This window comes from Castor canadensis, chromosome 5 (assembly GCF_047511655.1).
Source record: "Castor canadensis chromosome 5, mCasCan1.hap1v2, whole genome shotgun sequence".
Lineage (NCBI taxonomy): Eukaryota > Metazoa > Chordata > Mammalia > Rodentia > Castoridae > Castor > Castor canadensis.
Genome location: NC_133390.1, coordinates 27401008 through 27689365, shown reverse-complemented (window position 1 = coordinate 27689365; position 288358 = coordinate 27401008). Strand labels below are relative to the sequence as shown.

General features: G+C 35.2%; 1 protein-coding gene, 1 long non-coding RNA gene and 2 pseudogenes across 6 annotated transcripts; all 4 read left to right on the top strand.

Moving 5' to 3' along the window:
- Positions 1–8739: 8739 nt before the first annotated feature.
- On the top strand, positions 8740–13826 carry LOC141423042 (uncharacterized). Of its 2 annotated transcripts, none has more exons than XR_012447706.1 (3): positions 8740–8798; positions 10842–10923; positions 13536–13826. It is a non-coding gene; the product is annotated as an uncharacterized lncRNA (long non-coding RNA). The 2 variants fall into 2 exon arrangements; XR_012447705.1 differs by lacking the exon at positions 8740–8798 and adding an exon at positions 10445–10499.
- Positions 13827–48824: 34998 nt separating this feature from the next.
- Positions 48825–176298, top strand: Usp25 (ubiquitin specific peptidase 25). 4 transcript variants are annotated; one of them, XM_074072879.1, is made up of 26 exons: positions 48825–48982; positions 73838–73915; positions 76930–77074; positions 86312–86435; positions 98480–98642; positions 103088–103174; positions 110099–110236; positions 113791–113867; positions 120079–120152; positions 124118–124266; positions 130379–130506; positions 130895–130990; positions 131913–132074; positions 132644–132870; positions 134381–134451; positions 135216–135444; positions 137802–137999; positions 147836–147975; positions 152463–152576; positions 154476–154571; positions 165340–165518; positions 167312–167390; positions 170766–170845; positions 174009–174132; positions 175225–175420; positions 175697–176298. In XM_074072879.1, exons 1-26 carry the CDS (start codon positions 48938–48940, stop codon positions 175867–175869), a joined length of 3372 nt encoding a protein of 1123 aa, XP_073928980.1. In that variant the 5' UTR covers positions 48825–48937; the 3' UTR covers positions 175870–176298. The 4 variants fall into 4 exon arrangements, with proteins under 4 accessions (XP_073928980.1, XP_073928981.1, XP_073928982.1 ...); XM_074072880.1 differs by lacking the exon at positions 103088–103174; XM_074072881.1 differs by lacking the exons at positions 152463–152576; positions 154476–154571.
- Positions 138566–138684, top strand: LOC141423484 (5S ribosomal RNA; annotated as a pseudogene).
- A 56780-nt stretch (positions 176299–233078) lies between the features above and the next one.
- On the top strand, positions 233079–233226 carry LOC141423500 (U1 spliceosomal RNA; annotated as a pseudogene).
- Positions 233227–288358: the final 55132 nt, after the last annotated feature.

Sequence of the window (288358 nt, the reverse complement as noted above, 5' to 3'; positions counted from 1 at the left end):
TATATTTTCTGAATTTCAGCTTCATGTTTCTATGTGATTATTTCAGCAAATACACTATTAAAGATAGTGATCATGCTAAAATATATCAATTAGTTTGCCAAACTAATAATGTCAAGTGAGTAAATAGCTATAATAATTATGTGTATGTTTTCAATGTATATTGAATCTTTTTTGAAATTAAGATTAGCATTTTACACATTGCTTTGCTTCAATCTTTTAGCATTTAAACATTGGCTCATCATGGTTTATCAGAAGCTTTGATTCATAGGAAAATAATATCAAAACAAATTCTGTTGCCTTTCCCAAAATTTCAGCAAAGTATAAGAAATGCCAAAAGTACATAAAATCAGCTAAGCCTAAATCAAGGTTGAGCCTCCATACTCAAATATCTCCAACTATTTTGCCCTTTAAAAAGTTCATAGAATTGTTCCTAAGAGTGTTGTATCATCCTTAACACTTTATAACATTTAAAATTTGAAAAGTGAAAATATAAATAATGCTGAAATGTTTTGAGAACTGTAAAATGAAATCTACATAAAATAGTAAAAGAGAAACAAATGGACTGAAAGGACAAATCTCTTTCATATCTAAGATGGAAAGAGTGCTATGAAGGAACTTAGAAATAGGAGGAGCCATGTGCCACAGGATTTCATGATAGGGAGGAATCTGTTATGATGCCAGTCATTTGTTACATATAGCATGAATAATTATGAATAGTATGTAACATTTGGTAATAATAAATTACTGTGGTACTGGTTTATATATTTACTCTTTCATCTTTTTAACATTACTTTAGTGTTTTAAGTACACTACACTTCTGTGTAATTTTTAAAGTCTTCTATAAAATACATCTTGTTTTCTGTGTCTTTTGATTGTATCAAAAAGCCACGTCTAGTCATCAACCTATACCATCTAGGTTTGTAGACGTATACTCTGTGTTGTTTGCACAAAAATAAAAATACCAAATGACTAAATTCTCAGACCATATATCCATCATTAAGCATATGCGTGGCTGTAACAATTGTATCTATACATTGAGACAGGATCTTGCCATGAAGCCCAGGCTGGACTCAAACTCTCATTCTTCCTGCCACAGCTTCCTGAGGGTTGTGATAACAGGTGGTGTCACTATGCCTGCCTGACCATATTGATCTTTGCAGTCTATAGCCTTTAGATATGTTACATAGTGCCATGTTGTGAGGGAGAACCTCATATCTAGAGTTTATAAGCCAGAATTTTCAATAAACTAGTGTTGAACCATAGCAATCTAGTGGTAGGTAGCATGAGAAGTTAGTTACATGAGGCAAATATTTTTAATTGCTTTTTAAGTTTTACTTAAAGGCTTTTTAGAGCAGTTTTAGGTCCACAGCAAAATTGAGAGGAAGGTACATTTTTTCTGTTCTCTTTCTTCTCCTAGTATTCCCAATATACATATATGATTCCTGTTGTATAGGTCCTACCGTCCTTGGAAGATGGGAAAAGATGGCTAAAACTGACTGAAATTGGGAATTTCCTTTCCCCAGGTCACTTAGACTCTGATAACCCCAGAAGTTTAGGCAGTAATTATGTTGTTGCTTCTGAGGAGACGTCTTGTTAAGAACAGAGTACTCTGGAATATTTATAAATCTTTTTTTCCCTTCCCTTGCTGGAAGCAGGAAAGGATTTTTAACTACTATTCACCATGAGAACCAGCTAGAGCTCCAGGAAGTAAAACATGAGCATGGTTCCCCTTAACTAGATCACCCTGGAGTGTTTTGTTCTCACACCTGTATGTTAAGAGAATCCAGAAATTGATTAATTACAATTTTGCATTGGAATTTTGGATTGTCGATTGGATGTATACATAGTTTACACTTCAAGTTCAGTTTATGGATCTGAGCACATACTGTTATGGTTAGAATCAGCTGTAATGTTAAGTCCAAACTGCTTTTGCATTGACACAATAAAAATTACCAAATTATTATATGAAAATAGATTTCTATTTTAGTAGGACATAAACGACTCATTGATAAAATGTTAACCTGATTTTCTCATCCCTTAGTAAAATTCTAGTCATGTAGTTTAACTGCTACCATGTTCACACATTGTGCCACATGACACACCCTGGCACTACAAAAATAAAATCTCTCTTGCTGTTAATGCAAATAGGACAAACAAAATCCTTCTAACACATCACTGGATGCTCAGAAGCATCCAACTTGTTATTGGTCCATATGTGAAAACAGTTTCCAGACTCATTGCTTTACCTCATCAAGGGCATTAATGTATGATTTTTTACCACCATCTTTTGTGCCCTGTCTTTGGAATTAGATAATGCTCCCCTCTTTTTTCCTTTGATCTTTCTCTCTCTCTCTCTCTCTCTCTCTCTCTCTCTCTCTCTCTCTCTCTCTCTCTCTCTCCCTCTCTCTCTCTCTCTCCTTCAACTCTCAATTTTGTCAATTTGCCTCAAGAAAAAATCTCATGACCTCTTTCCTTTTGTGAGATAAAATTAATCTTGGTCACAGCTGATTATATACAAGGGTGATAAGAAATGTAATGCCATTAATTTTAAAGGCATATACAATTTTACAATGGTAATAGATTCAAGAAGAAAGACAGAAAAAAAGGACATAAAGAAGAAAGGAAAACTCCATTAAATTCTATTTCCTAGAAATAAATTTCCTTCAGAGTTTAGAAAAAGTCTTCATCCATATTTGGATAATTTAAATGTAGTTCAAAATTGCCAGAATTCCAGAAATAAAATAAAGGAAAATATTTTCCCATTCTTGTTCTGTATCATAATAGTCACAGAATAGTTATAATGATGTTTTATTCTCTAGTTTTACTATAAATATAGTATCTTTGCTATGGCATATGTTAAATAGGTTTTTGTACAATAACCTTGGAATTAGGATGCTTACAATGAAGTAACTATTTTCTGGTCCAAATATGTTCATAATTGTCAACGCAGAAGTTCACTTTTGAAACACAATTCATCACTGTGCTGATAACTACTGACATCTGTATACAATTGTAAAAGGGATACGCTTATTATTGCATTGTTGTGCTTAGCAACCTTAAGCATTCTGACAAATTAAGTTAAATTCAGACTTAGTTGTTATATGCGTATGTATGTGTTTGTGTCAGCTGATAAAATCTCAGCAGTGATATTTTATTTCTCCTGGGTTAAATTAGATCAAAGACATGGCAACAGGTTTTGGAAATAGAGTTGTTTTATTCATGTCTGGATGAAAGTACTCTTCCCTTTTGGGGCATTCATTGTGTCTCCCCTGCCACCCACCCCATTTCCTATCTCTAAAGCAGTCCCACATGCACACAAGAATGGTGATATTTCACTCATGTTACTCATATCTCTAGAGATCCAACACAGAAAAGTAAAAACTGATTTCATTTTTGATTTTAATAAAGTAAGTTATGTCACATTTCAGTCAGACTCATTTTTATTTTCTGTTCAAAGATGATAATTCAGTAAACAAATTAAAAGAGCTTCTGTCTAGCATACATGTGGATATGCTTTGTCAAATAAAAGGATTATTTTTCCTTCTGGGTAGATCTGTAGTTAGGTTTAACCACCAACACAGTCCATTGACTATGTTGAATAGAATCCTTTCACAAACCACATGATATTTCAGTACTTCTTCAGTATGATTGAGAAAAGTATTTCAGGCAGATGCATCTAACAATGCCAAGTTATGAAATAAGATACAAATTATGTATCAAGTATCTTAGTGTGTGGAAATAGAACATCATAACAAAAAGAAAACTTTCTGAGGAAAATAATATTTGTTCAAAGATCCACAATTCATAGCACACAATATGCATTCATATAAAGGAAAAAGTATTTGATCACCAAAATACTCACTGAACTCTACCTTTTCCTTGAAGTAAATTGAGATCTTCAAGGAAATGTTTTTTAAAATTTATTTTTATTAGCATATAATTGTTGTATGGGGGGATACATTGTGATGCCTACATATGTGGTTATAATACATCTTAGTTAGATTTACTCACCCCATCACTCTCCCTCTTCCCTTTTGCCCCATTTCTTAGAACAATTTCAACAGGTTGCATTCTTCTATTTTCCCATGTGGATATAAAATACATCCACCACATTCACCTTTATTCCCCCTTTCCTTGTGCCCACCCATCTCCCACTGCCCATCCCAGAAAAAGGCTTGTTTTACCGTCCTGTCCTTCATTTTTTTAAAGTGTATGTTGATAGTCCAAGGTAGTTTTGCCCTGGCACTTTGCTTTTGTATATAATTGTGTTTTAATCATATTAACTTCCCCCCACCATTACTCATTCTTTCTCTATCACATGCTCCCCTAATAGTCAACAGCTTATTGTGTGTCATGTTATATCACATTCGTATATAGATGGGTTGTTTCAATATTTTTCATTATCTAATATTTTCTTTCCCTCTCTCAAGGGAAACTTTTGAAATCATATCTCTATACTCCAACGAAGACTTGGGAAATTTAACGTTTAACTGGTTTCATTAATATCATTAATTAATGAAGATTTTCAAGGTTTATTTTTTACACCTCAGCATGAAGAGGAGAAAGTAAAATTCAAGATTAATTCATTGAGATCTTTTTGTTTGTTTTGTTTTGTTTTGCTTTCAGTACTGGGGTTTGAATGCAAGTCTTCATGCTTGCTAAGCAGGGACTCTACCCCTTGAGCCACATCTCCAGCCTTCATCAAGATCTTATACTTGTTGATATATTAAGGGGGTGTTATAGGCTGAACATTTATATTCCCCCCAAAACTCATGTAATTACACAGCCTCTTTTTAGTTAACATAAATAAAGTTATATTTTCTGGATCCTTTTCTCTGCATTTACATTATCACATATGATGTTTTATTTCACAAAAATAACATGGGATAGTCTGCAGAATTTTTTTAAATTAACCTGTCCTGAATACTTTCCCATAGCCACAAATACATATCTAACTTATTCTTTTAACTCTTACAGTAATCTATAATATATCCATAACCCATTTTGTTTAACCAATCCAACACTGAAACACATTTGGACTGTTTCTGCCATTTTACTCTAATTGAAACTATTGCAAGTAATAGTCTTATATTTATCTCTTTGTACTCATGAACTAGTATATTCCTAAGATAGAATTGGAACTGTAAGAAATATGGGTATTTTTTCTACCAAATTGTCTTCTTTAGCACAAATTGTCACAGTAGTCAATTAAAATACTGAGTTTTTCCATGTCTATGTCAACACTAGATACTTTGTATCTTTTGAACACATTCTACCCTCTTCTTCCATGCCACAAATTGATGGAATGTCTTATCTTTCTTTTATTTTCTACAATTTTGCTTTTAAATTGTTTAGCTCTTTAAAACATGACCTTAATATTATTTCCAATAGTGTTTAATTAACTCCAAGATCAAACTTGGAGAAGACAATAACAATAAGAAGAAATCTCTTCCAAATCTGAAAATAGATAATATTTTCAATTTACTTTAAATTAACTTATCGAACATAAACACATTGAATCTCTCCTTTTCCTCTTATCAGAATATCCTTCAGTTCTTCTAGAGAGTTGTTCAGCAATAAATATGAATGAAATTGATGCCAGGTGGGGTGGTGCATGCCTATAATTCCAGCACTCAGGAGGCTGAGTCAGGAGGCTTATGAGTTCAAGGTCAAGCTGGGCCACATAGTAAGACCCTATCTCAAAAAAAATTTAACTGAATTGATTAAATTGCTTGTGGGTTTTTTGTCATCTGCCATTAAAATATACAGTGACTTCTTCGAACACAGACCTTGTTTCTAAATACAATTCTTCACTTTAAAATATCCTGGGGTTTCTTAGAGAATTGAGAATATCAACATCTGGGGCTGCAAAAGTATAAATAAACCTGGAATACCTTGTTGTTTCATACAACAAGTATGAAAGTGCCCAAAGAATAATAGGGCTGTGTGAAAATGACACAGGAATTGGCTTGTAGGATGTCCAACTGGTCAAATTAGAATAATTTAGACAAATGAATAATCATCACGCTGATGATTTTATAACTGATTGTAACCTATCAAATAAAATTAGAATCTACAAGTCTATAATGTTATAAACAAATATTGCAAATGAGAGGAAAAAAACAACAATCTACCTTAAAATGGCAACTAGTAAATGTAGAAATAACAATAGGTAATTACCATTTAGCAACCATAATAGCATTACTTGATTCAGGCAAGAATCCCTAATGAATGTTAAGCTTGCTGAGTAAAGCATTATGGGTAATAGATTGTATCAGTCAGAGTTCCCAGAGAAACAGAATCAATACAATATGTTCTATTATATGTATTCATATTTATATAAAATATAAAATCCTATACAAATATAAACTTTCACACACACACGACACCTATATCGAGATCTATTTTAAGAAATTGACTCACACAGTTGGCAATTTTTGTATACGTAGGACAGGCCAGCAGTCTGGTAACTCATGGGATTTCTATGTTACAATATTGAGGAAGAAATCTTCCTCTCTGGAAAACCTCAGGGTACGTCTTTAACTGATTGGATGAGGCTCAACCACATTTGTTAATCACCCATACGAAATATGTTTGCAGTAGCATCTGGGTAAGCATTTGACCAAGCATCATAGCCTTGCCAAGTTGAAGTATAAAGTTAACAATTACAGATATGTTTATGTAACCTCAAATAACTCACCACAAGGATTAGTCAGTTGTAAAAAGAGAAAACAGTGTCTTTAAACACACCATTTTATTCACTTGATCAAAGTTAATATCACTGATAATGCTACAAATCCTAATATGATTTTGGAGCATTCATGTAAAAATGCCCAACTTTACCTAATTATCAGATCTATGTTGAGATCTATTATAAATCCAAATTGGAGTACAATGTATAAATTATTGATCTGCACTCTTAAAGAACTTCAACTTTATCATAGCAATGTGACTGAGGAACTGTTCAAGATTTAAAGAGATAAAACCACTAAATGTAATCCACAATCATGGATTAGGTACTAGACAGAGAGTGAGGTGCTAGAGGATGGAGAGGAAGGCTTTAAAAGATGTTATTCATTTTGGTGGACAATTGATGACAGTTTTAAAAGGAATATCTGTTAAGTAGTAGCATTACATACTTATTGGTTTTCCTAATTTCAATAATTGTACTATGGTTATTTAAGGACATATCTTTGTTCTTAAGGAAAAAACACTATTTAGGGGTCAAGCAGCAAGATATCTGAAATTTACTCTCAGATGGCTTACAAGAGATGGATAGATAGATGTATAGACAGATAATAAAGAGAGACAAATGGATAGATAGAATGGCAAAATAATAAATATAATCAGAAGTTAATCTGGGTCAAAGAGATTATATATATATATATATATATATATATATTAGTTATTCATATGATTCTTATACTTTTCACAAAGTTTGAAATTATATCATAATATAATTGACCCAGAAAAACAATGTTTAGGGTATTATATGTTATTGTAATATTCTTTTACAGTAGAACTTTTTCTCAAAGATTTTGTCTATAGTTCTCTCTCTTCAGTGTTTAGTTCAACACAACCCTCCCCATTTCACTCTCTAAGGAAATTGGAAGCTCTCTTTCCCACAGTTAAATTTTCACTTGATACTATGATTACTATGCACCTATTATTTATAGATTTTGAAGTGCTGCAAGCCAGAAAGCAGCACAAAATTAATTGAAAACTGTTCAGTATTAGGAGACTGGACTAATAGTCTAGAGGAATGAATTTTATTCTTATGTTTGAACATTAAGCAATATAAATTAGCTCAATTTTACTCACATGAATAGTATGATTCTTACTGTTCATGAATTATCTTATAATACAATTAACAATTTTAATTAAAATTATCATTGCATACCTTGAGTTTTAATATGGAGAAGGGAATAAAAATTCTCCAGAAGGTAATTGTGATTCAGATACACTTTAGGTATATTTTTAGTGGTAAAAGCAGCAAAAGCAAAAAAGAGCACAGCCCCTATTATTTCACACAGTGACTCTCCTTCATTGAAAAAGTCTGTTTTTGTGCATATATAAACTCAGAATGTAATCCAGGAGAAAAACTCATTCTTTAAAATAACAGTTTAAATTTTCATTCTTGATTCCAATGTGGAAAATGCAAGCCAGAAGTAGTTATTTTTTCAACATTATTAACTAAAACATTCAGTGCCTGTGAGTTACACTATCAGAGACCAAAAATAATAATGGATAAAGGGAGTATATATTCAGGAATGTATTTTGTTCTTTAAAAAGCAAAAGCAAAAATTTTGACATTTTTTTAAAGATAAGTAGTCCATACTATTTGAAACTTTATGATTATGATGCCAAATATGAATATAATTTCTTAAAATATAAAATATATTAAGAAAATATATAAACACATATTTATATTTATAATATAAAATATTAAATAATATTTTTAAATATTAAATATTAAATATAAATATAAAAATAGTTTATTTCAGGAAGAATTTTACTTCAGAAGAAGATATGATTTGGATCCTACAATTCTCTAAAAAATTATTTACTGTTCCTGAAATTTCTTATATATTTCTTTAAGAGTCTTATGTAATTAATCCTATTTAATACCATAGTAATATATAATTTCACCTTTTACATAAGTTCTAATGAAATCAACATAATGTTGGTGTTTTATACTACGGTGATTAATCATAGCCCAAAACAGGCTGTAATCAAAGCCTGGAGTTAATCATGCCATCTGTGTGCTCCTTGTGTACTCAAGATTTAGCTTCTCTAAGGTAAGAAAAATAACCATGGCTGTCTATGACCAGTTTGAACAACTTTTTGGATAATGGGCTAAAATAGCAACTAAAAAGCTATTTTGCCTTCTAAGTATTACTTGATACTAGATATGTTCAGAGAATGTATTACAAACTTAAAAATATTTAACATATTAAATAGTGTTCAACTTCTTTTCTATTGTCTGACTGGAAGATAGTATGAAGTTACCATTTCTTTCACAAAAATAAGTGCCTTGTGGCTTTGTTACTACATTTCTTCATTAACAGTAGAGTTTAGGCTTCAACTGCACTAACAAAAAGTTATGATAGAATCAATTCCCTTTCCTTTTTAATGCCTTTACTCCAATTCTCTTTTAATTTATTCACCTACTTATCAGTAATGGTAAGTGTTGAAAAGATGACTGACTGAGTCCAATACTTGAATAAGGCTAGTACTGTATATATTACCACCATCATAGCATAAAAAGTATGGCAGTTGCTTTTTAGAGTTTCTTCCTATATAAATTGACTACTTTAGCTAGAATTTATTTGAAGTATTTATATTTAGAGTTGCATTTTGAATTCTGCAACTTCATTCCATGTCCATGGCTACTGTTCTTATTCAAAAGTTACTACCTTCTCTTCCCTAAACTAATGGAATATTCTCATTAATCTAATCTTCTCTCACTCAATTATAATACATTTTCCACATACCCTAGAGTAATTGTTTAAACATTACATCATTCCTACACAAACCTTCCTGGACTTTAAGTTGCACTAAAAACTTAAAAAAAAAATCTATATAATCCGACCCTAGTCTCCCTTGGCAGCTCTAGGACATCTGGCTCTCTTTCTGTCCTCCTGATCTGTATTCCATGTCTCCTCTGCCTTCCTAGTATGACTCTACAAGGCATGTTCCTTCAGTGTCAGCCCAAATGTCTCCTTTCCAGATAAGCCTCCCCTGTAACTGTCCCAATATATTCTTATCTTTACATTTATCACTGTCATTATCTAATCAATTTATGCATCTCTTTCCTGCTGAATACATAAACTTTATGAAAATAAAACTATGTATGTTCTCCCTAGGAGAACACCTGGCATAAAAAGGAAACTCATAAATATTTGTTTTATGAATGAATCAACTCTTCCTTTTGGTGAAACCCTTTAAGAACTAAGATGGAAGTCATTATCAAATGATTTAATGCTTGTATTTCTATTACTTTTAAATTTTTTATAAATAAGCAAAATTCTGCTTTGTGAGGTTAGGGAAAACATTAGAATGTCTGCCTCATGTTCAAATCCAGTTATAATGACAATGTTATTGCTGTAGTATTACGAAGTGTGTAGGTGTTATTTTTCTTCAACCATTTGCATAACATAGATTCTGATCATTGTTGAATTTACAAGCAACTCATATTTGAGACAGGGGATGGCAAAAGACTATGTCTTGCTTCCTTGTAATGGAATATTTATCCACCTTATTGTTTAAGATGTTGAGCAGGCAGACCACACAGGTCTTCTTCCTGTTAATGATGTGAGTCAAAAAATAGTCATGCCTTAGCGACATGTTGTCCATTGTGACCATAAGTTCAGACACACCCCTTCTCAGGTCATCTGAGCATTGCACACAGTCAGCAGGAGTTCTTGATTAATAAGTTCAGCTTCCCAAAGAGAGGATCCCAACTAAGTCTACACCTACATTCCCACACCTGACATCTGGTATGTAGTGATGAATGGAAAATGAACAAGAACAGATAACAGAAGTGAGAATTGACCAGTATGTGTATGTCAATGATGAATATAAAAGTTTGCCCTAAAAATTTCATTTTGAAGCCAGCCATTTGTCTATGAAAAAAACATTCTTCTGTTTCTCATGTTAGTTGTCTAAACTAGCCCACCAAAAAGCAAAATTTTCATTCATTTCTTTTTTGTTGTTGTTGATACTGCTGTTTGAACTCAGGCCCTGAAGCTTGCTAGGCAAGTCTCAAGCTAGACTTGAAACACACCTCCAGACATTTTCTTGTTGTTGTTTTGTTTTGCTTTTCTTTACTTATTTTTCAGGTACTATCTCATGCTTTTGTTGAGGGCTGGCCTTACACCAATATCCTCCTTCCTATCGCCTACCATGTAGCTGGGATCACAGGTATGTACCACCACACTAGCTTATTGACATGTGAGTCTCACTAACTTTTTGCCCTAGCTGACTTCAAACTGGGATCCCCTCTATCACTAAGGTGAACCACTGTGCTTAGCTTCATTTCTTTCTTCTTTTTTTTCCTCCTTTGTATTGTTTTTACACCTATTTACATGTATATACATTGTTTGTGCCTCCTCCCCCCCCAGCCTTATTTCTTTATTGATATTTATCTAATTCCTTCTGTCATGCTAGGCAATGGACACAGTTGTGGGAAAACAGACAAAGATCCTGCTTTCTAGGAAAGCAGTCATCCAGAGAGATAAATGTGATCAGAAAATGATCCAAGTTTATAATTATGAACTGTAATAAATGCATTTAAAGAAGCTATGAGAGCGTATGGCAAGAACACATGATTTATTATGAGGAGTCAATGCTTTTGAGTTGGGATTGGAAAAATGACTTGAAATTAAATAAAGTGAAGAGTTTGGGAGAGTTGTGGTAATTGGATGGAAAGAGTTAGAATGCTGAAGTGAGGTAGGATGCAGAATGGCATGTTGAAAGAACTGAAAGAATAGTAGTATGGCAAGAAATGAAGGAATGAAGGACAAAGAGTAGTACAGACCAAACTGGAGAGCTAAGAAAGAGATTGGCTGGTGTAATCTTATAGGTCTATTGAGGGGTCATTGGTATTTTTTAAGACCAGATTTAATGCACTGTTGCTCCTGCAACACACTAGATATAAAACTTAGCCAACTTCAAGTCTTCTACCAGAAGCTTGAATCATCTCTCAGGCTATGTCAGCAGTGGGAAAAAGAGCTATTGAATGGCTTCTGATCTCTTGATTCTACCTCTTCCTCATACACAGATGGACAGTCTCTTACAATAGGCTGGTGAAAACCTATTTTGAAGCTATGCTTAAAATACACACTTCAGGGGAGTTGTAATTACTGCTGAGATCAGCAAGTTATGATAGCAGTTACTGAAATTGAATAGTTTAATGATGTCATCAGCAATTAAAATGAAATTCATAAGCTTAAAATTTTGTCATAAAGAACTTTTCAATTCCAAATAATAATTTAAAAGAATCTGCTCTTTGTTGTCTAAGCTGAGACTTTGTGATCAGGTACTTTTGATATGGTAATAAAAAGCATTGAGATGGAGCATTAGATTTTACCATGACCTTCAAAATTCATTTTGACTTTTCAAGTTGAAATGACCAACAGAATTACCACCATGCAGGATCATATTGGAAAGCAGCATCTCAGTCCCCATACAGATCTACTAAATAATGTTATTTCTAGAACCATTCATTGAATACTATGTTTATGATAGAAATGAAAAAATGTTGCCATAAATGCAGCAAAAGGACTGAAATGGGCTATTTTCCATTTGACTTAGGAATAAATGTTTTATATAGAAAATTTCATTGATATTCTTTTTCGTTTGACAAAAGATGGTCCCAGAGCTTAAGCTTAGAGAAGTTTTTGAGGTAACAGAATCATGATGTTTTACAGCATAAAATAAAATATGTTTTGGTTTGTTCACTTGATCCTTGTGTTTGCATTCTATTTGTTGCTATAACAAATTATTATAAATTTACTGGCTTAAATTAAGAAACAAAAATTCAACTGGACATGTTGGCTCAGGCTTGTCATTCCAGCTACATGGGAAGTAGAAACAGGATGATAATGGTTTGATGCCAGTCCAGGCAAAAAGCATGCAACTCTACCTGAAAAGTAACTCAAGCGAAACAGGACTTGGTGGGGGGAGTGTGTAAATTAGGACAACATGGATCTCAGTGGACTAATATCAAACTGTCAGAAGGGCTAAGTTGCTTCCTGTGTGATGTAGGGGAAAATTTCATCTGCTCCCCTTTTCTACATCCTAGAGACCATCAGCATTCCTTGACCTATAGTCCCTTCCATTTCTTAACCCAGTAATAGATGATCAAATCTCTTTCACCTTGCATTACTCTTCACTTTTTTTTTTTTTGGTGGGACTTGGATTTGAGCACAGCAAGAACTATACTGTTTGAGTCATACCTCCAGTCCATTTTGCTCTGGTCCTTTTGGATATGGGGGTCTCACAGACTATTTGCCCAGGCTGGCCTGGCACCTCAATCTTCCCAACCTCAATCTCCCAAGTAGCAAGGATTACAGGCATAAGTCTCTTTTGAAGACCTTTGTGATTACATGAGATCCAATTAAGTAACCCAGTATAATCTCCCTAGTTTAAGATCAGCTGATTAATAACTTTAATCCATTTTCAACCTTAATTCTCCTTTATTATGTTACATAATATATTCATAAATATTATTAGAACACACACATCTTTGGAGCTATTATTCTGTCTACCACAGTCCTTTTGGGGAAAAAATAGGTGCCACAAAATGGAAATGCAGAGATAAGGAAAGGATAGCCCCTGGAAAAGTTGTCAGCCTATGTTCTCATGAGAAAGATACACACTGAATTTCTCTGTAGTAGGAACTGATTGTCAATGAGACCATAAACTAGTTTTTATCATAGTTTTAATATCTCATTTAGGAGTGGTTCCTGTTGTGTACATTTTTGCATTTCTCTTTTGAGTCTTAACATTTAATGGAAAAATCTGTTTTTCAGGATGAATTTTTGGAAATGAGGAAAGAGGTTAAGTGAAGCTCTGTTCATGAAACATGGAACAAAGCCAAGCTCAGAGAAAACAGCAGCTGCAGGGAGAAGGTGATGAGAAGGGGCTGAGAGTCAGGCCAGCAGCAGAATCTCACAGCAAGAGAAGATGGAGAGAACAACTCCATCCACACATCACACCATTCACAATTCAAAGGAAGTTGCTTAGGAGAATTTAAAACAACTAAGCAGAAGTGATCTTTGATTTAACAAATTTAAATGAGTTTTTTTGTGTATATGCTCCAACCTCCCAAGCTCTTGTAATTTAAAGGAGGTATGAACATTTTAATGCCTAGCATGATATAAAATACGCATAAAGCAATGCACAAGGAACATCTGGGAGCATGAAGAGAACTGCCAAAGCAGATGGCATATGCCCAGGAAGCCTTTCCAGAAATAATGCTTCACTTGCATATGGAAGGATGGCTGAGAGTACATGTACATATGGAGGAAGTCTGGCATTCCAGAACTACAGATAGCAATGTGTACAAATGTGCATCCTAATAAAAGTACTAGAGACATACTCCAATTTTATCTTTGCTGAGCAGTTAACACTTTCTCACTTCTGTTACAATAGTACCAGGGTTCTCTTCTTATAAAAATGAATGCCATCTGATTTCATCCATTCCTGCAACCTAAGTTTTTCTCTACTGCATCAGTGGTACTGTTTTCCACTTGAGTTTTCAATCTTTCTCTCTCTTTGTTTCCTTCTTTTCTATGCTCAAACAAGCTGTCTAATGTCTCCCATTTTTATTATGTTATAGTCCCTCCCAGCTTCACATCTCCATCCCACTGCTGCCGCCTTTCTTTTTCCTTGGTAGGCAAATTTCTTGAAAGTACCATTTACTAGGTTTTTCTACATTCTAATATTGTGTGTACTTCTCTTCTTTAGCTCTCTGGATTTCAAATGTCTCTACAAGCCTACCTAAAATGCTTTCACCAAAGATACTGACACTGTCTTCATTAAAACCAAATGAAAATTTTCACATACATCTGACAGGGCTGTTAACTTCCTTCTGGGAATACTCTCCTATTTTCTCTTCTGGGATGACAAAATTCCCATTCCCTCCCACTTCCCTGGCCAAGGCTGTGTCTCTTCTTTAGTTTCCTCCTGTTCTATCCCATCAATAAGAATCAAGTTTGTAATATACATTTATAGACATTTGTTATGTTCTTAATATTTGTGTCCTCCCAAAATTCACATGTTGAAGCCTAATCCCCAATGCAATGGTATTAAGAAGTGGGAACTCTGAGAGAAGATCAGTCATGAGTGCTCCACGCTCATAAATGAGATAAGTGTCCTTATAAAAGAGACCCCAAGGAGCTTGTTCACTCTTTCACCACTGAAGGATGCACTAGGAAGGCATCATCTTGGAGAAGAAAGGGATTTCTCACAAGACATCAAATCCAACAGATTGATCCTGTGCCTTGATCTGGACTTTCTAGCCTCTAGCAATATAAGCAATACAATTCTGTTGTAGTGGAGGGGGCAAATCAAGTATGACATATTTGATACATTGTAAGAACCATTGTAAATGCTACAATGTATCCCCACCCAGCACAACAATAAAAAATAGAGTTCTGCTGTTTCTAAATAACCTAGTCTATTTTATTTTGTTATAGCAGCTTTAAGGTACCAAAACAACTTTGTTGAATGGTTATTCAATAAAATGGATATCATGTTTAAAAAAATATTTTAGGACTGGAGCATTGATTAGAAGTAGAGCATGTTCTTGGCATGCATAAGCCTGAGTTCAATCCTCAGTGCACACACACACACACATTCACATAGATATTATATATTTGAAATGTGTCTTAGAATTCACTCTAATAGTATTCAGTCTATACAAGTTTGCTTCAAAGATACAAGTATTGTTCTGGAGGGCGGCCATTTTTGTTAGAAAAATAAGAATATCTACAGAGATTATAAACAGCTTTGTTCTAAGGAATGGGGAGGAGAAATATAATGGCTATGCGTACTCTCAGCCACATTTTCTCCTGGTTCTATTACTACTGTTCTTTGAAAGCAAAAATTTCCAACTTGGTCTGAAATATGTTGTTAATAAGAGTGTGGGAACAGGACAATGGAATGGAGGGGAGAGGGTAAAAAGTACTTGTGGTTATGAACTTTACTTTGAAATACTTAACAAATGGCATATGAATAATCAAAAGAAATTAACAGTATTTAAATGCAACTCCCATTTTTATGGATTTTTTTTCAATTAGTGGCAATTTTTCAAAAGAAAAAAATTAAATTACCAACATCAAATAAACTACCATCCCTATTTCCTCTCAAATAACTAAAGTTGATTTTTCTAAATAGAAAACATGCTTCTAAAAAGTCAGAAATATCTCCCTGCTGTTGAGAAATAGTTTATGACTTACAAGAGTGTACCACAACCTTATGCCCACAAAAAGAGTAGTTTTGAAATAATGGTTCATTTTCTTAAGAAAAATAAGTATCATACAGAGTTAGCCAAAATGAGTACCTGTACATTGAATAGATTAAGTGGTTAAGACCATTGGAGCTCCAGAGTGCCTTGCACAAAGAATTTATTGTGAGTGAATGCAGTCCCTGGAGTTGGGAATGCTGCAATACTCTGTAGGTTGTAGACTTATTCCACAATGCTATTAAAGCTTGACTCCATAGTCTGGCCCTGAAGTGAAAAGGATATACTGCCTACAGAAATGTAGCAGCCTTAAAAGAACAGCCCTGTGCCTATCGACATTGTCCCCAAAATACATCAGTAAGTTACATTTATTGTATGAAAGTGATCATTTTAAACGTTCCAGATAGGCTCAATACTTTGTGAAAACATTGGCCAACTCTTCTTACGTTAGTTTATCCAAACTATATTATTTATCTTATAAATATGAGCTATATTTATTTCTACCTCACACTAAGGCTTCCCTTTTGTCATTTAAGGTGAGGGCTTGATTCTAGAGTCAACATTAATGTGAAAAATCACATATAGCCAACGTGGACTTTGAAATACCCTTGCATTGCTTATAAAATATGGTCCACAGTGTTTGCAAGCCACATTTGAATATAGCATTTCTAGATTTCAAGTTTAGGGCCACATTAAAAGAAACATGTATATTCAAACATTAGAATCAAAACTAAACAGAAAATACACACCATGAGAGGCTCATGAGAACAACTGAAGAAACTACAGAAAAAACTTTTTTTTCTTTCTTTTCTTTTTGCCAGTCTTTTATAGTATGTATTAGTTCACTAGGGTTGCCAAAACAAAATACCATAGACTGTGTGCGTTAAACAATAGAACTTTTTTTTGATAAATTTCTTTTTCTATGGTTACTGTCTTTCACTTATAGTCTTCCCATGGACTTCTCTCTGGAGCCTATGTCCTAATTTCCTCTTTATAAAAAGACAACAGTCCTGTTGGATGAGAGCCCACCTTAATGACAACATTCAGCTTTAATTAGCTTTCTAATAAGTCTGTCTCCAAATACAGTCATTCTAAGGTACTGGGAGTGGAGACTTAAGGAAAAGTCATGACTTTTCCTTTAGAGAAAGTCTAAGAAGCACTTTCAGCAATGTAAGCACACTTACCAATAAATTACTGAAAACAAATCATAAGATAAAAAAGATAACTTTGGAATTTTAAACATGGTTTAAAATCTAGTAGTGTTATATTTTAATTTAGAGATCAAAATCTTTTAAGACCAACAGTACTTATATAATTTGTCACCAAAATCAAAACTTCTTGAGGCAAAAGTAAATACAACATTCGTTGCAAAGCATCACAATAATTCAAACTATTGTGGAAGCACATTCAACATTCCATCCCACTTAAATTCATCAGTTTACCTTCATTTCATATTCCCTAGAAGTGTATCATAAGCATTTAATGAATTTTTGCATAAGATTTTAGAATCACATAAGACAGACTCCAGGGATACAAAATGTTTTCATCAGTCACCACTACTATCACCACAACCCCAACACCACTACCACCATCACTATTACAAGTACCACCATCACCACCATTGCTGCCTCCACAAACACATGGTCACAACTCCTATAGATGTCATCATCACTAGGACTACCACATCCCTGCCTGAGAACAACTATTCTGGATTTGAACAGTCGTGAATTTTAAAAACATGGAGGTAGGAATTTGAATCAACTATGGGCCAAGGAAAAAGCTTTCTATGGAATATATCAGATAGTCTGATTTCAAATTGATTTCTAAAATAATGCAGACAAATACTTATACATTCTTTGCTTAGAGATCATTTTTCTGCATGTGAGATCAATAAAAATAAAACACAAAGGAAAATGTTAATAGATTTGATGACAGAAAAACCCAACATCCTTGGCATGTCAGAAATACACAAATAAAATTGAAATACCAACAAATCTAGGGGATTTCTTGCTGCTTATATGTGACAAAGAGAATAAAGTGTTTTTGTCAATCAATAAGAGTAAGTATGTATAGTGCTACTATTTAGTGATATGGAAAAATTTTGAAGATAATTAACTTTGGAAGAAAAACCAAGAATTTTATTCAGGGAATGGTAGACTTGTGATGTCTGTACCATATACAAGAGATATTAAGTGGACAGTTATGTGTTATATAACTAATAGGACATTCAAATGAATTTTCTTTTGCTATTAAGATTTTAATTTAAACATGCCATGAAAATGTTGATTTTATTTTTTTCAAAGTTCATTTCCAGCCACATCTCCCAATCCTTTCAAAAGAATGCACTTATCTTCTTGATGCAATAAAAGACTCTGGATATACTTCTGTTCTTCTCTTCTGGGAAATATTATAATGTTAATAACTCTACTTGTTATACATCTTCACCTTATAAATGCAAAAAGTTAACAAATTTTGGAAATTTGTTTAGAAACTTTTTTTGTTTTTCATCCACTCAGCCTAAAAAAGAAAGCAGTTTGAACCCACAACTTGCTTATAAACATAGCAAAAATACAGAGAAAGTGTGTTGCTCAATAGGATGCATCAAAATCAAAGTAAACTATGGACTTCAGCTTACAAATGCACTGATACTGGTTCACAGATTGTAACAAATGTACCATCCCAACACAAAATGTTAATAATAGAGGAGACAGGAAGAATGAATATATGGAAAATCTGTCCTTTCGATCATTTTGAAACTACTCTGAAAATTATGTCTGCTCGAATTTTAAAATTTAAATACATGATAAACTAAAAAGGGAAAAAACTACTGTTCTGTCAGGATTTTAGAAGATAGCACTGGGAACTGCAGTTCTTGCTCCTGTCTATAGTCCGTTGGCATGATTCATTATCATATTCTTAGAAGGCCAATATGTCATAAATGTTCCTTCTACATCTTCACAAAGGTTTTAATGAGAAGAGTATTCTTCCTAATTGCTGTCAGTTGTTATTGGGCTAAGAGTTACTGGTGTCCCCATTGGCTTTTGTTCAGGTTTCTCTATTTCAGCTGCATAGGCAGAGTCCAAAGATGACTTCTTTGAGGTTGGAGTGATGGGTACAGGTGCACAAGTGGGAGCCAAAGTGGGGGCAGAGGTTGGGACTTGAGCCACAGCTATTGTTGTGGTTGAAACAATTTCAGTAGTGGTGTCACTTGATCCCTCAATTGTAGATGGGGGTGATGTTGCCAGTGCTTTGGGACTTGTCACAAGCATAACAGTTTCCTCATTAAGATTGTATTATCTTAATATGATCACTAGGGTTGTCTGAAAAAACTATCTTTCCCACTACTAAAAATACATTGCTCAGTGCTGTGCTTTTACTACAAAGCTTCAGACAAATCCAAAGGGTTTAGTCCCCAACACTAAGCTAAATTCTGGAACTCAGGCCCTGACTACATCTGGAGCCCACAGTTCACATCATATCCCCAAAGCCAGACTCTTCCCACTCCTCTACATTCTAAGAAAATCTGGTATAAAAGAACCAGCACCTAGGCAGAAGATGACAAGAAATGGAAGAAAGGGGCACACAGATGCAGGACTATACAGAGTGTAATCTTTGTAGGGTGGCAGGAAGACCTAAATTTGGATCAGAGGAAGGGGGCTTATACAGTGGTTAAAACAAAGCTACCTTTGTAGCTGCCCGGTTGTACCTGGTCTTTATCAAACAAATGTCAAAGATGTCAAGCACACTCTTGGTGGTGACAGTGCCAGGACTGGCCTCAATGCTCTACATACTTCTTTAGTGGGTTTGTTTATCTATAGTATGCTAGGAAAATATGCAGGGAAACAAGCCAGCATTAGTCAGCGGCAATCATGGCACTTATGACTCAAGACGGTTGCATTCAGGTTAAATTTGATCCCTGTGCTCCATGTAACTTCATGTTGTCCCGGCCTTTAGGAAGCTCTTCTCTCCTAAGCAATCTTCCACACACTACCCAAATTATCATCTAAATGACTAAATAGAATCAGCATTTCTGGTTTAAAAAGAAAAGAAATCTTTACTCTTATGATTGTTCTTATTGCCCTGAAATAGATATTTTATACTATACATTCATTTTTAACTATTAAAATTTATTTCAATAATTTAGTATTCTTATTCTACAATTTATTTCACAATCTGAATATAAAATTAATTTCATTAGTTGAAACTTGTTAAAAACATAACTTCCACAGTATGAACTGGATCTCTTTAACCTAAAAGTTCACTCATTTTACCCTAAGAGCTGTCATGGTAGCAGAAGACTTATTTTCATTTTCTTTTCAGCCAAGAGACTCTGATGTATGTGTTAACAGAAAATAAAACTTAAAAAAATTAAAGTTTTTCTTTAAAAAAGTTTATAACAAAGAAGCTTGGGGAAGGACAGAGTTCATAGTGCTCAGCTCTGGACAATGTATGTTTGAGGTGCTTGTAGAGATCCATATGGAGTTGTTCGAACCAGTAGTTATAAATTTAGAATTTGTATACAAATAGAAAGTACACTTACTGCACTAAATGAGATCATCTAGAAGGTGACTACACATACAGAGAGAAATGTCTCCGAGGCAGATCAGTTTAGAGATTATAAAACGAAGGTAGAAACTTTTGCAGCAGAGGAGCATTTCAAGAGTGGTCAGTGAGAAGGAGAGTCAAGAGCCAGGAGAGTCCTGGCATGGACTAAAGAAAGGAAGGGATTTTCATTTGTTTCAAAAGCTATTCATAGATTCAAAAGCTGTTTATAAGTTGGGCAATATCAAGACTGAGAATTGACTATTTGATTTGATCTCATGGAGGTCACTCATGACCTTGAGCAAACAGTTTTTGTAAAGGGAAAGAGACAGGAGGCTGACTGGAGAAGGTTTAAGAAAATAGTGGAAATTGTGGACAGTGGATAGAGACCATTTTTTATACAAACTCTTGTAGTAAAGAGGAGGGCAGATAAATGGAAAATGAAGCTGAAGGAGATGTGGAATCAAAGTATTTATTGTCATTTCATTTTTAATATGGAAAAGGGGGCACAACTGCAGGAGTGAAGTCTATATAGCAGGTAAGAGGCAATGATATGCACAGCAGAGGAGTTGTCCTTAGGAATAAAGACAGTGTGTTGGTTTCAACTACAGGAAGGAATATAGTGCATGTGAGTACAGAGGCAAGTTGGCATATTTGTAATTTTTTCCCCATGGAATAAGAATCATAGCATGGAGAACATGTCAGAGACTTTTGTAAAGAGCAGAATGTGTGAAATAGTTGTGAGAGACTGATCTAACTTAAGGAAAACTCACTCTCCTCTTATGTAAATCAGAGACCAATCCAGGGATTCTCAGATTAACAAAATAGTTTAGTTCTTTCAGTAAAGTCATTTCACTGGATGAAATGTTCCCATCTTCATGAACTGTATCCAGAAGTCCTAAATTAAATTAAAAAAAAATTATGTCATTGATTGGCAGAATTTCAGGGTTTGTTCTAGTTAAGAGTATAGACACATTTCAATTTATTTCTATTTCAGCCTACACTTCCAAAACCACCAAGGTGCTTGACTCATACAGACACATTTTTGCTTCCCAACAGTTGCTGATTAAAACCTCAACCTTAGACAAAAGGTTTCATTTTGTCTGAAATAGACAAAATGTAAAATTACCATGGAGCAGCTCAAATGAGGAAAATTTCCCTTATGCTACACCAAAGTAATTACAATTTAAACTTGTTATGTTTGATGATTTGTAACTACATCTGTTAGTGGCCACTCTATAATAACAAAATAATATAAAATAAAGCATTTATTTGCAACAATACACCCCATTTAGCCCAAAGAAGCTTCAATAAATAAAATAAAAATCCTAAAATTATAACACTACATGTGATTTTAAAATGTTTTAGGTCAAGAAGTAAAAGTAATGGTGAAATGCTGAACTGTATCAAATTTTTCAGATGCCATGAGTTATTTAAAGGAATATAGTTATGTGTAAAATGAACAGACAGGATAAAATAAGAGCAAACATTATTAGATTAATGGGAGTTTAAGTAAAGTGAATACTGAAAAAGTTTTTACAAAATTACAGATATTGGAATTGCTATATTTATGAGTTGAAAAGCAACTGTTTTATAAATTTGACAACTAAAATCAAGACTGTGTCAATAAATATGCAATAATTTAAATAATAAGTGACAACTAACATTAAGCACTAAAAGGTTTTAAAATAATTTTGAAGCTTAAAAATATAGTTAAATAATATGATATTCAGTTCCAAATATAATATTTAAATATTAGAATTTAACTATTACATTTGCCCACAAATTTAGGAATATATGAATAGAAATAATTTAGTTGGGTTTTAGCTCTGACTTGTACAGAGTTTAGAAGATGTTGCTGTTGTCCTCGTAACAAGAAAACTGGGTAGGTAGAAAATTAATGACTTTTTGAACCCATAAGAAAATTGAGATCACAGGGCAAATCACCATCTAGCAATCTCAAGAGACAGATATTGTTAGAGATACACCTGAAACCTGCTTACATAGAGCAGAAGCTGTAGGGGCCATAAATTGGTAGGATCACTTAAATGATAATTTTGATGACTGACTGAAGACTGATATAAACCAAAGAAATAGTGAGAAATTCTTGGCAGCTGCCATCTTTAGGAATGTTTCATTGCCTTTGTTTCTAGTGCCTCTACTACGTTCTAACTATGAACAGCAGCAAGAATGAAAGAGTAATCACTGCAAATTATGGAGAAAGGACTTTGCCAGCGCCTTATCCCAGCTGGTGGGAAGAAATACCTTCCCACCTCCCCCAGGTTTCCTGTAACCTAAGGACTTGGGAGACAGGGCTTACACAGTCAATAAGGGTAAGGACTTGAAATTTAAAAGTTTGTGGTAGGAAAGGTAGGCTGATGGTGGGAGAAGCTGTTCCATTGTGAAACACTCGTGAAGGTCAAGATCCCAAAACAAAGGCCACTAAAACACTGAAATGTAATTGAAAAAATTATAGAATGTTCACCTTCCTCTATCCCAAAAGGGCTCCAGTATTGCAGTGGATTACATCTGTAAGAGCTACAAAGAACAGACTGCCTAAGGAGACATACTTAGGGAACGCCCTAGAGAAAACAAAAACAAAGTATGAGAGAAGTTTGACATTTCTAGCACCTAGAGGTACAGTGAACATTAAACACAGTCACATTAACAAGTCTCTACAGTAAAGACCCATTTTATTTCAGCTCCCATCATTCATATGTATCAATACACGTTTAAAAATATTAACTCTCCCAAAAGATAAGAAAAAACATAATCCAAAAAGATACAGAAGCATTAGAGCCTACACAGTCATGACATTGATTTTTAAATGATCAATAGGAAATTTAATTTCGATTAATTTTTTGAGGGTCCCTAATAGAAAAAGTACAGTTTTCAAGAACAGGTGAGTAATGTAAGCAGAGTGCTGGGCGAGTGGCTCAGGAAGTGGAGGGCCTGCTAGCAATCCTAGCAACTAAGAGGCCCTGAGTTCAAATCCCAGTAATGCCCCCCAAAAATAGTGTAAACAAAGAGATGGGAAAATCTAAGAAAGAATCAAAAGGAATTGGCAACAATAAAAAACAATGCTAATAGAAATAAAGAATGATGAAATATGGACTCATCGCATTGATAGATTCAAATAGGCTGTGGAAAGAATTTGTGAGCTTGAAGACAAGTCAATAGAAATAGTTGAGAAATCAAAGGATTGGAAGAGACAATAAAAGTTATTTGTTATACCTACTCATTTTTCTTCTGAATAATTATATTAAATTCTCTTATTTTCTGGTGAGATGTCGCTTAGAATCCCTTGGTTCTGGCTTTCAAGACCATTACAAATAGAAAATAACATAATTTTGGCATGACCATCATAAATGAAACAACTTTTGTCATTCAAATGTAATTTGGCCATTGCTGAGCAATAGAGCACAGACATTATATAGTCAGGAAATAAGGAAGAGAAATACAAAGAAATTCTGCATTTTTCCCACCATTTGCATAGCCTTGTGGCCAATATTACTTAAGAGCTTTGTATTGTCATTCTTTTAGTAAATGCCCCACATCCTGCATGTGGTATTGTTTGCACCAATCTACTACAACTTTGATCCTTTCTGGAAGTAAGGATCAGTTGTCAAAAATTGGAACTAAGAACTCTAATTTACGTCCTTGCCCCTTGGACTCCAGTATTCTGTGTCACTCTGGTCAGTGTTAATTTCAGGCCAGCTGTTCACATGTGCACATTTAGGTAATTTGCTTCCAAGTATTCATGACACTGAACTATTAAAGGTCAAGTTGCTGCTAAGAAGATGTTTTGTAATAATATAACATCAGAACTAGAGTTGAATAGTTTCTTAAGATTTTCATCTGTTTTACTTACGAACTCTGATTTTTAAGCTCATATCATATATTTCATATCCTTAAAACTCTCAGATCATATATGTGAAATTATGCACTGGTGTAGAGATGGCTAAAAGCATCTACCTTTAAACCATAATAAGGCTATTCTTGTGTTATTGGAATTGCCTTGAAAGTTTTTAAAATTTAGTGAGCTGTGCAGCTTGAAAAGGGTCTGTTTGAGTCAGGCCTATCCACCAATATTTTAATGAACTCTCTGAGTAATTTAAGTATGTAATCAAGGTTACATACTATATAGTAAAACTATATAGTAAAAAACAGCACACAAATTGATTTGGAAGCTAGAGATAAGAATCTCTCTCTCTCTCTCTCTCTCTTTCTCTCTCACACATACACACACACACTGACACATTCATGAGATTTCAATCTTATTCAATCAAATGAGGGAGATCTGATTCAATCAAATGAGGAAATTTTTCTGAGCTTGAAGTTCTGCAAAAAAAATTTAGAAATGAAAACATGACTGAGAGATAATGCATTCCTGACAAGGGACACTATAACAAAAGGAAGGCAAACAATCACATTTAACAAAGATCTTTTTGCACAAAATAGAAGAGTGAGAGACCCAGAATAGAATATTATAAGGAATGGTGAGCAATAAGAAAAGAAGAGAACAGGGACCCAGACTGAGGAAGATCTTAAACACATGAACTTCAGGATGCTTTCATTACAAAATATTTCTCATATGGTTTTTGTATTATTTAAATATCTAGAAACTTCAACACATCATCCTATTCTCTAGCTTAAGAAATAAACATTAATATATTTATATAGTTATGATAATCATAGCTTTCAGTCCTTAACAGAAGTAATTCATCACCATCCTACATTTGAGATTTTTTATCCTTGGGCATTTCTTCATATTCAAATATATAGATATTACTACATGTATGGAAGCTTACTGAGATACATTGATGCTTATGTTCCTAAACAAAACAAATTTTTAAGTTAAAAATATATTGCAAATTATTGAAGTAAATATGGAACGGTGAACAAAGGTGTTTCAGGAAGTTGAGACTAGCTGTAACATACAGAAAGTTTCTGTTACCTAGGACAATCAGAACTAGCATGTGAAATTAGGTTTAGAGAGAAAAAGATAAATATCGAAGAATGGGAAAGAAATCTTAGTGCCTTGAAAAAAAATAAAGAGAAAGCAAGATGAATCGAAATAAAGATTAGACTAGAGCTTGTCCCTGAGACATTAAACAATAGTATAGTGTTGGCAGATTCAATGAGTCAGGGAGGAAGAACTGGTTTCCAGAAGCATAGATATTGTTTTGTGGGACTTGATCCTGTTGACACTCCCTCATTGTTAAAGCTCCATCCTCCATAGCCAACTACCATTCCTTTCTTTAGGCTGTGTTCCTACCTTTCCCATTGTTCCCATTGTTTCTTCAAAGTATTCTTTAGGGCCTCTAGGTTGTGTCAAATCTGCTTACAGATAATGCTCTCCTGGGATTTGAAGGCCTAAATGCAAATATTCATGCATTTCAAACTTGTACACTCAACATGTATATTTCAGCTCCAGAGGTGGTGTTGTAATTGCCTATGAGTATCTCCATAGTTACTTTCAACATTTCCAAAATTAGTCTAATTACCATCTTATTCCCATTCTGCTTATTCGCCCATTTTATTATTATTAATTCCTTCTCCTTTATTTTGTTTCTTTGGTGGGGCAGTACTGGAATTTGAACTCAAGGCCCCATACTTGTTAGGCAGGTGCTCTACCACTTGAGTCACTCCTCTAACCATAATTTCTGTTTCTGAAAATGGTCCCAAGATCTATCTCTTTGCATAAAGAAAATTGGGAGCCTTCCTCAAACTTCTACTTAAATATCAACTGACAAACTAATTAATGCCATGTCTTGCCAAGTCACCCCCCCTTAATTTTGTTTGTCTCTCCCCCCTTTCCCAGCCCTTTCCACTACACTAAATATCTCTTTCTGTTTGTTTCTTCTTTGGCATATATATGCATATATGTATGTATACATATATATACACAGATGTGTATAGTTGTAATAATTATATTATGATACACATACATTACATTGTATATTATACACTATATATTATAATACACATATGTGTATATTGCAATGTACATATACATATGTATACATACATGTATATATGTACATATGTTATAATAGTCTCTAAATTTATCTTCCCATCCTTAGTTTTGTCACCTCCCACTATCTGTCTCCCATGTACTGTGAGTGATTTTCTTCAATATGTATCTGACCATTCCCTGTCCATAGTCTTAAAAATGGGGCTCTTTATTATCTTCTCCAGAATTTTTCTAGTTTGTTCATTTTAGTCTTAATTAGGATTAATTGGCTCAAACTCAACAAATGATACCAAGTTAGATGATACAATGGCAATGAATCCTTTGTATGACATGAAAAACTTTCTTTTTTACCTTTGTTACCACTGCTAAGTAATTCACTCAGCAAATATTTATTGAGTACCCACCATGTTCCAGAGGTTCTTCTCACACGGTTCTATATTAACTCTACAAATTCTCACAACTCATGAATGTAGGCAATCCTAGTATTTCCATTTTACAGATGAGGAAGCTCAGGCATGTTAATGTTATATTACCCAAATCACCCAGCTTCACAAAGTCCAGAACCATAACTTGAACCCAGGTAATTTGACTCCAGAATATTCCTATTTAAAGTAAGATCTATAGACTAGCAGAATTGAATCACTATTGATATTGCTAGAAATGCAGGCCTTACACCCCTAGTGTAAACCAATCATAATTTAATCATAATTTAAATTTTTACAAAATTCACAGTTGATGTGTATGTTTATTCATGTTTGAAAAGCTTTGTCTTCAAGTCTTGGTTCTTAACCACTGCACTAACCTCACATATCAGTGTAGTTTTTTTCTTCATCTCACAGTGAGGTGGCACTTCTTGTTATGGGTCAAAGAAAAAGGAAAAATACAACTCCGCTTCAAGCTTTGCTCCTCTACTTTTCACAGAAGGGATGAGAGAACAAACAACCCCATATTCTTGTTCCAAAGGTGAGTTGGTGAGCTAAGCCTACCTACCCACTCCTCCTTGTGTGGAGGCTTTATCACTTGTCTTGAATCTAGCTTCTGATATCCTGAGCACAGAGTAAAGTAAGAAAGTGGAATTTTTCTAGTTAGGGGATTATGAATCTGTATCTCTAATAGTTTTTATTCCAGCCAGTTCTTGATGTAGGTGAATTTTTAACTCCTAAGCAAGAACTAGGAAACTGATTTTCAAAATGATCCCTAGTCCCTTCACTGTTGCCCAAACACCAGTGCCGCACAAGCAGGAAGAAGTGTGAAACTAACTTTGACTTGGAGTCCAAGTAGAAGGGAAGTTGGAGTTCTGATGTCATTATAATCCTAAATGACATCACAATGAGACCATCTTAACAGTGACTTAAATTGACATGTCTTTTAAGTTCATGTTGGAGAAACAGGTGGGTTTCAAGATGAACTGTAAATTACTCATCCCTATGAAACTCAATCGTGGAGACTTCTAGGCCAGCCTCAACCTTGACTTGTCATCTCCATGGGGGTTGTCTCGTACACATTGTGGAGTCACCCACAAAACAATCATAACTATATCTAGTAGTAACAAGAAATAGAAGACTAACTATTGGCAGCTAGTGGGTTTGAACTCAGGGCTTCAATGTTTGCTAGGCATGTTCTCTACCATTTAAGCCATGCCTCTAGCCATTTACTACAGATTTTTCAGAGACAAAGTGTACCATATAACATACTACATGGCAGAACTTTAAGTTAAAGCCTCATTACACGTAAGGATTCTTCCATGTCTTTCCTTCCCAAACACTTTCTTCCCAATGTACATATCTCCTCTTTTACTTTGTTTCCTCCTACCTTTTGTTATGCATTATCTAATTAATGAAGCACAGTGTTATTATCACCAGCACCAACTCTAATCCTAAACTTATATAATGTAAGCAAGGTTCAAACTTGGGAGTTGAAAAAAGAGTCTTCAATTCATAGGTAGGGTGCTGTCAAACAAAAGGGGTCTTTTCTAGTCTGGAGCTGGGGGGCGGGGGAACAAGCATGTGTTATTAGAAAACATGTTTCCGGGTTGGCAGAGTGGCTCAAGTGGTAAGTGCACCTGCCTAGCAAGCATGAGGCCCTGAGTTCAAACCCCAATACTGCCAACAAAAGAAAACATGTTTCCTCCTAATGCTGTATTTTCCTCTGATGTTGGTACTTCTTATTCTTAGAACCAAAAAACAAAAGCCTTTATTCTGGTCACCAAGGGCTGAGTGGATATGCAATCTGCATTAGTTCCATACTGTAATAAACACCTGAAAAGACCAATTATAAAGAGGAAGATTCATTTCAGCTCACATTTTTAAAGGTTTCAATCAATGATCAGTTGCCCAGTCTCTTCTGGGTCTGTGGTAAGGCAACACATTCTGGTGGGGAGCACATGGTGGAGCAAACCTATTAACCTCATGGCCAGGAAGTTAAAAAGGAGAAAGAGAACAGGGTCCCAAATTCCCCTTCAAAGGCACTGCCTAAAACTTTGCAAGAGGTGGCCCCTTTTAAAGTTCCCACAGCCTGCCAATAGCACCAAGCTGGGGAATAAGTTTTAACTCATGGGCCACTGGGAGACATTTAAGATACAAACTATAGTACTATCTTCAGCAATCAAAAAACAAGGTGCCTGCCCTGTAGATGTCTGTATGTAATTATATGACAAGCATTTGAAACAGGTATCACTACAGTGCTTCACACTGACTTTTATCAGAGAGGCTCCCCATAGCTTCATCTATATTTATACCTATATGTACCTGTATTTTGTGTCTGTATCTGTATCTATCTATCTATCTTTGTCATCTATATTTTTTGGTGGTGCTGGGCATCAAACCCAGGGCCTGCTTACACGTTAGGAACAAGCTTTACCTCTGAGTTACATCACAGCCCTTACAATTTTACATATTGGATTTCCATGTGATATTTCCTAGAAAAAGGAGCTTCATTTCTAAAAGTAGTTTTAAAATATCATAAACAAGAGATAGAAAACCTAGTCTTAAGAGCTCAATCTTCTTTGCATGGTGCAATGCTCTATGTTATCTGATCTCTGCCCATCTTCCCTTAGCTCCTACTATTCTCTTTTTACCCTCATGATGTCTTAATAATGCCAGCCAGCACTCTTGAGGTTCTAAAAAGACACATGATGCTTCATGTTTCTGTTCCTCTGCTTGTGTGGTTCTATTTTTACCTTGGGAGAACTTACATACAGTTGGAGACACATATATGTTACTACTACTGTAAAGATTTTATTGCCTTTCCCTATTGGAATTGATCATATTTGTGTTTGTTACCCTAAACATATTCATTTATAATATCACTAGTATTTACATGTCTTTTATCTCTTGTAAGCAGTATGCTTTTTGATTGCAAGGAATGCTTTACTTACTCTTTTAAAAAAATTTTACTGTTTATTTACTCTTGAATCTCATTCAGTGACTGATGAAAATAAATATACTTTGAATCTTCGAATGTATATTCATTTGAATAGTTATTTAGAAACTTAGTGACAAGAGACTTTGATGAAAGAATACAAGAAAGGTGTGCATTGGTATAAAGAATTTATTCTGCTTGACAAGAGTTTGTATGTTGTGGGTATTTTTTAAAAATCTTGCATTCTATTTCATAAAGTATCTTAGAGAAATGTGGCATTACTATTTTGATAATTCAGATCAATATTGTATGACAATAAGAAAAGATAAAATAGTGATTTTTCAACTATTTTAAAAAGGTTAAGATAGCTCTAAAAAGCCTAATAAAAAATAAGATTGAATCTCAATTTTTAAAAAAATTCTGTACATAAAATCTCTGCTCTGTTGACCAGTACATTGTTCTTAAGAATAATTCAAGGTCAGGGGTTTAGCTCAGTGGTAGAGTCCTTGCCTAGGATGCTGTAGGATTCAGGTTCAATTCATAGCACCATACATATTAATTATAATACTAATTATTATTCCACATATCCCAGGTATAGTTTTTGCATATAAAGAGAATAAACTTAAATTGACATAACCACAGTATTTGTAAGTTGGTGTATATATACCAAATGATTCATTTCTGGTCTTCCAGAAGTATCATTAATCATTCCTAATGTAGTACCAAACAGAAAGACAATACTTAACCCATGTTATAAAAATCAGTTTGAACTTAAAAATATGGTCAAATCTCCAGGGAAAATTGAGAGGTAATGAGAAAGATTGATTAATTAATTCCAATGTTAAAGTCTAAGATATAAATTTATGTTTGAATATATGCTAACAAGTTAGAATATTTTACAGCATATATTGTGAAAAATTATCATTATCCTTTAAAAATGAGAATAGTGTGAGTGTTAGAGCGATATGTAAATGCTGACCAGATCACTTATAAACTGAAATTAGCATTGACTTGAATTAAAACTTTGAGATTGTTAACATTCTTTTTAAATTGTTCTGAAAATGTAAAATTCTATTTCTAGCCCTGTGATTTATTCATATTTATTCCATGACTCACATTACAATTAAATTTGGGGCACTGTCTGGATATACATTCTATATAGAAAAGAAAGAGAAACAAATATGTTTTTCACCAATAAATGAGATAGTTTTAAAAAAATTAAAATTGAGAAAAGTGAGTTAAGATAGAGAAAAGTGAGTAGCTATTATTAGTAGTAATAGCAGTAGTTGTTATAATATGCTATATTTATATAAAATGTAAGATACCACTACTAAACTTTGAAAATCTAATGAATGTAATTTTTAAATTCACATTTTACTTCAAAAAGACCAAAACAGAGGAAGGGGGCGAGGCAAAGTGACAGATTAGAATTGCCTTCTGACTCTGTGAGTAAGAAGTGTCAGGGTAACAATGGAGAAGAGAGAAAAACTATCAGGAATCAAGAAAGAGGTGCAATGACAGCTGAAAAACTGTAGAAAACAGTCTGTAACTACAACCTTGGTTCCCTGGGGTTGGGGGCACTGAAGATTACAACCACCAGAAAAGACATATGGCGCTAGAGACATACTAGCAATTATAGCCACAGGACAATCCCACATTTCTCTCAAGCCTTAAACCTAGTGCAGGGAATTAGTGTGACAGTGACTCTTCCTGCATGGCAGGCTAGCTTCAGAAAAAAAAAAAAGACATCTTGCTGCTCCCCATAACTTGGAAAGCAAAACCAAAGTAACATCTTGAGAGAGGACCTATAGTCTGAGTCTGAGCTAGTCCAGAGACTTGTAACAAAGAGCAATCACAGGTCATGGAATCTTGGGAAACCCTACCAGAGTATCCACATCACACAAGATGGTTGTGGAGCGGGAATGGATGCCACACGTACCTGCTGAAAAGTTTGCACAGCAAGGAACTCAGGCAGCCCAGGTGGTTGGTGGCCCCAACCCTGTTGGCAAGGAGTGATTCCCATTGCCTGAGGATCAATGCAGAAACAGATCACCATGCATATGGCTGGTGGAATGCTCAGTGTCTGGGAGCTGCCTCCCAGTTTCATGTTTGCTGCTAGGCAGGACTGAACCCTGAGCCCAGGTCTGGAGAATCAGTTTCCTCAGGCTCCTCACTCCCACAGATTGGGGAAACTTGTGGGCAGGGTATGAAAACACTAAGACTGGCTCCTGTGAGCTGCCTATTACTTGTGTGTTTGCTCCCAAGCAGGACTGAATGCTATGAGCCCAGACCCAAAGTCATGTGATTTTTTACCTGACTTCTCCCTCCAGCAGAATAGTGATCTGCTGGGTGGAGTCTGAAGGCACTTATCTGTCAGACAGATTGCCTGATCCCTCCTTTTTCACCCACCAGTGCAGAATTTAGGGCACTATTTCCTCTCCCTAATTTTCTGATTATTTTGGGGGTCACCCAAAGACTTAAACACTTGATACCTCGTGGTCACAAACTTATATTCCATATAAGTATTTAAAGAACATTGCCCATATTTACCCTACTTGCATTTACCTTCTCTTCTCCCACAAGTTCCCATCCCCTCACAGGACCTGTTTACAGTCCTTCCTGTCTTTCATTCTGAAGTCCATATTCACTGTTCAAAGAGGCTTCGTGATAGTATTTCAGTTATGAACACACAGTACTTTAGTCAGCTTTATCCCTTTTATTACTCTCTCTTACCCTTTTCCCCTACACCCTATTATTCAACAACTTTCCATGAGTTTCATTGTGCTATCTTCCTATACAGAAGTGAAGTATTTTGATATTGAATAGACAATTCTTAGAAGAAGAAATACAAATGGCCAATAAACACATGAAAGTATGTTCAACATCCCCGGCCATAAAAGAAATACAAATCAAAATGAGATACACTTTCACCCTAATCAGAATGATTATTAATAAGAACACAAATAGCAATAAATGCTGGCCAAGATTCAGGAAAAAGGAAACCCTATACATTGTTGGTGGGAATGTAAATTAGTGAAGCCACTATGGAAATCAGCATGGAGATTCTTCAAGAAATAACAGTCTAACTACAATATGACCCTGCTATTCTACTCCTGGGCATGTTTTCTCTCATAAGCAGAATCCACACCAATAAATAAATAAATAAAATGAATGTAAGTTTGGAAGGCGGAACCAGTGAGTAGTAACAGTTAAAAGAGACTGATGGGGGTGGTGGTGGATAGGTTTGAAGTACTTCATATGCATGTATGAAAATAGAATAATAAAAGCTTGTTAAATTGCTTTTTAAAGAGGCAAGTGGGGAGTAAAGATAAAAATACCCCTAACTCTCTAGATAGTTCTTACATTTCTTGTATTTTCTTTTCTACAAACAGGTTTGAATAGTAGGTAGTAGTCATTCAGTAAGATATTTTTTAGATATTAAGAAAAATATATTTTTCATTGGCAAACAAGTTAAAGCTGATATACTATTTAAAAGAAAAACAACCTACAGTCTCATGAGAAAATAATAAAATGTCAAAAATTGAAATAAGGAAGATACTGGTAAATGTTTTCACTTTCAAAAATAGAGCACAATATTTCCCTGATAGGTACATTTCAATAGCATTTACAACTGCTTAATCCGAAATGAGGAATTAAAATCTTAGACTTTTATTTAGTTGTGTTCAGCGGTAAGAATATGTCAAATTTCTTGGATTTTTGGGTGTCAACATACAGTACACATTATCTTATTTTTGGCTTTGAGGATATCCCTTTTTGTCATTAAGTTTTCTTTTTCTCAGTTGTTCCCAAAGAGAATTATCAGCATTGAAACTCAGAAACCAATTCCAATTTGTTTTAGTACATGTCTAGTATCAGGGAGATTTTCTATTAATATTTAAACACATTAATTAATATTTAAACAGCAAAGTACTGTGCTGGGTAAATTCGAACTAAAGTAAGATGGAAACTAATTTACTGTTCCCATATTTGTAACCATAATTTGGGGTATTCTCAGACACAAAGCATTTGATGAGTACCTCTGTGTGTGTTTGTGTGTGTTTAATAATTTCAGTATATTCAATGCAAAATAATTTCTAGATAATTTTTTATCCAAGTTGAACAGGCAATAAAACTAGCTGGAAGATTTAAATGATTCTTAAAGTTTTGCTTAGTTTTATGCACTTGGACAAAATAAAAATATCAAGAGAAAGTAACATCCTTTTCAATTTAAATTCTCCTCCAGGGGTGTATGTTTGCTTTATTTTCTTTTGTTTATTTTAAATAATAGATTAATACTATGCCATTGAGAACCAGAAAAATTTAGAGTTTTTAGAGGACAAATATTTGTAAACAAAACCTTTGATTGTTTTGTTAACTATGTACATGAAAAATACCAAAAGTAGAAGTAACAAGAAGGCTAAAGTTTTATAAGGAATGGCTATAACCTAGATTCTTAAGTTTGATTGATTCAGGTCAAATGCTCCCGATATTCTAGGTGGTCTCATGAAAACTATATATTTTAAATGACAAAAAAAAATTAATTTAGATTGGTAGATAGATTAAGTTGGTAGGAATGGACAAAGAATTAAGTGGGATATTTTGAAGGCATTTTGGATCTAAGACAAAACTACTCCTACAGAATATTGGGAGAGTGTAATAGATTTTTGTGAACATATTTACCACTATCTTCAATCTATTAAAATGTTCTGAGAGTGTTCTTAAGGACATAAAATGATCTCCAATATGTATTATTAAATGAAAAAAAGCAAAGTAAAGAATAGAATAAAATGTACACTATGATATCTTTTTTCTCTGGATAGTAAATACTTAAATATGAACGGAATATAATTCTATAGATAGAAAAGAAACTTGTAGGAACAATTGCCTTGTGTGAGAAAAATGGGGATTTGACAGAAAAAAATCATTTTCATTTGTATAACCTTTTGAAGTTTCAAAACTTGTCTTCTTATGCATAAATTATCTATTTAAAAATTTACACAGTTGCGGGAGGCCAAGTTGACCTGCATGAGAATCTCTGGGATCGGGTCGAGGTATTTGAATTTGTAGAAGCTTAACTCCCATTTGGCACTTGCTGTTTTCTCTCAAGGAATGCTCACATGAGATTATAACTGCTGTATCCCTCGACTAAAGAAGCACACAGTAGGAAGGGGGTACCTTATGCTCGCTGTTGACCAGGTAATATGGAAGTATAACTCCCTGCCTCCTATCAGCTTACATTTTGTAGAAGAATTTTTGAAAATAAGTTCCAAGGATTATGAAATCATTCAAATTTTTTTACTTTCAAATTTTCCCGGACCAAATGACAGTAAATACTGAACAATATAATATTCTCACCAACATTTTTGAAAGCGAGAATAATAAATTAGTTGAACTCAAGTTACCTACAAGGGTAAATGGCGAAATCCAAAGGTAAGAGTGTAGGCTTTGGGGATGTGTGATTAGCAGATAGAGGAGTCACTTACATTACAGGGTAGTTCCCTATCTCTTGGTTGATAAAGCTGGGGCAATCTGTGCCTCCCAGCCGTCTCTTCCATTGGTGCATTCCTAGCAGGATGCATTTGTGTTGGGTTACAGAGCGTCCGTGAAGATCTGGTGTCCATCATTTTCTTCTTTTGGACACAGTGCTGTAATTCAGACTCCTGCCAACCTCTAGGTCAGCTAAATCATTCACAATTTGAGGTGTGGTCTTCTGTTAGTTATGCATGTGTCACACTTTACTTAGTACATAAATTCCTTAAACATTCGTTGAATGGATAGGTAAATGAATGGAATGCCTTTTATAGTGCCCTGATTCCTTTTTCTTTTTTTTTCTAAAGGTATTGGGGTTTGAATTCAGGGCTTTGCTCTTGCAAGGCAAGCACTGTACCACGTCAACCATGCCTCTAGCCCTTTTTGCTCTGTTTATTTTGGAGACAGGGTCTTGTTTTTTGCTAGATTGGCCTGAAATGCAATCCTCCCATCTTAGCTGGGATGACAGGTGTGCACCACCACATCTAGCTTTTTTTTTTTTCCTGTTTACATAAGATCTTGCAAACTTTTTTGCCTATATTGGCCTGGAACTACAGTCCTCCTGATCTCAGCTTCCCAAGTAGCTAGGTTTATAGGCATGAGCTACAGGGTCCTGGCTACCTGTGTTTTTTTAATATTCAATTCCTTTGCTAACAAACTACTCTTCACAATTTTATTTTTCCCTCTAACCTACCACGATTGAATAACAAGTTATATCAATTAACCGCTAATATTTTGGCTCTAATACATAAGGTTTAACATGGCATAGTCTGGTGAAAGTGTACCCTCTTGAGCTAGGGGGTCCACATAGGCTATTCACATTAAAGTATCTGACTTCATATTCAATCCTAAAGGTGTTCTTCCTTTGGGGTACCATCCCCTGTCACATGGCAATTGTTAGGACATTCTTGAAATACAGTTCTCATGGAAACTGTCCAATCGGAAGTACAACAAGATGAAATTGTGTCATACTTTGTGTTCCTTTGGGCCAGTCAGTTTTCATTATTATAAGTGACAGAAATAAACTCTGCCTTTAAGAAAGAAGTGCATTGAAAACCCACTTGACAGCTAATAGAGGAACAAGGAAAGATGGAGAACTGGCTTGGAAATGAGTGGGAACTTAAAACTCTAGCCAATGATATAACCGTTAACAGTCAGTGCAGTATGTAACTATATCCTTGGCTGAATTGTGAACACCATTTGTCATACCCTCGTTATGACCCTGCTCTCACTCTCCACCATTCCTTCTACCATTATGAATTAAAACTTATCTCTGTTTCTTTGCCTCATGAGCTAAAGATTTATTGAACTTGGGGAGCATCTATTAACAGAGTTCCATGTGTTTGCATGTTCTAGAAATAGGCTTAATTTGAAGATATTGTTGAAAAAAATCTATAACTGATGAGTTTCAGTAAGGACTTCAAATGAAGACAGAGTAATTCAGAACATTGGAATAAGCTTCTTTCATGGCCAAATATATAAGACCACTTTTGGCAATGGCTACATAAAGGAAGAGATAATATGAAAATAGTTCTGGAGACTTGTGGGTTCCTTAAAGTTGCCATTTGTACACACAGCTGTGGATGATTCCATTTTATTGGTATAAAGATTCTGCAATGTTAAAGAAGTGTGATGGTCATTCTCAAGATTTTATTTAAAAATAAAGAAAGAAAAAGAAAACATATCCCCTAACCTGACTATTGTAAAGACTCCAGCTAAGGACTTCCTGCTCATCACATGTTTGTAATTCGTTCAAAATAGCACAATAGGCTCATGGTCATTTACTTCAGGTTTCTGTGAAGCAAAGATAAAGGAAAGGTCAAGTTCTTAGCACTTTCATTGAGCAAGCTGGGACCTGAGACCCATACTATCAACTACTTTTTCTTAAGTCTTTCTGTACCAAGGCCTTTATCAGATCTCACCTTCTCTGTGAAACCTTGATTCTCTCCCTCTCCCTCAGAATGGGCCCATTTCTCCTCCTTCTGAATTCCTATAATTTGTAAGTAACTTTGCTTATAAACATCACATATTCTGTTGTCTTTTCTTCCTCATCTCCCACCAGATTGTGAACTGTGTCGGAGAAGACTGTGTAAGTTAGGCAGGGTTATGCATTCCTGATTTCATTATTATCAACAGTCTACAGGGGGCAGAGAGGGTCTTGGTCTTTGTCCATGGTACTGAAATTTGAAAGTGCTAATAAAGAGGATCCTTTATTGTTTTAAGTGAACTTTGACATATACACAATGTGGGTAAAATTTCCATTTGTTTTGACAAATTATTACGCTTTTGCAATCTCAATGGGACTCATGTATATGCTTTTTGGTTTGGAAGTTAATATTAACATGCCATGTGAAAAATAGACAATATTATACCATTTATTCCTTGAAGATGGAAAAAACAATAAATTTGATTATTGAGTTGAAGCTCTTAATGTAAGAGTGAACATCACCTTTCATGTGTATTGCTCTCCTGACAAAGATCTGCATATGTGAGTTCTAAATAAATGCCTCAACATGCCTTTTCAAATTTGTTTCAAATAACAATGGCAAACAAGGCACTGTTGCAAAATTCATTTTCCTTTTTAAACCAGAATATGCCAGATCTGAGACTTTGAACTAGAAGTAGAAGATCTGGGTTCTTTATTTTTCTATTCAATAAATATTTGCTGAGGCGTTATTGAAGGCACAAGTTTTAATATGACTATATCCTTAAGAGTGTAATGTTAACAATTCTCTCAACTACTCTGGGACCAGGTTTTCACATTTGTATGCCAGAGATAGAGTATTTCTGTTCTTTTCCATGGTATGGTTAGTGAATGTCAAATGAGACAAACTGTACGTTCAAGTGATTTATACATGATAAAGAACTTAAATAGTTAATTGCTATATTAGCAAATCTATGTAATATAGTTATATCAAACTTATCAGTTATCTGTATTAGTTTATAAAACATACTTATGAAATAGTTCTACAGTTATCTATCAGAACTAATTCTTAACTTCCATAATTTAGTTAGTACAAAATATTGTAATGACTCATAATAATATAATACATTTAAATTGTCTTTTATCATTCTCAGAGTATTTTCAAATAATTCATCATTGATATTTTGTACAACTGAGAAGTTACAACATTCTCTGTTTATTTTTCCATATACACATGTCAAATGCTCTACTTTTCTATATAGCTACAGAATATGCCTAAACCTAGATCTCAACTACCCTACAGATAGGATAAGAAAGAAAATTTTATTCAATTTATTTCTACCCAATTTCTTGAAGGTTCACAATAGTGATACATGATACCTCAGAGATATAAAGAGCTGTCAGATGAGTTTTATTTATCTTTCTTGTGAATGACTTATAGCAATGAAAGTCTGTAGCCATGGACCTCAAATTTTTTTGGTCCAAAAACTGCTTTACACATTTAAAATTTTTTGATAACCCTGATGAGATTTTATGTTTGTAGGTTATTTATTGTGTTTGAAGTTAAGACTGAAAACTTTAAAAACATCTACTTTATTATTTCATTTTTAAAAACAAGAAACATTGAATTTTAATAAAAATAAATTTTTTTTGAAAAGTAACCATATTTTCCAAAAAAATAAAAAGGATTATGTTTTATATTTCTGCAAATTTCTAACATCTGGCTTAATAAAAGACAATGGAATTCTTTAATCTGTCTCTTCCTTGAACTTGCTGCCTTGTCATTTGGGTTGATATAGATAAAGAAAATCAGACCACACACAGACACGTGGTTGATATAGGTTGATTTTGCCAACCCCTGAAAAGATTGAGGAATGTGCTGGAACCCATCAACCAAACTTTGAGAATAGCTAGTCTATTATAGTCTAGTATGTTAAAATGAAGAAGCTTTAAATTTACAGATCTTCTACCTGCATTAAAGCTGGCTTACCAGATTTTAGTTTTGTGTCCTTGGGTAATTTACCTAAGTTACAAACCACAGCTTCTGATGTAAAAGAGTATAATAAGTCTAATTTCATAGGATTATTTTAAGGATTAAATAATGAAAATAAAGTGCTTAGTACATCCTGCAGTATAATAAGTATACAAAGAATAGTAGCTGGCTGTAAATGTATCATGGAATGTTTCCCATATCCTCTTCAAAATAAAAGGTCTCTAATTGCCATTTCAACTCACCTGATAGCAAAATCAATCTTAGAGAAAATGTCCTGATTTGAAACTCATGGGATCTAACCTTTAAGCAATTCTGTTTTTCACTTATAAAGGATTTGTTTGCAGTTAGTATTCCCATAAAATTATGGGTGTGCTTATTCCACTCCCTCCTCATCCATGGATGCAATTTTTGTGGTTTTACTTACTTATAGTCAATGATGATCTGAAAACATTAAGTGGAAAATTCCAGAAAATTCAAAAGTTTTAAGTTTTGTACCATTCTGAGCACGATCTTGCTCCATCCTTCCCAGGAGGTGATTCATCTCTTTGTCTAACATGTCCTTGGTATATATGCTACCTGCCCATTAGTCACTTAATACCATCTTGGTTATCATGATCGACTGTCCTGGTATCTTGCATGGAGGGGGAATTTCTGTAATATGATAGCCCAAACTGATTTGAAAAGAAAAAGAGGTGCATATATTGCTCTTGATGAAAAACAAACCAAAGCAATAACCTGAAACAATGGTAGACTATGATACTCATGTCTCATTTTATAAGAAAATGTTAGGTATGCCAACCATACTAAAATATTTCTAAAAAACTAGAAAGTAGAAAAGGAAATTCTTTTTAATTATCTTTTTTATAAATTCATTTTAATTACACTCAATGAGCATCCACACTGTATACATGTCATCGTGCAAAATCCAAAAATTAATAGTATTTCTGACTAATATTTAAGATTTTTATTTTATTTTTATTTACTAATTGCATAGTTTGTCCAAAAATGAAGTTCTGATTTTCATATTCTGATGTGTATTTTTTAAAATTAAAGACATTAAATATGTCTTTTCTGCTATCCAAGAAATAATACAAATAATATCAAGAGTCTAAAATTGAATTCAGAATCACTAAACATCATACTTTGCACCTGATCTGATTTATTAAGCTATTACAGAAATGACTGGCAGATTTATTTTTCAGATTTTTTGAACTGACCTTAACCATGATTCTTGTCTTGTTTTCCTAGAATTGGAATAATCAATACCAGTTGACTAATTCTTCTTGGTGTGCATGTAATGGTTTTAACTTATGTAGGTGGCACAAAATGGCTTCCCTCTATCCTTCTAGGTTCTTAGGAAGATTGACAAGAAAAAAAATTATTTAATTATGTGTATATGAAAGACATCTCACAAACCCTGAGACTACAATCATCTGATTTGAGCTGATGCAAATGATTAAAGCTGATATGACATACTTGGCCACAGAAAGGAATAAGGGCCTGGGACTTACAGGGGAAAGTGGTTGAAAATACAAATTATGAAAAAGAGAAGAAAATGCATGATGAAAAAGGTCCTCCTACTATCCATATAAACTCTCTCAAGTAATAAAACTTTTTTGGATCAGCCCTCTTTATGATACAGCTTTCTTACTAATGTGGATCCTTTATAGATGTAAATTTCTTCTATAAAAGCACAGCTTTTCAGAGTAACTCCTGTGCCTATAATTTCTCAGACTAACTAGCCCAAAACATGCCAAACAGTATTTTTCCAGGTGGCATATTCTAGTCTCCTACATATATAATTTGGAACTCCAATATTTCTTAATTTTTAGCTCCCAAGGAAGCCCTAAATCTGGGTCTGTAGAACAAGAAACTTGCTCACATTTGTGAAAATAATAAGAAAAATCATGAAACAACATTGAAAGAGATGAAGCTATTAGGAAGAAATACCTATCCACCACTCCATCAATGCCCAGAAATGTGAACTTTGCTTCAAAAGTTAGTTCACCTGACTGCAAGCATGTGGAAGAGATCATTACATTGTCCCAGAGGCTAAAGGTACTTATCAAGAGGTTATCAGACTCTTGTTTATGAACAATTTTGCTGTGCTCTCATAGCTGTATCTCCTATTGGTCACATAGCCCTTGTCACGAAGCACCTGCTTTCACACAAAAGAATTTTTACTACCTTTTAAATTAAGGCTGTTTGCTCAGCATGAGCCCCCACATTCTCTGCCTTCTTTGAAACCTTGATTTAAAGGTGTCTGTGTTGCAGTTCTTAAGACCACAAATAAAGTCCTTTTTACTTTATAGCTTCTGAATTTGGACTGATTGACACATTTGTTATGTACTTATTTTGTACCCATGTTAGTCAGCTTTCAATTACTGAAACTACTTAAAAAGATGAAGGATTTATTTTGGTCCTAGTTTTGGAAGTTTCAGCTGATGACCCATTGGCCTTGTTGCTTTTGATTGTGTGTGACAAGGTGGCACATCAGAGGAGGAGTGTGTGGTGGAGACAGCTGCTCCCCTCATGGAAGACACAAAAGAAAAAGAGAGAGAAGAGGAAGAGTTAGGTTCCACTATCATCTTCATACCTTCAATGAACTAAGATGTCACAGTATGCCCCACCTCTTCAAGGTTTCCACCACTTCCCAATAGTGCCAAGCCTTGGAACAGCTCTCTAACACAGAGGCCTTTGGGGGACATTGAAGTTCCAAATCTTAGCATTCTACCATGGGTCTCTAAAAACCCATGCCTGTCTCAAAATACAAAATGAATTCAGTCTATTTCAAAGCATCCCCAAGATCTTAGCTGTTCCAGCATTTCTCAAAAGTTCAAATCCAAAGTCTCCTGAGACTCAAGGCAAACTCAGCTGTGAAATCCTGTAAAACTCAAAAAGAAACCTATATGCTTCCAAGACACAATGGCACAGAGTAAGTAATTTTATTCCAAAAGGCATAGAAAGGAACAATTGGCTGAAAGTAAGAGTGAAGCCTAGGAGGTCAATAAATTTTGCAATTCTATGTCCAGAATTCATGGCCCAATGAGGCAGGATGTGGTCCCTTAAGGGTGTGGGCAGCTCTGGCCCCTATGACTTTGCTGGTTGCAGCCCACATGGCCTCTCTCCCAGGCTGGCTGTGCTGGCTGCCTGCAGCTTCTCTTAGCAGATGTTCTACATTCCTGGCATCTTTAACTTCCTGGGATCTCCTTTGCAGCTTGAGCTTCACTCTCTCAGCTCCACATACCAGCAAAGTCAGGATCTGATTGCAGGAACCCCAACATTGGACGCACATTTGCCTGACCTCCTGGGCTTTTCTTTGAAATCTCGGTAAAAGCCTCCATGACACCATAACTCTTGCAATCTTCAAGCCTGCAAAATCCACATTATTTGGAGGATGCCTAGATCTGCTGCTGGTACAAACTGTATTTGGGTGTACTTGACCATGGCTACAATGGCCTCTGAGAACCTTGTCATCTTGGGCGCCCTGGGCTCTCTTCTCAAAATACTCTACCCTGGAAACTCTTTGAAACAAATTTACAGTTTTACACCTTTCAGCATGTGATGGGTGGGGTTCTAACAATTCGTGGGATCATCTTCCCTATTCTCCTGGTACAATGAGCTTGACTTCTTTTTATAGATACTGATCTCTACACATTTGTGGCTGTACCTTTAAGCAGATTCCTTTTCTCACCATGCTTAGAATTTTTCCTATCTTTTTACTCTGTTTTTAGTTTCAGATTTTCACTGCAAGTCTGGCTGAAAGCAGCCAACAACACCCAAGCTCTCACCTGAAGTCTGTGCTGTTTTGAAATTTTCTCTGCCAAATAAACTGGTCTGTCACCTTTAAACTCAGCCTCCCACAGTGTCAGTGCACGGACACAATGCAGCCAAATTCTTTGTAACTATGCAACATGATTACCCTTTGGTTCAAGTCCCAACACAGTCCTTATTTCCATTTTAGGCTTCATGAGCATAACCTTTATTGTCTGCTTTTCTGTGAGCATTCTGGTCTTCTGACTCCTCACCAGAATTGTATGCAACTTACAGCATTCTGAGCTTTCTCTAATTTACTTTTCCAAACTGCTACAAACTGATTTCAAAGGTTTCTTCACATCATCAGGTAATGTCACAGCTACAACTCCACCAATTATGTGTGTTTGTCAGCTTGCAATTGCTGTTACAAAATACCACAGATAATCAACTTAAAAAGAGGAAAGGTTAGTCAGCTGCAGTGGCTCACACTTCTAATCTCAGCACTGGGGTAGCAGAGGTAGGAAGATCATGAGTGTGAAGCCATCTTGTGCTACATAGTAAGACCCTGTTTCAAAAAAGAAGAAAAAAGGGAAAGGTTTATTTTTATTTTGGCTCATAGTTTTGGAAGTTTCAGTCCATGTCGGGTGGCCTTATTGTTTTGGGATATGTGTGAGGCAACCCATCATGGCTGGAACATGTGGCAGAGGTGGATCATGCACTTTCAGGGACCAGTGAAAGCCCATGATGGCTGGGAAGTCAAAAGAGAGAGAAGAGAAAGGGGTCAGCTTGCACTAGTCCTTTCAAATCCATGCTCCAATGATCTAAGACCTACTGTGCCTTACCCCTTTTAATTTGTTTTTTTTGTTTTGTTTTGTTTTATTTTTTTGAGAATCACTGAGTAGTCAGAGTGGCCTCAAACTCAGCACACCTGGCTGTCCCACCTTTTAAAGGTGCCACCACCTTCTAATAGTGCAAAGCTTAGGACTAAACCATTATGGGACATTCAAGATTCAAGCTACAATGGTGCCTTATAGTTTTCTAGCCATTTTAAATGTAGCAGTCATTTAGTCATCAAAATAACCCTATGTTATTATTTTTACTTTATAGATGATAGAACTGATGCAGGGGCAGTATGTTAAAATGGGATAACCTAATCCGAATAATTGGTGTTTCAGGAAATGGAAGAGTTGGAAAGCCAAATATGGACAGTGAGTGTGTTAGTCAGCTTCTGTCACTGTTACAAAATACCCAAGGTAAACAACTTATAAGAAAAAAAGTTTGGGATCATGGTTTTAGTCATGGTCAGTGGGCTTGTTGCTTTTGGGCCTCTGGAGGAAGGAGATCAAGGTGGGAACATGTAGTGGAAGAAGCTGCTCATTTCATAGCACAAAGTGAGAAAGGAAGAAGAGCAGAGTCATAATAGCATCTTCAAAGAAACCTTGATGTAATGAGATAAAATTCCACCCACTAGGCCCCACCTCCTAAAGGTTTCATAACTTCCCAATAGGGCAGCAGGTAAAGCACCAAGTTTTCAACACATGGGGGAACACTGAAGATTCAAACTATGATGATGAGTTATATATGAGTTTAACGACAGCAAGAAATCATAACCACCTCTAGTATGGAAATAAAAAGAGGAGAAAAGGTTTATTAATCTCAAGAACCAGCTTTACTGAGAAGACCTGGAATCAGAGGACACCAGTTTGGTGAAAGATAGAACCACCAAAGAAACATATCCCACAAAAATGCCACTAAGGAAAGGAGAGGAAATAGCTTGATTTTACCATTTTCCTACCCTTCAGTACCTCACTTACTCTCCCATTGGCTAAATCCATTCTGAAGTCAGGTGACACAAGAACGAGGGAATGAGAGTAGAGCCATCTCCATATAGAAATTCATTGAATGCAACTGATGGCAAAGTCAGGACAATACAGAGGCTAAAGCAACTTGCCCAGGACCACAGAGCTGGGAGTTCCTGTATCATTCTTCAGGATTTGTATACATGTAGGGACAAAGTGCTCTGAATATGGAGAAGGAGGCTTTGTAAAGTGGCATTACTTGCTTTCTAATATGTGGTTTTCTCTGCCCATACATATTGTAGTATAATTTTGGGGAAATTTGTGCCTGTCCCTATAGAAGGGAAGACTTTGTCTTTTCAGAATGAATGGAAGACAGGAAAGAACTGAGAAATGGTCTGGGGACTGTAAACCATCTTTCCTGTGAGAGAATGACTTTGGTTTGTTCAAGGTAAGAGAAAGAATGTGATACAGAGAAGAAACATTCACTTCTGTACTAGCACTTAATTAATAATATGCACCTTTTTCTCTATGTTGGCCTTACTTACTGAGTGCTACTTGTAAAGTAATAGTTCACATTAGACTGCAATCCTTTTTCCATTCACAGAACACTTCTCCCTCAAAACTATTCCAATTAAAGTGTCCACACTGGGGAAAATGTGAAAAATTACTACCCTTTGATATGTTAATGCCTTTCTTACCAATCCAAGAGGTTATGGGGTTGAGTAGGAAAGGGATACAAGGGTGTGAAGTGTAGGAATAAGAGAGGTAGATTAGATATGATTATTCTGGACTGACTTATATACCCTTAAAATTTATATATTGAGATCTTAAGTCCCTGTGCCTCAGAATATAACTATATTTCTAGGTACATTCTCTAAAGAAGTGATTAAGTTAAAATGAGGCTGTTCAGGTGGAGCCATAATCCATTATGACTGGTGTCCTTTAGAAGAAGAGACGTGATGGGCACTCATGCAAAGAGAGACCACCACAGGAACAGGACAGCAATAGTGTGGCTATCTGGAAGCAAAGAAGGGAAGCAGAAGGAAGAACCAGCCCTGCTGGAACTTTGATCTTGGACCTCCATCCTCCAGAATTATGAAAAAAATAAAATGTTCTGTTGTTTAAGAACCCCAGTTTGGAGTAGCTTGTTATAGAAGCTCAAGCAAACTAACACAATACTAAAGGAGAAATATCTGGAGCTCATCAAAGTGCGAGGCACTATTGAGTGCTACAGATACTAATAATGACAGGTTTGTCATATAATAATGTGACTAAAGCTGTCAGGACCACAGGGCTATCCACTTGGATAAGAACTTAGAGCTGGACATACAATGTAAAATCATAAAATAGACTTTCTAGCTGGGCATTTTATTGTGCTTGTATAGGCAGAAAGTGCTATTACAGGTTCTAATCTATGACTGGTCTCTTACTGAATAGTGTCATTGTGACATCATAAAATCCTTCTCTGAATAATTGCTATTGTTGCTTTATTGGTAGAAATAAAATTATTTTAGAGTATCTATACAACTAAAGCAGGAAAATTATTCTAATACTCATTCAAGTAGATTTAAGACCATCCTTGTGTCATGGAAATTGTTCATATCTAGAGTATGAATTGAACTTTTCTTTCTTATTAACTTATTTTTGGTTTTGGCAACATAATAGCCTTTCAGTGTCTAGAAACAGATTTTCATTCCTTGTCTGGAAAAATTCTACAATATGATGATCACCAATATTTTTTTTAAATGTTGAATAAGGAGGAAGTCATCAGAAGTGAGCTGGAAATGATCTAAGTGGACAAATACGCCACTTAGCATTTGACAATTATCTAGCAAGCACTAGTAAGATTTTTTTAAATGAAAACTAAAGAGTTGAACTCAGAGGACCAGTGTATTGCCAAATTCTTGAAATTAAACTTAATATCTGAGGTGGATGTCGGTGGCTCATGCTTGTAATCCTAGCTACTCAGGAAGCAGATATCAGGAGTTTGCAGTTCAAAGCCAGCCCTAGCAAACAGTTCTCAAGACCCTATCTCAAAAATACCTAACACAAAAAGTAGGGCTGGTGGAGCAACTAGGTGTAGGCCCTGAGTTTAAGCCCCAGTACCACAAAACAAACAAACAGCTGTGATGCCTGGCAATATCTTTTCAAATCAAAGAACTGGATTTTAATGTTAAATTTAACTTTTTTTGTGGTGCTGGAGATCCAACTCAGGGCTTTGCACTAGGAAGAGTTTAACCACTGAGTTACATCCCCAGCCCAAATTAACTTTCTTAAATTCAAATAGAGGAACCTGGTTTTCTAAAAACGTGTAATATAGAGAAACATGAAGTTCAGCTACAAATGAAGCAAAAAAGAAACTGTTGTATAAATGAGGAAAATGAGGTCTAATATTCATTCTTTTACAGGTTATACTCTTTTGGTTCCCAGTGTTTTCATAAACAACTTGATGCTTCAGATCAGAATTGTTGCATTATCCCTAAATTTTTTGCTTGCTTCCAGCCACTTCACAACTTTTAAGTTTTTCTGGCAAGGATGGAGGATGTCAATAAAATAAAATTTGTAATTTGTCAAAATCAAATGAGCAAACAAGTGTGAGAATTCAAGGAAAAGTTCATAAAAGATGGCTGAGGACATCCAAGGGGCAGATCAAAGATGTTTTTAGAGTATGCAGAATTGTTACAACGCCTGTATGAGTTACCTTGGTTAAATAAAATCAGACATTTTAAGCATCCTTCCCCAAGCTTACTTTCCTCATCATCACACTAAAAATTATACCTGGATTTGGGTGCATATTGTATTTATCATATTTTTGACAACAGGCACTGGTAATTCCTCTCTTCCTACTGTTGCATCTTCATTTCTGTCCCCAGGTTATGCTAGTGAAACTCTTGATATTTTTTCCACTTCAGAATGCGCTCTCATTGTTAGGTTTTCCTTACAATTCCATGTATGGTCATGTGTCCCATGCATGGTAATTAGTCTTTTTGCTTAATTTGGCAATTGGGATATTAGAATTATGTATCATCTAGGTAGTGATTCTTTTGCAATGCCGTTTGTCTTATAGATCTTACTCATTTAAGTCATCGGTAAATAAACCTTATTTCTCTAGGGCCTAGCAGTGACTGTCACACATTCAAATATATGAAGTAGATACAAGCTGTCAATACTCATATATGTAATGATTAAGGAGGAAAGTACATTACGGCTTAAGGACTTCTGACAGCCCTTTGCTTATTTGACTTTTCTCTTTGGGCAAGTTCACTGCTTATGAAATTCCTAGAAAGGCGAGGGTGACAGAAAGCAGCCAGTTGCTCTGGACCCTGTGATGTTTCAGGACATTGCAAGTAGGGAGGGACGTGTTTGTCTTGGAGACACTGGGCAAGAGGGCGATCTGACAATTGCTGGGCCCAGGTATAAGCTCTAACCCCTCGGCCGCCATTCGCTTCGCGGACCCTAGGGCAGGCACAGAGCAACCTGCCACTGGGGCTCAGCCTGCCGGGCGCACCCTCGGCCCATCCCGGAGCTCAAGGCCCGCGCCGGCGGAGAGGGGCGGGGCCGGATTGGGGGCGTGGCCCCGGGCCGACCCCGCCCCACTCCGCCCCGCCGCCCCCCGGGTCACAATGTAGGGTTAGGGCGGCCTGCGGGCGGGGCTCCGCGGGGGAGGAGCCGCCGGGCGGGGGCGGTGACGGCGGTTGCGGGAGGGGAGGGGAGGGGAGGAGGAGTCGCGGAGGGAGGAGGACAGCGCCATTCCGGCCGGCCGCTCCCTCCGTTCCCTCTCTCCCTTCCCCGCAGTGCCCCCGGGAGCCGCCAGCCTAGGAGCGCGCGAACGCGTGACGCGGCCCGGCTTGCTCGCGCCTTCCCGCGCCCCGGCGTCGGCCACCCGCCCATGGCCCGGGCCGCCGCGGACGAGCCGCGCTGAGGCGGGCCGCGCGGGGACGTGGGGCCGCCGCGGTGGCCCTCTCAGTCCGCGCCTCGCCGCCTGCCCGCGGTGCCCGCGCACGCCGGCCGCCATCGCCTTCGTGCTTGGCTGGCGGGGGCGCTGTCCTCCCCGGCTGTGCGCGCCGCTCCGGACGCCGCGGGGGCCATGACCGTGGAGCAGAACGTGCTGCAGCAGAGCACGGCGCAGAAGGTGAGCGCCCGAGCCGGCCCCGCGCGGCCCGCGCCTTCGCCTTCCGACGTGCGGGCCCTCCGCCCGGCCCGGCCCGGCCCGGCCCGGCGCCCCAGGCCTCCTGCCCCGCCGCCCGGCGCCCCAACCCGAGGCTCTGGGGGCGTCACGCTCAGTCAGTGCCCGGCTGCTTGTGGAAGCGGGTTTGGGTCACTTCCTTCTGCTGACTGTTTTCCTGTGACAGACGGTGCCAGGTAGTAGACTTGCTCTCACATTCCTCCAGTTCTCTCTGCCAGGCTTCTTGATTAAACTTTATTCTCTCTTTCTTTTTTGAAAGAGAGTGTCAGTTGTCATCCCTCTTGAGCACAGTTTGTCTTGATGGAGGTAGTATTCCAGGCCTGCAGTTCTGCAAAAACGATCACCAAATTGAATTACCCAGCTTTTAGGTACAGTGATCAGGGAAACTGTAATGTACGTGTAGAGGATTTGGTTGGTTGCTTTTTATTTTTATTTTTTCTGACTGTAGAAACTATCCTTTATGAAAGGAAACCTCTATGGTTATGTTATTCCAGGAATCTTTTGTCCCCTAAGTTTGACCTTGTTCTGTCGTTCACCCTTAACTCTGGCATCAGTCACATATTCAATTGGTCACTCACTGAAACCGCATTTAAAAAAAAAATATGAAGCATCAAGTCTTTATAGTGAATATTGAGAGATCATCTTAGTATTCTAGATTTTGCTTTAAGAGTCTTAAGTGCACTATCATGGCTTGCACCATATCCTGAAGAGTACTTGGCCATGGCTTGATTTTTTTTTTCCTTGTTTCTTCTGAAAAGCATTTTGCAAGAAAAGAAACATTGCCTTAGTCGTGTTGGAATTATAGGGGTAATTAGGTTTACCGTGAACAACCACCAAAGCTGTGTGTGTTTTATCTGGGTGAGTAATGAATGCCCCACCCTGTTTTAGTTTTGGCACGTTGTAGTTGTGTTCTATCTGTGCTTGACTTTAGAGTAAGGCTTGTGTGCTAAGATGGATGATATGTACCAATAGCCTGCTGAAGTTATGCATTGAGATTGTCTTGAGAATTTTATTATACTACTTGAGGTAACTAAAGATGTTCTCAAAAATTTTGGAAAGCAAGGATAGTGCATGTTATTTTAGGTACTTTGGGAAAGTTGTTTTTGAAAGTGATGTTAGTTGATAGTACTGGTGAATTGAGTATTTTATTGCAGACTGCAATCAATTTAAATTCGAGATTTGATATTGGGGGTTTAACACAGTTTACCTCCTAATCCTGTATTTTCTATTTTGAACATTTAATCTTTAGTTTTTGATGTTGAGTATATGATAGAGGGTGACTTATAGGAAGGATCATGTGGTCATATGAACACTAAGCAATAGTTAATAATTTGGCAGCATTATGTTTGTACTCAGTCTTTGGTGTTGCATATTAAAGCCCGTTTGTTTCAAAATGGGAAATGTAGCTCCTACTTTTCACATCTCTTAAACTTAAACAGTGGCAAGAAGTTTGTAAGTTTGTGGGTCTTTAAAAATTGATTTTGACTAAACTGCTCAGTAGTATAGAATCAGATGTGCTCACTTAATTGGGTGGTTCAAAAGTGTCTGCATAAAATTGTAGAATCAAGAATCGAATTGCTGAAAGTGATATTGGTTATCAAGCCCAATTTCTTAGTTTAATGACCCCCTCTGCACAAAGGTAGTAGTCCTTAATTCAAAATATTAACATTGAGATTATGTTTTTAATATATGTGTTTCAGATCATTTCACTAAAATTGAAGAAATTTTTTAGTGCAACAATGTGTTTTTATACTTTCATCGTGGTATTTACGTTTGTTTTAAAACTTTATTAGAACTACTTAAAAAATATATGGGTATAAATACTTGAAACCATCCACCTCAAGAAAGTTGACAGATTTAAAACCAAACTAAGAAACATGTAGTAGATTTCAAATTAGGAAGTAGGAAGTAAACTTCATACTTTAGAAGAAACAAAAGTGAAACTGGTTTCAGTAAGAAACCTTATGGATTATCAGTAAAAGACGAGGTAGTAGTGTATGTTTTATACCTATAATTTTAGCTGGTGTACTTGTAGTTTTTGATTACACAGCTAATTTTAACTTACTTTATTTGCAACAGTTTCCTATGTTTTTAAGATTTTTGTTTTCTTTCACTGCAGAGGGATGGAAGATGGGTTTTTTGTTTGTTTGTTTGTTTTTTAAGTAACACTGTACAAAACTTTCTTAGATTTTTTTCTTTCCCCCCACCTTCAAAGTAGCTTGTGACAATGTAGTATGAAGAGGCAAGGGTCTGTCTTTTCCCCTTGATGTGTTCTTGGCTTGATTGCTGAAGTTTGGCCAAGCCAGGGTCTTACGAGATAGTAAAACTGCAGAGAGCTGCTTTTCTGAGGTTTAGATGTTACAGGTGAGGTGGAGTTACCAGCAGATTAAGTACAGTTAAACCTGTGCCAGTTTTAACCTTGGACCTGTATCTTCAGACTTTGTGCTTGATCCTTAGGTCTTAGAAATTTGATACATAGCTTCAAGTTCCAAATGATGATTTTTTTTTTATTTTTTATTTATTTTTTTTTTTTCCGGTGCTGGGGACCGAACTCAGGGCCTTACACTTGCCAGGCAAGCGCTCTTCCACTGAGCTAAATCTCCAACCATGATTTTTTTTTTAGAGTAGCATTAGGAATTTCCTCCTAGGAACCAAGTTAACTTGTAGGTAAAGTTAGCAAGCAGATCACTATTTACTGAAATCATCCTTCTGAGTTGAATAAAATATAAAGTTCCTGTGATGTTTCACTGTAGGACTTTGTACATAGTACATTATCAGCAAGTATTTGATAAATTAAGTAATGAGTGAATCATTTCTAAAAGCATTCAAACATAGTACTTATTTCTCTAACTAAATTTTGAGATTTAAATATGAGAAAGAGTGACATATTAAAACTGGATTCATGCTTGGTAAATAGGCAGTGTTAGAGAAAAGACAGGATGTGGGTTAGATCTAAGTCACCTTTCTCTGACCTTGTGCAAGTCATCAAATGCCTTTAAATCTGCAAACTGTAAAGTTAGTGTGGTTAGACATGTGCAGCTTCTTCAGATTTGAATGTTTACTGGAGTTAAGCAGTAATTATTCTGTCTATATAGGGAGGATAAAAAATTACAGAGAATGTGGGGAGAGAGGACTTCCATAGATCTATACTGTCAGCCTTCACTTAACCTCAAGATTAATGGGGATATAGTCCACAGATTAACCAAATTAAAACAAAATTTGAAAAACAACCCAAAATGGGCAAATTTCTTATTTGAAATAACATGCAGTGTTTCCTAATTTAGATATCATCTAAGGTTATAAAATATAAAATTATAGCATTTGACAGTTAACATTACTTAAATGTTACATAAAAAGGATATTTTGTACTCTGAAATAGTTGGTTGTATTGTTGTTAGCATAGCACTTGATTTGAGCAGAGGTAGTCACAGAATAAATGCTTAGTACTTCTCTTTCTCTTCTAGGTTTGATTTGCTTACTAACATTGTATCCAGTCTTAATGAATTCTCATCAGTTCTTATGTTTTAAAATTTTTCTTCTAGTATACCATTCTGACCTGTTTCTTGTTGTTATTTATGCAAATACATTGTATACAATATTTATGCAATTTATACAATATATATAAATGTATTTTTTGTTTAATTTTAGCTTTAGCTAAGATTCTAGACTGTTTCTGTTCTGTGTTGTTTCATCATGATAGAGAAATTTCTTTTACTAGATTCCTAAGTTTTCTAAATGTTTTGAAATCATATTTAGATGATGACTCTTTTTAAATGTCTTTTTTTGGGGGGGGAGGGCAGGAATGATGTTATATTTTGTGTTAATAAAATAAGAGCAGTAATTATATTAGGTTAACATACAATAAGCCCTCCAGTAAGAGTGCCTTAATTCATGAATTTGTTACACATGATTTTGACCAACTGTGGTTAAAAAAAAAATTTTTTTTTAAATCAAAAGAAATTTCAAAAAACAGACTTTAAATCCCCCCCCCCACACATTATGTAGCTCAGTTGATGTGGAGAAGTTCTCGGTCAGTCCTGTGTCATCATCACCTTGTGTTTAAATTGTTGTGTAATCTGTTGTTTCTCTGCCCTTAATTTTGTGAAAATATGCTGCCCTAAAAGCAAGTGGTGCCCAAAAAGCAAGGTAAAGGTTAAGGTGCTTAATTTAAGTGATCAGGTGAAAATGTGAGATTTAAAGACAGCATGTCTTAAGTGAAAGTAGGGGTGGTGGCATGGGAAAAGTGAATCAGGCCTCCACAGTACAGCACTGAACTCTTGTTCATGTGGTGTTTCCTCAGTGGGGTCTCCTTGAAACCATAGACCCTCGGATACCAGGTCTACTGAACATGAATATTTGCTATGTACTATTTTCTATTAAGACTCTTGAGATTTTTTTTCATTTAAACTTACCATCTACTTTATGAAGTGAGCAGTACTTCTTCCCCCCCCTTCTAGTAGCTGAGTTTACAGAATGAAATTAATATTTCATCCCTAGTATGTTTCAGGAGTGGGATTTAAAGGCAGGGACATGTGACTAACAATCCCCTCTTCTTAACTCTATGCTATGTATTGCTTTCACTGTCCTTCAAATTCTGGTAAAACTCAGGTTGGTCATGATTTTAATATATTTCTAAGTTTATTATAGTCAAGTTTAACAAATTTATAGTGTGTTTATATACTCTTTAGTAGATTATAAGATTTACTTGTTTCATATAGGCTATCGAGATACAGTTAGTTCATAAAATGATTAGATTTTTTTTTTTGTGCTTGTGTTTTCCTCTGCTTTTGGAATTACTCAGTATAGCATTAAGTTCAGCTATTCAAAATTAATGATACTTGATAATTTTTGATTTAAAAAATTAGGTATGGTTTAATGTAAGTACTTGACTTTAATGAAGACTTGATGAATATGACTATCAGTGGTTAGCGTCTTATTAGAGCAAATTTTAGATAAGTTTTCTAAATTATGCTTTATTGTCATTTATATTTCTTATCTTTCAGAGGTAAAGTTTAGAAATGTTTTAGTTTTAGAATATCTAACTGAAAATTTTTCATTTAATTTTGATTTTCATATTTATTGGTCTAGTTTTCTCTTAAATTTGTGCCTATGTACAAATTCCTAATTTTCTAGGAAATTCTAATTCTAATTCCTGTTTTGTTTTGTTTGTGTGTGTGTAGTTTGAACTTGGGGCCTCATGCTTCCTAGGCAGGTATGTTACAACTTGAGCCACTCTTCCAGCCCCTTCTTTTTGTGATTCTCAATTCTTTTTTTTGGTTTTGTTTTGTTATTATATTGAATCTTTCTCTTTCTGCCCATTAGCAAGGTATACTCAGTTTATTTAGGTGTTCTTTTATATATCTTACTCAATTTGTAAGTCTTCTTATAAGATTCTTACATATCTTTTGTTCTAGGTAGTTGATGATTTCTGATAACCATATGTGATGCTTTAAAAATTTATTACTGGTATGTACAAATACAACTGGCTTTTGCATAATTGTTTTTATAGTGAAATGAAAGCAACGTTTATTAGGAGAGGAATATACTTTCAATAGACTGAAAGTGTCTCTGGAGTGAGAATGAGAGTGACCTGCATATTCTTACATATCTACCTACCTTACTAAAGTTTTCTCATACTTTTTTTCAGAGACCATTTTGAATTTTCTATGTAAAAGATCGCATGAATAAATGACAAGTTTTACTTAAGTATTTGCAATTTTATGCTAATAATTTATACACCCTAGCAACCTCTAATAAATGTTGGTTAAAAGTGATGATAATGGTTACTATGTTGTTGCTGATTTTAAAGCTTAGTTCCTTACTTTTCTACCCAGTTTACTTCTGTTTACATGTGTAAGTTGTAGCAACTTAGAAAAGTGGATTCTCTTCCTAAAGAGCTAAGAGATATTTCAGTATTTTTAATTTCGATGTGTGCTTATATTGTTTGTGTCCTGGTGACTCTTGTCATAGTTTTCACCTCAGGCATCCTGGGAGGTAGAGGAGGTAGGTAGTACAGGGGGAATTCATTGTGCTAATTCTGAATAGCCTTACAATGTACATTGGTTAGGTTGCCCCCACCCTCTACACCCCTCCCCGCCATACTTAAAGCAATTGGAAGAAGTCTCATCATATTATTTGATATATGTATGTGACGCCCATCAACAACATTCCCTCACCTTTCTCTCCATTCTCCCTCCCCTCCCCTTCCTCAAGTTCCCCTCCGCCCACCCACTGTACCTGTTTTACAGTTTTATGTTTAATTTTTAATTCCAAAGTCCATGTTCGAAGGAGTTTCTCGGAGTATTCAAGCTGTGAAAATACTTTACTTTGGTCAGTTTATTCCCTTCCATTATTCTCCTTTACCTCTTTCGTCCACCCCCAACACTGTTACTCAACAGCTTTCAGTACATAGCCTTCTGTCCCCTACCTGCACAGATATGATGCATTTTGATATTGCTGACTGATCATTTTCTTTTCCTTTCTGTCCTCCCCTGAGTGTCATATATTAGGTCTATTATTACAAGCATGTTCTACATATGTGTATATAGTCATGTTTGTTTTTCTGTATATTTTTATCTTTTGGATCTATCTTCCACATGTGAGAAAACATGTATCTTTGTCTTTCTTAACCTGGCTTGTTTCACTTAATGGGATGTCCTCCAATTTTATCCATTTACCTTCAAACCACATAGTTTTATTCTTCCTTATGGCTGAGTAAAACTCCACTGTATGTAAATACCACATTTTCGTATCCATTCATCAGTCATAGGGCATCTGGATTGCTTCTATAGCTTGGCTATTGTGAACAGTGCTGTCATTGTGCAAGTAAGTGTCTGTATTGTGCCCTTACTAATATTCCTTTGGGTGTATTCCCAGGAGTGGTATCACGGGATCATACAGATATTCTGTTTTTAGTTTTGTATGGAATCTCCATACTGCTTTCTGTAATGGTTGTGCTAATTCATATTCCTGCCAACAGTGTACAAGGGTTTCTGTCTGTATCCTTGCCAACATTTGTTTTTTGTGTTCTTGATGATAGTTATTCTAAGTAGGGTAAGATGGAATTTTAGTGTAGCTTTGTTTTGCATTTCTTTTAGCGTCAGGGAAGTTGAGCACTTCCTTATGTATTTATTAGCCATTTGTACTTCTTCCTTTGAAATTCCCTATTCAATTCATGTGCCCATTTCTTCATTGGGTTGTTGATTCTTTGGAGGCTGAGTTTTTTGAGTTCCCTGTAGATTCTGGATGTTAGTCCCTTATCAGATAATTTTTTTCCCATTCTGTGTGCAGTCTCTTAAGTGTGTTAATGTTTTCTTTTGCTGTGCAGACAGTTTTTAGTTTGATGCAGTCCCATTTGTTCATTCTTGGTCTTATTTGCTTAGCCATTGGAAGTCATTGCCTATGAGGGCCTCCATTGCTTCTTCCCCTAGTGAGGAAAGTACATCTGCCCTGATGTGCTTAGAGTAAGGGTGGCACTCTCTAATGTCACAGAACTACTAGAAGCACTTACCTGTAATACTTGGCTGTTTCTTCCCTATATATATAATCATTGATTTGTGTATGAATAACTGGATTTGATTAGTAAAAGTCAGTTTAAGAATGTACTTTATAATGTGAGCAAGTAGATAATGTGAAAGTTGAATGTGTAGAAGTTGAATTTATAAAAGGATAAGCTCTTGTATTTATTTTGACAGGCTTGTATTTATTTTCAAGAATGTTCTCCTTATCATATTCTCATTTATAAACATAATATGTGAGTTTTCCATTTTTTCCCCTCTTTTCCCTTTGGTTAACTCTCACTTTTGTGCAGTCTACACTATTTTTAGTCTTCGGTCCTTTGAGTTGCCAAATACTTTAAATGTCCAGCATTGCTTTCATTGTTTCTCTAGTCTTGTTAATATAGGTTTAAATGAGAATGTCTTCCCCCCCCCCCCCCCCCCCCCGTTCTCCCTTGTCCTGTCTCTTGGTCCTCCCCCCACTTTTCCTACCCTCCTACTTTCTTTTACAGGGTCTTGCTAGGCAGCTAAGGCTGCCCTGGATCTTCCTGCCTCAGCCTCCCAGGCTTGGATTATAGACATTAGACATGAAGCCAGCTCTAGATTAAAATTCTTAGATTGTGGTTTTTGTAGACTTTCATTATCTGTTGTGTTGCTAAAAGTGGAGCTTTCTTTTGTGCACTACTCCAGACCTCTGTTTTAGGACTTGGAGGGTTGTATTCTTAGTAAAAATCTGAGGTGATTCTTCTGTATTTAAAGTTTGAGGACCACTGTTTGAAATTAATTAGTAGTCTTAAAGATGAGTGTGTCTTTATTGAACACCTGTGTAAATTGGTTGCAGAGGATGTTTATAAAAGGGCTTCATTGTCACAATACAAAGAATTGCTGATTTTCAGTGTGAAAGCGATATGCATTCAGTTTAAGTTGGATTTTGAATTCTGAGTTTTAGTCTTTTCTCAGGCTAGGGAAATGCTGTTGGATACTCTCTTGAGATGATCGGGCAGCAGCAGTGAGCTACAGTTCCCCTGCAACCACTGCAGGGTAATGACCTATACCCTACCATGTACTTTGTTGCCGTTTCTTTTGGACACAGATAGTGTCCAAAAGAAATTATATTAGATAGTCAGTACTTTTTATTAGATTATTGTGCACGATTGTAAGCATGTAGGCAATTGTAAACTGTGATTTTGGGTAGGTTAATGTTGGCTGTTTTAAGTCTTTACATAAATAGAATTACAGTTCATTTTTTTTTCCTTTTTTCTATACCTTGCTTCTTTTGGTTATCAAAATGTTTTTGAGATTCCAGCATGTTTTATTTTCTTTTTCCTGTTGGGTAATATTTTATTATATGAATATGCTTACGTTTATGTGTACCTGTAGCTGTTGCTGTATTTCTTGATTGTTTCCAGTTTTTTACTCTTATGTGTAACATTGTTACATGTACATTTGTAAGCATGTCTTTGAGTAGACATGTTGTAGTTCTCTTGGGCAAATACATAGGAGTGGAATTGTTATAAGATATTGTTAAATTGTTATCCAAAGTGATTGTGCATTCTCATCAGCTGTGTATGAGATGCCATGTTAGTATATTAGTAACTCATACTATTGATTTGTATTTTCCTAATGATTAATGGTTTTTGACCTCTTTTCATGTGTTTATTTACTGTTTTTCAGATGATTTTTAAATATTCCTTTTCATATATTATCCAGTTTTAGATTCTCATGGATAAGCAATAGCAATAGCTAACTATTCTTCTAACTCTAAAAATGGTGAAAATGTTGAAGATGTTGCTAAAGGTAAAAACTAAGTGCTGATATGTTCACAAAATAAAATGAAGTTGCATAATTCCTTTTATTTTTTAAAATTACATCTGACACAAAGTTTCTGAAGATTAAGAACCCTGGTTATGCCTCAAACTGAACATTAATAGCTAATTGCCCGTATACATGAGAAATTTTTATGATGCATATTTTGTTACCATGGCATAAAAAGTATGTTCATAGCTGGGCATGGTGACACCCATGATCCTAGCACTTGGGAGGCTAAAGCAGGATGATCGTAAGTTTGAGGCCAACCTGGGCTACATAGTGAGACCTTGTCTCAAAACCTCAAAAACATTTTCATGTTAGTTTGGGAGTTTGGAAGGCACTTGGAGGACCAATGGCAGGTATGAGAAGAACCGTAGAGAGATAAATTGGGCAGAGTCAGATCTTTCTTACAGTTCTCGGTTTACTTGAGGACAAGGAAGAAGAGGACAGATTTGAACCCACATTTGTTGGGTTTTTGTTGTTGCTGCTGGAAGTGGGCGTGGTGTGGTGGAGGGCATTATGTCATCAGGGCAGAATTGACTACAGAACTGAGAGCTGGGTGGATGTGTGGGGGAGCAGTATGGACAGAGGACCAGGAAAGATGCATCTTTATTGGCTGGGTCCTGATGCTATGATAATACCAATGTGAGAATCAGTTGTACACTCTTATATACAAAAGTTTGTGTGTCATTATTCATGCCAGAATACATGCAGATCAAATGTCCCATTTCCGTGAGTTAGAGCTATATAAACAAGCTTGGACTGGAGGTCTAGGCTTTCTGTGTCCTCCAAGATAGTCTGAGCAGAAGGTCCTGAAAGACGGAGTCCCGTGAGGTCTTGAAGAAAAGCTTTGGAGCAGGACAGGGCTGAGGAAGAGGATGGAAAAGAAACTCGAAACAATCCACTGCTTCTGGTTTAAAAGGCCTGTCTTTGGAGGAAAGAAGCATCTCTGCACTGGCTACCTGGGGTCAGCAGACCCTGTGTACTCTATGAACCTGTAGAAGTGACTTTTTGACTTCTTCCCTATGGAGCAGCAGTTCAAGCCAGTAGTAAGACTGCAGAACTGACAGTAATTCCATCTCTGGTGGGTGGCATTAGAGGGAAGGCACCAGTGCACCTGAGCATGTACCAGAGCTGTGGCTAGGCAGATGCAAAGTACCAGGTCAACTGTATAGTGTAAGATGGTTTGGGGTTGCAGGCCTCTGGGGTACATGCAGCAGAGGTCATCGGGTCCTGTGCTACCTCCTCCTAGGACTATGTGAACATTGGTGGGATTTGGTGTTGCCTTTTGCTTGCTCTTGGCCATCTTGGGGCTAGCTTGGGTTCATCTCAGAATCTGCAGATTTTGGATGGAATTAAATGATCTTATATCCTAGGCTATGTGCTTCATATTCCTTCCATGATTGGAAGAGCAGATAGAGTTCTTTAGGTTTAATATCAAAAGTATTAAGAGAACTGACTAACTACTTAAAGGCCTCAATCTCCCCCTTTTTCCCTTCTCCCCTTTCCTCTCCTCCTCTTCCTTGTTGTTGATGCTGTTCTGTCTTAGACTTCTAAGAGGCGAGGCTTTTACGGTGAGGGATAGGAAAAAAAAAAATGGGAGGCAGGTTAGGAATTGTAGCGGAGAAAGTACTAGGAATCCAGTATCTTATCTTCTTTAAGTGTTGTGTCTTTTTAACATGTTCAGATAATTTGCCAACTTCTTCATTGAGTTATTTCTTTTCTTGCTATTGAGTTGTAGGAATTATTTATATATTTTGAATATCTTATATCAAATCTGTGTAATGTGGGGTTGGGGATTTAGCTTAGTGGAAGAGCACTTGCCTAGCAAGTGCAAGGCCCTGAGTTCAGTCCCCAGCACCGAAAAAAAGGAAAAATAGAAATATATGTAATATGAAAACATTTTCTCCTTGTGTACGGTTTATCTTTTAATTTTCTTGACATAATATCTTTATGGAAAATTAATTGACCGTATAGAAGTGGGTCTATTTTATCCTTACCCTTGGTTATGTCTTGATTACTAAGGCTTTGAAATGTATCCTCAAATGACTGAGTTCTTCTGCTTTGTTCATGTTAAGAAATTGCTTTGGTTTTTGTTGGCCATTTTGCATTTCCATATAAAATCTAAATATTTTGTACAGATGAGAAAAGAGGCAGCCAGGGTTTTTGAATGGGATTTTATTGAATGTATAGATAAATTCTGAGTGAATAGGTACCCTAATGTTATTTTAATCTTATAATCCAAAGACATACTACTTTCTCTTTTTTTTTAAATTTTATTATTCATATGTGCATTCAAGGCTTGGGTCATTTCTCCCCCCTGCCCCCACCCCCTCCCTTACCACCCACTCCGCCCTCTCCCTCTCCCCCCAACCCCCTCAATACCCAGCAGAAACTATTTTGCCCTTATTTCTAATTTTGTTGTAGAGAGAGTATAAGCAGTAATAGGAAGGAACAAGGGTTTTTGCTGGTTGAGATAAGGATAGCTATACAGGGAGTTGACTCACATTAATTTCCTGTACGTGTGTGTTACCTTCTAGGTTAATTCTTTTTGATCTAACCTTTTCTCTAGTTCCTGGTCCCCTTTTCCTATTGGCCTCAGTTGCTTTTAAGGTATCTGCTTTAGTTTCTCTGTGTTAAGGGCAACAAATGCTAGCTAATTTTTAGGTGTCTTACCTATCCTCACCCCTCCCTTGTGTGCTCTCGCTTTTATCATGTGCTGAAAGTCCAATCCCATTGTTGTGTTTGCCCTTGATCTAATGTCCACATATGAGGGAGAACATACGATTTTTGGTCTTTTGGGCCAGGCTAACCTTACTCTTCCTTCTCAATAAAGGTAGTTCTTACAGTTTCTCTCGAGTAAATTATTGTATCAAACAGGTTGTGGTGTTTAGTGTAGAGTGGAATACACTTGCTGTGGATATGAGGTAATAATCATAGCTTCCTTTTAAGGTAGTGCCAAATGGATATTTATGAATCCTGTGAGTATTTTGCCTTGTAAACATATCTGAGTGCCTGAACAATTAAGAGAGTGAGATACTGCTGTGCAGTATGATAACTGATTTTGTAAATTCTAAGAGGCAGTATTATATGGGAGTAACAATAGTGCTATAATTATTCTTACCACCTGTAGGGTTGTTACACTTGTGTTTTTGGGCATGCTGCCAATTTTTTTTTTAATATTTCAAAGCTTATTACAAAAAAGTTGACAATTATTGACTAAGGCAACAGTGGTGGTAGGTCTATGTGTTGATAAGAATTCTGTGAGCTTTTAGCTATAAATACATATATTTAAACTATAACTTAAATATAGATACTCAGACTATTTACATATGGCTGATACAGCATGGTAGAATTTGCTAATAAACTATGCTGTGTTTCTGTTCTTGACTGGAAGTTTCCTATGATTTAGTCCTTGATTTTCTGCTTTCTGTTTTGCAAGCTCCATCTTTGAGAGATTTTGTTTTCCCATTGATACATGTTCATCACTACCAAGTCTGTATGTTCAAAGTAAATTTATATTACAACCTCTTTCTCACATTAACTCTAGTCAGGCTTTCAGTTCCCTATTGTACATTTCTGCTGAGCTATGTAGTTGCCAGTCAATATCATGCCCTATTTTTTCCTTCTTTAAAACAAATTGAGAAAGCAGGGAGGGGTGGTCCAAGCAATGTATACACATGAATAAATGTAAAAACAATAAAAGAAAAAAGAAAAAAAGACAGATTGAGAAATAGATAATACACAAAAGGCTTATAGTTTGGTGGTATTGTGAGCCAGAAGTGCACATATGATACTAGAAGTTAAGTGATATATTCATTGGTAGGACTAAGGAAGAGGATCTAGCAAGCATAGGAAAAGTATCATAGAGGAGGTAATGGGTGACATGAACTGTTGAATATGTTGAGGCAGATTGAAGTTATTATTCCAAGCTAAGAGAAGCTGTGATAAAGAACAAATAAACATAAAATGATTTGGTGTCTTCTGTTAACTCTAAATAGCTTTATGTGCAGACTGTGGTGTAATAAAAAAAACCTTTCATCTTTTCTCCTGGTTTCTGGCACAAAGTCCCTAAAACCCTTGGAATTTACTGTCCTTTGTGTCCTAATGAAATGACTCCTGGATCTGGGAGGAGAGGCTAGATAAGAAGTTTCAGCCCCAGCAGGCAGGGAAGGGGGCTGCAGATTGAGTTCAGTCACCAGTGTTCAATGGTTTAATCAATTACTCCTTAATGAAATGGTCACTTCCTTATATGTCTTTTAAGTGCTCAGTAAATGATATAGGATAGAGCGGAGCACATATAGTTAAATGGTTAAATTTTACCTTCCTAATTGCTCTTGAGATTTACAGTAAGCCTATCTTACTTATAATTTATTATGCGCAGTTTTGACCAAATATGGTCAAAAAAATAACAAAATCAAAAGAAGTTTCAAAAACAAAAATTTTAAATTTCTGCATTACATAGCTCAGTTGATAGGGAGAGCTCTAGGTTCTGTGTTATTGCCAGTTTTGTTTAAATCATTTTATGATCTGCTGTTTCCTTGCCCTTCATTTTGTGAAACTGTGTCTTCCAAAAAACCTCCAAAAGCCAAGGTAAAAGTTATAGTAATCCTCCCAAGCCGAAAAAAGGCACATAATGTACATAATTTAAGTGATAAAATGAAAAATTTTAGATGTGTTGAAAGGTGGTGTGTCTATAATAGGAGTTGGTGGCATTATGGGAAAACTTAATCATCTACAGTATTTGATGAAATAAGACCTAGGTTTTAAAGAGCAGTATTAATGTGTATAATAGTAATTTTTGTGACAGTAATGTAACCTACTGCATACATTTTCAAGTTATTGAAGGTCAGACCAATTGTGTGTACAATATAGGTAAATTGGAATATATCTAGAGTATTAAACTCTATGCATCTTGAGCATTCATGGTTTTTCTTCAACCGTGGTCTGCTTGGAACCATATACCTGCAGACACTAAGGGTCTAACTGTATTCTTCTAAAAACCACAGAATTACATCACTAAGAGATAATACAAAAATTACTTTTAAGAAAATTCTGTCAGGGTCCATTCAGGACACAGAACACATAAGAATCCAAGTAGAAAAGGCTTATTTATGTTTTCTTTTGTTTCTTTTTTTTCATTATTGTGCTGAGTAGGGATACATTGTGGCATTTACAAAAGTTCTTACAATATATCAACTATATCATACTTGAATTCACCACTCTACCATTCTCCTTTATCTTCTCTCTCCCCATTCCTAGAACAATTTCAACAGGTATCATTTTTCCATATACATACATAAGTACATAGGATTTACTCTATATTCCTCCTCCTACCCTCTTTCCCTGCCTCCTCTTCCCTCCTACTGGTATCCACCCACCCCCAGGCTCTCCTATTCTTTGATTTTGTAAAAGAAAAAAACAACATTTTGTTTTCTTAAGATAGCTACACAGGGAGTTTCAAGGAAATGTATTATAACCCAAATTGGTTCATCTTCTGTTTTTCTTCTTTCAACCTGAGTCCCCTTCTTATGGTAGTTTCAACAGGTTTAAAAATTCTATATTCATTTTGTATAGAGAGTACATTCGAAAAGTATAATATAATGAAGTACTCAGTAGTAACAGATATAGGATAAAGAGAACAGTAAAGAATAAAGGAAGAAATGAATTTAGTAGAGGCCTTCCAGAAGCCCCAGGCCTCTGAGATTTCCTTCCTGTTGGGAAGGTTGTGATATAACCCTCTGTTTTTTGCTCAGGTGCCACAGGCTAGGACATTCCTGCAAACAGCTCTTATATTGGTCTGGGAAAAAGTAGTATATCCTATGTGCTTTATTAAACCTCATGTTGTATTCAGATGGAGGGAGTTTGTAATAGTCCACAGGATGTCTTATGTATGTAATTGATATGACAACAACTGCACTTGCTTTGCCAAGTTCTTAATGATATCATAACTGTCAGGAATTATATAGCATTTTAGGATGAACATGGTTATTTTATTTTATTACTATAAGGAAGTTTATTTTTGAACAACAAATTAATTATGAAAATTGAAGTGCAGAAACTAGAGATATATAAAAATTTAATTGGAAAGAGCTATGCTAGGAATGTGATTACTAACATCAAGAATAAGTTGTACAATTTTATTAAACTACAGATGGAGTAGTTAAGAGACATGATTTGATTCATAAAAATTTTGTTTACATAACATGTTTTTCAGAATATAGGTACTCTAATTTTAAATCAGACTGTTTCAAAAGATTTTACCATTGGGTTTTTGGAACTGAAAATGCATGTTCCCGTAGAAACCACGTTTCCGGTTCCTACTTGGCCCCAAAATGTATTTAATTCTGTATGAACTTCGGTTATAGTGCTGTGTAACAGTATTTTGAGGGGGGGGGGCGGAGAATTGCATTTAGAGTTTCTACTTATGATTCATTTATTTTATTCTCCAGTTTATGGGAATTGGGAATTCATTAAAGGACATGGACTTAACTGCAGATGTTGCTGAAGGGTTGGGTGACAGGGGTAAGATCTCTCAGGTGAGGAAATTAACATTATCTAGGCCCAACTATATCTGTTGCTCTTTGCTAGCAGTTTCCTGTAAATTGGCTGACTTATTAGGTTATTTAATGTATTTTTTTCTTGAATACATGAATTGTTTATAACTCTGGTATTCTATAAGATAGGAAGAGACTTTTTAAATTCAGAATTCCTGGCATTCTAAGGATCAATGGAAATGATAAAGAATAGTAATGTATACCTTCAGACTTATGTGCCCACAGAGATATTTGGCTAATTTATTTTAAAGCTGAAGTGCTATTAACCCAAAAAGATTGAAAGAAACTTTACTTTGGGGCAGCAGGAAATACAGCATGCCTGAACTATTCTTGGCTACTATTTACTTTGTGGTAAAGTAAATTTAAAATAGAAGCCATACATTGGTTTCCATGTGACATTTCCATGTATATATGTATTGTAACCTGAATTGGTTCATGTCCTTTATTTTCCTTTTTGTCTTAGTCCACTGCTTATGATGATTTCAACAGGTTTAACAATTCTATATTCCTTCTTGTATAGCAAGTACAACACTTGTATTCACCTTTTTAACTTCCTTCTTTACCCTCTCTCATGTGTGACCCCTTTTTCATAATATTGTTGTATTTGTATTAGGTTTATATTCCACATATGAGGGAGAACATGTGGCCTTGGCCTTCTGAACCTGGCTCACTTCACTTAACATGATGTTCTCCAGTTCTGGAATTGTCATAAGGAAACCAATATATAGCTATCCTAAACAAAAATGTCATTTTATAAAACTTTTTAAAAATTTTTTATTTATGATTTTATTAGCCTATAATAGTTGTATGGGGGATACATTGTGATATTTACATATATGTTTAAAATATATCTTAGTTAGATTCCCCTCCTTCATCATTCTTCCTCCTTCTCCCTCCTCCCCTTCTTAGAACAATCTCAACAGGTTTCATTCTTCTACTTTGATATATGGATACAAAACACATCCACCATATACATCCTTACTCTCCCTTTCCCTGTGCCCACTTCCTTTTACTGGTACCAACCTCCAGAAAAGATTATTTTTCCCTCATCCCCCTTCATTTTTAAAAATTAAGTGTATATCGATAGTTCAAGGGGGAGGAGGTGGGGAAAAGGTGTGGGGGGTGAATATAGGGCAAAAACTGTGTACACATGAATGTAAATGGAAAAATGATACCTGTTGAAAATATTCCAGGAATGGGGGGAGGGGGAGGGTGGAGGGGATGAGTTCAACTGTAATATATTATAAGAACTTTTGTAAATGTCACATTGTACCCCTAGTACAACAACAGTAGAAATTAAATAAATAAAGTGTGGATTCAATAAGTTAAAAAAAAAACAAAGATGGAGGCCAGGACTGAGGACTGTCTGAGGACACAAAACAATTTGGTCTAAACATTGCCTGACTTGCAAACTTCAGCAAAACTTAACTTGAACTTATTCTTGTGAATGTCTGTAATAAAGAAAAACAGAATGTAAGCTCAGTCAAAGCAGTTAACAAATTTATATTAGTAGGGATTTTCCATCAGGGTACATCTAATAATGCTGCTGTGTGACCTGTAACCAAATATTCTCTTTGTTTTAGTTCTGTGTTCATTTTACAAAGCACTTCCCCTGTGTTCCCTCCGTAGAGCTCTGGGACCATTTCTGTTTGAAGCTGTCCAATTCATGAATTATTCTTTTGCTGAAATAAATGCTTTAAAGTTTAGTTGTGCCTCAGTTTACCTTTCAACACTTTCAGAATTTGAGCGATGTTTTTACTGTTCAAATAGCACCAGAATTAGAAAATAAGACCTATGGAATTGTAGATAGAATGTAGGAAAGTGTAGAAAGTTTGCTTTGTTGTACTTGACTTTCTTGATTCTAGAAAAACTAAAAAGTTGGCTTATTAATTGGCCCAATTAATGTTTGCTTCCTATTCTTATGTCCAAAAATTTGTGCCTCTCTTCTGTGAATGAGCTCAAGCCTGTGATGTGACTTACTTGAGTTCACCTTTGTATTTATTCAGTTCATGTCCACTGAGCGTGCTCCCCATCCCCGTTCCCCACCATGTGCCAGGCACTGCACTAAGTCCCAGGAGTACACTTATGAGAAAATAATCTGTGCTTTCTTATGATTTACTATCTGGAGATTAACCATACTGTACTATATTTTTGTAATGTGTGTAAATTCAAGGAAAACATTTGTAACCTTGGTAGAGAGCATATGAATGTGCAGACACCTTTGCTTGGGGAAAGAGAATGGTACTCTGAATCCTGAATGAAAGTTAGAGGGAAGAGAGAAACAGGGAGAAAGAAGTGCAAGACAAGGCTAAAGATAGAGGTAGAGACCCTGGCATGCAGAGGAGCCTTTAATATTTAAAGAGGGCTCTATTAGCCAGGCATCATAGTTCACAACTATAATTTCAGCTACCAGAAACAGAGATAGGAACATGAGTTTGCGGCCCTCCTGGGAAAATGTTAGTGAGACCTTATCTCAAAAACAGGTAGATATGGTGGTTCATTCCTGTAATCCAGCTACTCCAGAGGTGGAGGTAGGAGGATTGCTGCCTGAGGCTGGCTGGGGCAGCTTATCTGAGAAAAAAATAAAAGCAAAAAGACTGGAGTGTGGTTCAAGAAACCAAGCACTTGCCTAGCAAGGCCTTGAGTTCAGGCCCAAGTATTGCCAAAAATAGCCATATAAGCCATGAAAAGGATGGCACTATAGGAAAACTCTTCATAAAAGTCACAGAATATCACATTTGATGGGAAATAAAAGGTTAAAATTGGTGTAGTGGTTCCAGTGGTAGAACGCCTGCCTAACAAGCGTGAGGCCCTGAATTCAAAACCCACTAGCACCAAAAAAGAAAAAAAAAAGTTAGAATTATGTGTAAAACAAGCCTCAGGAAATTAAGATTTTCTTTCTTTTCTTTTTTTTTTAAAAATCATATGGCTGGTTAGAGGCATGTTTGGACTTAAAAACATGAAGGTTTTGGAGCTCAGAAAATGGTACTCTCCAAACTGGCACTTTGGCATGCATTAGATGCCTTAGAGCCCATTTCAGAATCCAGGTACTTCTGATTGGTCCTGTTTTTAATTTTCCTGGTGCTGGGAGAGGCTTTCTGTAGAGTTTTTTTTGTTGTTGTTTGTTTGTTTGTTTGTTTGTAAGATAGTCCCCAGGCTGGCCTTGAATTTGCAATCTTCCTGCCTGAACCTCCTTTGTGCTGGTACTATAGGCTTGCACCATGGCAGCCTGCCACCTTTAGTATCCTTACTGAAATTTTGTACCTCATGTTGTTTAAAGTCTGTTACTACACCTGGACAGACTTTTGTTATACATGGGTTTCCTCTAATTTAGTCCCATAGAGAATCATTTACAACCCATTCTCTCTCTTGTCTAGTTTGTGCCAGGCAGTAGTATGGTTTTCAAGCCCATCGATACCCCTACAAATAATTTACTATTTACCTGACTCCCTCCCAATAGAGAAAGGGGCATACATTTTCCTAAATGATGTTGGTCTAGTGGGTAATCATACTCTTGTGATTTTCCTCAATTCTGTCACTTTTGCCCTTTTACTAGTTAATGAATTTGTATGCTTTTTTGCCTATTTAAACTGTCTTTGTCACCTGACTCTGTCAAATCCTCAGAGGGTGGAGGGGAAATTTCCCTTTGTCCTCTTGAAAGAAAAGACATGTTATGTAAATGAAATTTTCTCTCAGTCAATTTTAGAGATTTCTTGTTATGGCAAGAGAACATGAACTAGAGCAGCTAAGTGTTATGAGGTTGATGCAGAAAGGATTTGCAAAAATAAATGTATGTACAGCTGCTCACCTTAAAATGCATTAATCCTCGCACTGATCGGTCACGTAGGATACATTAGTGCCCAGCAGTGCTTTATTGCATGATTCCAAAGTTTAAGGATGCCTTGGAATTTTCTGTTAAGTTGGGTTTTTTCTCTATCCTTATAAAATTTGAAGTTGTCCCTCTTGGGATGGAAACCTTTGACTTTCTTTCCTTTGCATTAAACTGAATTATTTCATTTTGGGAAATTTAGTTAAAGGAGCTAATAACAGACTTAGGAGTCAGTGAGCTCTTAGCACAAAATTTTTTCCTGCGTTGTAGTAATGCTTCAGTTTTCTTTTATTCTTATCTGAATATTTTATGTCATTGTTATATTGATTTTTTTGCACTGACTTTTCATTTTTCATGAAATCTTTAATCATAGAGTGGTGAGAATGTGGAGGGTATATGACCTGTAGAATTTTAAAGACCTAATTTCATTCCTATCTTTCTCTGCAAGTGCTAATCTGTTGAAGAGACTTCTGGAGTCTTCTGTGAGTGTAACTTCCAGGAGGGAGGGAAGGGAGTGTGTGTGTGTGTGTGTATTAAGTGAGATTATATTGTGGAAGCATTATATTGTGTACAGTCTTGTACAGCAAGAGCATAATAAATGCCAGTCTTCTTTCCTTAACTCAAACCAGTGAGTCTCCCTTCTTGCATCTTCAAAAAGTTATATGGATCCTAAGTGTGCTCTCTTTTGTTTTCAGTGAGTTTTGTGGGGTCCTTTTGTTCTACCTGGATAGAAATCATGAGTAGGTGAGGAGAAATTCTTGTGGTTTGGGCCATCCTCGACCCTGAGTGCCCGACACTTAGAGGCTGGATTGCAGATCTAGAGACTTACCACTCCAAGCCTTGAGAGCTAGGGGAACCAGTGTTCCAGGCTTAGAAGCTAGAGAATTATGGCTCTAGTACTCCAGTTGGAGGAGGTTTATTGAATATTCTTGCCTTCCATGGTCTAGTCAAGGGACCATGTTGAGCACCCCTCCCTATGCTTCAGGAGATAAGAAATTCATACAAGGAGGACCTTTGGAGCTCAGTAAAAGAGCTCTAGAGAGAGGAATGGATGGAATTGGATCTGCCATGGACCAGAAATTGCTAGTCAAGGAGGAGAGATGCATGCATAGTAAGTTTTTAGTTGAGGATCAGGGCATTATTACTAACTGGAAGTTTGGAAAATGGGAAGGTAGAAAACCTTGAAAGACAGACCAGGATCTTAACCACAACTGGAATAGCAAAAAATTGCAGGAGATAAAGGCACTGGTTTTCAAAGACAGGAAAAGCACAGTTAGAAGATGCTAATAAAAAAGAAAAGGAAAACTTAAGTGAGGTAGCTTCTCTGCCTTAACGGAGAATTTTTCTCATTGCTCATCTCTTAATCTCTTTTCCATTTCTTGCCAACTTAGCTAAGAAAATTCTTTCTACCTCTTTTCTAAACCATCCAGATTTCTTCTCCTTCCCCAACCTTTTGTCTTTTAAAATTTTTTTAAATTATTGTACAGTGTTACATTGTGAAATTTACAAATGTTCTTACAATATATCATAGTTGAATTCACCTCTTCCATTATTTGCCTTTACTCCCCTACCTCCTTTCCTGCAATAGTTTCAACAGATACCATTTTCCATTTTGGTAAGTGTGTATACAGTATTTGCACTATATTCACCCTCCTACACACTTTCCTTATATCCTCCCCTGTCCCTGGTACCATCCTCCCTGAAAGCACCTGTTCCACCCTCTGGTTCTCCCATTTTTTTAAAAGCAAAAAAAAGACAGTTGTTTGTGTAAGATAGCTATACACGGAGTTTCCTTGTGACATTTCCATGTATATATGTATTATAACCTGACTTTGTTCCTCTCTGTTTTTCAACAGGCTTAAAAATTCTATATTCATTCTTATATAGAGTACATCAACCATATTCACCTTCTTAACTTTTTTTTTTAACCTTCCCTCTCTTGTATGTGACCTTCCCTTAGCATGACCTGTTTTTCATAATGTTGCTTGTATTTGTATTGGGTCTGTATTCTGCATATGATAGAAAATATGCAGTCTTTGGCTTTCTGAACCTGGCTAACTTCACTTAAGATGATGTTCTCTACTTCCATTCACTTGACTGCAAATGACAAAATTTCATTCCATTTTATGGCTGAATGAAATCCCATTGTATATAAATACCACATTTTCTTAATCTGTTTCCAGTAGTGGGACATCTTGGCTGTTCCATAGCTTAGTGATTGCGAGTAATGCTGCAATAAACATGGGTGTGCAGGTGCCTTTATTATAACCTGACTTAGATTTCTTTGGGTATATTTCTAGGAATGGTACTGTTGAATCAAATGCCAGTTCTATTTTTAGTTCTTTGAGGAGCCTCCAGACAGTTTTCCAAAGTGGTTGTACTAGCTTACATTCCCACCAGCAGTGTATAAGGGTTCCTTTTCCCCACATCCTCGCCAGCATTTGTTGTTTGTGTTCTTGATGACAGCCATTCTAACAGGAGTGAGGTGGAATCTTAAAGTAGTTTTGATTTGCATTTCTTTATGGCCAGGGATGTTGAATATATCTTTGTGTGTTTTTGGTCATTTGGACTTCTTCCTGTGAAAAGCTCTGTTCAGTTCATTTGCCCATTTCTTCATTGGGTCATTTTTTTTTTTTTTGATCATGTTTTTCGATTTGTGTTTTTTGGTTAGACTGGGGTTGAAACTCAGGACTTTGTACTTGCAAAGCAGGTGCTCTACTGCCTGAGCCACATTTCCAGTCCTTTTTTAAGTATGTTATGTTTATTAAACTCAGACATTGAACTAGATAAAAAAATCTCCAAAATATTTTTATGTGACTTTAATTCATAATGTTAGGTGTTAACTCAGTCATTATTCCATTGTTGGTTATTGGTAATTATCTAAATGAAAATTGATAGAAAGTTAATAAGTTTGAAGACAATTTTATTTCTCTCATATTTTAGCCCTCAAAATTTGGCTATTTGATTCTTTCATTGAACTGTTATGATACTTCCTGGAGTTTTATGTAACTTTGCTTATGTGTTTTATTTTTTATTGTATTATTGGATAATCTTGATTAGCTCAGCCAGATCCTTCTTAAGGTATTTTCTGGAAATGAAGTTCTTTGATGTCATGGAAGACACTGCCAATGCCTATCCAGTGTACATTTTTCTGTTTCTTCTCTTGGTTTCCTTCTGTTGTTTTTGTTTGTTTAAATTAATAGAACCCTGATTTCATTTTCAAAGGAGTTTCTCCCTAGCTGAAAATTCATTTCCTGAATTCCTATGCAGCTGTGAGTGGCCTGACAACTTTATTCTTCATAGTGAGGTTTTATGTGGAATCCTATAGATGAGGTTTGTTAAAGAAGGCAGAGTAGGAAGACAGATAAACTTGAATCTTTGACACGATGGTGGGTGTCCTTATCAGGTCTGGACTGTATACTGCCAGTCTTCTTATGTTAAGAAAAAGTAAGATACCTAGAGTATTGAAGCTGCTCTTTAGATTGGACTCTTGCACATGTAACTGAATATAGTTTCTAAGTGATACATACGTTTTGTTTTGTTTCATTTTTTTGTAAAAGATATTTGGATGGGGTTGTACTTGATCTTTTAAATTACTCCCCCATTTAATTTTGTAATTTGCTTTAGTTTTGATTCCTGAATTTAACATATTTAAGTTATCAAGCATGTTTTGAAATGCACATTTTTCAGTTCTGACATCAAATCTGAATGTAGAACATTTTAAAACTTTTTAGTTTGAAATCATTTAAAATTAAAGTTTTGAGACTAATACAAAACTTCCTTGACATTATTATTATTTTCTGAACTATTTGAGATTAAGTTGCCCACATAATGCCATTCTATCACTTAAATACTTCGGTTTACATTTTCTAAAAGAAAAGATGCTCTCTTACTATGCTGCAATTCTTGAATTCAGGAATTGAATACTCATGCAGTTTCATCACTGAGCAGCTCATATTGTCCCAGTAATAACCTGCATCATTTACTTTGAGATGGAGTCTGACGTCCTGGGTTGCATTTGGTTGTCATGCTTCTATAGTCTCCTTTATGTGGGGACTCACTCTTTGTCTTCGGTTATATAGACACTTAAAAAAATATATAGCAGTTCTTTTGCATAGTGTTCCTCTGTTGGGGTTTCCTGATGCTTCTTCAAGATTAGATTAGGATTATGCATTTTTGGCAGGACTATCATAGGTTGTATATCATTTTGTCCTATTATTGGTAATATTAACTTTAATCTCTGGGTTGTGATGGTGACTATTAGGTTTTCTATTGTAGAGTTACTGTTACTCCTTTATAGTTTGTAAGAATGAAGTTTGAAATTTTGTAAACATTCTGTTCCTCAGCAAACTTTGACCCAGTAGTTGGAGCATGTGTTAAAGATTCTTGACTGATTACTGAGATAAATGTAAAACACTTTCAAGTAATATTTCAAGAAATCTTAAGGTATTCTACTGAGTAAGCTTTTTTTCATTATTTATATTGTGTGTGCTTCATTTCATGATGCTGTTTCATAATTTTGGGGAACTTGTTTTAAGAAATACAAAGATGTATGTAGGGAAGAACATGTTTCTAGTTTAGGGAATATGATGGAAGGATTTGATAGTGGAATCTCTTGCCCTGTTTTTCTCTCCAATAGATTATTTTATATAGATTAGTAGAATATAAAGAGAGCTGAAGTAAATGGGATAAATCAATTAAAATTAGGATCTTTTATGACAGAGGGGAGAATGAAATTAGCTTTTTCTTTGAATAGATCTTAGGACCCTTATTATATAATTACTGACCTAGCACATGGCCTGCCAAAAACATATCTTTCACAGACATCCCAGGTATTTCCCCTTGGGCTTAATCGACAAATGAACGCCTCCTTTTCTTCTTGGAGACATAAGTGAGTAAACAAGGAGGATAAGAATGGGACTGAAACTGTTAATTCAGTAAAACTTCTTGGGGAGTTATATAGATCAACTTCAGAAATATGAGAATTCATTAAGGGCAGAAAACTGTCTTCTAAAAAGGTGAAGTTTGCTCAGTCTCTCTAAAGTAAGAGGTATTTTCTTACATATTTTCAGAGAAAAAATAAATTCTATTTTTTTCTTCCTACCCCCAGCACCAGCAGACATTTTTGAATCAACTGAGAGAAATTACTGGAATTAATGACACCCAGATACTGCAGCAGGCCTTGAAGGTATGGCCTCTGTTTTTGGTATATCCCTATGAGGTTTTTAGTTATACCATGTGGTAGTTATGGAGATAGAGGAATGGACTTTTATAAAGTAAGAGCCTCACTCAATGCACTGCAATTTTGAGCATGTTAGCTTTCAGCAATCTGATGTTTCATGATACCTTGGAGTAATTAGTAACCTCTCTATATGACATGCTTTTCTTGGTAAAATGGTGGAACTGTGAATCCTAAAGCTAATGAATGATATTATTGGAGCCATGATTTTAGAATATAAATGGGAGTTCAGGGTGAGGTGAGTTAGAGCAAGAGGTGAAAGAACAGGGAAAAGTTAGAAAATGCATGAAGGGACAAAAACCTACATTTTTTTTCTTCCCAAGAAGGAGAAATTTAAATTTCTTGCCTTCAACTAATTATATCTTAAGAATATTCAGCTTCACATTCATTAGTAGTATGCATTGTTTGGTTGTGTCTTGGAAACATCCTCATTTTCCCACAGAGGTTCAGAGATGAGTCAAATCACATGGATAATTCACAGTGACAAAGATCAAGTGAATGAAAGATGTTCTTGAAATGGAAGTATATTTTAAGCTCATTTGTATATGGCTACTAAAGGTTAAAAGCAGTATGACATTTTTGTTACTCATAGTCGAGTACACAGCTATAGTCTTTACTCTATGGGACCGAAAGTTAATTATGTGTTTTCTGATTCTGAGCCAAAGGGTCTTTGTTTCCTGAAATAATTGATCTTTTAGATGACTATAGTGATAATGATAACTAGCACTTATTAAACAGTTAATAGTACCAGATACTATTTTAAGTTCTTTATGTGAGCTTACTCATCCTCATAACTCTGAGGTGAGTAGTGTTTTCATTCGCTTTTTGAAGATGAGGAAACAGAGGTTAAAGTAATCCTCCAAGATCACACCACTATGTGAAAGTATATGGAATAGAAGCCACAGCAGCTTGATCTCTGGATGCCAGACTAATTTTTTTCCTCTTTCACTGGAAGCCTTGCTTTGTCTTATTCCCATAAGGAAAATGATGAAATAGTACTCTTAAGGGCATTAGTACAGGAGCTATGAAGCCACTGTAAGTAGTTGCAGAGGAAGCAGAAGTGTCACACCTCAATGTCATGAATACGACATTTAGATGATTACCAGTCCTTCCTTTATTCTGATAAATACATGACTAAATCATTCCACGTCTGTTTTCAGCAAGTGCCTTTCCTAGTGTATCACAGAGTATGAGGCTGTAGCCCATCACTTTGCCAGCATAAATATGGAGAATTTTACTTTTCCTTTTTAACTTGAGAACTATACATCAAATTAAGTCTTGTCCTCATCCTCATTTCCTTTGATGTAGGTTGTGTGAGCACAGATTTTTTGTTTCCTTTCTCCCAAACTTCTGTTCCAGTTTTCATGACTGGGGGAAAACAGTGTATTTAAACCTTAATTTTGCCAATTAAAATTTATGCAGTGTTTAATAATGAGTTGATTCTCCTAGTAATAAAGAATCTACTTGTGGGAAACACACTGTCACTGGTTGATTTTGGCACTTTTGATTTATCAAGCTATGAAATTTCTGTTGTAGTTTTTTATTACCATGTGAGAGATTATATAAAGAGCACTTATTACATTTCTTCACATGTAGTAAGGGCTAAATAAAAATTAGCCATCATTATTGTAATTTATTTTTATTACTATTAATTGATTTATCTAACAGTGGAATACTGTATACCCATATTTTGGATGAGTGATTTAAGAATCTTATAATATTGATTAAGGTAGCATTTTTTAAAGCATTGGTGCATTTTAAATTGTACTCTTAATTTCCTATCCTTAGTGGCTGTTAGAATTAGAGTTGGGGTGGATTTTAGTTGTGTAGGCATCCAATATTGGAATCATCGCAATCCTTCTTCTATTATGTCCCATATTTAATATGATAGCCCAAAGTGTTGGACTATCTGACCTTCTCTCTTGTAGTCTTTTCTTAATACACAACCTTAGTAAACCTTTTAAAATGTAAGTCATGCCATATAATTCCTGTCCAGAACCTTCCAGAGGCTTTCTCTGATAAGTATGCTGAAGTTCTCAGAGCTGTCCATGTCATGGCCTTCTGTTACAGTGGTTATTGTTATTAATATCTGGGTCTCCTATGTTACTTTAGGTAGCTATCTTGTTGTAGTTATTTTATCATTAACCATGTGGAGAATAAAAAGATAAAACTGGGCAAGTCTTTTCTCATTACTGTGATGCTTTAAAAATTCTTAGATATTCTTATGGCCTGACAAATGCAAGAGCCTGAGTTCAAACCCCAGCACCACCAAAATGAGGAAAAGTCATATGGAAAAATTCTTAGTCTAGCATTATCACTTCTAAATGGACTTTAGACTATTATGTCCAGGCATGCTTTTGATGAGAACTAAGTAAAATTCATATATAAACTTGAGTAGGAGTATCATCTTGGTTTATTGAGTATTTCTGTCTCAAGAGTTCTGTGTATCTCTCCATACTGTCAAGCTTCAGTAAATTTTACTGTTTTCAATTTATGAGTATTTAACATTTTGCTTAAGTTAACCCCCAGGTATGCATCTAATACCCAAATTATAAGGATTATTTTTATTGTCCTTATTTATTGAAGTAGTATGTTAAGTACTCATTTTTCACTCTTACAAGAGAAGTTCCAGAAAAAAATTAATTTACTCATTTGTTTGAAAATATAAGTTTATAACTGAGTTTTATTGAGCTGTATGAAAGTAATAGAAAACTAAGAAATTAGAGAATTGATTTCTTGATTTTTTTTTTACATTATACTAGTAGTTTTAATAAGTGAATTATTTTTGAGATAGTGTACTTTGTGATGAATTCATATTCTACAATTAGCGTTATAGATAGAATCATTTCAAATCAGTGATTTTTGTTATGAAATATTACTTACTATGAAAAAAAATTACATAAATTTTGTGAGAATGTGCAGTTATTCCAAAGCATTGAATGTTCCTGTCTTGATGTTTGAAGGATAGTAATGGAAACTTGGAATTAGCAGTGGCTTTCCTTACTGCAAAGAATGCCAAGACCCCTCAGCAGGAGGAGACAGCTTATTACCAAACGGCACTTCCTGGCAATGATAGATACATCAGTGTGGGAAGCCAAGCGGATACAAGTAAGTTTCCTTTTTCTTCTAAATATTTTACAGAAATGTACTGAAAAATATTTTCATGATACTATATTAATTTTGCTTAAGCAGTGGTGAAGAACAACAAAATAAGAACGGGTTTAACTTTGGTTCCTTTTAATGTAGTTGAAAGGAACACACTTTATTAGCCACATCATGCTTTTGTTTTTCCATATGAGAGGTCAAAGATTTTATGTAAGTTACTTATCCTTTCATGAGCATTGCATGTAGTATTCAATGCTTTGAAGTATGGAACAACTGTATTTATTATATTCATCCAAATTCCTAGAATTTTAAATGACCACAATCATTTGTTTTCTGGACTTTAAGAGTTAGTTGAGGGCTTAGTAATACTTAAAGGTAAAGTATTATTTCTAGTTACTAATAAGTTTACTGTTCAATAAATCCCTTCCCCCACCCTCTGCTACCTAATAAAGATTTGGGTGAAAGGCTTATGATTATATAACAAAATCATCCTTAATCCAAAAATTGGGAAAGACATTCTTTTTGGAGACACCACATACATACATATAAACACGTATAAATACATATATGGAAGATTTTATGGGGGGGCGCTATGTTTTTTTTTTTCCCAGTATGAATGCTTTGTTCTTATGTAGCACTCAGAGTTTTTGCCTCCGAATCTCATTGCAGTTTAGTAACAGACATGGCTGAGGGTGTAAAGATAGAGCACCTGTTAGCACATGTGAGGCCTTGTAATCAATCCTTAACACTAAAAACAAAAAATACTTTATATAATGCAAACATTGTTATGCACTGTAGATTTGAGATGTTTGATTGCTAACATGTTTTAAAGAGGATTTCTGGTTTTTGTTGTAGACCTTGTCCAAGTTAGGAAACAACCGGAAAGAGCCCATTGACTTCTGTCTCACACAAGTGAGAATACTCTTCTGTCTCGCCCAGTTTATAGATGATGGCAGAAAAGTATTGCATACTCGATAGACCAGTTGCTTATGTCCAGTTACAAGATAAACTGTGACTTGGCCTCCTTTATATCTCCAGCTTCTTTTTCTGCTGTTTTCTCCTCATTTTACACTGTGATAACAATACACATTGCTTTGAAGTTCCATGCAACCAGTGCCACTTAATTTTACACTTACTTTTCCTTCTGTCAGGAATTCCCCTAAGCTTTCCCTCTGTAACTAAAGTTACCTTGTCTGAAAAGAGGTCAGGAATTGCATGCTAAAAAATGTTTTTCCTGGTGTTTAGATTGGGCCAAGTGTCTCTCCGGCTAATAGAGCATGCCTCTAATAAGTATTACTGTTTTGAACATTACTGAAGCTCAAAAATGTTTGCTGAGTTAATTTTGATAACACTTATGGAAAATCACTTTGAAGATTAATAAAGGCTATCAAGTTGAGAAGTTTGTTGCAGAAGTTGAAACAGAGAAGTGGTCAAAGTGTAGGATGAATTAGTATTGAGAATAACATCTCATTTCTTTGAAAAGTTCTGAGACGTGGAGGTGGAACAAAATTAGGTAGTAGACAAAAAACAAGAATAATTTTGACTAAAGACAACTGGATAAAGTGAAGCAAGCAGGAAATTAATAGGGTTTAGTATTCTAGTTAAATAGATAAAATGATTTTAGGTATTTGTGAGCTTTTGATACAGATGGTACATGTGGGGACATGAATAGCATATAAATTGTATAAAAGAGACAGTTAGAATTATGAGACTGTTAGTATCATACTGGAAACTGCTGCTTAAGCAAATGTTAACACCTCTTCAAGACTTGATAAGGAATTGTGAAAATGTCATGAAGGGCAAAAAGAAATTTGATTAGGTGCCCTTAAGGAAAAAGGCAACTGAATTTCAGAAGGCATGTGTTTCATTTGTTGATAATTTTTTTCTGTGTACATCTTGAAAAATATTCATTGTATAATTTATTTTTCACTTGAAATGAAAGAGAAATGAAGTTTCTGGTTGTTATCTCAACAGATTGCCATTTTAAATAAATTGCTGTTGTGGTTTATCACACCTGTTCTTCTAACCAGGATGCTCGCTGGGATTGCGTGCTCATAAAGTTGATTTGATTTGAGATATTGAGAAGCAAACTTGTAGGAATTTAATGTGATGATTGTATAATGATAGTATATTAGTATCATATACTAATGAAAAATAGCTGATGGAATAATAATACTTTTCCATTTAACATATTTATATCATGCCTTATAAAAATTTCTATGAACTACAACTACCTTTAAGAATTAGACTTGACTCAGCAATTAAATTTAGTGTTGTCATACAGCACCTTGCATGGTTTAAAACTGACAAAGTAAGATGATATCATGCATCTAGCAGATAATAAAAATACTGTGCAGTTATTGTTGAGAATTAATGAACTTTTTGTGTATTTGTAAAAGGAATGATAGAACTTACATGTGAGAAGAAAATAGAAAAAGTACAAACGAGTACATATGTAAGTTCAGGCCTTCATTGAAAAAAAACTGCATAAGTGCTGAAGGAATGTAGTGTAATGTAGCAATAACATTGTGATGGTATTGTAGATTTTCAAAACAAAAAAATCTCATTTTCTCTCTCTCTTTTTTTTGGTGGTACTGGGGTTTGAACTCAGAACTTTGTGCTCTCTAGGCAGTTGCTCTTCCATTTGAGCCTTGCCTGCAGTCCACATTTTCTCACTTTTATGTGAACTACATTGTTATTTGAAAGTTGGCCATAGTTGAACCTGATTCTTTCAGATATGGCCAGGTTTTATTTTCAGTCATTTTTTTTTCTTTTTTAAGTATAAAATTTACAACCATGACTAAAAAATAAACAGAGGTCATGCTATCATAAGCATGTCATCTGTTGGTTTCAGTGCTGACAAAACATCTTTAAGACTAAATACTGTGTTTCCTTGTTGATGGAAGTTGGAATATAGCTATTTGCAACTGTTTCTTTGGGAAGGAATGAAGTTCATTTTTATGGTGACTGAAAAATTTAGTTTTTGAACAAATGTTTCCTATGTTGGGCTTACTGTGAAATTTTTCTTATGCACATCCTAGTATATAAAAGGCAATTATAAATTATGTCAGTTGTTTGAAGAACCATTTTATTTGTGATCCTTAATATTGAAGAAGTAATTACTTTTTCAGTAGTAGAACAACCATGTGCTTTTTTATAGCTTATTTTTACCTTTCATCTTTGAGAGAAATAGGAAACGTCTCAAGGAAATCTTGTATTCTGCATAATAAGGAATTTAGAATAAGTGTACCTGATGTTTTTCTATAATTTTGGTAACATTCCATACTGTAATATAATACTGTGTTGGATTCTGGGAAAAGCCTCAAGTCATTTGTAATATAAGTAGCAAAAATTCTAGGCAACTTTTTTCATTTCTTGGATTCTGACCAGATTATATGACACAAGTTTTCATGAGTGTCTTGTATCCCAACTTACATTGGAAATATAAATGTTTTGGAGTTTCACAATCAAAATTACTCATAAAAATGGGACTAGGACCCAAGGCAAGGTGTGTGTATAGGTGTACTTAATATGAATAAGAGAAATTCTGGGAAGTTTTTTGTGTCCTGGCACATACTGTCATGGCAATGAGTATACAAGGCTTTTGCCCAATATGAGACCTACGGGTTGTATGTCAAGTAGTGGAGCACATTCCTAGTAAGCCAGAGGCTCTGAGTTCAAATCACATTACAATTGTAAATAAATAAATAAATAAATAAATAAGCAAACCAGTAAACCAACAAACAAGGCTTCTTTTTCTTGCCCAATATGAAGTCTAATAGTAATATTCTTTATTTAATGAGTATTAAATTCTTTTGAACTTTTTAAAATTGGAACAAAAACAGTATATTCCCACCACAACAAGATGTACTACAATTAAGCACTCAAAATATGGATCAAAAGATAAAGGGATTTGGGTAATTTTAACACAAAAAGTAATACCACATTATTAGTGTGAGTCTAAGGGAAATTGGTGTAACACGTGAATATTAAGGGTAGACCCTTCCAAAATTTAGAAGTCATTGTATTTTTTTCCCCAAGATAGCTTGAGGATTGAGTTCAATATAAGAAAAATTTTGAGGTTCTATCTTAGAACTCTGTTTATGGTTACATGGCCTGGCCAGAGCTAATGTGCTCATCTCTACTGAGGATATTTCACTTACGTTAAGTAGTTCAGGCTTTTATTCATTGAACACTGTTATTTTCCCAGTTTCCCAAATTGGTTAAACAAGTGACTTCACATACAAAAGAAAAGTTTAGTGCAATGAAAGTTGAATCTCTATCCATAGGAATTTCTAATACATAAAACTACTTCCATGATTCATCCACAGTCAAGGTTAAGCTTAAAAAAAAAGATTATGTGTTATGTAAATTACTTCTAACTGATTAGATGCGGTTAGGTGCTTCAGACTGATTAAAAATACTCTAATAGATGTAAACTGTAGAATGGTTTGTATAACTTTCTGAATTTTCTTCTTTTTTTGAGATGAGGTCTCGCCAGTGTATCCAGGTTGGTTTGACTCTTGGGCTCAAGTGGTACTTCAGCCTTAGTTTTTGTTTTTTTTTTTAGATTTAGGGAAGAATCATAGCCATGGCCTTTGTACTTACTGATTACCGTGGACTATTACCTTCATTTTTTTTTCACATTCCATGTTGTTTCACAGAAAAAAATAATCACAACATTCTGGCATGACTTCCTTGGTATTCACTTTACTTTCTTTCTTTACTACCAATTTTACCATGCCACTTTCCTGCATGAAAATATTTATTGGTGCTAAATATAAACTTGACTTGTTTTAAAAAATTCTCCTAAACTTAGGTTCATGTAGATAAAAAAAAATTTTCCCCATTTAAAGTAAAAATGTTTGTATTGTAGAGATCCTGTTTCATTTAATAAAATATTTTCATGGGAAAGTGAATTATGTATTATGGACAGTAAATACATTTAAAGTCGAGTTCATTGACAGCTTGGTGACTGCATATATTTTGGTATTAACAGAGAAATGTATATGTATATATACACATGTACATATATTTGTGTATGTGCTGGTAGATATGTTTTACTTAAATGGTAATTCCTGAGAAAGTGAAAGATTTATTAGGATGAGTATCATGTTTTGGCATGTATTTCTGACTTTACAAAAAAAGTGTAGATTACTGCTTATATAGTTTTGTAATGTGATTTTTATACAGTGATATCCAATTAACACTTCCATGCAAGTGCCTTTGAGTTGTTCTTATAGTAATCCTAGAAGGGAGGGTTGGTAAAAGAAAGACACAAATTGATTATTTTACTAATGTCTTACCTTGACCCAGATGTAAAAATAGTCTGTGTGCTCTGGCATAAGAATATAAGCAGTAAGAATGTTATCTTTCATTATAAAAATGATAATTGATTACATGTGAGTGTAATCATTATTCCACTAATTCAAGAAAAACAAATACAGGCTTAACCATTGTATTTAAGTAACATTTTACTTACTAGTTTCTAGGATTTTTTTTTTGGTGGTGTGGGACTTGAACTCAGGACCTTGCCCTTGCTAGCTAGGTGCTTTACCACTTGAGCCATGGCCCCCAGCTACTTACTAGTTTTTTAAGTAAAAAAGATAATTAAAATCGTAAGAATTTGGCAGGTGAATAAGGTTATAATCTTCTTTGAGGATTATCCTTGTTCTAAAGTACTGTGGAAAGAAGAAGCTTTATGGAGACTGGGAACATCATAGAGAAAATTATTATAATTACAGTGCAATTACAAATAATAAATGAAACTTCCTACTACATAAAACAAAAAAAAATCAGAACTTTTCAGTTAAGGACTGGAAGTCTTTGATCTCAACTGACTTTTCTGTAATTAAGAACTTTGATTCCTCCGTACCAAGGGTTGCAGGCTCAAATTACCAACTGGGTTATAGATGTACATGTGTGTTCAACATCTTAAGCACTGAGATGCTGAAGACACTGCAGTAAATGGACCGTTTAGTATGCTTCTTGTAACTACAAACAGTTTTACCCTTTTATGCCAGGGCACGGTACACGTGTTTTTAAATATTTGGCATAATGCAAGGGCAAGATAGGTGATAAGAATGTGTGTAGCTATGCAAGTGTAAGAGAGTAGGAAATGTTGGAGGTGGGTCAAAGAAGGAAAGTGAACATTCTATCAAAAGAGAGCCACTGCTGCTGCCACACTCTGACTGTTATGTGGTTATTGCCATGCACACATCATGGGGCCAGGTCTTCTGATGTTTTTACTCCAAAGAAGAAAGGAAGAAATACCTGTTGTGAATGTATAATCTTCTGATGTTTATCTTTTGCCAGTTAATTCAAAAGTTTTTTTTTAATCTGAGAAAAACTTCAATTATGACTTGTTTTATAAAAAAAATTTATGTTTTAGAACATGGAATAAACAGTGATTTCCACTCTTGCTTTCAGGATCCCTTTATCATAAAAATATTGAGGACTACAAAGAATCATATATTTTCTGACATAGAACTTAAAATTTAGGGAAGTTTAGGATACTTAATTCCCATTAAAATATCAGTCTGTTATGTCTGTACAAATAATATTTTTTTGTAAACAACATTTTCTGAAACAATATAAAGAAAGAAGAGTATGTTGTTTTACATTGTTGCAAATCTCTAAAATCTGCTATATTAGAAAAGAGAGATGGGATCTGGAATCTGGTTCTGAAGGTCCAGTTCTGTTGCAATAAGTCATTTTGGTTAAACTATATGAAAGTTGAGAAAAAGGAGGACTATCTTGACTGACTATTCAAATAATGGTGGGTATGCTTTATAAGACTATACCAAAACTTGATGACTTCTCATTTCTTAAAGATTAGTTGCAATGTGAACCCAAATTATACCAGTGATTCATTGGTGATTAATAATTATGTTTTCATACCAAGTTATGTTAAAGTTTATTAGTCTTTTTTGCTCTTTGAATGGAGTTTTTACTCATAAATGATTTTGTGACACTGAGCATTAGTTGTTAAGAAAAGATTTCCTTCCTTATGTGGATATTTTTAAACAAGGAATTTAATATAGGGGATTGGATTCTTACAAAATCACTGGAAAGACTTGATATCTAGCCTAGCTTTCTGAATTGACTTGCAGATCATTGCAGCAATATCCAGGCAGCTTAGTTATTCCCTCTGCTACAATCAGGAAGGCATCTTCTAGGACTCCTCTGTTCAGGAAAATATTTCTGTAGTGGTGGCCTAGACAACTGAACGCCTGGATTAGGTAACTTCCACTGAGCCCTGCCTAGACTTTGGAATACCAAGTCTGTTTGCCACTTCTGCGCTATCACTTGACATGCTTGGAGCTGGAAACCGGATATTGGGATGCTACTGTGGAATAGTCTATGCTTGTGAAATCATGCAGAAGAAAGCACACAGAAGCAGCAGGATAATGACTGCCCCTTTGCTTCTGCCTAATTGATATATCCTAAGTTTTATTCAGAACCTTACCTGCAAGTGTGAATAGGGAAGAGAATTTTTTTTTAATCTCCAATTTCTGTAGTTGGTGAACACACAACTAGAAGGATGAGAGTAGACTCCGAGGGCTGGCTGATTGGTCATATCCCTAAAATCTGATTTTCTGCTTCTCTGTGATTTTTCAAATTTTTTTTTTCCTCCCTTCATTATCCTCTCTTTACTTACCCAAATTCTAAATACCAGTTAGCTCTCATGCATTCCTTACCTTTGTAATTCAGCTTCATCATTATTTAATCTGAACTGGGTGGCTACACCCACTCACTTACAAGCTGGGTGTATTTAGATCTTGCAGCCAGGTTTATGAGACCTTTGGCTTGCTGGCTTATGATAGCTGTTTCATCACTTCAGTTACTTTGCTGTAGAACTGTGCTGTATCTTTTACTTTATTGAACTTTGTGGACCCTATTTACTATATTTTCGTGAGGGTTTTTTTTTTTTAATTCTTCAAGGACATTAAAACAAAAAACCTCAGCACCTGTGGTTAGCTATTCTTTTCTAAAATTTTTAAATAGTCTTGTAAATTACTGTTTGTAGAAAAAATATAGCTGATAGTAATAGACTTTTGAAACCATCAATATACATTATTTTTTCTCATTGTTTATTCTTTCTGTGTTTATGTATATATGTATATGTATATATTTATATATAAAGAATAGTTTGGTACTAAAATGAAGATAGCCTCTACTATTCTGTTATTACAAAGAAAAATAAATTTTAAACATGTTAAAATACAAATAATTAAAATGAATGTAAGACATGTCCAAAATACAAATGAACATAATTTAAACCACACAAAGGTGTCAGGTATATATACTTCATTCTCTTTTTCATCACATTGATTCCTATCATTGTTTAATCGATAACGGTAATATTTATCGTTTGCATCTTTTGCATTAAGGAAATTGGTCAGTACATACTGAAAAATCGGATTAAAATGTGGTTTTACTGAAGGAATGTGGTTTTACTGAAGGTGCTAATATTTATAGCTTTTATTCTTTGGAAAAAGAATTAATACCTATAGCCTGAAGGCTTTCTTTTGTTAAAGGAGGAATGAATAATTTGTTTTTGTTTTAGTGAAATGAAAATCTTGCTTTAAGGAAAAATAATTGCATATTATAAGTAACATATGGTACATAAATGAACAAAATAGAAAATGAAAATTCCTTTCACTTCCTACCATAAATTCTTTCATTAGAGCTAACCATTTTTGACAGTTTGGCATATTATTTTGACCTGAACATGCGCACGCACACAAAGCTACACACCTATGTTTAATAAAATTATAAAACATAAATTTTTGAAAACACAATTGCTTATTACAATTTAACAGACAATGTATACAGTGTAGTGTGAACAGAATTTAACATATGTAATTGGGTTAACTTCAAGAAAGCATAACTAGAAATGTTTGATTGTGTTGATATACCATTCTGAGCAATGTTTCTGCTTATTGACTTAAAAGAGACTTCGTAGTAAGTACTGAGGTTCTGCTGCAATGAAAATTATTTCTTAGTGTTTGTGGTATGTTTTATAGAAGAGAACATTAGGTTACCAGAAATAGTAAATTAAAACTGTGTTTGCATTTGTGTTCTTTTTAGATAGGCTCCTTTCTTACAGAAGAGTTCGAGAATCAAGTTGGTGCTGACTTTGATTTGGAAAAGCTTATTGAGTATAAAATCTCCATGCTAAGATTTACTTTCCATTTTGTTTGACTGAATTTTGAGAAAGATAGTTTTGCTTTTCAGATGTGATTGATCTCACTGGAGATGATAAAGATGATCTTCAGAGAGCAATCGCCTTGAGTTTGGCGGAATCAAACAGGGCATTCAGGGAGACTGGAATAACTGATGAGGAGCAAGCCATTAGCAGGTAAAAATATAATTTTATAAAGTAGATATAAATGATGTTTATAAAAAATAATAATTGGCTTTAATTTTAAGAGGCATTAGATATACACTGGTCTAAATAAATCACTAGTATATACTTCTGTATTGTTTTTATGTTTTAAGTAATCAAAGTTTCCATATTTCAGTTCTGTTTACAATTGTGGCATAGATTTTTAGGATTTTGGAATGACATTATGTCTCATTTAATTTAAGTAGATATTTAAATTTATCTTTGAATTTTATCTTCCTGTAATCCCTTTTGATTACACTGTCCAGTTTAGCTTCATTAATATATAGGAGGGGTCAGTAGACTTTTGCTATAAAGGGTATTTAGTAAATATTTTTAGTTTTGATGGCCATTTGGTTTCTATCACAACCACTCAATTCTGGTGTTGGCATGCAAAAGCAGCTATAGCTTATATATATATAATATAAGCTATAGCTTATATATAATATAATGCACCTGACTTGATTTATATAAACAGGCGGTGAGCTGGATGTGCCCCTTGGGCTCTAGATTGTCAACCTCTGACCTCTTGTATGATAATATGTTTCTACATACATATATTTCTAAAAGAAGTGTCAGGGTTCCAAAAAGTGTGATAGAATGTGTTGTTTAGTTTAGTAACTGAAGCATTTTAGTTTGATGCAATTTGATCCACGTAAGAATGAAGTAAGTTTGGTTTTATAAGTAGGCAATGCTTATTTTAGAAATACTTTAAAATTTTTAACTGACTTTAATTCTCTTAACAGCTATTTTAGAGGCAGTGGTAAACCTATCTTACTGGAGATTAGTTTTCAAGAGGTTAAAAATTTTTTCAAAGGTATACAGCTAACATGGGTCATATTATTCCATTAAAAAAATACTGTAACACAGTAATAGAATGTAGTATAACCTTTTTAGGTAATTTCCCTTGGCATAATATTAATAGTATATTTCTTGCTAAATAATCTGAGATTATTATATGATAGGGGATGCCTTTAAAGACATAATTTTTTGAGTGGATAATTTGTTGTCTTGAAATGTTATTTTGGAAGCTATTCTATGTGAGGCATATTTACATTAAGATGTAAAGACTTAAAATTAATTGTTCTTTCTTTAGTTGTGACTAATGTTTAATGCGGATAATTTTAAATGAAAGTAAAAAAGTTCATAGACTATCTTTGGACTTTTTTTTGAAATATTTAGGGTCATTGTATAAATCTTTGCCTTTTTTAAATTGAAATAATTTTGAAAAATTGTTTTGAATAATTATATAAATTAAGGAGTACTTCAACTTTGATGAGAAATATGTTTTAAGATGCCTAGTATGTGAAAAAGATGCTATAAAATAGAAGGTACATGTGATAACAAATATTTTTTAAAGTGCATGAACATATTGTTGATATGAATTTATATTACCATAAGAATATGGATAAGACTAGCAGCTTTATGCCAGATTAGTACCAATAGTTCTGTATCTTGTATTTTTTAATTAAAATGTGCTTATTGCAGTTATATACTGGTTAATAATGGAGTAGATCTTGAGAAATGCATCATTAGGCAATTTCCTTGTTGTGTGAACACCAGAATATACTTATATATACTGAGATGGTTTATGCTAACAATTTGATGTGGCCTCTTGATGAAATAAAGAAAAATAGGAAACATGAGACACAAAATTGCTGCTGGCATAACATGGTGTTCCATTTTGCATTAAACTTTTCCAAGTAGGAGTATTATGTTCTAAAGTAATGATAAAAGTAAATAGTATAAGTAAGTAAGCAAGTATCATTGCTGTTTATAATTACTATGTATTATACATAATTATATGTTCTGTAGTTTTATAGGACCAGCAATGCAGTAGGTGTGTTTATACCAACATTGCTGCACAGACATGGGTAATGCTGTGTTACAGCAGACCAAAAGCTATGAGGTCAGGCGGCAATAAGACATTTTCATCCCTGTTACAGTTTCGCGGGACCTCTGTTGTGTATAGTCTCTTGTCAACCACATTGCCATTATGTGGTACAAAGCTGTGTATAGTAAAATGTTAAAGTGAGGAATTAAGACTATTCCTGATAGTAAGTCATATCAATATACATGATATATATGGTATTGGATATTAATTTTGGCAAATTAAAAAGATCCATTCTTGGGCTTTTAAATTTGAATAAGCTCTTTAAATAGAAAATATTTAGTAAATATTTTCATTGTATATAGCATTACAGAGATTTGGTCTAGTATAATATGCTATAAAATTATATTCTCTAGAAGTAAGAGTCATGTTAATTTGCTATTTCAAAATATAATTCTTTTTTTCTTGATGTGTATAGATTTAATAATTTTCAGTTCAAAATGTTAAATCTGAGAATTCTTGCTAACCATTGGCAGAGATATATTTGTTCTTATAGGTTTTATTAAGAATTGAGACTCTAAATTTTAAAAGGCAAATTATACAGTTTTTTAAAAGAAATTTAGATATCATAGTGAAAAGTAATTTTATCCTTTTCTCCATAACACAAGTCTATATAGAAAAATCTTGCCAAATACAGTTCCAGAATCATTTGACTATTGTATTTCAGTAGAAATACTTTAATATTAAGTCATATATTTAGAATACTGTATTAATCTGTATAAGTAGATGAGAAAAAATCCTATCACTTTCCTTAGATTCCTATGTTTAGGCACCTAAAAGTTTCATAGTAAAATTTCTTAAATAGATCACATCAATAGACAGGAGGCTGGAGAGAGAAAGAGATGGGTTCCAAGTCTCTTTTGAGGACATGCCTCTGATGACCTAAGGACCTCCATGACACCATACCTCTTAAAGGAATTGGTCATCTCTAAACATTGCGACTCTAAGATCCAAATTTCCAACACAGGACTCTTTAGAGGGCACACCACATCAAAGCCATGGCACATTGCTAGGGCACAGTGGAATATGGGTAGCTGAAATATGTGAATAAACTACATTGTGACTGGCTTGTTTATGGCATATTTCTTTTGAAAAGGGCTTCTCTCATGCAGTGAATTTAAGGTAGCTTGGTAGAAAGTAGGATTAAGTTCTGGGTAAAATTGTTACAAAGAGCACACCTCCACTGTTTCAGTTTCAAGAAATGGTGGTCTAGGTTACTAAAAGGTGCTATATACTTGTTAAATAAAGACAAGATCGAAGTACAAGCAGGATCTCAAATAAGTATAGAATACTGAAAGTTATTTTCTAAAGACTATACACTCAAACTTTAGTTTTGATGTCCTTGAATGGGGCGGGCAAGAAGTCAAAGCCCATTGTGAATAAAAGATTGGAAACCTTAATAGATTTTTTTCTTTTATTAAAGAATACATCAAAGAATGACATATTCACAATAAGGGTAAATAAATCTTATTCACCCCTAGAACACTATAGATATAATTGCCATAGGTCTGAGACATGTTCTTGGCACTGATGAAATTTGTGCCTGTGAAGCTGTGAAGTGATTTTGCAGCTACAGTTTGTGTCACTTTAGTGATGCAGTAAAGCTCAGTACGGGAGTTTTATTTTAAATTGTGTTAAATTTCTATTGTTGTTAGGCTCCGGCAGAATCAAAAATACATTCTCTCACTAGGAAGCTGTCTTTATCCTAAACCTTAAAGATTACCACCAATAACTTTTGAAACGTTAACAGCACCACCAGTCATAATTACCAAACATTTCTGGAAAAGAGTGAAAATCAGCAGATAGAACAGGCACTAAAATGAACTCATTTGTTCAGATTTTATGATTGTTACAACTGTACTTTAGCTTTGAAAGGAAATAAAAAGTTGTAAATGTGATCTAACACAATTGAAAGGCAACTGAAAATATCTTTTGGAATTGAAAATTAGAATGAAGTAAAGCAAGACCAAAACAGAACATAGATTTAATTTCAGGTTAGCAACAGCTAAAGACCACATCAGAGGACTGGATTATCGTAAGAAGTTGTCCATCCTGAAACACATATATTTAAACATGAAAATATGGAGAAATGTTGATAGTCATGAAATAGCATATGTTTAATATATGTTAAATTGGTATTTCAGCACGAGAGAATGGGCCTGTGACAAAATTTAAAGAGGTAATCATTGAGAATTTTTCAGAAGTGAAAAGATAATCTGTAACTTCACAATTTATAATTAATCCCAATAAGGGAATCTAAAACAAAACCAAAAGATTTATTATAGTGGTACTCCAGACTGTAACTAAGAAAATTTAAAAGTATTCAAAGAAAAAAAGTGAGATTATCCTCACAATTATGACAGTGAAAGTGACAAATGACAAAAATTTAAACAGTTATAATGACAGCTGAAAATAATGAAATGATTTTCAATGAATGTAAAGAAAATAACTGCCAGAATTCTATACTCAGTGAAGGAGTATTGGAGTTTCTCCAAGGCACTTGCCTTTGTGTGGAAGACTCCAAAGGTAATTCTGAAAGAGAAAGATTACTACTATCCCTCTTATTTTCATTACTGCTTCCATCGCTACAAAATCAATTTCTTTTTGCAGTAGTTATTACAATTTTACCTTCCTCTCTCTACTCATCCCCTACTTGAACCCTACCTTTTATCTAGAAGGACCAGATACAAGAGGAACAAATATACTTTTATAAAACTTACAGGGACCCATTGTGCCTACCACATTGTCTAACATGGTCACTGTAGAGGAATTGAGTGAGCTCATACCCAGCCACACAATGATTTAGATTCACTCTCCAAGCTCATTCTAATGAGCAGGCGAGTCCACATGTGTGACATAGATTAAGTTTGTCTGGAAGCCATCTTGGAAGGTCTGCCAGCGAGGAGAGCCTATAGTTACCATTAGCAGAAGAAAGAAGCATGTCCAGGTTTAGTCAGGGTAGAACTCTAAATTTTTAAAATAGGTTGTTGTAACTCCTACTCTTCTCATTCTGATTATTACCCAGGAAGCAGCTAGAAAGGGGAATTGCCTTAGGAAGACGTATGGACAGGAGTAAGTGAGGGAGACAAGATTAATAACTTTTTCCCTTTTTTGTGGTTGTGGGGTTTGAACTCAGGGCTACACAGGTGCCCCAAATCCTGCCATTATTTGCTTGTTATTTTTTGAGTAGGGCCTCATGTTTTTGGTTTTGTAATCCTCCTATCTTTTCCTTCCTCATGGTTGGGATCACAGGCATGTGCCACCACTGCCTGGATTATTTGTTGAGAATGGGTCTTGCTAAACTTTTGCCTGGGGTGGTATCAAATCATGATCATCCTGATCTTGGTCTTCTGAGTAGCTGGGATTACAGAAGTGAACCACTGTTCCTGGCCCCAGAATTGATCTTTTCAAATTGATTTTTAAGAAGTGTTCCATTGCTTGGTAGTGCTAGATACCTGGGGATGATAGTGAGTAGAAGAGCCATTGAATACTATCAGGCTATTTTGGGGTGGCTTTTAAAATAAAAATGCATCATATGAGATTTCATATGGTCTAAAGAAGTTGAAATGGATTAGTTTCAAGTGCCACAAGAGTGTGGTTGGAGTTGACTGATGAGGCTTGTGCAACATTTGGAAAGTGACAGCAACAGATAGGCACTACTGATAGCCCCAGTAATGTCAGAAGTAGGCAGAGCCATGCCTCATGCAGTATGGCCTCCCTCACCACAAGTCAGCTTTTGACAGAAGTCACATCTCACATACAGTGATAGCCTCTGTATCAAAAGCAGAGTTCCCTAATTTATACTTACTATATGAGTGTGGAATGTTTCTGTTGGTGTCATTGTAGATTGCCCTGGTAGTGGTGATCAGGCTGTGGAAGCTCAATCCAAAGCTAGCTTCTAGTGGTCTGATTAAAGAACAGGTACCATGATATGTTCATCACAATGGCTAAAATTAAATAGAGCAATTTAACTCTGTTAAATTCTGGGGAATGTGAAATGGTGTGGCCACTTGGAAAACTGGAAGTTTTAATGACTTTCAAAATATACTATGCTAGTGTGGGTGTGGTTGCATGTATCTGTAATCACAGTTAGTCAGAGGTGGTGCAGGAGGATTACAGGTTAAGACTAGCCTGAGGCAAAATTAGCAAGATTCTACCTCAAGGGAAAAAAAAAAAGACAGGGGGACTTGGGAAGGTGAGATCAGGAAGATCATGGTTTGAGGCCTGTGGGAGCAAAAGTTCATGAGATCCCATCTCAAGCACCAGTAACTGGGTGTAGTAGTGTTAGCCTGTCATCCCAAGCTACATGAGGGCTAAGGTCAGGATTGTGGTTGCAAGATAGCCAGAACAAAAAGTTTTCAAGACCCAGTATCAATGAAAAAAATCTGGGCCTGGTGGCATGCACCTGCCATCCCAGCCATGACATCAGGAAGTGTAAAATAAGAGGATCCTGGTCCAGGACTACCTGGGCAAAAAGGGAGCCACTACCTCCAAATTAACCAGAGCAAGAAGAGCTGGAAGCATGGCTCAAGCAGTGGAGCACCTAACTAGCAAGTGGAAAGCCCTGAGTTCAAATCCCAACACCACAGAAAAAAGAAACACACTATGGTAAAACTCAGCATTTCCATTCTTAATATAGATCTATGAGAAATAAATGCATAGTGGCTTTATTGATAATTAAAACGTAGAAGTAACCAAATACCCATGGAGCAAGAGTGGTAAACAGTGCTGATATGTTCACACAATGGGATTCAAAGCAGTTTAGTGGGAAATGTTTTCTGGTACTTGCAAAAATGTGGAGGAATCCTTGAAACATTTCAGAAAGAAGCCCTCCACAAAGATTAACTGTGATGTGATTTCATTTATGTGATGTTTATGGACAGATAGAACTCAGAATAGTGGCTAGTTGGGAGATATATAGGATACTATTGAATGAAAAGGGTATATTCTGGGTAAATGTAAATTTTCTGTAGAGTATTGGTCTGGATAGTGGTTCCGCAGGTATATGTTGTAAAAAGTTTCATTGAGTTCTATGTATAAGATTTATGTATCTTACTATGTGTAAATAACCCCTCAATAAAGAACTGACAGAAAAGAATGCATTTAGTTGATTGATAGTATATAGAAGTTATATTTCTATATACAAGAAAAAAAGTGAAAATTTAATAGGATACCATTTATAATGAAACAAGATTACATACCAGGAATAAATCTAGCAAGAAATGTGGAGGCACTTTTCAGGAAGGAAATTGTTGGATTGGGATAGTTCAGTGATAGAGTGCTTATCCAGCATGTGTGAGGTCCTAGTTTTGATCCCTAGCATGCCCTCCCCCAAAATAAATAGGTAAATGGGGAAAGTAATATTATCGTTGACTAAAATATGCTTAATTATTTTTAAATATATACTGTTTCACTAATTGGAACACCAAATGTTGAAAATCAAGGCAGTTCTTGCTGTATGATCCAACAATAGCAGTCCTAAGGATGTATCCAAAGGAATGTAAGTCAAGTTACTATACAGACACCCGCACGTACCCATGCTTATTGAAGCGTCATTCTCAATAGCTAAGCTATGGAAAGAGCCACAATGCCTGCTGCTGATGAATAGATAAGGAAAATGTAATTATATACAATGGAGTTTTATCCAACAGTAAAGAAGAATGAAATTTTGTCCTTTGCAAGTAAATGGATGGAACTGGAGAACATCTTCATAAGTGAAGTTAGTCAGGTTGAGAAAGCCAAAGTCTGCATGTTTTCTCTCATATATGAAATATAGATCCAATACAATTACAAGCAATATTATGAAAAACAGATCACTCTATGGGGAGGTCACTAATGGAAGAGGGAGGGTAAAAAAGGAAGTTTAGAAGATGGGTATGGTTTATGTACTTTTGTACAAGAATGAATGTAGAATTTTTAAACTGGTGGAAATCACCATAAGAAGGGGGACTGAAGGTAGAATGGAGAAAAATAGAAGACATGAACCAATTTGAGTGACAACACATACATACATATATATATATATATATATATATATATATATATATGTATATATGGAAATGTCACAAGGAATCTCTCTGTGTAGCTATCTTAAACAAATAAAAATCCCTTTTTCCAAAAACATAGAACAGGAAAGTAAAATGTCCTAGCTAGGGGTTGGCACCATTGGGAAGGGGAAGAGTATAAGGAAATGGTGTAGAAGGGTGAATATGGTAGAAATATTATGTACTCATGTATGAAAATGGAAAAATGACACCTGTTGAAACTATTCTAGGAATGGGGGAAAGGGAATTAAGGAGAATGATGGAGTGGATGAATTCCAGTATGATATATTTTGTAAATGTCACAATGTATCCTCAGTACAACAATAATGTGATAATAAAAAATAAAACTAAACTAAACAAAAACAGACCATTTCTTCTGAAATTGGCTTATGAATTTAGTGTGATCCCAAACATACCATTTGATGTTTTTTTTTTTTTTTTGAGAAATCAACAGATGATTCCTTCCTTTTCATTTTTCTTTTTCTTTAGTGAGTATATATACTTTAAATGATATGCATGTCTTTCAGTGAATATAATGCTTCCTCAGATGAGGGAATAATATTTTCAGGATTACTACTGTATGTAATTGAGATAGCAGTAATACAAAACAAATGCCCCCCTCCAAACTGTATAATGAAATTTTTGTGGGAAGGTGAATGTTTATCATACTAAATTCTTTAAACATCCAGAATAGTGTGTGGAAGGAAAAGAGAAAAATGTTTTGTTGTCTTTTTAATATTACTGAAAACTGAATTCCTGACCGTTGTTGAAAAGATAAAAGAGCAGGTGATGTATAGTGGGGGCTGGCTTTTGATTTGCAGCTCATAAGGTTGTCTCTTAGCACGTGAATTTTTTTATAAATTATTTATGAGCTCTCTGAAATTTTTCAGTGTTTACATTCTCTTCATTGTCAGTCTAATACCTGAAGTATAAGTATTGCATAGTTGTGCTACAAAACCTTGGTAATATCACTGTAAGGATCGGGAGAAGGAACTCTTATTTTGTGCTTTGCTTTATAAAAAGTTTGCATTTATGGTACCAGTCCTGGAATATAGAAGAAGACAAGGCTTGGAAATAATAGTACTATCTGGGCTACCAGTATGGCTTTTGATAAAAACAAAATAAAATCCAAGTGGCAACATCTAATATCCTAACAGTCCATTTACTTCAAAAACTGATTTTTCCCTTACTATTTATCATGTATGGTTTAGGATTGAAACAAACCCCTAATTCTGCCTTCCAAGTGCCGATGAGAGATACTGGTTGATTAATAAACACTTGGTGCAATGATAAATGTGCTGATAAAGTCCTTTGGGAGCCAGCAGGAAGTTGTAGGAGAAAACCTGCTGGGGCACAGTGTAAAGGCTTTGTGATATACAAAACAAAGAAGCTTTCTAACTTAACCAAGGAGTTCATAATGTTAGGCCTTTTCTTTTTCATCTACTGACTTTCCGCCTCTTAATTCTACTATGGTACAGTTGAGAGTATTATATTAAACCTATTTCTTTAAAATTCATACTTTTGTTGTAATAAATATTAATACTTAACCATAGGATTGAATTGAGCTGTATTGATGTATTAATATATGTTTATATTAATATTTAATGCATATATACCAGATATAAATATGGTATAGGAAATTGTATTATTTCATTTTTGAATCTTATGTGACTTTGAAGAGAAAGAAGTTATTATAAGCACCTCTGCAGCTCTTATCAGATAGGTCCTGGGGCTTGCACCTAATTTGACCACTTTAAAGCAGGGTATACAAGATTGCTGGGAAGGTGGCATCTTGGTTTATCACTAAATTCCTTTCCCTTCCAGCTTTCCTTACGGAGTAGTAGAGCAAACAGTTTGGGCAAGCTACTTGGTCCTAGAAAGTATCGTGAGTAGGCAAGGGATATGAAAATGTTTCATTCTCTCATTATGCTAGTATGCTTATTATTATTAACATGCAAATCCAGAAACTTTTTGTTGTTGTTGGAGAGGGGCAGAATAGGTGATGAGGGAATTGACTATTTTAAACATTTTTCAAAAACTCCCTGGGGTTTAGTAATATGACTAGATGTAGTATAAAAAGAAATATATTATCAGAGGGCAGTCTAGGTTGTAGATTTGGGTTGGGTTGTTCACCTTTGTGGGAAACAGAGACCTTGTTACATGCAGTGTTATCTTGCTGAGTAACATTTTGTTATTACTGCTGTGATTCATCTATCAGTTTTGCAGATTTGGTGTTTTGCATAGGAATTATGTCCTCAAATTTTCCATAAGTAATGTGTATGTGAACCACTGTCTGTTCATTATGACATGTGTGATTTGGCCTTTTGGTGTTAATACTTTATTATTATTTGTAGTTAAAATGTAATGGCAGTTGTTCATCTACTAGGAAATTCAGCATTAGTTGTACTTCTTTTCAACTTAATCTTCTTTTAAGTGGTTATTCACTTAATCTTCTTTTAAGTGGTTATTATATATGTCTACCAATGCTACTCAATTGCTGGGCCTCTCTTCTATCTTTTGTACAGTTACTGAACTAATTAGTCTTTAATGTTTATAGTAATATTTCTACCATTCCCAGAACTTATTGCATTTTTTAGTTCTTTCACTTCTGTTTACCAAGATAGAAATAAATTTATCTATATTTATAAATACATATATCCATTACAAAAAAGCCCCAAATGGAAACACTGATTTACAAAAGTCAATGAAAAAGTTAAATATACTCTCTGTATACAGTAGTCATTTATATTACAATTATTTTGTATACTGTGAATTAATTTTTCTCTTTTGAGGAGAAACTAGTTTCCTTGTACAAATTCAGTTTGTTCTGGTTGATCATTATTGGTATAAAATAAATTATGTATTTTACTAGTAAACTGGACAACTTGACTGCAACTTATCTTTCAAGTTGGCTCTTTGATTTACCTTTCCCTTGTGTCCTTAAAAACTTGCGTTTTTATAATGCGGGATGTTCTTGATGTATCTGATTTTCTTCTTCCTCAGTTTATCTAACTAAATACCTTCTAATAAGTTATAATGTCTTTTAGTGAAAAAAGTCTAGGGCTTAGGGTTGTGTGTGAGAGTTGATTTTTGGGGGGCGAAGAGGGATTATGCTAATGTTGGAGGACTTTTAAATGTGATGGAAATGTAACCTGTTTGTTAAATAAATGAGTTTACTTTTTATGAATTAACATATTTTGAATTAATAATCTTTGTCACTCACTGTGTTCACAATTTTATTTTGACATTAATCTACTAGGGCAAAATCTTTAGGGTAAAGATGATATAGCATGAATGAGATTTTTCTGGAGAAGCTAAAAAGCTGTATAAACTCATTCTTTCTGAGATTGTTGTAATAACATAAAATGGCTTAAGGCACCTGAATATCATTTATGCTTATTAAGAATACTAAACCATTTCTTTTCTTTTTTCTACTTTTTAATTTTTTTGGTGTTACTCGGAGTGTTCTTGATTAGGCAAAATGCTTGGGCTAGTTTGTATGTGGAAATTATGTTTTTCTAGTGATGATTATAAATGATTGTAGTCTTTTGTTATGCTGATAGGTAGATATTTCATTAGGTTTTGCCCTTTAAACAAGTGAGCAAAGAACTATGATTTAACTGTCTTAGCGTCATTGATCTCTAAAACTAAAAGGAACTCAAGAATTTATCTTACTTAGCTATTTATAATAGAAGAGGAAATTCATGATCAGATGATTCGAAGTAATTGTTATAGAAGTCATGCTTTGTTGTAAATATCTACTTTAAAACAGTGTTTTGGTTTTGTTCTTTTTTTTTCAAAAAATTTATATAGGTCCTATATTCCTGGTACTAAACCTCTAATTAGTGTTTGAAATTTTCTTAGGAAAAAGTGCTCCACTTCTCTTGATGTTGGCATTGCCACTGCCATGCTTGTAAAGAGGACTAACCCTGTACTTGCTAAAGTTAGCATTAACTGATCTCCATATACATCCAGGGCTTAGGTACTGAAAATCCTTAAAGTTTATGGTGTACTATTGCTTAAGAGTACAGTAATACTTGCATATGACACCTAATTCTTCAATCATTGTCTTTCCATTGCATAAGAGTTCTTGAGGCCAGCATAGCAGAAAACAAAGCATGCCTGAAGAGGACACCCACAGACGTTTGGAGGGATTCTCGAAACCCTTATGATAGAAAACGACAGGACAAGGCTCCTGTTGGACTAAAGAATGTTGGCAACACTTGCTGGTTTAGTGCTGTTATTCAGGTAAGGATCTTTATTTAGCTCTTATTTGGTGGGCATGATAGCAGTGGGTTGGGTTGGTGTTTCTTTTAACTTACACACTTTAAGTAGTGGAAGGTTTTCATATTCTCTTGCCTAATAAAGTAGTTTAGGTGCCCCTTTCTGCTCTTCAATCGCACTATGGAATTCGAACATTAGAGCACTACTTATATCTTTCACTTATTTGAAATTAATTTCTCATCCTTCCCTGGGGTTAGAAATTTCTCTTGAGGTGGAAAGAAGATATTTTTAGTAAATCAGTTTTCCTGAAAATTTAGAAAGGTATTATAATCCAATCTACTCTGGAGGTGGAGACTGGGAGGATTGTGGTTAGAGGCCAGCCCAGACAAAGAATTAGTGAGATCCCATCTCAACACACAAGCTGGGAATGGTGGGACACAGCTGTAATTGAGCTGTGCTGCAGGGCCTGAGTAGGAGGATCATAGTCTGAGGCCAGCCTGGGCAAATAGCGTGAGACACTGTCTGAAAAATAAACTAAAGCAAAAAGGCAGGAGATGTGGCCCAAGAGTTATTGTGCTTGCCTAGTAACAAGTGCAAAGCCCTGAGTTGAAGCCCCAGTGCTACTCCTCTACACCTCCGTAAAAGGTCAGGCAGAATATGTATAGGTCTGCTGAAGTACAAGCATCCTGAGGATATAGAGTCATCTGAGTTACTGTTAATATGCAGTAGTGTCTGGTACATTCCAGTAGTCTGTTAAGTTATTAAATAAATGACTGGTTGAATGAACCAAAAAGGGCATGTATGATTTATGGTGGAATTCAAGACTTAAAATGCTTCTGTCACCCTAATGATGTAGGGAGTACCCGAAGTATTAAGTGAGGCTATTGGAAAATATGCTGGAAATTGTCGGTAAATTTCAGATAGCACTTCAAATGTTTATTCACATTGTTTGCTTTGTCTCCAATTTTGATCAAATAAAAGTGTCCATAGTTCAAAGAGAAAAGAAAAATCCCATAGCATTAAAAGACTTAGAGTCAAAACAGCAGTCCTTTGCCTTAAACTTCATCCTCATGATCTGCTTCTTAAAAGCATCTTTCCCCACCTTGTTCTTCTCTTACTTTTATTTTTCTAAGTGATGGGGCCTTCCTGCTGAGATAGATAAGGGACTGGCTCTGTTATTTCATCTATTCAAAGCTGTTGTTTTCATCTCCCAACACTGATAGATCAAATTTAAAAGTCAGTATCCAGCATTTAGATTTTCCACAATTTTGTAGATATTATAGTGACCCAGTAGGACATTGTGAGCTGATTTGATCTTTGAGGAATTTCTAGAAGTGGGTAACTGAGTGGCTGAGAAGATAAGCTAAGTTTATTCACAGAACTGGAGCCCTAGTAATCACCTTAGACTCCAGTTACAATTCTAAAAGGTTAGAGCTAGAATGAACTGAGGACTGAAAGTAGGCTGTGGTTCAGATCATCCCAGAGGTGATCAGGTTATCATGACCTAGGACTGTAAGTGACCACAGTCTAGCTTCCAGCCAGAAGCAAATGTAAATTCTCTGTTAAAACATAACATCTATAATTTTAAATTTATATACAGCATCTAGCACTCAACCATCCCAAATAACATAAGATGTACGTGAAAATTAAAAGCAAAATGGAAATATACCTACAGAGAAATCAGAACATTGTTACAATAACTAATTAATATGTTCAAGGAATTAAAAGCAAGGTTAAGAATTTTGAGAGAAAACAAAGCAGAATGGAAATTTTAGAATGGAAAATGTGATACGTGAAATTTTAAAAGTCCTGGATATATTGAGCATATTAGACGTCACTGGAAAGAGAATTAGTCAGCTGGACAATTGGTATGAAGAATAGTTTCAGAGTAAAGCCAGGAAGATAAGTACATGTAAGAGATAGGTTAGACACAGTGAGCGGCACCGACATACTTAGATTTGTAGTTCCAGATGGTGAGGGACTAGTGCAAAGGCAGTATTTGAAGAAATGATGACTAAGAATTTTCCAAACTTGAGAGATGAAGCCAAAGATTCAGGAAGAATAGTAATCAAAAGTATAAACATAAAGAATATAACACCAACACACACTGAAATAAGACAAATACATTGTAGGCAGAGAGAAAATTATCGAAGTATCTACGTGGAGAAACATATCACATCACCTCTGTAAAGCAGCAAAAATATTGTCATCTGACTTTTTACCAGAAACCAAACAGTGTCTTTTAATTAGTGGAAAAAACTGATTGGCCACCTTGAATTCTATACATAGTAAAAATCTTCAAAAATGACTCTAAACCAATTTTCAGTTAAGCCAATGCTGAAATAATTTTTTACTGGAATACGCAGATCAGAGGAAATTTAGCAGTAGCTCAGAGCGTAAATGTAGGACTGGCTATTCTCCTAATTTGCCTATATTCTCTTCTTTTGAAATTCTTTGTGAGAATAGTCGATTCTTTGTTCCTGTACTTATATTCCATTTCTCTAATTCTTATTGGAAATACTTTTCCTCTGTCACTTTACTGAAAAGGTGATTTCTCAGTTGCCATAACCAAAGGTCATTTTGATGCCCTTACCTATTGGAATGTGGCATTACTGCCAATGTTGTCCTCCTTGAAATTTGCCAAGAATTCATTGACATACATCGTAATCTTCCCTGGTACTTTTAAATCTTTATTGGAAGATTCCTGACATTGGTATTTTTTAAAGCTTCACAAGTTATTCTGAAACACAGGCATGTTTGAAATCCCTGGCTTTCACTGCACCTTTTTCTCTTCTAATTTCCTTACTATTCTTACTTTTTCTTTCCCTAAACTCTTTTCCCCTCTTCTGACTTTAAAATGTTACCTCTTTTCTAAGGTTTTGATCATGGCCTACTGTAATTGTATTCAAATCCTTTCTGATTTATAACATTTACTGTTACTGCTTTGACCTGCAAATACAAGATTATAATCCCCACAAATGTATTTGTGTGTATGTATGTGTATGTGTATATGTATTTTAATTTCCTTTTATTTGTCTTCATAGTGTCTTATATGTAGTGGTTACTTCATAAATATCTATTAAATGTATGAATAAATGAGCCGGGTGTACTGATGCACACCTACAGTCTTGGCTGCTTGGATCCCTTGCCCTCAGGAATTTGAGAGCAGGCTTCTCTCAAAGAAATAAAATAAATGGATACATTGATTATTTTGTGTGTTCAAAATGTTTGATTTAATCCCTCCAGATTAGGACAACCAAAATATTTTTTTAAAGTTATCATAAACTGGTTTGACTTTCAAAATTTAGGTCTTTAATCCATTTATTTATCTGGCACCATTTATTTATAAGTAGTGAGCCAGTTATCTCAGTACCTGACTACTGAGAAAAACCTTGTTAGCTCATTGGTTTTTGGAGCTCTCTTTATCATCTTTTAAAAAAGCTAAGTGATCTTTTATGAAATATAATACATTATTGTTTCCTACTGAGTAATTTTCAAGTTTGTAAACTGTGACCCAAAAAAGAAATACACCTCACACTGTAAAACATATATACATGTATGTAAAATTTTATAAAATTCCATACTACAAATTTTATAAAAAAGACTGAAGTTACTATGATGCATTCTGATATTTCCCTTTGTATTTTATTTCATTTAAAAAAATGTTTATTATTACCATTTAAAACATACTTTCCTGGGGCTGGGGGTTTAGAGCACTTGCCTACCAAGTGCCAGGCCCTGAGTTTGATCCCTACCAATAAAAATGACAGAAAAATGCCCATCCCTCTAGGAAGTCTTTTCATGAGCATCCTTCATCCATTCTCATTCTGCTGTATAGTTAGCATTACTGTACCTTGGAGTCTCATTTCTGTTGTTAGAATTATGTATCTGTCTTCTGGGCTCTCTGTTTTCTTGGGCCTAGGGAGAGTGAAATTTCTTTATGTCTCTCTCACCTAGTATCTGGTGAACAAACTTACCTGTACTTGATTTTTCTTGTAATTCACAGTAGACATGTCTAAAAAGTTCTTAACTGCAATGTGAACCTTTTATTTTATTTTGAGAAAACTACTTGTTAACAACATAGTAACATAAAGAAACAGCTTTTAATAATATGTATAGTATGCTTTTTAAAAAACACTTTGTCTTCCTTATTATGCTTATGTCTTCTTTTCAACAAAATTAGAGATAAGGGCAGAACAGATTCTGCCTGGAAGTGAGAGGGGAGGGAGGAGAGGGAGGGGACAGGGGAGAAATGGCCCAAATAATGGATGCACATGTGAATAAATGAATAAAATTTTTTAAAAAAAGAACTGTATATCAAAATATAAATTTGAAATAGCCCTTCTTGCACTAGTTGCAACATTTCTGTGTATAAGTTGTGTATTTGTTCAATCTCTGAAAATGGTGACTTTCACAATTCTTTTACTAGAATTTTCTCTTAGGTATCTTAAATTATTGTTCTTTTTCAGTCATTATTCAATCTTTTGGAATTTAGAAGATTAGTTCTGAATTATAAGCCTCCATCAAATGTTCAAGATTTGCCCCGAAACCAAAAGGTAAAATTATAAAGGATTTTAAAACCAAGTATCTATGCTTTTTATATTCTCTCATCTGTAAATTGAGGCCATTTAATTGGTTCATCAGATCTGAAACTGTTAGAGTTTGAATGTCAACTCATTAATCTCTGTTACAGTATCATCTTTTGTCATTATATTTCAAATAAGAATTTTTCTTCACCCAAGTGTTATATTAATATGACAATTTTTCATGTCAGTTTGGGATCCCCACCTTTAAGGACTGTTAAAATTTTAATAAACTTTGTTTAGGTTACTGTTTGCACTTAATTTTAAGGCTTTCCTCAATTGACTTGTGAAAAATTGTGGAAATCAAAATTTTCAATTATTTATCCACAGGAAATATTGAAAATATAAATTTTTTTTCTGGTATCTTTGTAGTACAAATCTTTACCTTCTGTTTTGGAAGTTGATGTTGTTATACAGTAAAAAGTAAGAGAACATAGACTACTCCAGGACCTGATTGCCTGTTTCTGTCTGTGAACCCAGAGCAACTCACTTGACTTTTTCTGCAGTTTCTTATCTGTGAAGTACAGATAATAACAGTAATTATTTCATAGCATTTCTGAGGGGATTAAATGAGAAAAAACATACAAAGCGTTTTAAAGTACCTGGTATGTAGTAAATAATAGGTATCAGCTATTACTAGTTACATAATAAATTTAAGAAATACTTTTTAAAAAACAGGAGTGGTTTGCACACATACATTGAGACTTAATGAAAAAAGCCTTGACTGTGGAGCTGAGGCTTGAGTTGCAGGGCTTTAGCGGTCTTGCCATGAAGAGCCTACTGTAGCCCTAAAGTGTAATGGCTGTAAAGACAAGGAAGGTAACATTTTAGGTTTCAGTAAAGTGCTGAACTTTGTGTGACCTGTTGTTGTAATGATAAATTATTAAAAATTATTAAATTATCTTTTCCTTTTAGTGTTTAGTTTTTAAAACCATTTTTTTTAAATATGTGGAAAATTTTTAATGCACGATGGAGGGAATATAACCTGATTGATAACCAACTTTTCAGGCTATAAACTCTGAACTGTTAACTGTCAGGCTGAAAAGCAACTCATATTTAAAAGGGAACCAAGACCACCTAACAGTTCTCAAGCATCCTGAGAAATAAAGCAAAAAACCTTCACTCTTTGCAGTTTTTATATGAAATTTTTGCACCATTGCTTCCCTTGGTCACAAGTTGTTAATATCAATAGTTCTCCTTTTTCATTTCTCAGTTGAATGATATGTATACTTTGTTGAACATTATTTAGAATCATACATGTCCTGTTGACCTTTTATTTTCTGATTTTATTATTTTACAGAGCTTTAGTTTGTTTTTCACAGTTTAATAAAACCAAGTTCGTTTTGTCGTCTTACTCAAAAAGTAAGGGAGTGGGTAGGGGCAGGGGGAGAAATGACCCAAGCCTTGTATGTACATATGAATAATAAAAAAAAAATGTTAGCACTTCAATATTTCTGGTAGAAAATAAAGTCTTTCTCCTCTGTTCACATAAAAAAAAAAGTAATCATCATATCTGTTTACATATGATACATACCACAGAAATGTATAACCAGCACCTTTTTAGAGAAGTTTCTTTCTTGTAGTGAAATGGTATAGCATGTCCAGATGTCCCTTTGGCTAAGGGAGTTAAAATAATTTCTCACTTTCCTTCTTTAAAAGACACTTATTTAGAAGAACAGTGCAACTTTATGTAAGATTGTTCCACAATTGAAGTTACTCTTTAATTTGGCTTGGTGACAGCAACACACACTGTAACTTGATGTCTTTGAAGCAAACATGGTAATTACAGATAATCAGTCATTGATATGTGTTACACTCACTTGAGGTGATAAAAGTCACAGTTTTTTAAAAAGGTGTCAATGTAACTTATTCTACTTATTATATAATAGTGAACTTACATCCAGTTCATGAGATGTTTACTGTTACATTGAGCTTAAAAACTAATGTGCTAAGTAACAGAATACACTTGGAATCAGTTTAATCAGTTCACAGAGATGCCATTTGTATTTGCTGCTAAGCAAGATATCTTTTTGTTACAATTAAAACTTGCCACAAATATTATGTGCACATGAAGTAAGAGAAGCAGTGTCTTGAAATTAGTTTGAGTTTTAGATAGACTTGATTATTTCTGCTAGAAATTGAAACTAATTTTTACACACCCATACTTACTTGAACTGTTTATAAGTTTACTGTCTAAGAAAATTGTGAGGTTAGTAGAAAAATGATAGATTCAGATCCCAATCATACCCTTTCCCTCCACCCCCACATAGATACTCTTTGGCTTAAAGTGTTATATACTAATGGTAAAAAAATTAGATTTTGAGAAAACAGATACATAACCTCATATTTAGTGGAAATCACCATATGAATAGCTCAAGCTTTATTAAACATTAGCTTAGATCACTTTAAAGTCTTGATTTAGGACAAATATTTCTAAGTAAGTATTTTCCCCTATATGGAAGTGATAATCATGAAAGAATGTAATGTGTTTATTTGAGTACTACACTGAAGAAATTTTGAAGCTTACAAAAATAATAATACCAGCATTGTGGAATTTCTGCATTTAATTATGATGAGGTGGCAGGGACTAGATTTACAAGTTGTAATACATTTTAAAGAATTCAGTGGGCTCAGTGTTTGCAAAATATGTTTTCTGACTACAATGGAGTTGTTAGAAACCAGCAATAACAAGGTATCTAGAAAATCCCAAGACAGGTAGAAACTAAATAATACATCTCTAAATATCCTAAGAAACAAAAAAAATAGGAGAATTTTAGAATATTATGAATGAAAATTATAACATGACCTACCAAAATGAGAGAGAAAATAATGATTAGTAGAAAATCATCTAGTGGAACCAAACATCTTACTAAAAAAGAAGAATAGTTTCAAATTAATGACAACAGCTTACATGTCAAGAAATTAGAGAGAAACATGACTGCTAGTGCATAAGAAAGGAAATAATAATATAGAATAGAAATCACTGAATTAGACACCAGAGAACCAACAGAAAGTAAATGAAGTAAAAGCTAGCTCTTGAGAAGATTAATAAAATTGTTGAGCTTCTAGGGAGAGATACTGAGCAAAAAAGAACAGAAATACGTAAATTATACATTCTAGGGATAAAAATGGAAATGTTAGTATGTATTCTATGAATAGTAAAAGAAAAAATAAATATAAACAAAAAATAAGTATATTGAAAGACACAAGGTATTAAAGTCTACTGATGAAGGAGTAGATAACTTGTAACCATATCATATTAAACAATTTGGACCCTTTCTACTAAAAAATACAATAGGTACATTTTTATAGAAAATCAAAGTAGTGTAAAACTTCCCAACTCATTTGATAAGCCCAGCATTACCCTAAAACCCAAAGTAGAAAAGTGTAGACAAACTTTCCTCATGAGTATGGAAATAAAATGTTGTAGTAAATTTTTGGCAAGTTGAATCTTGCTACACACACACACACACACACACACACACACACACAGAGGATAATACCTCATGAGGAAGTGGGGTTTATAAAGTAATGCAAAATTGGTTTGGCATTACAAAAATCAGTTCATTTTACCATATTTATGCACTAAAAACAAAAAACTATATGATTGTCTCAATAGAGGAAAAAAAGGGATTTGACAAAAACTGACAATTTATGATAAAAATATCCTAAAAATTAGGAATAAAAAAGAACTTTCTATTTTGATAAAGCTCACTTACAAAACAAAAAGAAAGGTAGCAAGAAACTACTTGTGATATAACACTTAATGGTGAAAAATGGAATGGTTTTCAAATATTGGGAAAAATCAAAATATCAACCTTCACCACTTCTATTAAGCATTAAATTGGAGTTCATAACCAGTGCCATAGACAAGAAAAGAAAAGAACCATGGTAATTGGAAAGGAAGGAATAGGACTTTTTGTTAATATAAATTAGAAGGGAAGAAATAAAAAAGTTGTCTATATGATTTGATTGTCTAAGAAATTCTAAGGACTTTACAAAGAAAAAAACATGCTAAAGTCAGGAAATGAATATAGTAAAGTTAAGATTAACATACTGAACTCACTTGTATTTCTAAATATTAACAAAAATGAAAATTCACATTGAAAATACTTTTATACAGTAGCATCCATAATGTGAAATTGTTAAGGGTAAGTTGGCCTAATAGATGGAAGATATGTACACTGGAAACTGTAAATATTGCTGAGAGAAAAAGAAATAAAGAGATATACTATGCTCACAGATGGGTTTCAGTATTTTTAACATGTCAGTTGTCCCCAAATTAAGCTAGAGATTTAATGTAATCTCAGTAATAATCTGAACAGGATTTTACATAGGAGATGAGAAATTATTCTAAAATATATGTGGAAATTCAAATGATACAGGATAGCAGTAACAATTTAAAAGAAAATCAGTGTTGTAGGGATTCTCAAGCTGCAGCAATAAAGACATGATGTTACTGGCCAAGAGATTGTCATACAGCAATGAAACAGTATAGACAGTTCAGAGACAGACCCACATAAATGAGGTAAATAAACTTTAATCAAAGTTTGCAAAATAAGTGAGCAAAAGAAATTATTTTTCAAGTAGTGTCATACACAGAAAAATTACCTTTACCTATCACCTGACACCAAAAGAATTCACAGTGGACTAAAAGGAAGAAGTAAAACCATAAAAATTTTTGATAAAAACCGAGAACTAGAGACTTCCTGCCTCAGCTGCCTGAGTAGCTGAAATTATAGGTGTAACACACTTCACTGGGCTATCCTGAATTATTAGTGCACATAATCATGATGCTGCATCAGGGAGCAGACTAAAATAAGTGCATAGTATATAATTCCATTTACATACTTTTCTAGAAAATACAAAGGGACTATGATCTCCTAGGGTGAGTGGACAATGACCAATGGGTGAAGAAATATGGGGGTGATGGATAGGTGTGTTATATTGATTGTGATACTGCTTTGTAATGTAAAATGTATTGTGCATCAGTCATACCTCAACAAAGCCAGTAATTCAAAAATGATTTTCTAGCCACAGGAATTGTCTGAGACAATTATGTTTCACTATATTAAAATATTTTGCTTCTTGCTACTCAGCAGCATTTCTCTTAATTTTCAAAAATCATTACTTTCATCCTTTCTTGACAAGGAATGTCTTCTAAAAAACTGCCTTCTTTTAGATACAGTGATAAAGATAGAAATTGGCAGGAACTAAAGGTATTTTTGGAAATTATTTTGTGGATTAAATTAGTGTTATTTACAGTTTTAAAACTTTACAAGGCAGTTGGAGAGGAGACAGGAAATACCACGGAAACATAAATTAGTTTTTTTTTTTTCACTTAAAAAGTTTTGTACTTAACCTTTCACTGATGGAATTTATTATATTTACATTAAATGTGTTGAATGTTCTTTATAACTCAACACTTTTATGTCAGAAGTAGCCAGTGTACCTTGTGAGTACTTTAATGGTGTGTGTAGTTTTTGGATGAAATGGTAAATATTTGGAACCAGTTTTATTGCCTTCTGTTTATTTTTTAAGAGTCAAAAAGTTCAAAATTTTTTTGGGACAGTACTGGGGTTTGAATTCAGGACCTTAAAGTTGCTAGGCATGGCTCTTTAGCCATGTCCCCAGCCCTTTTGTTGTTTTTCAAATAGGGTAACTCATTTTTGTCATGGGCCGAACTTAGACTGTGAGCCTCTGACCTCTGACTCTCACTTAGCTTGGAGTATAGGCATATACCACCATGCTCAGCCTTGAATATATTTTGAAAGCAGCAATTTCTATGTGGATTATATTATTCTGAGCAGAAATTATATAGAGACATAAATATGCCCCTACAATGTTGATAGTACTAATTATGTAAATTTGGAATAGTTTTTCTCATTTAAGTAGTATGTTTGATCTTTATATTAAAATTGCTATTGCAAGAACTAAATATTGTAAGAACTGTTTGTCTGCTTTGTTGATGTGAAGCCTTTCACTAAATTATGTGTATTAATGTTCCTTTTTAAAAAAATAAGTTGCTAGTGATTGACAGTATGGATTTTTGTTTATTTTCTTAAGGATTTGGTTTAATCAACTACTATAATTGAATGCCTGGTTTGTGTAGCAAAGGTTATAGAAGAGATGTTGAAGTCTTTATCTCTGAGAAGCTTATATTCTTACTGAGAACAAAAGTAAAATTTCGAAGAGTTTCAAGAAGACGATATATTAGCATCATATAATTACCTGGTATAATTAATGGTTAGGTTAATTACTTGTAAAACAAAATTAAAAATTATAATTATAATTATATTAAATAAAGTCATGAAATAAGCAGTGTTAAAAATAATAAACCTATCAATAGTTACTGTTCATTAAATTATGAAATGATAGTTAGACATGGTCCTAGTCCAGTAATTAGGATCATTCAGTAGCACTGGCAGTTAAGACATTCATTTCACTAGAGGTAGACTGGCAGAGGAGGAGGAGGGATTTTGGTTTAAATGGGTTTATGGGGTAAAGCACTTAGAATGGTGCCTGGCATGCAGTGAGTACTTATTGAATGTTGGCTGTTACTGTTGCCCTTGTCAGCAGCAGCTGGATCTTGCTGAATGGAAAAGATTGCAATAAACAGACTTGAATGAGGAGGATATTCTTGGCTGGTAATGACATGATTTGCTATGAATATGTGGCTTTTATGCTAAAATCATGAGCTAGTCTAGGCCATCTGCTATCTTCATGTTTGACTACTCTGGGTCCTGTAGAGGACAACATCTACTTTTATTTAAATATGATATGAAGTGCTGGATTTACCCCTAGTCTGCATTAGTTAGCTTAATTTTTGATTACTGTTAAGACGAATATCTGCTGACCAGTAAAAATTTTGTTAACTTAAGTTTGTTTTTCCTGTAGGAGCATCGGAATTTGCCTTTTATGCGTGAGCTGAGGTATCTTTTTGCACTTCTTGTTGGTACTAAAAGGAAGTATGTTGATCCGTCAAGAGCTGTTGAAATTCTTAAGGATGCCTTCAAATCAAATGACTCACAGCAGGTAGCCTTTTGTACTTGTTTATTAACCATCTGTATTTTATTCAATACCATGAATCCTTAAGCAACCTTTTCAATTTAGGATGCATTATTTAGCTTTACTAATAATGACCTGGAACCATTTTAAGGCATTTTTTTATCCTGGCATTTTTAAATTAAACAAAAGTGCGTGATCTAAATTGGAAATATTAAGGTAAAAGAAGTTGTGACTTTATGATTGAAATTGGTAAGAGTAAACAATGGATAAAATTAAGAATGTTCACATTAATTAAAAATCTTAACAAATATGTGTCAGTATAGTATATATGATTATGATACTCCTGTTCTTGCTGTCAGGGACATGTAGAGAATGATATTGCTCTCCTTACTGTTTTCATTCTTTAAATAGTGCTGTCATGGAGCCTTTTTACATTTTCTGAAAGCAATCTTGGGAATTTTCATATAAAAATAGAAATGTCCACAAACCAATATCCTGACATATTTGAAAGGTCAGAGGAATTAAGAAGGAAAACAAAGAGGAATGAACAAGGTGGCAGGGAATAATCAAGTATTGAAAGAGATGACTGCTGCAGTACAGAGTAGAAGATAAAATATTTGAGAAGAGATTTAAAAAGCATTGGTTTTGTGATACAGTTTTTATGGCCCTTGAATATATCTCTCTTTTGTGCATGTATGGAAAAGGAATTTGAAGGATGACTGAAAAATTCTGTTTCCAACTTTCCTGTGGATTTTTTTTTCTTTCTTCTAAAAATTCTTGTGCGGCAGATATACCAAACAAAAAGGGTATTCACATTGGAGTTTTCTTCTGAAAAAAATTTCTGTCAATGACCAGTGCCCTCTAGGTTGTATCTGTTCACCTTTGTTACTTACTCTTTCTGTCACAATAACACTAATATAAGCCAAAAATCATAGTTTTCCTAAAATGATCCCACACTATCAGTTTGAGTACTTCTAAGAATATATTTTTTATTTACTTATTCATTAATTTGTTTCTTTATCATTCTTTTCTTTAATACATGGTACACTATATTCTTCAGTGGCTCTTAGTATATAATTAAATGTTAGCAAGATTACTTTCTTTTGGAATTGATTTTTCCTAGTGTTTTACTTTCTTTTCTTTTGATGTTTTGCACAGATTTATAGTGATCTTCGAGTGTCTTTTCATCTTTAAAAATGAGGCCAGATAGACTGCATTTGGAGCTTTACAAGCTCACCTGCAGGGACTTTTTCAGTTGGCGATAGAGTGAAAGTGGAGACAGACACCTAACTGTTTTGCTCTTAGGTGTTCTGATTGCCTTTGCTTTGAGCTCGCGGTGTAGACTAACTAGTTTCCTCATTGTTGGTTCTTTTTCTCTAGTGGGCTCTTAAAGTAGGTTCCTTTCAGTTCAGGTTGATGCAGATCTGATTCTCTTTTGTTCCCCAAACTCTTAACTCTGAAGTATAAATTCATAAGTGGCATGAGCATTCTATTTTTTTAAAAGAATGAATTTGACATTCTTCCTAAAGCTTTGTTTTGAAATATGCTAGAGTATTATGCGGGACACTTTGGCATGCAGTAGTACTGTTACTTTTAATCTCATCTTTTAGTTTAAAAGTAAAATGTTATAATAAAGACCTTACATTTTTCTCTTGATGAAATTAGTTAGAATTTTTATTAAACAATTTTTAATTTTAGATTGGTTGTTTCAAAAGACAGGGATTAACTGTTTCTGAAAACTTGTGATAGATCACCATTTTTTTTTTTATGTGCTTGCTGTGCAAGTGCTTTACCACTTGAGCCTCACACCCAACCTCTTTTTTTTTTTTTTTTTAAGGTAGGGTATCACTTTTGCCTGGGGCATGTGATCTTCTACTTAGCTTTCCATGTACCTAAGATTACAGGCATGCACTACATAGGCTTTTTTTTGCTCCCCTCCTCTGGTAATGGGCTTGCTTTTAAGATACGGTCTCACTTATTTTTTTGCACTAACTGACCTCTAATCACGATTCTCATATTTCTTCTGCCTCCCATGTTGCTTGGATTTATAAGGTGTGAATTACCATGTTCGACCCTTTTTGTGTCTTGTTGGATTGAATCTTCAAGATAAGTAAAGTTATAGAAAAGTGTGAAAATTTCTTTTAAGGTTATACACTAGTTCCTAGGACAACCATAAAAATTATTCTAAGTTGGGTGGTTTTAACAATATTACAAAATGGTTGAATAACATTAACAATTTTAGAAGCAAGAGGTCCAAAATGAAGGGAAAGGTTATTCTTCTGATGATAGCTCTGGGAGGAGAATCCTTCCTTACCTCTACCATTTTCTGGTGGCACCTGGCATTCCTTGTCTTGTGTCAGCATAGCTCCAGTTTCTCACTTCTTTTTCCCCGTGTCTTCTTTTTTTTTCTTTCTTTCTTTCTGTTTCTTACAGGAACATCGATCATTAGATTTGGGGCTTACTCTTACCTAGGATGATCTCATCTTGAGATCTTGCTTCAGTTATACCTACAAAGTCCCATGTTCCATGAAGATCTGAGGTTCCAAGTTAATACATATTTTGGTGGGGTACTGTTCTACCCACTATAGATGATATGGTTGTGTCTAAATAGATTTTTGTGCAGAATTTAGTCCTATTTATCCATATAGTGCTAGAGAATTTACTTAAGATCCCTAGACCTTAGTTGACATTGTGAGGTGAATAGGTTTACCCAAACATTTTTCAAAAACCTATGTGAAAAAATATGTAATAGTCCATTTTATACTTGGGGCTATTTTTGTAAGTAAATAAAGTACCCGTATTGATTCCTCTGTCTTTGAGCAGTCTTATGGTTAACTTATGTTTTTCCCTATTTTCTTTGTGAACCTATTCCTCTAAACTCATATTATGTAAAGAATTGTGGTAGTTGGTAAGTATAACACTACCTATTTCTATTCCATGTTTTAGGAGCAAGGACCAAAGACAGAAATGGTAAATGGTGACATATTTTCTGTCTCTGAATGAAGAATCAGTTTGAGGTGCATAAGATTCTAGCCTAAATAATTGAGGTGTCAGCAACTAGTTAGATTTAACCTGCTGAAGCTAGCTAGTGGCTTGGTAAAGGTGGATATGGCTTAAAGAGTTGTGTGTATGTATTGAATCAAGAAACTGAATTGTCCACAGGCTCTAGTCTGTCTTCTAAAAGAGAAGTTGTGATGATTGTTTATAAAATGAAGAATGCTTTTGTATTATGTAAGTCTTTCATGTTACAAGCATCTATTATAGAATTAACTTGAGGGTACAGTGCTAATTGTTTTTTATAAACTCATTGTTAAATTTGAATATGTGTGTGTGCGTGTATTTTTCCTAAAGTGTAACCCAGTAATAGTGACTATAATAATCCTTTTTTAAGTATTGATTTTTTTACAGTGGTTACAATTTGAAAAAAATTGTTGCATTTTATGTGAAACATTTTACATGATACTGTTGTGAGGAGTTGGTGTTTATACATTTCAGTGACTGGCTGTAATTTTTATGTTGCAACATATCTAGCATTTTTATTAGTAAACTCAAATACCAATAAGACTTTTTTATTTCCACAGCAAGACGTAAGTGAATTTACACACAAATTATTAGATTGGTTAGAAGATGCCTTCCAAACAAAAGCTGAAGAAGAGACGTAAGTTACTGTGAAATTTAATGATGGGGTTTTAGGAAGTTAATACATAGCACTAAGTTTTTTTCCCTTATGTACTCAATGTCAACACAGAAAATGAAAACCAAGACATACTTCTGAGATTCCCAGTATTATTTATTTTACTGATAAGCTGTTTGAAATCTGTGGGCACAAATTCTGGGTAGCTTTCAGTTTCTACTATATGACCTGATAGTAGATTCTGATCTGAGCCTAACTAATCATACATGCCCACTTCTTTTCCTTAGATTCAATAATCACTCTTCAAAAGTAGTAGTGGGTTAGTGGTGGAGGAATTATGAAGGACTTTCTATTTCTGGGAAAGTCCTTTCTCATGGGATCATGAGAACCAGGGATATCCTGTTTCTCTAAGTATTCCCTGCTTCTTATTCTGTATCCATTAGGCTTAACCGTTAAAACCTTGCTTATTCAAAATATGTGGGTGGCCTTCCTGGAGGATGAAATTAACTATTTCAGGGAAGTCCTGTTCCCATCTTTATGAGGCCATTCTCCTAAAACCAACATTTGTTCCTTTTTGTATTTTCTTGAACCATTATAGATAATTTAGACTGCCATGTCAAAGCTCCAACATGAATCTGTAACATGAGGTAGTAGTTAATACCTGAAGTCCCAGAATAAAAAAGATTTTCCTTCTTTTTTTTTTTTTCCCTATTTTTAAATTATCACTAGTCTCATTGTCCAATAAAGGTCATTATAACATGGCCTACAGTAAAATTAAAGATATTCTGGCCATGCAGTGTCAACAATTAGGAGATGATGCTTCCAAACTTGATGTACTTCCTACAGTGTTGCCAAGATCCAGGGAAAAATTATTTCCAAATGATATCACCTTAATCTTTTTAAGGAAAAGTTCAGAGAAGTTATGCTTAGAAATCAGATTATTTTTGCCTAGTGATTGCAAGTCATATAGAAAGAAATTTGATTTCCCAGCCTCTCAGTTTATGTGTTCCTCACTGTAAGCTTGTCACTTCTATGACTGAACAAAGTTGGGTCCCTACTAACTGTAGCCTGTGTCTCTTTTACTTTTTCACGTCTAACTAGTTCCCTTAGTTCTTCACATGCTGAATTATATATACTTTAATTTTAAATTTCAGAGGATTATTAGGACACACACGATTAAAATTGACCTCTTTGATATTTTGAAACAAAAGGAAAAGTTTAACCTCTTACCTCTTAATTCACTATGCTGTTATTTCAAGAACTTAGTGCAGCATCTACTCAAGAGTTTGGGAAAAACTGTAGCAAAAACTTGGGAATGGCAATTTGAGAAAATCATGTAAGTTTTAGTTCTGCCATCATGCCAGTAATTAAGGACCAGTTTGCTACAGACTACTTTTGTGTACTTAAACTAAATTGAGACAAATGTCTCTCAAGAGATTAAATTAGCACCAAGCCTATAATATCTGACAGGACAAAATTTGACTTTTCCTCAACTGTCTTTATCATAGGATGTACCATTTGAAAGCTGCTTTCTTAGCCTGTTTAGAAGTTTATATGCTAGGAGCTCTAATCATCAGGTGTCCTTTTTCCTGTCCCAACAAACTCTTGTTGCATTTTCCTTATGAGCTCCTGTTTGCCACCCACCAATGCCAGGTGGAATGGAAGCCATTTCTAATAACTTGTTTTTGTGCTTCAGTGGCCGCCAGCTCTTCATTTTGCTATGGAATTGCTTAGGCCTATGAAAACTGCCTCCAAGGTTGGTTTCTCTCTTCTCTTCATCTTAGTTTCTTCCATAAAACCTCCCCTTCAGATTCTTGAACTGAATTTGCTCTCAATGCTTTTGAAACCTGATGAAGATCGTCATCTCTGTGATACATTCTTTCCTTAACTTCTGAATTTTCTAGGCCTTGTATATATTTCTTTCTGCTATTTCTTTGGGGGATTGATATACCTCTAGGGTTCAGTTACATACATATGTATACATACATACACATAAACACACACACATACACAGATTGTTTTTTCTGTCTTTTAGGAAGGTTTGGCTTAAGTTTTTAACAGTTTAAGCTGCTGCTTAGCCTCTACCTCATGTAGAACAAGCCCTGCTTGATTGATCTGAATATCTTTTCCTATTCTTTGCTTTTTGGTCTATATTATTTGTTTTTTCCAACTTACTCCATTGTTACTGTGTTGGTGGTTTCCTCACCATGAGGGTCAGGGAAATCTGAATTCAGATGTCCAGCTCATTTATTATTCAAACATGCTTTACCCTCCTTTACCTTCTGAATTGGGGAATTCTACCAGGGGTTCTATACTCAGACCAACAGACACACGACCCATCTGTGAAATTATTCTATGGTTGTCTACCCTAGTTTCTGTAAAGCTCATGTTTCTTATACTTTTCCTTAGAGTTCAACTAAAAATTTATTGAACATGCTGCCTTAGAGTTTGATCAATGCTATATCCCCATCTGTGTTAACTGTGTCTCTTAGAGGTTCTCAGTACTTCTTTTAATGTTTTGCACGGAAATTCCTAGTTTATCCTCTCACATCTATCCAGATTTCCTGTAAGCGTTTAGAGAGGGTTCTATTTTCAACATATGACTCCCCAATTTTATAATAATATATAACATTTCACTCTAATGTTCACTGAATCCTTTTTCCATCTGAAGGGCTAAATATATTGATTGTGGAGGTTTTGCTAATTTTCTGTTTACTTTCTATTAAATTTCTTTGGATCTCTGTCACCTTTTCTGACCTAGTAACTATTGCTATCTCCCCTTTTTCTGAAACAATTTTAAAAGAAGTTAGAATGTTTCCATTTTTGTCTGAAATTTTAAGTTTTCTTTGGAATACATCCTTCTTTCCATTCGTTTCTCAGTAATTTCAATTTGTTCTTTACTGCTGTGGAGGTGTCCTGATTCTGAGCGAGTGTTCTGCCTATATAAAGTAGAACTCTCCAGTGGGTGTGCCATAGTAAGCCAAGAGTATGAGTTTGTGAAGGTATAGCTTCAGTTTCTCTGATTGTCTGAAACATGTCTTTTTCTCCTAGAGTCCTCTCATGTATTATCTGTGTGCCAGTGACCTTAAACATTTGGGGAAACACTGTCCCAAAGCATTCTATATTAATCTGTATCTATGTATTCATTGTGTAATAAACTAATTCCTAAGGCTATGTACCTGTGTTTTCTCTTTGTCTCTGATATTGGTGACAATCTGATTTCCTTCTGCCTTCATGCAAGTGATGGATGTATCTCTTTTATTATAGGAGTTTCATGTCTTTTTAATTGCCTTTCCAGTTGATTCTCACATTTATGTTGATGGAACCCCATTCTTGGTTCCTGAGATTCACAAGCAGAAATGCATAGAAAGAGTATCTGGGAGGTTGTAAAGAAGAGCAAGGCAAACTATTTCTGGAAAATTCCTGCCTGACTTCTTAGGGAAGGACATTGTATAACACAGGTCAGTGGATAGCATGCCAAAATTCAGATGGAAGATTTGAATGGAAATGGAAAAAGGAACCAGAATTAGTATAGTCATTGATAACCAGTTGGCTCCTCCAAAGTTATCAAATAAAGTCATCCAGGCTGTCATTGTCTGGAAGATAGGGGCCTCAGCACTTGCATTGTGCTAGATTGATAGAAAGCACCCTGTATTTATGGACTGACTGAATAAAATATGTTTCCATAAGTAGCATCAAAAAAAGTCATCAGATGAGTGATTACTCTTTCACTTGTGTGATGGGTAAGGAGAGAGAATAGCAATGTTGCTTTTCTACATGGAAATACGATGCCATGGATATGGTGATGTACTATGTAAAGGTTTATATCTAAAACTTCAGACTTTTCTATCAAAAGAGACAAACTTTGGCTCTTTCCTGTATTTCTTACCATTATCAAGTCCTTTTTGTTATCATAGTTTAGAAAAATCTTTTCTATAGAGTAAAAATGGCCAGAGATTAAGCATATGGTAGGAAAACACCTGGGTTTTAGGGTGTTCACAAAACAAAATTCACAAAACTACTTACTAGTTTTGTGAATTTGAACAAGTGATTTAAACTCCATAGTTTTGTTAATTAAACAGAGGTAAGCGTATGACCTTTCATCAGTCAAGGTGGGCTATCTAATACCGTGGCAATAACCCCAAAACTTTAGAGGCTCGTACAATAGCTTCAGGTAGACCCAGCATGGTTATGCGAGGGATTCTGCTGATCTGACTTAGGGCTGCAGGCCAACACAGGCTTAGTCTTACCAAGGACTTGTGGGATCACCCTGGCAGTGAAAAACACACTGGCTGTTATGGTTTCTGTTCAGAAGTGACACTTACCATTCCTGTACACATTTTATTGGGCAAAGTACATCATATGGCTTGCTTAATTTCAAAGAGAGCGGGAAAACCTCACATTCATGGGGATAGCTGCTAATCAAAACAACAGCAGCAAAACAAAATAAAAAACTCAAAATGTGGAGAACTTGGAAGCCTTTTTTGTTGACGGAGGATATAAAATGATACAGCTACTATAGAAAATAGTATGGTGGGTCCTCAAAAGATTCAAATGGATTACCATATGATCTAACAATTCTCCTTGTGCCTATACATACAAAAGAATTGAAAACAAGTCCTGAAAGAGAGATTTCTACAGCAGTGATAACAGTAGCATTATTCACAATAGCTGTAGGTGGAAGGATCTCAAATGTCCATCAATAGATGATGAATAAACAAAATATGGTGTCTAATTCAGCTTTAAAAGGATGGGAATTCTGAGACATGTTAGGACATGGCTGAACCTTGAGGACTTTATGCTAAATGAAATGAAGCTAGTCACAAAAAAGGAAGACACTATAGGGCACTTATATGAGGTATTGAGATGTGAAACTCATAGAAACAGAAAGTAGAATGATGGGTTGCCAGAGACTAGGGAGAGAGGAAAAGTTGTTTTGAGTATAGAATTTCAGACTTGCAAGAGGATAAGAGTTCTGAAGTTTGTTTGTACAGTGGGATTAATGTTACTGAAGTGTACACTTAAAAATGTTTAATATGGTAAATTTTGTGTTGTGTTCATTTTATCACAACCAAAAAAATTGAAAGTCTGAGAAAGTGTGTCTTACCCTATACCTGAAAGTGAAGGGCCAGAAAACTTTTTTTGACCGCTGTTAAAAACTAATATGTCACATATTGAGATTGTATTAAGTGAAATATTTACCACCGCTGTACTTAGAATTAAGTGATCACCCATGTAAAACATTTATCAAGAGACAGATATCACTTTTTTTTAAAACACTGTATTACAAATCAATTTTATTAGTTTAAACACACAATAAAAATTCTGTGTATGATTGTAAATACAACATGCCTTTATACAATAAAGTCGAAATAAACTTTGTGTTTGGGGGCCATAGAAGACATTTGAACACATCATTTGTTGTTGTTGTTTAGTTTTGTTTTGTTTTTTGCGATATGGTCTCACTTTGTAGCCCAGGCTAGCCTTGAATGTGAAATGTAGCCAAGACTGGCTAGAACTCAGGGAATTCGCACCTCAGCCTCCTGAATGTTGACATCATAATAGGCATGTGACACTATGCCTCACCCAAAATTGCTAATTTTTGTTTGCTTCAAACAAATCAGTCAGTCAAAACATGTTAGATAATTTAAATAATTCACAAACAATTCTACTAGCAACATGAAATTTCGGAAAGTGAAGGAGTAGCTCTCTAGTAGCTCTAGTTCAGAGCTAGCAGTATTCCTTCACTAGTGACATCTGTTGCTTTTGTATTATATACATTCTTTTATGAAAATTCAGGAAATAACATTACAGAGTTTTGTAGCAGTCTGTTCTCATTAAAAGTGGCTTTTCCCTGTTCCCAACAAGGAAGGCTAAATAACCATATATTATGCAGATTGAAATGTATCGTGACTATAGAAAGAGCAAGTACTTTGTGAGCACAGTGTCCCTTCTTCTAAATTTGTTCCATGTAGTAACTCATTCTAACCTTGCAACAGTCCTGTGAGTTCAATTACCATAATTATCCTTATTTGACAGGTGAAGAAATTGAAGAATAAATTTAAGCTCTTTGCCCAAGGTGACACAGTAAATAATAAAGCTATAGATATGATAGATACATAAATGCTGTCATCTTGTTAGGAATTACAGCTTTTTAAATGTTTCCCTGTTATTTATAGGTCTAAAATTTATAAGCATGTTTATCATATATTTATTTTTTTTAAACATACTTTAGGGATGAAGAGAAGCCAAAGAATCCCATGGTAGAGTTGTTCTATGGAAGATTCCTAGCTGTGGGAGTACTTGAAGGTATAGTTACATGATTCTTTTTATTACAGGTGAAAGCAGTGCTGCTGTCCGTTACTCCCTCGTCTTTTTCTTGTTTGGCAGTGCTGTGGATTGACCTCAGGGCCTTGGGCTTGCTTAGGCAGCGCTCTATCACTTGAGCTGCACCCTAGTCAGATTTCCCTTGTCTTGGTGGTGACTTTGTGTTTGTTGAATGGTATTTATTTTTTACTTAGTCCATCTAGTAGTCCTTGTTGTATTAATCAGTTGATAGTAGAGTGCTTTCTCACTTCCTAGTTAATACTTATTTTATCCTAATACTCTTTACAATGAGAGGGCTTCTCTGAAACTTCAAGCTGTTGGAATGTAGAGATTAATGGGATGGTAAAGAGCTGACGTAATTAAAATGCTTTAGATTTTTGAGCATTTTAGATTTTCAGATTAGGTATGCTCAATCCATTGTCTATGCAAATGTTCCAAAATCTGAAGTACTTCTGGTTCCACACATTTCATGTAAGTAATATAATACCTATATTAAGAGTTGAATACCAGTCTTGGTTTGATACTTTTTTAAAAATTATTTTTTCCATGGTCACTCAAAGTATAAAATGTGTAAGATTGTCTTTCCTTCATGTCCTTAAATAGTGAGTTTTCTGGTTTTGTTTGAATTTGGTAGTTTAGGATTCGCAATAAGGCATACCCTAACTCAGATTTTAGTCATGCATTTGAAAGGTTATAGTGAAGTATGAGTACAGTTTTGTTTGCTTCAAACGCTAGATACTCATTATGTCACTGAAATATTTTGCATAGTGCACTATGTTGGGTTAACCATATAATTCTGGTTTCATATGAAATGGAATATCTGAAGAAGGGAGTATGATTCATCAGGTTGTGACTGGACAATTTTTGTAATGCCCTGCATTGAATCATTTCTATATTATACTGATCTTCAAAGTTGACATTATTTGTCAATCAGAGTTGAAATCTTTGTACTTAGTAAATTGCTTCAAAGCTATTGTGCTAAGTAAATGTGGCTTCAATAAATTTCTTCTTGAACTGTGTGTTTGTTACCATGAAAATAACTTATTTTAGAGTACTTCTCATCTTTATGTATATCTTCCTAATGCTTTCTTTTAGTCCAGAAGTTCTCCTTGGGGAATACTTTCAGTATGTTTGTTAAACGTATTGCAAAACATCCTCAGCATTTTCAGAGCTTTTTGTCCATTGACCTCCCTTTTCTGTATTCCACTTTCTCCCTTGTTCATCAGTACAAATGTTCATCTTACAAATGCCTAAAACTGTCTTTCCCCCATTCCCTTCTGGTACCTCCTCCCTGGCTTTTTTTTGACCCTTATAAGGTATTTATCTTCCCTCTGTGTGTATTAAGTACCTGAATGTTGCTGTGTAAAAGTTACGATACAAATGGACTAACTATAATGGGTCATGAATTCACAGTGATAATGTAGACCATGGGTAAGTGGCATTTGATCCAGAACTTAGCAGTGCTTGCCTCACACCTTTAACCCTACTGGACATTCATACTCATTTCAAGTAATCACCATACTCTTCCATTTTCTGCAATAAATATTTTTATCTTTTCCACTCATTTTAAATCTAACTTCTTTGTCTCTTTATTTTCCAAGAAACATCTTACTTCAAATTTCATGGATTACTGTGAAGTTAATGAACCTCCCTAAGGCTCTGAATCTAATTTTATGTTTGCAGTTTTATATCATATTTCTTAAAGAACACTTCCCCAAATAAGTGAACCTCAGGGCTCAATTGGTTATATCTATCTCCACCATATTATTTTTGTCCCTTCAAATAGTAAAGGAATTGTATATCTTTGTATCAAAGATCTATTTATCTATGTGCTTAAAATTCTATTTCTTCATGTATTTACTTAGACCTCACTTCATTATCTTACTCTTCCCACTGTGTCTTTAGCTTCTTCCTCTTCATGTCTTTCTCATCAGTATTTAGACATGGTCTGCTGTCTCACATGTTTAAATATTTAAAAAAAAAATCCCTCCTCAGCCTTTTTTAGTATATTCTTTCATTTCTATTCAGAGTTAAGCCCCTTTGGAGAGAGGTGTTTACTTCACCTACTTACTCCCCCCTTATTCAACTCACTCTGCTTTAGCTTCTGACCACAAGATCCCTCTGAAAAGGATCTTTCTAAGGTTATTGATTTACTACCTCATGTCAAAATCATTGGGTCCCTTTCAGTTTTCATGTTGAACTCTTATGGCTGTTGATTCTATTCTTTCCTCCGTCTCCTCCTCACTTTTTCTTATTTTAGCCTTAAAAACCATCTTCTGTGGAATCTGACACCATATTTTCTTGGCTTTTTTCCCCCTGCTTCGACTGGTTCTTCTTAGAAGTTATATTACCATCACTTCTTACATCTAAAGGTAAGAGATCGTTGGGACTCAGTTTAGGCTCTCTTCCTCTCTCATTTCCTAAGCAGATCTCTCATAGATTGACTTGATTTCCTACTACCAGTAAGCAGCAATTTCCTAGAAATTGACATCATTAGACCAGACTATCAATCCTAGCTATCCATTCATATATTTAATTCTTTTCAAATTGAAATGTCATGAGCCATTCTGAAGCAGTGATTTCTACTGTATTCTCCCTCTAACCCCCCCAAAAATCCTCTACTCTTCCTTCAGTGGAGCTGATTTTATAATTCTATAAAAATTAATCCAATTATTCCTGCTAGGAATCTAAGTTGTCTTCTTTCTTTTTTGATGATAGTGGAGTTTGAACTCAGGGCCTCATGCTTGCTGGATAGATGCTCTGTTATTTGAATCATGCCTCCAGACTTTTTTTTTATGTTAGATATTTTCTGCATAGGGTATGTGTTTTTGCTAGGAACTGACCTTGGACTACCTCCCAAGTTTCTGGTAGTAACAGTGGTGAGCCCCCACTCCTACTTTGAATGTCATTTTTCAGGTCTTCCTTGTTGTAGCACTTCCCATCCCATCTAAGCCAGTCAGTGCTCTGTCCTGTATAAATGTGCATGTACTGGTGTGTGTAATTTCATCTGTTTTTGTATATTTTCCCTATCAACACCTTAATCCATTCTACCTTTATTTATGGATGCATCAGTCTCCCAACATTCTATCACATACTTTACACAGCCATAGAGTTATAAATAAATCTGATTTTATTATTTCTAGATTTAAATGTTCAATGGCTTTCCATTATATTCAGATAAAATGAAAAAAGTTCTTAAAAGGACTATAAGACCTCTTACATCTTGAGGACCCCCGCCCCCAAGCTATACTGACCTTCGTTTTGTTCCTTAAATACATAATATTCATTGAAGCTTCAAATTATTTGTCATGCTGTTCCTTAGTCATGAATATTCTACAACCCCTCACACTGGGACCTGGCTAACTTCTACTTGCTCTCAAATCTAATGTCACTTTGCCGTGCAACTCTTCTCTGGTCTACCATGCAACTAAGACTAGATTATCTTCCCTTTTATACCCTAGATTTTCTACCCTTTTATATGATGTTTTCACATCTTTCATAGTATATATCATAATAAAGAAATATTGATGTATAAATGTGTGTGAAATTAATGTATACAGTGCCTTCCAAACAAGACTGAATATCTTCAGTTCATAACTATATCTCTCATGTTCATTGCTATGTATGTGCCCAGTGTTTAACATGGTATCTTGCCCTTAAAAGGTGCTTCTTGCAAGAGTTAATACACATGTATGTGTATGCATATAATTACATTCGTATGTTTGTGTGTATAATTAATGTCAGTGGCTGGGTATGAATGTACAGCTGTACCTTGGCTTATACATCTATACCAGTAGGAAAGTTATACTAACTCACTGTTCTCTGGAACATAGATTTAGTGTAATAGTTCTAAGGTTTAGGAAAGAATCTATATTTTGCATTTACTTTTAGTAGCAGAAAAGCTGTTTGGTGGAATGTTAATTTAGTTTATTTTTCCCTTCTTATAGGTAAAAAATTTGAGAACACTGAAATGTTTGGTCAGTACCCACTTCAGGTTAATGGTTTCAAAGATCTGCACGAGTGCCTAGAAGCTGCAATGATTGAAGGAGAAATTGAATCTTTACATTCAGAGAATTCAGGAAAATCAGGCCAAGAGGTGAGTTTAGCATTTTTCTTATCCTCTTCTCTCGTCAGGTCTTTCTTCCAGTGACATGCAGCATGATTTAAGGTTTTAATTGTACAGTTTCTAATACTTGGAAAAATACTCTGAAAATATGTTTGGATTCAATCTAACCTGGATGTATGTGGGAAACCTGCACAGTCAATATTTTCTACTGTTAAATTCTCATCCAAACAATTTATCTCAAATCTTTTGGTAAAGATCTGTCTTTAGAATATTGTTTAGTGTTTTATGATTTCCAGTCAAGGTACTAGCCATTAAGTGCTTGTTGGTCCTGGAAGTGAAAATAAGAATCATGGATATTAGGGTGGATTTTTATTCAGGTGTATATTACTTATATCAAGTATTATTGGGATTTGTCCAGACCTATGTAGACAACACTGCACTCCTTTTCTTGTGAAATTGCTATATGATTGCATAAAATCACATGGAAGAACTTACTTTATCAAGAAAAAGGCAATTTTAGAAAATGATGTAAACTAATATATCTGTCTCCACTGATCTTTTTCTTTCCATTCATGTATTTCTGCATCTCTCTAGCACCATCCTTGTATCCATCCATTCATATATTTATCCTGTTAGAAAGTGTTGACACTATAATGAAAAAGAAAATGTAGCTCAAGTACCCCAGATCAGATGTTGTGAAGCAATTCCTGGTAGATGTCTAGATCCGCAGGAAGTTGCAGATCTTTATCTGTGTCATTTGTTATTCTATCCCTAATGGATAGTGTGGTGATTACAGATAGAATTACGTAATAAGTATGAAATGTCTCACTGCTTAATAAAACTACAGACTGTATACTAAACAGGTACCTAATAAATATTGAATGCTAATACCTGTTTTTAAAGTACTGGGTTCTAGTTACTTTGAGAATAAGTTATATTTATACCTAAATTGCAAGTTTTTTAAAAAAGTTTGTGATTAACTATTTCCTATTTTGACTCCATGTTTACTTCTTTCTCTTCCCCCCTACCAAACCAAGAAAAACATTTAAATCAAAAAACACTTACTAAAAGATTAGTTAAAATAACATTAATTATTAAAATTAATTATTAGCTAATTATTTTAATTGTTTAATTATTTTAAAACATTAAAATTTTTGGTGGTTTCTGAAGTGGAAAAACTGGGGGGGAGTATTGGAAGTGTTTTTCTCTACTTCATATATCATCTACATATGTGACTCTTAGTAGATACCGTGGCCCTATTTTAGAGCTCTCAAATAAGAAACTTGGATACATGGATGCAGGAGGTCTGCACATGTTTCTAAGGTGGACCTTTAGTTAAGAATGCATAAATTCAGTCGATTTATTTGTGATTGATTATTAGGAAACAGATCTCTAAAGATCAAAAGATTTAGACTTTTGCAGAGTAACACATGCAATAAAAAAGCAGATTCCTCAAAATCTTATCTGTTTGTTGCTGAGTAAACGAATGATGAATTTGGGGCAGGAGAATAGGGACAGAATTTTTTCTTATACTGGCAGAGTAGCTTTTCAGTGAAGTATGTTGTGGTCTACTGGTAAATAATTTTTCTCCTACTTTCAACAAATTGTTATTATATCATTTGAATTTTATTATTCATCCAACAGATCTTATTTTTGTCATCCACTATTTTATTGGCTTTATATTCTGAATGGCCTATGGCTTTTTATATATTTTCTGCCTGGTCTTTTCCATGTAATGCAACAAAAAAATGGTTTATCATTTTCTCTGAATCAGCACTTTCTAGACAACCTCAATAACAACAAATTTGATTACCTGTAATTCTCTGTTACCCATTGTCTAGATTTGCTAGAAATGGTCATTTTAATAGCAGTTCTACCTCTTTTAGGAGGCTATCACTGTCTAGAGTTGAGTAAGGTATTCAAAACACTTAGATAATAGTCTCACTTCATTATGTCCTTCAGAATAAGTGTTTTGTTTATTCTTGAGCCTGATTGATCTTCTCTAAAGACCAAAAAGAAACATTTTATGTTATTTCTAAGTTGGTATAAGCTCTATTGATAAAACCTTTTCTCAATATTATTTATTAAATATTGTTGATTTTATTTTGACACAAAAACCATCTCTTCCTGAAAGAGCTGTGGTCAATAGAGGAAAACCTTTGGCGTCCAGAATTGCTCAAATTAAAACATTCATTGGACTGCAAGAATTTAAATTTCTGAAATAACTAATCAACAAATGAATTTAAAATGATTACACTCAATATGACTACCATGGATTGCTTGCTATGGAGACAATTTTAATGTGAATATCATACAGGATACTTATACAAATCCACATGTATAGGTCAGTCACTTGTCATGACCTCTTGAGGTAGTCAAGAGGCACAGTTTACATGAGATGAGAGATTGCTGCTGGTGTAACGTAGCTTCCTGTTTTACAGTAAACTTTTCTTTTTTGTAGGTAGAAGGAGTATATGCTAAAGTAATGATAAAAATGATATATAAGTCAGTTATATACTCATAACACTTACGTAAGCCAGTTATATACTCATCAAGTACTGTGTGTTGTGTATAACTATGTATGCTATAGTTCTATTTGACTTGCTGTGCAGGTTTGTCTATACAAGCATCCTACAAATGTAGCAGTAATGCTTTTTGCTGGTATGTCACTAGGCCGTAGGAATTTTTCAGTTCAGTTATACTTTTATACACTATCATATATGCGGTCCATTATTGACTGAAACATGCTTATATGGCAGTCGACTATACTCATAAAATATTTTTGAATGATAATTTTAGGGCTTGGGAGCATAGCTCAAGTGGGAGACCTTAAGATCAAATGCCAGTACCACTAAAAATTATTAAACAACAAAAAATTTAAATTTTAAGTAAAGGGTCTATGATTCTGACTGTCCAAGAAACTTGGAGATATTTTTGATTAACTATTCGAGGAAAAAGCTTCAAATAGTAAATGCTTCTGGTATGAGTATTTTTTCTTAATGTGTCATACATTCTTTTAGCCTACCACTATGCATATATAAGTATTTGTATCTGTTCTGAGACTTGTACTTTTTACTCAGCAATATATCATAAGCAGACTTCTTTGCAGTTTGGAATAAAATTTTTAAGACCTGTGCAGTATCATGTAATCTAATCATAAAACTAAACGGATAGTTATCCTATAAGACAGTAGACAAAGCATTACTTTGAAGAATCTCTTTCTACAAATACCCCTAGGAAGGATAGTTAGAAGTGAATTCGTTGGATCAGGGCATTTGCATTTAAAAATGTAAATAGCTGCCACATTTCCCTTCACACAGTTGCACCTAGCTGTATTAGAGTACTAGAAGATTTATACAACTTTCACTTAGAACTTGGGGATGTGATTCAGTTATAGCTAACTTACCAAATGTGTGAGGACCTGGGTTTGATTCTCAGTTCTGGGAAGAGAAAGATGAGAGGGAGAGAAGAAGGAGGAGACAAAAGAGGTGTGGGGGAGAGAAGAGAGAGAAAAAAACAATATCAACATGTGCTGTGTTATTTATGTGTAGATGTCATATGGGAAATTTATCTTCTATTAAAAATAAAAGGGCAAATGAATGAAGTCCATTAAGTGACTTACTAATTTTTCTATCGGAGTCCAAAAGTGCTTCTTGTACTTAATTTACATTCTAGCTTGGTTTGTTTGGTACTTTGTGGAGAATTTGAAAATGTAGTTATGGTATTTTTTTTGTTTTTTTGTTTTTCCTTTTTTCCCCCTATATGTGTATAATCTCACAAAAGCAAGGTATTTTCATAGAAGAACCAGCTATCATAAAAATACTACGTTATTTGTAGAAATTGTCTTACAGAGTTGTGACAAATTTAAGAGCATGTGTGCTGCCAGAAGTGATTATATAAATTAGAAATTACATAAGTTCACTAACTGCCTAACTGTATTTCTCCTTTTCAGTCATATACTGTAATATTAATGATAATGTGCTTAGAGATAGCATCTGTTTTACCTGTACTGACCTCTAGCATGCAGTATCTGTTAGAATATAGATAAGTAAATGTAATTTTTGCCTAAATGAAAGAAAAATTTTTGAAAAAAAATTCTTATACTTTGTGTTATATAAAATTGTAATTATATATTGCTCTATTTTAAATCCTAGTACTGCAGAGCTAGATATACTATTAATGATTTTTTAAATGAATTTAGGGAATATCTGGTTATCTCATCATGTCCCCATGAGTTTTAGAATATTTTATGAAATCCTTTCATTTCTTATAATAGGAAAAACCTACCACTGTGACAGAAAGTGCATTCATAACACAGACATATGTTACAATAATTTTTGAAAGTTGCTTATGTTTCCTGAACTTTTCACAGTCTACAGAAGAGCACACCATAGTTTGGTTTACTTCATTTCTGTTAGGCATCGTATATTCCCATGAATTAAAATACATAACTATTTTAAATACTGCATTAATATATGGAAAGAACAGTTCTTCAAATGCATTTGTTTGTATATCATAAAATGGAGTATGTCATGTTATCCTAAGGAATCGGAAGTTTTATTTATGAGATGTGGAGTGATGTTTTAATTTTTTATTTATTTATTTATTTTTGAGACAGGGTCTCACTATGTGGCCAGGCTGGCCGTGAACTCACTGTGTAGACCATGCTGGTCTCAAACTCCAGATCCTGCCTCAGCCTCCTAATTGTTGAGATTACAGGTGTGTAGCGCTATGCCTGGACGTACTTTAATTTTTAACAGTAATTTTAGATGTAGGTTAGAAGTAATTCAAATTCCTGCCAGTGCCATGTGAGATCAAAATAAATGAATTCTTTTTGTCAAAATTTAAAATTTGAGATGGTTGTTATACTAGATCTTTCATAACATTATCTAGTCCATTTTAGGTAATATTCTTTTAAAACAACTTCCTTAAATCTTAACTCAGAAGAAACTTACCCATATTCAACTCAGGAAATCTTGGTTTAGATAATCATTAGTATTTGGGAGAGAGAAAAATACTGAATAACCACTTACTTTTATTAGCTTTATTTGAAAAAAGTAGCTAGTTTCAAGATCCTATTCTATTTCAGTTTACCAGGTGTGCTTTCTTTCTGCTTTTATGAGATGTTCAAATTTAAATTAGTGTAGTCTTAACTTATTGACAGTTGTGGTAACATTTTATGGCACTTGAAATTATCACGGATAGTAAAGTATATGCAGCAGCAGTTTCTTTTTACAGAAGCACATTGCATGGCTTTTAAAATTAAGTACTTCAAAATATCAGATACATTATTTTCTATTTCTGTATTTGTTGATTTACAAGTTTTAAATTTTTCTGTTCTTAATAAAGCATTGTTTATATGTTTTATAATTTTTTTTATTGTGCTGGGTGACAGTACATTGGAATATTTACAAAGGTTCTTAAAATGTATCGTAAAACCTGGAGCTTGTTATAGGAAAATAATTATCTTTTGAAGCTTTGCTGAATTTCATGCTTCAATGAACAGCTACCAAATTGTGTGGGAGGTCAGAAATTATAACTAAATTCATTACCATTCTTTAGCTCCTTCTATACAAAACATTTAATTCTGTATAGTACTTGAAGATATAACGTACTATTGCAACCATAAACCTTATATTTATTAGTGATTGATCTTTTTCATAAATTAGTGTAAGTTCCAATAGGAAGATTAAAGTTAGTATGAGAATAATCATTTATGCCATAAAATTTTGTCCATTAAATATTACATCTTACCAGGTTATTTTGTCATAGGATTTTTACAGTGTGATAAGTATAACTGACATGCAGCATAATAGTGAAGAAGACAGAAGACTTGAATTGCTAAGCCTTGATTTTAACGAGTGTCTTTTTTTGGATAGACTTTCTAATGTAAGCAATTACCATCAACAAAGGACAGTTTTTTCTTTCCTCATTATGTGTTATATTCACTCTTGGAACTTTCAAAAGGCTTGGAATACTTTCTGAAAAAAGTTAAGTTTTATCTAAATTATGTACCCAGTTCTTTGTGATGACAGAATTGTGGTGTTGTGTATAAAAATGCAGTGTCAACATTCTGTGTTTAAAATTGCAGTGGTGAAAATTGAAAGGTATATTAAGTTTTTCTTTTTCTTTTTTCTTTCAGCATTGGTTTACTGAACTACCACCTGTGCTAACATTTGAATTGTCAAGATTTGAATTTAATCAGGCATTAGGAAGGCCAGAAAAAATTCACAACAAATTAGAATTTCCCCAAGTTTTATATTTGGACAGGTATGGTTTAGTGTACAGCATAACTTAGTTTTGCAACAGTGGAGTAAGTAAGTGAAGAATTACTGTGTTTAAAGGAAAATTTTGCTCAATTTTCTGAGAACTAATCTTTACTTTTGCAGGATATACCTAATATTATTTACCAAGGAAAATGAAATTATTTTGTATTAGAAAAGTATGGGTACTGAGAGTAATGCTATTAATGGTATATGGAAGTTAAAAATTATTTTTGTGATCTAATTCTGTTAGAATCTTATAAAAACACTATTTTGTATTATTTAAAATGAATTGATCTGTTTAGGTAAGGGCTAGACTTAGCCTTGTATCTACATCAAAAATATTTGGAAATACTGATGATTGCTACTTTATTTATTTTTTTTTTGTTTGATAGATATATGCACAGAAACCGAGAAATAACAAGAATTAAGCGGGAAGAGATCAAGAGACTTAAAGATTACCTCACAGTATTACAACAAAGATTAGAAAGGTATTACCTTTTATGAAATGATAACTATAGGAAATCATGTATTTGATGACTGACTAGATTTTTAGTTTTAAATTTGCCTTGAGTGACTTAAAATTGTAAGAATAGATAATTATTCTGGATTGATATTTTGCTGGAATAGTTTTGAGTTTCATTAGGAACTGGAAATAATCTAGAGTTGTCTATAAAGATAATTTTAGCATTTAAGTATTTCCTTGTCAACAGGCAATGCTCATGTTGCTGAAAACAGAAATAAGTATGAGTCTAGTATTGAGAATCAGATTAAATGTTACCCTTGAGCTTTCTAGTACAATGAAGGGTAGCTGAGTTTTTCTCCTTAATACATAGGATACAAACCTGAGTTACTACCAGGTCCTCACAATAGCTTCATAAAAGGAGGGAGCCAGGTGGAGAATAACATGGGGTGGGGGGTGAGGGGAACCTAGATAGCACATTTGAGTATAACTGAATGTGCATGCCATCCAGTACTAGGGATGGAGGAAGATGTCTGCATGTGGTCTCCTTATTGTCTAGAGCTTTGCATTATTTCTTAAAGCAACCAGAATCTAGACTGTGCAGTGTGATACAAGTCAGACAAAAGTATTCAGGCTGAAAGGTGGCCTGATGGATCTGAATTTGCAAACTCTAACTTAATCTGTATTTCCTTATTTTAGTTTTAATTTACACACTAATAGCCTAAAACTTTTTATACAAAGCCAACATACCTTATTTCAAAATTTTTATTCCTATAAAGGAGCAGTGAGATACTTTCCTACATGTATATTCAGTTTTACTGTCTTCATTTGAAAGCAAGTGTATTTTATTGTTGGGGAAAAGTTACTAAAGTGTTGTATCATGGTTTCAGTAATTATTTAAAAGCAAATATGTACATAAAAAAAGCATTTGTGTATTTTACTGTTGACAGATATTTAAGCTATGGCTCTGGTCCCAAACGATTCCCCTTGGTAGATGTTCTGCAGTATGCATTGGAATTTGCCTCAAGTAAACCTGTTTGCACTTCTCCTATTGATGATATCGATGCCAGTTCCCCACCTAGTGGTTCCATACCATCACAGCCCTTACCAAGGTAAAGTTGTCTTCATGCAGGAGAGAGCTGTGTTCCTCTATTATATAGCAATATAATTGATGCCTTTAAACAAGGTTTTATAAAATGAGAACTGTGGTTCCTTTTAATGAATTATCCAAAAGAGTAGACTCATTTAGAGGACTTTTTGTCTTCTGAGAGCATTCGTATTTCCTATGTCAGTAGATTTTATGGTTATGGATTGAAATTTTCATGTTTTCCTATTCAGAATTATATTTCAAATTATTTGGCATATAATTATATATGTTTCAATCTTTATAATCCATGAAAGTGATACTTTTAAATTAGAATTTACTTCTGTAATGTAAATTGGTAAATACTAACAAAGGAAAATCTTTATAATTTCACCATACATTAGATTTGCTGGCTTTTTAAAAAATAAATGACTAAACCATTTTTAATCTAAAATTAAAACCTCATCCCTATAATAATTTAATCCTCTCATATTAAGTATCTCAAAATATTAGATCAATTTGAAATATAAGTGAACTAAGTGCCAGCACTTTGGTTTAAAGGTTTAATAACAAACATTCTATGCTTTGAAAACACAGCACAACAGAGCAGCAGGGTGCTCCTTCTTCAGAACTGCCCAGCACATCACCTGCATCAGTTGCTGCCATTTCATCAAGGTCAGTGATACACAAACCTTTCACACAGTCTCGGATACCTCCAGATTTACCCATGCATCCAGCACCAAGGCACATAACAGAAGAAGAACTTTCTGTTCTCGAAAGCTGTTTACATCGCTGGAGGACAGAAATAGAAAATGACACAAGAGGTAAGCTTCTCATAGTGTAACTACTGTCATTTCAGATGGATGTGTATGTTAAAATTGAGAAGCAAAATTACTTCTGGATTTCATATTTAAAATATAGTTATTTTTCTTTCTAGAAAAGATCTTATTAAGCTAGTCTGGTTCCCATTTTTTGGATCCACAGGGACCCAAAGAGTTTCCCCAGATTATGTAGCTGATTAATGACATAGCAGATGGTCTGATTTTGTGGTTTAGTGTGCTAAATTTATATCAAAGTGGTATTCACAGCTACTCCATGGTTGAAATGTCATACAACATCATAGTTTGTACATATCAATTTTGTACTTCACCTGATATTTGTAGAATGAAGAAGTTCAAGTAATAATTTTTTTTTAGGCTTAAGATTTAGGAATGTGAATCTTCATTTGGAATCTACTCTAACAAATTTTTGGATGTCATCTTACAGCTTTCCTATTTTTCTGTTAAAATGTGCTTTTTATTTTTAATGAAATGATAATGTTAATATTGCATGATAGATTTTGTTCATTATATTTCTTTTGTATGAAAATATAATACCCTACTATGATTCCCCCAGTACTACACTAATTTTATTAATTATCAGAAAAAGAAGAGCATAGGACTACTATTTCATATTACAAGAAAGGGATTATATTGAACAACATTGGTTGTTGGATTTTAAATAACCAGCTTGAATTCTTATAGACAATATGTGAATAAAGAGCAGTCCTAATTTAATAGAGTATAAATAATGGGAAATAGCAGTTAGCATTGTAATTGTAAAGATTTTCCTTAATATGTTTCATACCTAAGGGAATTTTTAAGTCCTTGACTTTGTTACCGCACATTAATTAAGTGCATAGTATTTCCTGAACACTGTATTAAGTGTTGGATACTTTTCTACTTCACAAGGCAGATTATTTTTATGAGATTGTAAGCAGAGGGTGGAGTTAGGAAGATTTTGAAACCAAGATAAATGTCATTGAGGGAGAAAAGAAATGGATGTACTTGAAATACTCTTTTGAGACAACTGACACATGCAGGCCATTAACTAGAGGTGAAAGAGAGAAATGAAGGAAGATTCTCTTAGTTTGTAATCATATAAATAACTAAATAGAATATACTTTAGATAAAGGCAAACTGGTGGGCAAGGTGATCTCTACCTCAGAAGAGAACGAACACAAGTTCACAGTTTTACCAGTTCAGGTTTGAGTTGCTTGAAGGATGACATTCTTGTCATAAGGCTTTGTAATACTGTGGGTCAGGAAAGGAGGTTTTGTTAGGATAGTTTTTTCATCTCCTTCAACCCTGTTTTAGCTACACATTTTTGCTGTCTCTTTTATTAAGGAGAACTATATCTTATTTTACATGGACTCCAAGTAGTAATGTTTTATGAACATTTGTAGGAAATTTTCCTTATTCCTTTAATATAATTATAAGAAAACCTCAGCCCATGCCTAAATATCAGTAGAAACATACTTGATATTGATCATTAAATGACATCTTGTACCTATAGATTTGCAGGAAAGCATATCCAGAATCCACCGAACAATTGAATTAATGTACTCTGACAAATCCATGATCCAAGTAAGTGAAATTTTGAGCTAATACTTACTGACATTATTAGTTGCATATACTTTAATTTGCCATTATATTATTTATCTTTACCGAATTCTTTGTGACATGTTTTGTTATAAAATTTGAATAAATTATATTATAAAAACAAAAAGTAAGCAGTAGGTACAGCATTCAAGTAAATTTCCCATAAAACTTTTGCCATTCAGTTGTATGTCCCTTAGGTACCTATTGCTTACTGTATTTATAATTATATAAAATTTATCAAAAAGTTTTTAAAGGTCTTAATTTTTTTAAGTCTATGGAAGACAATATATGGTTTTATAAAGATACAAGATTTGGGAAGAAACTCTAAGGCTAATTACATTTTAATTTCTGGTATGTATTATGTAATCCACTTGGTTAGCCACTAATTAAAACTTTGTAGATTTAGACAAATCATGTGTTGTATATAAAACTATTGAGCTAAGTACTTTATTTATAATAAGTAAGTAGGTCAACAAAAATATATACACAGCAAATATATTTTCAGTTTTGAAAATCACCGTCTTACTTACAGAACTACTTACATTTCTTCAGCTTATTAAACTTGGCTCTTTTTAAAATTTTGTGCTCTAATATATTTTTTTTCCAAAAGTTTAATGTCAGCCACTTTTATTCTATTTAAAAAAATGTGCTTCCATGTTTTCCATCAAATGGGTACCTTGTAAACTTCTTGTGCTGTGGCGTAGTACACACATAACTGCAGTTTCACTCCTTTTTGTTTCCTCATTTAGGTTCCTTACCGCTTGCATGCCATCTTAGTTCACGAAGGCCAAGCCAATGCTGGGCACTACTGGGCATACATTTTTGATCATCGTGAAAGCAGGTGGATGAAGTACAATGATATTGCTGTGACAAAATCATCATGGGAAGAACTAGTGAGGGACTCTTTTGGTGGTTATAGAAATGCCAGTGCATACTGTTTAATGTACATAAATGATAAGGCACAATTCTTAATACAAGGTAAGACTATGAAATACATAGAATGGTATATATTTTAAGTCGTACTTTTATGTGACTTTGTTGTTCAGTGCAGTGCGTTAAGTGTAATTCACTCTTTGTGATGGCTATGATTAGGTAGTACTTACTTGTGGAGAGCAGATTTTGAAAAGCCTTTGAGAAATGAACATAAGTAAGGTGAGATGCAGCTTAATTTCTTTTACCTGTAGGCCAAGATAGGCACAGTCACAGCCACGAAACAGAAAAAAGCAGAACAGCAGCATCTCCTAAGCTTGAGTTCAGAGAAGCAAGAACACAGGTTTCTCTGTTACAGTGTCACGCCCCTCCCTCAGAGCCTCTGTTCCACCCTGTTTGCTGTTGCTGTTTATAAAAGAACTGCTGAAGGAGGACAGGGGTTGTTTGGGGATTTTTGCCTTTGGATTTTTGGCTTGGATGTTTTTCTTTGGGCTTTGGCTTTGGGCTTTTGGTGTGGGAAGCTTTTGGAAGGAAAAAGATTGCTGAAGGGAAAAAGATTGTTAAAAGGGAAAGGCTAAAGAGCAACCAAGTCTGCACCGAAAACTTTAACATAGGCCCTAGAAAAGCTAAGCTAAAGAAAGAACTTTATGCATAGGCCTTAGAAAAGCTAAGCTAAAGAAAAGCCAAAGAGAACATGCGACAGTGCACAGTGCAAGTCTAAGGATAAGCGGCTGCTGTTGTTTACAAGTCTGAACATCAAGGCTTTAAGAAAGCTAAAGAAAGATGGGACAGTGCAAGTCTGGGGACAAAAGACTTTAAGAGTGATTAGGCTAAAGATAAGCTGGGAAAACATGGGATAGAGTGAGTACAAGGAAAGAGGTTTTAAACAAGGTTTTAAAGAATTGCAAAAGAGGAAGACCTTAAAGAAAAAAGATAGAGAAAAGAAGTAGTGAGGGTTGGGCATCTCCACCCGAGTTCTCAACACACCTGACCCCATTTCCTGTCTGTCTGTCTATTCTGTGTCTTTTCTGAATTTCCAATTGCCCCCAGTTAAGCCCAGTTAGGTTTGGTAACAACCAGGGGCGAGAAATAGTGCCTCTTCCACCTACTGAGTTTTTGCAAGTGAGAAAACTGGATTTGAAAAATGATGTGACCAAAGCTGAGAATTGGCAGATATTTTTTATTCAGTTAACTATTAAATGTACATCTAAACTTTTGTTCTCTTTGCTAAAAACCTTTAATGCTTACATCTGTACAGTGACTCATATTTGAACTCTTTAGGTTAGCATGGAGGCCTCTGTTTTCTGATCTCTGACCATCCTTCCAGCTTCATTTATCACCATTGTTTGTTTTGAACTTTATAGACTTTACTGGTGTATAAACTCCCTGTATTCTGCTCACGTCAAACCACTTTACTTTTGTATCTCCATGTTGTTAAATGTTTTATTTTATTTTATAGCAGTGAATTTCCTCATATTTCCATCCCTCTCTTGCGCCCTCCCTTCCTTCCTCCCCCGCCATCCTGCCTAATTTCTGCTCATCTGTCACTCAGTTCAAGTGTCATCTCCTCTGCAGTGTGTTTATTAAACTGCTAGAAAGAATCTCTCCTGTGCTCTCATACCATACTTCTTTTGGACATGTATTGGTGTGTGTTTTAATTGCATGTTGATATGTCTTGCACAATTTACTTTATTTCTGCTCAAAACCAAAGTCCATGGCACACCATGCTGTACTCTGTTTATTTCTGTTATTCTAATATATGGGGTTTACACACAAAATACTTCATAAGGATTTGTTGAAAGTGATAAAATTGCAATTTATATTTAACCATTTAGCAAAAGTAAGCAGCCCAGTTATAACTGAAAAGGTAAAGTTTATTTGTGTGTAGTAGAAGTTGACTTTTAAATAATATTTATGTAATATTTTAAAACATTGCAAATTGATTAGTTTCATAATTCCATATTTATTTTTATGGCTATACTTAACCACTTGTAAGTGAAAAAAATTTTTGGTTCAGTTTCAAGCTTAATAAGGCTCTTGTTACTTCTTACATATGAGTCACTTCTTTTGTGAAAAGTTTTACTTCATGATTAAGCTAACATTTAGCATTTTCTCATAATAACAAAAGTAGTATTTCATCATTGTTAAAGCACTGAAATTTCTTTAGTTATATTGTGTCTCATTTTTACTGTTCAGATTAAAACTGAGTGACTAAATTACCTTGTAGTGGCTTAGCAAATATTTTTTTTCATTGTTTTTCTGAATGTTTGTTAGTTTTAAAACATTTGTAATTTTGGTTTGCTGTACATTAATAGTGCATTGTTTATGTCCCATTTGCGATACATTCTATTTTGAGCTTTGTATTTTTCCTAATTTTACACTACTTTTTGAAATGTGATTTTCAGAGGAGTTTAATAAGGAAACTGGGCAAGCCCTTGTTGGAATAGAAACATTGCCACCAGATTTGAGGGATTTTGTTGAAGAAGACAACCAACGATTTGAAAAAGAACTAGAAGAGTGGGATGCACAACTTGCCCAGAAAGCTTTGCAGGAAAAGCTTTTAGCATCTCAGAAACTAAGAGAGTCTGAGTCTTCTAGAACAGGTTTGTGAATTTTCATCAAGTTGTATTATGTGGTCTTATATGGTCAATAAATTGTACTCATTGTGTTATTAAAAAATATGTTCATTGAAAGAACAAATCTCAAATCTTCACTGTGTCAAAGTATGAAGAAGCCAATAGATGCCATCTGAAATTGTAGCACTCAACAATAACTACAAGCTTAATAGCTTTGTTACCTCTCTATTCAATAACACTGTATACATGTAAACTTCTTCAAGGTAATTGCTGTGATTCTGACTGTGCTCTGCCTACTTTGCATAAGCTGTTCTCTTCTTGTGAAATCAGCAAGCCACCAAATAAATTTGTCAAAATAATGAGATCTATTAACCTCTGATTTTAGAAAAATAATAACTGTTGGTATATCCATCTATATTTTATGTAATACTAATATAGCACCATTAATATAGGGTATTTTATTTTAAAAAAATTCTTCAAATTAAAAACAGGTTACCCAAAACTAAATTCTTAATATTCCAAGAAAAAATACTATGTAGATGTATAAAGCAAAGAAGTGTATAAAAACATAAATATTAAAAAATGACATTGTCACCTACAGCCATACCACTCTGAGTGCAGCTGATCTTGTCTGATCTTGGAAGCTAAGCAGGGTTTTGCTTGGTTAGTACTTGGATGGGAGACCACATGGGAATAGTGAGTGCTGTAGGCTTTAGAAAAAAAAGACATTCTCAATATTAGCTGATAAGCGTAATAAAATATTCAAAGTAAACACTACATTAAAATGAAGACAAAATTTCTAGCAAAATTGAAAGAATGTCTTTTGATCTCTTTCTAAAGATTAATTTCATCATTATGGAGTTGCAAATATCTTTCAGGGCAGCATACTTCCTGTAAAAAGGACTGTAAATTTTCTGTACCAATTGTAGAAATGAGAAGATATAAATTAAATGTAGATCTTTCCTCCTCATATTCCTACCTCTCTTTTTGTAATTCCGAGTGAATAATTTTTTTTAAATAACTTTTTGTTTTGTAAGATCTGCATGTCTTTTTTGGGGGGAGTGGGCAGTACTGGGGTTTGAACTCAGAGCCTCATATTTGGCAGGGAGGTGCTCTACCACTTGAGCCACTCTGCCAGCTTTTTTTTTTTGAAGGAAGCATTTTAGGTTTTTATTTAACCTCATCTTTTACCAAGAGATTTCGATGCAGTATCATTTTGAATGTTAGGCAGAATTCCTTCAGTTGAAAACATAAAATGCCACATATAGTATTGTTACTTTTTATATAAATTGAATTGTTGATTCATTGATTTTGATCTTAAGAGGCAAATAATTCAGGATTTTTAAAAGATCAAGGTAAAGATAATATGCCAACAAAGACACCAGCATTTTAATACCTCAGCATTATATAGTATACCTAACTACTACCACTGTCCTTGCTGGTGACCTCTACCATTATGCAGGACTATACTATCTTCCATATGTCCATGGCTACCATGTAGAACAGGTGAGACTGTGGGTCCACAATATTTTAGTTTGGGCAGATATGAGATTTCTTGGCTGAAATCAGTTTCTGTTGTTTTTAAGCCAGTTCAGTTTCTTGATGGTTTGATTTCATCCATAGTTTTCTGTACATACCTTTTACAAACCACTTCCTGGAATTTACCCAAGATGAAGCTGCTGTGTTACTCTTCTCTAACAGTTAATGTTAACTTTAATTGTTCTTATTAGTAAGAGGGAAGGGCTGCATAACTGACTTAAGTGGTAGTAGTCTTGAGCACTCAGACATGGAGAACCTTTCAGTTCATTGACCAAGCTCCAATTCTGTTCTTGGTTCACATATATTTTATGGTAACAAAATATGAAATTTTGTACAGCTTCCTCTTCATCTTGCCTATTTCTTATAAAATTCTCTAAATTTAGGACAAGATATATTTTATTTCTACTAAGTCACACTAATATATTCTCCATTAATGTTCCTTTTTGATAAGAACTAGCCTTACCTCACTTAGTATGTTCATCTTATTTTTTCTCTTTATATACGAAGACCATGTTCGTAGTTTCCCACAGCCCTGTTTCATGATCAGTACTTCCCACCATATATGCCACATACTGTTTGTAATTTTTAAAATTCAGTAATAATTGAGCATATATTTTTATGTCTCTTTTTATTGTATAAATTAAACTTGGAGTATGCAGCCGTGTTTCTGAGAAGAGCCAAATTAGCTGAACAAAAAGAATAGGAATACTCAGTTAACATAAAACTGTTATAATGAGTATCTTCCAGACTGAATATTTAGAAAACAGTGGCAATACTAAAACAGGAAGTATTGTATCCTCTATAGGAAATAGATATGTTTGATTTAGTACAAACAGAATGTGCCAAGTCTATAAATTTCGAGAATGATGTTGTTTAAAAGATTCATTCCTATTACTATATTACCTTTGATACCATATTAACTTATTCTTTGTTGCAGGAGAGTTTGACATATCACAATTGAATAAAGCTGATATTTCATTAAAAACCCTGTCTTAAGAAATAAGTCATTAGTAGAAAAATGGTTTTGAAATGCCTAGGCTGTCTTCTTCTTCTTTCTCTATAGTAAATGATTTGCTTAGTTTAGTGTAATACTGCCAGCATGTCAAAGAAAACATGTATTTAAGACTCACCAGTGTGCCCAAGAATTAACGAGTGACTAGTAAAAGTAATACAAGCAAATCGTGCGATTTTCTTCTCCTCCCTGCAAAGTCTTCTCAATACAGGAGTAACATAGGAACCAAGTAAAGTCCTCTTTCTACTGACATTGCAAATATGAATATTAATATATACAATATTAATCAAGATAATATTTGTCTTCTGGTAACCTGTGACTAATAAGTCTATCAACTTTAATTCTCCAATAATCATTGTCTACTGAAGCTGAAATGAGTATTGAGTAATGGGAAAGAATTACTTGATCCATTTTATGCTACTTCCCTAAACCTTTTTATTGCAAAGCAAAACTTACCTGACTACTTCTGTTTAGATTTCTGACCAAGGATTCTGTTTGAGTATACACATTAGATTTTCCAGCTGGATTTTTCTCTCAGTACAAACAACGCATTTACTGGAATCAAAATCAAGGGAGAACGGATTCAGGCTATATATTTGTTAAAAGGTCTTCAGATAATTCTGAGGTATAACTCTGGTTAAGCAGCATAATTCTAGGGTATATTTATATAACAGAGAAATAATACTTATGAAGTGAAGAATATGATCTGAGTTATTATTTTACTTACGTTACTCATGTCATATTCAAAGTGTATTTGAGTTCCTTACAACATACGTAATATATTCAGTTTTAAATCAGTGAAATAAAAATGAATAGAAAAAGTAATATAACACTGGGTAAGGTTGATATGAAATGTACTTCATAATGTTTCATAATTTTTTCTACATACAGGAGGCAGAATTGATTCTGGAACTTCTTTACAAACACTGCCTACAAGTTAAAAAATTAGCAGATGTTCTAGGAAAGTAGAGTTAGTACCTAATAGTAAGGCCTCAGAGGAAGAGCAGATATTCTCAGTATTCTTAGGTTTCTTGAAAGCAGGGACTACTAGGCAGTATTTTTATTTATATCTCCAGCATCTACTAAATAAATGATATATGATAGATGCCCTTTGAATGTTTTCTAAATTGAATTCTTGTCTAATGGAGATTTCAATAGTGACTTTCCTAAGAGTGATCCTTAGTGTAGGAGAATATAAGATTTAAAAGTATAACACAGTAATTTACAGTAGAGAGAGTAAAGTATGGTGAGGCTGCAGCTCTCTGTTCAGGATTAAAATACCACAGAGAGCCAGCCCAGCAAAACTCTCTGTGGGTTTTTAGGGACTCATTGATTTTAAATCTGTTTCTAGAATGGAGTAACTATGTGTGTCTCAAGTAATCCTCCTCTTATAATAAGTGTGACTTATTAGTAAGTCATGGTAATAAATACTTCTGAAATATATCTGGTATGTTATTTTTTGTAGTTGATCAAGAGAAGATTCTTACACTTTATTTATTTATTTATTTATTTATTTATTTTGGTGGTGCTGAGGCTTGAAATCAGGGCCTACACCTGAGCCACTCCACCAGTCTTTTTTTGTGATGTGTTTTTTTTTTTTTTTTTTGAGATAGTGTCTCGCGGACTATTTGCTCAGGTGGGCTTTGAACTGCAATCCTCCTGGTCTCTGCCTCCTGAGTAGCTAGGATTATAGGCATGAGCCACCAGGTCTTTGTTTTAAGATTCTTACACTGTAATAAAAAGCCAGTTGGTAGTTCAGTTGACACTTGTGTTGTAATGTTGAAGACTATAACCAAGAATGACACATAAGTAAAATGCCCCTCAGACCTTTCAGTTTCTTACGACTTCAATATAAGGATACCTTCAGAATGCTGGATAGCACCCAAATTGGTGAGCGAAGCCACTACTTTATACAGCATGTAGATCATGTCTGGAAAACATCAGTGTACCACTCATAGAGCAAAGAAATGATTTGAAAGATCTTAAGGTTTGGGTACATTCTATACCTCCATAAATAACTGGTCAGCAGTGGTGGAAGAGTACATTTAAGGTTTTATAGCTACAGGTAGGAGATTGTGTTAGCTTTCCTTCACTGTGACAAAATACCTATGATAAAGCAACTTAAATGAGAAAAAGTTAACTTTTGCTGATGGTCCAGAAGTTTCAGTCCATGGTTAGCTGATTTCATTGCTTGTAGGCTTGTGACAAGGCAGAACATCATGATGAGCAGTGTGTGATGGAACAAAGAGAAGACAAAGGGGTTAGGGTATTCCCTTTAAGAGCATGCCCCCAATGATTTACTTCATCCCATTGCCTCCTACAGTTTCCACTGCCTCCCAATAACACCATCAGCTGGGGGCCTTCAAACTTACGAGCTTTTGGGGATAACATCCAAACCACAGTAGAAATCAAGTAAGACTTTCCGCTATTAAGATAACAAGAGATAACCCAGTGCCAATGGCTCATGCCTGCAATCCTAACTACTTGGGAGGCTAAGAGCTGAAGGATTGCAGTTTGAGGCCAGCTGGTGCAAAGAGTTTGCAATACCCCCGTCTCCAAAATAACCAGAACAAAATGGACTGGAGGTGTGGCTCAAGTTGTAGAGCACCTGCTTTCAAAGTCCCTAGTCCTGCAAAAGAAAACCAAAAAATTAGAAGTGTTGCAAAAGTAATTATCATGGAGACAAATTAGTATATATTAAGCTCCAGTTAGAACATAAAGTAGATCAGAAAACAGCATGATCCCCATTTTTACAGGCCAGTAGTGGTAAGGTTTTTATAGGGTTACAAGATGAATGAAAATCATTGGGTATATTTATATGGTAAAAGCCAAACTTTTCATCTTTTGCTATTATTAACAATGATATGGGAATTGCCCACATGTATGCTGAGGTATTAGTTGTATGAACCCTTCACACAGAACAACTCAGTAAAACAAAGATTATATTGATGTGAAAAATGTTTGCTATTTAAATTAAAAACAGTGTTTGTAAAATTGTTCTTTTGACTTAAAAAATATGTATAGATAGGTGATGTCCAGAAATAGATAATGCCAAAAATATCAAATAGTAGAAAGAGCTTTTAATTTTTCTCATTTTGTTTGTTTTTTCTAGTACATAGATATGTACTATTTTTGTCTTTATAACACCAAGGTAAAACCTCCTCTCTTTTTATGAGGACCTTCCATTATCATCCAATTCTCTTGTTCTTCTAGGACTACTTGCCTATTAGTGCTGTATATTTCATCGAGACCTGATTCCTCACCATTTCTCTTACATGTAGGGATCTTTCTTGTAGTCATGGCATTGCTAATAAAGTATCTTTCACTTTTAAAAAGTTCAGTAATCATGACTTTTCATTAAAAATCTTTCTCATATCCCAAAGTCTTTATGAATTCTTTTCAGATCAACCCAGTCTGTTCTCATTACTAAATTTATCATATCCCTCTTTTTAGGTTGTCTTTTTATTTTGACATGCTTACTAGTGTAGAGGCTCATTGGTAGCAGACATTTTAATAATATTTTATCAGCCCTTGTAGTCATTTTCCACATGCTGTTCCTTCTGCCTGAAGTTTCTCCTTTCTCATCTTCAAAATAATCCTCTCTGAAAACCTTTCAAGACTCAGTTTATATTTCTTCAAGAAAGTCCTTAATATACAACATTCCAGGTGTTTATAGTGGGTCCATGATTCTTTCCTAGAATGGTATATGTAACTCTTACTGTAAGTAGCATATTGTATTATCTTAGAGTATATATTTACCTGATTTTACTGGGAATTCCTTAAAATGAATGAAATATTTAGTACTATATTAAAAATGGCACAGGTTCAATAAACATGCTGAGAATACAGTGTTAGATTTTTATTAGAATTTCCCAGGTTTGCATATTCTGACTATAGCACCATTCCAGTCAGTTTCTTTGGATGTGTATAGACAGGGAAAACTCTAGAGAAAGTAGTTCTTTGTGGCATTTAGTCAAAATCACTTGATATGGCTCAAATTTTTTGAGACTTAAATGTCCATATGGAAGAAAACCTTGGCCCTATTTGACCTATTATGGATTCAATCAGATTAAATAAAATTTAATCAAATCTTGTTTTTAAGAGCTTATGTTACATAAACTATTTATTTTTATTGTTGTACTGGGAGTATATTGTGACATTTACCAAAGTTCTTACACTATATCATAGTTGAATTTACCCCCTGTATGATTCTTTATCCCCCTCCAATCAGCATTCCTGGAATAGTTTGAACAAATCCTATTTTCTCATTTTCATACACAAGTACATAACATTTCCACCATATTCAGCCTCCTACACCTTTTCCTTGTATCATCCCCCCTTTATATAAACTCTTGGTTTCGATCATTTAAACCAATGTCTGGCTGTATCGACTTCTTCACCCTCATTGCATTAAGCTCATGTATGACTATCAGTCATTGTCTTGTCTATATAATGAAAACAGACAAAGAGTGACAAGCACAAGTAAAAGCTTTATTATCAAGGAGTTTCTCTCTGTTGAGCCCTAGAACTGTTGACTTAAGTCACCTGCTTGAAACCTTCTAGAAGCAGATGCATTGACTAGCTGGAAGTAACCTAAGGGATATCTTTACTTTATCCACCACGTAGGGGATTTGAGACTGTATCCAAGTCAGTCCAAAGTCAGGAAATAATTATATATGAAGAAGTTTAAAGTTTAGCTTCTCATTCCTTGTTAGACACATTTTAAGGATTTTCATTTTTAGTTTTCCTTATAATATCATTTATCTCCATCATCCTACTTTTGCCAAAACTTTGAAGTCATCTTCAGGTAAAGTTGAAGTCTTCAAACCTTTTCGGGTTTTTAAAACAGGGTCTCACTATGTAGGCCAGATTGGCCTTGAACTCATGATCCTCCTGCTTCAACCTCCTGAATACTTGGAGTATAGGCGGGCTTCAGTTTGTAAACGATTATATTCAAAATATTCCTTTAATCCAGCTACTTCTCTCTACCATATTGCTGTCTATTATACAAAAGTGCAACGATCTCTTTTTGTTTGGCTCAATACTTTTCTAGTACCTTGCTGATCTCAAATTTTACTTTCCTTTCTCATCCATTCTTCACAATATAACCAGAAGGGGGTTTTTCGGTTTTGTTTCGGTTTGATTTTTGTTTTTCTTTTTCTGTGCTGGGGACTTGTACATTCTAGGCAAGCTTTCTGCCACTGATATACCCCCACACTCCAGAAAAAAAAAATTTTTTTAATTTGCCGCATTTCCATTGTATTTAAAACTTCACTCACTTTTTGTTGCCCCCGGCCCTTTTAAGTGACGACTGTTAATGCTTTTAATCTACCTGCATCATCTTTTAATAGATCTCTTTTCCTGTGGTCCAGCCATATTCATTCCTTGGATCCAATCCATGTTCGGTACCTGGGTTCTGTGTTTATCCACCTGGCAAAATAACTCACTTAGGTTTCAGCTTTTAAAACTTTCGTCTTTTATCCCATATCCTGTAAACTAAATAACCCACACCACCCTCATTTTATCACTGGAATGTATTGTCATAGTATCGTCACAATTTACATCTGTTATTGTTTGATTAGTGACTTTCTTCATAGTTGACTTTTAAGAGGAGATCAAACAGACTATTTTGTCATGCTTAGCCTAGTGCCTGACACTTGCTTAGGTACTTAATTAAAATTTTTTTGGCTAAATGAATGACCATGCATCCATTTATGTTGAAATTATAGGACTCCTTTTGGATGATATTTCACCTTGTATATTCTTAAATTTAATAAAATGTTAGTATGACAGTAGCCCTGTTGTGTCTCGGTAGGTGAGTAAAGACAATTCCAGTAACATTGTGGAAATTTTACTGTGCCTTCTTATTTTACATATCCATCCACTAATTGAGTTTTTAATTCATTTGTCCCATTAAGTGTTCATGTTCCTATTTTATACTAGAAATTGAGGAATTAGCAATGCAAAAGGGTATTCATGAGATTCTTACAGTCTTTCAGTGGATGTGAATTTTAAACATAACACCAATTAAGTTATAATTATGGTAAATGATATTTAAAAGGAAAGTGGTTCTCATCTAGGAGTGACTTTGTCTTTGAGTAGACGTTTGACTATATTAGAGACAATGGGTGTCGTACTTGGAGGGGGAGTAGAATTACTGGCATCTAGTGGGTATGTGCTAGGTCCACAGGACAGCCCTGTGTACCATAGGATTACCTGAACCAGAAATCAGTAATGCTGAGGCCGAGGAACCCTGCTCTAGAAGTGGTATTTAAGCAAAAGGATGAGTAAAAGTTACTAGGTGGAGAGAGCAAGAGTAGATGAGTACACAAGTAGAGTGTACTTGTTCCTTCCTATTATTGCTTATACTCTCTCTACAACAAAATTAGAGATAAGGGCAAAATAGTTTCTGCTGGGTATTGAGGGGGGGGGAGCGGGAGGGGGTGGAGTGGGTGGTAAGGGAGGGGGTGGGGGCAGGGGGGAGAAATGAACCAAGTCTTGTATGCACATATGAATAATAAAAGAAAAATGAAAAAAAAAAAAAGAGAATAGACAAGAAGGTAGGAAATTAAGCTTCTCCTTCGGTGTATTAGAAAACAGAAGAAAGGCTAGCATGTGGACCATTTTGAGCAAAGGACACAGATGACATTGTACAGAAAGACAGAAGCCCACTGATGTAAAGCCTTATGAGTTATGTAAGGATTTATAAAATACTTAGTAGCTAATTGGAATATTATTGGGCATAGGAGTCCAAGGCTCAAAAGATAAGTAGGAGTTGAAGATACAACTTTGAAAATTCTTCATGTTTGGTATTTCAGTTCATAAATATATATTGGAATTAGTTTGCTAATTTATAATTGCTTTTTCTCTGACAGTATTCTGCTGCCAAGGGTAGATTTGGAAAAGATACAAGGTTAGGTTCATTCAGGAATAGAGTTTTGTCAGGTAGCTGTGAAAAGAATATTTGTACTCGGGGAAACTCAGTCCAGGATTGTTGTCCAAACTAAATTCTTTTTTGGCATTATGGTAGTGATTGCTGGAAAAATTTACTGTTCGTTCCTTTTCATAAGCTGTAATGAGTACATTCTTTAATAATTATTTCAATACTATTGGTTCTAGGTTTTTGAGTTATTTTGTTCATTTGTAAATTCTTGGGGGGTGGGATGTGCTGTGTGGTGAAAGATGTATTTTACTTTAGTACAAAAGCAAACTTGGTTGTTGTATAATTTCAGAATTATAAATAAATAACAGATTCATCTTAGTAAAGACTGTGATTTATATTAGATATGCAATTGATTCTTTTCTCATGAAGCACAAGCAGGAGAACCAGAATATCTAGAGCAGCCATCAAGAAGTGATTTCTCAAAGCACTTGAAAGAAGAAACTATTCGAATAATTACCAAGGCATCACATGAGCATGAAGATAAAAGTCCTGAAACAGTTTTGCAGTCGGTAAGAATTTTCTTTTGGCTCTCTGAACATAGCCATGTTCTTGACGTTTCCTACCATGTAATGGAGAGCGACCTGTTTGGGATTCAACAAACACAGGATCCAGAAATGTCTCTGCCATAAATATGATCAGTGAACATTGCAAGTCACGTGACCCTGGGCTATAATTTTCTCAGTTTATAATTTTAAAGATGTTTTTCTCTTCAGTTTCTGTCTTCCTGTCATAGAACCAAGATCAGACTAAATTGTCCATTTGACTTGGAATTGGAGAAGTATGAAGTTTAACATTAATTCTCCAGTCCCTCACCTCTGCTACAGCTGAAATCTGATTACTTTGGAATAGTTAGGAATTTAAGATACAGTTTTCATTGTCCTATAAAATGTGTTTAAAAATAAGAGTACTAGGTACTCTTAGGTAGAGATTGTTAGCAGGACAAATACAATGTTACAAAACATTTTGCACATAGTTCAAGAGTGTCCTATGCAAAAATGTCATTAATTAATTATCCTGCTATATTATAGTTGTAAGTTTGTGTAGCATTAAATTGAGCACAGTGGTGTTATCATTGAATATGACTTTCTGAGATGCTTATTTTCAAGAATTTGGTACTGCAGAAGCATTTAGTTTCTGTAGTTTATCATTCACTTTACTTTTGTAGTCAGTATAAACAGCTCTGATGAAGGTTTTATGGTAGCTCCTTTTAGTGTTTAAGGATTTCCCCTCCGAGAGAACTAAAGATAACAGGATATATCATAATTTTACATCACATAATTTCCTGCTTGGTAAGTCAACTCAGTCTTAACAATTACCTGCTAATTGCAATGAGACCTATAATATAAGACTTAACTTAGCCAAAATATCCAATAAATAGGGTATTCTGATAACTGTTTTGACAAACTAAATAATAGTCATAAATTCCTTTGCCTTCAAATCCAGTTTGAAAATGTATCCTACCCGTAAAGATACATTAATATTAATAGATATTTTTATGATTCCAAATTCTGCAAATGCCTTGCAGACTATAAATGAGTTTATGATGAATGTTCATCTGGTAACTATAGCTTTTCTTGGAAAATACTTTTTTAATGGGTTTGGGAATTATGCTTCTTGGGATGGGAAGAGGAAAACCTAGAACAAGAGGACCAGGTACAAGGGAGACATATTTTTAACATATATAAAAATGAATTCATAGGGTCTTTGCTAATTAGAACTTTTGTTAGCACATAAATTATGGCTAATTAGAGTGATCCTTTTAGTATTAGAAAACCAAATGCATTACTTAATGTAGAGTCATGGTTTGTTTTTTTTGGTTTTTTTTTTTTTTCAGTATTGCTAATCATAAGTAATTTAAATTCACAAAAACCAGCAGTTAAATTTTGATGGCTTAGTTTTCTTAAAGAAAATATCATCTCATAAACTGGCAACCTATGATGTCACCTGTATTTGAAAAAGAATGATGGCAGGAAGATAAAATGATAGGAAAACACTGTAAATATTTCCCACATTACTTGTCTTCTGGAATAGTATCTGTAGTTGGCCTCATTGTCTATATAATCCTGCAATGCAGCATGTCTAAGAATTTGTTAATGTTGGCTATCAGAAGTGTTTTGTAGTTCTTGGTCTCCTGGTTGGTTTCTTAAGCCTGGTAACCACTTTATATTGTGTTTCACATTTAAATTTAATATACATTAGAAGCTAAATTAAGAGTCTTTACACTTCAGCATCAAGTATTTTACTGGGATTTTGATTATTGATTTTACTTATTATTAATGCAGCCTGGAATTAATTGCTTAATTTAAGTCTCAGTTTTCTTTTCCATGAAATAGAAATGATTGTGAAGCTAATGAAGAGTAATTTTTCACGTTGTGCCTGGTATGGCGTGTGGTGGACACTGTTTCCCTTCTGTTACTTCACTCACTGGCATTTCACGAATACACAATGTATTCGTGCTAACCTTAGAATAAGCAGAATTCTCTATAAACTTATGACCACAGAAATCAAATAGAATACCTGTACTGTTAAATGGAATGATTTAAGATACAAAAAAAAATTATTAAAAAGGAGACTCCAAGAAGAAATCATCCACAGTCCCACTCACTGCTCAGCATTAGTAACTCAATATTGTTGGGGTTTTTTTTTTCACTTTTACTTTTAAACATAATTTTGGGATTTATTTTTGTAGTTGAGTTACTGTTGTGTATAAAATTCAATTATCCTGCCTTTTCTTCCTTTTTTCTTTTGTTGACACTGGGGTTTGAACTCAAGGCCTCACTCACTGCCTTTTCTTATCTTAGTCACCTTACCTTATAACCATTTCTCCATGTTATAAACTTACTTAAAAACATCTGATAGTTGAGTATTATTCTACTAAGTAATTAAATTTTGGTTTACTTAAAAACATCTGATAGTTGAGTATTATTCTACTAAGTAATTAAATTTTGGTTTACTTGCCCATTTTTCCATTACATACTTGTTTTTGCTTGTACATTATTATAAATAGGCTGTTTGTAAATAAAATTTTGTATTTAGGCTTTTTCCTTAGAATAGATTCCCCATAGTTGAATTTCTAAGTTAAAGGGATGGCATATTAATGTGGTCAAATGGGCTAATGGATTTTAGGTAGTTAATGAAAAATCTTTGAATTGTAATTATTTTTGCATCTTACCGAGGAACTTATTTTTAACTCTTTTCAAGCTTAATCTTTATTTAATGTGTTCATATAAGGCCTAAAAATGATACAAAAAAGATAAATAAGCATATACTTTATTTCAACAAGCACTTATTTATGTGGAAAAATTATTTTTCCTTAGTATATCTAAATTTAATGAGTGATACTGTATTATTATACACAACCAAAGCTTCTTCCCTTTCTCATCACTATGCTGTTGAAACCATTCAGCAGTTACTATAGGTTTATAAAACATTTTCCCTAGCTGCTCCCAAGGTATGTTGTTTTACAAGGATCAGTGTTTTTAGTAATGTATGTCTCTGTTGCTATTTCCCTTAGCTTCTATTTTCTAGATTTTTTGGATTGCTCTGGTAGTAATAAATTTGTCACCAAAACTACAGATAGATTTCTTAATTTCCTTTTTATGTTTCACTTTTGTAAATGGAGGATTCTTCTTTCATGTGCCCAGATTCAGAATCCTTAATGATAAGCACATCTCTATAGAATATGTATGCTAGTAATATGCATTTAGAGCTACTCAAATATAGCAATTTAAAGTAATATAATAAAATAGTATAATAATATTGGTAACACCCATTATGTACTAGGTGTTGGGTTAGTTGAATATTATCTTTTGTGATCACAATAATATTAATGTTTTATGACACGACTCTCCTCTTGGAAAGTTGAGGAGTCAGGTAAGTATGGAAACCATTTATAAAAGCTTTACAAGAATGACAATTTTGAAAGAAACAGAATTTCTTTTAAAAGGGGGCTTAATTAGTCTGGGCATTAATTTTGTTTTATTGTTTAAACTTTTCTGAATATGTAGTTCTGAAAATTCAGAAAAAGTTTATTATTTCTAAAATTTTTACCTATATTTCAAATGGAAATAAAAAAATCTCTTTAATTGCTCTTATTAAAATTTCTTTATTCCACATCAGAAGTAAAGTTTATCATTGCTTAGGAAAAGTTACAATGCAAATTGAAGTGACGTCAACTGATTTTAAGCCTTTTCAGTGTATGTGTTGATTAGTAAATACTATAGATGCTCATTATAAACCTATCAGTAAACTAAGACTATAAAATTTGAATAATATTTTGAACAAATTATATTAGTGTTTTTGAGTGAACTTTATTTTTAGATTTCATATTGGCATCCACTCTATTAGTATGAATAAGTGAAATTCATAAAATTTGCTAGCAATGAAAAAATAAAGAATAAATCTGACTGAGTTGTTAAAAATGGATACCACTTTTTGACAGCTTTTTCTTAATTTTCAGCAATAATTCATTACACACTTAAGATGTAAATATATTGTAATGAATCTTAAAGGCTATTCAGAGCTGAGTTGAACTCAACAGAGTATGGATATTAACTGGATACACAATTAATTACTAGAAAGGGTAGAAAAGTAAGCCTTAAAGAGAAAACCCTCTAAATTCTGATGGAATTGTGAAGGTCATAATCTTATTTTTGTTGAAATATCAAGAAAGGCTCTCTTGAGTTATTGGAGTTTTTTTAAGTAATAGTTTAGTTGTTTAAACAGTAGGAAACACAGCTCTACTATTTATTATTTTATGCTTAGGGGGGCATAAAAATGAAAAGCTGCTCTTATGTGCTTAGGATGTAAAAGAGAAGGTTATAGATTGTATATTACTATTTGGTTAATAAATTTGCTTCCAATTTCAGTTTCGGGTTGTCTCATTGCATACCTAGCAAATGCAGCCAGTTTGAAAAGATTTAAGAATCTGTGCACTTAAATTGTTGCTACCATTGTTCTTTTTTCTAATTTTCATACCAATGATTTTCTTCTGCAGACACCTGATAATACCACAAGCCAACCACCTTCTAACCAGCGAGTTGTAGAGGTGGCGATCCCTCATGTAGGGAAATTTATGATTAAGTCAAAAGAGGGAGGGTACGATGACGAGGTACCTTTATTGTAGCATTCTGCACCATTCTTATTTTTTGCTGTTTAATGCAAGTACTTTGAGCATGCCTACACCATTACATTTATGTCTGTTGCTGCATAATATACAGCTTTGCTACCCATGGTGTGAAATTACCTCACCATTTACTAATGGAGCTTTGAATTTAAATAAAAATTTAAGTAGAAGGCTATGGATTATGTCAAAAGAATAACTTTATATTTCTAGAGTACTTCTTTTATACAAAAACAGGATCAGTTTATTTTCAGGTTGACAGGTTACAATAAGATTTAATTATGTAGCAATTTTTGCATTTAAAATAATTTTTATTTTCCCTTCCTATTTTAGTTGAATAATTTATTTTACACTTTGCTTACTGTTACCTACTAGACAGTCCTATAGCAAGATTGCAAGATATTTTTGCTACTACAGCCTTAGCCTGTGCTAATGAGTGGAATGACTCACCAGCATTACTGAATGCCCAGTAGCATTTCACGCACTTTGGTGCCTCATCTTCTTTCTTCTTTATCTATTCTGATTATTCTCATCTACTCAGTTATCCCAGCAGTCAGATGTTTTTATTTTTCATGAGAGAGTTCTTCAGAATCCAGCTGAAAATGATCTGTTATTGTCTTGGTCAGTCAGATTATGATCACTTCTTTTCCACTTTTTTCCTGGAACTCTTAAAATTCTTCCTTTTTGCAAATGAGGAAGGGCCAGTAAAGCAGAAGCAGTAGAGAAGACCATGCCTATAAAGCAGGCTAGGAACTTGTTGGATTCTATTATTTGTTTTTCCAGATGTGGATAAGAACTGAAAACTTACCAAGCATTTTCCCAAGTATTCTTTTTCCACACTCCAGTGTTTTAATTATTATATTAAAGTTAATCACCAAAGCCAAAAGTATCATAAAGACATTAATGTCACTGTGCTAATGTAAGACAAATCATGTCTACTAAAAGAGTAAGTAGATTTGTGAGACAGGAACCAGTCAGAGGGATTTCCTAAGAAGATAGTATTAGTGTGCTGCAACTAACAGAATATAATCCAAAATAAAACTATAAGTAATAGGTTCCGTTAAGTCAGAGGTAGTGGCTGCAGTCTTTTGATTGTTTCATAGAACTTTAAGTTAGTTCATTTTGCAGATAATTTTAAAATTAAACAGCTAAGAATAATAAGTTACTTTGAGAACAAAAACACTTAAGTACTTAGTGCTTAATTAGCACTATTTTATTGCCATGGTGGCTCTTGAAAATTAGGGAAACTGGGATGTTTTCAATAAAAATGTTATTGATCAAGCAGCTAACACTGTCTTGTGCAAGTGATTGTTATTGGCAGAGTCATTTATTTTGTTGTTGCTGTTTTATTTTGAGTGACAGTTTACCCTAGTGCATGTGTGTTGGAGCTTTTCAAATTAAGTCCTATGGATATAAGACTGTTGCTTTCAGATGTGCAGGTTGTACAGTTGTTTTGTAGGCATTCCTACAAGGAATAGAAGTGGGATAAATATTGAGCTCGTCCTGAACTTACCAAGTCTTCAGGCTTTTTAACTGATTGAAAAAAAAAAAAAAAAAGAAGCTGCCTTTTTCTTAGTAGTTTTCTCAGATGGCAGCAAATTTTTCTAATTTGTCCAGAAAGGAGTACCTTTAAAATTTTTCCACTTCAGAGAGAATGCCTTTTTGCAGTTTGCACAAAGGCACCATTTGAACTGGCTGTGCCCCTGTACAGATGATTCTGAAAGATGCTTCCTTGTACCTAAGATCACATTTGCTTTTTAATAAATGCAACATTTGATTTAAAAATAGTGGAAAATAAAGGAGTTTTAACTTGCATGTAAAGAAATTTTGGGTTTAATTTTTTTTTGTTAATCATTCAAAAACTCTTACTTTAAATCCCTGGGGCAGATTATGATGACACCGAATATGCAAGGTATTATCATGGCCATAGGTAAATCCAGGAATGTGTATGACAGGTGTGGTCCTGAAGCAGGGTTCTTTAAGGTACTATTAACATTTTCATTTTATTTTCTTTATTAAAAAACTTAAATGTCTGAATAATGTTTTATTTCTTTGAATTAAATTTGATTTCCTGTATACTTTCTCTTTTTCTGTCTTAGCCACGATCACCTGATATTTTGGGAACTGCTTTTTCTATACATGTATCCAAGCTTATTTTTCTTTTAATCTAGATAATTCAAGAAAATCAAAACATTTTATCTGAGTTATTATGATAGTGTGCCTCTGATTGATTACTAGAAATTAGAATTATAGTTTATGTTTGAAAGTATCTGAGTTAATATATCTGATAATACCTTATCTTCTCCGTGTTGTTCATCCTGTCAGTCAGTATTGTCCATTTATTATATTTTATGTTTCTGGTTTCTAACTCACTCATTTTTTTCTCCAAAATTAATTTTTAATATCCTTGTCAGCTCAAGACATGTAAAACCATTAAACTGATGCATTATTATATGATCACATCTTTTCCACTGTAATATGAAAGTTATACAATGTTTTGATTGTAATGTTATTTTCTTTTACATATTTAAAAAATGAAAATACCTGTAAGTTTTGTCACTTTATGTAGATTTGCCAACAGTGCTTTGTTTTTTACTCATTCTCCTTTTTTAATGCTTTAAAAAAAAAGTTTTGAGGAAATGTAAGTCACTATAGTAAACTATGCACTTCTTACTATTGTGACATTAAAAAAGCTAAAAATTTCCCTTGATTTTCTATAATTTGCTATTATCCAATTTGGTCTTCCAAAAGCTGGGTGCCTCCCAGAAATACATACACTATTTTAAAGTATGCAGTATAAAATAAAAGCCATGAGCATAGTAGTCTTACATTGATAAGCATTTTTTAATTTGTTAAGATTAAGGTATCACTTCTCCTGATGTGCCTAACACAGGAGTTTCTGGGATATAGGACTTGACGTGCTAACCTACAAAAATTCTAGGCTTCCTGATGCCAGGGCTAGTTGATCATCCTATTAAAATCTCCTAAGAAAGGCTGAAAAACTACTCTTTTAAAAAGACAAAATGACGAAGAAAAGAAGGAAATAGGGAGGGAGGAAGGCTTACTACATTTGTAGTAGTATTGCTGTACATGATGTATAGGATTGAATTAAGCCATAATGGTTATTACTTTTCTTTCTTTCCTTAGCCTTCATTTTCCTTGGAATTGTTTTATGTTTTTTTTTTGGTTTGTTTTACTGATTTGTCTCTTTCTACTAATTGCTTAAATCTCCTCTTACTTTGCCTTTACCAATTTTATCTTCTTGGGGAAGTCTTCTAGAGCTTTATGACATGCTTCAGTGTGGATTGGTTTTCCTTTAGTCCTTGCTCATAACTAGTAACTTGAAATCTCCTTTCATTTTCATCCTGGAAATTTGTATATTTTCTCTCTTTCTCTCTCCCTGGTTTTGCTTCATTTTGCTTGGCAATTGATTCTTATCATTGCTATTATTAGGTATTCATAAAAAATGTACACAGCACTGTATTTTAAATATGATGGCTGGTTCTTTATTGCTATCTCCCCTAAGTTAGTCGTATATAGTATGTATTTATTGTAGTTACTTTACCACTTAGTTTATTTTAAGTTGCAGGAAAACAGTGTTTTATATTTCTGTCATGCTATATTCCCTAAAAAGAAGTTTTGGCTATGAGAAAAAGTTTTCAGATCTGGGCTGCTTAAGTACTTCCATCAAGTTCCTTATTGATAAGGGATCAGTTCAGTTTTTTAATGCTGTATATTTTTGCTGGTGATAAAATCTTCTGATGAAACTGGCAGCCATATTAGTGATAAAAAGCAGAGTTGGAGAATGAAACTTCATTCTCAGTAAGTGGATATGCTTAGGTTTAACCTTTAATTTAGAAATAGTTACCAATGCAGTCATTAGAACTCTTTCACCTACAGGGCCTCCCACCTGGGAGTCTGCCTCTATAAATATTCAGTGTGAAAGAGTAGCTGCTAGAATGTTGTTAGGGAGGAAGAGGCAGGGTTACACCTGCCGGGGTTTCTCTCTCAAACTGACCTTATTTGTTAGGATTAGTTTCCACTGAAAATAGAAAATCCAAAATAGTAATTGTGGCTTAAAGAGAGTAGATCATGCAAAATGATATAGAGCTGTTATAATGAGCAAAAATAAAAGCCAGAAGATAAAAAATATTTTAAAGGACTTATTTCTTATATATATGTGTACATGGGATTTGTATAGCTTTTTTCATATATTTTTGAATGATGTAAAAATTCCCTTTTTGCATATTTTTGTCTATATCTATTACCATACCTATAGGGTTTTTAATGAAGTAATTATACTTCTGTATTGTGTGACATTTTTCTTGATATTTTATTGCTTTGTAAGACTTATTCCCAGTTAACATAACTATTGCTTTTTCACTTCTGAAATGCCTGTTATTACTATTCCCTCTTGTTTATTTGATAGATACAAAATTTATTAAAATAAGAAAATATGCTAAAAAGTACAGTGCATAAGTGAGCAACTCAGTTCACAGAATGAACACATGCCCATATAACCACCAGTCAGTCCAAGAAGTAGAATGTTAGCAATACTCTAGAACCTACTTTTGTTGCTCCTTCCTGTCACTACACTCTGTTGCTTCCCAAACATGTCCATTGTCTGGACTGCTAATAATTTAAATTAGTTTTCCTGTTGAACTTTATATTCTTGAGATCTGTTACTCTAGGCTCTTTTTTATTTGGCCACATTGATTCAACAACATGTTTGGAGCTTTATCCATGTTATTGAATATACTTGTAGTTTTTTGGTTCTCATTATGGTATTCCCTTGTATGGCTATACTATAATACTTTCCATTCTGTTGTTGATGGACAGAACAATCAAGGTATCTTGCTAACTCCAGTAGACATTGCTGTGTAATTATGGGCTAGTTTCTGCCTTAGTGAAGCTCATTTTCTGGTGGGGAAGGAAACATTAATTATAATTATAATCAGTATGATGAAGAAGCAATGTCATATGGAAGGAGAATACAAAATGAGAAAACACAGCTGGTATCTAGAGAGTTTCTTAGAGAAAGTGAAATTTAAACTAGTATTACATGCACCAAAACACAGGTTATAAAGGACTTTCTTTTAACTCCCTAATTCCTTCTGCACCATTAGGTTATTTTTGATTTTTTTTTAATATATCCTTTTAGGTAGCTAGATAGACATGACTGACTTAAATTTGAATATACATATATTTATAATTTACAAAAATAGAAGCATATTCTATTGTTTCCTTTTCTTGAGTTCTTCTTTTTCATATAATATGGTGGGAGACTATTCATGTCAGACTTCATAGATTTATCCATTATTTCCTATTGAATTTGCCACATGCATTTATACATCTCTCAGAGCAGAGCATCCCAGTTTTCCCCTATGTAATGACAGATGCAGAAAATGATAATGTATATCCATCATTGATGCCCTTAGTTGCTCATGGCATCTAAACAGGCTGACGGGATGAGTGTCTCTGCACCTCTCTAACTTATTCATGCTATAGGCTAGGAAGATATCTGAGAATTGCTATTATCAGCAAAGGTTCTATGGTTAAGTACTTATCTTTAAATCCTAGTTTTTGAATTGCTATTATCAGCAAAGGTTCTATGGTTAAGTACCTACCTTTAAATCCTAGTTTTCTCACTTAATGTTTGTGTGACTTGAGAAATTTTTTAAATTATGGGATCCAGTGATTTCATTTGTAAAGGAGACATTATCTTGAGAATTAAGGAAGATGATCCGTATAGATTTAGATAGTGTGTGTTACATAAAGAATAGCTGAAAATTGTTAAGCTACTTTTATTAAATTTGTCATTGCCATTTTTATTGCTGGTTATTTGGGCCACTTCCAATTTTGTTGCAAACATTCTTATGCATATATTATTGAACACTTACTTGATTATAGCAGAGTAGATTTAATAAGTGAAAGTATTTAAAAGTGTTGATAAGGCAAATTACCTGCAAATGGCTAACCTGGGTTTTAGTCTTACTGATGGTTGTTTGGCAAAATGGGATAAACAGTGTAATTCATTTTTTTAAATGTTTGTGATTTTTGATGAGGGTCAGTATCTTCTCATAAATATTTTGGTTGCTGGTATTAAGGTTGACTGTCTTGGTACATTTTTATATTGTGGGATTTTAGATTTATTTATAATATGCTAAGACAACTGATTCATGTATAATTTGCAAATTATATTTTGTGGTTTATAATTGCCCTTTAAATTTATTTTTGTAAGAATGAAACAGAATCCCTAGTAACAAAAAGTTCCTTAAGTCATAAAAAATACAGTTGAAAGCCACTCCAGCAGACAAGAACAAGTGGAAGACACAACTTCAGGGCTTGAAGACAAAATAGTTATTAAAGAAAAAACAAAAGAATTCTTAGAGAAAAGACTAAAGAATTGTGAAAGGAATATGCAGGAACTCAGTGACTCCATCAGAAGACAAAACCTGTGAATCCTGGGCATCAGTGAAGAAGAGGTGCAAGCAAAAGTTTAGAAAATATAATCAACAAAATAATAGCAGAAAAGTTCCCAAATGTTGAGAAAGTGGTGCCCGTCCAGGTATAGGAAGTCTCTAGGACACCAAACAGACATGACCAAAATAGAACCACTCCACGGCATATTATAGTTAAAACAAATTAGCTTAGAGAAATAGGAAAGAACATTGAAGGCTATATGAGAGAAAACATGTAAAGGAAACTCCATCCAAATAACAGTAGATTTTTCAACAGAAACCTTAAAAGTAAGAAGGGCATGGAGTGGGGTATTTCAAACACTGAAAGAAAACAAAAATTTCAATCCTATGATACTCTGCCTGACAAAGTTATCATACAGAATTGAAGATGAAATAAAAACCTTCCATGATAAAATGAATTTAAAACAATACATGACCAATAAATCAGCACTCCAAAAGATTCTCAAAGGAATCCTACACACAGAAGATAAAAATAAACATAGCCATGAAAGGATGGGAATTAGTAAATACAGGAGAAGAGCAGACAAGTAATTAAAGAGTAACATAGAATTAATTGCACACACACACACGCACAAACTTTTACACAACAAAAACAGCTAAATGGCAGGAATCACCACATACCTCTCAATATTGAGACTGAATGTTAACGGTTCCACTCCCCCACCAAAAGACATCATTTGGCAAGCTGAATTAAAAAGGAAGACCCGATGATTTGTTGTTTAAAAAAAAACCCCGCCTTTCAGATAGAAATAAACATTGGCTTACAGTGAAATGGTAGAAAAGATACATCAAGTTATTAGCTCCTGATAATAGGCAGAAGTAGCTATACTTATATCAGATAAAGCAGACTTCAAACTTAGAAGAGACAAACAAGGTCACTTTGTACTACTAAAAGGAGCAATACATCAAGAAGAAATAACAGTTAATAACCCATGTGCTCCCAATGTTGGGGCACCCAACTTCATTAAACATACAGTGCTGACTTAACACAGATAGACCACCCAACACAGTGATTAGTGGGAGAAATCAGTACTCCTTTATTACAAATTGGTCATCCAAACAAAAAATCAACAAAGAAATTTTAGAGTCGAAGTACACCATAGATCAAATGGACCTGACAAATGTCTACAGAGCATCCCATCTTGCAGCATGACAACATACATTTTCTCAGCAGCCCATGGAACTTTTTCCAAAAGGTCATATTTTAGGTCATAAAGCAAGTATTAACAAATATAAGAAAATTGAAATAACTCCCACATACTGTCTGTCACAATGGAATAGAACTAGAACTCAATAACAAAAAGAAACATCTACTCAAACAGCTGTAGACTGAACAACACATTGCCTAGTGATCAGTGGGTCATCAAAGAAACAATGAAGGAAATTTAAAAGTTCCTGGAATTTAATGAAAATGAAAGCACAACCTACCAAAACCTATGATACACAGTAAAGGCAGTGCTGAGGGGAAAGTTTACAGCCATGAATGCATATATTAAAAATACAGGAAGATCTCAAATTAACAATCTAATGCATCTCAAACTCCTAGTAATACAGCTGGATAACCCCTAAACTAGCAGAAGGAGAGACATAGGGACTGAAATCAGCAAAAAAGACCAAGAAAACCATATAAAGAATCAGTGAAACAAAAAGTTGGTTCTTTGAAAAGATAAATAAGATTGGTAAAATCCTAGCAAATCTGACTAAAATGAGGAGGGAAAGACCCAAATTAATAAAATTAGAAAATAAAAAGGGAGATCTCAACAAACACCCAACGAAATCCAGGGAATCATTATGGATTAATTACTTTGAAAACCTATATTCAAATACATTGGAAAATCTAGAAAAATGGGTAAATTTATAGACACATACAACCAACTAAAATTACCTAAATAGACTTACAACAAGCAATGAAATTGAAGCAGCAATAAAGAATCTCCCCAAAAAGAAAAGTCTAGAACCTGACAGATTCACTGTTGAATTCAATCAGACCTTTAATGCAGAATATCAACAGTCTTCAGTCTTTTCCATGAAATATAAATGGCAGGAACATTGACAAAATCATTCTAAAAATTCAGTATTATACTCATCCCCAAACCAAACAAGGGCACAACACCTTCAGCAAAGTAGCAGGAATCAAAGTCAGTTCTACAAAAAAATCAGTAGCCTTTCTATATAGCAACAATGAACAGAGAAAGAAAATAGGAAAAGAATTCCTTTTACAATAGCCTCAAAAAAATAAATAAAATACCTGTGAATAAACAAAGGAAGTGAAAGACATCTACAATGAAAACTATAAGCCATTGAAAAAAAAATTGAAGACTACAGAATAGTGAAAGATCTCCCATGCTCATGAATTGGCAGAATCAATATTGTCAAAATGGCTATATTGCCAAAAAACAATTGCATGTTCCATGGCATCCCCGCCAGAATTCCAGTGACATTCGTACAGAGATTGAAAAATCAATCAAGTTCATTTGGAAACACAAAGACCATGAATAGCCAAGGAGTAATGCTAGAGGTACCATAATTCCTAACTCCTAACTATATTACATAGCCATCACAATTAAAACAGCATGGTATTGGCACAAAAATAGACCTGAAGACGAATGGAACAGAAGACCCAGATATGAGTCCACACATCTGTACCCACCTGATTCTTGACAAAGGTGCCCAAAACATATGATGGAGAAAAGACATCTTCAGTAAATGTTGCTGGATAGATACCTACATAGCAACTAAGAGAAATGATTGACAAATGTGACTACATGAAATTAAAAACCTTCTGCACAACAAAAGAAGTGTTCACCATATTGAAGAGACTGCCCACAGAATGGGAAAAAATCTTTGCCAGGTATCCATCTGACAAGGGATTAATAACTAGAATGTACAGGGAGCTCAAAGAACTAAACTTCCCAAAAATCAATGACCCAGTGAAGAAATGGGCAAATGAAATGAACAGAACTTTTTCAAAGGAAGAAATACAAATGGCCAAAACATACATGAAGAAAATTGTATCTTTAGTATGCTTGTTACTCTTCAAAAGGAACTTAATTTGCCTTTCACTTCTGTCATCTTCTGTTATGTTCTTTGGCTAAAAGTTTTTTAATTTAGCTCCAGATCTGTTTTGTATCTTTTAAGTATTTAAAAGTTTTTTGTCCTTATAAATTGGTCATTTTTTTTCTACCAAGTAAAGGTCAAGCTAGGTAACTGGAAAGGTAATTTTATATATTTTTGTCATAAGCAGTTACCTTATAAATCTTAAGTTTTCTAATAGCTTTTTAGTTGATTCCCTTATTAAACTGTTCCCCAGTAATTCCTAACCACTTTTGTTGTACTTATTTCTTATTTCATGTCTGGTTTTATTACATTACTCAAGTCTCAAAAATATTACATGAGCATTTAAAAATACATTTTAGAGATAAGAATATCAACTCTTAGAGGAATATTTACCTTGTTTTGTGTCACAGTTTGTTAATAAATGACATGTGTAGCTTTCTGAATTTTATTTTTTTTGTCTTAAGAGTTGGAAGTTTCAGGAAAGTGGCTTCCGCTAAGCTAACTGATAGGCTATCTATAGACAGGGAATAAATGGGAGAATATCATATGTGCAGATAATCCAAGAAATAAAGCCATATGTGGATTTGTGGGAAGACAAGCCTGACCTAGATAGAAGGAGGTCCATGCTGAGGAGCAATAGGAAATAAGACTCAATATGTAACATTGGGTCTGATTAAAGCCTGATTAAAAAAAAATTTAAACAGTACAAAGCAGTTTCATTACCTAATGAGCAGTGTCATATTTTGTATTGTATTGTATTTTGTATTGAAATGTGCTATTTTCATTGCAGCAGCTGCAATGAAAAATAAAGTAATTATCATCACAGGCAGCCAGAATTATGGACAAATATAATTCCTAGAACATGATACTGAGAAATTAGTCTGAGGTAATTTAACACAGTGTTAACTTTACTCAAATGGCATATTGTGCAGGACCTGCTAAATGTAACAGCATGATGCATCTGTGGAGAGTTTGAGTAGATAGGATTCCAGCATTTAAAATTTACACAATTTCTTAATAAGGAAATTCCTAAAAAATACTCAAGAAATTCCAGTATGCTGACAACTGTGTGTGTGTGTGTGTGTGTGTGTGTGTGTGTGTGTGTGTGTGTGTGTATACGCTTGAAAAATTACTCCAAGAAGTTTAGAAGTGCCTTTCTGTCTCTACTGGCTTTTATACATAGAGGTGAAAAGTACTGTGACTTTGGCATTCATTTGTAAAAATTAGGAGACTCTTACATTGAACAAAATTGTGAGTCTATATATTTCACTATTAGAAACCTCTCTTTATAAAAAGAAGTCACACCTTCTAACTTGAAAGTAGTTAGAAGTATCTGATAACCCCTTATGTGTATGCCAATATTATTTTAAGGGACAATACTTTTTTGTTATTTTAACTATACTTATTCTACCAAACTCATGATTTTTGAAACATTTGTTATTCTAAAAGTCATCTAATAGTCTGTAACAATCATTGGGCCATAACAAAGAACAGTTTTTAATGTTTTACATTTTTTCTCAAATGAAACATACTTTGGTTATTAAATGAACTTGTTCCTCCTCTCCCCATTGGGGAAATAGGAAAAACTGGAAGAGTTCTAATACGTGAGTCAGGCACAAACTGAACCTTGGTAATCTTATGTGTCAAATACATTTGACTTTTAGGGCTCTTTTAGCCGTAGCAATAAGATGTTGAAATTACATTTATGTCCTGAAGAAACAAAAGATCATTTTCACCATGGGAAAATCTAATAATTTAGAATAGTTTGTTTAGCTATAAAAATAATTACCTCATTCTATTTATAATGCTTTACTACATAGAAAGGACTTTTACTAATCTTCCTTTTAATGAACTATGATACTACATAACTAGCATATTTCACTTAATGTTTTTCTTAGTTAATTTTCCTTCCTTCAGTAACATGGCCACAAATATAATAGCATCTGGATGCACAAGAATTACTCAAGGAAAGGCATGCATTTAAAAACAGCAAGACCTTTCTAATAGAATGGATTTCTTGTAATATATCTTTCATGTAGCCCCAAATGTTTTATGGATAATAGAGCTAGAATATAGATACAAGCCTAATATAAATGAATGTTTAAAAAATGTTATCTTGGCTGGGTGAAGTTGCTCACACCTGTTATCCCAGCTACTGCAGTGACAAAGATTGGAAGACCAAGGTTTGAGGCCAGATGAGGCAAAAAGTTAGCAATTCCCCCATCTCAACCTATAAAACTGGGTGTTGTGGCATGCACCTGTCATCTCAGGTATGCGGGAGATTTAAATAGGAGGATGATCTCTGGGCTAGCTAAGCAACAACATTAGGTCCTATGAAAAATAACTAGAGCTAAAAGTGGTGGGCAGTATAGCTCAAGTGGTAGACCACTTGCCTAGTAAGCACAAGGCTCTGAGTTCAAATGTCAGCATTGAAAAAAAAAGTGTTACCTTTAATCATGTGGGCTTCATGTATACAGCAGTATTTGATGAATAAATTATGCATATTTTGTACTCATATATTTCCCTGTTTTTCTCGTGTGGAAACATATTAATATTTATTGTGTTCCATTATAATTACTTATAAATCCTGAGGTATTTGTTTATAAAGAAAAGATAAACATCGAAGTAATAATATATAATCATTATAACAGAAAAATTCAAATACGGTTGTAGCATCAAAGAATTCATATTGTAGATACCAGACTCAGGGTTTCCTGTTTCATCTCTCATTTATAGAGTGGTCGACTAAAAGTCGTAGTAATATTACTGTGCATTTTAAAGCCAGCCATTTTCTTTCAGGTGTTACGTATTCTGGGGAATTGTGTATCACCTGGAATGTAAACTGATGTTAGAAAGGCCAAGCAGAGTAGAAGAACCTAGCATGTTCCTCTTGTGATGCCTCTGAATAGAGTTTGACTAGACTTTTGTAAATTTTCAGAATTAGTCATAAGCTAAGTGTATTATTTTAATCACTTTTGTGTGGAAACAAAAAAGTCCATTTATATAAAATGACAGGATAAGAAAAGGCCTAGGTGGTTAGTTACTCAGAAAATTTTTTGAGAGTATGGAACATGGGGCATTCTTAGATGTACTGTCTTATTTGTAGTACATTAAAAGGAAAACACATTTGAGTGCCATGAGAATTAAAATTATATTAAAGGGTTTTAAATATTATAATTGACCAAAATTGTCATTCTTGTTGCATTTTATAGGCAATTAAGTTGGAGTATTCAAGGTTGGTTAAATTGGCCCAAGAAGATACCCCACCAGAAACAGATTACCGTTTACATCATGTAATGGTCTACTTTATCCAGAACCAGGCACCAAAGAAAATCATTGAGAAAACATTACTAGAACAATTTGGAGATAGAAATTTGAGTTTTGATGAAAGGTAATATTAAAATGAAAAATATCTAATTCATATACTTAAATTGTCCCTTTTTTACAGATCCCAAATGTAATTTTATATATGCATTAGAACATTTTAATAAATATAGCACAAAAATATGTCAGTTAATTTGAGTAGTTGCTTTATAATTTCTTTGACATCTGTAACCATGGCCTTTAAAGTTTGAACTGAAAATAATATAGATGATTTTAATGTACTTTAATTGTGAATCAAGTCACTGTCCTTATGACTCAGTACTTCAGAGAATGTTATCTCAACCTCTGTACTGTGGATATTTTAGATCAGATCATTCTGTCTTCTGTGCTGCTGCGTGATTTATAGGCTATTTAGCAATGTCCATGACTTCTTATAACACCCCCAAGTTGTGACAAACTGATACATCTTAAGATACTCTAAAATAACCTGTAGGGAATCAAAATTGCCCTTCTGTGAGAATTACTGAACAAAAGTTTCTAGTTATATGTAAAAATAAACTAAAGCATTCTTTGACATAAGAGAAGGCTTGGAATAGTTAAATTAACTTGGTTCACTGACATCTATTTTAAGTATTCCTATAAAACTCCTAATGTTAAAAATGTAAATTTTGCTACCCAGGAAGATTGCAGTTCAAGGCTAACCCAAGCAAATGTTAGTAAGACCCTATCTCAAAAAACAAAAGTTTAGTGTAGTGGTACGTGTCTGTATCCCAGCTACTTGAGAAGCAGAGGAAGTGGGATCGCAGGCTGCTCAAAAGTGCAAGACCCTATATGCAAAACAGACTGAAAGCTAAAGAACTAGGGGCATAGCTTAAATGACAAAGCACTTGCCTAGTAAGTGTGAGGCCTTCACTTCAATCCCCAGTACAGAAAAAAAAAAAAAAAAAGTCTAATTACAATGAATGACATTAAAAAAAATTTAGACTCCAGATAAAGGCCCATGGTATTAGGAGTTATTTTAGTATACCCAAACATGCCGTTTTAGAGTTCATTATCATTACATATTAGTTCTGAAGTAAATGATTATCTTTTTACAAATATCTCATAAAATACAAATGTGTAGCACAGGAAAATATAAAGGGGAATAAGGCATGTAGGACCAGTTGCTGCCTCACCATACCATACATCTGTTGTGGCTTTGGAGATTAAATGAAAAAATACAGGGAGAAGTTTATGAACAGTATCTGGTAGACTGCTGAGTGCTCAGTTGATGTTGGCTGTTAGTATTATTAATAGCAGTGCAGACATTACTTATTTTGTTATGTCTGACTACAAAGAGTTCAGAAGTATGACTGATTAAAACTCATCTGAGCCATCAGAGGGACTGTTTTGCAATGAATGTGCTGTTGAAATTGGGGAAAAAATCAATGAGGTACTTACATTGATTTTCAGTCTTTTGACAAGTAGTCTGTTTTGATTATATGGTTCCTCTGTCTTGTGGGATTTTTTTTTTAGCAATAGTTCTTCTGATAAAGGCTACTGAAATGCTTCTTTTTCTACCTGACATGATAGGCATATTTTAGGCTCTTTCTTCTCATGTAAACTGTATTGGTTAGAGTGTAGTTTAAAAGCTATATAAGAATATTATATAGTAAATTTGAATTAGAATTGATACCTTCTTTGTAACTTATTATCTATCAAACATTGGTTCAAAAGCCACATTTTTCACTTATAACTGAAAGTTATTTGCTGGTTCATTGACAATAGATGTCATGTTAATATGCTTGGTAGTTTAGTTTTCTATAACATATTTTCCAGTTTTTATAGATTTTACTCTTCATTTATTTCTTTTATTTGAAGGAGTCACAACATAATGAAAGTTGCTCAAGCAAAGCTTGAAATGATAAAACCTGAAGAAGTGAACTTGGAGGAGTATGAGGTAATGTCCTTCTCTGAGAAACTGAACTCTAGATTGAGGCATCCTCTCATTTTAGCATAGCTAAGCTTGTATTCACCATGGATGATAAATAAAAACTACTTTTCTAAGTCAGTGCCAAAGTGCTAACACTTTCAGAAATGTTGTTGGGCTTAGTTTCTTTAAATGGCATGATATCAAAAAGTTTAAAACCAAACAGGAAGTTTCAAGTTATTTTGATGCGTAGTTCTCTTGGATTCCAATACTAGTTGTCAGCTATATTTTTAATGAAGTTTTCTAGTTAAACTGTTAACATTGTTAATTTTGGAATTGCTGCTACATGACAACTAGTTTTTCAAGAGCACACTGTCTGTTGAGCATTCTTCTGAGCCCTTTACTTGTATTAAGGAAGGTGTTCTTAATCCTGTTTTACACATGAGAATATGAGGCAAAGAGAACTGAATGAACCTGGCTGAAGTTTTCATAGCTAGAAGTTTCTAGCTTGGCTAATACTCCTGTATTGCACTAACTACATTCTACATATTTTTTCCTTCAGTTTGCTTCATCATATATTTTGGTGGGAGGTTGAGATTCATTTTAGTCATTGTATGTCGTATGTTTTTATCATTATGAGACAGTGTTTTGTTTTGTTTTTTCCTCTGTTGTTGTGCTGGCTGGGGGTACATTGTGGTGGCATTTACAAAGGTTGTTAAAATGTATCAGATATATCATACTTGAATTCACTCCCTGGAAATAGTGTTGTTTGAGAGAGAGCATGCAAAGAAACATTTGTATGATAGTTTATGGGATTTTTTTTGGTGCAAAAATTCTAAATTTTGACTTGGAAATATTTTTTTTTCATTGACCAATTCAAACACCTACTATTTCTTTAAATCTTTAAATTTTAACTTTATATATTGTCTTTCCCCTTACAAATCTGGCAAATTTTAAATTGCTTCCCTATGCACATTTGGTTCCATTGCATACTTAAGTTACTTTAATTATTGTAATTTACCACATTAACAGAGAAGAGAAAGATACAGAAAAAAAACACTTTTTGATGAGAACCCTAACTGAAGTAGAAGACATTAAAGAAGGCCTAAGTAAATGGATGCACATACGATGTTTGCAAAACTTGATATTTTAAAGATGCCAGTTTTTCCCAAATGTTTTACAGATTCAGTTCAGTATCTAAAAAAATCTAGCAAGTTGTTTTATAGAGGTTGATAATTTTAATGAAAAAGTCTGTTGGGAAATGCAAAGATTCTAATCTATCTGAGACATTCTTAAAAGTGGGTGGACAGCCTTAATTCATTAGAAATCAAGACGTAGTGTGTTAACTATTACAACCTTATAATATTTTAGATCCAACATGTGTGCCAGAGGTGGGAGCTAATATGTTCACAATGGGAGTGTTTTTTATTAAGTTTTTCTGGGAAATAAATAAAATAGAATTTCTTTTTCACTTCATGTACAAAATATATTTTAACCATGAGGCTTTCGCATAAAGCTGTCTAGAACTCAGCATGAACAGAAGCTTAAAGACATTTATTTGCCTGTAAAAGAAACACATCTACCAGAGATTTTTATTGGGATATACAATCTGGAGCCATAGATATTCAGAATATGTTCCCTCGTGGCGATTTAGCAAATAATAGCTGTGAATCTGTGACTTTCAAAGTGATTGATCTCTGTTCTTGTCTCCTGTGTTTGGGTTCATGGGACTTATCTTTTAATTCTGATGTGATTCTTTACCAGGTTACTTCAAAGAATTCAGCATATTTTTATTCTAAAACCTCATTTTTTTAAACTGAAAATCAGTAAATTATACATGTTTTTGGTTGTTGTACCTTCCTTGGATCTTTGTCTTGCTCTAAGTTCAGTAGTCAGAAAACCTTGGTCTGCAGACCAGATCTAGCTCACTGCCTGTTTTTATAAGTAGATTCATTGGGATATAGCCTTTGTTTATATGTTGATGGTGACTGCTCAGCCACTATAGTCACAGAGTTGAGTAACTACAACAGAGGTTGCATGGACGGATTTAGGCTAAGACATTTGCTGTCTTCCCTTTATAGAAAAACTTAGCCTAGTCAGCACTTTATGGAGTGGTGGTTTAAATTTGCATTTCCTCCAGAAAAGTTAGCTTTGTACTTATAGAAGAAATTTTATCTTTGTCATTAAGATCTAATAATATCAAGATTATGACTTGAAAAATTAATTAAGATTAAAAATTATAAATTAAAATAGTTTATATTCAAGGAAAGCACAGTTCGCTAATAATATATCTACATTTTTCTTGTTTTCATTTGCTTATGATGAAATGATAAGCATTGTATAAAAGCTGTAACATTTTTATTATCAGAATCCCCTTTTTAAATTAATCTTACCTTGAATTTTAGTTTTCTTGAGTGAACTTTTGAACAAGAAAATCCCAGTTTTGTTGCCTCAAGAGTTAAAGGGAATCAGTTTAGCACCACTCAGTCCCAACTCTCATGTGCTCTGTAATTTTGGGGGAAGGAGAAGTTTAGTGTAAACTGCAGTATCCCTTCACCATCTCTCAGGTGAATGGATGCATAGCTGTACTCTAACCTTACCACACATTTGACAAAGCTGAATGCCTGTATTGTAACTTTTGTTTTAATTCCTTAAGAGTGCTATAGCTCTGACACATATTAAAGTAATAAATTGATTCTATTTCCTTCTTTCAGTATGATAGAGATAAATTTTCAGAAAAGCTCTGACATCTAAAACTTTTTGAATGCCAAAACTTTCAAGTAAAAGTTTTAGATTTTGGAACTGAAAGTTTTGAATTTTTTGAACAAGGGATGTTCAACTGGTAAAGTCTCTGCAAATATTTCAAAATCAGAAGAACTACAAAATCTGAGATGCTCTGGCCCCACACATTTTATATGAAACAGTTACCTGCACTACAGTAATATTTTAATGATTTTTATACTGAAGAATTTTTGAAAGTAAAGTAAACTGATTGATTATCCTCCCTTTACATTTTCAGTTTTAATGAGACCTTTATTATTTAATTTTTTATCAATGCCTAATGTTGCATTTATTATTACATAAAAAAGTAGTCTTTTGTGTCAAAAAGTAAAATACAAATTATCTAGTTTCTCTTTAATTTTGAATTCTTTGTTTCTCTTTTGCTTTTTAAGTGTTGTGCAGTGTGGAGGTACATGTGGCATTTACAAAAGTTCTTACAGTAGATCAAATATATCATACTTGAATTCACCTCCTCCACTGCTCACCTTTATCCTCCCTTCCTCCATTCCTGACATATCTTTGTTTCTCTTAATTCAGAGAGTTATCATAACAGCACATTACTTTGTAAATTATCTCATTTTAAATCTTACTCTTTATATTTTTAATATTTTCTTTCACCTACAGGAATGGCATCAAGATTATAAGAAATTCAGGGAAACCACTATGTATCTCATAATTGGACTAGAAAATTTTCAAAGAGAAAGGTAAAGCAAAATGGATAAATGTGAAAAAAAGCTAATTGTACATAAAATTATTGTTTTTGAGGTTTCTTTTGGCTGATTGATTTTTGACCATGCTTGATCAAAACTTTATGAATAAATCTGTGAATAAAGTTAGCTTACTGTAAATTTTAAATAAACATTTTATTTTAGAGCAGAAAATTTCAAATTTAGTACAAAGTTCTGTATTCCCAACATAAAATATATTTTTCATTTTAAATTAAACACATGAGGTTGGCGTTAGTGTCTTTTTGTTTGTTTTGTTTTCAGAATTTATTCATGTGTCTATGTGTGTTTGATACACATGCATATGTATGTATCGGCCTAGACTGCCCTCAAACTTGTGATCCTTAGCCTCGCAGGTTGCTCAGACTGTAGGCAGATGCCCCACATCCCAGTACTGTTTTTGTTTTTATGAGCTCTCAAATAATAAATTTAAAGTTCAGGGTGAAATTGGATTAGATTAAAACCCAGCAAATTTGCTGAGGACCAAAGGAGCTGGTAGCTCAGCTATTCTCCAACATCTACCTACAGTCACCAGTCTTTTCTTACTCCTTCCAAGATTCTTAACATAAATTAGAGGTAAGGTTTCTATTGTTTCTTTGTCTTAACTCCCAGGTGCCCTGAAAGATGTATTTGTAGAAAACGTCTAAGTAGTATGCTTTCTACTTATTTAACTACTACAGTTACTGCTTGTTATTTAAATTGGTTTCAAGAAAAAGATAGATTTTGATTTACTTACCATTTCCAGTAATACACTTGTTTACGTTCACTTATTTCTCCACATATTTCTTAATTCTAACTGTAAAACTAATGTACTTGATTGGTCATTTTATTGAGAAACTGCTCTTTACATTCCAATGCAGTGTCTTATTGTAGCCAATTAAAAAGAAGGTTGAATTTCTTCTATCTTTGCTGTATGTTAGTAGAGTGTTAGAGCCCCACTGAAGTAACCAGGTAATGATGCATTTTGTGTGTGTGTGACAAGATGCACATCAACTTTTAGAGCTGTGTTGTTCAATATGGAGACCACCACCTATGTGTACCAATTTAAATTAATTAAAATTATTAAAACTAAAAATTTATTTTCTCGGGAGCGTTAGCCACATTTCTAGTGTTCAGTGGCCACATATTAAGTGACTAGTGACCACTGTATATTTTACTTGAATATTAAACATATCATTTCAAAATAAAACTTCATATGAAACATTTTGTGTACCTTAGTGGAGAATCGCACTAAGGTTATAGTTTCAGAACTGTTCTCAAAAAGAACAGTTCTCAGAAAGACTTGAGTCTTTAAAACCAAACATGAATGCCATTCAGGACAGATCTTTTTATCAGGAAACTTAATAACTCTAATAGACAAGTTAGATAGGTCAGTTACATATTAAATAACCAGCCACCACAATTTCATTATGAAAAATAACGGTATTATCACTCCCTGCAAAAAAGGCATTTTCAAACAGTGTTTAAACTTACTTATGAAGACAAATTCAGATGTGCAATTTGATATGTCATAGATGTGCACATAATTTCCAAATAATTTTATACTTCATATGTGGAGTATGAAGTGGATTTGTCTTTTATCTGAGCACATTAAATAAATAATAAACAGTAATACTAATTGGCAGAATGACCTGGGGTTTAAAAAACTATCTTCCTTTACAACATTTCTGTTTTTAGGATGTTATATTTTTCTGTATTAATCTGTAGTATTAATGATTAATAACTCATTTGTGAATAATTGAAAATAGTGATGCAAATGTCTTAAAATATCTTTGCATTTCACTTACAAATAAGCACTGTGTATATTTTTTCTTTTAACATGTTCAAAAGGTAGTTATTTTATTTTAGTTATTTATTTAAAATTTTTATTTTTTTGTTATTCATATTTGCATACAATGCTTAGGTCATTTCTCCCCCCTGCCCCCACCCCCTCTCTTACCACCCACTCCGCCCCCTCCCTCTCCCCCCAACCCCCTCCATACCCGGCAGAAACTATTTTGCCCTTATCTCTAATTTTGTTGAAGAAAGAGTATAAGCAATAATAGGATGGAACAAGAGTTTTTGCTAGTTGAGATAAGGATAGCTTCACAGGGAGTTGACTCACATTAATTTGCTGTGCGTGTGTGTTACATTCTAGGTTAATTCTTTTTGATCTAACCTTTTTTCTAGTTCCTGGTCCCCTTCTCCTATTGGCCTCAGTTGCTTTTAAGGTATCTGCTTTAGTTTTTCTGCGTTGAGGGCAACAAATGCTAGCTAATTTTTTAGGTGTCTTACCTATCCTCATGTCTCCCTTGTGTGTACTCACTTTTATCTTGTGATCAAAGTTCAGTCCCCTTGTTGTGTTTGCCCTTGATCTAATGTCCACATATGAGGGAGAACATATGATTTTTGGTCTTTTGGGGCAGGCTAACCTCACTCAGAATGATGTTCTCCAATTCCACCCATTTACCAGCGAATGATAACATTTCATTCTTCTTCATGGCTGCATAAAATTCCATTGTGTATAGATACCACATTTTCTTAATCCATTCGTCAGTGGTGGGGCATCTTGGCTGTTTCCATAACTTGGCTATTGTGAATAGTGCTGCAATAAACATGGATGTGCAGGTGCCTCTGGAGTAAAAAGGTAGTTATTTTAGATAAAACATAATAATCTATTAAGTATTCCCTCTTCCCTTTTTAAACCTCATTTGAAGCTTATAACACCTTGACTCTACTGTGTTATTATAACACATAGATAGCTGTCCGTAGGTTTCCTAGATTAGAAGTACTTTATCTTCTTTATATCTGCTTCACCTCCTGTGGATATTATTTGTGTTGTTTAATTTTTCTTAATAGTTAGAACTGTGTCTATACCTAAATAACCAAGAAGACAGACGGAGCTATCTTAATTCTTCAGTTGTGGCCCCTTCTTCCAGTTTTTGTTAGTTCCTAGCTCCTGTTTTATTTATTTATTTTTACTTTTAAGATATGACTCCTGGTTTCAGGTGTTGGCTGTTGATAAAATGATGTTTAGTAAAATGATGATGTATTGGATGATTTTTTTTATTACAATGTTGTAGATAAAAATTTAAGCATATACTTAAAATATTTTATAGTTATACCTGAAGTGAAATGCTAATGTTTGTTTTTAATTTTTAAGTTATATAGATTCCTTGCTGTTCCTTATCTGTGCTTATCAGAATAATAAAGAACTCTTGTCAAAGGGCCCATACAGAGGACATGATGAAGAGTTAATATCACATTATAGAAGAGAATGTTTACTAGTAAGTAGAATGTGCATAGTATATGTTTATTATTTTGTTGTCTTACATTGGGCAAGTTTTCCAGATGCATATGTAAGTGATAGACTCTATAAACTCTGACAGAGTATAAGAATCATGATGATGTCTGCAGTCTGTTTCCTTAATATGTAAAAATGCATGCATTATTTATCCTTCTTTATGGGTCGTCTGTACTGCTGGTGATCAACCAGAAGTGTTCTTTTAATGAGACCAGATTGCTCTCATTGCATATTTAGATTTATCATCACACTACCCCTCCCTTTTTTGGTCAGCAAGGAAGGGTTGTATAGATCATTGGGGAAGTATTCCAGAAAACAAATAACGGATTTTCTAAGATTTTATAAATGACAGTATGCTTGGTGTGCATATTGTCAAAGAGTTCATTGTGATACAATATCCTTTATTCACATCTGGTGATTAATAGGTTTTTTTCCACATATATTTTCACTCTGATGAAATGTTACTATTGTTATAGATATTAAAAAGTTACTTTGAAAAAAATTTTTGCACAAGTTTATATAACTAGATACCTAGAGTATTTTGTTGATCCTTGTATCATCTAGCTATGATAAAATCACAAATTTCATTAGAAATTGTTACGGTTTCACTCCCAGTTAACTATTAACATCATTCTTTTCCATATTGTGAACCCCTAAGTTGTAATTTTTTCCTTTTAAAAAAATAGAGACAGAGATACTTAAAGAGAATTTTTTAACTTACTTAGGTTGATTATATGCATTAAGTATACTTTAAAAAACTTAAAAGTGAGTGCTGGTGAAATGCTTTCTTTCAGAAAGAAGTGTCCAGTTTACACTACAATATGCAATATGTCTATAATTTTTGAATGACAACATTAGAAGGTTGTAATTTTACTATTTTTGCTTTTGCTTCTGTTGCTGTTATACATGTAAAAGATTTTTCAGTGTTAGACTAGTTTGGTATTGTTTTTCCTGGCTGCTATTTGTTCTGTTAATGTTTTGAACATGCTACTTTATTGTGTTTAGTATTAACATTTACAGGTATTTTTATTTAATTAAAAGAAATGAAACTTGTTCTTTTTCTCTTTGAATTAAGAAATTAAATGAACAAGCTGCAGAACTGTTTGAATCTGGAGAGGATCGAGAAGTAAACAATGGTTTGATTATCATGAATGAATTTATTGTTCCATTTTTGCCCCTACTATTGGTGGATGAAATGGAAGAGAAAGACATACTTGCAGTGGAAGATATGAGGAATAGATGGTGTTCCTACCTAGGACAAGAAATGGAATGTAAGTTAAACAATGCGAGTAGGCACCTGAACTGTTGGTATTCTGTTTATTCTTGCTGTTTTTTATGTTCTGTAATATTTTCATATTTGTGTCATTGCTGTCTTTTCCTTATTTATAAAAACTAAGCTGTACACATTGCTGTTTTCGTTTATATTTTTATCTTGTATTTAAAAATAAAGTATCAACTGGCCACATAAAATTAATAAATCATGTTGCAGGTGATCATTTAACAGTTATTATCTATGTTTAGATATATCTGATTATTTATATTTGCAGCAAACCTCCAAGAAAAGCTGACGGACTTTCTTCCAAAACTGCTTGACTGTTCTACGGAAATTAAAGGTTTCCACGAGCCACCGAAGTTACCTTCATATTCCACGCATGACCTCTGTGAGCGGTTTGCCCGAATCATGTTGTCCCTCAGTCGAACTCCTGCTGATGGAAGATAAACTGCACACGCTTTCCCTAAACACACTGTATAAACTCTTTTTAGTTCTTAACCCTTGCCTTCCTGTCACAGGGTTTGCTTGTTGCTGCTATAGTTTTTAACTTTTTTATTTTAATAACTGCAAAAGACAAAATGAATATACAGACTTTAACCAGACTGCAAACTATAAAGCTGAGAATCGCATGGCACTCAGACTTTGTTTTAACCAAAACTGATGTATAATTACAAATCTGATTGATTTTATTATGGCAAAATTTGCCACTTTTCTTGTCACAGTATTACTTTGCTTTCATCTCTTCTTTATCAACAGCTTTCCATTCAGTCTGGATCCTTCCATGACTAAGCCATTCAAGTGTTCAGCACTGTGTATAATACATAATATTTGGTAGCTTGTAACTGAAATTAAAGAATAAAGTTTTATTTATGGCTACCTATGTGTTTGTAAGCAGGTATATTGTATATTAGTGTATTATTTTAATGCATAAATGAATTTTTTCTTGGGATTGATACTGGGTGATGAGTAGATTAGTGCACTCTTTATTTTGATATAACAGTAGCATATTGCCAATTTACTATCTGACACTTAAGTGCACCTATACTTCTAATCAAGCTGTGGACTTAATATGACAGCTAGCCTGTTTTGAGTCCAGTCAAGTTTTCACTGAAGTGAGTAGCTGATTTTTAAGTCAGACTACACTAAAACCTTTAACCTTTTCAAAAATGTATTTACAGATAATATAGCAAGGTGACTATTTCAAGAGATAACCTGAAAAAAGTACTTGAAAAAGGGCTACTTGTAAAACTCAAAAAGAAATATGTATACACACACACAAGCACACAGAGGTGTACTCCATGGAGGACAGTGCTTTGCATTATATAAGCATTCTATTTTTGTAAGTTGCATACAACTTTAAGTGAAAATGTTCTCTATTATCCAGTGCTGTGAAATGAAGTTGATATTGTTTAACTAGAAATTATGAGTTTATTTACCTCCATTTTTTGAAGAAAAAAAGTTGTAGAGCATTTTATAGATGGAACTTCTGTTTAAAGATAATGAAGCAATATTGTGAATGAAAAAATCAGTGCTTCAAAGGTAATCATGTTACCAACAACCTATTTTTGAATTTATAAAAGTCTCTTTATGAATTATACTTTGATAGCAGAGTAAAATATATCACTATGCTATGTGTATGTTTATTGTAGCGTCGCCAAAACTATTAAGTGCTTCTCATAAAAATACTGATCTATCATGTGATACTCTTTATAGAGGTATCATTGTATTGCCATGGTATTAATGACAAGGAATTGGTACCATTCCTGTTGTAAAATTAGACTTTGCACATTATGGGTATCAAAATGTGTTTGGATTTAAAGTTTACATTCTCTACTGAGCCGAATTCAGTACTGTTTTCAGGTTTTCTTAAAAGTCTAGAAACTTCATGTGTACCTTTGTCACTTTTGTAAACAGTCTTCAATAGTGTATGATATTCTAACAATGGTGAATTTGTTTCTGTTTGTGTATAATTAACTGCTGAGACAAAAAAGTGCTCAAATACCATGTGGAAATTATTTCCTCAAAAGGAGCATACAGGGAATCTTGTAGGTCTTGTACTGAAGGTAAGTATTAATATTGTAATTGATTGGTACTTAAAAACTAGGTTATTCATTCCTAGTAATAAATCTGAAATCTAGTAATTATTTTGAAAGAACTTATTTAGAGAAGTGAGTTTTTCTCAAACCTAGGAAACAACTTGTTGTTATAGTGGATTTTAATCTAGGCTTAAGATTTAGGTCAGTGAAATTTCCTTTATATAATTTACTGGGTTAAGTATAACTTATAGCTAGTGACTTAAGCATTAGAATTCATAGGTGTGTTGTCCATGACAGGTTGGGATTTAAATAGCTGTATTATAGTTGGTTACTGTAGTATTCTTTCCTACTCCCCCCAAAATTACATTTTTAAATAATTCAGAGAAGTCAGATAGCCAGAACATATGACCTTTGGGATCTTCTGGTTTAAGTAGACTGGTATTCATAAATTAATCTCCGGTACCCTTCTAATATTGATCACATTCACTGAAATACACTCCAGGTGTGGTCTCCTTGATGCACGGATGACACGCGCAGGAATTTCAGATGCTCAGGGTTCTTGAGCCTGCTCTGAGAATGAAAGCACAGGCAGACTCCAACAGCAGAGGTCAGAAAGATTTTATTTGCAGAGAATTTAGTTGGAGAAAAGAGAAGAGAAAGACTGCATAGTGGAGAATGCAGGGGGACCCTGAAACCGGTGATCCTGTGGGCCTGGGTGGGGAGTGGGGTTTTATAGCCTATTTGCATTGCCTGAGGGTGGAGATGCCTTTCAAATGCAAACAGGCATTTCTTAGGGAGGAGAAGTGTCTCCTTGACCTTTTGGGACTTCCCACTGTCTGTCCTTCAGTCCTCCATCCTAATCAGCAGCTTCTGCAGAATCTGGGAATCTGATAGAACTAAAAATTCCTGGGCACCTCAGAAAAAGGATTCGGAAACTCTTCAAGAGCTGGTTTAACCAAATCCTTTACTTTTGACCTCTGTTAAAGCTTGAGGGCCACTGTATTAGATAAGACTATTGTTAGCATTTGTGTACCTTACATTTGTGTGATTGCCACTCCCTTCCGATCCTTTGCTGGAAGCTTTTCTTGTATTTCCCATTTGTGGCTTCAAGGAAGTAACTAATTTTTTTTTTTTTTTTTTTTGCTTCATTTTAGACTTAACAGAATAAGATGGATTTTCTCCTCCTGTAACTGGTTTTCCAGAAGTTAAATATCTTTGCTTTGTGATTCAGATTTGTTGACTTGCCTCTGAGTCCTACTCTCATCCACCCAAAATATAAAACTTTGGATGCTGGGGGTGGTGAGTGGAAATGCTTTTGTCTAATTTTAATTTATTTTTTATTTTGTTTTAGTTTTTTAGGTAAATTGAATACCATATGTCATGGCTGTGATAATTTCATCCAAAATACATATAGTGGTTTGCTAGGGCTCTCATAGTCAGTATTACAGACTTGGTACATTGGTGCTTTATTTTCTTATAGTTCTAGAAACTTGAAGTCTAAGGTAAGTTTTTTTCTAAGATCTGTTTTCTTGGCAGACATGGCCATTTTCTCTCTGCCCTCCCATGGCCTACTCTTTGTTTACAGGTACCCCTTATTGTCCCTCTTACTCTGATAAGTATACTAATCAGGCCAAAGCCCCACCCTTATGACCTCAACCTCCTCTTCTGGTTAACTTTTACTCCTGTCTCTGCTCTTTGTTTTTTCTATTTCTTTATACTTAAATATTCTCACTGCTCAGAGTGGCATAGTCTGTGGCCAACTTCTCACTTTCTAGGATGGTCATAGCTGTGTTCCCATTCTGCCTATATAATTTACAAGTCAATATTTTCTAACCTAGACTCTCTTGTTAGTCCTACGCTAATACATATTTCCAATTGTATTCAACATATGTGCCTGGATGTTTCAAGGGCACTTCAGGCTTTGCACATCCAAACTGAATCATCACCTTTTCCCATATCTTACTTTTTTATATTCCCTTAGTGAGTGATATGAAATCTAGAAAGGTAAAATTATTCAAAAACCTTTTCCATTGATTACATTGTTGACACATCAAAATTTTAATACCTCCTCACTGCTACAGCTGATGGGTTATCTCATCTCTTAATTTGAACTGTTGGCTTTGTCCTTGAATAACTCTTCTGTAACTGCCATTGCCCCAGAACCATTGTCCATGTTGTTAGCAGAATAATCATTCAAAGTAGTTTATTAACATGTCTGTTTTCCACAGCTGGACTGGGCTCCTTTAGAGGGCGATTGTATATGTTTTTGTAATCCCATTACTTGTTAAAGTATCTAGCAACTTAATAGTGGTGTGCTTTTGAATCTTCTTCAGTCTTCCAGTCAGCCTAGACCTACACTTTGTAATATAGTACCACTAGCTACTTAACTTTAAATCAAATGAAATTTAAAATTCTTTTTCTTAGTCATACTAGCCACATTTCAAATACTCAGTAGTCATACATTACTTTTGGCTGCCATATTGGACAACGTGTTTTACAGTGTTTCTGTTATCACAACTCTCATTGGAACTGCTCCAGACCCTTGCTTATGTAAACATCTTTTCGTATTATTGTCCCTTTAATGTTCATGCATACTCAAAAGTGCTAAACTGAACAAATTAGCCTTCAGCATTGATTTCTCTTTATCTTGATCTTTCTGTTAGCCACTTTACTAAGTCGGTTCTTTGGATAGCATCTCTTATAGCATGTGTTTAATTGGAGAAGCCCAAACTAGGAATGGAAGGGATATAGGTTCAGTGACATTAAGAATAACCCAGAGATTGTACATGCATGATGTCACTCCTAGTCCTAGAGGTGAAGAACAAAAATGAAAAGATGTTACCAGAACCTTGGAGTTCCAGAACAGAAGTCCACATGGTACTTATGATTCAATTCCCACACCTACCAAAAAAAAATAAAAAGCCAAAAACTTTTGGGGGGACAAGCTGTGTCTATTCATCATTTTAGAAATCAAAACAGAAAAATTTTAAACTTACTGAAAAATATTAATTTAGCTATTAAATGTCAACATTTATGGTAACACAAATAATGAGTGAAAAAATTTTTGCCTGGGCATTCTTTTGGAGGCTGATGTGCTTAAATCACAAGGCTAAGTCTTCTACAGAAAACAAAGTACTAATTACAGTGATTATGATCCCAACCCTTACAGTGATTATGAAAATTACACTGTACCCATGCTTCCAGATTAACATTATAGAATTAACTTAAAATTTGGATAAGCAAAAACTAAGCCAAAGATTTTTTTGAATTATTGAAAATCATTTTTCATACTAGTCATAATTTTTCTGAAATTTAGATAATTTCTTCTATAAGGAATTTGTCTTTTATAAGATAAATAAAATTTGTCTAAGGGAAAACAGTTTGGAACTTTGGTTCAGGGAATTTTACCACGTTGTAGTTCCCATATCCTACATTTTGGAAATGTTTCCAGCACACACCAGGTGTGTTGTCCTGCTCTCAAGGATTGCAACCTTGCACCATCTGTTGTACAAACATTTTTGCAAGGAGTTGTTTTATGGCCTGGGAATGTGGTTCCATTGGTAGAGTACCTGTTTAGCAAGTGCACAGTCCTGAGTTTAAAGTCCAAGTACTGCAAAAGTTGCTCCATGTATTTTTATCTAGCTTCATGGTTGGTTGTGGCCGGAAAATTACTCAAATATCAGCTGTTCCATGGTGGAAAAATTAGAGAAATCTATAAATCTTTTAGAAGATAGCATAGGGGAGTATTTTGAAGCTTTTGGAATAACAATGAATTTCATACTGAAAAAACAGTAAAGGGTGGTTTTGATAAGTTTTATCACATAAAAAAAATTCTCTAAAGAGGGTAAAAATACAAACCAATATAGTAAGCAATGATAATTGCAATGTTCAAAATGACAGTGCACTATTAATGAAATTATATGAAAATTGGGCCTGGGTAGGTCATTATAACATATTTTTCAAAATATTCCCAGGTTGTTTCATAAAAAGCAAAACAGTCTAGCTACAAAAACTTCATGTTCAACAAAATCAAATGGGAAGCTCTTTTCTTAAGCCATAGAATTCAAGTGGATGTGACCATACTCTATATAGGTGTGATATTTTGAAACATTTTGGCAGAAAGGATTATACAATATAAGGAGGTAGCAAAGAAAAACAACCACAAAGCTGGAAATTATGTATGTACATTTAAATTAATACAAACATTTAAATTACCAGGATGCCTGGTAATCCAATAAAAAGTAGACTTGAACAGGCACTTGACAGAAAAAATACCCACATGATAAGCCTAGAAAGGTGTTCAACCTCTTTAGCAATCAGGAAAATTCAAATTAAAACCACAAGGAGATACCACCACACATAAGCCTGGCAAAATTTAAGATTTGTCACTTCCAAATATTGATGAGATTTTATATGTCGCAGTGGAAAAACTCAGCTTACATTGGTGGATGTATAAAAGTGGAACCACTTGGAAAAATGTGTAGTATTGCTATTTTTTTTTTCAATCTGCAGTTAACAGTACATTGTTCAGGAGTTCCTAAGTATTTTTCATTTGGGTATATGGCTCAGTTGACAAATACAAAATGCCCTTAGAGGCATTGTTCATATAAGCAAAAACTAGAAGTAATATAATCAGTAGACTGATTATATTAAGTGGAATTTTATATAGCAATAAAAAGGAAGTAAACCACAACTGCACTTATATCATCAAATGGGTGAATCTTATTATGATTGAAAAAAACAAGGCAAGCTTAGTGTAATTCCATTTATTTAATATTACAACATCCTAGGTAATGTCAAAATATACAAGAAAACACTCATTGTTGATAAAGCTAAATGTGAAAAATAAGAATTACTATAAAATTCTGGATAGTGTTTACTTTTGTTAGGTGGAGATGTTTGATTTGAAAGGGAAAGCTGGGAATCCTCTGAACTTCTAATTTTATGTTATTTCATTTTTAGTTTCCTGTGTTTAAATTTAGAATTGCTATGAATTTGGGGTTTAAAGTACAATTGGCCCCTGGAGACACAAATTTGAGAACCATCAGCTCTGATGGTACAGCTAAGGGAGGTGACTATATCATGTCATGAAATGATGTCAAGAGAGAAGTGCCCAGGACTAAGTCTAAGGAGCATTAAGAGAGAAACCCACAAGGAAAGTAGAGAACAGTGTATGGAGTAGGAAAGTCAGATTGTCTCTTAAAAGAGAGGAGATTTTTCTAAAAGGAGGGAGTGGTCACCTGTGTGCAGTAACTGAGTGAATTAAGAAGCAGGGATGAAGACATATTGTAGTGGCTTCCAGAGTTCAGTGGAGGCTTTTATGTCCACAGCCTGGCTGACCACAGCTATAAAACACTCCCATTGCTAAGATACTTAAAATACTGGATAAAATTTTAAAACAAAATCATTTACTTTAGAAAATAACATGATTGAGTATAGCCAAAATTCAGGAAGAATATGTTGGAAGTGATATGATTATATTTAATGCTGCTTATTGGCATTCAGCATATTTTGGTAATCTTTGTTATTAGTAAATACTGACTTTTACCTAATTTTACATTTTTTTCATCAAATACCTCTTGTAAATTGGATATTTGGGCCATAAAACTTAATTTAAACCAATAAGCAAAGGAAAACACAAAACTCTATGACCGTGCAGAAGGCAAAGTCATTAAGAAAAAGGGGGAAAACTTTAAGGAAAGCAGTAGATATGAATCTTGTCTTTTTTTGTAGTTTACTCTAGATGGAGGGAGCAATTCTCAACCACAAGCTCAGTATCTAGAGATGTGGGTGTGAAACTGGAATTGATGTTACAGGCATGATTTGACAATATGATAAGAACTTCTTTTATACCAAGTGGATCCACATTGGTAGATAGCAGCAATCCTGCAGTACCAAATTCAAATCATGTGTGGGTTGATCCAGGTTGAAAATAAAAAATCAAGTATTGGCCCTGGGGAACATGGTGTTTTAATTGGTTTTATTTAAGCCATGACCAAAAAGTAAGTATAAACATTTGTAGGAACTGGCATAAAGAATCTTTTCAGATGTTACAGTAGAAGAATTTGCCTCAACTTTGATGGCAGTTAGGCATAGTGAAGGAAGACTTTTAGAATTAAAATAGCTTAACAGATGTGATCATGTTTATCAGATTATAAATATTACAAAATACTGCCTTAAATTAATTTAGATATCATAACCCAATACTGAGTTGGATTTGGAGAAGTTTCTCCCAGACCTTTTGGAGGGAGCACTGGTTGCTGCAGCCTCCCAGGAGGATCTGCTTCGCTGCAGAGCTCTGCCCTTTTGGCAGTCACCCACATCTGGGGCCCTGCCAATGCATGGGTAAATGTCAGGGCATTTTAGCTCAGTAATGCCCATTTGTGCCCCAGAGTTCTCCACCTGGAGGGGCCACAGCTTTGGTCATCACAATTGTTCGTCTCTACCTGCTCATTCCTTCCACAAGTGCTGATCAATCTCATCTGTGCTTCTTACCTCTTCTGCCATATGTTCACCTAGACAGTCTCTTTGTGATTAAGTTTCTCAAGTATATTGATGAAAAAATAGAACAAACCATTTTATAAGCAATTAGCTATCCTTTTAGGTTTGTAAATTGGTGTTTTGCTTAATAACCAAGTCTATGATTCGATTCATTAATCCAGACTAATTCATCTGGGTATGATCAATCTTGGTTAATAGAATGTGCCCAAATATAACAAAGATAAATGATTAAAATAGAAGCTAAAATAGAACTTTACTAATAATTTTGCCAAATTTTTCTGGATGATTATCAGTCTGTATAAATTATTATTCTTTGAATCACTTTATTCTAAAGGGTAGTTCCAGTGAGATGACTGTTGTCTTCTAAATTCCCAGCAGGTGGTGTCATGATACTGCATTTGGTGAATAGTTTAGTTTTTGTTTTTGTTTTCAAAATGGGATGATAAGAAATTGCTAATATACTTGTACTTTCATTTTAAAAGTGTCTTTCCCTTTATTCTAAGAAGACACTGCTATAGCCCCCTTATTTATGTATCTCTTTAATTTACTTTTTTACTCAGAAGTATGCGCTAAGTGACTATTTTGTTCTTTTATTCTCTAGATTTATGCAGTACTACACAATTACTTTAAAGAATTAGATAGCCAAAAGATGCATAGAAGGCATTTCCCATGATCTTTTTTAATCTCATGTCCTAGACATACGAAAAAATTGTACTTGTCTTGTAAATCGAACAGGAGTGTAGGACCTGTCATCCTGTTGGAGCCTGTATTTTGCACTTAAAATGTTTCCTATTTTTCCTGTTCTTTTCCTCTATCTCCATCATAAATGATTAACTTTGCTGGAGTTAGCTATTTCTAGTTGAGGTGAATGTAGTCTTATTTTTTTTTTCTTTTACATTTGAGTAATCCTTTTGTGTTTCCTTCAGCGATATAGTGTATGTACTTAGATAGTTATGCTCACAGCCCCTGGGCAAGGATGTCTCCCAACATTCCTTGAAACTGTTTCTTGTTTTTAGTGTCTTTTCATGTGGTTTATAAGTCCATGTGTTTTTGTTTGTTTATTTTTATGGTCACTAATATGCTTGTTTTAAACTAGGCAAAGTATATAGCAGATATCTGGAAAATGGATGTTTAGCTTAAACAATTAACTTCTTCGTATGATACTCCAGAAATGAAGTCTCTTCATTGTGAGATCTGTTATTTTTGTAATTTAGTGCTTGATACTTTGTTAGTCAAGAAGTAGAAGGTGTATGATTTCTATGGGTTGATCTTTAATGGACTAATTAAATTCTTTTGACAAACTTGTAAATATTTCACTCATTTTAAAAATCCACTGAAGTTAAAGCATTTTTTACTTTGTATTTTTTCTGAAAACTAAGAAATTAAATGGAGATAAAATTAAATGGAAAAAAAAGATTGTTAAAAATTCTGAGGCATCTCATTAAATTTAAGGAACTATTGAATATCCAGGCCTTTGAAAGGACATCAAGTATGGTCATCTAGAAACTTGAGCAGTAAATTGATATTCCCTAGGAAAATTGTCTCTATCACCAACTGTAATAATATGAAGAGGCATAAGAGGCTGGCATGGAAACATCAAAGAATGAGACATTCATACAGGGTTTTAAAAAACTACAAAGCAAGACGGTCATGGCTGTGGCACACCCAGGAAAGACTTAAGAAGACTTGCATCTTTCACAGTGAGGAGCACAGGCACAAGACAATGGTCTCGTTCTGCCAAGAAGAGATCAGAACACCAAGATAGGTGGATGGACTTTGTGCAGCAGAATTTGATAGTTGTGGGGGGGCGTTTTTCATATGTTTAAGAGTTAGAGATGTGCATGTGGAGATCTTTCTCAGGCTCTTTCCCTTATTGGTTCCTCTGCCCCTCATTCAGTGATAATTTTCTAACATCAGTTTTCTGGTTTACTCATTCAAAAACAGGTGTGATTTTTCACAACTTCCCCCTCACAACAGTACTGAATAGCCTCAGATTGAAGTTTCCCTAGGATAATAGGGAGATGTATGTTACTTAAGAGCACCCTGCTACCAGGCCTGGAGGGAGTGTTCTCTAATTGAGCCTATCTGCTTCCATTCACTCTCCTTTCTGTGTCTAAGTCTTACAATTGCTTTCCAAGAAGCAGATCTTCTGATAGCATCTTACTGAGTCATTATTAGAAATCTGTTAAACTTGCACAGTTCTGGGAAAATTGTTACTGATAAATACCTATTAGACAATTTAAAAATAAGTAATATGTTGTTCACACTAATTTATGCTAAAGACACTGACATCTTTGACATTAGTTAAAATTGGTAGCTGTAAGATGCATCATATCTGCCCATTTCCCTAGTAAACATATAATGTTTATTCCGCCCAGGAGACAAGATCATCATTGTACTTTCTGCTTCTCAAGAGTGCACTGATCTTGCTACAAACAATTTAATGAGGTAATGTGAACACCTTGAACTGCTCGAGATAGTGGTACTTGTGAAAAAAGGAAGCAGAATGGCCAAAATAATAGGGATAAAGTAGTGCATCCCTTCTTTGTGAGCTATCATAGCTTGTTTGCTTAATTGAGCGACTGCTTTGTTAGCTTATTGAATAAAAATAAATATATATTGTGACAAGGAGTGGAAGTTTGGATAAGCAATTAATCATTATTACCTACTAAAGGAAGAAAAATATCCTTGAAACAGTACTGAAATAGTGGCTAGAAGGAGCAGCCATTACCTCCAGGCCTAAGGCCAAACATCTAAGGAAGGAACCAATCTGGAGGAGGGACCCCACCCAGCCATTTGAGAGGCTGCAGTCATGACTAGCCAATTGCATGGTGGGATGTTCTCTGAGGTTCATCACCAGCAGAAATTTCTATCAGGCCATCTTTTGGGGTGCTTGGGAAACAGTCCATAAAGAAATGATGCTTTATAAAACTTGCTGGGAACCCGTTGCCTTCTGAAGTGCCACAGGACAGTGGCATGTCCATGTGACAGTGGTACCATGCAGCAGAACTCACTGGAGGGGCCCACACTAGGCAGCTCCTGCTCGCTGGGATGTTGTGCAACACAGCAGCAAGTGCAGAAAGCTCCCTGGAGACAGCCTATTTTCCCTTCTATGTCTTCTGAAATGATCTGCTGATAGCATTTAACATTGTGCCATCTGACAAAGGAGAGATACTTGCAAGTTCATCTCCAGTGTCACAAGCAGAGCAAGACAGGGTAGAGTTGGAGCTTTGAAAGAACATAATGATAATTGGCACAAGCAAATTAGGATTTTGCAAGATTTGGACTCCATCAATCCAGCCAACAAGGGAAACCGGTTGTTGGGTAGAACTTTACATAGGGCTTTGTATTGTTTAAATGGCTTAATGAAGAAAATAGTTTCATTGTTGGAATATACCTTTGAAGAATTCCATTGTCTTTCTGTAGGGAAAGTGTCAGAATTCTCATGTTTAGCCTGTGAAATTGCTCTTTTGGTGAATAATTTTCTTAGAAACCACCTAGCCACAAACAGTCCGTTCCTTAAGGGGAAAATCTGTGGTTTCCTTAAAATTGAGTTCACATTGTATTTGCATAGTTAGGGCCAAGTTGACTTTTGTGTATTGCTGAATCATCTAAGACATGGAATTGTATTCCATCCAACAGTGATTGTGTAGGAATAGAGTCCACCGAGTGAATGGCATTGTAAACATCAAAGTAGCATGCAAAAACTATTCTGGAAGGATTTCTGTTTTTACTCTACTTTTGCTAATGTTATTTAACCTCCGTAAGATTTTTGCTTCTGTTTGGGAAAATGATTTTTAAAAGCTGTTGAAATGACATTGCAGAGCTCATCAGGTATGCCAATTCAATATTCTCTGCAACTCTCTGTAATCATAGGGATTTATTATAAAATAACAGATCCTAGATGTCATCTACAGGAAAAATAACTCTAGGTGGGTCTGAACATTGCTAGAACTTCAGAAGGCTGCTGTTACACGTGAAGAAATCTGTTGTCACATACTATCCTTGTAATATTCTGAACCCTTGTTAGTGGTGCTGGTGCAGTCAGTCTGTGATCAGAAGATCCTGGTGTTTGTGCTCCAAATGGAAAAATCCAAGCAGAGCACAACATGGATGGGGTGAGGTAGAATAGCTTTATTGAGAAAAGGGGAGTCACCCGCTCTGCCAGGTGAGGAAAGGGAAGAAGAAGCAGAGGGCACAGTGGGTGCAGTTGGAGTCTGCCAGCAGACAGTGTGCTTTTCTTTTTACACGACCCTATCAGAGGGCAGGTTCAGGAGGTTCCCACCCAATAATGAACTGAGTGGGGAGGAGCATGGGTGCCTCCCAGCCTGATGAGGGTGGTCTGTCCCATACACAGGAACCCTACATGAGCCCCGAACTTTTCTACTTCTAGCCTGCTTCTTTTCTACTTCTAGACAATATTCCAAAAAATTCTTCTTTGGGGGAGTTTGTGAAGGAAGAAGTTCCATCTTTGGTAGCTGCTTTGAGCTGACAAGGGGCTGTAGACCCTACTTATAAAGGGAAATTGTCCTATTTCTTTGCCATTGGGTCGTTTGGACACAAGGTGTCTAAATTATTGTCCAGCACAGTTAAGTTTTCCATGGAGGTCTGGTTTGCTCATGGAGATAACATTTGTTTGTAGAGGTCAATAGCTTTTTTGCCTCATAATTTGGGTCCTAAAGACTTTTATTCTGGAAGAGATAAATCTGATTTAGAAGGCATGACCTGAATAACACTGATAGGAGCATTGGAAGGGGCCCTACCAGGTGTGGTAGGAAGGGCAAAGTAATTTTGAAAAGTGACAGGGAGTCTTATGGTTACTTTACCTATAGGTGTTTATACCTGTAGCTGTTTTTAACCCTTAGATGGCCCTGTAATTTGGACTGTAGTTAAAGGTTGACTACATTAGAGGCCAGTTGTACTGGGGGCAGGTGTTAGTCCAATTAGAGAGCAAACATCAGTGAATCAGTTCTGTACAGAAAGAAGGCTCACAATGTCCCTAAGCAAAAGTTCATTGAAAGTCATATTGCCTTTGTTTAAATAGAAGGCCTTGGCCAAAGACATGAATTTGCCTTTTTCCAAAAGCTCAAATATTAAAGCACATACATAAGAGCCTCCTTTTTAAAAAATCTCTCAGCTTTGGTTACTTTTAGAGGTCTGACATAATTAACTTCATCTTAATCTAGAGAAGTACCCTCATTTGTGCAGTACTTTTGAACTGTCTCAGGTGGCTGAATGCCACTTGTTCCTCTGAGAAGTTGGGGAACACTGCTCAGAGGTCCCATCCTCTTAAATTGTTTCTCTGCACAGTTGTCCCTGGAGATTTTGCCACTTTGGCAGTTCTGTCCCTCAGTGCAGGAGTTTCCCCTGAAAAGTCTAGAAAGTCAGATTCGGTCCCAAAGAGGAGGGAGACTCAAACAGATCAGAAGTCAGTGCCAATGCAACCTTTTTGGCCAAATTAAGCAACAAAGAGATTTATAAAAAATTAATCAATTTTAAAAAGTGACTGTTAGGCAGAGCTTAATAGCTTGTCCCAAGGGGATGTACTGACACCTTTAAATTGTTGTAAAGTGTTAGTAGGTAACAGTTACAAAGTTTTACAAGGAAAATACAAAATGACCCCAAGACTTAAGAATGTCCTGGTTGATGGATAAGCACTTGTCAAGAGTCATTTTTCATGGGCTTGTCTGTGAATGTTTTGAAGTATCTGACTGTAATGACAAAACTTAAAGTAACCATGGTTAATTACAATGTAAACCTTGAATCTTGGTTAAGTAAAGTAACAATATAGTTGCTGTCAGTATTGTTAATACAGTACTAACAACAACAAAAAAACCCTAAATCTTCCAATGGTTAAAGGAAAGCAATGTTGGTAATTTTAAATAGCCCCTGTTTTGATACTTAACTGTATAATATTTATATACAAAATTGTTTTTCTAGGCAATGTCAGATAAACCAATGTTTTCCTGACAAACAGATGTCAGGACTAAATGATAGAACTTTTAGCATTTGTCCTAAAGAGCAGAAATGTCAAGGACATTATTAGAAGGTACCTTACATAAAAGAACTATAGCTGCTTACATGTTTACTTTTAACTTTTTATACACTTTTAACTCTTTAAATAATTTTATGACATTTAGATACACATATAAGGCACTAGGAGTATTAGAACCATTTAAGGGATCTTACTCTGTTATTGGAAAAAATACCTTAGGTTTTTTTGTGTCTGAGGAAACTAATTTCAGCAGGATGTAAAGAATAGTAAATGATCCTGAATGGGCTATGAAGAGAACTAGTCATCTTATCTTTGGTTAAAGGATCAAAGCGTCTCTCAACACTTAAGGATACAGCCAAATGAATGTGTTGGCTTCCCCTGTGCTGGCTGGTGGAAAGGAGGAGAGGAAACACCTCTGCACAAGGGCTCCTGAATTGAATTCCCTATGCTGGCTGGTGCAGAGTGAGAGAGGGGAAAGGGGCATGGATAGTTGCCCTGTCTGGGAAAGAAAAACGAGAACTTTCTACATTCTCAAAGTGTCCTGTTTCCGTCACACATCTGTGGAGCAAGCAAGTGGTAGGGTACCCTGGATTTTGAGTAAACCATTCCCCTAAGGGCCTGCCTCATCCACCCCAGCACCAGGGTTTTTTGATGGGATGTTGATCCTGAATGTTGGCTCAACTATTAAAACATTGGAGCTGTTATGACCAGTACAGAATAAAAATTGTACCAAAGTAAGCTTGGCTGATACAAACCCATTGCTTTTGATTAGTTTTTATATCAGGCCATGGGACTGTAGTCAGCTTGTAAACTAAGAAAAGTGGGAGAACATGTATAATTTTTAATAAACTGATTAAGATTAATGTCTCAAATAATTAGATACAGAAACAGAAATGAAGGGTTAAGCATGTTACTACATGTGGAGGGTGAGCTTTTGTTTGGTTTTGGTAAAATTTTGTATTAGCCTACAATACCAAAAGAAATTTTCTTTAGTCCTAAAGCAGAGAATAATTAGTCCTGGTTGAGATTAGAACTTTAGATAACCTTTGAGACAGTTGGGCAATTTAACTTTATAAAAGAAGCTTAAGAACCATCCTAAAGACATCCTAGGAAAAGGGGACCAGGAACTAGAGAAAAGGTTAGATCAAAAAGAATTAACCTAGAAGGCAACACACACACACAGGAAATTAATGTGAGTCAACTCCCTGTATAGCTATCCTTATCTCAACCAGGAACACTTGTTCCTTCCTATTATTGCCTATACTCTCTTCAACAAAATTAGAGATAAGGGCAAAATAGTTTCTGCTAGGTATTGAGGGGATGGGGGGGAGAGGGAGGGGGTGGAGTGGATGGTAAGGGAGGGGGTGGGGGCAGGGGGGAGAAATGACCCAAGCCTTGTATGCACATATGAGTAATAAAACAATTAAAAAAAAAGACATCTAAATAAACAGACAGATAGATGTTATGATCTAAGCATGCCAAAGAATATAAGTATGCATAATGGCTCAAAAAAAGTAAAAAGTGGCCACAATTGGTAGGAGGTAAAGATATACAGAAAACACACAAAATGACACACAAAACAATCACATTAATTCAGAGTGCACTCTTAAACCATTTCTTTGTCATTATTTTTAGAAGATTAGTCAGCTAGATTCCTAAGTTGTTTATAACAGATCTTTAACATAAATACTCTCTTTTTTGTCCCAATTTTAACAGATTAATTCAGTAAAAACATGTACAGAAATTATATTAATCTAGAGAGAATTTTAACCACAAGTTAGTTATCATTTTCCTAGAGTAAGGCAAGATGGCATCACCATTAGTTTCCTATTCCTAGGGAATGGCAAGATGGCGCTGGACCCATGGTGACTCCGTTATGGTGGCATTTCCTGTGACCATATGGTCCTCCCAAAGGGTATCTCAAATGGAAAGGGTATCTCAAAGAAATGTTACATGTGATAAAGAGGCTCAAAACAGCAGTCTGTTATAGGACTAAAAGACATCTTCCCCTGAGAGGCAGGTGTCCATGGGTTAGGCATGCTAATGAAAAGACCAGATAAACTGAAGCAAGCTTAGGTGGGATTTAAAAGGTTTTGTTATTGTCCAGTTTACTCCAGGTGTTTATAATTAGATCTTTGATTTTCTTATAAATGGGCTTTGTCATTACCTAGAAAGCCAAGAATCTAAACCCAGTGGAACCCAGCCATTTACAGATCTATAGTTTGGAAAGGACCTTAAATAAGTTTAGAATTTGACATACTACTTTGAGCTGTGGAGAACAAAATTTTATTAATTTTAAAACAAAAATATTTGTTAAGAATAAAACCTCTAACTAAATTGTCTATTTAAAATGTCCACATATAAAAATCCATTTTCTTTAACCTCTTGGCTATAAGCCTAATTTTATCAGCAGAGAACAGGTAAGGTTAGAATGTTTTTAAAGGTTTATTGTATATCACATTTAAGAATAATAATTATGGGCAGCATTAATTAGTACTATATTTTGGTGTAAAAAGATTACATTGTATTAATAAATTTTTTCTTTTTAATATTGCCTTTAGAGTAAATGAATTTTAAATATGTTACAATGCTTTTTTATTATAGATATACTTTATGGTTGACCAATGTTTAATCCTTAAATGGCACTGTTTTTAATTTTAGAAAATATGCTTTAGAGAATTTAAATACATTTAACATTTAAGGACAGCAACAATTAACACCACAGCTACACAAATGCAATCTCTATGTGAATTTAGATTTTACCTTTGAATGGAATTTAGAATCTCTGGCTAAGATAGGCAGACAAGTTCTTGTTAGCCCTGGGACAAGGGAGTGTGGCCTTGGAGTGAGCGTTTCTGTGACCCTTGTAGGCTATGGAGGCAAGGTGAGCATGGGTGAGAATTTAGGTAGGGTGGCTAAGGTAGCAGGTAGGTGGGTAAGAGGGTGAGTCAGAGAAAGAAAACAGAAAGTTGCAGATAGGAAGAAGGCAGTTTAGTTAGGCATGGGACCTTAGTCACCAGAGATGGAACAGAATCCACCTTTTCTCCGGTGCCCTGAGCTCTCCTGGCTTCCCCACTGGTGGTGGAGCTGCTGTCCCTCTGCATTTCCTCTTTCAGCCAGCTTAGGCACTGGGAGCCTTTTAGCTGGAGGCTGCTGAACAGAGGCTGCAGGCCCATGCAGCACACCCTAAGCATACATACAGGTCACTGTACTTTACTGCTGTACTCCATGTCTAGCCAGGTGGGGCTTCCAGCCTATGCTGAGAAGTGGGGCAGGGCCTGTGCCGGCTAGACATGAGACTGGGCCCATAGCCATGGGCCCAGAGGTCCTGCTGAATGTCCTGGAGGGAGGCTTCCACACCAGCAGTGGAAGGAATTTTGGGGGTCCTGAGCCAGCAGTGACCCACTCCAGCCCTCTGGAGGCATGGACCCAGAGGCAGGACTTCTGGGTCTCTGGAGGCATGGCCTCGGAGGGTGGGACTTCTGTCTGCCCCAAGGGGGATCATCAAGAAAAATGTGGGAGTGGCTGTCCATGCAGCTGTCTGGACCTGCCATCTGGGAAGCCATGTGCAAGCCTTGCGAACTACAGGTGTGATTACCTCAAGTAGCCAACTGAGTAATCATGCATGGGCATCATGGGGAACCATGGGAGTAGATTCCACAAGTGGCCAGCTGGGAAGCTGCATGGCTGTGCCATGCTGTGGACCCTAAGGGGTGTCTCATGAAACCATGTGTGCATGCCCATCTCTAGGTGCCAGTGGCGGCCAGGATGCTGCACTTGGGATGGGGCAGCAAGGCTCTATTCCCTTTACCACTATTGCATTTCCTGACAGGTATAAAATCTGTAGTTTTATGTCCCCTCCCCAAACAGGGGGGATGACTGCCAGGGGCATGCAAGCCTCCCACCCCACTGGTAACAGTTTATTTGCTCCCTGTTTGCACAGCTCCCTCCCTCATTTTTTTTTTGAGCAGCCATGCTTTCCCAAGGCAGGCTTTTTTTCTTAAAAAAAAAAAAACAAAACCTGTTGCTGGATGGGCTGACTTAGGTCTCTCTCCCATTTGTTTTACTGGTTGGGGGAGAAAGAAAGAAAAGAAGATTAGAAAGATGGGGGAGGCAGTAGAGAAAGCTCAGTCCAAACATCAGAGGGCATTTTTAATTGTCCTTGGCCAAATGGCAGGTTAGAGACCTGGAGTAGGGTCTTCCACAGTGCAGGGAAGGAAAGGATAGAGTAGGGATTAAGAGTTAGAGAAGGTAGGGTTGAGCAAGGGGCAGCTAGCTTTTAATGTGGTCCATCCTCCAGGTCAGCACCAGGGAACCCCGACATGAAACCTGTGCCTTGGGGCACTTGCAGAAACTCGTGAGTCCTGCTGGCAAATGTTGCATCCTGCCAATCAGGGTGCAGTTCATCTATGCTGGGGCTAGAGCCATTCTAGGTATCAGGTGAATGCCCCAATGTGAAGGTCCCCTACCACCCAATCTATAAGTGGTGTTTGGTTCTGAAGCATCAGGTGGCAAGACATGGTACCAGAGGACAGAGAAGGACAGATTAAAATAAAGATTGGCAGAGATAGCATATTGGGATCTCACCAGTCAGTTTCTGCTGGCTGGCTCGCCAAATGTTACTGGCACTGGTGTAGTCTGTGTTCAGAAGATCCTGTTTTTTTTGTGTTCCAAATGGAAGAATCCAAGCAGAGCACATGGATAATGGGGTGAGGTAGGCTAGCTTTATTGAGAAAAGGGGTCACCTGCTCTACCAGGTGAGGAAAGGAAAGAAGCAGAGGACACGGTGGGCGCAGGTAGTCTGCTGGCAGACAGAGAGTGCTTTTCTTTTTCAGGTGCCTTTAAAACTTACACTACCCCATTGGAGGGCAGGTTCAGGAGGTTCCCACTCAATAATGAACTGGGGGGGGGGGTGGGCATTGGTGCTTCCTAGCCAGGTGAGAGTGCTCTGGCACATCCCCAGGCAACCTGCATGAGCCCCAAACTTTTCTACTTCTAGCCTGCCTCACCCTTATTTTCCAGGGTTTGTTTCATGGTAGCTGCAGAACCAATCAGAGAAGAATTAGACTTCAGTAATGGGTTGCTATTTCCCAGTGTGTTTCTCACTTATATAACCAAATCCTAAAAATCAGAATTTTTATACAATTAAATTTATCTCTATGCTAAGATGTATATTGTTTACCTACTACCATAAGATTCAATCATATTTTCAATTTAATTTTAAAATGTTTAGGAGTCTCCAAAAGTCACTTTCATGTTTTCCCGTAATGATCCAACCCAGAACTTCTCATCTCTTAATTACTATAAATACTAGTTTCATTTTGCTTGCAAGTAATTTTCTATTTCCTACATTTTTTTAGTGGTTTACTAATTTGGAAAGAACAATAATCTGTGTACTCTACCTTAGTACTATCAAATCTAGCAGAGAAAGGTTCCATTTTGGAGGGGATTTCAGGCAATTTTTAAGAACTCTTATTTACCTATTTATAACACAGTCAGATGGTTTCATTTGTTTTAAAGACAAAGAGCAATTCCTTCTAATATAGTAACATCATCTCTTAGGGCTGCCATATAAAAGAACACAACTTCCTTATATCCTTTATTCTAATGTTAAAATTAAAACTCCTTTCTTTCTAACAAGACCCATCCCTAGTATTCACACATCTACAAATAAAACTAATAAAGGTGGAAGGTGATATATTTATCCTTTTGCAATTGTTTAAATAGAAGTTGCCATCCACAATTTTTTTCTTTTGAGAATAAAATCCAGGTGAAAAATATCATGTTAAGCCAAATGTCCAAGCAATCGAAGACATCGAATAGTTTTGCAATCCTATTGTGTCTGCCAAATCTTGATTTTAAAGAGCACAGAGATGTACAAGAATTTTTATAGTTTCATCTCAGAGGCTAAAACTAATTCTATAAAAAGGGTTTGTTTTGCTTTGAATCATGTCATTAGCTCATAAATAAAAACTCAATAAAAATCAGTACGTGTAGTGAAATGGTATCTTAAAGACAATCAACTCAATAAAAACATTTTGGCCTCGTTTTTCAAGAAATAGATATTAGTAACACTTTATGTAAGGGCACTAGTTCAGAACAAATAGGAAATTAATTAACTGTTTAACTTCAAGCATGATGGGCTAACCTAACCCTAACTATAACCCTAAACTCTAAACACTAACACTAACACTAACCCTCCTGGGTGGAGGTGAGAATTTAGACTTCCTACCCCACCCTTCCTGGCTGGAATGCCTTCTTATTACTTCCTCATGATCCCCACTAACATAGTGGGCCTAGGGTAGGAATGGCCTCATTTAATCTGGATTTAGAACCTACTCTTGCTGAACTGACTCCTTACTTGGGCCTGTAAGGTAACTAAAAGCATCATAAAAATCTGCAATCTCTGCTTTCATTTTATATGTCTTCTTTACCTTGGGTCAGGCTCCTGATTAACTGTGCACATAGGCTGTTAATCACTCAAGAAGAAAGAATAGTGAAGCGATGTGATAAAAATAAAACTACATTTGTATTCTACAAATAAATGTATCCATTTATTTACTTTTTTCCAGTGTTGGGGAGTGAACCCAGGACCTTACTCACGCTAAGCAACATTCTACCACTGAGCTATATCCCCATTTCCTAAATCCATTTCTTTTAAACAATATGATATTGTCACATTTCTTACCTCCTCAGAATTTTAGTTTTCTTACATGTAAAATGCAAACAATAAAACATTTTGCAAGATTATTGGGAATTTGAGGACTCCAAACACTTTAAAAACATAGTGAAATGAAAATACTTGTTACTCTTATGTCTTCATTATCATTATTCCCAATAAAATAGGTGACAGTGGTTATCAGCATACATGAGAGAATCACTACACTTCTTTTTAATGGTGTTATATGGAATGCATGTCATTCTCACAGAGAATGGAAAAACAGTAATAAAATTTTGGAGGAAAGGAAATCAGGTGGGAGTTAAGAGGTGGTAAAGAAGTGGCTAGAGCACAGCTAAGTTTCCCAAAACACAAATAATTATAATCAGTAGCTACAGAATACATACTCTCTGCTAGGCACTTGTCATTTCCATATTTCCTCATTTAATTCTCATAGTAATCCTAAGTGTTAAGTAGTTCAATATTGCCATTTTACAGATAATGAAACTGGATCACAGAAAGATTGTAATTTGTCCCAAATCACAAAGGAATTGCATAGCATGCATAGGAGTTGAACTTTAATACAACTTGGGAGCTTATACTCCAATAAGGAACATTTCTACATTAAGATCTATTATTGCTTTGTACTAATTTTAGCCTGTTTATGGCAGTTAGACTTCTTAGGAACTAGTGAAAACATTTAAAAGAATAGTGTGTTCAAAAAAGTAAAACTTAAAAAATGATTAATTGCTTTTGCAATGTGATTTAAATAAGTAGATAGGTGCAGTAGATACAAAACTCAGTATAGAGTTTTTACTCTTTCCTATTACCAACTTCCAAGCAGTCAGATGACAAAAAATTAATGTCCATTATATATCCATTATGTAGCCTTGTCATTGGGTTTCAAATACTGGGGAGAGATGTGGGAATCTGTCCTGGCCCCTGTGTTATAATTTATATATACTGGTATCTTCTGGAGTCAGCTGAGATTCATATATCATATTGGTCCGTGGCTGTCTGTCTGAGCAGATCACTGATATATCATTAGTGCCTCCTATCCCAAGTTCTCCTTCAGGTATACTCTCTCTAGGTTAACTTCCATAAGGTCCTTCTGTTTCTCATCACATAGTTGGAGACTTACAGAATGGGAGGCTCACTATGAACTCTCATTACTTCCTTGCTCCTTAGTTTCATGGGATATTTGTATTTCTCAGGCACTGTCTTGGGGGTGTTTGTGAAGAAACTGTGTGTTATTCATAAATTGACATGATATCATTGTCCACTGTGTAAATTCATTTTGTCTTTTCCCTGGGACAATATTTCTTCCTCCCTTTCTGGAGGTGTGGCCATGTATCTGAGTTTGAACCAATGGGATCTGAGCAGAAATAATTCATATTACACTTCCAGGCCTGATCCCCAAACTCCACACACATTCTCCTGTATTATTTTCCCTTCTGCTGTTAAGGTACAAACAAAACTCTCGAGGATACATAGATACAATTGTAGAAGCCAGAAAGGACCTTGCTTCCTGAATGAAAGACTAGAAGGCTGCCTAGTGCCTAAAACGCTGTTATTGATCAACAAATAAATTTTGGAGAGATTCCAAGATGGCAACTAGAGAGAAGAAGCAGAAAGCGTGCTTCCTAAAGTAAAATCTTGGAGAGACACTGGAGATACACCTGGCAGGAAAAACCACCAAGAAGAGACAAAACTCCGGCACCTCCACACCTCCAGCCCATGCATACCGTCCCCACTCCACATCAAATGGAGAAACCAGAGGCACCTCCCCCTGTGTGCTTGGGGAAGGGAAGGTGTCCAACAGTGGCTAAAGTGTGGCACACTCCACTGGAGAGTGGGGAAGGAGAGCCTCCCCATGCAAACTCTAAATAAAAAAGGACTGCAATTGCAACAGGTGGGTAGGGCTGTGTACTGGAGAAAACAAAAGGGGCATTCATCCAGGAGAACTCTAAATAAACAAAGCCTGTGGGGCTAAGTGTGTGTAAAGTTCATTCCTGAGATCTACAATAAATAAAGCCTGCAGCAGCAGCTGGCTTAAAGTAGGTGGCAGGTGAGCTGCAACCTCAGATAGACATTCACAAACATGTCTCCAGACTCCTTTTTTTTTCCTTTGATGAGACTGAAACTGTATGGCATTTGAACTTGGGATTTTCTTTTTTCCTCTTTGACGAGACAATAACAGAACTACTACTCAGACACCAACACCAGGTTGGATGCTGAAGGACTAACACCAAATCTATTAAGACTGAAACTTTATTGCATTTGAACTTGGAAAATTTTATTTTTTCTATTTTATTTATTTATTTATTTTTTATCCTCTCTCTCTCTAATGTCTGTTTAGCTCACTGATAATTAGTACGCTATCTCTCCCTGTTTATTTCATCAGCTCTGTTTTTTGGGTTTTTTTCCCCTTTTTCTTTACCTTCTTTGCTTTCCCTCTCCTCTCACCCTTCCATTCTAGATATCATCATTGTTACTATTACAAGCTACACAATACTGAATTACACACAGTACAGTGATAGTAACAGTAGCAAGGGGAATGATGGGAAGATGGAAAAAAGAGGGAAACCATTTTCCCCCGAATAAGGAAATGAAGAAAATAGATGCCCAGCTCCAGATTACAACAAAATGAAGATAAACTATGCGAAAGAAGAAATCCTGCAAGCAATCAAAGAGAATTTTATAGAGATGATACTGGATATGGTCAACGAAAATGTACAGGAGACACTCAAGAAATTCCAAGGCAACAAAAATACATAATTTGAGAAAGCACAAGAACAAATAGAAGAAACTGTAGAAGCACTGTATGAACACCAAAGTGAAACAAAGAACATGATAAATAAAAAGATAAATGAACTGAGGATGAAAATAGACAATATTAAAGAGGAAGATACTCAGGATATGGAAAACCTCAGAAAAAAGGAATGAAACAGAATTGCAAAACAAAATGGAAGGCCAATCCAGCAGACTAGAACAAGCAGAAGACAGAATCTCAGAATTCAGAGATGAACTGGAAATTAAATGAAAAACCAAACAACTATTAGTTAAACAACTCAAGACCTGTGAAAAGAAAATGCAAGAACTCACCAACTCCATCAAAAGACCAAACCTGAGAATCATGGACATTGGAGAAGAAGAGGTGCAAGCAAAGGGAATGCATAGTATATTCAACAAAATAATAACAGAAAATTTCCCAAATCTAGAGAAATCTATTCCCATACAGATGCAAGAAGTCTCCAGAATGCCAAACAGACCAGACCAAAATAGATCTACCTGATGGCATATTATCATTAAAACAATAAATACAGAGACCCAAGAAAGAATACTGAAGGCTGTAAGAGAGAAAAAACATATAACATACAAAAGTAAACCCATCAAAATCACACCAGAATTCTTAACAGAAACATTAAAAGCAAGAAGAGCTTGGGGTGAGGTCTTCCAGGCACTGAATGAAAATAACTTCAATCCTAGGATACTCTACCCAGCAAAACTATCATTCAAAACAGTTGGAGCAGTAAAAGTCTTCCATGATAAGCAGAAACTAAAACAATATGTGACCACAAAGCCACCACTACAAAAGATTCTTCAAGGGATTCTGCACACAGAAAATGAAACCCAACATAACCATGAAAGGGCAGGCAGCACAAAACTACAGGAAAAGAAAAAGCAAGAAAGTAGAGAGTAACATTGATTTAGGTAAACATAATCAAACCCTCAAACAACTAAGACAACTAAATGACAGGAATCACCACATACCTATCAATATTAGCACTTCATGTTAACGGACTTAATTCCTCCATCAAAAAGCAAAAATCCTCAATAAAATAATGACAAACTGAATTCAACAACACATCAAAAAGATCATTCACCACGACCAATCAACAGCTATAGCAAGGTAGCAGGATATAAAATCAACATAGAAAAATCATTGGCATTTCTATACACTAATAATGAACAAACTGAGAAAGAATATATGAAAGCAATTCCATTTACAATAGCCTCAAAAAAAAAAATCAAATACCTAGGAGTAAACTTAACAAAAGATGTGAATGACCTCTACAAGGAAAACTATAAACTCCTGAAGAAAGAGATTGAGGAAGACTATAGAAAGTGGAGAGATCTCCCATGCTCATGGATTGGTAGAATCAACATAGTAAAAATGGCTATACTCCCAAAAGCAATCTGCATGTTTAATGCAATTCCCATCAAAATCCCAATGACTCAAGAGATTGAAAAATCTACTGTTAAATTTATTTGGAAACACAAGAGACTGGGAATAGCCAAGGCAATACTCAGCAAAAAGAACAACGCTGGAGGTATCACAATACCCGACTTCAAATTATATTACAAAGCAATAGCAAAAAAAAAGCATGGTACTGACACAAAAACAGACATGAAGACCAGTGGAACAGAATAGAGGACCCAGATATGAAGCCACACAACTATAACCAACTTGTCTTTGACAAAAGAGCTAAAAATATACGATGGAGAAAACACAGCCTCTTCAACAAAAACTGCTGGGAAAACTGGTTAGCAGTCTGCAAAAGACTGAAACTAGATCCATGTATATCACCCTAAACCAGTATTAACTCAAAATGGATCAAGGACCTTAATATCAGACACTAAACTCTAAAGTTGGTACAGGAAAGAGTAGGAAATACTTTGGAACTAATATGTGTAGGCAAGGACTTTCTCAATGGAACCCCAGCAGCTCAGCAACTAAGAGATAGAGTAGACAATTGGGACTTCATAAAACAAAAAGCTTCTGCTCAACAAAAGAAATGGTCTCTAAACTGAAGAGAACACCCACAGAGTGGGAGAAAGTATTTGCCAACTACACATTAGATAAAGGACTGATAACCAGAATATATAGGAAACTCAAAAAACTAAACTCTGAAAATTAATGAACCAATAAAGAAATGGGCAAGTGAACTAAACAGAACTTTCTCAAAAGAAGAAAAAACACATGGAAAAATGCTCACCATCCCTATCAATAAAGGAAATGCAAATTAAAACCACACTAAGATTCCACCTCACCCCTGTTAGAATAGCCATCATTAGAAACACCACCAACAACAGGTGTTGGCGAGGATGTGGGGGAAAAGGAACCCTTACATGCTGCTGGTGGGAATGTTAACTAGTACAATCACTCTGGAAAAAAATTTGGAGGCTTCTTAAAAATCTAAACATAGATCTGCCATATGATCCAGCAATACCACTCTTGGGGATATACCCTAATGAATGCGACTCAGGTTACTCCAGAGGCACCTGCACACCCACGTTTATTGCCACACTATTCACAATAGCCAAGTTATGGAAACAGCCAAGATGCCTCACTATTGATGAATGGATTAAGAAAATGTGGTTTTATATACAATGGAATACTACTCAGCCATGAAGAAGAATGAAATTTATCATTTGCAGGTAAATGGATGGAACTGGAGAACATCATCCTGATCGAGGTTAGCCAGGCCCAGAAGATCAAAAATCATATGTTCTCCCTCATATGTGGACTTTAGATCAAGGACAAACACAACAAGGGGATTGGACTTTGATCACATGATGAGGTGAGAGCACACAAGGGAGGTATGAGGATAGTCAAGAAACCCAAAAAAAAAAACACGACAGCATTTGATGTCTTCAATGCAAAGGAACTAATGCTGAAAATTTAAAGTGACAGAGGCCAGTAGGAGAAGGGGACCAGGAACTAGAGAAAAGGTTGGTTCAAGAAGAATTAATTTAGAATGTAACACATATGTACAGGAAAGCAATGTGAGTCAACTCCCTGTATAGCTATCCTTATCTCAACTAGCAAAAACCCTTAGTCCTTCCTGTTATTTCTTATACTCTCTCTTCAACAAAATTAGAGATAAGGGCAAAATAGTTTTTGCCTGGTAGTGAGGGGGTAGGTGGGAAGAGGCAAGGGGTTGGGGGGAAGGGAGTGGGGGACAGAGGGGAGAAAGGACCCAAACATTGTATGCACATATGAATAAAAGAAATTTAAAAAAATAAGAAATTTTCTGTCTAGCCAATATTTCAGTGGATCTGTATGTTACCAGGGGCTAGTGTACCCTAACTAACATTCAGACCTGTCTGGTTAGAGATGTTAAGCAATGGTTCCTATTCTGCAAAATTGACAGTTGTTATGTGGCAAGCATCCCTGGCTCTCTAAACCTCTAAATCTATCTAGAGGGTCTGAGTGAGCCTTTCAGTTCCTCCAGGAGAGAGAAGAGTTTTTTCTCCAATTACTAACATTACTTATTCAGTTGTTGCTGTTCTGTCATACTCCTTTACTTCCTCCAACTCCAGGAATACCATTATGGGGAACAAGTAGGAAAATTTAAATTATTCATGGAAACACTTCTATTTTAAAAACCATGTTGAAGAGACTAAAATACAATTAGTTGAATATTTTGGAAATAAGTAAATAATGCACTAGATTAATCGGGAAAAGAATGGAGTACAAAGAAAAGGAAAGATGAGAAAGTCTCTTTTACTATTTTAAATATTACTCCCTGACATTTGTAGTTCTTTGTCAAGTGAACAAGAACAGCACTATATTTTAGGATCTCAGTAATTAGAGTCCTACCCAGAATTTTGGGGACTATGTTACTTTAAAATGATTATTACTTTTTAAAAACAACAATTTTTAGTCAATCCACAAATACTTGATGATAAGTCAGTTGCTATTCTAGGGGTTGAAATGTAATGAAAGACCAGTAATCTCTGTTCTCTCTCAAAATAAAAATACTAAATAGAGGTATACACTCTCCTTCAAGTATGACCCATACTGAGATGGCAGATATTATTATCATTCTCCACAGATGTTCCCATGAAGTTACTGGTGAGGCCTTGCTGATAAGTGGAAAGATTAGTGTAGTTCTCTTTACAATCTTCTAAAAAGCAGTGATTACCCTGTGCCTCTCAAGTTTAGATCTTAAGACATTTATTCCATCATCCTCTGCAGAGAGTATATATAAGGATTTAAGATGTAAGACTCTTAAGAAAAATATGAACTGCCTCACTCTTTAAACTGGAGCAAAAGAGCACATTGTCAAACTGTAGACCTAGCACATGTTTGGATAAACTAAAGTTTCCTGATTATGTATGCAGAGTAAATTTCAACACAGATCCCAGGTGCTATGTTGGGTGTTAAGCTTTCTGAAATAATGTTTTACTGTTTTTTCAGTCATGATTTTATCTTGGCTTTAAACATCAATCCATATTGTACAAAGTCTCACCCCAGCTGGGTAAGCTCAGAAAGTAAGAAAATGAAAATCAGATATGAGTCTTATATAATATGTATATAAGGAATTTTGTGAGTTCATTGCTAGAACATGGAAGAACTGAAGTACCTGGGATTTTTAGAATTTTTGAGTGTTTCCTTCTTCTTAAAAGAACTTGATTTGCATGGATTGGGTTAAAGTAAAACCTCAGCACTCACAAGTCTATTCAAACCACAAAGTTCTGTCTTAAATGGAATTTCTGCAAACACAGAGCTTTGCATTGCTTATACCTGAAATCATAATGAGAGAAGTCAAATTTGCATATGTATAAAGAAAAGAGAAAATAAGCAAGTGGCATTTGTTCATCACATAACCATGCACAGAGTCAATCACACTGGGTTCTGGTTCTGTCCAGTACAAAAGAATCTGGAGAAAAGTTCAACAAGACACTATAATTGCTTCATCTAATTACTCCCCCAAGATTGGTCACTTATGTCTCCTCATCCTGGAGGAGGGGATAGGTGAAAGTCTGCATATTTGTGGCAGTAGGGCCATGGATGGAGAATACTGTTGAGGACATACTCAGGCAAATGAATCCTTATCTCAGAAGGATAAAACAAAAAGATTGGCTAAAAGCTATGAACTCAAAGAATGGCAAAGTAGTGAGATTCTTGAGTTTTCTTTCTGTCCCATACTTCCCAGACTAAAGCTGAAGAAATTGGTTACCAGGAAATGCTAATAGTCACAGGCAATAATGCTTCAATAAAAGCCTGTTGGAGTCTTTGCTCTCATTTCCTGTGTGGGGATCACAAAATGTTCCTCTCTCTTTCTCTTCCCCACTCCTTCTCCTTACTTTAACCTGTTATACTAAAATAATTCCTTGCTAAAACTTTAACAGCAACAAGGAAAGCCTGTTTGTTCTTTATCCACAAGAAGCATAGAGGGTCAGGCTAAACAATAGCATCTCAACTCTAAATAAATAACATAGTCAGGGGGAAAAAAGAAACAGCCCCGCATCCTACTAGGACAAATGCCAAGTAGGAATTCCTATCCTCACCCAGGTACAGAAGCACCCCTTCCTGTCCCACTCCTGCTGGGGTGGTGTTAGAGAAGTGTAACTGGGATTTGGAAAGTCCATGATTCCCATGATGTTAAGAGCCATATTATCCATCTGTAAATCCTTAAAAAAAAGCAAATCCAAAAAAAGATTCAGAGTAACCACAAAACTAATTTATATAGTGGTAGGTAGCAGTTAGCCATGAGTGATGGTTGAAGCAGGATAAATAGATGAAGAGACAGAAATTATATTTTAATAGACATTAAGAGGGCCAGATTCAGACATTAAAATAGGAAAATAAAACTAAAAAGCCAGAGGAGCTACTCTCCCCTCCCATCTCCTTTTACATGCTTAAAGGGGCTATCTGCATCTCCCTTTCTCTCTGAGATGTTAAGCTGCAAGGCTGAATGAAAGGCTTTTCTGGTAAAGGGAAGTCCTAAAGCACACCTATTGTCTCTGTTTTGAGTAGGCCTGAATAACATCTACCTTTTTAGCACAGATCCATTATCCTAATGATGAGAAGTTGTTAGTCATCACCATATGTATTTCCCCCCAGCTCAGAAAGTATACACTAGAGACGAAGACCACTATTATGAGTCTCTACTTCCACTTCTTACATGGGGAAGAGGAAATGTTTTTCCCTTCTTGTCCTGTCCATTTCTTCCTAGTTTCTCTGGTTACACTAAATTCCTTACCCAATAAGCATTACTATCACTTTTACTACAATTTGTATCTTGTCAAAATTATTCTCTTGATGGATGCAAAGATGGGGTAGATAGCTGTGCTGACTTTCCTTTAAAGTATAGTATTTATTATCCCATGTCAGTTGTGTGTATATACTTTTGTGTGTGTGTGTATGTAAAGCCTGGACAAAGAAAGGTACTAGACCTGCTATTAGTAGACTAGTATTTAGTTTCTATTGGGTTTATTAATTATATGAAAAAGAAAACTTGAAAATTTTTCACACCTCATTTTCTCTATTTGTAAAAGAATATATGGAAATTGTCAACAGATAAGATTATCACTCAGCATCTGCAACCTAAAAGCCAAAATTATTGTTCAGGTAATGGGGAACTATGTTGGCAGGCATGGTATTGTAAAGCAAAGCAAGCTGATGCTATTTAGAAATACAATTTTGGGGTGTGCTGACTGTACAGCAGGAAAGGGTTGAAGTCTATCTTTGATGCATGTTTTGTGTAGCTAATAGAAGTAGAGTGTTATTGGCAAACGGTGTTTCCAGAAGATCTTTGTCCTTGTGTTCTGGATGGAGGGATCCAAGCAGAACGTGTTAATGGGGTAAGGTAGAAAAGCTTTATTAAGGGAAGGGGAGTCACTGGGTCTGCCAGGTGAGGGAAGAGAAGAAAGAAGGGTAGGATCTTTTGCTAGGTGGTTTTTTATATCACCTTGTACTTGGAGGTTGGGAGAGAATACATCAGCACCTGGCTCCTCTGACCCGTGGGCTAGGGGGAGGAGCTCTTGAGTCAAGACGGGGAGCAGTCCCAGACTATCCCTAACCTAACCTGCCTCAGAAGTAGAGTGACATCTGTTAGGAAATGCCGCTCACAAAAGAAAGCTCACGAGAGAGTCTTATGTCCAGCAAGCAAAGTTTAATGACAGGCCAAAGCTGCCAGGCTGCCCATGAGAGTGGTGCAACAGCTGACTCTGAGGCAGGGAGGTTTTTATATGTTTTGTGTTGGCAATAATGGTCCCTTCTCAGGGAACTTCTCAGAGAGCATGCAAACCAGATCCCACCCTATAACAATTTCTGTTAAATCAGGGCATCTTGTTCTCCAAAAAGGATATTCTACCCTCTCCATCAATGGACCAACCCTGATCTGGTCATTCTCATGACACCCACTGCTGTCAAGCCCAATGGGTTCCCCAATGGTGACACCTCTCAAGAAACAATTAGAAAATGGAGAAGGGAATTGGAGGACTCTTGAAATTGTCTAGGGAACAACATTTCACAGTGGTTTTCCTGGCCAATGCCCATCCCAATGCCTATGTTCTTGCTCTCCTATTCTTAACCTTCCTCCCTTGTATCACACTACATGTCTGCTATTGCTGATCAAAAATTTAACCACTTCTCCTCCAAGGACACCAAACCCTGATAGCACAACCAGAGGACACCTGTAATGGACCCTACCAGGACACCAGGTTATAAACATCAAGACCCCCTTACAGGATGCCTGCTACAATTTCTTGACTCCCTACACGAGGATAGTTGGCTGATACACACCATGCAGAGGTCGGAGGATTGGCTCGCGACTCTACGACCTGTGGCTACAAGGGACCTTCATCAGCTTCAGGGAAGAGGAAATTTTCATTTTTGGAATCTGGGTGTACACAATCATGAGGCTCAGCACCCCAACATTGTTTGCCAACTAACCCTCCCTTCCCTTACGCCGCCCCTTGCCAGCTCGAAGAAGCCAGAGTGAACACAACGACCCCCTCCTTAACAAACAAAAAAGGGAGGAATGTTGGCAATAACGGCGCTGATAGGTTTCGGTTCTTACTGCACCCTTAAGCTTCTGTTTTCCAGGGTCACGGTCCTGCCTCCCAGGGTCACAGTCCTGCCTCAAGTCTAGCTTGAATCCTCCTTCTGCCCCAACCTCCAATCAGCATGAACCATAAGATCCTAACCAATCAGATCATGCTGAGTCCCACTGAGGGGTATTTAAGCACCTGCCCCCGCCCCCTCTCTCTCTCTCTCTCTGTCTTGGCTCTCTCCCTCTCCCACCCGGCAATAAAGACTCTCTTGGCCAGATCACTCCTTTTGGGGCCTACCCTTTGTATAAGAGAATGAGGAAGTGGGTGATGTGAAAAATATACTGAGGTCGTTGGGGTGGAAAGTTCTCAATTGAACAAGGGGTGTCTGGTGCATATCTTCTGAGAACTGATGGTTGTTTCTTTGAGGTGTGTTTTCCAGCAGCAGAGGGGTGCTTTTATCCTTAACCAGGGGACACAATGGAGATCAGAATGGAGATTCAGCTGGGCCCAAAGTGGAGGCACTTTTGCTTGCTTATCTCTATTAACATCAGTCATATAGCCTGTTTTGTGCTGATTGTAGAAATATATTCACTAAAGTGAATTATCACTGATCAATTAGATATAAAAATGGAATTCTCACTTATTACCATTGCTACATAACTCATTAGTAAGTTAAATGGGTTTAAAACAAGTTCTGTTGGTAATTTGCTCCCATGACTAAAGGATAATTGCTATTTCTATGGACACTTTGGAGCTTTTTATTCTCAAACACTCTCTTTGTCCTTCTTAAGTCAAAGCTGCAGGAGGAAGGAAACACTGTAGACCAACAGAGACCAATAGAGGTCATTGTGTCTTCCTCACTGTTTTTTATCTTAAAAGTGAGGTATTAAAACTTTTAAGACCCTGGAAAACAGATGAGAAAACAAAACTAATGCTTTCATAAGAGGATAATGGAAGGTAATCTGGAATTATGATGTAATTTTCTAATTCTTAGAAATCTAAGAAAATAAGTGTAAATGACTTTCTGTATCTATCTTGCTGAAAGCACAAGTTTTTAAAAATAAATTTTATGAGCTGGGTACTGGAGTGAGTCACAACTACAATCCTAGCTATTTGTGAGGATCACTGTTCAAGGCTAGACTAGATAAAAAATTCGTAAGTACCCATCTCCATGGGAAAAAACTGGGCATAGTGTCACATGCTTGTCATCCCAGTTATGGTAGGAAACCTAAATTAGGAGGGTCATGGTCCATAGTGACCTGAGCAAAAAATGACACCAAAATAAACAGACCAAAAGGGCTGGAGTTGTAGCTCAAGCAGTAGAGCACCTGTAGAGTGAGTGCAAGTTCAAACCCCAGTACCACCAAAATAATTAAATAAAAATTAAAAAATTTTTATGTAAGAAAACTTTTTCATATGATAAACTGTACTTAGATTAAGTAGTCTTGTTTTATGAGTTCTGACAAGAATATAAACTTGCGAGAATATTAGTGTAACCAATATATAGAGCCTTTCATCATCCAAAAGGTTCCTTCCTTTCTAATTCCAAGTAATCACTGTTTTGCTTTCTGATGCTGCAGATTACTTGTGGACTATTTTAGAATTGTAGGGGAACTGACTCATACAACTAATTATGCACTTTTGTGTGGGTACCTAGATTCTTTTGAGAGAATAATATATCTGAGATTAGATTCATCCATGTCATGAATATCAGTCATCTGGTTCTTATAATTTCTTTTTTTTTTTTTCCTCTTCTTTTTCTTTCTTGAGTCCCAGGATTTAACTCAGGCCATTATACTTGCTAGGAAGGTGCTTTACCACTTGGGCAATCCCCTAGCCCTGGTTCTTATAATTTCTAAGTCGTCTATTTTATATACATACCATTGTTTGTTTATCCATTCAGTAGTTGGTGAGCATTTGGATTGTTAAAATCTGATAATTTGAGTAATTGTGTAGTTGAGTTTCATTTATAAGTGTTTTTGGACCTCTGGGTTTTATTTGTTATTGGGTAACATGGTGCTACAGTTTGGACATGTCCCCTAAAATTTCCTGTGTTAGAAGCCTACCCCCAACTTCACATTCATCATTAATATTTGGAGGTCACATCTTTGGTAAGTAAGGAGGTTTAGGAAGATTGTCAGGGTGGGACCTCTAAGACATTAGTGACTTTGTCAGCAAAAGAACACAGAGCAGAGTTAACAAGCTATTGCCTCCTTTCTCACCATGTAACCCTTTCTGCTCTTCCTCCATGTGAGTATGCAGCTTAGGCCTCAGCAGAAGCCAAGCACATGCCAATGTCAGGTGCTTGAATTTCCAGTCCTCTGGAACTGTGAGCCCAAATAAACCTCTACTCTTTATAAATTACCTGGTCTCATGTATTTTGTTATAGCAAAAGAAAATGGACCAAAATGGTAGTATATGCATATGTGCATATTCAACTTTATAAGAAATTGCCAAACATTTCTCCAAAATTCTTGCACAGTTTTACCAGCAACGATTTAGACTTCTATTGTTCTGATTATCAAAGCTTGGTATTTCCTGTCTTAGACTGTTCAAGCTATTATAACAAAATAATAGAAACTAGATAACTTAAAAACTACAGAAATTTCTCATACTGATGGAAGCTAGAAAATCCAAGGTCAAAGTGTCAGCAAGTATAGTGTCTGTGATGGCTGATTTTCCGGTACATATATGGCTCACTGTGCCCTCACATGGTGGAAGGGGTCAGGCAGCTCTGTCAGGCCTCTTTCATAAGACCACAGATCTCATAATGTAAGTTCTACCTTCAACAGCTAACCATCTCCCAAAGTCCCCACCTTCTCACACTGTGATGCTGGTAATTATGTTTCAGCAATGAATTTTAGAAGGACATGTTCGGACCAAAGTATCTGACTTTTAAATTTTGTAGGTAGTATAGCTCTGTCTCATAATTCTAATTTGCATTTTTTGAAGAACATCTTTTGTTGAATGTCTTTTCACATGTTTATGTGACCAGTCATGTATCTTTATTTATGAAGTACCTGTCCAAATTCTTGCCTTTTAAAATATTTCACTATTGAGTAATAAAAGGTATATGCATGTGATTTACAAGATGCATATACTGCAGATTTTATACTCTTAATCTCTGTCTTTCATTTTCATAATGCTGTTTTATAAGAAAAAATTCTTTTGAATTTGATGAAGTCTTTAATATTTTTCTCTATTCCATTTTAAGTTAATTTTTCTGCATGGTATAAGGTGAGCATTGAAGATAATTTATCTTAAACTGATATCTACTTGTTTTAGCACAGTTTGTTGGAAACACTATTTTTCCCATTGAATTACTTGTTATCATTCTTGAAATTGAATTTGTTTCATTTTATTTGTATACATATTTTGCACTTACTATTTATACAAATAAGTAGTATTTTATTCTCTTGCTTACAGTAAGACATAAAATATAGTAAGTCCTAAATGAGGTAACCAAGAAGCCTTTCAAATGTGTTTATTTCTCAAAATTGATTTGGTTATTCTGTGCCATTTATATTTTAAAACAAATTTTAGAATCTTTTTCCATTTTTATTTTCTTGGATTTTATTTGAGATTCTCTTGAATCTCTGTATCAATTGAGGGAAAGCAGCCTTTAACAAGACTTATTCTTCTAATATACAAATATGGAGTATCTCTCCATTTATTTAAGACATTTTCAATTTCTCACATCTGTGTTTAAGAGCTTTCATGTTTGAGTTTTACCTATTAAATTTTTCGTGGTGTTTTGTGTGATACATTCTGTATAATATATTGTTATTACTTCTGTTTTAATCAGCCAGTTACCTTTTAAAAATTAATTTTGGTGAAATACACATATAACATCATCTGAATCATGTTTTTCTGTGATACTGGGGTTTCTGAATCATTTTAAGTGTGCAGTTCACAAGTGTTAAGTATATTCACATTGATGTGTAATGGATCTCCAGAATTTCTCATTCTGAAAAGCTAAAAACTCTCCATTTCCCCCCTCCTGTAGCTCATGGCAACCAACATTATCCTTTCTATTTCTATACATTTCCATTTTAGATACCCCATATAAGTAGAATAATACAGTGTTTGTTTTTGTGAATGGTTTATTTCACTTAGCAGAATGCCCTTAAGTGTCACCCATGTTGTAGCATGAGACAAGACTTTTTCTTGATGACTTCCTTTTTTATAGCATTGTAGGCAGATATCACATCCATCTATTGATTGATATCTGGTCTGTTTCGAGCTCTTGATCTTTGTGAATAACACAGATCAAAGACAAATGTGCAAATATCACTTCAAGATCCTGTTTTCAGCCCTTTTGGATTAATTAAAAGTAGTGGATCATACCAGTCAATTGGTTTTAACAAGATTTTTTAAAAGAGAAAAGAAAGTATTTGATATTTCCTCATAAATTCATCATATCAAGCACCATTATTTCCTAGATAAATCCCAATTTTCATCTGATATTGTTTTCTCTCTTCCTGAATAAGTTCTCTACTATTTTTACTTTCATCTATTTGCTGGTAATAAATTCCTTAAGCTTTTGTTTTGTCTGAAATGTTTTAATTTAGCATTTATTTTGAAGGATACTATTGTATATAGAATTCTCAGTTGAGCTTTTACTTTTTCTTCTCAGAATGAGTATATCAGAAGCTTATTTCCCACATTTGCCTTCTAACATGTTAAGCAGGGTGTATGAAAGGATGTGAGTGCCAGGAAATAAGAATCATTGAGAGTCATCTTGAAGGCTCACAACAAACATTCACTTTTTGGTCCCCAAAGATCCACATCTTCATCATGTGTAAAATAACGCCCTTCCCTCTATGGATGCCAAATATTCCCTCCATTACAACACGAGCTCCAAGTCCAGAATTTCATTATGGAAATCAGGTCTAAGTGTGGATGTGTCCCTTAAGGTGTGAACCCTTGATTACAGTTCCTCTTGTACGGTTTCTGTTTACCAGATTAAAAGAGAAGTTATTGTGTGAGGCAAGCATAGAATAATTGCTATTGACGCTCTCGTTCAAAAAAGGAGCAAAATTGGAGACATGTAGGAATCACTGGTTGTAGAAGTTTTGAAATCCAGTATGGTAGTAATTGACTGTTAAGATTAAGACTCAAAATCTGAGAATAATAAGCCATGGTTCTTGAATACAGCCTTTAAGCTCTGATTTTGCCTTCAGAATCATTGTTCTTAGTCAATGAAATGGTTGATTATTTTTGTAGGTCAGTAGTTTTCTGTGCTTTTCTTTTGTTTTCTGTAGAAGTTTGGAGATATAAAGGCCTCTATTCACTTTGTATTGTTTCTCTTTCATTTGTAGTGTTTCTGAAATCATTGTTGTTCTTGGTGTAATTTGTTGGATTCCACACTGTCAGCTAAAAGCCACACTCACAAATCTGTCTGCAATAAATCATTCTCTACTTTGGGCTTCTGCACAGACTGCTGAATGACAATTACTTTAAACTTCTTAGATACCCTACTATTAGAAATGAAAGAGGCAAGGAATGGATAGGTGGGAAGAGAGCTCAACCCCAGCACTGGGTTTATTGTGGAGAAGTGGTCCTGTGCAGGGGGACCTCACCAAGAGAGCTGGAGCCCACAGCCACTTATAGACTGGGAGTAGTTAAAGGAGGTGGGTGGAGAAGTCACAGGAAGGTCACTGAGAGGGATAATCATCAATGTCCTTCTGACCCTCCCCAGATAATGGCTTAACAGCATTCCTTCTGGATTAGGTGGGGGAATTTTTAGTAAATAGTTAAAAGTGGGTGATTATTTTTCTTTAGGTCTGGGTGGAGAGTTTTCAGTAAGTCACCTTCAAGGGGAGGTGATCTCGTTCTAACATAGCTTGTTTTGTTCAGCCTAACATTTCTGCCTTTATATGTACACCCACATATATGGAAATGGGATGTCAATGTTCCTCTATTTCCTGATGAATAGGGGTGTCAAGGTCTCTTAAAGGAGAGGGGGGATATTGGCAGGGTCTTCTTGCTTTAGGCAACTATAGTGGCCTGTTGGAGGAACAAAACTGAGTTGATCTGTTTATGGGTACAGTCCTGGATGAATGCCTAGAGTTTCTGGAAAACAAAGAAAGAGTTTAAAAAGACAAGGTCACAATGATGAAAAAAATAAAGGGTCCCAGCAGAGGGAGGACCACTTAGCCCAGGAAGACCACTGCTCCCAACTGTCTGTTGTTTGTTGTTGGAGATTGGCAGTGCTTTTTGAAGTCTCTTAATGGCATCACTAACAATTCCAGTCTGGTTGACATACAAACAGGAATGACATAAAAACAGCATTCTTTCAGCAGGATTTTGAGTGGCAATCTGTCTAAAGGAATGTAGGCTTTGGGAGATAAAGTGAGACATGCAGTTAAATACACATGGACTGATGTTGTCAGCATGAGAAGGAAAACCAAGGGATCTTTGTATAGACATTGGCTATAGGTTTAAGTAGACAAAAGAACTGGGGGAGAGGACAAATGTATGTATAATAAATAGTCCCAACCACAGGTGTGGCCTGGTTGGTTTTTATCTCAGTTTATGTTTTTGGAGAGGTTCCAGAGTTGTTATCTGGAGGGTGCTCCATCCTTCAGCCAAAGCAGTTTAAGTCTAAATCAAACATACTTGTTATTTAAGTCTAAAACTAGAAACACCTTTATAAAGTGGAATACAGAGTAAGTAAAAGTCAGAATACCCTCAGTTAAATAGACTGTGTAGGGGAAAATAACTCCATGAGCATGGACTACTTAAAAGATAAGTTTGGAGCCAGCAAAAAAAAAAAAAAAATCTTTACTTAAATAGAAGGCCAAAAATATGAGTTTGCCTTCTGTCAGAGGTGCCTACAAGGGCCTGGATGTCTAGTAGCCATGTGTAAGATCACTTCTTTAAAACCTTTTGGCTTTAGTAACTTTTGCAAGGTCTGGTACAAGTGACTCCATCTGGATTGTGACAGCTTTCCCCTCTTGTCTCCAAACTGTTTGTCTCTGAACACTCTTTTTTTTTTATTTATATATGCATACAAGGCTTGGGTCATTTCTCTCCCCTGCCCCCACCACCTCCCTTACCACCCACACCACCCTCTCCCCCCTACCCCCTCAATACCCAGCAGAAACTATTTTGCCCTTATTTCTAATTTTGTTGTAGAGAGAGTATAAGCCATAATAGGAAGGAACAAGGGTTTTTGCTGGTTGAGATAAGGATAGCTATACAGGGAGTTGACTCACATTAATTTCCTGTGCGTGGGTGTTACCTTCTAAGTTAATTCTTTTTGATCTCACCTTTTCTCTAGTTCCTTGTCCCCTTTTCCTATTGCTTTTAAGGTATCTGCTTTAGTTTCTCTGCGTTAAAGGCAACAAATGCTAACTAATTTTTTAGGTGTCTTACCTATCCTCACCCCTCCCTTGTGCGCTCTCGCTTTTATCATGTGCTCAAAGTCCAATCCCCTTGTTGTGTTTGCCCTTGATCTAATGTCCACATATGAGGGAGAACATACGATTTTTGCTCTTTTGGGCCAGTCTAACTTCACTCAGAATGATGTTTTCCAATTCCATCCATTTACCAGCGAATGATAACATTTCATTCTTCTTCATGGCTGCATAAAATTCCATTGTGTATAGATACCACATTTTCTTAATCCATTCGTCAGTGCTGGGGCATCTTGGCTGTTTCCATAACTTGGCTATTGTGAATAGTGCCGCAATAAACATGGGTGTGCAGGTGCCTCTGGAGTAACCTGTGTCACATTCTTTTGGGTATATCCCCAAGAGTGGTATTGCTGGATCAAATGGTAGATCAATGTCTAGCTTTTTAAGTAGCCTCCAAATTTTTTTCCAGAGTGGTGGTACTAGTTTACATTCCCACCAACAGTGTAAGAGGTTTCCTTTTTCCCCGCATCCTCACCAACACCTGTTGTTGGTGGTGTTGCTGATGATGGCTATTCTAACAGGGGTGAGTTGGAATCTTAGTGTGGTTTTAATTTGCATTTACTTTGTTGCTAGAGATGGTGAGCATTTTTTCATGTGTTTTTTGGCCATTTGAATTTCTTCTTTTGAGAAAGTTCTGTTTAGTTCACTTGTCCATTTTTTATTGGTTCATTAGTTTTGGGAGAATTTAGTTTTTTAAGTTCCCTATATATTCTGGTTATTAGTCCTTTGTCTGATGTGTAGCTAGCAAATATTTTCTCTCACTCTGTGGATGTTCTCTTCAGTTTAGAGACCACTTCTTTTGTTGAGCAGAAGCTTTTTAGTTTTATGAGGTCCCATTTATCTATGCTATCTCTTAGTTGCTGTGCTGCTGGGGTTTCGTTGAGAAAGTTCTTACCTATACCTACTAACTCCAGAGTATTTCCTACTCTTTCCAGTACCAACTTTAGAGTTTGTGGTCTGATAGATCCATTTTGAGTTAATCTTGGTATAGGGTGATATACATGGATCTAGTTTCAGTTTTTTGCAGATTGCTAACCAGTTTCCCCAGCAGTTTTTGTTGAAGAGGCTGCTATTTCTCCATCGTATATTTTTAGCTCCTTTGTCAAAGACAAGTTGGTTATAGTTGTGTGGCTTCATATCTGGGTCCTCTATTCTGTTCCACTGGTCTTCATGTCTGTTTTTGTGCCAGTACCATGCTGTTTTTATTGTTATTGCTTTGTAATGTAGTTTGAAGTCAGGTATCTTGATACCTCCAGCATTGTTCTTTTGACTGAGTATTGCCTTGGCTATTTGTGGCCTCTTGAGTTTCCATATAAATTTAACAGTAGATTTTTCAATCTCTTTAATGAATGTCATTGGAATTTTGACGGGAATTGCATTAAACATGTAGATTACTTTTGGGAGTATCGATATTTTTACTATGTTGATTCTACCAATCCATGAGCATGGGAGATCTCTCCACTTTCTATAGTCTTCCTCAATCTCTTTCTTCAGAAGTGTATAGTTTTCCTTGTAGAGGTCTTTCACATCTTTTGTTAGGTTTACACCTAGGTATTTGATTTTTTTTAAGGCTATTGTGAATGGAATTGTTTTCATACATTCTTTTTCATTTTTCTCATTGTTAGTGTATAGAAATGCTAATGATTTTTCTATGTTGATTTTATATCCTGCTACCTTGCTATAGATATTGATGATGTCTAGGAGCTTCTGAGTAGAGTTTTTTGGGTCTTTAAGGTATAGGATCATGTCATCTGCAAATAGGGATATTTTGACAGTTTCTATACCTATTTGTATTCCTTTTATTCCTTCTTCTTGCCTAATTGCTCTGGCTAGGAATTCCAGTACTGTGTTGAATAGGAGTGGAGATCGTGGGCATCCTTGTCTGGTTCCTGATTTTAGAGGGAATGGTTTCAGTTTTTCTCCATTAAGTATAATGCTGGCTGTAAGTTTGTCATATATAGCTTTTATAATGTTGAGGTACTTTCCTTCTATTCCTAGTTTTCTTAGAGCTTTTATCATGAAATGGTGTTGGATCTTATCAAAGGCTTTTTCTGCATCTATTGAGATGATCAAGTGCTTTTTGTCTTTGCTTCTGTTTATATGGTTTATTACATTTATTGATTTTCATATGTTGAACCACCCCTGCATCCCTGGGATGAAGCCTACTTGGTCGTGGTGAATAATCTTTTTGAAGTGTTGTTGAATTTGGTTTGCCATTATTTTGTTGAGGATTTTTGAGTCAATGTTCATTAAGGAGATTGGCCTATAGTTCTCCTTTTTTGGAAGTTTCTTTGCCTGGTTTTGGGGTAAGTGTAATACTGGCTTCATAAAATGTGTTTGGCAGTTTTCTTTCCCTTTCTATTTCGTGGAACAGTTTAAGGAGGGTTGGTATCAGTTCTTCTTTAAAGGTCTGATAGAATTCACAGAGAATCCATCAGGTCCTGTACTTTTCTTTTTGGGGAGACTCTTGATTGCTGCTTCAATTTCATTTTTTGTTATAGATCTATTCAGGTTATTAATTTCCTCTTGGTTCAGTTTTGGATGGTCATATGTATCTAGAAATCTATCCATTTCTTTAAAATTTTCAAATTTATTTGAATATAGGTTCTCAAAGTAGTCTCTGATGATTTCCTGGACTTCCATGGTGTTTGTTGTTATCTCCCCTTTTGCATTCCTAATTCTACTAATTTGGGTTTTTTCTCTCCTCATTTTAGTCAGGTTTGCCAGGGGTCTATCGATCTTGTTTATTTTTTCAAAGAAACAACTTTTTGTTTCATTAATTCTTTGTATGGTTTTTTTGTTTTCTATTTCATTGATTTCAGCTCTTATTTTTATTATTTCTGTCCTATTTGTTTTGGGATTTGCTTGTTCTTGTTTTTCTAGGAGTTTGAGATGTATCATTAGGTCATTGATTTGGGATCTTTCAGTCTTTTTAATATATGCACTCATGGCTATAAACTTTCCTCTCAGAACTGCCTTAGCTGTCACCCATACGTTCTGGTAGGTTGTGTTTTCATTTCCATTGACTTCCAGGAACTTTTTAATTTCCTCTTTTATTTCATCGATGATACATTCTTCATTAAGTAATGAGTTATTTAGTTTCTAGCTGTTTGCATGTTTTTGTCTTTACTTTTGTTGTTGAGTTCTACTTTTACTGCATTGTGATCAGATAGTATGCACGATATAATTTCTATTTTCTTATATTTGCTGAAACTTGCTTTGTGCCCTAGGATATGATCTATTTTGGAGAAGGTTCCATGGGCTGCTGACAAGAATGTATATTGTGTAGAAGTTGGATGAAATGTTCTGTAGACATCAACTAGGTCCATTTGATCTATTGTATATTTTAGATCTTTGATTTCTTTATTGATTTTTTTGTTTGGATGACCTATCTATTGATGATAATGGGGTGTTAAAGTCTCCCACAACCACTGTGTTGGCATTTATATATGCTTTTAGGTCTTTCAGGGTATGTTTGATGAAATTGGGTGTGTTGACATTGGGTGCATAGAGATTGATGATTATTATTTCCTTTTGGTCTATTTCTCCTTTTATTAGCATGGAATGTCCTTCTTTATCTCATTTGATCAATGTAGGTTTGAAGTCTACTTAGTCAGAGATAAGTATTGCTATTCCTGCCTGTTTTCGGGGGCCATTGGCTTGGTAAATCTTCTTCCAGCCTTTCATCTGTAGCCTATGCTTATTTCTGTCAGTGAGATGGGTCTCCTGTAAGCAATAAATTGTTGGATCTTCCTTTTTAATCCATTTTGTCAAGCGGTGCCTTTTGATGGGTGAATTAAGTCCGTTAACATTAAGCATTAGTACTGATAGGTATGTGGTGATTCCTGTCATTTAGTTGTCTTAGTAGTTCAAAGGTTTGATTGTGTGTACCTAAGTTGAGGTTACTCTCTACTGTCTTGCTTTTTTTTTTTCCTGTGGTTTGGTGCTGCTTGTCTTTTCATGGTTAAGTTGGGTTTCACTTTCTGTGTGCAGAATCCCTTGCAGAATCTTTTGTAGTGGTGGCTTTGTGGTCACATATTGTTGTAGTTTCTGCTTATCATGGAAGACTTTTATTGCGCCATCTATTTTGAATGATAGTTTTGCTGGGTAGAGTATCCTGGGGTTGAAGTTATTTTCATTCAGTGCCCGGAAGATCTCACCCCACGCTCTTCTTGCTTTTAATGTTTCTGTTGAGAAGTCTTCTGTGATTTTGATGGGTTTACTTTTGTATGTTACTTGTTTTTTCTCTCTTACAGCCTTCAATATTCTTTCCTTAGTTTCTGAGCTTGTTGTTTTATTGATGATATGTCGTTGGGTAGTTCTATTTTGATCTGGTCTGTTTGGTGTCCTAGAGGCCTCTTGCATCTGTATGGGAATATCTTTCTCTAGATTTGGGAAATTTTCCGTTATTATTTTGTTAAATATATTATGCATTCCCTTTGCTTGCACCTCTTCTCCTTCTTCGATGCCCGTGATTCTCAAGTTTGGTCTTTTGATGGAGTTGGTGAGTTCTTGCATTTTCTTTTCACACGTCTTGAATTGTTTAATTAATAGTTCTTCAGTTTTTCCTTTAATTACCATTTCATCTTCAAGTTCTGAGATTCTGTCTTCTGTTTGTTCTATTCTGCTGGATTGGCCTTCTGTTTTGTTTTGCAGTTCTGTTTTGTTGTTTTTTCTGAGGTTTTCCATATCCTGGCAGTTTTCCTCTAATAATGTTGTCTATTTTTGTCCTGAGTTCATTTATCTGTTTATTCATTGTGTTCTCTCTTTCACTTTGGTGTTTATACAGTGCTTCTATGGTTTCCTTTATTTCTTCTTTTGCTTTTTCAAATTCTCTATTTTTGTTGTCTTGGAATTTCTTGAGTGTCTCCTGTACATTTTGGTTGACCCTATCCAGTATCATCTCTATAAAATTCTCATTGAGTACCTGTAGTATGTCTTCTTTTAAATTATTCTTGTGAGCTTCATTGGGTCCTTTGGCATAGTTTATCTTCATTTTGTTGGAGTCTGGATCTGAGTACCTGTTTTCTTCATTCCCCTCCGGTTTCTGTACTAATTTTTTGCTGTGGGGAAACTGTTTCCCTGTTTTTTCTGTCTTCCTGTCATTGTCTTTGGTGTTGTTACTGTCCCTGTACTGTGTGCAATTAAGTATTTTCTAGCTTGTAATAATAACAATGGTAATATTTAGAATGGAAGGGTGAGCTTATATGGAAAGCAAGAAGTTAAAGAAATGGGAAAAACAAATACACAGACTGGAAGGAGAAAACAGAACAAGGTATCAGACAAGAAGGTTTCAAAGGTATAAACAGGGAGCGTTAGTGTACTAATCGACAGTAAGCTGAACAGACATTAGAGAGACAGAGAGAGGATTGAAAATAAAAAAAAAAGATAAGAATAAAAATAAAAAATAAGTAAATGAAAGAAAAATCTATATATAAAAATGTATTAAAATAAAATGAGAAAATAGAAAATTTAAAAAAAACAAAAAAGCAAAAAACCTCCAAGTTCAAATGCAATGAAGTTTCAGTCTTAATAATTTGGGTGTCTGACTCAGTCTCCTATCCTGGAGGTGGTGCCTCAGATGTCGTTCTGTAGTTGTCGCATCAAAGGGGATGCATAAAGTAGAACAAAACTACACACACATGCACAAAAAAAAATCCACCAAGTGTCCCAAGTTCAAATGCAATACAGTTTCAGTAAGGATTTCAGCATGCAGGTGTAATTCAGTTGTTCTCTCATCAAAGGTAGGGAGAAAAAGAAAAAAAAGTGTCTGGAGACAGTTCTGAGGATGGTATCTGCAGCTGTGGCTTGCCTGCCTGTTGCTGTCAGCCTGCTGTTGCTGGAGGCATTATTTATGCATATCTCAGGGCTAAGCTTGGCACTCACCTGGCCCTGCAGGTGTTGTTTACTCAGAGTTTTCCTGTGAGCCTCTGCTACAAGCTTTCCCCTTTCCAAGCACTGGGAAAGGTGACACTGTACCTGCGTTCTCAGGCCTTCGTGTTTATTTACAGTTCATGTGGGAAGTGGATCTTCCCTCCTCTCCTGTGGAGTTTTCCTCCCTCCGTCACTCTTTCCCGCTCCTGGTTGCTGGGCGCGCCCCTGCTCCCGCTAGAACCTCTCCTGCCCACCCGGCTTGTTTATGTACAGTCCCAGGAAGGATTCCCTTCCTCCAATCTTCAGCACTCAGGGCATCCCGCCCTCTTTCCCACGTGTCTTTATTGCTCTTATTGCTTATTACTCAGTTTCTCTTTTTTCCCCGGGTGGGGGACGGTCTGTCCAGGGAGCTATGCTGCTCAGGCCCAGGCTTGTCTGTGGGAGTACCACAGTACCATGAAGCTCACCTGGTCCACGTCCTCCCAAGCCTTCTGGACTCCAGCGACTGGTGGCCCGGGTGCCCTCCTGGTTTCTCCATTTAATGTGAAGTGGAGATTCTCTGTGCCAGATGGAGGCGTGGAGAGATCAAAGTTATGCCTCTTCTCAGTGATTATGCCTGCATAGTGTCTCCAGCGTCTCTCCAAGATTTCACTATAGGAGGCTCGCTTTCTGCTTCCTCCCTCTAGCCGCCATCTTGGAATCCCCCTTCTTTTCTGAAGATTTTATCAATTAACCATTCTCTGTTAATGAAAGTCCCTCATAACCAGGAATAGTTTTTTCCAGATGCCTTTCAGATCCCACATAGGAGGGGAATCATTGGGTTTGTCAGTTGGGAATCAGTGCCAATTAAGACCCATTTGGCCAAATTTTGAGTAACAAAAGAGGTGTTAGAAGAAGCGGGCTTTCCTGACATCCATTTTTAGTTCTGTCTAGACAATGGATGATATCCTGACAACTTAAAAATGCTGCAGAATGTCAACAGACAAGGAGAATACAAAAAGCCAAAAAAGCAAACATTTAAAAGGCTGATTCAGTTGAAAAGTAAGTACTTATTAGAGTCATTTTTTGGAGTTTGATTGCAAATACTCCAGAGAAGAACCCAGACTGCAAATGATAAGATTTAGAAGAGCCATGGTTAAAATACTGAAAAGTAGTTTAGGAATTGTCAGAACACCTAGTTATTTCCATTGCAGAAGGCATTTTAAGAAAATAATATGACTGACAGCATTAAAACAGCAACACTAAGTGCTATTTTTTACAATTAGGAATGCATGGACACAACCTTGCAAAAAGTCTAGTATTATCAAATTTTGATCTCTTATAAGTTAGGTGGATAATGTCTATAATCCCAAATAGGCTTTACAGTGGTCCACGGTAAGATATACAGAGAAAACTGAATGCAGGGGAAAAATCAAATTTTGAAAACCAGTGTTGGAGAGATGGTCCCTGGTGGAGTTACCAAAGAAAGGAAAGAAAGGAAAGGGTGGGAGAGATCAAGCAGCAAAAATGGGGAGAGGCAGCAGGGCATGGAGGAGGACTACTCCATCCTCTGCCCTGATCCAGAGTGGAGAGCTGGGAGTCAAACCTACATTCTCATCCTGGGTTTTGGCACCATCTGTTAGAAATGAACGAGATGCAGAATGGATAGGGAGGAAGACAGTTCAATGCCGGCACTGGGTTTATTGTGGTGAAGTGGTAATGTGGAGAGGACTCCAGCAAGAGAACGAAAGCCCACAGCCTCTTGCAGGCTGAAGGCAGATAAAGGAGGTGGGTGGAAAAGTCCCAAGAAGGTCACTGAGTGGGAGAATGCTCAATGTCCCTTTTACCCTCCCCATATAATGGCTTAAGGGAGGATCATTCCTTCTAGGTCAGGTGGGGAGTTTCTAGTAAATGGCTAAAGATGGATGTTTATGTCCAGGTGGAGCGCTTCCAGTAAGCCACCATCAAGGGAGAAGGCCAAGTTTTAACATGGCTACCTTTTGTTCACCCCAACACCTATTATGGTCCCTCAAGTTACAATTTTGGGTTTTTCTAAAGTCTTAATAAAGAATTTTGTAGTAACATTTTTGACTTTGTCTTTTGACCATATTTCACTGTCCAAATATGATCTTTGGTTGGAAGCCATTTCTTCATTTTGTTGTAATTTTGCTCCAGATATTTATATATAGCAATTCCTGTTTTTTTTTTTTCTGTTTAACAGTCTTTTCTTTAGATTATTTCTCTTCCCTCACATTTTAATATGAGCCATAAGAATAAAGAAAGTGACAACCTCAGAAAAATCTAGTGAGAGTCTCAAGATTTTGAAAGGAAATAACTGTCACTTAACATCTCAAATAAATAATTAAACTTATTGCTTAATTAAGGCTTGGCCAAAATGCTCAAGAATAGTCTCAATGAAAAATGTAAGCTATCAAGTTTATATAGAGACTTTTAGAGATTGTATTTTGGGTTATATTGATTACAAATGCAGGAGGGAGTTGCTTTAGCTTAAAAAGCTTTTTTCATGCTGATTACATGTTCACTGAGTGTTTTCAGTCAGTGGTTAGAAAGATTTAAAACAAGTTCTAAAGATATTTGTTACTATAGATTTTACTTTCAAACTACACAAATTCTAAGGCATTTTCAAATTAATAATTTCAATAATTCTAACTCCTTTATTGTTGGCATCTTGATTTAAATCCTTTTATTGCCTTACCTATTTTCCTTTTTGGCTGTACTAAGGATGGAATTTAGGGCCTTGTGCTTGCTAGAAAGGTACTTTACCATTGGAGCCAGGCCCCAGCCCTTTTATGCTTTAGTTAGTTTTCAGATAGGGTCTTGCCTTTTTTCCAGGGAGCACCCTTGGGCTGTAATCCTCCTATCTCAGTCCTGTGTGTGGCCAGGATTGCATGCATGTGCCACCATGCCTCCTAGCTTGTTTTTGAGATAGAGTCTTGCTAACGTTTTTGTATAGACTGTCCTCAAACTTAAATTCTCCTGTGTAGCTGGGCTTATAGTTTTGAGTCATTACACTCAGCCCTATATTACTCTCTTTAAAAGATGCTTTTATTCTTTTATTCATACACTCAAAAATTTTAAAAATTCATGCTGCTTTTTTTTTTTAGCTATGTTTATCCACTTTTTTCCAGCCTTTTTGTCCCTTCCTACCTACTCACTTCTGAAACAAAATCAGTAGTAGTCCATCTCCTTGGTTCCTCCCACCATAGTCCATAATCCTTCTTTTTCAGGTCTGAAATAAGTTTAGATACATCTATGGCCACTAGACTCTATTTCAAAAGATAAATATCACGCTACAATATTCTTCTTAAAATAAAAATGTGATAGTTAATCATATATTTCTAAAGTGTGTTATATAGATAGGCCAGAAAATTGATAGAGAGAAATCAGAGCAGGGATTTCAAAACTTTCTCTGTAAATGGTCAGATCATAAATATTTTAGAGTTTACAGGCTATGTGAAAAACCAAGACATTATGTAAATACTTATATAACGTTATGCAAATGTTTACATAATAAAAATTTTAAATGTAGTGATCGAATAAAACTTTGTGATAAAGGTCTACTAATAAGAATTGAATTTTTGTGGTAGAACAAGTTAGAGAATCCAGTCCTTTCTATGGCATTTGGCAAGGAGTTAAGCACAGTTAAACATTGTAAGAATGAATCTCTGTTAAGCACTATTAAGAATGTTAATTCCTAGATGTATATACTCCTTGATGATTGTTTTCTTTTTTTGAACTATAGATGACTCTAGTCACCCTGCAGCTATTGTCATTCAGACAAGGTGAGGAGCAATTCTTTCCTGATTCAGCAGAAAGCTTGTCATTTATGTAATTCAAAGACTGAGATTGGTCCTTATGCAAGGCTTTGAATGGGTAGAACTGGAAGCTGTGCTATGATTGGTGCAAATTATAATCCTGAATTTGTACATCACATCCACGCCACATCCCTTTTCTGGCTATACAGCCAGGGTGTTTGGCTCATTTTCAAATTGGAAGGCACCTTCCTGTGCTGCCCCTGATGTTGCAGCATTAGTCTAACAAAAGACTTCTCTAAAGTGGTCTTTTCTTGTTTACTTGTGATCTTTACCGAGTAGAGCAGGCTGAGCTGATAAACAGAAGTGGAGATGGTGGCAGCAATAATGCAGCAGTGGCAGTGAGAAGACAGCTGAAGACCTCCAGAGGGCAACCAGGTGGAAGGGTGCAGAACTGTGGGGAGTTGAGGCCACTGAGATGATAAAGAACAGTAGGAGAAGGCAAAAGGAAGCAGAAAGCCAAAACTATGGAAGGTGGAAGGCAGTGAAGAAAAGGAGACACTGTGCCTCAGTTACTGGAAAAGTTCCCAGTAACTAGGCTCTGGGAGTCCTGATATTCATGGCCCAAGAGCTGTAACTAGCCAATGTTTGGAGCTAAGAGTTCTGATACTGAGGGCTGGAGAGTCATAATACTGGTTATTGCTTGTTGCTGTTAATGCCAGCTCCTGAGACAAACTGTGCATCACTGGTCACTGAGTGTGGGGCCCTGACAGTCAAGGTCCAAAGCAGTAAAACTCTAACCTGAGCACCTAGAGTTATAAGTCACTGAAACTAGATCTAGTTTTCAGAACCCAGAGTCATAAGCCTCTGGATCTGTTAGTCCAGCTCATGCATCCTGGGCATTCAACGGCCTGGAACTGCCAACAGAGTGCAAAAGAACTCCACTCAGCTGATTGGTAATAGAGGAGAACTAACACTTTATGTAACTGAGGTTCTGAGTAACTTCCTATCTTGAAAATTGATTATAAGTATTCTATCAGTGCAAATCTGTGATAAGTGTTACACATTTTATCTTTGGAAATACCTTTTCACACAAATAATTAATGCTAAATATGAATGTCAATCCATAGGTGCTTAAATTTAATTGAGCATATTTGTCATCTGGAATGTATTTATAAAATTCTCTTAGATTATTCTCTTGATTTTTGCCTCTTAGTGTGCCATTGTATTATAGGCTAGTTCTGACCAGTTGAAGCTTATTTGGAAGCTCCTCAACTGCACAACTAAAATAGAGTTGGATATATAGAGATTCCCTTTGCACTGGAAAACATTCTTGACACTATAGATTGAGCTTGGATGATATACATGTCACATATTTGCATGTGAGTGAAAGTCTTACTTTTTGTTTTAACTTTCAGAAGTGTAAAAAACAGCTTGATATTATCTGTGATTCAAACAAAGTTAGCTGTCATTAAGATGACTTTACCACAGTATGTGTTGCATATAAACACTTTGCATATAAATACTTCATTAATTTTAGGTAGAATTAATGAAGACAAATTGTCAAGTTTCCAGCAAAAGGTAATTTCTAAAGCATTCAGTTTGATAATAGCATTTGAGGATGGTAGTCTTCATTGAGAATAAATTCAGTCTTACACCTGTTCTCAGAAATTCACAGTGAAATTTTACCACTCAGAAATCATCAAACTGGTGTGTGGTAGGGAAATTAGGATATTCAGGTTTTGTTTCTGACTAAAATTCAAAGAATACAGATTGTTATGAGAACAAATAAATTCACAGCTGAAACTGCCAGAAAGAATATTAAAATATTAATATCTTTTTGTTGGCAAGATAAACAAATTTTCCTACGACCTTTCTGTCTTTTCAGGAAAGTTCATTTATATGTTATATTTTGATATCATTTGGCTTTCACTTTGAATGAACATATCAGTTAAATATTTGTTGATATATGTGTTCTCATTAACCCACACAAGTAAAGTGGTACCATTAGATTTTAAATATGGAGAAATGCAGGCATGGAGAAAAGGCAGCACTATTGGGACTGTGCAATATGAATGATTTTGTTAAACTTATTATCGCTTTGAAAGTAAAGCAACTAATTGAACAAGAAAAATTGTTGCGAACTCTAAGGGCCTTGGTTTATAAAACTGATGTAGATTGCACTCATTTCAGGAGCAGAACAATGTAGCTTATTTTTTCAGTGGTAGTTATCTAATGTGATAATCAGTCCTTCCTTGCATTGAGGTAATTCTGAAATAGACCAATTACTTGTTATGTAATCTGTTGACCTCTGTTTAGGTAGTGTGGCTTATAATCTAGAAATAGTTCACAAATTTGTAAATAAGTACATAAAAAACTTCTTTCTCAGCATTTTTGCCATAAAGTTTCCTTAAACTAAATGAATTTGAATCATTTACCTTGGAAAATTGCTTATATGTCTCTATTTCCATGTTTATAAAAATAAAAATAATAACAAGATTCATAAGATTGTTGGAAGCACTAATAATTGAAAAATGTTAATGTTAAATGAGAAATCATTTGAAAATTCCTGTAATGTAGCAGATGACAGAAATGTTAGTTTCATCCCTTGCTTGACACCAGTGAGTATAATAGAAAACTAATAGAAATGACACTGCAGCTAATTTTGGTTAGAAACTAATATGATTATGTAATAGAAATGATGACTTTAGCTAATATTGATTAGAAACAATATAACATTGCTTTGAAAGATAGGGAAATGGATGAATTTTTAAAGTTTGATGTGTTTTATTTTATTGTTGTCCTTGTGGTTGTACATTGCAGCATTTACAAAGTTCCTTACAATGTATCAAATATTTGATGTGTATTTAAAAAAATTAATGTATGTTAATTAAATAGCATAATAAAAAAATCTCACAGATATATGCCATGTTTTTGGTATCCCACATTTTGATATTGTATCAAATGTTTTCCAAATACATTTAGCTCACACAATTCAGGAACATTGCCCGAATAGAAGACTTTTATTTCACTTTTATGGAGTTAACATTGATTGGAATAAGTGCTTTAAAGGAGTACAGATGGTGTAGTGTAAGGTAGAATTGTAATCACTTAAGCATGGGATAAATTCAATTTTCTTGTGTCTTACATTATAAGGTATAATTAGGTAAAAATTAGATTATGACTTCAGTTTATATAATTACTGTGGTAGGAGATGTATTACAACATTCAAGTTAAGTCCTGAGATTTCCCCCCACCTTCATTTTTGCTATTTTCCTTCTCTCTTACAGTTTCTGTTTCCCATAAGTGCTTTTCTGTCATACCTCCCTCCCTTTTAAAGTTGCAGCACATAGTCTTCTATGCAATTTCTATACAATTTCATTTTCTGTAAAAGAAGGAAAAGAAAACAAACAAAGAAGAAAAAAGAATGACAGGAAAAAAAAGGAAGAACATTTATTGAAAGGCGAACTAACATTTGTGGCCTTCCTGTAAACATTTTGTGTCATTTATGATGTGAACACTGACAACATTAAAGGTATTAAAGCTTCATTTTCTTCTACTTAAAGTTGTGAGAATAAAGTAAGATAATATTTTTGATTATAATTATTAGTAGTATAAGAAGGTAAGTATATGACATTTTGTAGTCCTTAATCAAGAAAGGAAGATATGTTGAAAGTGCTTCTGCTGTATTTCCTAGTTTTCTCAGATATTGTTCTTGGCATTAGGTGTTATATGTTGGAATTGTTGCCTCATATAAGTGCTCCTTTTTTAAAGAAAATCTCTACATTTACATTCTTTTGGTCATTGTTCCAATTTTGTGATAAAGAAATGAAAGTGTGGCTCATTTGCAGTCACATAGCCCTGATTAGTGGAAAACGGAGTACAGGTCATTTGATTTTCAACTCAGCCCTTTCCACAGGACTCCACCACCAAGTTCAACCTCCAATTGTTTTTGCTTTTGTTAATATATGGTTTCCTTTTCATGAACCAGAGTAAGCAAGAGTAACAGAGCTCTCTGTGTTTTTTGCAGCTTAGGGAAGCAAAGTGAAGGGGTCATGTGGGTCCAGATGACAGTGGCACTTTTAGTGCTTTCCTCACCAGGCTGATGCTCAGGCAGCCCTTTCAGCTCTGATACCTCTGAAAACACACTTCTTTGAGACCACCTCCTTCCAATCCAGGTGCTAACAGGTGGGCAAACCTTGTGGTGTTTAATAATCATAAAAGATCATCAGTTACACATGAGCAGTTTTCAAAGGATAGTAAGAGATATGAGTGTGGGTTAATGTGTGTTTTATGCCCTTCAGAGTATGGTGACAGAGTGAAGACAATCATGAAAAAGTGATAAATATTTCTGAAGATACTTATTAAAATGTAAAGGAATAATCAGTGGTCAGACCATTTTCTGAGTGTCTGAATTATTGATACAAATGGATTCTTCAGAAACATATAGTAGGGAAATATATTAAAATTCTTTCATTTTCAACCCCCAAATTGTATCTAGAAAAGTGTTTTCTATAAAACTAATAAAACTATGAGATCTTGTCAACAGAGCTGACTTATTTAAAAGGAGCTCTATAAAAACATGCAAAAGAAATGTGTATTGAAACTAAAGCTCTGGCAAAATATAAAATGAAATTATCAAATTAAAAAAATTGTTTTCTTAATCAAATGAGAGTCACTTCCCAAAACCTGATCTGTTGGATTTTATAACTGAGGAGTCTCATGTTTGCGTAGGAGTTTAGAAAGCAGTACTTTTGTTTTCTTTTCCAGAAACATACCATTAAAATGCAATTCACCCAATAAAACCCTGCTGATAAGATTAGACTATATCAGATGATTTAGTAATTAATAAAATTATATTTTATATACATATTAGCTAGCAAATTTCAGTAAACAAACTCATGTGTAATATCCTATGCATTTGAAGTCATAACTTTGAACATTTTCAAATTGTTTGAGAGAAGTCTAGCCAAAAGCATTGCTTTTAAAAAGAATATCATCTTGGTGCACATTAATAATGCTTTGTAGCTTACTTTGTTCCCATGTGTATTATTTAATTTGCTGATCTATCAGAATTTAATTGCTGTGGAAAACAGAAAATTTCTGAAATTCACTATACAATCCAAGACAATGATTACATCCTTTCTTCCCTTCTCTTCCATCCACATATTTTAATTCAAGTCACTCAACAGAACTAAAGTTAAAGACTAAAGAATGAGCATGGTTGACAATAAGCAGCCTTTGTCCCACCATCATTTCTCTAACTCGGCTTCTTTTACATTAGGAAGGGCATTTTCAGATAACTTCACCATAGCAAAATTTCTGGGTTCTATGGTACTAGAGTATTTAGTTTCATAAGAAACTGTCAAACTAATTTAAAGAGTGGCAGTGGGGGTTTGCACTAGTGGTGGGGGGAGGAGGTAGGGAAAGGGAATGGGAGGGTGAATATGGTACAAATATTGTGTACACATGTATGTAAATGGAAAAATGATATCTGTTGAAACTATTCCAGGAATGAGGGAAATAGTTTCATAAAGGAGAGTGGTGGATAGGATGAATTTAAATATGATTTATTAGATATATTGTAAGAACTTTTATAAATGCCACAGTATACCCCTACAATAGCACAACCAAAAATAAATAAATACATGAATAAAAGTGTGGCAGCACCATTTCCCTATAACATTGTTTCAGCAAATTCATATCAGCATTGATGGTGGTACAGTTTTTCCATTTTAGTCATTCTGAAGGGCATGTACTGGCACCTAATTTTGGTTTTAGTTAGCATTTCCTAATGGCTAATGCTATTGAATATCTTCATTTGTTTATTCCTTGTCTATACATGCTCTTTCCTGAATTATTTGGCCATTTTGTAATTGAGTTGTTTTGTTAATACTGAGATTGAGAGTTGTTTATACATTCTAGATACTTGTTCTTTTTTTCTCAAGAAAATATTTTATTGCAGTGCTGAGAATTGATCTAAGGACCATGCTCATGCTAGGCAAGTTTTCTACCACTGAGCTATCACACAACTTCTCATGTTTTTTTCCTAAAGATTTTATAATATTTAAGTATATCATCTATGTTTGTAATAAATTTTGTAGATGGTGTGAAGTTTGGGTTGAGGTTCAGTTTATTCCCCTATGGATTTCCAATGCTCTCACACCATTTTTTGAAATGACCTTCACTGACTTGTTTTTAAACTTTTGCAAAAAAATCAGTTTTAATTATTTCTGGGCTCTCCTTTATGTCTCAAGTTCCTGTGTGCAGTGCTGTAGCAATACCATTCTATCTTCATTACTGTAGCTATATAGTATGTGTTGCTATCAAGTAGCACTATTCATTCATTTCACTTTTTTCTTTTTTTGTGAGATTATTTTAGGCATTCTAAGTTGTTTATAAAAGGAAACATTTTTTAGTATAGTCACAAAGTTGTACAACCATCACTATAATCAATTTTAAAATGTTTTTGTCACCCAAAAGAAATCCTGTACCTATTAATAGTCATTCCCCATTCTCTGCCCCCTATTCCACAACCTGGTGTTATAGTTTAAATATGAAATATCCCACATAGGCTCATATGTTGAATGCTTGGTGCCCAGACCTTGGCCCTATTTTGCCAGCATTAAGAGGTGAGGCCTAGCTGGAAGCAGTAAGTCACTAGAGCAGTACCTTTTGTGGGTTGTACCTGGTTCCTGGGTTCCCTCCTCTTTTCCTTTGCTTCCTGTCTATCATGGGGTAAAGATGCTCACATCCTGTGCATCCTTTCACCACCATGATGTTCTGTCCAAGCACATGCAGCTAAGAAAGCATGGACTGAAACCTCTGATACCATTAGCAAAAATAATCCTTCCCTGCCTTGAGTTGTTTTCATAGGTATTTTAGTTACAGCCATACAAAAGTAACTAATACACCCAGGTAATCTATAATATATTTCTGTCTCTTGATTGTCTATTCTAGAACTTCATGTGAATAGAATCAAACACTATGTGATTCTTATTACTAGTTTGTCTTACTTATTATAATGTTTTCAAGATCCATCTAGATTGTAGCACATATCAGCAGTGCATCACTTTTTTATGAATGAATAATATTCTATTCTATGTATGTACTACATTTTATTTATTTATCCATTCCTCATTATTCCTTTCTGACAAGATTGGATTAGCTCTTTGAGTTGTTTCCATGTCTTTGTGCCTACATTTTTGTGGACATATATATATATATATATTTTTTTTCTTAGATATCTATCTATTTAAGAGTGACTTTAGTGGATCATACGGGAAATTTTGAAGAAATGCCAAATAATGAAATGCCAAAGTGGCTGCACCATTTTACATTCCAATTGATAATATATAAGGATTTCAATTTCTTGACATCTTCACCCATATTTTTTTTCATTACAGCTATACTGCTGAGTGCAAGATACATCTCACTATGGTTTTGATTTATATATTATTAATTATGTTGAGGAGCTTTTCATGTCTGTATTGGTCATTTTATGTCTTCTTCGAAGAAATGTCTATTCACAATCTTTGTCTACTTTTTAAAACTTGGGGTTTTTTATTATTGAATTATAACAGTTGTTTATATATTTTGGATTTAATTTAGGTATATGATTGCATTCTGGGATGTTGTCTATTTCATTTCTTGGTGATATAGTTTGTAGCACAAAGTCTTTAATTTTAATGAATTCTAATTATCTAATTTTTCTTTTTTCTCTTGGGTTTTTAGAATCCTATCTCTGATTAGGCTTGAACTAATACAAGGTCATAAAGATTTATGCTTATGTTTTCTTCTGAGTTTTTAGTTTTGGCTTATATATTCTGGTCTGTAATCTATTTTGAGTTCATTGTTATGTATACTGAAAAGAAATGTTTCAATTCACTTATTGAAAAGACTTTGCTTTCTCTGTTGACTGGTGTTGATAACCTCGTTGAAAATCAATTGATTGTAAGAGAGAAGGGTTTTTCTGGACTCTCAATTTGATAACATTGATCTATAAGTCTATCATTAAGACAGTACTGCATTGTGTTGGTTACATAGCTTTTAGTAAGAATTAGAATCAAGAAGTGTGATTCTCCAACTTTGTTCTTTACCCACATTGTTTTGGATATTCTGGATTCCTTGCGGTTACATATGAATTTTATTATCAGGCTTCCAAATTCTAAAAAAGAAACAATAAGGGTGTTGATAGATGTTGTGTTGAATGCATTGATTGATTTTCAGGGTATTGCCCTTTTTAATAAGTATATATTAATTGTGCAAAAGGATTTAATTATGTTATATATTTATAAGCATATAATGTATTTTGATCATTTTTATCCCAATATCCCTTTATTTGGCCCTCCCCTTCCTATCGGTTACTTCCCATACTCCTTTTTACTTTCATGCCTTTTTTTTAAAGGTCTAGACTCTACAAATGAAAGAAACCATGTAATACTTGTCTTTCTGAGTTTGGCTTATTTTGCTTAACATGATCTTCAGGTTCATGCATTTTCTATAAATGACAATTTTGTTCTTCATGACTGAATAGTATTCCATGATATATACACATTTTCTTTATGTATTTATTGCTTAATGAGCAACTAGGCTAATTCCACAGTTTGCTATTAGAATAGTGGTGCTATTCTTACCTGGAAGGGGAGATACCATGATCATGAAGGTGGTTTTCCCAGGGCGAGGCTTATCCATTGCACTCCAGATGTGCATTGACCCCTGTGATTTCCCCAAATGTGGGAAACTCGACTTCATAATTTGTGGTAGTAGGGGACTGAGAAAAAGAAAAAAGAAAAAAAAAAAGAACAGTGGTGCTATACACATGGATGTGCAGTCATCTCTATTGTTTGCTAGCTTAAATTCTTTTGGGATATCTGCCCAGAAGTTATATAGCAAGATAATATCATAGTTCTATTCTTAGGTTTTTAAAGAGATGTCCATACTGATTTCTATAGTGGTTGGAACATTTTGCATATCAATTGTGTATAAGGATTTCATTTTTACTGTATTCTCTCCAGCATTTTTTTGTTGTTTGTTTTCTTTTTCTTGGGTGGGACTTGGGTTTGAACTCAGTACTTCATGCTTGCAAAGCAAAGCATGTGCTCTACTGCTTGAGCCACACCTTCAGTCCACTTTTCCTGTGATTATTTTGGAGATGTGGGTCTCAAATTGTTTTTCTGGACTGACCTCAAACTACGATTCTCTTGATCTCAGACTTCCAAGTAGCTTGGATTACAGGTGTGAACCCTGGCTCCCAGGTGTTTGTTTTCTTGATGATAGCTGTTCTGACTGGTATAGGATGGAATCTCAGTGTAGTTTTTATTTTCATTTTCTTTATGTTAAAGATATTGAACATTTCATCATGTATTTATTTACCATTTGTATTTCTTCTTTTGGGAACTGTCTATTTAATGTATTTGGTCATTTATTAATTGGATTATTTATTATTTTGGTGTTTAATTTTTTGAACCCTTTCTATATTCTGAATATTAGTCCCTTGTTTGATGACTAGCTGTCAAATATTTTCTATTTTCCATGCTCTCCAGTCTGATAATTGTTTCCTTTGATGTATGGAAGCTGTTAAATTATATGCTGTCCCATTTGTCAATACTTGCTATTGTTTCCTGAACTATTGGTGTCCTATGGGGAAAGTCGTTTTCTATGACTATATGTTCAAGTGTTTTGCCTGTTTTCCTATATGAGTTTCAAAGTTGTAAGTAACTGAGGTCTTTGATTTTGTACAAGGTGATAGATGGAGATCAAGTTTCAGTCTTCTAGCTATGGATATCCAGTTTTCCCAACTGTCTTTTCTCCAACATGTTTTTTCATCTTTGCAAAAATCAGATGGCTGTAGCTGTGTGGATTATTTCTGGATCTTCTGTTCCATTGAGGAACATGTCCATTTTTGTGACAGTAACATTCTCTTTTTTCTTACTGTGGCTCTATAGTACAATTTGGAGTCTGGTATTGTAATACCTCCAGCATTTCTCATGATCATGATTGCTTTGGCTATTCAAGGTTTTTTTTTGATTCCATATGAAGCTTAATAATTCATTTTTATTTTCTGCAAAGAATGTCAATGGAATTTTGATTTGGATTTCTTTCAGTAGAACAGACATTTTCACAATATTCTGCCAATCCATTCACATGGGAGGTCTTTTCATTTTCTAGTGTCTTTTTCAATTTCTTTTTCAGTGTTTTATAGTTTTTATTGTAGAAGTTTTTTGTCTCCTAAACTAAATTTATTTCTAGGTATTTTTTTGAGACTATTACGAATGGTATTATTTTCCTGGTTTATTTCCCAGCTTGTTCATTATTGGTATATAGAAAAGCTACTAATTTTTATAAGTTGATTGTGTATCCTGATATTTTACTGAAAGTGGTTATTGGATCTAAGAGATTTTTGGTGTAGAATATTTAGTCTTTTTAGTATGAGAGCATATCATCTGCAAATAAGAATAATTCTACTTCTTATTTGCATACATTTTATTTCTTGCTTTTGCCTTGTTACTCTGGTTAGGAATTCTAGCCCTATCTTAAATAAGAGTGGGGAGAGTGGACAGCCTTGTTTCATTCCTAACTTCAAAAGAAATAGTTTCAGCATTACCTCATTTAGTATGATATTGGCTATAGTTTTATGACATACTGCCTTTATTGTGTTGAGATGTGCCCCTTCTGTTCCTTAGGGATTTAATTATGGAGGGAGTTTAAATTTTGCCAAAGGTTTTCTCTGTACCTCATGATTTGAGGTGCTCATGTGATATTTGTCCTTTATTCTGCTTATGTGCTGTATCATGTTTATTGGTTTGCATGTATTGACTTATCCTTGCATCCCTGGAATGAAATCAATTTCATCTTGGTTCATGATCTTTTTTATATGTTGCTGAATTCACTTTGCAAGTACTTTGTTGAGAGCTTTTGCATCTATGCTTATCAAAAAATTGGTTTATAGTTTTGCCTTTTTTGGTAGTGTTGTTATCTGGTTTGGGTATGAGGATAATATTAGCTTTCGAGAATGAGTTTGGTAGTGTTCCTTTCCTTATGTTTTATAGAATTGTTGAAGAGCATTGGTGTTCTTCTTTAATGATTGGTAGTATTATAAGTGAATCCATCTGGTCCTGGACTTTTCTTTGTTGGGAGATTATTTATTACTGCTTCAATTTCATTGCTTGATATAGATTTGTTTAAGAGGTTTATATTCTCTTGGTCATATGCATCTAGAAATTAGCCATTTCCTCTAGATGTTCCAGGTTGTTGCAATGCAGAGTTTCAAAATATTCCCCAGTGATCCTTTGAATTTCACTTGTATTTGGTGTGATATTATGTTTTTTCAACTCTAATTTTATTAATTTGGAACTTCTCCTTCTTTTGGTTAGTTTTGCTAAGGATTTGTATCTTTTAAAAAAAACAAGTCTGTCATTCATTAAGTTCCCATTTCATTAATTTCTGCCCTGATATTTAATATTTTGATTACTATACTGAGTTTGGGTTTGGCTTGTTCTTGTTTTTCTAAAAGTCTGGGAACATTGTTGTTATTTATTTGAGATCTGTCTGAGTTTTTAATGTAGGTATTCATAGCTGTATACTTTCCTTTTAGTTTTGCCTTTACTGTGTCCTAAAGTTTACTGTGTCCAAACACAACTGGTAAGTTGTGTTTTCATTTTTATTTAATTAAAGGGATTTTTTTTGCTTTTCCAACTTATTTATTCAATGATTCACTGATCATTCAAAAGTGTAGTTTATTTTCATTTTGTTTGTATATTGTCTGTAGTTTTTTTTGCTGTTGGTTTTTAATTTTGTTGCATAAATATAGAATGTTATTTCAATTTTCTTCTACTAAGACTTGTTTTACATCCTAAAATATGATCTATTTTGGAAAAAGTTCTGTGGGGTATTTGCTAGCTGTTGGGTGAAATATTCTGTAGGTACGTGGTAAGTCCATTTGATCTATAGTGTTATTTTTCTTAAGTTTCTTTGTTGACTTTTGCCGGGATGACATATTTATTGGTTAGAGTAGTATATTTAAATCATCCACTATTATTGTATTGAGGTCTATCTGTGCTCTTATGTCCATTAGTATTTGTTTTATGAAATTATGTGCACTGAGATTTGGTGCATATATGTTTATGATCATTATATCATCTTCATGGATTGTTCCATTATCAATATGAAGTGACATTCTTTGTTTCTTATGACTAGTTTTGGTTTGAGTTTTTCTTTTTAAAATATGATTATAGCGATTCCTGCTTACTTTTGGGTTCCATTTTCTTGGAATATCTTTTTCTATCCTTTTCACTTTTTTGTGTTTGTCTTTACAATGAGATGTGTTTCTTGTAGGCAACAAATTATTGCATTTTATTTTAATCCAATCTGCCAGTATATTTCTTACAATTGGAGAATTGAGCCCATTAACCTTCAGAGTTATTATTGAAAGGTAAATAATAATTTCTGTCATTTTATTGTTTTTGTAATGTTTGATTCTCTCCTAATCCTTAGTTGTGTATCTATTTATCTAGTGAGATTTATTCTTTCTTGTATTTTAATTTTTGTGTTATCTTCTTCTGTGTGTAGGATTTAAGTATCTTCTGCATCACTGTTTTAGATGCTTTAGTTTTTTCAAGGAAGGTTTTTATTTCTCCTTTAAGTATTATGAATAGCTTGCTAGAGCCAATAATCTAGGTTGGCAGTTATTCTCTTTCAGGGCTTGAAAAATATCGTATCATTCTTACTTGTGTTTAAGTTTCTTTTGAGAAATCTGCTATTATTTTGATGAATATTTACCTTTAAATGTGACTGGGGCTTCTCTTTTGTAGTGTTCAATGTTTTAATTATGATGTGATTGGAGGTGACTTTTTCTGGTCTTGTATGTTAGTGTTTCTAAATGACCATCCCTTTCCCAAGATTTGTAAAATTTTCTGCTGTTATCTTATTGAATACATTGTTCCTTCTCCTTCTGATTCATAGATTTTTTTCTTTTATTGGGATTCCAAGGGTCTTACATGTTTTGTTCATACTTCCTTTGTTTTTCCTTATCATGCCTGAATATTCTAATTCATCTACTTCTTCTTCAAATACTGATATTCTGTATTCAACTTGATTCAGCCCACTGATAAGGATTTTTTAAAATTATTTTATTTAATTTAATCAGTTTTGCATTTATGCACATGTGTAAACATTATTTGGGCCACCTTTCCCCTCTCTCACTTCCAAGCAGAACCTGTTCTGCCCTCTTGTTCTCTGATTTTGTTGAAGAGAAAACATAAGTGATAATAAGAAAAAGAGCATTTTTGCAAGTTAAAAATGGCTATACAGAGAGATTCCTATTGTTGCTTCCATGCACATGTGTATTATAACCCATACTGGTTCATCTCTACCAGACCTCTTCACTACTTCCTGGTCCCTCCCCATAGTGGCCTCTGCCAGTTTAAGATTACTATATTCACTCCTCTGCAGTGAGCACATCACATTCAAGTTTTGTTTCCTTCCCTTTCACTATTCCTCCCATGTGTGTTCTCCCCTTAGTGTGTGACCCATGTCCAATAATATTACTGCATTTGTTTCAGGTCTATAATCCACATATGGGGGAGAACATGTGATTTTTGGCCTTCTGAGCCTTAAAACTTTGCTTAAGGTGATGTTCTCCAGTTTTATCCATTACCTGAGAACAACAGAATTTCATTCTTCTTTGTGGCTGAATAAAATTCCATTGTGTATGAATACCACATTTTCTTAATCCATTCATCAGTAGTGGGGCATCTTGACTGTCTCCATAGCTTGGCTATTGTGAATAGTGCTGCAATAAACATGGGTGTGCAGGTGCCTTTGCAGTAACCTGACATATTCCTTCAGGTATATCCCTAAGAGTGGGATTGCTGGATAGTACTGCAGAACTATTAACAGATTTTTAAGATGCCTCCATATTGTTTTTCATAGTGATTGTACTAGCTTACATTCTCAACAGCAGTGTTTGATGGTTCCATTTTCCCTGTGTCCTTGCCACATTTGTTGTTGGTGGTGCTTTTGATCACAGCCATTGTAACAGGAGTGAGGTGGAAACTTACTGTGGTTTTGATTTGCATTTCCTTTATGGCCAGGGATGGTGAACATTTTTTTCATGTGTTTTTTAGCCATTTGATTTCTTCTTTTGCAAAAATTCTGTTTTGCGCAGTTGCCCATTTCTTTACTAAGTCATTGATTTGGGGGGAATTTAGTTTTTGAGCTCCCTGTATATTCCGGTTATCAGGCCCTCATCTAATATATAGCTAGCAAAGATTTTCTCCCTTTGTGTAGGTGACCTCTTCAATTTAGAGACAATTTCTTTTGTTGTGCAGAAGCTTTTTAATTTCATGTATTCCCATTTGTCAATCCTTTCTTGTAGTTATTGAGCTACTTGAGTTCTACTGAGGAAGTCCTTGCTTATACCTATTGCTTCCAGTGTGTACCCTGCACTTTCCTGTACTATCTTCAAGGTTTCAGGTCCAATATTAAGGTCCTCAATCCACTTTGTATTTATACTAATACAGGGTATTAGTATAAACTACTAATGGATCTAGTGTCAGTTTTCTGCAGGCTAATAACCACTTTTCCCAGCAACATTTGTTGAAGAAGCTGTATTTTCTTCATTGTATGTTTTTGGCACCTTCATCAAAAATTCGCTGAGCAAAGCTGCATGAATTCATATCTATAGACCCTCTATTCTGTTCCATGGGTCTTCAAGTATGTTTTGTGCCAGTACTATGCTACTTTTATTGTTATGGCACTGTAGTATAGTTCGAAGTATTGTAATACCTCCAGTATTGCTCTTTTTTCTCAGTATTGCCTTGACTATTTGTGCTCTTTTGTGCTTCCGAATGAACTTTAAGATAGATTTTTCAATCTCTGTGATGAATCATTGGGATTAGGATGGGAATTGCATTGGACATGTAGATTGCTATTGGTAGCATAGCCATTTTTTACTATGTTGATTCTGCCAATCCATGAGCATGGGAGATCTTTCTACATTCTGTAGTCTTTGATCTTTTTCTTCAATGGTTTGTAGTTCTCTATGTTCTTATATTTGCTAAGGTTTGCTTTGTAACCTAAGATATAATGTATTTTGGAGAAAGTTCCTTGGGCTACTGAGAAGAATCTATATTGTGCTGTTGTCAGATGAAATATTCTATAGACATCAGTTAGATCCATTTGATCTATGGTATCATTTAGTTCTAGGATGTCTGTGTTGATTTTTTTGTCTGGATGACCTATCTATTGGTGATAGAGGAGTATTAAAGTTTCCCACTACCACTGTGTTGGAATCTGTATGTGCTTTGAAGTCCTTTAGTATATGTTTGATGAACTTTGGTACAATGACATTGGGTACATATAGGTTGATAATTGTTATTTCCTTTTTATTTATTGTCCCTTTTTTTAGTATGAAACAACCTCTTTGTCTCATTTGACTAATGTAAGTTTACTTTGTCTGATATAAAGATTGCTACTCCTGCCTGCTTTGGGGGGCCATTAGCTTAGTAAATCTTCCAGCCTTTCACCCTAAGCCAGTGTGCATTTCTGTCAATATGGTGGGTCTCTTGTAAACAACAGATTGTTGGATCTTCCTTTTTAATCCAGTTTGTCAAACAGTGTTTATTGATGGGGGAGTTGAGTCCATTGACATTCATTGTTAATTTTGATAGGTACGTGGTGACTCTTGCCTTTTAGTTGTTTTTGTTTTTTAAATTTTTGAGTGTGTGCAGCCAAATCAATGCTACTCTCTGATTACTTGTCTTTTCTTCTCCTGCAGTTTAATACTTCCTGTCTTCTCATGGTTTAGTTTGCTTTCATCTGTGTGCAGTATTCCTTAAAGGATCTTCTGTAGTGGTGGCTTGGTGGTCATATATTGTTTTAGCTTTTGTTTGTTGTAGAAAAATTTAATTCATCTGTGAATTTTGAATGATAGCTTTGCTGGGAAGATTACCCTAGGGCTGAAATTGTTTTCTTTCAGTGCTTGAAACACCTCACGCACTGCCCTTCTGGCTTTAAAGTTTCTGTTGAGAAATCTGCTGTTATTTTGATGAGTTTACCTTTATAAGTTATTTGTTTTTTCTGTCTTACAGCCTTCAATAATTTTTCTTCATTCCCTGTGCTAACTGTTTTAATAATAATATGCAATGGAGAGATTCTATTTTTGTCAAGTCTGTTTGGTTTCCTGGAGGCTTCCTGAATCTGGGCAATTCTTTCTCATGATTTGGGATATTTTCTGTTATTATATTGTTGAATTACATTACATATCCCTTTGGCTTGCACCTTTCCCTCTTTAATGCCCATGATTCTCAGGTTTGGTTTTTTGATCGAGTTGCTAAGTTCTTACATATTACTTTCATAGCTCTTGAGTTGTTTAAGAATTCTGCTTTTTTTTTTTTAAATATTATTTTATCTTCAAGCTCTGAGATTCTGTTTTCCACTTGCTCTAATCTGCTGGCATGGCCTTCTGCTGTGTTTTTGTTTTTGACAAAAGGGGCTTTTTATTTCCAGGATTTCTGTTAGACCTTTTTTTCTGAGATTTTCCATATCTTTGTTCAACTCCTCTTTAACATCTTGTGTTTTCTTATTTATTTCATGTATCTCTTTTTTAAATAGTCACCTTTGTTTTACTTTGGTGTTTGTTGAAGTCCTCTCTGAGTTCATTTAGTTGTTTTTGTGTCTTCTCAAGTCTTTTATTTGTGGTGTCTTGATATTTCTTGAGTCCATATTGTACTTTGTGGTTAACTGTGTCTTTTTTCTTCTCCACGAGTTTCTCAGTGATCTCTTCCATGATTTCCTGTGGGAGATTTTTAGTTGATGTTTTTTGGGTCATTTGTGATGTTTATCATTGCTTCATTAGGGTCAGGAACTGGGAATTCATTTTCTTCATTTCCCACTAAATCCTCTATTGAGGAGTGTAGTTTCATTGCCTCCTTTTCCCCATAACTCTAATTGGTGCTGTGCAACTATGTTCCTTATTGGCTAGTTGGTGGTTTTAATTTCCTGTTTTCTTTCCCTTGATTTAATTTTTGTATTGTGACTGTCTTAGTTGTTAGCTAGGTTGATGTGATATTGCTGTCCCTCCCTGGAGGTGAAAATTAGCAGTAACAAATTCACATGTTCAATGCCAGACTAGTTGTTTATATATTACATAGAAAACTTCTTGGTGATAATGTCTATAAACAGTGGGAGTTGGGGATGGTAATGGTTGTTTGGCTAGAGATAGAAGCTTGGGTAATTGGGAAAGGTGGCATTAAACATGTAGGGGAGTGGAAAGCTGGGGATGGGGCAGATGGGGGAAGATGGATGGGGACTGGGTTTTGTGGAAGGTGCTTGTGTCGGGATTGCAGCAAAAAGGGAGTGTGTATGTTTGGTACAGTAGGCTAATCAGTGGGTGGTGATTATTTAGGAGGGAGGAGTAATATGGTGGCAGGTTCCTAGCATAGGAAGCCTAGGAGAAGGAAAGAGTAGATGAAAAGGGACAGAAATAGTAGTTGGGGGGAAAGTAATGGATTGTATCACAAAGAAAGGAGAGAAACTGAACGGGGTAAGAATAGGGATAAGAAAATGGTAATGGTGAGGTTAATAATACCAAAAAAAAAAAAACCACCATGTACAATGACAACAAAAAGTTTAGTCTGCTTGGTAAAAGTTCTGGACTTATTATTTTGGCATCCAATTATGGTATTGGTGCTTGGTATTCTGGGCTTTGTGGGAAGGGTGTTGCCCTTCTTGCTGAACAGTTTTAGGGAGAGACAGCTGGAGGTTTTTTTTTTTCCCCACTTTCCTTGGTTTTATGGGCTGTCTATTACAAGTGGGAACTCTCAAGTGGTCTCACCTGATTGGCTTGTGAGCCTTATTTGGTTCCTTCTGCTCCACAGGGCAGGTTGCAATGTTTGTGTAAGGTGGTCTAATCTGTTATTTTTGCCAAGCAGCAGTTGTGTTGCCTTACTGCTGCAACTCTGTCTGGTCAGCATCTCCCCCAGCAAGGTGAGGCCACTCAGTTTTGAATACTGCTAAGTTCCATGAGATTAGCTCAGCAGTCACTCATGCCCCAACTTTGGAAGGTTGGCTTGTCACCCCACCCCCAGTCTCAGCTTTTGTTCCCTGAGAGTTTGGCTTCTTTCCCCACCCCATTCTCTGGGGTTGGTTCCATGTTCCACCTCACCCACACTGTTGGTGGTAGGTTACGATTCACTCGTTATGTTTCTCAGTTTTGTTCAGGGAGGGGTTCAATCTGCCCTTGGGCTGTGCTGGTTTATGTTCCTAGGGTGGGAGTGGTAGAGGAGTCATGTGTGGTGTGTGTTGCTCACCTGTTGGGTCTGCAGATTTACACAAGCAGCTTTGAAACTGGCAGGCAGGGAGAAATAGTGTGCCACTTTTCTCAAGGTAAACACTGGGATTGGGTTCAGCACAGTGGGGTGTGGGTAGGCTTTCCATGGATTACTGCTCAGGGATGTTGCAGTGTTTGATTCTGTTGCATGATCTATCTTCTGCCTTTTGGGTAAAAAAAAAATAAAAAAGAGAAATGGCCAGGGTTTTTTCCCCCAGGGCAGACATGCCCTATTCACCACCACTCTTCTTAATTCCCTTCATTTCTTGATGAGGATTTTAAGAAGATTTTTATCTTACTCTGAACTTTCCATTTCTAGAAGTTTGATTTCATTTTTGCAGAATTTTTTTTATCTTTATTGAATGTTCTTTCATATCTTATATTGTTTTCTTTGTTTTATTCAGTAGTTTCTTTTAGTGTCTTTCAGATCATTCAGGTGATTATTCATGTCCTCTTTAAATTTATTGATCATTCTTACAATCATTCTTTTGAATTATTTGTCTGAGATTTTATACACTTCACTGCTATTAGTCAATTGCTGTAATTGTTGACTTTTTGAAAAGTAACGTTGTCTCGGTTTTTCATATCTCTTGTGTTTCTGCATTGGGATTTGCACATCCTAGGCCAAGTCTTTGGTTGGAGGTTTTAATCATCTGGAGTATTTCAGTTGAAATATTCTCAATGTCCTTGACTAACTGGGTAGTGGCAAGGTTGATGGGAAGTTTCTTACCACTGAACTGGGAGTATAGCTCAGTCACCAAACATTTGTTCATGTGCTGAGGGTACCAGACCTGAAACCCCTAGTACCACACAGAAAAGAAAACTAGCTTGAGTTTCCTATATTTTCTAGAGTACAGGTTAGTGCCATATTTTGGCTATGGGCAAGGTCATTCAAAGGCACTTTAGAAGCTTCCTTTCTTGTATATGAGGAACCATTGCTGGCACAAGGAATTTTGAATCCTCTTTGCTGGGCAGGTTTGCACTTGCTCCACAGGCCCCATGGGCAACAAGTATCTGAACCTAGGGGTAAACAGGAGCTATAAATACATTGGAGAATGGGGGAAGCAAATAGAGTACTGAGTTTTGGACTGCAAGGTCAGAACTGAGGGTATTAGGTATTCTATCTGCCAGCCTCAGCACACTCAGTCTCTCTCCAGCAGCTATCTACCCAATGGGAAGGAGGTGGATGGGGAAATGTGAAGTCTGTTTAACCTGGGCTCAGAGCTCTCAGCCTCTCCTGGTATTAGCTCCCACACAGCTGGGAGACATAGGCTAAGCACTCTGTCAGACAGATCCATAGAGCTCTGTTTCTGCAGTGATCCTCAGGCAATGGGACCTACTCCTCACCTTAGAGGTTATGTCCATCAACCACTATACATCTCCCCACTGATTAAACTTCTCAGTGGGTCTCTGTCATGATTTTCTTCCCTCCATTACCCATCTTATGGCTATTTCCCACCCAGACACTGTGGCATTGTGTCCACAGGCTCCCTGAACCATGATTGTTCCTTGTCTTCAGGTCCCCAGAGTAGCTTAATCTCAAAAAATAGGTCCTCTCTTAAGAGGGCACATGACTATAGCACTCTATGACATGGGGAGTAACAAAACATCTTTCTTTTCCAATGCTAGCTTTCCACACAGGGGTAGTCACTGTCTTATCAAATCCCTTTACTGGGCTTAAGGCTTGTGGAAAGTGTGGACTAATCCTGTAGCTAAGTCTGCCAGTCTCTTATCAATGCTGCCTGGATTACCTTGTGGTTGTGATTTTGACTTCCCCCACTCCAGCTAGTTAGGATTGGAGCTGAAGATTGTTTCCTTCTTTTCCCTGTTACCTTTATGTTTCCCCATGGTTTTTGGCTCTCTTGTCACCTCTTTTGTGATACCCAGTGCTATTCCTCTCTTTCTCTCTTCAATTAGTCTTTCTTTCTTTCTTTTTTTTTTTTTGCACTGATTCTTTTCATTCATGGAGTACAATGGAGGAAGCTTCTAATCTGACATCTGCCTCTTCTGGTATTGCCATCTTAACAACATTATATATTGATTTTTGAAAAATGTGCCAGGGTAATAATTTAAATGGGTGGCACTGAACCATAGTGCTAAATACAATAGCTAAAGCTACTACATTTCTAGAATAAAACACAGAATAATGTCATGACTTTGAGCTAAACTAAAGTTTTCTAGACACAACACCAAAAACATAATTTGTAATACAAATTTGGGTACTTGGACAAATTTGAAAAAATTGTTTTTAAAAAACTGATGATACAGGTGTTGGCGAGGCTGTGGGGAAAAAGGAACCCTCTTACACTGTTGGTGGGAATGTAAACTAGTACAACCACTCTGGAAAAAAATTTGGAGGCTACTTAAAAAGCTAGACATTGATCTACCATTTGATCCAGCAATACCACTCTTGGGGATATACCCAAAAGACTGTGACACAGGTTACTCCAGAGGCACCTGCACACCCATGTTTATTGCAGCACTATTCACAATAGCCAAGTTATGGAAACAGCCAAGATGCCCCACCACTGACGAATGGATTAAGAAAATGTGGTATCTATACACAATGGAATTTTATGCAGCCATGAAGAAGAATGAAATGTTATCATTTGCTGGTAAATGAATGGAATTGGAGAACATCATTCTGAGTGAGGTTAGCCTGGCCCAAAAGACCAAAAATCGTATGTTCTCCCTCATATGTGGACATTAGATCAAGAGCAAACACAACAATGGGATTGGACTTTGAGCACATGATAAAAGCGAGAGCACACAAGGGAGGGGTGAGGATAGGTAAGACACCTAAAAAACTAGCTAGCATTTGTTCCCCTTAACGCAGAGAAACTAAAGCAGATACCTTAAAAGCAACTGAGGCCAATAGGAAAAGGGGACCAGGAAGTAGAGAAAAGGTTAGATCAAAAAGAATTAACCTAGAAGGTAACACACATGCACAGGAAATCAATGTGAGTCAACTCCCTGTATAGCTATCCTTATCTTAACCAGCAAAAACCCTTGTTCCTTCCTACTATTGCTTATACTCTCTCTACAACAAAATTAGAAATAAGGGCAAAATAGTTTCTGCTGGGTATTGAGGGGGTGGGGGGAAGAGGGAGGGGGTGGGGGGAGAGGGAGGGGGTGGGGTGGGTGGTAAGGGAGGGGGTGCGGGCATGGGGGAGAAAGGACCCAAGCCTTGTATGCACATATGAATAATAAAAGAAAAAAAAAGAAAACTCTAAAAAACTGATGATCTTTAAATAACAGCATTAAGAAATAAAAAATACAAGCAACTGTCTTGGAGAAATCTATCCAAACTTTTATAATTCAATAATTAAAAAAAAATACACCAAAAAACTATGGTAAAATATTTGAGTAGAAAGTTTCCCAAAGAAGAGATAATGTGAAGAAAGTGATGCTCACCATTATTATTCATTAAGAAAATCAGAATTAAACCACACTACTAAATACCCACAAAATGGCAATAATTAAAAAGTCTGACATTACAAACTATTGGCATGAATGTATTGAAACATTACACATTTTTTTGTGGGAATGTAAAATATGTAAGACTGCAAAGTTTTTGGAAAATACTTTTGGCAGTTTCTTAAACATTCTACATACAGTTTTCATAAGAGCCTGTAATAATACTCCTCAGTTCCTGCCCCTGAAATGAAAACATATCCTCACAAAAACCTGTAGATGAATGTTCATAGCAGCCATTATTTATACATCTCTAGAATGGAAACAGCCCAAATGTCAATGGGTTTACTGAAGAGGTAAATAAAAAGTCTAGTATCCTTATACTGGTATTGAATTATCTGACAACAAAAAGTAATGAACTGTGTGATTCCATTATATGAAATTCAAGTTGCAGCAAATTTATGGTGAAAGAAATTGGATTTTTCTTTTTTTTTTCCTTGGAAATTGGGAAGGAGTATGGATTGATTGTCAACTGGCCTGAAGGAAAATTTTGAGTTTAAGTTGTTCTAAAACTGGACTGGAAAGAAAATATTAAAGAACAATAATCTATAATTTATAGGAATTTTAGGTAAGTTCTTTATTTGGTGTTCAGTTGGAAAGGATAACTGATTAGTTTTGCTGTTCCCATTAACCATATTTTCTTACTTTATTTTGTGTTTTAGTCACTTGCTATACTTTATTTGAGCTTTTCATTGCTCCACTGTGCATTGCCACTGAAGTCATGGAGACTTGCAGGGAAAAATATGTGGGAAATTCAATGCTCAGTGGAAAAGCTTATCTTTCCCCTGTTTGCATTATGTTCTATTAGAGGGCTACTATAGGAATACTTCTATATCCTAGTGCTGCAAGAGGAAAATAGTAAAATAGTCCAACATAAATATGTTGGATAAAATGCAGCTATTTAAATTAATATTTATAAGGATTATTTGTTGTATAGTAATAAGTAGCCAAATCGTGTTTACCATGAAGTCTTATGAAGTTGGAGGTACCTGCTAATTAGAAAATATTCCAAGCCCTAACTCAACACAATGAAAGAGAGTGAATAGAAACTGCCATTCGACATGAAGATATTTACTTCAAAAGGACAAGAAGATGACAAAATAAGATTTGATTTGTCACCAAGTCTTTCAACTAAACTCTCCACACTGTCATATAACAATGTGGCCTAGGTATGTTGTAGGACTATCTTTTGTTCTTGATCTTTTATGGGTCTCCTTTTTCTTGACAGTGCTTTGAGGATATGGGCAAGCTTTATAAAGCATCTTGAGTGGCTGTTTAATAATACATTTCCCAGTATTTCTCTCAGAGACTGGCAATAGTATGTCTGGATGTGTGTTAAGAAGCATTCCAAGAGACACCAATTATCATGCAACTTGAATATCATTTTTCTCACATTTTATTTTCTCTTTGTTGGCATACCTCAGTTTACAGGCTACACTTTACAGTCATCTAGATTCCACTCCCAGAAATTCTAGCTGACTTGTTCTGGAGTAGGGTCTGGGTTTCTAATGCTCAGTTTTGACAACTGCTACCATAGAAGATGTGGAACCTGATTCTTTTGTAGTCATAATAATTGTTTAGCCATCTTTTGGAGAATATAATATTGATTTTTCAGACTGTTAAAATGAATGTTACCAGGTAAGTTCGAACTTCTTTGAAAAGAAATGGTTTTTCACTAACTTTTGAAGTAAACTGCTTGTTCCCTCATGCCTAAACATGTTGGTTTTCAAACTATCTTTTATATTTGTGATACCTTTAACTTTAAAGGAAAATTTGTTATGTTTGCCTGTTGTGTATTAAAATGTGAAACTGTGATTAGACCCATTTTAGGATTTGGGGGAAGAAACAGGTCTGCAATAGTTGTTATTTAGGTTGCAGCAGCAGGCATAACTTAAAACATGAAAAGCCACAATGAGGTGATTTGAGGACTGATTTTTTCCACTTGCTGTTCTTGGGATCAAGTCAAAATTTACCAGTCATTGAATGAGTTCTATGGATGTATTTGTTCTGGCATTGCTGGCCAAAATAATCTACCACGGTGGTTTAGAAGCTCACTACATTTATTATTACTGGTTGACAGTTTTATTTGTCCTTATTTAAAATGGAGAAATTGAGCCTGGCCCTTAAACCTTTGGCTTTGGCAAAACTGCTTTGGACAAGATACAAAAAGCTAAAGAAGGAGAGGGTGGATTTTTTCCTTAATAAACTTTTCCTTTGTAAAGTTGGCAAACTGTGACCTACTAAATGGAGGACAAGTTCAAGCAAGTTGTTCAATACCAGCATGACCTAGAATTTTTTTAGCAGTAAGCACACTAGCTCCTTGTCACAGTGTTGGTAACTTTCAGTCAGATATCCCAGAAAAACCTCCTTAAATGTTTGAAATATAAATATCAATTTGTGGGCTTGTTCTATGTGGAATATAATAGGTACTTAATATGCAAACTCTTTTCTTGTAGGTACAACTTAGAATAATAAGCCAGCAGAAGACAATGTTGAAGAATAACCTCAAAGCAAATAACATGCATTTGTAACATTGAGAAAGAAAAGATTTTCTCTATTTTTTGTAACTTTTCATTCTTATATTCCTGGTATATAAACCCCATGGTCAAAAAAAATTTTTTAAGGGAAAAAGGGAGTGGCAGTCAATAGTAATGGCACAAGAATGGTAATAAATATCACATCCAGTTAAGCATTCTTTTTTGTCTCTTTTTGAAACATAAAGGGACAGTTTGAGAAAGGAATTTATAAGTGAGATTCATAAAATGTCCTATATTGTTTCAATAATTAGATGTTCATTTTTCCGTAGCATTTTTATATATGCAAGGTTGACCCTCATCTTACAAATGCCTATCTTGCAATGCTTCCAATAATTCTAGATCAGTCCTAGAAGGCAGTTAGTTATTTAAGGCATCTAGATTCTTCACAATTGTGTAAGTCCTAGGCCCACTTCCTGTTCTGAGTCAGGTGATCTTGATCTATTATTCTTTCACTTTTCATGGACCTCAGCTGTGTTTCACAAGACTCTACAAATATGTACTAATAATACAAGACTCATTCAATGCTGTACTAATATCTGTAAAGGGTTTACTTACTTTGAGCCAGGCACTGGTCTGAGTACTGGAGATTATTCAGTAAAAAAAGTGAATAAAAATCACTTTATTTTGGAGATTATATTTTTATGATGAAAAAGAGAGTAACTATCCAATAAATATAATTTAACAAATATAATAAATGAGAAATGGTAGTATATTAGAAGTTGCTAAGTATTGTGTAGTAGAAAATGTAAAAGAATAAGGGTGATTCAAAATATAAAGGTGGTAGTTTGTAATGTTTGATAAAGTACTCAGGATGAGTCTTTTTAAGAAGCAAAGTGTGGCAAAGATCTGAAGAAGGTTAGTTAGGGAGTCATCTGGATATATGCGGGAGGTGTGTTCCAGACAGAAGGAAAAGACACCACTGAGATGTGAAATTTTCAAATTCTAAGTTTCAACATCATGGAAAGAGTTGGTTTCATGTCTGACTGGATCTTAAGAGGAAAGAGTAAATGATTGAAAACTGAATATATCCTATTGAATTGGAAGAGTCAGTTCTTCTTCTATACATGAATGGGTCCAAAAGCAGAGACTCTTTGTATCTGGTGAAGACCTCTGGACACAGCACATGCTTAATGAATATTTAATGAATGAAGACACACTTGATGACAAAGTGTCTAATAGTAAAATGGTAGTAGGAATTATAAGGAATGTAAACTCTTGTGAGAATAAAAGTGCTAATTAAAAAGAAAATGGAGTTATTTTTTCTTTTGCTGCTTGATTTTTTGAACTCTGTACATTCTGGATAGTAATCCCTTATATGATGAATAGCTTGCAAAGATTTTTTTCCCATCCTAAGGTAGTTATTTCCTTTGTTGTATAGAAGCTTTTTAACTTGATGCAGCCCTGTTTGTCAATTCTTGATCTTATTTCCTGGGCAATTGGAATCCTTTTCAGAACATAATTCTCTATGCTTATAAATGAATTGAACACAGTTCTTAGAAGTACAAATGGTGAATAAATGCATGAAGAAATGTTCAGCATCCTTAATCATAAAGGAAATGTGTATCACCTCAGTTAGAATGACTATCTCAAGAAAACAAACAACAAATGCTGGTGAGGATGGAGGGGGAAAAGGAACCCTTATACACTGTTGGTGGGAATTTAAATTAGTGCAATCACTATGGAAATCAGTATAGAGTTCATCAAAATCACTAAAAATAGCCAGCCCCAGTGACTCATACTGTAATCTCAGGAGGCTGAGATTGCGAACATAGTGTTTCCAGGCCAACCCTGTCAAAAAAAATTTGGGACCCCATCTCAATAGAAAAAAGCTGGGTGTGGTGGTGTTCCTGTCATCCCAGCTACAGTGGGAAGCATGAAATAGGAGGACCACAGTCCAGGAACTCTGGGCAAAAAACAAGACCTTATCTCCAAAATAACCAGAGAAAAAGGGATTGGAGGTGAGGCTCAAGTGGTAGATCACCTGCATAGCAAGCATGAATCCCATAAAGAAGAATGAAATTATGTCATTTGCAGGAAAATGGATGCAATTGGAGTTCATCATGTTGAGCATGATAAATCAAATTCAAAAAGCAAAATATTACAGAATTTTGCTCAGATGTGGAATCTTGACCTAAAATGATAATAAAAGAAAAACAATAATGGGACATAAGCAAAAAGGAGGGACTATCAGTGACTGGGGGGAAAGAGAAGGTACTGGAGTGGGGATAAACATGACTGAAGCACATTGCATGTTTATGAAGATAGCACAATGAATACCACTAAATACTGCTTGAAACACTGGGGAATTGGGAAGGGGGTTAAGACAGTATGTTAGAGGGGGTGAATTTAATCAAAGTACATTATATGTATCTGTGTAAGTATCATAATGAAACCACTTTGTATAATTGATATATGTTTTTAAAAAGAACATTGATGTTAACCTTAAGCAGAGGTATTTGTTTCCTAAGAAAAATTTTTCTCTTTCTTACAAAAAAATTATATAAATTGTTTCTGTAGTAGTTTCCTGTTGCCACACAAATTATCACAAAGTTAGTGACTTAAAACAGCAAAAATGTATACCCACAAGTTTGTAGGCCACATGTCCAGAATTGTTTAATTGGTTCCTTCGCTTCAGGTCTCATAAGACTGGAATCAAGTTGCCAGCAGTCTGTACTGTTATCTGGAACTTCTGAGGAAGAACTAGTTTGTAAGATCTTCTAAGTTATTGACAGAATCTAGCTATTAATGGTTATAGGGCTAATATCCCCATTTCTTTACAGGCTGTCAGCTAGGATTTTCCCTTAGTTCCTACAGGCCCTTCTCTGGCCTTTGCATGTGGGTCCATATCTCAGAGCAGCTATTCATAACAGCAGGTAAAATTCTTTTCCTGATTAGAATCTCTCTAGTTACTCTTTTTCATCTTCTGTCCCATCTTTCATTTCCCCACTGATTCTCTTGTCTTTCTTTTCTGCTTTTGTATGATCATGAAATTGCTTTAAGCCTACCCAGATAATCCAGGACAAGCTCCTGCCTATATAAGGTGAAATGATTCCTAACAGTGGTATTGTGAAATACATATTTTTATTTGTCCCTGTTTCCTAGTATAACTTTTAAAATCTTTGAAATGTCCAAAGTGATGGAAATCTCTTTTATATGCTAATGAGATCACTGGGGACTGGGGTCCCTAGATAGCCTCAGGATGAGGACGGTCAACCAGAAAGATAAAGTCATAATCACAATATTGGAACTTTCAGTTCTATCCCTATGTCTTGCCTCCTGAGAGGGAAGAGGGGCTGAGTGTTGAATTCATAAATTCAAGACCATTGATTTAAGTAATCACATCTATATAATGAAGCTTCCATAAAATACAAAATGACTGATTTGTAAGGGCCTAAAGATAACTAAATACTTGAAATTTCTTGAGGGTGGTATTCCCAGAGAGGTAGGGAAGCTTTGTGGAGAGTGGAATACATAAGCACAGCTGTTTCAAATAAACTATGGGCTGAGTTTGGCACAGCCCCAGCTGCAGAATAGGGCAGGATGCAGCACAGCTGTTTTTGCTAAGATATTTGCATTCAGAGAGAAGCAGTCACAGGTTCCTTCTGTTCCTGAGAATTCCAGTGTCATGCCCCCTCCCCTGAGAACTGTTGCTGCACCTCGTTTTGCCACTGTATATAATAAACTCACTGGAGGTAGAGAGGGTTTTTGTTTGTCTCCATCCAAGCACACAGCCCACCTGGTTCCAGCTTTGTGCATATTTTGTCTTCTGTCTTTTGATCTTCATGCATCTCCCATCACTCCCCAGTTAAGTTTATAGGACAAACTCCTGCAGGATGCATGGAAAACTCCATACCCCTTTTTACATAATTTGCCTTATATATTTCTTCATATAGCTTTCCATCTGTATTCTTGATAATATTTTTTAAATGAGCTAATAATCATGAGTATTTCCCTCAGTTCTGTCAGCTACTGTAGCAAATTAAGTGAACCCATGGGAACTCCAATTTATAGCTGGCCAGTCAAGCTCTGAAAAAACAACTTGGAGCTTAATGTTGGCATTTAATGTAGGGGTCAGACTTTTGGGACTATGTGCTCAATCTGTATGCCATCTCTAGGTAGATAGAATAAGAATTGAATTGAGTTAGTGGACATGTAACTGGTGTCTGTTAGAGATTCATCTGTAGGATTGCTTGGTGTGTGTGGAGTAAATCTACATACATTGAGTCTGAAGTATTGAATGAGTGAGTGAGAACAGGAAAAACACTTAAATTTTTCCTGTATCCTTATCAATAACTTTAATTGTACACATACTAATAACGCATAGAATAGTGTTTGAGTGATCAACAGGTGGACATCTTTAGAATTCTGCCTATCACATTATTATATCTTGGGATTTTTCATTGTCCAAACTGATTATCTTTCTAGGGGAGGTTAGAGCAGAAGAGGGTTAGGTAGCAGCACAACTCCTGTTTTCTTGGGAAGAACTGACATAGGAAATGTGACTCTGTTCTATTTGTTGGTGGTAAAGGGATGGCAAATTGGGGGGCTCAATATTTGAATAGTGTTGCAGTGTTTGAAGAGTGCTGCAGAAAAAGGACATTTACATTCAGGTTATCAGTGAGTAAGATAGAAAGCAGAGAATAGCAAGACTCACATGGACATATATTCATCATGTAGAACTGACCTGTCTGTAAGCATAGGTCCCTCTTTTTCTTTTCTTCATCTTCTTTTCGTGTGTGTTGGTACTGGGATTTGAGCTCAAGGCCTTGTGCTTGCTAGACAAGTGCTCTACCATTTGAGCCATAGGTCTCTCTTGGTGGGTAAGTCAGGATAGGGAATCTTTCAGTGGTGAAAGGGTGGAAGGGCGCACATGAAAGAGTAGGCAGGAGATAGGTTAAAATTAAATTATAGGTTGAATAATAACAGAATAAGACAGAGAAAGTAGAGACATAGTAATGGCAACCTAGGTACAAGAAGATAGCTGTGTACAAGAAGTAGGAATGATACCAATTTCTGGCTCTTACTTGAAGTATGTCATTTTCCCCAAAATACTGAACAGTCCTCCAGTGCTGCTGCTATATGAATGTAAATATTGAATCAAATCTTTGGCCTCCAGGAAATATTCCATTTTTCCTTTAAGAAATGAAATAACATAGCTGATTTAATATATAACAGTTCAGTACCTTTCTATATTTCAGAAGTGGAAGGGGAAAGTCCCTTCAACTACCTTTTGTTGTATTGACTTAAACACTATTTTATTCTTGCTGGTTTACTTTCAACATGTGTTACAAAGAATTTTAGAAATGGAAGACAAAATATGAATACAAACAAATATTTCCAGAGATGGGGTAAATTTTTTTTCTCTTCTTAGTTGTAAATATTTTAAATATTTGTTTTTGGTATGAAAAAGAAAGGTATTTTTTGGTGACCTAGAAGGATGTTTGGGAAGGAAGATGTGGAAGGGGAATATTAATTGTTCCTTTGGGGAAAATGTCATCAATATATCCAGGGAAGCAAGGTGAAGATTTTTTGGAGCTTCTTTACTGGGGTACATTTTTCAGACTTTTTGTTTGTCTTGTGGCCAAAGACTTTTATGAAATATATCCATTTACTCTGAGATATGTGTATTGAGGGAGATGTTTGTAAGAAATGGTGATAATTATTGAGCAGTTTTACTGTTTTTAGTCAACTCATACCTCTATGATGAGCAAGTTTCTGCCTCACATTTTATTTTATTTTTTTCAGCTAATTGCCCTGACCAAAACTTAATCTAGCAGATGATTGAGCATGGCATTAGCTAACACTATCCTGCCTACAGCTTCCTGTCCTGGGCCTCCTATCTTGGGGTTATTATATTTCAAGTCTGGTTCTTCTCCAGGTGGCTCATTATCCCAAATATTGCTTTAATTGTGATATAGACAGCAATGTGAGTTAAGTAGCAGATATATCAGAAATCCATCACTTTGTCTACTCAATGATGGTCTCTGAGGTTTATATAACTATCTGTATGTGCATTCATGTATTTGAAAGAGAAAATAGATGCTGTAGCCATTGTTTTACCACTTGAGCCACTCTGCCAGCCTTGCTGTAGCCATTGTTAATGAATCTTTTACATCATTATGCAGATACAAAATGCAGTGTGTTTTTCTACATATTATTGATGTTTTAGCTAAGACAAACATAAATTAGTGTGGCAGTGATCATGATTAATGTAGCAAGTAGTTGAAGTAGAAAAACAAATGGGAAAAGGGCAACAATTTAATTTAAAAAAATTAATGGGGGACCAATAAGGGATATTTTCACATTAATGTTTCCAGCATTTCACAGGGATCCAGTCAAGTGAAACTCATTTATTGAATAGTCTCTGCATGGACAACTTCATGAGTTGGTGATAGGCTGATGTTACAAGTTCATGCATCCTTAACTGATCATAGATTATCCACTTATTCCCCAAATTGAGTTTCAATTACATTCCATGAGTCAAAGCCTATATACTGACAGCTCAACACCATCTACTCCAATTCTGAAGAAATTAATGCATCCATCTTATTAAGAGGTGGCCAGTGACATCATTTTTATGGCAGAGGACAGTATGGGACATATACTTGAAAGGTAAGGAACAGAGGTGCAGCCAATATACATTACAACAAGCCCTCAAGAAGTTTTCTGATAGGAGTACCATCCTCTGATTTAAATTACTAGAATGTATATATTGTCAGTTTTCTAACCTAACTAGCTTCATAGGAGTGTAAACCATAGGTTAGGAATGCCACTTTAGTTTGTTTTTAAAAGAGAAAGCAGGAGAAATCAAGATGGTGGACAGCTGACAGACCCCAGGACCTTAACCTGGATGATTTCAAACAAATACTCCAGATTTTTGTGGCAGCAAGGATCAGGTCATACTGCACATAGTGGGCATGTAATATTCATTGACAAACCCTTCAACTAACCTTTTTTTTTTTTTTTCTGGTACTGGTACTTGCACTCAGGACCTTCACCTTGAGCCACTCTACCAGCCCTTTTTGTGATGGGTAATTTTGAGATAAGGTCTAACAAACTATTTTCTTGGGCTGGCTTTGAACCATGATCCTCCTGATCTCTGCCTCCTGAGTAGCTAGGAATACAGACATGAGCTACAGGTGCTCAGCCCTTAAACTCACTTTTAAAGTGCATAGCAGCCTGGTGTAAGGTCAGGCATGTGCTGCTGGCCCACCTGTCTGTTTGCCGGCTGGGAACAACTGGGAGTAGGGTCAGATAGCCCCAGCTAATCTGGTGTGTTTTTCCACCTTGTTTTCTTAATTCCCTCCTGTCTGTGTTGCTAAAGCTAAAATACAATGTAGAGAACTGTTGAGATCTGGAAGCATCTGGGAGTACCTGGTCCCTCCATAATACACACAGACACAGAACCTCTGACTGCTGCCTGCCTGTGCATATTTCTTTCCACCTTATTGTGTCTGCAACCTTGCCAACAATAATGCAACTGAGAACAATAGAAAGAGAGCTGCAAGCATCTGGGACCACCAAGCACAAGTAGATACAAAACCTCTGTCTGCTGCCTGATCTGCACTGCCCTATAGCTGACCCCTTTGGACCAAGTGAATCTGCTAACCGCCAGGTGAGTGCAACACACTATATGTGAGGGAACCACATGTTCTAGCCAGATGAGGAGTCAACTATACACCCTCTGGACAAAAATGATGGACAAATACAAGAAAGAAATATTTCCCCTCTGCCTGGTAGAGGGGAGGCAGAACTAGGAGCTGAAATAGCCCCTATGAGGTGGGGTAACTCAGCAGCTGCTGTGGGGAAGCTAGGCACTGCACTGCTTTGGAGAAACTGGGAACAAGCTGAAACTGAGAGTCTCACCAAGAGAAAAAACTCATCTTTAACTCACAAGCTTGCCCTGTAAGTGAAAGAGACTAGCAACTGCTCATTTACCAACCTCTCATGGCACCACTTCTGAGAACCTGCCTGTTCTAGAAGGCACACTCCATTAAGGGAACCTAGGTTTAAACACCAAGAGCTAAGCCCCCAAAGCTGTCTGATAGGGAAGAGCAGCACTCATTACCACAAAACCCAACATATCAACCTTAAGAAGGACAGTCTTGGCCAAATCCCCTATCAAAAAATAAAAACATCACTGCCTCAACCTGAATTCAAAGGAAAGAGTCAAGAACATTCATGAAAGATATGTATATGTATATGTATATATGTATACATATATGTATATGTATTTGTGTATGTATATGTATATACATATATACACACATGTATATAGAGATGTGTGTGTATATATATATATATACATCTTTCAAAATTTTTATTTTATTTTGCTTCCACTTTTTTATTTTTTATATTTTTTAATTTTAACTTTTATTTTCTTCATTTTTTTTCTTCCATCTTACTGTTACCCACTTACCTTCTCCATTTTGTCCTAACATTAACTTGGCTCAGCCCTCTTTTGCCCCATTTTCCTTTCTATATCACAATTTTTTCTTTCTCATCTCTTTCTATCTTCTCTTTCTTCCTTTCCCCCTCATCACTTTCTCTCCCCACCTCTGCCCACTACCTTGACCTCCTCAAAATGAACCACTCACTGAATAGTCTATTATACCAACAGTATACATTACATATCCTTCTTATCCCTCAGCAATCCCTGACAGTAGCACCCTTTTCCACAATGACTGAAATACACCTCAACACACACTAGGGTCTTAGTATCCTAGAGACCCCATGCCTCATACTCCTCCCCCCCAACCCCATCCTCCCTTTCTGTCCCTACCTCCTGTGCCAGCTCTTTCAATACCTAAGTATCCACCTCTATCCAAGCAACTGTTATCTCCTCAATCACCATGACTTATAGATGATATCACCATGTGCTCCCTAAATATTTTACAAAAAACTAGTCTGGCATTGAACCTGTGAATTTGTTATTGCTAATTTATACCCTTAGTCAGGGAACAGAAATAGCACATCAACCTAGCTAACAACTAAACTCATTATAGCACAGTAATTGAGTCAAGGGGAAGACAACAGGTGATTAAAATCCCCAATAAGTCACTCAACAACATAGGAGCACAGCACATCATAGAAGCATGGGGAGAAGAAGAAACCCAGGAAAATCAACCTCCCAAAAGACCAACAATTCAATAGAAGATTTACTGGGAAATGAAGAAAATGAATACCCAGAGTCTGCCCCCAACAGAACAATGCTAATTATGACCAATGAGCCAAATGTCAATAAAAAAACTCTCAAAGAGGAAATTATGAATGAAATTATTGAGATAGTCATGAAAAATCTACAAGACATAGTTAAACAGAAAGTACAAGATGAACTCAAACAATATCAAGACACCACAAATAAAAAACATGTGAAAACACAGAAACAACTAAATGAACTCAGAGAGGAATTCAACAAACTCCAAAGCCCATGTTTTTTGCAGCACTATCCACAATAGCGAAGCTATGGAAACAGCCAAGGTGCCCAATTAATGATGAATGGATTATGAAAATGCAGTATTTATACACAATGGAATTTTTCTCAGTCACAAAGAAGAATGAAATTTTGTCATTCTCAAGTAAATGATGGAATTGGAGAAAATCATCTTAAGTGAAGTTAGCCAGGCTCAGAAGGCCAAAAGTCACATGTTCTCCCTATTATTCAGATTGTAGACCTAAAACAAATGCAGCAATATTATGGGACATAGGTCACACTAATGGTAGGCTGTGCAAGTGAAGGATAAGGCAAGGGAAGAAAACCAAAAACTTGAATGTGGTTGATGTGCTCAGGAATAAATGTAGAAATTTTAAACTGGCTGGGGCCACCATAAGAAGAGACTATGGAGGAGTGAAGAAGGCAGGAAGAGGTGAATCAGTTGGAGCTGTAATACATGTATACATGGAAACAACACAAGGAAACTCCCTGTGTAGCTATCTTTAGCTACCAGCAAAAATGATATGTTTGTCATGTTACATTTTATATTTTGTCTTCTACAAAATCAGACAACAGGAGTGTTGAACAGGTTCTGCCCGGGGTGGGGGGGCAGTTGGCAATAGCACGAGAGGGGAGGTGGCTGGGAATGTGGTAAGAGGATGAATATGGCAGAAACAATATATACACATGTATGTAAATGCAAAAATGATATCTGTTGAAATTTTTCCAGGTATCAGGGGATGAGGGAGTGCAGTGGAAGGGGGGAATTCAAGTTATGATATATCTGATACATTGTAAGAACCTTTGTAAATGCTAAAATGTAGCCCCACCCAGCACAACAATAAAAAAAATTAAAAAGATCATAAACCATGAAAAAAGATAAAAGAGGAAACATACAGGAAAATTTCCTTAACCTTTGTCTTAGTAAGGATATATTGGGTGTGATTCCATAAAGATAAATAAGAAAAGCAAAAACAGTCAAGTGCAACTACTTCAAGCAAAAAGCTTCTGCATGACAAAATTAAAAAGCAACCTATGGAATGGGAGAAAATATTTGACTGCCATAAAATTAATAGGAGTTAATATCTAAAATATGTAAGGCATTCATAAAAATCAATATCAAACAACTCGATTTTAAAATGAGTGAAAATGGGAGATCCAAGATGGTGGTTAGGGTAGGGAACCAGAAATCCTAAACTTCATGACTACAGAAACCACCTTGAGACATCAGAGCTGCACTTGGGTAATTCTGATTGCATCCACCAAAATAACAACCTTCTAACACATTAGGTGCACATAAAATTCAAGCACTGACCCTTAAAACAGCTTTTAATTGCACCTAACAACTGGGAAAATCCCACACAGCACAGCCAGCAACATGTGTCCTTCACTGGGAAAAAAGCCCCTTGGCTGTTTTTCTTTCTTTTTCTTTTATTTCTCAACAAATGGAAGCTAGAGCATCAATCAGAATCAAACTCAGCAACATCCTGGACCACTAACCCATGGAAATCCTCCCTAAGCCACACCGCACTGAGAGAAGCCTTATGCTGTTTCTCCCGACCAGTTGACTCCAAAGATGCTTGTGTGAATCTACAGAATGAACAGGTAAGCATCATGCACTATGTGCAATTCCCCTACCCACTCCCTGGGAACATAATCCAGCACAGACCCTGGGCAAATTTAATCCCACTCCCAACAGTACTGAAAACAGTGAATTATAATGTAACACCAACAGCAGAGGCGGGGTGGAATGCTGAACTTGCCATGGAAAATGGGGGTGGAGGAAGGAGCCAAACTTTTAGTACTGAACTCTCAGGAAAAGCTGACAGTGGAGGTGGGGTGATGAACCAACCTCCCAAAGTAGGGCAGGTGGTGGATCCTGGAGTCAGTTTCATGGGACAGAGGGCAGTACTCAAAACTGAATTGCCCCACTTTGCTGGAGAAGGAGCCAACCAGAGTTGCAGTTATAGGGTAACATAGCTGCCTCCTGGTGAAAACAACAACAGCTCTGACCACCCTGCATGAACTGGTGGTAAGTTACCTCAGCTCCCAATTGCAACTTGCCCTATGGACACAAGGAACCAAATACTACTCACAAGCCAGTCACCTGAACTTTTAGTTGCTGTGGAAGCTGGTGTGTTTTTGTTTGTTTTGTTTTTGTTTTTATTTCTTCTGTATTATTAAATTTACTATCAATATTTTCTTACCCTTACTCTTATCCTCTTCATTTTCCCTGCTTTTCCTATGCTACAATCCATTGTTCTTCCTCCCAACTATGCTTTCTGCCCTTTTATCCACTTTCTCCCCACTCTTCACCTGCCTCTCCTATCCTTCTCCAACCTGTCACCATACTACTTCTCCCTCCTACACACTCAACACCTGTGGACTAGTCTACTGTACCAACTGTATATACCCAAAACTCCCTCACATCCCAGATATAAACACCCTCCACTACAACAACAGAAATCCACCCAAACACACACAAGGACGACAACACCCAGCAGCCCCTATACCTCTCCCCCTATCCACCTCCCCATTTTCTGAACCTTCTTTTTTAGTGCCACCTTTATCAATTACCCAAGTTTCTATATCTAGCCTAAAAACCATCCCCCCTCAATTCCCCCTTTTATAGGTATTATCACCAAGGGGTTTTCTATAAAATATGTAAACAACTGGCCTGGCATTGAACCTGGGAATTTGTTATTGCTAAATTACACTTCCAGGCCATGGACAGAAAGAGCACATCCCTAACAATCAAGTCAGTCACAATACAAAAATTAAATAAAAAGAAAGAAAACAGGCAATTAAAACCACCAACTATTCTATCAAGAACATAGGTACACAGCACCAAATGGAGTGACAGGAAGAAGAAGGGATGGAAACCACACACCTCAAAAAAAAAAATTCAATGGGAAATGAAGAAAATGGATACCGAGTTCCTGACCCCAATAAAACAATGATAAATGTCACTAAGAAGCCCAGTGACATCCACAAAAAAATCCCTCAAAGAGGAAATCTAGGAAGAAATCATAGAGAAACTCATGGAGAAGGTATTTGACATGGTTAACCAGAATGTACAAGATGCACTCAAGAAGTTTCAAGACAACAAAAATAAAGAGCATAAGAAGATACAGAAACAAATAAATGAACTCAGAGAGGACATCAAAAAACACTGAAGGGAAACAAAGCACACTAAAAAAATAGATATATGAATTAAAGAAGAAAGCACAAAATATAAAGGAGGAGTTGAAGAAAGATATGGACAACCTAAGAAAAAAGAATAAAACAGAAATCTTGGAAATAAAAAGTCCCTTTAATCAAACAGAAAGCACAGTGGAAGATCACTCCAGCAGACCAGAACAAGTGTAAGACTGAATTTCAGAGCTCAAAGATAAAATAGAAATTAAAGAAGAAAACAGAAGAAATCATAGTCAAACAACTCAGGAGCTGTGAAAGGATTATGCAAGAACTTAGTGACTCATCAAACCTTGAGAATCATTGGAATTGAAGGAGGAGAAGAGGTGCAAGCAAAAGGGATATGCAATATATTCAACAAAATAATAACAAAAATTTTCCAAATAGTGAGAAAGAATTGCCCAGGTACAGGAGGCCTCCAGGACACCAAACAGATCTGACCAAAATAGAACCTCTCCACAGCAAATTGTTATTAAAACAACAAGCACAAAGAATGGAGAAAAAATACTGAGTCTGAAAGACAGAAAAGACAAATAACATATAAAGGTAAACCCATCAAAATAACAGCAGTTTTCTCAACAGAAACCTAAAAAGCAAGAAGAGCAGGTACGAGGTATTTTGAGCACTGAATGAAAATAATTTCAGCCATAGGATACTGTACCCACAAAACTATCATTGAAAATTCATGGAGTAATAAAAATCTTCTATGATAACAGAAACTAAATCAATATATGACACCAAACCACCACAAGAGAAGATTCTACAAAGTATTCTTCACACAGAAAATGAAAGCAAACAAAACCACAAGAGGGTGGGAAGTATTGAACCATAGGAGAAGAAATGACAAGTAATTAGAGAGTAACATTGATTTGATAACACACAATCAAATACTTAAATGACAAAACCAACTAAATGGCAGGAATCACTACATACCTCTCAATACTAACACTGAATGTTAATGGACTCAACTTCCCCATCAAAAGACACTAGTAAACTGGATTAAAAAGGAAGACCCAAAAATCTGTTATTTACAAGAGACCCTCTTATTGACAGAAATAAACACTGGCTTAGGGTGAAAGGCTGGAAGGAGACTTAGTCAGTGGCTGCCAAAACAGGAAAGGATAGCAGTATTTGTATTAGACAATGTAGAATTCAAATCTACAATGGTCAAACGAGGCAAAGAAGAACATTTCATACTCATAAAAGGGGCAATATATCAAAAGAAAATAACAATTATCACAAATAGGTAGGTCCAGACAAAAAATCAACAAAGAAATCCTAGAACTAAATGAAACCATAGAAGAAATGGCCATAACTGATGTCTACAGAATATGTCATTAGTCACCAGCACAATATACATTCTTCTCAGCAGCCCATGGAACTTTCTCCAAAATACATCATATCTTAGATCACAAAACAAGCCTCAGCAAATATAAGCACATAGAAATAACACCCTGAATTCTATCTGATTGCAATGCAATGAAACTAGAACTCAATAACAAAAGCAACAGCAGAAAATATGCAAAAAGGGGAAGCTGAATAACACATTACTCAATAACCAGTGGGTCATAGAAAAAATAAGAGAGGAAATCAAAAGGTCCTGGAAGTTAATAAAAATGAATAGACAACCTACCAAAACCTCTGGCACACAGAAAAGGCAATACTAAGAGGAAAGTTTATAGCCATGAATGCATACATTAAAAGGACAGAAAGCTCTCAAATAAATGACCTAATGCTACATCTCAAACTCCTAGAAAAACAAGAACAAGCAAAACTCAAAACAAGCAGAAGGAAAGCAATAATGAAAATAAGGCCCGAAATCAAAGAAACAGAGAACAAAACAACAAAAAACAATACAAAGAATCATTGAAACAAAAAGCTGGTTCTTTGAAAAAATAAACAAGATTGACAAACCCCTGGCAAATCTGACTAAAGTGAAGAGGGAAAAGACCCAAATTAGTAAAATCAGAAACAAAAATGGGAGATAACAAGAAGCACCAAGAAAATCCAAGGAATCATCAGAGACTACTTTGACAACCTCTATTTCAATAAATTGGAAAATCTTGAAGAAATGGACAAATCTTTAGATACTATGACCATCCAATACTGAACCAAGAGGATATAAACCACCTAAACAGATCTATAACATGAAAGGAAATTGAAGCAGCAATAAAGAATTTCCCAAAAAAGAAAAGTCCAGGGCCTGAAGGATTCTCTGCAAAATTCTACTAGACCTTTACAGAATAACTAATATCAACACTCTTTAAACTTTTCCATGATATAGAAAGGAAAGGAATATGGCCTAACTCATTCTATGAAGCCAGTATTACATTCATCCCAAAGTTAGACAAGGACACATCCAAAAAGGAGAACTATAGACCAACTTCCTTAATGAACGTCAATGCAAAAATCCTCAATAAAATAATGGCAAACTGAATCCAACAAGATATCAGAAAGATCATTCACCATGACCAAGTTGGCTTCAACCAGGGATGCAGAGATAGTTCAACATCTGCAAATCAATAAATATAATAGAGCACATTAATAGATGCAAACACAAAAACCACTTGATCATCTCAATAGATGCAGAGAAAGCCTTCAACACGATTCAACACCATTTCATGATAAAAGCTCTAAGAAAACTATGAATATAAGGAAGTCACCTCAACATTATAAAGGCTATATATGACAAACCTATAGCCAACATCATACTTAATGGGGACAAATTGAACCTATTTCCCCTAAAGTCAGAAACAAGACTAGAGTCCCCACTCTCATCACTCTTGTTCAACATAGTCTAGAATCCCTAACAAGAGAAATAAGGCAAGGAGAAGAAATAAAAGGAATACAAATTGGTAAAGAAATAGTCAAAGTATCCCTAATGCAGACAAAATGATCCTATACCTCAAAGACCCAAAAAAAGCCACCCTAAAACTCCTAGACACCATAAACAGCCTCAGCAATTTAGCAGGTTACAAAATTAACTTACAATTATCAGTATCCTTTCTATATACTAACAATGAAAAAACTGAGAAATAATATATGAAAACAATTCCATTTATGATAGTATCAAAAAAATCAAATACATAGGAATAAACTTAATAAAGGATGTAAAAGTCCTCTACAAGGAGAACTATAAACCATTGAAGAAAGAGATTGAAGAACACTACAGAAGTGGAAAGATTTCCCATGCTCATGGATTGGTAGAATCAATATAGTAAAAATGGCTACACAAGCAAAAGCAATCTACATGTTCAACACAATTCCCATCGAAATCCCAATGACATTCATCAAGGAGATTGAAAAATCTACCCTAAAGTTTGTTTGGAAACACAAAAGACTGGGAGTAGTCAAGGCAATATTGAGCAAAAAGAGCAATGTTGAATGTATTACAATACCTGACTTCAAACTATAGTACAAAGACATAGCAATAAAAATAACATGGTACTGACACAAAAACAGATATGAAGACCAGTGAAACAGATTAGAGGACCAAGATATGAACTCATGCTGCTACACCCACCTTATTTTTGATAGTGGTACCAAAAACATTCAATGGAGAAAAGACAGCCTCTTCAACAAATGTTGCTTAGAAAACTGGTTATTTGCCTGCAGAGAACTGAAACTAGATCTATGCCTATCACCTTGTACTAATATTAATGCAAAGTGAATTAAGGACCTTAATATCAGACCTGAAACCTTGCAGTTAGTAGAGGAAAGAGCAGGGAATACTCTGGGAGCAACAGGTATAGGTAAGGTCCTCCTCAGCAGAGCTCAAGCAGCCCAGCAACTAAAGGAAAGGATTGACAAATGGGACTATATGAAATTGAAAATCTTCTGCACAACAAAATTGAAGAGATCACCCACAGAATGGGAGAAAAACCTTTGCTAGCTATACATAAGAGAAGGGACTGATGACCAGAATATAGAGGGAGCACAAAAAACTAAACTCCCCAAATTCAATGAACCAATAAAGAAGTGGGCAACTGAACTAACCAGAACTTTTTCAAAGGAATAAACCCAAATGGCCAAAAAAACACAGTAAAAAATGCTCACTATCCCTGACCATAAAGGAAATGCAAATCAAAGCTACACTAAGGTTCCACCCACAACTGTTAGAATTGTTACCATTAAGAACACCACCACCAACAAACGTTGGTGAGGATATGGGGAAAAAGGAACCCTCATACACTGCTGGTGGAAATGTAAGCTAGCTCAACCCCTTTGGAAAATATGATGGAGGCTTCTTTAAAAACTAAACATAGATCTGTCATATGATCCAGCAATCCCACTCCTAGGGATACACCTGAAGGAATGTGACTCAGGGTGTTACAATGGCACTGCACACCCATGTTTATTGCACCATTATTCACAATAGCTAAGCTATGGAAACAGTAAAGATGCCCCACTACTGATGAATGGATAAAAAAATGTGGTATTTATAATCAATAGTATTTTATTCAGGCACAAAGGAGAATGAAATTGTGCCATTTGCAAGTAAGTGGATGGAACTGGAGAACATCATGTTAAGTGAAGTTAGTCAGACTCAGGAGGCTAAAAAATGACACATTCTCCCTCATATGCAGATTATACACCTGAAACAAATGCAGTAATATTATTGTTCATGGGTCACACACTAAAGGGAGAGCAGGCAGGGGAGCAATAGGGAAAGGGAGGAAACATAAAACTTGAATGTGTTTGATGTTCTTACTATAGAGGAGTGAATATAGTAATCTTAAACTGGCAGAGGCCACTATGGGAAGGTGACAGGGAAGTAGTGAAGAGGTCTGGTAGAGATGAACCAATGTGAGTTGTAATATACATGAGCATGGAAGCAACAATAGGAATCTCTCTGTGTAGCTATTTTCATCTCAAACTAGCAAAAACACTGTTTTTCTTATTATGTCTTCTGTGTTCTCTTCAACAAAATTGGAGAATAAGAGGTGGAAGCAGGTTTTTCCCAGAAGCAGAGGTGGGGAGTAGAGGTAGAAAATGACCCAAATAATGTATACACATGTAAGTAAATGGAAAAACAATAAAATAAAAAAAAATGAAATAAAATGAGTGAAGATAAAGTACTATGTTTTTATCATAAGATATGAGAAGTTTTAGAGGAGATGGGTATTTTCTCCTGAGTTAAATATTATAAAATGTATATACATGTATTAAAACATCATGATAGTTAAAATTACCGAAAAATGGTAAAACACCTGAATGGACATTTCTCCAAAGAATAACTACAACTACAATCAGGCAACAAGTTGCATGAAAAGGTGTTCAACATCACCAAATATCAGAAAATGAGAACAAAACCATTAAATATTAGATTTCAACCATATGAAAAGCTGTTATTAAAAAACAAGAGGTACAAATTGGCAAGATGTGAAGGACAAGGAACCTTCTACACTGTTAACAATAATATAAATTTGTTTATGTATTATGGAAAACAGTATGGTGATTCTTCAAGAAGATTAAAAATGGAACTACAACCAACAGTCTACCTCTAAATATACGTCCAAAGGAAATGAAATCAATACCTTGACATAGCTGCACTCACCTTCACTACAACATTATTCAAATAGCCAAGATATCAAATAATCTAAGTCTCTGTTAACTGATTAATAAATAAAGAAAATGTAGTATGTATACATATTGCAATATTAATCATTAATAGAAAAGAAATTGATTCATGCCACACAGGCATAAATCTGGAGGACATTGTGCTCAGTGAAATAAACCAAGGCACAGACATATAAATTTTATACAGTTTCACTCATGTGGAATCTGAAAAAATTAGAATCATAAAGTGGTTACCAGGAGTTGGTGAGAAAATAAGCAAGTCAGGGCTCTCATGTTTGTCATAGGTGTTCCTTTGTGTTAATCATTAACAGTGTATACATAGAATTATTGTACATACAGAATTATTGCATAGTTTCTATTATATCTAGAGAGAACACAGAACCAAATTTTGCTGAAAAAAGAAAAGAAAAATTGATTGGGGTGACTGGGGAAAGATTTTGATGAAATGCATAGGTATATCTGCAGCAGCCTTCCTTTTCCTTTTTATTTTCTAAATGTGAGCATGTCTGAAACAGCCATTTTTGCAGCATGAGGTACATGAACAAGGTAAAAATTCCATTAAAGTAAGGATGGAAGAACGAAACTGAGGAAAGAGCTTCTTTTTAAACTTGCTATTAGTATAGTTTAATTAAACAGGGGGGTTTCATTGTGATATTTACAACATGTATATAATAGTTATTGATCAAATTTACCCATCTATTTACTCTTTTTTGTTGTTGTTAAAAAGGAACACATTGAGTTACATTATTTATTGTAATTTTTTATTAGGATATGTTCATATATGAGGGGGTTTTGTAGTGACAATTCCAATTAGTTTTATATTATACTTTATTTACATTGCCCCTATCATCTCTCCCTTTCAGTCCCCACTCTACTTAGAGCAATTGCAAAAGGTTTTTTAGTTCTGTTTCAAATAGGTGTGTGAAATCCATCAACCTATATATCACCACCTTAATCTCCTTCCTTTACCTTCCTACTGTGCCTATTTTATAGTCCTGGTTTTCATTATTAATATTTAAGTTGATGTTCAAAGGGGTATCTCAATGCATGCCCACTGTGGATGTGCTTTACTTTGGTCTCTTCAATCCCTTAGAATACTCTCTCATGACCCTTTACCTCTTACCCCCCATTTTTCAACAGCTTTCAAAACACATCCTTATATCTTTTACCTTCACATCTTTTGGCATGCAGTATTACTGATTCTCTTTTCCTTTCTCTTATTCCCAGAGTTCCATAGAGTAGTTCCACTGTTACAAACATGTACAACTGAGTTTGTATATGATGATGCTTTTATTTGTGTATTTGTTCATCTTTAAATCTATCTTCCACATATGAAAGAAAACATGCGGCTTTTGTGTTTCTGATTCTGGCTAACTTCACTTAGCATGATGTCCTCCAATTGCATCCATTTACCTTCAAACCCCATGTCATTATTCCTTGTGGCTGTGTAATACTCCATTGTGCATGTATACCATGATTTCATGATCCATTCATCAGTTGTAGGGTGTCTTGGTTGTTTCCAGAGCTTGGCTATTGTGCACCATTCTGCGGGCTGTTTCTTGAGTCTGGTGACTGTTTCTTTTGCTGTGCAGAGCTCATTAGTTTGATGCAGTCCCATTTATTCATTGTATCTCTTAGATGCTGAGCCTTTTGAGCTCTGTTTAGGCAGTCGTTCCCTACACCTATTTGTTCCAGTGTGTTTCCTACTGCTTCCTGGAATTGTTTCAAAATTTCAGGCCTTATGTTAAGGTCTTTGATCCACTTTGAGTTGATTTTGGTACTGGGTGAAGCACAGGGATCTAGTTTCAGCCTTCTACATGTGGCTATCCAATTTTCCTAGCAGCATTTGTTGAAAAGGCTGTCTTTTCTCCATCGTGTGTTTTGGGATCCTTTGTTGAGGATCAGTTGACTATAGATGCATGGGTTTATGTCTGGATCTTCTATTCTGATCCATTGGTCTTCCATCTGTTTTTGTGCCAATACCATGCTGTTTTAATTGTTATGGCTCTGTAGTATAGTTTGAAGTTGGGAATTGTGATGCCTCTGGCACTGGACTTTTTGCTCAGAATTGCTTTGGCTATTCAAAGTATTTTGTGTTTCCATATATATATCTCACGATTGTGTTTTGTATTTCTGTGCAGATGTCATTGGAATTTTGATAGGGATTGCATTGAACATGTTGAGTGCTCTGTAGTATGGCCATTTTTACTGTGTTGATTCTACCCATCCATGAACATGGAAAGTCTTTCCATCTTGTGATGTTTTCTTTGATTTCTCTCTTTGGTGGTTTTTAGTTTTCATTAAAAAGGTCTTAGGTTTCTTTTGTTAAATTTATTCCAAGGTATTTAATTGTTTTGAGGCTATTGTAAATGGGATTGCTTCCCTGATTTCTTTCTGACTCTCTGTGTTGTTGGTATATAAACAAACTACTGATTTCTGTTTGTTAATTTTGTATCCTGTTAGTTTGTCGAAAGAGTTTATAATTTTTAGTAGTTTTTTTGTAGAGTTTTTGAGGTCTCTTGGATATAGGATATTGTCATTTGCAAATAGGGATAGTTTGAATTCTTCCTTCTGTATCTGAATCCCTTTTATTTCTTGGTCTTGTCTTATTCTCTGGCTAGGAATTCCAAAACTGTGTTAAGTGGGAGTGAAGAAAGCAGACAGCCTTGTCTTTATCCTAACTTTAAGGGGAATGGTTTCAGTTGTTCTCCATTTATAATAATGTTGGCTAGGTTTGTCATATATAGCCTTTATTATGTTGAGGAACATTCCTTCTATTTCTAGTTTCTTCAGAGCTTTTATCATGAAAAGGTGTTGGATTTTGTCAAAGGCTATTTCTGCATCTACTGAGAGGATCATGGGGTTTTTGTCCTTGTTTCTGGGTATGTGTATTACATTTATGGATATGTTGAACCATTCTTTCATCCCTGGAATGAAACCAATTTGGTCATGGTGTATGATCCTTTTGACCCGTTGTTGAATTCTGTTTGCCAGTCTTTTGTTGAGAATCTTTGCATCTATATTCTTTAAAGATATTGGTCTATAATTTTCTTTTCTGGTTTTGTCTTTATTGGGTTTTGGAATGAATATAATGCTGTCTTCATGGAATAAGTTTGGTTGGGTCCCTTCCCTTTCTATTTCCTGGAAAAGTTTGAAGAATATGTTTATTAGTTCTTCTTTAAAGGTTTGGTAAAATTTGGCCATGAATCCATCAGGTCCTGGCCACTTTTTTGTAGGGAAATTCTTTATTACTGCTTCAATTTCATTGCATATAATAGGACTATTTAGGTGTTTAATATCTTCTTTTCAATTTTGGTTGGCTATATGTATCTAGGAATTTATCCATTTCATCTAGATTTTCCAGTTTACTTAAATATAAGTTTTCAAAGTACTCTGTAATGATTCTCTGGATTTTGTTGGTATTTGTGGTTATGTCCCTTTTTCATCTCTAGTTTTATGAATTTGGGTCTTCTCTCTCCTCCATTTTGTCATGTTTGCTAAGGGTTTGTCAATCTTGTTAATCTTTTCAAAGGACCAACTTTTTCTTTTATTGATTCTTTGTATTATTTGTTTGATTTTGATTTCATTGATCGCAGCCCTGATCTTTATTATTTCTCTCCACCTGCTGGTTTTGGGTTTGGTTTGTTCTTGTCCATTTAGGAGCTTAGAGTGCATAATTACATTGTTTATTTGAGAGGTTTCTGGTTTTTGTTTTAATGTAGGCACTTATAGTTATAAATTTTCCTCTTAGTGCAGCCTTTGCCATGTCCCACAGGTTCTGGTAGGTTGTGTTTTCATTTTCATTGTATTCTAAGAACTATGTGATTTCTTCCCTTATTACTTTGGTCACAATTCTTTTTTAGCAGTGTGTTGTTTAATCTCCATGTGTTTCAATATTTTCTGTGGTTTCTTTGGTTGTTTATGTCTAGTTTTATTCAGTTGTGATCTGACATGATGTAGGGGATTATTTTGATTTTCTTGAATTTGTTGAGACTTACTTTGTGTCATAAAATAGGATCTATTTTGGAGAAAGTTCCATGACCTGTAGAAAAGAATATGTATTGCCTAGTTGTTGGGTGAAATACTCTGTATCAACCATGGCTATTTGGTCTAAGGTATGGAGTAGCTCTGAAGTTACTTTGTTGGCCTTTTGTCTGGATGACCTATTTATTGGTGACAGTGGGGTATTCAGGTCTCCCACTATCACTGTGTTAGCATCTATCTGTGCTCTAGGGTCATTAGAGTTTTTTTTTTTTTTTTTTTTAATGTAAATGGGTGCCCCTGCGTTTGGTGAATATATGTTAAGGATTGATATTTCCTCTTGAAGAATTGTTCCTTTCATTAATATGAAATGATCTTCATTGTCTCTTCTGATTCATTTTAGTCTGAAGTGTATTTTGTTAGATATGAGTATAGCTTCTCCTGCTTGTTTTGGGGATACATTTCTTTGGAAAACTATTTTCTACCCTTTGATTCTAAGCCAGTATTTATTTACTTTTTTCAGTTACATGAGTCTCTTGTTAGCAACATATGGTTGGGTCTTGATTTTTAATCCAATTTGTTATTCTATGTCTCTTGATTGGGGAATTGAGGCCATTTACAGTCAGTGTCAATATTCAGAGATTTCTGTTGTTTCCAGTCATTTTTGTTGCCCTGTTGTTAGTTTTACCTATTCCTTGTTTACAGTGTGCTTGCTCAAAAGGGTTTATTCTTTCTTGAGTCTACCTGTCTCTAGTTTCTTCTTCTATATGTTAAAGTCCGTTAGGTATCTTCTGTATTGTTGGCTTGGCGGTTGCAAATTCTTTTAGTTTTTCCTTGTTGTGGAAGGTTCTATTTCTCCTTCAATTAGGAAGTATATTTTTGTTGGGTAGAGTAGTGTAGGTTGACAGTTGCTTTCTTTCAGGGCTTCAATTATGTCTTACCATGACCTTCCTGCATTTAGTTTGAGTTGAGAAATCTGCTGTTATTCTTATGAGTTTACCTTTATGTGTGATTTGTCTTTTCTCTTTTTCAGCTGTCAGAATTCTTCCTTTGTTCTGTGTGCTGAGCATTTTGACTATGATGTGTTTGGGGGTATTTCTGTCTTGGTTCTGATGGTTTGGTATTCTTTATGTTTTCTGTACCTGGGAGACTCTCTCTTTCTCAAGATTAGGGACATTCTCTACTATTATTCTGTTGAATAGGGTATCAGTGCCTTTAGTTTGTATCTCCTCTCCTTCTTCTCCACGCATGAATCATAGGTTTGGTCTTTTTGTGTTATCTCAGATATCTTGCATGTTCCATTTATATTTTCTTAGCATTTTTTCATGATCTTTTACTGCTTCATCTAATTCCTCTACTTTGTCCTCTGTTTTTGATACTCTATTTTCAAATTGCTGCATTCTGTTCACCCAGTTTTCAACTGTGATATTTATTTGGGATATTGAGTTGTTTACTTCAGATTCATTATTTTTCAGGGTTTCTGTATCTTTATTGATTTCCTCTTTCATATCTTGGATAGTCTTCTTAATTTCATTCATCTGTTTATATTTTCTTTGAGCTCATTTAATTATTTATTCATGTCCTCTTTGAGGTCAAATACTAACTTTTGTATTTCTTCTTTGAGGTCATTAATCACTTTTACTATTGTTTATTGGAATTCATTATTTGATAGCTCTTCCTCTTTGCAGGTGTCTGGATCTTTAGTAGTGGAATTGACTTTTGATGGATAGTGGTTGTCTTGCTGTATCATTCTGTACTGAGATTTATGTATCTGGAGTTGTTTTGGTTATGGTTTTAATCTCTTGTGCCCCTGTAGTTGATGTTTTGAGTTTTTTTCCTCTGGAGCTCCAGCAGTGTTCTTCAGAGAGGAGTATGCTGTATGTGTTACCCCTTATAGAGTTCTTGTGGTGCCAATTAACTCTTTTCTCCCTTCATTGAGGGGGCTGGAGTTTCTGCTCTTTGATGGGGGTGCAGGGGTTCTCCTGCAGTCACAGTGGGGAGTGCTGGGTCTTTGTGTGCTGTGGGGAGGTAGGCCTCCTAGCACCAGCAAAGTATCAGATTGCTACTCTGTGGAGGAGCTTGCATGTGTGGTGGCAGTCTTCTGTCACTGTGTAGCAAGTTGAGGATATCTTTGGGACAGCAAGGCCAGCAGGTTTGAATTGTCTGGTATCCACAAGGCAGTGGAGGCCCTGGGGTCCACTTGTGTGGGGCATGGGCTTCCAAAAGCTATTGCAGCTGCTGCAGGTGTGGGAGAACAAAGCCTGAGGACAGCAGGAGTTCTGGGGCCTGATTTCCCACATGGGCTTCAGAGAGTACAATTCTTTGGCTCTGGTATTTGCTCAAGAGAGCAAAGCCTGTGGGCAGCATGAATTCCAGGTCCTGATTTTCCACATGGGCTTCAGTGAACTCAGTTATTTGGTGATGCTGATGGGGGAATTGAGCCTGTTGGCTTGCATCTTCTATTACCTGTGTAGCAGTGGGAGCCATGGGATCTACTTACACAGGGGCACCAGTTTCCTTGTGTTTCAAGGTGAAGGTAGCAGGTCATGTATTGGGGAGGAGTGCATGGAACTCTGAATTCCTGTGTGTACCTGGGAGTGGGACTTACCACCAAGTGATGGACCCTGGAGTCATGAGGTGACTTCAGGTGTGGGGAATTGGGAGTATTGAGCTGTGAGTCATTCTTTCCATTCTTCTCATGGTTATTTGTTTCTCTATTTGAGGATTTGTAGAGGGCTTTGCTTCTCACTGCTTATGGGACCCCATAGGTGACTTTTAGGGTCCTCTGATCTTCCTTTTTTGGAGTAGCTGGCTGCCACCATGGAAATGTCAACAATCTGCCATCTTGCCAAATTCCTATATTACTGTTTCTGAAATCCTTTCTTTCCTTCCTACTGTATGGCAAGTACTTCTAACTTTGATGTTCTTCTAAAGTAGCCATCTAAACTCCAGGTCTGACCCACTTGCAGACTTCTTCTCCTCCTTCTCCTCCTCTTCTTCCTCTTCATTCTTCTTCTTCTTCCTTCTTCTTCTTCTTTTGTTCTCCTCCTTTTTCCTTCCTTCCCCTTCTCCTCCTTCTTCTTTCCCCTTCCTCCTCTTCCTCTTCCTCCTCCTCCACCTCCTCCTTCTCCACCTCCTCCTCCTCCCTCTCCTTCTTCTTTTTTCAGTACTGGGGTTTGAAGTCAGGGCCTCTCATGCTTGCTGCCACTTGAGCCACATCCCCAGGCTGCACACATTTGTTATACAAGATAAGTAAATCACTACTTAAGCTGCTGTGATCTGGGATACTGTTTTTCCCTCCTCTAGTTCATTGTGTTCCTAATTGATGAACCAATCTACCAATAAAATCCTCCACTATGAATTTTTTCCACAGAATTATTATTAATTTTTACTTTGACTCTGAATGTAGATGAGAGTTTTTGACCCAATTACCAAAGAACTGAGTAAGTCTTTATACAATTAATTATTTTGTACAGGTTTAAACAACAAGAGCAATGAAAAGCATTTTGTATTTATACCAATAATTGCCATCCTTTTGGTTAAATGCATTTTCTTTTTAAAATTAGTATGTATTAATTGTATAAGGGAGTTTCATTGTAATATTTCCATACATGCATATAATGTACTTTGATCAAAATCACCCCCTGTATTTCTTTTTCTTATCCCTTTCCTTCCTTTAAAATAATTTGCAATAGGTTTCTATATTCTATTTACATACATGTGAATAGAGTGCTTCAATCATATTCACCCCTCTCACCTTCTCTTTTCACCCTTTCACTCCGTATTGCTAAATAGTCCTCATTTACATTCTTTTTGTTTGGTGGCTGTAGATTCTGCATATGAGAGGGAATATGAGGTACTTCTCTTTCTTAGTCTGGCTTATGTTGCTTAAACTGATCATATCCAGTTCCATCCATTTTTCTGCAAAATGTCTTTCTTTTTGAAGGACATTTTTAACCATCCTTATAGTATAGGTCAATTGGTGATAAGTTATTTCAGAATTTGTATATGTGAAGTTTTTATTTTGCCTCTGGTTTTTGAAAGATATTCTCATTGTGTATAGATTTCTAGGCTGAACATTTTGTCTTTAAGTATTTAGAGATAGCTGGTCACAGTATTCTGACTTTCACTGATTCTGACATAAATTTGATGTCACCCTTCACTTTGTTTTTCTGTATGTGGATTTATAGTTCTCATAAAATTTTGCAAATGTGGCCATTATTTTTCCACACATTTTTCTGCCCCCATACATATATCAGAGTGCTCAAAATTGTCCTCCAACTCACTGATACTATGGCAACTCCCTAGTTGCCTTCAGGGTCATGTGTTCTCTGGACTCTATTCTTCAAGATTTTAAAGCATTCAATGCTCTTTTCTAGCCCATCAAAAAGTATAACTAAAATGTTTTTTTGGTGGTATTGGGGTTTGAACTCAAGGCTTCTGACTTGGTAGGCAAGCACTTTACTTCTTGAGTTATGCCTCCAGCCTTGATTTTTAATTTCATAACTGTTTTTCTTATAATCACAATGATAAGAGCTCATATCTCTTGACTACCAACTGATATTGAAAGTCCACTGCTTCATCTTAAAGTCATTTAGTCTTCTTCAAAGAGGAAGGTGTTAGGATATATCTTTCCTACTTCTGATAATTTTTTATAACTTGGCTTAATTACCATGACATTCCTGTACCTGCCTGTGCACTTCTTCATTTTCTCATGCAGGAGAAAGAGTGACATATTCTAGTGAACATAAAATGAGAACCTAGAAAGACATTGCCAAGATTCTTCTTTCTCCTTTTAGGATCAGCTTACATTCTTCTCAAAAATGGTGAGTATCTTTTAAGTCCAGAGATGTCTGTGACTGAATAGGTAAATCTTTTTAATATTTGGGTTTGGGATTTTATTCAGCATTCTTGAGTACAATGATCACTTAATCCAATATTGGCTTTCTTAATTACAAAAGTGGTGTTTTGGCCCTTCAGGACTGATGCTTTTGCTTATAGTTCCTTTGGTTCAGAATTTACGAAGTGAAGAGAAATGTTGGTTACTGGCATTTTCTGAAAAATCAATTGATTGTTAAGTATTAATAACACTTTGAGTTTGTATTGTGGTGGCTCATGCTTGTAATCCCAGATACTTGGGAGATAGAGATCTGGAAAATTGTGGTTCAAGGCCAGTTTAAGCAAAAAGTTAGCAAGACCACATCTCAACAAATAAAATGGGTGTGGTGGTGTGAATCTCTAATCCCTGCTACATGGAGGTTTAGGTAAGAGGATCACAGTATATCTCAAAAACAAAGCAAAAAAGGATTAGGGTCATGGCTCAAGTGTTAGAGTACCTGCCTAGTAAGTGGTAGGCCCTGAGTTCAAACCCCAGTGCCACACAAACAAATAAAGAAAAGCCCTACACCTAAAGGGGTTTTACTCCCTTATGGAGTAAAAGAATATATATGAGATTTTATTTCAATGTAATGATTTATTTTCTAGTTTTTATTTTATTTTCTAGTATTATCAAATAATTTTGGGATGAACTGCATATACTCAGCAAATTAATGCAAAACATTTATTTTGCTTTATGTATTTAATAAACTAACCTATGTTATTAAGTTAAAGTTACATCAAGCTATTCCAATGTGATGGATATTCAGCTTCTGGAGGTGTGAACAGGCAATAATGTCAAAGATGACTGAATGGCAATTGTTATTGGCTATTGGCTGATAGCTCACATTGGGTTTCTTTGAAGAGTGTGTCTGTGTGTGGCTTAAGTTTCTCACAACAGGTCAGAAATTAATGTTGCCATTCTTTCATGGCCTTGGCTTGGAAGTTCCAGAATGCCACAGAGACTGTTTTCATTGGTTGAAGCTAGTACCAAAGCTAGATCTGAATGGATAAGAAATCAGCTTTAGCTCTTCATATGAAGGATAGCACATGCATGTAATGTAGGAGAATGTATTAGGGTCATTATTGGAGATTATTTACCTTAGGAAAAAAATTCGTATCTCATGTTTATTATTTGAAGAAAATTAATTCTAACAGTGCTAGAGATATTTCACTTCAGATATATTATTGAATTCAAGCTGCATCCTGAATTGGAACACCACTTATCCTCAACCAACAGACAATGGGGTGAAGGCACTTCCATCTCCACTGCCTTCAGCAGACATCTGATGAAGGAGGAATGTCTTTGAAAGCAGGTGAGTGAAGCTGTGGGCTAATGAAGGCTTAATCATTGTTTCAGGATATGATTGGACAGTCCAGGAGAATATGTTGTACAGGTGTCTGGTCAGGTTCTTTTTTGCTAATTTTATTTCTATTATTACATTTGTACCACTTTGAAGAAAGAACAACTTGCCTTGTCACTGGGAACTACTACTGTGTATTATCTTTGAAGAAAAATAGATGAGGAGATATAAAGATCACGTAGAAGGGAGGTTATCTCCTTTCCTTCCTGGTCACCTATTACCATTGTCATTGTCAAAAATATTATTATCATCTTTACCAGACATTCACATAGTGAATAACAAATGGTAATGAGTGCAACCTATAGTCTGAAGAATCACAAGACCAGTCCCCTTTGCTTTTTCCTCTCTAAGTGTATATACAGTTCTTATACAGGGATAGGGTTGAGCCTTAGATTAGGTAAATAACAATAGTTTGTTAATTACAGAATATTTTGTAGAGCAAATAGTGTATTCAAGGTTAATCTGGGATTCAATTAAGGTAAGGAGAGAGTCTGTGAAACTATTTAAACATACAGGAGCATTTAATTTCAGATGTGAAAGGCAAGGAAGATCATTTGCAAGAGAATGCATTTATGCTGATGGGGATCTGGTAAGGCAGAAATGGGATTGATATATTTAGGGGAGAGGATTAAGGTAAAAAGTAGGTATAGTTGAAGATGTTTTCTATTATGTCATCCAGGCTTTAAGGATAAAAATTATATTTGGGACAGAGATTCCAAGATGGTGACTAGAGGGAGGAAGCAGAAAGTGTGCTTTTTAAAGTAAAATCTTGGAGAGATGCTGGAGAACACCTTACAGGAAAAACCACTGAGAAGAGGTAAAACTCCAACACCACCACACTCCCAGCCCATGCATAGCATCTCCACTCCACCTTAAATGGAGAAACCAGGAGGGTTCTTGTGCCACCAGATGCCAGCACCTAACCTGCTTGGGAGAAGCAGACCACCAGGTGAGCTAAGTGGTACACAGTATTCCCACAGACAACCCTGGGCCAGATCAGCATAGCCCCAGGGACAGACCAACTCCCACCCAGGGGGAAAAAAAAACAAACTGAACAACAAACAAGCAGCTAGAAAAAAAAAAAAAACATGTAGCAAAGAGGGTGGGGTGTCCCGATCTCCGAAGAGGGGGGAGGGGCAATCCCTCATGGAACTGTAAATAAACGAGCCAGCCAGAGAAGGCGGGAGTGGCAGCACCTGCCCAGCAACCAGGAGTGGAAAAGCTTGTAAAAGTGGCAGTGGGAGGAAAACTCCACAGGAGAGGGGGAAGGCCCACTTCCCATGTGAACTGCAAATAAACATGCAGGCCTGAGAAAGCAGGTGCAGGGTCACCTCCCCCAGTGTGCTTGAAAAGGGGAAAGTTTGTAACAGTGGTGGTGGCACCCAGGAGAACTCTAAGTAAACAAAGCCTGCAGGGCTAGGTGAGTGTTAAGCTCACTCCTGAGATCTGCAATTAATAAAGCCTGCAGCAACAGCTGTCTGACAGCAGCAGGAGGCAGGTGAGCCACAGCTTCAGATGGACATTCACAGAACTGTCTCCAGACCCCCTTTTTTTTTTTCTCTTCCTTTGATGAGACAACAATCTAACTACACCTGCATACTGAAAAACTTACTGAAACTGTATTGCATCTGACCTTGGTACACTTTGTTGTGTTTTGTTTTGTTTTTTTTTGCTTTTTTGGTTTCTTTCCTTTTGATGAGACAACGACAGAACTACTTCTGAGACACCATCTCCAGGATTGGAGGCTGAGGGACTAACACCAAAATTATTAAGACTGAAACTTCATTGCATTTCAACTTGGAGATTGTTTTTTAATGCTTTTATTTTATTTTATTTTTACTTATTTTTTTAAAAATTTTTATTTTATTTGTTTTTATTTTTTTATCCTCTCTCTGTCTCTCTAATGCCTGTTTAGCTTACTGTTGATTAGTACACTATCTCTCCCTGTTTATATCTTTTACACTTGTATGTTTTGTTTTTTTACTTGTTTATTTGTTTTTCCCTTTTTCTTTACCTTCTTTGCTTTCCCTCTCATCTCACCCTTCCATTCGAAATATCACCATTGTTATTATTACAAGCTAGAAAATACTTAATTGCACACAGTACAGGGACAGTAACAATACCAAGAACAATGAAAGGAAGACAGAAAAAACAGGGAAACCAGTTTCCCCACAGCAAAAAATTAGTACAGGAACCAGAGGGAAATGAAGAAAAGAGATACTCAGATCCAGACTCCAACAAAATGAAGATTAAACTATGCCAAAGAACCCAATGAAGCCCAGAAGAATAATCTGAAAGATGAAATCCTCCAAGTAATCAATGAGAATTTTATTGAGATGACACTGGATATGGTCAACCAAAATGTACAAGAGACACTAAAGAAATTCCAAGATAACAAAAATAGAGAATTTGAAAAAAGCACAAGAAGAAATAAAAGAAACCATAGAAACACTATATAAACACCAAAGTGAAACAAAGAACATGATTAATAAGAGATAAATGAACTCAGGACAAAAATAGACAACATTAAAGAGGAAGTGACTCAGGATATGGAAAACCTCAGAAAAAGGAATGAAACAGAAATGCAAAACAAAATGGAAGGCCAATGCAGCAGACTGGAGCAAGCAGAAGACAGAATCTCAGAACTCGAAGATGAAATGGCAATTAAAGGAAAAACCAAAGAACTATTAGTTAAACAATTCAAGACCTGTGAAAAGAAAATGCCAGAACTCACTGTCTCCATCAAAAGACCAAAACTGAGAATCATGGGCCTTGAAGAAGGAGAAGAGGTGCAAGCAAAGGGAATACGTAATATATTCAACAAAATAATTACAGAAAATTTCCCAAATCTAGAAAAAACTATTCCCATACAGATGCAAGAAGCCTCCAGAACACCAAACAGACCAGACCAAATAGAGCTATCCTACGGCATATTATCCTTAAAACAACAAAAGAAAGAATATTGAAGTCTGTAGGAGAGAAAAAACAAATAACATACAAAGGTAAACCCATCAAAATCACAGCAGACTTCTCAACAGAAACATTAAAAACAAGAAGAGCATGGGGTGTGAGCTTCCGGGCACTGAATGAAAATAACTTCAACCCTAGGATACTCTACCCAGAAAAACTATCATTCAAAATAGATGGAACAATTAAAGTCTTCCATGATAAGCAGAAACTAAAACATATGTAACCACAAAGCCACCACTACAAAAGTTTCTTCAAGGGATTCTGCACACAGAAAGTGAAACCCAACTTAACCATGAAAAGACAGGAAGCACCAAACCACAGGAAAAGAAAAAGCAAGACAGTAAAGAGTGACCTCAACTTAGGTACACACAATCAAACCTTCAAACAACTAAGACAACTAAATGACAGGAATCACCACATACCTATCAGTACTAACACTTAATGTTAATGGACTTAATTCACCCATCAAAAGGCACTGTTTGATGAAATGTATTAAAAAGGAAGATCCAACAATTTGTTGCTTACAGGACACCCATCTCACTGACAGAAACAAACATAGGCTTAGGATGAAAGGCTGGAAGAAGATCCACCAAGCCAATGGTCCCTGAAAACAGGCAGGAGTAGCAATACTTATCTCTGACAAAGTAGACTTCAAACCTACATTGATCAACTGAGATAAAGAAGGACATTCCATACTAATAAAAGGGGAAATAGACCAAAAGGAAATAATAATCATCAACCTGTATGCACCCAATGTCAACGCACCCGATTTCATCAAACATACCCTGAAAGACCTAAAAGCACATATTAACTCCAACACAGTGGTTGTGGAAGAGTTTAACACCCCATTATCATCAATAGATAAGTCATCCAAACAAAAAATCAATAAAGAAACCCTAGATCTAAAATATACCATAGATCAAATGGACCTAGGTGATGTCTACAGAACATTTCATCCAACTTCTACACAATGTACCTTCTTCTCAGCAGCCCATGGAACCTTCTCCAAAATGAATCATATCATAGGGCACAAAGCAAACCTCAGCAAATATAAGAAAATAGAAGTTATGCCATGCATACAATCTGGTCACAATGCAATAAAACTAGAACTCAACAACAAAAGTAAAGACAAAAAACATGCAAACAGCTGGAAACTAAATAACTCATTGCTTAATGAACAATGGGTCATTGATGAAATAAAAGAGGAAATTAAGAAGTTCCTGGAAGTCAATGAAAATGAAAACACAACCTACTGGAACCTATGGGACACAGCAAAGGCAGTCCTGAGAGGAAAGTTTATAGCCATGAGTGCATATATTAAAGACTGAAAGATCCCAAATCAATGACCTAATGGTTCCTCTCAAACTCCTAGAAAAACAAGAACAAGTAAATCCCAAAACAAATAGAAGGAGAGAAATAATAAAAATAAGAGCTGAAATCAATGAAATAGAAACCAAAAAAACCATACAAAGAATCAATGAAACAAAAAGTTGGTTCTTCGAAAAGATAAACAAGATAGACAGACCCCTGGCAAACCTGACTAAAATGAGCCTGGCTTGTTTATTTACACTTCCGTGAGGGATTGCCCCTTCCCCTCCTTTTCGGCACCCAGGCGCTCCGCTCTCTTTGCTACGTATCTTTTTTATTGTTGTTTATTATTCAGTTTCTGTTTTTTCCCTGGGTGGGGGCCAGGGTTGTCTGTGGGAGTACCGTGTGCCACTTAGCTCACCTTGTGGTCCGTCTCTTTCCAAGTGGTCTGGGTGCTTGTGTCTGGCTGCATGGGGGCCCTCCTGGTTTCTCTATTTAGCGTGGAGTGGGAATGCTATGCGCAGGCTGGAAGTGTGGAGGAGTCAAAGTTTTACCTCTTCTTGGTGGTGTTTCCTATAAGGTGTATCTCCACCATCTCTAAGATTTTACTTTAGGAAGCACGCTTTCTGCATCCTCCCTCTAGCTGCCATCTTGGAATCTCCTGTAGATTGGTATACGGATTAAAATTTAATCTTTTGATCAGTTTTGTTAGCATATGTGAAAAATATATTTGATTTGAGATGAGTTAGAAAGGATCCATCAATCAGGCTAATGAGCATTTACTGACCACATACTTTGTCCTTAAAAAAAATCACATTATAGTTCATAAAGATAATGCAGAAATATTCCTCTTCTTCCCAGATTTTCTTCATTATTCAGTTAAAAGGAAAGAAATCAACCTGAGAGTTTGGGAAGTAAAAGGCAGTAGCCTAATATTGATTCTCCTTGAATGTTTCCACAAACACAGAGAATGAGAGGACAATCTGAGAATGGCAGTCAAACTGGAGGAAGTTTCTCAGAGCCTGATTTCATGGATGTTGTGTGGGGACCTTGGTAAGGTCTAGACGCTAACAGCTGATACTAAACATTAAAGCGCCTTTCCAGGTCAAAGCCTTGAACTAGCAGAAAATTCTAGGAGAAAAATCCAAACTGATCAGGATAGTAAAAGAAAATTCAAAGGAAATGTTGACCCCAGACTCAGATGGCAAACTCTTCTTTAAGGGCCATACGGTAAGTTTGCAAGCTTTATTAGGGACCACATATGTTCTGTTAACATATTTCTCCTACAATTCTCTCTTCTGTCTTTCCTTACTTTTTAAAAAGTCAGTTTAAAAACATAACACACATTATTAGCAGGAAAGCAGTTCAAAAATACACTTGAGGCTCACATTTGACCTATAGGCTCTAGTTTGACTCTCTTGATCTAGGTAAAAATGAAAAAAGGAATCAGAAGAGCTCAGAAAGCAGGGCTCCTTATTGTGTAATCACTTCGTGAAAACAACAACAGAGGGAGTTCTAGAGCCATAAAGCTGAAAATCAGCAGAGTTCATCTATTACTTAAAGGACATGAAAACTAGTTTTAATGAAAAATGAGCAATAGAAAATGGTGGGTTGAACTTAATATGAATTTCCCAAAATACAAATTTAATTAACACATAATATTTGTATGTGTTTATTTGGCACAGCTAATTCAATATATGTATATATTGTGTGCAGTGGGGAAATCAGGGACATTAGTGGAAAAATAAAGCATATTGAGAACATAAAAGAAAATAAGAGTGAACGTTATGAATTGGCATGATAAAAACACAAAAATACACTAAAATATACTATCCTTAAGACAACTATTGTCAGAGGTTTTTTGTTTACATACACATAGAAGTCAATAGTTGCTTTTTGAACTGAATGCTGATTTCAACTGTCTATTAATGCAAGCATAAGAAAATACCCCCCCTCTTTATTCTCTTACATGATAGGGAGAATCTCTTTGTTTTGTAAAGGTTATAAACAGATTTTGTTTTAATTCTCTGTGTCTTTTCTTATCAGGTATTTTGTCTGAATTTCCTGGTCGTCTTTGAAGCAATCCAATGATTAGAGTAAGTATTAAAATCATAGGGATTTATTTTGTGAGGAAGTTTATTGGACAGATACATGATAATAGAAACAATATTTATAATTTTAGAAGCTAACGTAAAGTAACCCTGTTTTTAATAAGCAAATTGTACGAGTGAGATGGACGTTTTATTATATCAATTTCTTATTCCATTGTTGTTTTGATCAAATCTCAGGAGATGATTAAATCTGATGAAATTCATCAAATTTATCATTTATCTGAAAGATGACCTTTCCTAAACTACTAGTGCACTTAATTCATTATATGAATGCATACCATTCTGGGAGGAAAGTATTTCCATTTTTCTAATATTAGCCTTCTTGCAATCAATGTTATCCTCAAGAGGATTTTTGTTTCATGGACTAGATGTTCTTTGTAAATTCTCAACATGACCTAATATAAAAATCAATGCATCTTTAGGTAAGTTCATTTCTATTATTAGATCTGGCTGTAGCTTCATGCTAACGTGTTTTGAAATATAAGCAGTGCCCTACCACAGGGCATGGCTTTTTCCTGGCAATGCATTAAATTTCATTACGATCAAAACTATTACAACAAAAACAAAATCCACCACGGGTTTAAAAAAACTCTTTCAGCTCTAGTCGTTTGTGAGCAGTGTTTGTACCTTTACGTTCTCATTGTAATACCAGCTTTAAGTAAGTTAAACATGCTTTGTGCAAGTTATATCTTTGTTAGTGATCTCTCTCACCACAATGGAAACCAGGATTTCTGGTTTAGCAAAGTCTAATTGGAACCATTTTACTTTAACACTTGAGTAAGGAGGGGTAAACAGCTGTCTGGGAGCTCAGGGCAAAAAGCAAAGCAGTGTACACAGCATGGCTTAGAAAATAGATTAGTATGAACAACTTATTTCACAGAGTAAAGAGATAACGATCAATTCTACCTTTGACATATTCATGAAGGAAGCTGTCCAAACAAAAGAAAAGGTGTCAAAAAAAAGTGCTAGGGCATATGAGGTCTGCTTCATTTTATTCCCATTACCACCAAGGAGGTGATTAATTATTCTACAACATGTTCTCATAATTAGAACATTTCGGCATAAGAGAGTTTAAGCACTCTCGAAAGTGGTTGTAGAAGGATTTCCCTTGAAGTATAATTTTTCTAGAATCTACAGTACATGAAACACTTCCAATATTGTATTTCTATCTAGGCAGGCACTCTATCACTTGAGCCACTCTGGCAGTCCTATTTTGTGCTGAGGTTTTTTGAGATAGGGTCTTGAGAGCTGTTTCCCCAGGCTGTCTTCAAAACTGAGATCCTCCTGATCTCTGCCTCCTGAGTAGTTAGGATTACAGGTGTGAGCCACAGCGTCAGGCAGTGATTGCATTTTCCACTGATCTTGCCCATTAGAATACAATTTTCTTCTATGGTCACCTCAATTTTTCTTTATCCATTAAAAATTCATTTTTCTATTCTAGACTTCTGTGCTTCTTACTGTGCATTTAGCATACAAATGCAAAGCCCTTAGCATACAAACTCCAGGAGTGGTGAGGAGGTGGGAGACAGAAAGTCCTCAGAAGTTCTTTGAGCATGATTATAATACTGGTCTGAACAGTGCTATCAAGTTGAATTTGGCATAAAGGTAGATATGGGACACAATGAAGAAATTCAGTCTTCAAAGCTTCATGGTAAAATTTCACTATTTAAATGTTTCCAGAATATTAGGCATGCTCAAAATAATTACATATAAATAGTCTTTAAAGACAAGTAATTCTTGGATGGTACATCATTGTGTATAACAAGACTTTAGATGTCCTTAGATGTCACTGATTACAGTTTAATGACACTGTTCAATAGTATATTTTGTTTCATTGTGTGTAGTCTTCAGAAATTTGCAATGTCAACTTGAATCTTGAAAGCATAAATATATAAAATGCACCTTAAAGTTCCATTGCTTTGAGCATTTTAAAAAAACATTTTATGCTCTATGTTATTGAAGAGGAAAATTATTACCTTACTTCTAATCGGTCTTAGAGACCTGGCACACCATTTTTTATCCTGCCACCTGGTAGCTTAAAGGTAAGGAGGACACTGTCCTAGCCCTCACAGAAGGATGGTGACCCTCTTTTTGAGAAAATGAGTCAAAGCAAGAGATTCTCTTTCAGTATCTTAAACTTCTTTGGTGTGAGACCTCTTGCTTTGAGGAATAATGGAGATTGCAATAATTGTCCATTCTTGTATTCTTCCCCAGTTTTGGGGCACACTTCGCTAGCAAAATTTCAGTTTGGTACAGTTAGATATGATCCTTAAGAGAAAATAAATAACAAGTAAAAATTAATATTGAAATCTATAGCAAATACGTAAAGCATGCAAGCCTGAGAGCTACAGCCTCTCCAGAGACCCAGATACTCCTTGATTAATAGTAGCTATCTGGTTTATTTTTTGCTTTTTTATTTTATTTTTTTTATTGCTTCACATTTATTCATATGTGTACACATTGTTTGGGTCACCTCTCCCCACAGCCTCCCTGCTCCACCTCCCCCTTCCTCTTGTGGGAATCTTTTACTCAGTGGAAAGAAGATAGGGATAGGCTTTAGGGGATCAATCATTTAAATCCTAATCATCCAGTTATCAGTGACAAGACCTTAGAAAAGATTCTCAACATTTCAGTATCTCCATTTTATAAATGGCAAACAAAGGGATTTCTCAGGTGATGTTCACATTATAACATTTTGTGAGTGGCTTTTATTTGTTATAGTGTTAGAAGCATTGTATATTTAGTTTATAAGAACAGACTGCATTTTTTAATGCAATTTGACTAAGGAAGTTAATTTTTAGAATTTTTGTTAGCATAAATTAATTGTACAAAGGAGCTTCATTGTGATATTTATGTACATATATATAATAATGTACTTTGATCAACCTTGCCCTGTCCTTCCTTCCCACCTCTTTTTTTTTTAACCAGTTTTCAGTCGATTTGAAAGAAGTTTATTAAAGGATGAAGATCCAACTTGAATAGTTCCAGTGAGGCCATTTCTATCCCTGTCTCTTCTGAATTCTTTGTAAGTGTATTTATGAGGCTAAAAAGAAAAAAAAAGAAGAAGAAGAAAACAGTGCTACTCAATTACATATCTTTTAGTGTTGAAGGATAATTTAACATTTTGAAGATATTTCCATCAGGATTCTTGACAGGTCAGAAACTGCTATTAAATTCAACAATTTTGTTCCTGGAAAAAAGAATGACTTTCTTGCTAATAAACATTCTTTGTTCAATTCCTGGGCAAAAATTTGAGCTCTTCAGTAAATGGGCTTTTCTAATTCTGTTTCGTAATTACAGTAAGGCATCTCCAAGGGTCTGTCTCTTGTGAGGCCAGCAGTATGTGGCCTTTTCTTGAACCCGTCAGAATTGTGACTTTTCTTTGAACTCTTGGCTGCTTGGTGCTACTGACCTTGTTGCTCATTTATAACTTGGGTGCCATTTATCACTTCCAGACTTACAGATATTGTTGTGGAAACAGACTGAAAGCAATCATTCATGCCGTTGCCTCTTTCTAGTGGGGCCTTCCAACTTCCTTCCTTACAGGACAACTGATAGGAGAGATTAGTGACAAAGCTGTAATTCTACTGAGGGATTGTGATGTAACTGTATCATAAACCATGTAGTGAGACCTAAGAGATTTGAGATCACTAGAATCCCGAGATTAAGTTGCAGCAGGAACAGTCAATCTTTGTCAATATGTGTTTTGTGATGATGTGTAATCTGCCTGTAACATATTAGCTACCTGTAGAAAATACCTCTTTTTACACTATTGACTTTAATATAGCTTCTGCAATTTTAGAGCTTAAAAGAAGTATTGGTTTTTGTTTTTAGAATACCTACAGACATTTTAGAAACCATTAAGAAAACTTACTCTTTATTTGGTAATATATGTTTTAATTCTGTAAAACTTTTTGTTGACTTCTCATATACAGCTTGAAACATTTGAGATTTAATATTTTGAAAATGAACTTTTTCTGCATGTGTGAAATTACAAAACATAATTTATTAAGGATAAATCCACATAAAGCATTTAAAAATAAATTCAATGGCATTTGGTTCCTTCACAATGCCGAATAACTATTACTGCTGTCTACTTCCAAAGCACTTCTTTCTCCCCAAGGTAAAACCCCATACTCATTTAGCTTCCCACTTCTCTATCCACCCCACATTTGAATTTTCCAAAGTAAAAATAAATTGACTTGATATTTTATTTGCTTAACACTTAGGAGGAACTGAATCCATTATATCTAAGTTGTCCAAATTATTTTAACAAACTTGTGACTAGCAACACTTTTATATTCAATTTTGGGTGTTGAAGTTGACTAGATAACATAAATCTTTTAGATATTAATGGTTATTAATTATTAAATAAGGCAAAGAAACTCTGGATGAGCCGGATAAATGGATTTCCTTACTACAGGATATTTTCAGAAACCCTTCATATGTTACTAAACTCTGCTTCTCTGAAGTCCAAAGCCATAGGCTATCAAATTTCCTGAGTTTCCATTTTCTTTGCTTCAGCTGTCCTGTAGCATCCTGAGTCTAATGTTGAGATCCACTCTACATCAAAAAATAATCTAGGCCTAATTAGGACACTGTTGAAGAGTAGCACTAAGAAGATGAATTTTTAATAAAATAATTTTAAGAAATATGAATCAGACTTAAAGCTCACATTGACATCCATATTCTAATACAAAGAACTAATGGGCTGAGATTCAGGATTTAAAAAATCTTGCCTAGTAAGTT

Coding starts and splice junctions, on each gene's coding strand:
- Usp25 (XM_074072879.1), top strand. CDS start 48,938: ATGACCGTGGAGCAGAACGTGCTGCAGCAGAGCACGGCGCAGAAG. Junction 77,075..86,311: donor GGGAAGCCAAGCGGATACAA/GTAAGTTTCCTT, acceptor TTTGCTTTTCAG/ATGTGATTGATCTCACTGGA. Junction 110,237..113,790: donor AATCAAATGACTCACAGCAG/GTAGCCTTTTGT, acceptor TTATTTCCACAG/CAAGACGTAAGTGAATTTAC.